The 244,712-nt window shown below is 35.0% G+C and overlaps 23 protein-coding genes, 1 long non-coding RNA gene, 1 other non-coding gene and 1 pseudogene across 39 annotated transcripts; 14 read left to right on the top strand and 12 right to left on the bottom strand.

Annotated features, from left to right (window-relative positions):
* The first annotated feature begins 866 nt into the window (after window positions 1-866).
* Window positions 867-2,647, top strand: LOC110656283 (uncharacterized). The gene has a single exon (XM_021812951.2). It carries the CDS (start codon window positions 1,060-1,062, stop codon window positions 1,942-1,944), a length of 885 nt encoding a protein of 294 aa, XP_021668643.1. The 5' UTR covers window positions 867-1,059; the 3' UTR covers window positions 1,945-2,647.
* Window positions 2,648-3,475: 828 nt separating this feature from the next.
* Window positions 3,476-5,348, bottom strand: LOC110656284 (6-phosphogluconate dehydrogenase, decarboxylating 3, chloroplastic). Its single transcript, XM_021812952.2, has one exon. The coding sequence runs from the start codon at window positions 5,131-5,133 to the stop codon at window positions 3,646-3,648; it is 1,488 nt and encodes a 495-aa protein (XP_021668644.2). The 5' UTR covers window positions 5,134-5,348; the 3' UTR covers window positions 3,476-3,645.
* Window positions 5,349-5,574: 226 nt separating this feature from the next.
* Window positions 5,575-57,273, bottom strand: LOC110656179 (uncharacterized). The gene is given in 24 exon segments (XM_058138505.1): window positions 5,575-5,826; window positions 5,950-6,189; window positions 6,287-6,407; window positions 6,507-6,812; window positions 6,893-7,107; window positions 7,515-7,809; window positions 8,321-8,485; window positions 8,565-9,152; window positions 9,303-9,791; window positions 10,127-12,221; window positions 12,350-12,472; window positions 12,974-13,047; window positions 13,828-13,835; window positions 13,953-14,054; window positions 14,159-14,398; window positions 14,475-14,538; window positions 14,622-14,927; window positions 15,008-15,222; window positions 15,508-15,802; window positions 53,216-53,380; window positions 53,454-54,041; window positions 54,182-54,268; window positions 54,349-54,669; window positions 54,973-57,273. Coding segments are annotated over 24 exon segments (9,306 nt in total). The 5' UTR covers window positions 57,052-57,273; the 3' UTR covers window positions 5,575-5,701.
* Window positions 18,258-18,364, bottom strand: LOC131175053 (small nucleolar RNA R71). Its single transcript, XR_009145213.1, has one exon. It is a non-coding gene; the product is annotated as a small nucleolar RNA R71 (small nucleolar RNA).
* A 3,625-nt stretch (window positions 57,274-60,898) lies between the features above and the next one.
* Window positions 60,899-66,935, bottom strand: LOC110656286 (uncharacterized). Of its 4 annotated transcripts, none has more exons than XM_021812956.2 (9): window positions 66,670-66,935; window positions 66,411-66,509; window positions 66,201-66,244; window positions 65,429-65,555; window positions 65,230-65,293; window positions 63,668-63,995; window positions 62,168-63,211; window positions 61,745-61,894; window positions 60,899-61,589 (listed from the first exon to the last, which is right to left on the bottom strand). In XM_021812956.2, exons 3-9 carry the CDS (start codon window positions 66,225-66,227, stop codon window positions 61,155-61,157), a joined length of 2,175 nt encoding a protein of 724 aa, XP_021668648.2. In that variant the 5' UTR covers window positions 66,228-66,244; window positions 66,411-66,509; window positions 66,670-66,935; the 3' UTR covers window positions 60,899-61,154. The 4 variants fall into 4 exon arrangements, with proteins under 4 accessions (XP_021668648.2, XP_021668645.2, XP_021668647.2 ...); XM_021812953.2 differs by having other exon boundaries at window positions 66,201-66,298; window positions 66,670-66,934; XM_021812955.2 differs by lacking the exon at window positions 66,411-66,509.
* Window positions 66,936-68,086: 1,151 nt separating this feature from the next.
* On the top strand, window positions 68,087-76,216 carry LOC110656287 (protein SPA1-RELATED 2). 3 transcript variants are annotated; one of them, XM_021812958.2, is made up of 9 exons: window positions 68,089-68,484; window positions 68,824-68,965; window positions 69,632-71,149; window positions 72,353-72,510; window positions 72,698-73,454; window positions 74,119-74,265; window positions 74,565-74,882; window positions 75,032-75,091; window positions 75,264-76,216. In XM_021812958.2, exons 3-9 carry the CDS (start codon window positions 69,668-69,670, stop codon window positions 75,453-75,455), a joined length of 3,114 nt encoding a protein of 1,037 aa, XP_021668650.2. In that variant the 5' UTR covers window positions 68,089-68,484; window positions 68,824-68,965; window positions 69,632-69,667; the 3' UTR covers window positions 75,456-76,216. The 3 variants fall into 3 exon arrangements, with proteins under 3 accessions (XP_057994854.1, XP_057994853.1, XP_021668650.2); XM_058138871.1 differs by lacking the exons at window positions 74,565-74,882; window positions 75,032-75,091; window positions 75,264-76,216 and having other exon boundaries at window positions 68,087-68,484; window positions 68,865-68,965; window positions 74,119-74,550; XM_058138870.1 differs by lacking the exons at window positions 68,824-68,965; window positions 74,565-74,882; window positions 75,032-75,091; window positions 75,264-76,216 and having other exon boundaries at window positions 68,087-68,484; window positions 74,119-74,549.
* Window positions 76,217-77,314: 1,098 nt separating this feature from the next.
* On the top strand, window positions 77,315-83,257 carry LOC110656289 (CMP-sialic acid transporter 1). The gene is made up of 8 exons (XM_021812959.2): window positions 77,315-77,472; window positions 77,987-78,070; window positions 78,168-78,382; window positions 78,538-78,616; window positions 81,195-81,364; window positions 81,683-81,869; window positions 82,523-82,600; window positions 82,717-83,257. The coding sequence occupies exons 1-8, from the start codon at window positions 77,422-77,424 to the stop codon at window positions 82,855-82,857; spliced, it is 1,005 nt and encodes a 334-aa protein (XP_021668651.2). The 5' UTR covers window positions 77,315-77,421; the 3' UTR covers window positions 82,858-83,257.
* Window positions 83,258-84,695: 1,438 nt separating this feature from the next.
* On the top strand, window positions 84,696-85,342 carry LOC110656202 (uncharacterized). The gene has a single exon (XM_021812816.2). It carries the CDS (start codon window positions 84,834-84,836, stop codon window positions 85,137-85,139), a length of 306 nt encoding a protein of 101 aa, XP_021668508.2. The 5' UTR covers window positions 84,696-84,833; the 3' UTR covers window positions 85,140-85,342.
* A 1,327-nt stretch (window positions 85,343-86,669) lies between these two features.
* LOC110656290 (arabinogalactan protein 41) lies at window positions 86,670-87,573 on the top strand. Its single transcript, XM_058138574.1, has 3 exons — window positions 86,670-86,801; window positions 86,931-87,131; window positions 87,363-87,573. Exons 2-3 carry the CDS (start codon window positions 87,011-87,013, stop codon window positions 87,452-87,454), a joined length of 213 nt encoding a protein of 70 aa, XP_057994557.1. The 5' UTR covers window positions 86,670-86,801; window positions 86,931-87,010; the 3' UTR covers window positions 87,455-87,573.
* Window positions 87,574-95,337: 7,764 nt separating this feature from the next.
* LOC110656291 (ethylene-responsive transcription factor CRF2-like) lies at window positions 95,338-97,299 on the bottom strand. Its single transcript, XM_021812963.2, has one exon. The coding sequence runs from the start codon at window positions 96,505-96,507 to the stop codon at window positions 95,503-95,505; it is 1,005 nt and encodes a 334-aa protein (XP_021668655.2). The 5' UTR covers window positions 96,508-97,299; the 3' UTR covers window positions 95,338-95,502.
* Window positions 97,300-103,405: 6,106 nt separating this feature from the next.
* On the bottom strand, window positions 103,406-109,188 carry LOC110656292 (ubiquitin-conjugating enzyme E2 28). Its single transcript, XM_021812964.2, has 5 exons — window positions 109,029-109,188; window positions 108,840-108,933; window positions 105,248-105,375; window positions 104,406-104,510; window positions 103,406-103,748 (listed from the first exon to the last, which is right to left on the bottom strand). The coding sequence occupies exons 2-5, from the start codon at window positions 108,907-108,909 to the stop codon at window positions 103,605-103,607; spliced, it is 447 nt and encodes a 148-aa protein (XP_021668656.1). The 5' UTR covers window positions 108,910-108,933; window positions 109,029-109,188; the 3' UTR covers window positions 103,406-103,604.
* A 580-nt stretch (window positions 109,189-109,768) lies between these two features.
* On the bottom strand, window positions 109,769-113,178 carry LOC110656294 (probable inactive receptor kinase At4g23740). Of its 2 annotated transcripts, none has more exons than XM_058138082.1 (3): window positions 112,590-113,178; window positions 111,025-112,338; window positions 109,769-110,539 (listed from the first exon to the last, which is right to left on the bottom strand). In XM_058138082.1, the coding sequence occupies exons 2-3, from the start codon at window positions 112,256-112,258 to the stop codon at window positions 109,893-109,895; spliced, it is 1,881 nt and encodes a 626-aa protein (XP_057994065.1). In that variant the 5' UTR covers window positions 112,259-112,338; window positions 112,590-113,178; the 3' UTR covers window positions 109,769-109,892. The 2 variants fall into 2 exon arrangements, with proteins under 2 accessions (XP_057994065.1, XP_021668657.2); XM_021812965.2 differs by having other exon boundaries at window positions 111,025-112,353; window positions 112,590-113,177.
* Window positions 113,179-116,265: 3,087 nt separating this feature from the next.
* Window positions 116,266-118,798, bottom strand: LOC110656295 (putative glucose-6-phosphate 1-epimerase). The gene is made up of 8 exons (XM_021812968.2): window positions 118,197-118,798; window positions 117,980-118,054; window positions 117,746-117,802; window positions 117,484-117,647; window positions 117,174-117,308; window positions 116,976-117,078; window positions 116,794-116,893; window positions 116,266-116,724 (listed from the first exon to the last, which is right to left on the bottom strand). Exons 1-8 carry the CDS (start codon window positions 118,305-118,307, stop codon window positions 116,555-116,557), a joined length of 915 nt encoding a protein of 304 aa, XP_021668660.2. The 5' UTR covers window positions 118,308-118,798; the 3' UTR covers window positions 116,266-116,554.
* A 2,569-nt stretch (window positions 118,799-121,367) lies between these two features.
* Window positions 121,368-127,469, bottom strand: LOC110656296 (hydroxyproline O-galactosyltransferase HPGT1-like). Its single transcript, XM_058138506.1, has 11 exons — window positions 127,145-127,469; window positions 126,969-127,032; window positions 126,824-126,873; window positions 126,541-126,730; window positions 126,105-126,196; window positions 125,946-126,018; window positions 125,369-125,492; window positions 124,561-124,648; window positions 124,400-124,450; window positions 121,616-121,687; window positions 121,368-121,542 (listed from the first exon to the last, which is right to left on the bottom strand). Exons 1-11 carry the CDS (start codon window positions 127,270-127,272, stop codon window positions 121,368-121,370), a joined length of 1,107 nt encoding a protein of 368 aa, XP_057994489.1. The 5' UTR covers window positions 127,273-127,469.
* A 4,108-nt stretch (window positions 127,470-131,577) lies between these two features.
* On the top strand, window positions 131,578-135,833 carry LOC110656297 (50S ribosomal protein L18, chloroplastic). 4 transcript variants are annotated; one of them, XR_009145001.1, is made up of 5 exons: window positions 131,578-131,867; window positions 132,590-132,751; window positions 133,151-133,310; window positions 134,024-134,218; window positions 134,321-134,664. XR_009145001.1 is itself a non-coding variant. In XM_021812973.2 (4 exons), exons 1-3 carry the CDS (start codon window positions 131,610-131,612, stop codon window positions 133,298-133,300), a joined length of 570 nt encoding a protein of 189 aa, XP_021668665.2. In that variant the 5' UTR covers window positions 131,578-131,609; the 3' UTR covers window positions 133,301-133,310; window positions 135,383-135,833. The 4 variants fall into 4 exon arrangements, 3 of the variants coding, with proteins under 3 accessions (XP_021668665.2, XP_021668667.2, XP_021668664.2); XM_021812973.2 differs by lacking the exons at window positions 134,024-134,218; window positions 134,321-134,664 and adding an exon at window positions 135,383-135,833; XM_021812975.2 differs by lacking the exon at window positions 134,024-134,218 and having other exon boundaries at window positions 134,321-135,255.
* Window positions 135,834-136,800: 967 nt separating this feature from the next.
* Window positions 136,801-143,293, bottom strand: LOC110656298 (uncharacterized). 6 transcript variants are annotated; one of them, XR_002495109.2, is made up of 7 exons: window positions 142,939-143,293; window positions 140,715-141,751; window positions 140,431-140,481; window positions 140,202-140,360; window positions 138,028-138,754; window positions 137,666-137,885; window positions 137,196-137,538 (listed from the first exon to the last, which is right to left on the bottom strand). XR_002495109.2 is itself a non-coding variant. In XM_021812979.2 (6 exons), exons 2-6 carry the CDS (start codon window positions 141,415-141,417, stop codon window positions 136,920-136,922), a joined length of 1,809 nt encoding a protein of 602 aa, XP_021668671.2. In that variant the 5' UTR covers window positions 141,418-141,751; window positions 142,939-143,292; the 3' UTR covers window positions 136,801-136,919. The 6 variants fall into 6 exon arrangements, 5 of the variants coding, with proteins under 5 accessions (XP_021668671.2, XP_021668672.2, XP_021668669.2 ...); XM_021812979.2 differs by lacking the exons at window positions 137,196-137,538; window positions 137,666-137,885 and adding an exon at window positions 136,801-137,103 and having other exon boundaries at window positions 140,446-140,481; window positions 142,939-143,292; XM_021812980.2 differs by lacking the exons at window positions 137,196-137,538; window positions 137,666-137,885 and adding an exon at window positions 136,801-137,103 and having other exon boundaries at window positions 140,202-140,330; window positions 142,939-143,292.
* An 11,829-nt stretch (window positions 143,294-155,122) lies between these two features.
* On the top strand, window positions 155,123-158,519 carry LOC110639899 (probable thylakoidal processing peptidase 2, chloroplastic; annotated as a pseudogene).
* A 10,663-nt stretch (window positions 158,520-169,182) lies between these two features.
* LOC110656299 (uncharacterized) lies at window positions 169,183-174,475 on the top strand. Its single transcript, XM_021812983.2, has 7 exons — window positions 169,183-170,436; window positions 170,539-170,604; window positions 172,278-172,422; window positions 172,510-172,728; window positions 173,203-173,398; window positions 173,492-173,687; window positions 174,029-174,475. The coding sequence occupies exons 1-7, from the start codon at window positions 169,280-169,282 to the stop codon at window positions 174,138-174,140; spliced, it is 2,091 nt and encodes a 696-aa protein (XP_021668675.2). The 5' UTR covers window positions 169,183-169,279; the 3' UTR covers window positions 174,141-174,475.
* A 1,996-nt stretch (window positions 174,476-176,471) lies between these two features.
* Window positions 176,472-179,260, top strand: LOC110656300 (COP1-interactive protein 1). Its single transcript, XM_021812984.2, has 2 exons — window positions 176,472-176,624; window positions 176,711-179,260. Exons 1-2 carry the CDS (start codon window positions 176,543-176,545, stop codon window positions 179,026-179,028), a joined length of 2,400 nt encoding a protein of 799 aa, XP_021668676.2. The 5' UTR covers window positions 176,472-176,542; the 3' UTR covers window positions 179,029-179,260.
* A 350-nt stretch (window positions 179,261-179,610) lies between these two features.
* Window positions 179,611-181,072, bottom strand: LOC131174545 (uncharacterized). The gene is made up of 3 exons (XR_009144919.1): window positions 180,923-181,072; window positions 180,427-180,484; window positions 179,611-179,851 (listed from the first exon to the last, which is right to left on the bottom strand). It is a non-coding gene; the product is annotated as an uncharacterized LOC131174545 (long non-coding RNA).
* A 2,611-nt stretch (window positions 181,073-183,683) lies between these two features.
* LOC110656301 (COP1-interactive protein 1) lies at window positions 183,684-191,943 on the top strand. The gene is made up of 4 exons (XM_021812985.2): window positions 183,684-183,869; window positions 184,263-184,341; window positions 186,080-186,253; window positions 186,468-191,943. The coding sequence occupies exons 3-4, from the start codon at window positions 186,160-186,162 to the stop codon at window positions 191,777-191,779; spliced, it is 5,406 nt and encodes a 1,801-aa protein (XP_021668677.2). The 5' UTR covers window positions 183,684-183,869; window positions 184,263-184,341; window positions 186,080-186,159; the 3' UTR covers window positions 191,780-191,943.
* A 496-nt stretch (window positions 191,944-192,439) lies between these two features.
* LOC110656302 (mitochondrial adenine nucleotide transporter ADNT1) lies at window positions 192,440-196,668 on the bottom strand. Its single transcript, XM_058138072.1, has 8 exons — window positions 196,231-196,668; window positions 195,168-195,216; window positions 194,751-194,914; window positions 194,526-194,563; window positions 193,921-194,033; window positions 193,683-193,796; window positions 193,087-193,431; window positions 192,440-192,856 (listed from the first exon to the last, which is right to left on the bottom strand). The coding sequence occupies exons 1-8, from the start codon at window positions 196,386-196,388 to the stop codon at window positions 192,773-192,775; spliced, it is 1,065 nt and encodes a 354-aa protein (XP_057994055.1). The 5' UTR covers window positions 196,389-196,668; the 3' UTR covers window positions 192,440-192,772.
* Window positions 196,669-218,754: 22,086 nt separating this feature from the next.
* LOC110656180 (uncharacterized) lies at window positions 218,755-219,177 on the top strand. The gene has a single exon (XM_021812800.2). The coding sequence runs from the start codon at window positions 218,755-218,757 to the stop codon at window positions 219,175-219,177; it is 423 nt and encodes a 140-aa protein (XP_021668492.2).
* Window positions 219,178-221,004: 1,827 nt separating this feature from the next.
* On the top strand, window positions 221,005-226,515 carry LOC110656303 (protein ENHANCED DISEASE RESISTANCE 4). The gene is made up of 5 exons (XM_021812988.2): window positions 221,005-221,726; window positions 221,954-224,330; window positions 224,635-224,695; window positions 224,792-225,015; window positions 226,265-226,515. The coding sequence occupies exons 1-5, from the start codon at window positions 221,612-221,614 to the stop codon at window positions 226,320-226,322; spliced, it is 2,835 nt and encodes a 944-aa protein (XP_021668680.2). The 5' UTR covers window positions 221,005-221,611; the 3' UTR covers window positions 226,323-226,515.
* A 4,342-nt stretch (window positions 226,516-230,857) lies between these two features.
* LOC110656304 (protein trichome birefringence-like 23) lies at window positions 230,858-234,494 on the top strand. Its single transcript, XM_021812989.2, has 3 exons — window positions 230,858-231,409; window positions 231,841-232,130; window positions 233,575-234,494. Exons 1-3 carry the CDS (start codon window positions 231,100-231,102, stop codon window positions 234,346-234,348), a joined length of 1,374 nt encoding a protein of 457 aa, XP_021668681.2. The 5' UTR covers window positions 230,858-231,099; the 3' UTR covers window positions 234,349-234,494.
* Window positions 234,495-235,766: 1,272 nt separating this feature from the next.
* LOC110656305 (high mobility group B protein 13) lies at window positions 235,767-238,300 on the top strand. Its single transcript, XM_021812991.2, has 8 exons — window positions 235,767-236,321; window positions 236,554-236,673; window positions 236,764-237,035; window positions 237,122-237,227; window positions 237,322-237,387; window positions 237,477-237,647; window positions 237,729-237,902; window positions 237,997-238,300. Exons 1-8 carry the CDS (start codon window positions 235,842-235,844, stop codon window positions 238,120-238,122), a joined length of 1,515 nt encoding a protein of 504 aa, XP_021668683.1. The 5' UTR covers window positions 235,767-235,841; the 3' UTR covers window positions 238,123-238,300.
* Window positions 238,301-244,712: the final 6,412 nt, after the last annotated feature.

Genomic DNA, 244,712 nt, shown 5'->3' on the forward strand with positions numbered 1-244,712 from the left:
ACGCATTAACAATTTTTGGGCAAGTCCCAACTCGTCAATTTCAAACAATGAATAGAGTTTTTTCGCAAGCCGCTTCATATCTTATGTCCATCCCACTCTAACTTTGCCTTCACGTCATTGAGGCCAACCATGACTGATGCCACACTGGTATTTTGTAAGGGCAAATTTACGTTGAATTCCTTAGGAACACCTGGTTGAACTTGGGCACCGCCTTTAGCTACATCATTAGCAGCCCATCAAGATCTTATGCCAATGCCTTCAAAAGGGGAACATAAAAGCCCTAGCATACCTCCCTACCATATAACCATCATGAGGACCTAAGCGCCTTTATTTAGTGCAGAATAAAATATTTTCCACCATTAAGTGCACGCTATAATCCTGCCTGCAAAATGCGAATTTCTTCCTTGGAGAAGTCTATTAAATTAACAACTCGATAACTTCTTGGGTCCTACTCGGTTCAGGCTCAGGCTCAGGCTCAGGCTCAGGCTCAGGCTCAGGAAGTGTAGTAGGCTCCAAGGGCATGATCCTACAACGTGTGTAAAACTAATGCTGGATTAGATTGACTGATTGAGAATACAAATCAAGACAAAGCATTTGCTATGATTGTTAAATGCGTCAATTAAAGGACTCTTCTATCAAGCCATAACCTCAGTTGCTTCCACATTAAGGAAAGCAATCAATGGATCTTTGTTGTGCTAATAATACGAATAGTGCTCCCCGCATGTTATGGGCTAAGATTCTGCCATTTTCTTTTTCCGAACGTTTAAGATGGGTGATTAACATCAAAATGTGATAGCATCATCCAATATAAAAAGAAGCCAACTCACACTGCAGCCTTAAGTCAACTGCAATGACTTCCAGTTCTTTCCTAGTAGGGTCCCACCTTAAGCATGCATAGACAATCATCATCATTCAACAAAAATGCTAATTAAGTTTCCAATGTTGTCTTTATACTAACTATAGTGTATAGACCCTTCTTCGCGGCTCTAGTGATCAAACACAAGACATTTTTCTGATTAGGGACTAGAAGGATTGCTGTTTATTGGGCAAAAAACCAGCATGAGGTTGAGTATTATCTGGTTGGTTCTCAGCTTATATTTTTCACCTTCTGCGGACAGCTTACACAACCATACTACTGATTCTTTGGATGCTTTTCTTCAGGATTCTGCTTTCAAGTCTCTGGTCCAGAACCGGCCGCAGACTGGTGCTCTATACAGAGCTTTTCTCCCTGCTAATCTGTCAGGCATGGAGGTTTCGATTGTTCGTCTCAGAAGCCGGAGATTGTGGAACATTGGTGCTAATTTTACTAACTTTCAAATTCCATCGAGAACCAGGACAATGCCTCATGTGAAGAGGTTGGCTATAGTCTACCAGGACTTGGGTAACTGGTCTTCTCACTATTACAGTGTTCCAGGCTACTCAATGGTAACCTCTGTTGTTGGTTTCATGGTTTTTAATGCATCAAATGCAAGAGCCAGGAGTCTCGAGAAGATTAGTCTCAATACAAGAGGGAGGAGTATAGTGATTCATTTTTCCGACTTGACATTACCTGAGAGCAGGATCTCAGGAGCTCAATGCGTAGCATTTAGTGAAAATGGGACAGTTCACCTTAGTGAAATGAATCAGCTTAGTGTATGTTACTCTCATGATCAGGGTCACTTCTCCATTGTGGTTCCAGTGGAGAGGAAAGGACAGGGCACTAGGAAGCGGAGACTATTTTATTTGTGGATTATAGGGTTTGTGCTTGGACTAGGTGGACTCACTTTGGTGGGATATTTTGGGTTGGCGTCTAAGAAACTTTTGAAGACCCAGAAGATTCAAGTAATGGAAAGACAAGCTGATGAAGATTTGGTTCTTGAAACCATATGGGTTGGTAGTAGTAAAATGCCATCTGCAACAGTAACAAGAACTCAGCCAACCATTGAGAGTGGAGGTTTTCCATAGCTTTCCTTTGCTCTTTTTTTGCGTTCTTCCTTCCTGATCATCTATGTTTATCCCTCTGGATTCTAGTCTCCTTCCTCTCGTCTTCTCCTTCTTTCGTTTTTTGGTTCAAATGCGAGGTTTGATAAAATCTTTCTACAGATAATACGTTCGATTGCCTGAACATCTGACTGGGATTCGGGATTTGTGGAATGTTGAGGCCACTACGGAAAAGATGTTCGATTGCTTGAACGTCTGAATTGTACTTCGCATTAGTCTAATTAGAAGATTAATTTTAATAAACCATTATTAATGCAATTCACATTTGGTTGAAGGATAATTAATCCATGGAATCAAATATATAGAATTCTACATGAACTTGTTAAGATTAAAAACATGGCTGGTGTGAATTTGCATACAGCCTCTAAACACTGGCGTCACAGTATTTCTTTGCAGACTAGGTTCTGTAGCTCAAGGCAGTGGAATTGAAATGAATAAAATATCAATAGAGAAAGGATGCCGGGAATATGAAAGATATTCCTGCGCAAGTTCTCAGCAAAATTCAAGAAACAGGACGCATCATTTAAAGCTATTCAGGTAATTGTGCTCATGATCCTTCAATTTCGTATGGTTAATGCTTTTCATGATATCCAGCATTATAGCATACCCTTCTCATTGCACTGCAGTTTCAAGCCCCCCTGAGCACAGCAGCTTAACATCTAACCAGTGGATCAACAAACAAAAAGGAATTGGCAATTTCTTTGAGAAGGCAGTGAAAGCATGCATTTAAATTTCTATGTTTCTAGGTTTGCTAGTAAGGCTCGTAGTTACATTTGTCCCTTAATGATGACCAAAGTCAGCACCAGCCTTCTACTAGCCATCCCAATAAAGTCGCAGCATTCTACACTTAACAAGAAGTGGTCTCCACTTCAACTTCAGAATCAACTTATACCTAAAAATCTACAATGCTTCATATCTAAACTACAGAAGAAATTGATGAGAACAACAGAATATCCCTTTCTTTTTTAAAAAAAAAAAAAAAATCGACATTAACTTCACACATATTTTAACTTTTACCAATAATTAACATCCTGCTTAGCTATTAATATCATCAAATTACGAGCGCAATATATGGTAAATGAAAGCTAAAACTTCGCATGGAAAGAATTTCTGCATTAGGCTACAACAAGGAAGAATCTCATGATGGTCACTTGATATTGAATAGGAATGATTAACCAGCAAGGCTTGAATTCTGATAAAGCCAACCTCGTTCTTCTCTATTATTTATTATTTTTTTTAAACACAAACTAGGTTTGCAAGTAACAAGAAACTTCCTAACATATTTGCCTAAGAAAAATATTACAGCACTACACAAATATGGATAAGAAAAATATTACAGCACTACACAAGTATGGAAGTTGCATCTCAAGCATATGCCCCATTGCGCTCCAAATGAAATAGCCACAAAAGGGATGGTAAGATTATTGAGAAGAAGCAAAGGATTAGTATTAAAAAAAAAGAGAACTCTATCCTGTCTAGTTCAAAGGGAAGCACCTTATAGATCCCAAAAGGCATGAATTTCTTATTAAAAGTAAAAACTGTGAGGTTAAACAATCATTGCTCCGCCTAGGCAAGAGAATCCTGAATGAGACATACAGCCCTAATTCAAAAAGAAACATCATCAACACCAAATTGAAACATAGAAGCAACCAAACCATGAAAAACTCAGTTGAAAGCACCAACACCAGCACTGCTCTTGCGAGCAAGTTTTGTCCACTCAGTATGGAATGACCCTGGGCGATCAATCCTTTCATAAGTATGTGCTCCAAACAAGTCCCTCTGGGCCTGAACGAGATTGGCAGGTAGCCTAGCGCGCCTATAAGTGTCAAAGTAAGCAAGACTGGCACACATTCCCGGTGTGCTAATCCCTGCTGAAATAGCCAAACCCACAACTCTTCTCCATGCTGCTTGCCTCTGCACCATCTCCCCAGCAAATTCAGGATCCACAACTAAGCTAGCCAAATTGGGATTCCTCTGATAAGCCTTCTTAATCCTATCCAAAAACACTGCCCTTATAATACAGCCACCTTTCCAAATCCTGGCCAACTCCCCCAAATTCAAATTCCACCCCTTCTCATTACTCTTAGCCCTCAACAAGTTCATCCCTTGGGCGTAACTACAAATCTTGGAAGCATACAATGCTTGCCTCACATCATCAATCAACCTCTTCTTATCGATACCACTCTTAACAGACCCCACTTCCTCCTTTAATCCAGCCTCCTTCAAAACCTCGGCTGCGCTTTCTCTCTCCTCTTTCAATCCACTCAAGTACCTACAATCCAAAGAAGCAGCAATGGTTGGTGCCGCAACAGAAAGCTCTGCAGCTTGCTGCACGGTCCATTTCCCAGTTCCTTTCATTCCGGTCTTATCCAAAATCTTATCCACTAATTCCCCCTCTCCATGATCATCCTTAACTCTGAAAATATCCGATGTAATCTCAATCAGAAAGCTCTCCAGCTCTCCTTTGTTCCACTCTGTGAAAATCTCCGCTAATTCCGTGTTGGACAATCCGCCCACATTCTTTAACACATCGTAGGCCTCCGAAATCAGCTGCATATCACCGTACTCTATCCCATTATGCACCATCTTAACAAAATTCCCTGAACCCCCTTCACCAATATAAGTGACACACGGACCATCTTCTACCTGGGCAGCTACTTTCTGCAATATATCCTTAATATTATTATACGCTTCAAAAGATCCACCAGGCATCAAAGACGGACCGTGACGGGCACCTTCCTCTCCGCCAGACACACCCATGCCCAAATAAAGAATGCCCTTTTCGTTAACTTCGTGGATTCGCCGCTCAGTGTTCTGATACCACTCGTTACCACCATCAATGATACAATCACCAGCCTCCATGTGCTCCGACAAAGCTGCTATGGTCTGGTCAACAGGGGCGCCGGCTTTGACCAGGATGATGACGGATCTAGGCCGCTGAATAGAAAGAACAAAATCACGAGGAGTGTAGTGGCCAGATAAAGGGAACTGTCCCTCGTTGTGGGCGCGGTGGATGGTCTCATCAACCTTGGAGGCAGTCCGGTTGTATACGGAGATGGGGAAGCCCTTCTCAGCGATATTGAGGGCCAGATTCTGACCCATGACAGCAAGGCCAGCGAGGCCTATGCGAGAGAGAACTATAGAGGCCTCCATAGATAAAAAGAGAAGTGGGTTTTGGCAGAGAGAGAGAGAGAGAGAGAGAGGTGGTGTTGGTGAAGGAAGAGGAGGAGATATATAATCAGGATTGGTAGAGAGAAGAAATGAAAATGGCGGACTCGTCGAGATAGTGAAAGGGTAGGGAGAGAAGAGTTCAGAGTGCGCAGTGGCTGAACTACCAACCAGAGGGTGCCGTGACCGTCGATGATTCCTAAGGGCACAACTGTAAATGTATATACGACGGCGTTTAGGTGGTCAGACTATGAAAGTCAAAAGAGAATATTTTCAAATAAATCACGCCCAACAACATCGCATGTGCGGACAAAAACGTGGTGGTCTCATTTGGAATGCTCTAATTTCTAATTACTTGCTCTTACGCAACTAGCTGTTCATTCATTCATTAAAATATAAATCTTATATGAATTAAAGAGAATGAGAAAAAGAAATCTCGGATGCTTCCAAGAAGTAATTTTTAGAAAGATCACATATCATATTCCAATTTCAGGGGAAAGCGTCATATCATACTGTAAGCTGCAATATCATTTTCCATAGCTACCAGTCTTAGTCACCAATCTTCTGAGAAGCTGCTGCAGCTTGTAGTTCGAGACCAGTATTCCCTCACAAGCTGCCCAAATAGCGACCCCTCTTTATTCATCAACTTCAATGGCTCATCATACTCGGCCAATTTCCCTATTAAATTAAAAAACACTGTTCTATTAGTTGGTATTCTCTCTACTTACCCTGTCAGGAAAATTTATGAAAATTCTGAACCTGATTAAGTGCCAAAAATATAGGATAGGCATTATTTCTCACCATCACTCATGGCAAGCACCATGTCAGAGTCCATAACAGTTGGTATTCTGTGAGCTACAGTTAATACAGTGCAGTCCGCAAACTCTGTTCTTATGGTTTTCTGAAGGATAGAATCTGTTGCGTTGTCTATGGATGCAGTTGCTTCATCAAGCACCAGTATCCTGCTTCTCTGTAGTAATGCACGTCCCAGACAAAACAATTGTCGCTGTCCCATGCTCCAGTTAGCTCCATCTTGTGCAACTACAGTTGAGATATGTATGTTTGTGCGATAAGCAAATTTTTTGACTATTGTTTATTTTAAAAAAAAAAAATTTCTTCTTCATACTATAATTCTCACCCAGAGAGTTCAGACCCTCTTTTTGTTCTTGAATGGCTGCTCGAAGATGACACTTTTCAAGAACCTTTCTCACATTCATTACAACAAATAGGTTAGACTTGGTTGACATACTGTAAGCATTCTGTTTTTCTTGCAAAGGAAGATCACAGAAGTAGTTGATCATAATATCGCCTGGATAAATCAAAGAATATGCATCTTGTATGTTAAGAAGAAGCCTTACCTCCCATATTTCTTGATCCATATGCTTTGATAAGGGGTCTAGATTGTATCTCACAGAACCAACAAAGAGTGTTGGATCTTGTGGGATAATTGCAACATGAGATCTCAGGTCATGAAGCCCTATTGTGGAAATGTTAAGGTCATCTATAATTATTTTTCCCTCTGTAGGCTCCACCAGACGAAACAATGCACTGATGAGAGTTGTCTTCCCACTTCCAGTTCTGCCAACTATCCCAATTTTCTGACCTCCTTCAATTGTGCAGGTTATCCCCTGAAGAACTAGCGGTGCATTTGGACGATATCTAACCTGCTTCAAGTCATTCATTTTTAAGCAATCATACTTCTTTGTGCTGTGAACACGAAGGCATAATTGGTTACAATGTTTACCTTCAGATTACATATTTCCACTTTACCAAAGGCAGGCCAATTAGGCTCAGGTCGGTTACTCTCTATTACTTCTGGAGCTTCACTAGGAATATGCATGTATTGTTCCAGCCTCTCTACAGAAATAATTAAATTTGACAGCAAGCATTGGAGCTGGATGGACATGACGAAAATTGTATTCAATGACAGGCCATATGACAGGCTCATTCCAATAAACCCTAACATCAAATTATCAAAAAACCAAAAGGCCTGTTAGATAACTATGCATAGAAACATGGAGGGCTGCAAGATATAGCAAAATAGCTTATCATGAAAGACAGACCAATAAGCTGGAGCGGTTCAATAAAAAATGGGAAACCAGGCCAAGAGAGCTATATAATTCAAATAAAGCACGGTGAACAGTGACTTTTAAGCAAAGGCCTAGACAGCTGCTGGCCTGGGGAGTTTAATTTTGTCTGTTTTTGAAGCATGAATGTATAAGAACTAAAGTTAGGAAAATCACTTGGAATCAAGGTCACAAAGTGCAAGAGAACATTATATATTTTGACATTGAGAAATAATTTAATGATTAAGACTGATATTTTGACATTGAGAAATAATTTAATGACTAAGACTGATAACTTACCTGAATCAGACGCTCCGAGATGGAGCAAAGCCATGGAAAATGTACTAGATAAGAGAACAATTGCACTTAGTAATTCCAGACGTAGGATCAACCAATCACTAGCAGAAAAGTTATGGAAGTACGGCCTTGCATTTTTGTCAATAAGGTCCAGATTCTTTGAAAAGAATCTTTCTTCCTGCCCAAAAGCTCTGATTGTCATGGCTCCTGCAATCGATTCAGCAAGGTGGCTTGCAACTGAGGACTTAGTGGTGCCATTGATTCGCATCAACTCTTTTGTAGAAGCGAAATAGCGTCTCTATTGTCAAAAATAAAAGCAAATTTGGGAAAATTATCTTTCAAGAATTTGTGCCTCTAAGAAATCATTATACGGAAGTACTGATGTTTATGGAAGCAACAGCTGCTGCTAAGTATCAATAGAGTGGATTTGGAGCCAACATTTAGCAAGATCAGCAGCTTAAACAAGCATGGTAATGTACTAAATGGTCACAGCGTTGATAGCGGAGGCAGAAGGGTCATTGTTAATGGAATGGTAAAAGTTTCAGACTGGAGACTAAAAAATATTGCATGTTTCTGTAAAAATGTGTTAATTCTTTCTGGAGTTCTTCCTAGGACTCTAGTTCAATGGAATCATAAATACTAATATCCTTTGTTACCAAAAACTGAGCTAGGGAATGTAGTCATGCAGACAATCTTTTGTTCTTTGGCAGAGAACCATAATATATTCAATCCCTCCAAGATTATACTTATATGAACAATTGGAATAACGAAGACAAACAACAATTTCCAGATGTTGGTGCTTCTTTTACCTGCAAGAGGATACTTAAATAAACTATGGGAATGATGACAAATAAGACTGGCCACATAAAATAAGTCAATACTGCAAAGTTGGAGCATGCAATGATGGTTGTGCCTGAAGTAAATGACATTGTGAAAGCCACATCAAGGTCAGTGATACCCAAATCAGATGATACCTACAAGAACAAAAGCATACGTGAGTCCTATTAATGTTTTTTAGGCATGGCAACATAATTATAATTTCTTGTTTCTTACTCGACTGAGTATCCTTCCCATAGGCGTTGAGTCATAAAAGGAAATTGGTGCTCTGAAAATAGAGGTCAGCAGTGTAGAGAAAATAGATTTTGATGCTCCACAACCTAATAGAACTATGGAGAAGAATCTGAAGAATAAAAAGATTTCAACAATACAACCGATTGTTGTGTAAACTCCAAGCAAGAGAATTATGCTAATGTGAGTATTCTGGATGTTAGCAGCAAACCAATAGCTCTGTGCCATTTGCCCAAGCACAAACATTATGTGGGATATGATTGACAAAGAGAAGTACAGAAAGCCCTTGTCATGACTCAAGTATTGCAAGTAGGGCTTGAAACCAGTGTCCCCTGTCTCTTTTTCTTCTTGCTCAATCAATTGATCCCCTAAAGGTTTTATTAACTGTTCTTTAACATGAATTTCTTGGATTTCATCTTTGGCAGCTGTAGCTCTTTTGCAAGGAGGATGATCAACGTGCCTCTCATAACCAACTACGTTCTTGCGTGCATTGACAAGGTCTTGGAATTCTTGACTGCAAGCGAAAAGCTGATCATAATTAGCTGCTCTGATGATTTTTCCTGCAGACATTAACTGTCAAGAAAATGATATTCATGTGAACCGATTGTTTGGATTTATCGATTTAGTATCTGTCAGATTACTGAATCCAATATGCTAATAGAAATGTAAGTCTAGTTTACAACTTAAGGGATTGAATAGGATAATGGAGGGATAGCAGCTAACCAAAATAGAATTAAAAGCTGGAAGGAAGTCAACTTGGTGGGTCACAAGTAAAACTGTCTTTTGAGACAAACCACCTATCACACAGTCCTGAAACATTCCAAACTTTTAGTCAATAAAAGAATCACATCACTAGGAAATCAGATCGAATAGAGATGAAAATTGCACTACATCAAATAGGGTGGTTGCTGTATGCGCATCAACAGCACTAAAGGGATCATCCAAGAGATACACATCTGCATCTTGATACAGTGCACGTGCAAGTTGAACCCGCTGTTTCTGTCCGCCACTCAGATTAACACCTCTTTCCCCAATCTGAGTGAGGTCCCCAAGAGGAAGCATCTCAAGGTCCTTCACCAGGGAACACCTCTTTAGCACATCATGGTATCTAATTGGATCCATTTCAGAGCCAAACAGAATATTTTCTTGTATGGTCCCACTTTGGATCCATGCAGTCTGAGAAACATATGCTATCTTTCCATAAACCTGAACCTGTAAAATATAGACTTAAAAGCTTTTAGTAAGACTTTTTTATGGTTTTTTGTTTGTCAACGCATGTTTAGAATGCAAAGACTTTGGAAGCAAGCAGTTCATTTCAATATTTTTCCCATTCCATAAACAGAACTATCTACCAAGAAAATTCACATGTACAATTAAGAAAGGGAAATATAACAATAATTTGCAGATTTTTTTTTCTAGACACCCTATAAATAAATTGAGACGTGATAGTGATACTTTCAAAATCGTTTGTGTCTCCTTTCACCTGTGCTATTAAATGACAGAACTCAAACATAAGATGTCCAAAATTGGAGTTTATCTGCACTTACTGTTCCATTAATTTTTGGAACTTCCCCAAGCACGGCAGCTAAAAGGGTTGATTTTCCACAGCCAACCTCCCCACAAATAGCAACCTTTTCTCCTACTTTAACCTCTAAATTTATGTTCCTTAATGTAGCCTTGGTCAAAGAATCAGTTTCCCATGAAATTTCAGTGGATCTGATAAAAATGGACTGATTGAGCTCGTTGCCGTTGCACTTCCTTCTTGTATTGTTGTTCAATTCTGGTGTTTCAAGAAACTTCACAATTCGATCCAATGAAACCTTTGCTTCAATGAAGGTTCCCACAACATCAGGGATCACCTTAATTGATTCCTGTACATTGAGCAGACTTGCCATAAATGTGAATACACTACTTGCAGAGAGTGGTATGCCAAGGTAGTAGCATGTCCAGAAAGTTATAGCAGGAACCTGAACAGGATATGACCAAAATAAAATCAGATGGTAAGCCTTTTCTAACAGGATTCCTGATATCCACTGAAGTTCTTCTTTTCTTACACCCTTTAAATGATTCTTGAAATGTGCCTCCCAAGCATATAACTTCAAGATCTTCATATTTGCAAGTGCCTCTGTGATGGCCTTCAACCTCTTACCTTGTGCTGCCATGAGCTTTCTTTGATAATTAAGCTGCAACTTAATGAATGGATAACTTGCAAACACAACAACTGTCATGGCAATAACAGATGCAATAGTTGCCAACCCCACTGTATAGTAGACGATAGCTAATGTGAGACACAACTGGACACTAGTTGTCCATATCTGATGAAAACAATAAGGGAATTCGCCAATTCTATAAGCATCAGCAGTAACATAGTGCACTATTTCACCAGGAGAATGAGTTGCCTTTGCAGCACTGGAGAGTCGTAGTTGCTTTTGACAGATAGCTGCAGATAACATGGATCTCACTTGGATCCCAATAAGTCTAGTTCGGAAGTGCCATTGCCTCTCTGATAGAGACTCTAAGCATTTTGCCAGAAACAGTCCAACTGTTAGTGCATAACTTTCATATGTAAAAGCTCCATTGCCTTCATAAACCTCAATGAAGGCTTTTAAAAACAGAGGGCCAGAAGACATGGTGAGCACCCTGGTTAGTGCAAATAATCCGGAGATCAAAATTTCTTTCCAGTGCAAAGAAATTATCACTGACAAAATTGAAGGGGACTCAGATAACCCTTTCTTTTTCTGTCTTCTCATTTGCTCCATATATGCTAAGTAGCAAGTCCTTGCGTGATCTACCTGCCTTAATGCTGGAATATCTTCATCATCAAGTATCTTTTCTTTACCTTTCTTCATCAATGGATTTAACCACAAAAATGACAATTGACTAAAAAATCCAGATTTGGCAAAAGAAGTAACATTCGCATTTGAACTCATTTCATCAGTAGCCTTTGCTTCCTTACTTGGCAATGGTTTGTAGGAAGCATCATTGTTGATTCCTGAATCAGCGCCTGTATAAGTATGTCCCTTGAAACAACAGAATAAAAACAGAATACCTCCAGGAAAGGAAAGAAAATCCACAAGCAACTGACCCAACAAAGTATAATCCATAATAGCTTCCCAAAAAGATGAAATGCAGATAAATCCAGACAACAAGAAGGCGACGATCGAACAAAGCTTCACAGCTGCAACATGTGGAAAGAACAGTTTCTGTTGGCTTACTGTTAAATTCAGCAGGAACCATGTGAATCCCTGGAATAACATTACTGGCCATCCATGCACCGACATAACGCTATGATCTTTATGAAGTTTCTCAGCAATAATCCATATTCCCAAGCCCAAGTAAACCAAACCCAAAAAGCCATTGAAGATGGCTGAAACATATAGCAATGGAGAGAAATGTTGACACTGAGATGGAGCTTTAACAGTCTTCGTTGACACTGATTTATATATGAAGACAGAAAAGACGATCAACAAAATTAGAATATCAACAGAAATGATGAAAATGTGATTGATATACGAATATGGGTTGATTAATTCATCAAATCCAGAACCACATTTTTTCGCAGCATCACTAGAACATTCAGAACCATTACAGAATACATTCCAAAAACCTTTCTCCATGTTGCTTCTCAACAGCTTGATAAATCTGCGAATTTCAAAGGGTGTTAACAACCAATACATGTTAAATGAAGGATAAAAAGAACACAATAAGCTGCAAACAACCATTACAGAATATGTATCAAATAACATAACTCAGCCTCTTCTCGTTCTTACCTCAAGAATTTAGTGGTCTTTATGTTCTCTTGCCCTGCAACTATGGTTTTGTAACCTGACAGAGCAGTCCATGCTCTTAGTAGTGCAAGAAAATTGTGCCTTGAATGATTAGTGATGTAACCCCTTCCATTTTTTTCAAAAAGTGGGACCAGAATTTTATTTAATTAATTGCAAATTTGGATTGCTTAATTTGTTGTGCCATGATAAAAAAAAAAATGTGGGGATTATTTTAAGGTATACATCACAATCGTTTTAGATAGTTGCATTACTCCATCTAAATTTTATTCGATTTGGGAGATCAAAATAATCTTAACCTTATTTTTAATTTAAAATAATTACATTTTATTATTTATTCTTTATATTCATTTTCAATTTATATTTATTCTTTATATTTATTTTTTAATATTTTTACAATTTTTTTACAAACTATTCTTAAAATATTTTTGAATGAATATTTTTATTCAATTAAATAATATATCAATAACGCATATAATACACGAAGTTTTACACGAATCGAGTGCCGCTACATTTGCCGTGGCTTAGCTGCTTTCTTATCAAAGCCAAGTTGTCAAAAACTGAAGTCCTTTAACCCAGAATGGTAAGCCTATTGATGGACGATTTTACCTATAATGGAACCAAGTCCCACCATTGGTACTTGCTTTGCTCTCGCTCCACTCGTTCCCATCTGTCATGTTCCCCTATGGTGAAAGATCTTTCACTTCACCATAGAGAGAACTAGGTGATGGTGGTGGTGGGGTATGGAGGAAATGGCTGTGATAGCATAAGTTAAGAAAGGAGGTGGAGCATTCACATGACGGTGGAGATGTATGTCAGAGTTGGAGAAGAAAATAGGGAGACAGTAGTGCTAGAAAATTTCATTTGGTTTTAGTTTTATTTTTATAAATTTTTATTTAAGTTATTTTTATAATTTAAATATATAAATATATAAGTGATTATTAAATTTTATTTTATGTGCATAGATACAATGATTTAATTTTTTTTAACATGTAATAGTACCAAAAAACAAGTAATAGAGGATATAATGGATGGCTACACTGTTAAAAGTATGCTAAATTTTTCCTAAAAGCTGACACATGAATTATTGACTTATTAATTATTTTTTTTTTCAATGTTATTATATTAATATTATAGAAAATAGTTATTGTTTTCTTAAAAAATTGTATTATAAATTAAATTTTTAATATAAAATAACTATATAAAAATTATAATATAATTAAATAAATAAAAGAAATATAAAATTTAAATTTTAGAATATAAAAATATAAATTTAATGCAATAATTAATTAATTTAATAATTGATTAAATAAAAAAAAATTCTAATGAAATTTGACAAAATATAGTTAACTAAGCCCTTTTAACTTAAAATTTCAAACAAGTGATAAAAGAGCTATTCCAGAATTAAAATTAATATTCAAGTCAGAGATTTATCTATCTTAACTAGCCCAATTCACTACAACCAAAGAACCTGCAAAGAAGAAATAAAACATGAAAAGTAAAAAATAAACTAAAAGCGTATATCAAACTGCCAAATCATTTTCTTTTAGCTGCCATGGTTATTGTTGCCAATCTTCTAACTAGTTGCTGCTGTTTGAGGTGCGAGACCAATATTCCCTCACAAGCTGCCCAAATAGTGACCCTTCCCTGCTCATCAGCTTCAATGGCTCATCGTACTCTATCAGTTTCCCTGTTAATTTAAGTATTGGTATCAGATAATGATATTAATTAGCCCAAAAATTCTATGAAAATTTTGGGAAATAATGAGTCCTGCATGCATGGTAAATAACTCACCATCGCTAATGGAAAGCACCATGGTGCAGTCCATCACAGTTGGTATTCTATGAGCCACAGTGATTACAGTGCATTCTGTGAATTCCTTTCTTATGGTTTTTTGAAGGATAGAGTCTGTTGCATTATCAATTGATGCAGTGGCTTCGTCAAGCACTACTATCCTCCTTCTCTTTAGTAATGCTCGTCCTAGACAAAATAGTTGCCGCTGTCCCATGCTCCAGTTAGATCCATCTTGTGCAACTGCAATGGTGGATTTTAATGTCGTAACAAATTCTTAGAACCCATGGATAGCATCTGTTCAAACTAAAATTCTCACCTACGGAATTCAGACCATCTTCTTTTTCTTGAATGACTGCTCGAAGTTGACACTTTTCAAGAACCTTTCACACATTCATTAGACAAGTTAGAGACTGTTAAAGACTTAAATTGTGAGTAATAGCGGGCTGGTAAAGATACACTTTACCTCCCATATTTCTTGATCTGTATGCTCCAGTAATGGGTCCAAGTTGTACCTCACAGAGCCAACAAAAAGAGTTGGATCTTGCGGGATGATTGCCAAATGAGATCTTAAATCATGAAGCCCAATTGTGGAGATGTTGAGACCATCTACAAGTATTTCTCCTTCTGTAGCCTCTACCAGACGAAACAAAGCACTGATGAGAGTTGTCTTTCCACTTCCAGTTCTGCCAACTATCCCAATTTTGTATCCTCCTTCAATAGTGCAACATATACCGTGGAGAACTAGTGGAGCATTGGGCCGATATCTAACCTGTTTTTTGTCATGAGATATGAGTAACAACAGAAATTTATGCTCTGAATAGATAGGGTATACTTGCTTTCCATGTTTACCTTCACGTTATGTATTTCCACTTTGCCAACAGCAGGCCAATTAGGCTCAGGTCGGTTGCTCTCTATTATTTCAGGAGCTTCACTAGGAATATGCATATATTGTTCCAGCCTCTCTACAGAAACAATTAGATTAGCCAGCAAGCATTGGAGCTGGAGGGAAACGACAAGGAATATGTTTAATGAAAGGCCATATGACATCTCCATTCCAATAATCCCTGTCAACAAATTATTTTTAGTCAATAGATTTGTTAGAAATTTTTGAACTGAAACTTTAAGAACATGGGAGTATGTCCTGAACTTCACAGAATGATTGAAATTGCTCAAGCCAGAGACAAGATTGGGATAAGATGCGTTCAAAAGGCAAATCACTGCCAGTTCAGGGTCATAAAATGGTAAGGAGGCCAAGCATGAGACAGTTCAAATAAAAAGAGGTGTTTAATTGAAGACCTTTACTGTTGCTAGTTTGGGGTCTTTAATAGAGTTTAACTATAATTACTGACCAGAGGAGGAGGATCCAACTTGAAGCAAAGCCATGGCAAGTGTTGTAGATGAGAGAACAATTGCACATAAAATTTCCAAACGGAGGATGAACCACTCGCTTGCAGAAAAATTGTGAAAGTATGGACTTGCATTTCTGTCAATGAGGTCCAGATTCTTCAAAAAGAATCGGTCTTCCAGCCCAAAAGCTCTGATTGTCATGGCTCCTGCAATCGATTCAGCAAGGTGGCTTGCAACTGAGGACTGAGTTGTGCCATTGATTCGCATCAATTCTTTTGTAGAAGCAAAATAGTATTTCTGTTCGATAGAGTAAAGAAAATTATTTCTCATAAAATTGCTATTCTAAGAAATCAATAATAGGAAGCCGCTGATTATTATTATTATTATTATTTTCATAATATTGATAAATGCATTTTATATAGATATTTTAGGATAGTTTTGAATCCATTTTGCCTTTTTAGTTTAGTAATTTTATTCTTTTAATGCTTATTTTAATTAATTTGTTAATTTTAGTTTCATTATATTTGATTTTTGGAATTTTAATGTTTTTGATAGGTTTTAATAGGGTTTAAAGGCAAAAAGGTCCATGTAGAAGAAATTCAAAGTGATTTGAAAGTTTAAAGTAGTATGAAAAGTGAAGAAAATTTGCTTAAAGGAGAGAAGATCAGCCGAGACTTTCAAGGGCCTCAACATGCCCCGTGTTGAGGGTCATGTGAAGATAAGAGTTAAACAGCAGGAATCCACATGAGTCATGTGAATTCACATTGGGTCATGTAAACAGAGACTTCAGAACAAAACACGGTGGAAGTTTCATGGGCTTTAACATGCCCCGTGTAGCGGGTTGTGTAAACAGAGATTTTTGACCAAAACACGCCAAGACTTTCAGGGACTCCCACATGCCCCGTGTAGCTGGTCGTGTAGAATCTAAAGGCTCCTCATCCGAATCAACATGAGGCATGTGGAAAACAACTTAAATCAATATGAGGCATGTGAGATGGCGCAGGCAGATTTGCTGACATGGAAAAATTTTTTCTTTTCACACCTTTTGTCTTTATCCATTTAGAAACTATTTTTAGGGCAAACCTTGAAGGGATATATAAGCATCATATTCTCATTTTTATCAGAAGGAAAAAGAGAGAGAAAAATCAAAAGAGAGTGGAAAGAGGGAATCACGCCATTTTTGGAGGAAGAACACCTACAGAGTGACGTTTTCCAGCTTCCATTTTCAGAGATTTAAATTCTCTTCTTCTGGGTTCTTTTATTTTTAGTTTTATTTTCATGTTTTCTTATTCTATTTCATATTTTCTACTTATAAATACAAGCATGAGTGAGTAGATACTTAAGATTTCAGAGTTGGGTGTAATGATTTAAGTTTTATTTATGGATTTGGACTGGTTTTAACCAAATTTTATTATATATAAGCTTTGATTCTTATCTTATGTGCTTATTTACATACCCATTGTTGGTACCCTTTGGGTTTTATTCTTAATCTTAGATTGAAAGATCGAGAGGTGAAAATCTATGATAGATAATCAAGATAATGAACTTAATCACCTAGTGTTAGAAATAAACTAGTGGGTTAAGAGGAATTTTCAAGTTGATTAAAATGCTTAAAGGGTTTTGGGTAATTAAACATCGCATGAGAATGGGGTTTAGTTTCCTTTAAAACACTCTTTAGTTTGCTTAAAAGAGAAATTAAAGGAGATCAAAATCAACTTCCTTCAAAATTGTATCTCCCTTAATCTTGGCTTTGCCTATTCAAATCCCAATGAAATTTACTTCATGAACCTCAACTCTAAAATCAATTTTTACCATTAATTAATTAAATCTTTTGTTACTTGTTAAGATTTTAGTAAATTAGTATAGTGCTTAGAATTTTAATTGCTTAATTCATTATAATTTTCTTATTTTTCTCAATTTAATTTGCTGCATCTTTTACTTTATTTTTGACACAAATTATCGATAGCCCAAATAATCGTGACATTTATAGTTTGGTACTCAAACAACAAATCTCTGTGGGACGATATCTTTTCTTTACTAATTGAATGACCCGTATACTTGCAGAGTACGCAACCAAGTTTTTGACGCCGTTGCCGGAGATTTGTTTTGTTTGATATTAGACGATTGATTGTTTGGTTAATTTGGGCATTTTATTTTTTATTTTAATTTCTCTTTTTTATCATTTTACTTTGAGATTTTCTTATTTTGGTTTTTCAGGTACATATCTTTTATATGAGAAGAACAAAAAGTGCAGAAATTGATTTAATTTTTAATCATGAGATTGAAAAGACAGCTAAAGTTTTAAGAGCAGAATCTAAAAGAAGAAAAGCTGAACTCAGAATTCAAAGACAGCAAGAGCAACATCAAGAGCAACAACCGATCAATTAAGGATCATACTTTTCCTAATTTTGGAGATTTTAGACCGAGTATTACAAGGCCTAGAGTGGAAGCAAACAACTTTGAGTTGAAGCCCTCACTTTGTCAAATGGTTCAACAATCACAGTTTTTGGGGGGGGGGGGGGGGGGGTCCTAATGAGAGTCCACAAGTGCACCTTGCACATTTTCTTGAGATTAGTGACATGCTAAAGATAAATGAAGTGTCAGATGATGCCATCCGGCTGAGATTATTTCCTTTTCTTTGAAGGATCGTGCTAGGGAGTGGTTGCATTCATTACCTCCCGGTTCAATAACTACTTGGGATGAGTTGTCACAAACTTTCTTGGCTCAATACTTTCCTCCTAGCAAGACTGAAAAATTGAGAAATGAATTAACTTCTTTCAAACTAAGGGATGATGAAAGTCTCTATGAAGCATGGGAGAGATATAAGGATCTTCAAAGGAGATGTCCACATCATGGAATCCCTAAATGGATGCTAGTTCAACATTTCTACAATGGTGTTTCTCTAGCAATTAGAAGTATAATTGATGCATCTTTAGGAGGTGATCTTATGGAGAAGTTAGAAGATGAAGCTTATTCAGCATTGGATAAAATTGCTTACAACAATTATTAATGGAGCTATGAAAGAAATGACATGAAGAAGCTACCAGCTGGTGTATATGAATTAGATGCCATGAGTATGTTCAATGCCAAATTTGATGTGTTGATGAGAAAAATGGATAAGTTAAGCATGAAGGTTGACTCATCAATTGGAGGATCTAGTCATACAGAAGATGTTGGTACGGGAAATATGCATTGTATCAATGATTTTCCTTCCTATGGGCAAGAGTTTGGAAATGAACAAATTAATTTCGTTGGGAATTACAATCAGAAACCAGTTGGTAATCCTTTTTCTGCTACATATAATCTAGCATGGAGGAACCACCCTAACTTTTCTTGGGGAGGTCGACAAGGGCAGTAACAGAATTATCAACAACCTCCTAATTTTCAAAGAACAACAATGAGAATTTTCAAAGAAAACAGAGTACCACCCGAATTTCCACCACAAAGGAATCAAAATGCACCTATTCCACAACCACCAGTTCAGTCTTCAGACTAAGATTCAATTTTTAAGTCTATGATGGAGAATTTCTTAACTGCTCAACAAAAACAAGGAGAAATGATTCAACAATTAACTTCAAGGATAAACCAGCTTGCCACTCATAACAGGATGTTGGAAAAGCAAATAGCTCAACAAGCAAGTTCTTCTAGCAAAGCACAAGAGAAACTTCCAAGTCAACAAGAGAATCCTAGAGAACATTGCAAGGCAGTGATCCTAAGGAGTGGAAAAATTGTGGGAGAAGAAGAGAAAGATGAGGTAAAAGAGGAAAAGAAGAAAGAAGATAAAGACAAGAATGAATTCACTTCGAATCATGATGAAGTTAATGAGGAAGCAAACAACAAGAAGGAAGTTGAAAAAGAAGAAGAGGAAAAGTATGTGCCTCCACCACCATACAAGCCACCATTGCCATATCCTCAGAAGTTTCAGAAAGCTAAGCTAGATAAGCAGTTTGGGAAATTTTTGAAAGTTTTGAAGAAGTTATACATCAACATTCCATTTACAGAAGCAATTTATCAAATGCCCTCATATGCTAAATTCCTGAAAGAAATTTTGTCAAACAAGAGGAGATTAGAAGATTGTGAAACTGTGGCATTAACAGAGGAGTGTAGTGCTTTCTTACAGAATAAACTTCCACCAAAATTGAAGGATCCAGGAAGTTTATCTATTCCTTGTCACATTAGGGATACTAGTATTGAAAAAGCATTGTGTGATCTTGGAGCTAGTGTAAGCTTGATGCCACTCTCTATTTGTGAAAAGTTGAAGGTAGGAGATTTGAAGCCCACCACCATTTCTTTGCAACTAGCTGATAGATTTATCAAATATCCAGTGGAAATTTTGGAAAATGTGCCCTTAAAAGTTGGAAATTTTTTTTATTCCTGTGGATTTTGTGGTTCTTGAGATGGAAGAGGATATTCACATACCTATCATCTTGGGAAGGCCATTTTTAGCCACAACAGGGGCCATAATTGATGTAAAGAATGGTAGATTGACATTAAAAGTTGGAGAAGAGGAAGTGAAATTTAATTTGAATCAGACTTTGAAGAAACATCATGGAGTTGATCCTTGTTTAAGGGTAGATGTTATTGATGAGATTGTGGAAGCAGAATTTAAGGAAAGATATCCTGAGGACCCTTTGGAGAATTGTTTGGTACATAGTAGAACAACAAAAGATGAAAATCCTGAAGTTTCAGCTTTTGCTCAAATTTTGGAAGCTACTCAAGAAGTTGTAGGAGATCAAGTTTTGCAAGTTGAAGAGTTGAAATATAAAGTTACACAACCATCTTTGCTAAATGAGAAGGACGCACCACAGGTAGACCTCAAACCACTTCCTTCTACATTAAGGTATGCTTTTCTTGGATCTAATTCAACTTATCCTGTCATTATTAATGCAAATTTGAGTGATATACAAGTTGAAAAATTGCTGAGAGAGTTAAGAACACATAGGAAAGTCATTAGTTATACCATTGATGACATAAAAGGTATAAACCCCACCTTGTGCATGCATAAGATTCTTTTAGAAGATAATTTTAAGGCTACTATAGAACATCAAAGAAGGTTAAATCCTAATATGAAAGAGGTGGTGAAGAAAGAAGTTTTAAAATTGCTTGAAGCTGGGATCATTTATCCTATTTTTGATAGTAGTTGGGTTAGCCTAGTTCATGTGGTTCCTAATAAATGAGGTGTGACCGTTGTGAAAAATAAAAATAATGAGTTGATACCTACTAGAATTGTCACAGGGTGGAGTATATGTATAGATTACAGGAAGCTTAATAGTGCCACTAAGAAAGACTATTTTTCCTTGCCTTTTATTGATCAAATATTAGAGAGGTTAGCAAAATATTCATATTTTTGTTATTTGGATGGGTATTCTGGTTTTTTCCAAATCCCAATACATCCTAGTGATCAAGATAAAACCACATTCACATGTCCATATGGCACATTTGCATATAGAGTGATGCCTTTTGGCTTATGTAATGCACCAGCTACTTTTCAGTGGTGTATGATGGCCATTTTCTCTGATTTTATTAAGGAAATTATGGAAGTTTTCATGTACAATTTTTCTATATATGGTTTTTCTTTTAATAATTGTCTATCTAACCTCTCTAAAGTGCTTAAAAGATGTGAAGAAATAGATTTGGTGCTAAATTGGGAGAAATGTCATTTTATAGTGCAAGAAGGCATTATTCTTGGACATTTGGTTTCACATAGAGGAATTGAAGTGGACAGGGCCAAAGTAGAAGTGATTGAGAAGATGTCTCCACCAACTTCAGTGAAAGGAATTAGAAGTTTCTTGGGCATGCTGGGTTCTACCAGCGATTTATAAAGGATTTTTCAAAAATTGCTAAACCTCTTACAAATTTGTTAAATCATGATGTTCTTTTTAATTTTGACCACGCTTGTTTTGATTCTTTTAATAGGTTGAAGGAAGCTCTAACAACAGCCTTTATTATGCAACCTCCGGATTGGTCATTGCCATTTGAGATTATGTGTGATGCTAATGACTTTGTCGTGGGAGCTGTACTTGGTCAGAAAAAAGAGAAGAGGTCTTATGCAATTTATTATGCCAGCAAAACTCTAGATGATGCTCAAGTAAATTATGCCACCATTGAGAAAGAATTTTTAGCTGTGGTATTTGCTGTGGAAAAGTTCAGATCATACCTGGTTGGATCTAAAGTGATTGTCTATACAGACCATTGTCGCAAGGTGTTTTGCGGTCGCCTGGACGAACACTCACCGAAGTGGGAAAGAGTGAGGAGTCGCCACTTTAATTTTGATGGAAATTAAAGAAAACCATTTGTGAAAATAAATTAAAATGAAACCAGTTCAAAAACAGAGATTCTAAGTTTGGGGTCCGTAAACGGGTGGGGAAGGTGTTAGGCACCCCACCTCGTCCCTCAATGAGGGTGAGCAGATTTAACCTAACGCTCTTTATAAATTAAAATCGATAGTTAGGGGGGTTCGAATGGAGATGTTAATCCTTTTGATAAAAGGAAATATTTGATTTTTCACTAATTCGGGTTACCCAGATACATAAATAAATAAGACAACCCTTAGTGAGTTGGTGTTGTGTATCAGTTTGTTTAGGGCGTTACTTTGCGTATTGTGCTATTTTAGTTTGGATTTGAGAAAATCTGGGTAAAAGCTTTTCCGATCTCTGGGATACTCTATTCAAAGTTTGAATGAAGGATTTCGGATAAGAACTCTCCTCCGATCTCCACATATTTATTAAAATTTTGGTTGAGAATCGGATAAGAACTCTCCTCCGATCTCTTTAAATAATTATTAAAAATTTTGATTGAAGATCGGATAAGAACTCTCCTCCGATCTTTTTAAACATTTATTAAAACTTTTAATTGAGAATCGGATAAGAACTCTCCTCCGATCTCTTTTAATATTTATTAAAAATTTTGATTGAAGATCGAATAAGAACTCTCCTCCGATCTTTTTAATATTTATTAAAATTTTGGTTGAGAATCGGATAAGAACTCTCCTCCGATCTCTTTTAATATTTATTAAAAATTTTGATTGAAGATCGGATAAGAACTCTCCTCCGATCTTTTTAATATTTATTAAAATTTTGGTTGAGGATCGGATAAGAACTCTCATCCGATCTCTTTTAATATGCAATTTTAGAGTTTTGATAAAGGATCTCGGATAAGAACTCTCCTCCGATCTCCTATTTGATTTGGATGAGGATCAGGTAAGAACTCTCCCTGGACCTCTTGAAATTTAATTACGATCGTATCGCCCAAGGACCTTAGGCTAAGGGTTCTGGCATCCGAAGACACTGGGAACCCAGATTAGGCTTCTTTTAACTCATTGGTACCTTGTGACTAGATAGGGGATATCAAACTGAATTTTTACCGATCTCCTATGTAATCGCCTTACCAGTACCTTTCGGCAAGCAATATTTGCTCTATTTCATTCGCTAGTCTGAAATTCAATTTTACTCCGACTCCCCACCTTACCCAGTCATCTTCTTGAGCTAGTCTAGTGGCTCGTCTTCATAATTTTCTCTGATTTATTATCCAAACTTTTATTTAAAAAAACTCTTGTGTTAAGAGACAGCTACCAACATTTTATCAAACTACCTATACGTTACCCGTAACCAGAACACCTACATTAGGAGATAATAAAAGACCAAGAACAAATAAATAACATGAACTGTTGTATCAAAAGATAAACTCAAGAGAATAACCACCTACGTGGAACCTTCTAACATAAGACAAACTTTAACGAAAATTATGAGTATAAAAAAAAAGAAAATAAAGGTAAACACTGGATAGGGCAACAGTTCAGACACTCACCTGTAGGAAGTTGATCCTATTGAACTAACTATAGAGTCACAAATGTTGCAGAGTTGAGTACTAATAGTACGGGGACTAATGCTGGCCTTGAAATGAAGAATACCAAGTTAGAATGTAATCGAGCAGGAGTGACAATGAATGAGATTGAGCTCGGAAAATAAAAGTGGATATAAAAGTGATGAAAACAGAACTGAAACTAAGAAAGGGTATCGCAGAGCAATGAACAAACTGAAAATCAAGAGTTCCAGTGTCCAACACTCCTTCAAAGAAAATACTTTAGAAAACTGGTTTCTGAAGTTTTTCTAGCTTAAAAATAGCAGAGTAGCAAAACTGAATCAATTTTCAGAGCCTTTCCACTATAATCACCACCCTTTTTTTTCTTTTTTCTTTCTTTTTTTTTTTTAACAGTTTTCATGCAGGTATTTATAGAGACCGGGTGCTCCCAATGAAGGGTCAGGATTTTCTTTGAGGGAGATGGAATGTTTGGATTTTAAAGGACATGATCTGATGCTTGGGAATTAAAGAGAATCAGAATGAACGGCTGAGATCCTTTTCAGAATATTTGTCCTTTCTCTTTTCTAATCTGACGGCTCAAAATTTTCTTGCCAAGGGCGATCCGAGGGCTGGGAATAAAAAGCGCTGATCTTGTCGCCTTCTTCTTTGATCCAAGGGCTCCGGGCTTGTGATCAACAGTGGAGATTAAGATGTACAGGACTGTCATGACATACTCTGGCACCTGTCAGTAATGTGGGCAATTTTGCAAATGAGGCGTGCGGTGGAGATTTGATCTCGTCTACAACGTTTTAACTACCTCGGCTCTGATTATGACGACAGTTATTGGAAGTTATCTTATTCTCTTTGCTTTCTGATCTCTCCTCCCTTCTGATCTTTCTAATACGATCCTTTTTCGATCTCTCATGCTGGGCCCACCTCTCCTGATCTTTCCCACTCCAGAGTCTTCTCCTTTGTCCGGGTCGGTTCAGTCAAAGCATTTATTCCTTCGGTTTCCAAGGCGTCCGCTTCGCTTCGTTTCCTGCTAGCAATAAATGCTCATACCTTTTCTATATATATACCTTCAACGAGATATTCTTCTGCATTTCATTTTCTCCTCCCGCTTCTCACTTTTCCTGTTCTAGACACTCCGGCAACGATCTCGGCCATGGCAGCTGCTTTTGATCTTTTTCCGACTGTTTACTTTATTCATCGACTGAAAGTTTACGACCCTGGTGATTGGAAAATTATGATGGCCATATTTGATGACAGTGAGAGAACCGGACTAATTTACCGATCCAGATCGATAATATCGATCGTGTCAATCTCGAGTCGATCGACCGATATAATCGGCGAACTGATTTCGGGTGAGAAGACTGCTAATTTCCCTCCTATTATTGGTGACTGCCCTTCGAAGTTCATTTGGCTTCTCACCACATCGGGTGTCCCGACAACGGTTCGGTTCGGAGTGATAACATTGACGATGACCTCTCTTATTCTCATGAGAGTCATAGTCCCCCCATCTGAGCTGTACATCTATCCGATGTCGATGGCCGGTCTCCTGATCAAACACATCTTTTGATTCAGCCACGAGACTAGGCTTTGACATAGGCCTTTACTAGATAGGATGTACTGCTGATCTCTAGAGATCGCCCAAATGATGTAATTTGACCTTTTGGAAATGTAATCTGATCTCTTGGGATCGCCCAAATGATGTAATCTGACCTTTTGTAAATGTAATCCGATCTCTTGGGATCGCCCAAATGATGTAATCTGACCTTTGGAAATGAAATTTTATTTTGATAATTATCATTTTATTATTATTGCATTGGTTATTTTCCGATCTCTGATGTGTTTATCCGATCCGATTCCTTACTGAATAGCCCTTAGCCGATCTGTAATTCTAAACATCTACCTTAATCTGTCGGTCTTTAACCAGCCGATCTCCCTTTATTTAATTATGGAGTTTTCGAAATATTCATGAGACGTGTCAGAAAAAGCTGGCGAATCTCGCTAACCGATGCGCTGCTTGGGACACTGTGAGCATTAAATGCTCAGACGGGTATAAATAGGGGATGGGTCAGCCAGTTGCTCCCTTATGTCATTTTTAGCATCTCGCGAGTGATTCCAAAATTCTCTCGATTTTTCAAGTTCTTCCGACACCGATCACACTCCGGTAAGGGTTTTGATCTTTCTTTTAATTAAAATTTTCTCTTTTCTTTGAAAATGAGTGCCGCGGGTCAAAGAGCGGTGAGCCCCTCTTCCGTTCACATCTCGTGGTCATCAGATGAAGTTGAGGTGGTGGGACCAAGTGTGCGATCCGAACCTCCTACATCCTCCGTTCCAGCCCGTGGTCAAACAGCATCCTCAAGGCAAACTCATTCTTCAGGGAGAGAAAGCCTTCCCGTGGACGAGCTGCCGTCAATCCTTCAAGAAACCGATCTGCAGTCGTTTAGCCAAGAATATAACCTTCGGACCGATTCATACGAACTTATCAGGTGTCATAGCGATCTCCGAGTCGATCACTTCTTCAAAGAGAATGATATGATCATGGTATATGAAGAGTAATTAAAAGCCGGGCTGCGGTTCCCTCTTGATGATTTCTTCAAGGAAGTCCTGAAATTCCACCAAGTATGCATAGCCCAAGTACATCCGAACTCATGGTGGATCCTAGTAGCCTTTAGAGGCCTCTACCGAGCTAAAGGACTCCGTCCAACAGCGAAGGTGTTCGCCGAGCTACATAGGCTAACTCGTCGAAAGGACGACGAGTATTGGTTCTTTCAGGCGAAGCCGCATTGCGGGCTCTTTACCGACCTGCCTTCCTCCCTGAAGAATTGGAAGAATCGCTTCTTTATCCTGAGGAGTAAGATTTCGAACGGTTTTGAGGGTTTCCCACGTAGCTGGCTGCATCTGGGACCCTCACTTTCGAAGCGCATCACCCTGAATTGGGAAGAGGGCATAATGGTAATGGAGCTGAAAGATCAGGTGGCCACTCAGAAGTTCTCCTATTTAGATGCGGTGACGGCCGAACTACACCATTGGACAATGCAGCTGATTACCGGCGAAGAACGCGGGCTCTAGCTCTCTGACCTCGGCCTCGGTACTTTCTATATCTCTGATCTTTGGGCCTTAGCGAACTCACTGACTTTTTCTTTGTGCAGGCATGGCGTGTAACACCCCCATTTGTATAGCCTGGTATATTTCACTATTCCAGTGACCATTGTTGGTCCGGATAATTAAGGAGATTAGAACCACACTTAAGACAACTAAAGAAGCCATAAACACAAATAATTAGAAATTATCAATTAGTTAAGTAAAAATAAGAAAAACAGAATATAAGAAGTTAAACGAGCCGAGAGTCACAGCAATGGGTGACCTTCTCGGGAAGGACTGCGAAGTCATTTTAAACTCAAATTTCGAATCAGAATGTGACGTCATGTCCTTAGGACCCTTATGAACACAGTGGAAAAGAGAAAATCACGAAAAAGAACTATTAAGTCAGTCAAATAATTAGGTCAGGGAGCCGAAAGAAATATTGAATTATTTGCAAACAGGGATGAACCGGCAAGGGGCAATTTGGTCAATTGACCCCGAGAGCTGACTCCTGACCTAACTGTCAAATAAAATTGGAGAAAAGAAAATTTCAGAATCGAGAATTAAATTAAAGAACTAATAGAAAAAAAAAAGAAAATGAAAAAGTGTAGGGAGATGACATCATGCATGATGCCATAAAAGTAATAATTAATATATTTAATTAATTAGATTTTTTTGGGTCTTCCATAAGCTAAAATAGATAAAAGAAAAGAAAAGAAAAAAAAATAAAGTCATCCTCCTTACCCAAACTTGCCGCCTCACCTCTCTCTCCCCATTCTTTCACTTTGTTCCATCATTGTTAAGGGAAAGGAAGCATGAATTTCCCTACTCTATCCCATAAATTCACAAAGTCCCAAAACTAAAAATTCTCCTTACATGTTAAGAAAACATTAGAGAGTAAAAAGAAGAAGAAAGAATTGAAGAAAGGAAAGCCTAGAAACCCTCCAAGCAAAGGTTAGTCTTCTAACTACCAATTATGTAATTGTAGAAAGAGATGATTCTCATTGATATCAATTAATCTGTACATGGGTATTTATATACAATTGATTCCTATAATTGTGTTATACTAATTAGGAAGAAATCCTAAATAAGAAATCCTAAATAGGAATACAGAATACAAAATATACACAGAAATAATATAATGATTGACTTTCCATAACACTCCCCCTCAAGTTGGAGCATAGATGTTAATCATGCCCAACTTGTTACAAATGTAGTCAATCCTAGCTCCATTTAGAGCTTTTGTGAAAATATCTCCTAACTGCTCTCCAGTTTTGATATGTTCTGTTGAGATGATCTGTTGTTGAATCTTTTCACGAACAAAGTGACAATCAATCTCAATATGTTTGGTCCGCTCATGAAATACCGGATTAGAAGCAATATGGAGAGCAGCTTGATTATCACACCACAATTTCGCAGGCTGGAGGGTCTTAAAACCTGTCTCATCTAGTAATTGAAATATCCACATTACCTCACATACTGATTGTGCCATGGCTCTGTATTCGGATTCAAAGACTAGATAGAGAAACTACACTCTGCTTCTTGCTTTTCCAAGACACCAAATTTCCTCCAACAAAAACGCAATATCCAGTAGTTGACCTCCTATCAACCTTAGATCCAGCCCAGTCGGCATCTGAAAAACATTCAACATTCAAATGCCCATGATTACCATATAACAAACCTCTTCCTGGAGCTCCCTTCAGATAGCACAAGATTTGTCCCAAGGCTTCCCAATGAGCAACAGTTGGGGAAGACATAAACTGACTTACCACACTAACGGCATAAGCAATGTCAGGACGAGTGACAGTAAGGTAGTTCAATTTTCCTACCAATCTCCTGTATCTCTCTGGATCTTCAAACAACTCACTATCCCCTGCTAACATTTGTAAATTTGGAGTCATTGGTGCACTACAAGGCTTAGCACCTAATTTTCCTGTCTCTGTCAATAGATCGATGACATATTTTCTTTGAGACAAGAAAATACCCTTCTTACTTCTCATAACTTCAATACCCAAAAAATACTTTAATAATCCCAAGTCTTTGGTCCAAACTGGGTTTGGAGAAAGGTTTTAAGAGATGAAATACTGCAGAGTCACTCCCGGTGATGATAATGTCATCCACATAGACTACCGGGAGAATTAGACCGACCTCAGTTGCTTATAAAATCTTGAGTGATCACAATTACTCTTTTGCATACCAAATTCCTGTACTGCTTCACTGAATCTCCCAAACCAGGCCCTAGGACTTTGTTTCAAGCCATAAAGAGACTTCCGAAGCCTACAAACTTTACCCAACTCCCCCTGAGCAACAAACCCAGGTGGTTGCTCCATATACACCTCCTCCTGAAGATCACCATGAAGGAAAGCATTCTTGATATCCAATTGGTGCAGGGGCCAATCATATGTAGTGCTAAAGAGATAAACAAGCGAGCAGTAAGTTTAGCTATAGGAGAAAAAGTGTCAGAGTAATCAACCCCATATGTCTGAGCATATCCTTTTGCTACAAGGCGTGCTTTTAACCTAGCCACAGAACCATCAGGATTTACCTTTACTGTAAATACCCATTTGCAACCAATAGCTTTCTAACCAGTGGGCAAAAGGCAGTTCCCATGTACCATTAGCATCTAAAGCCTCCATTTCTTCTTTCATAGCAGCACACCAGCCAGGATGAGACAGTGCCTCACCAACGGTATTAGGGATAGGAACAGAGTCTAAAGAAGTAACAAAACACCGAGAACAGAACAAGAAGACAATTGATTATAAGAAACAAAAGAAGAGATAGGGTAAGTACATGAACGTTTACCTTTACGAAGAGCGATGGGTAAATCTAGATCAGAATCATGATCAGTATGAGGTATAGGATCTCCCAACGAAGTAGCTGGTGGAGGATCGAGTCGGTAATCTCAATCTCTGGAATAAACATGAACAACGGGAGGCCGAGTAGGTCTAGAGACGTAAGAAAGCAGTGTGAGAGAGGACTAGACATTGGTTGGACAAGATATATTAAGATATCATCCTCCTCCCCCTGACTCTCATACACAGATGATTGAGAAAAAAATGGAGTGGACTCAAAAAATGTGACATCTGCAGAAACAAGATAACGATTAAGAGTAGGAGAGAAACAGCGGTACCCTTTTTGAATCCGGGAGTACCCAAGGAAGACACATTTGAGAGACTTTGGATCCAATTTAGTAACTCTGCGGACGAACATCACGTACAAAACAAGTACAACAAAAATACGGGGTTCAACAGAAACAAATATTTTGTAGGAACAAAGCGATAAGGAATATCCCCATTAAGGCGAGAAGACGGCATACGATTGATCAAAAACATGCCGTAGAAAGCGCATCCGCCCAAAAGTGTTTAGGAACTTTCATCGAAAAGAAGAGCACGAGTTACCTCAAGAAGATGCCGATTTTTCTTTCGCCACGCCATTTTGGGATGGGGTATCCACACAGAAGACTGATGAAGAATGCCATTTTGTGTCATGTAAAGTGAAATTATCTTTGAAAAATATTCTTTAGCATTGTCACTTCTTAATATGCGCATGAAATATTAAATTGAGTTTTGATTTCATTACAAAAGGCACAAAAGATAGAAAACAACTCGAACGATTCTTCATTAAATATAACCAAGTAACACGAGTAATCATCAACAAAAGTAACAAAATAACGAAATCCAGTTTTAGAAGTATGAGAACAAGGACCCCAAACATCGAATGAACTAACTCAAAAGGGGATGAAGCCCGTTTATTGACTCTAGACACGAGAAGGCAAGCGATGATGTTTTGCAAGCGACACGACTCACATTCTAGTCTCGATAAAGATCAAATCGAGGACACAACTTCTTCATGGTAGACAAAGAAGGATGACCCAATCTACAATGAGCTTCAAGAGGTGTTACTGATCGAGCAAACAAGCGACGCGGTACATGATTTTCGAATGTAGAGACCACGACTCACGTCCTCTACCAATAATGCGCCGTCGTAAGATCACGAAACAAACAATGATCGGAAAAAAGGAAATAGAACAATTTAAGGTACGAGTAAGTTTACTAACGAAAGTAGATTAAAAGAGAAATTTGGTAGACACAAAGCAGATGACAAAGAAATTGGCGAAGTCGGATTCACGATTCAGAACCCATGACACAAGAAGTAGAACCATCGGCTAAAGTAACAATGAGGAAGTGGGATTAGACTGAAAGCGGATAGAAGACTAGAATTACTGTCATGTGATCTGTTGCACGAATCAATAACCCATTTGGATGAGGAAGACACAAGGCATGTAGTGGATTTACTCGACTCGGCAAGAATCGCGATGATAGGGGCGGTAGGCTTTAGAGATGCACGATCTTTGGGAAAAGCTGTGCAAAATCCTCTGCAGATACCAAAGCAGTTTTCTCGGAGGAAGATCTTGTAGAATCCTCTGCGCCATATTTGCCATATGTGATCGCTGATTTTCCTCTGAAGTTGCGGACAATTATATTTAAATGCGGCGGGCTCATGACAATAATAACAAATGACTCCTCTTGAGTCTGATTAGAACTAGCCTCTCCATTCTGATTACTTACATTTGCTGTAATTCCTCCTCTACTTCCTCTTCTATTACCCTGTTGTCCATTTGGATTACGGCTAATAAGAGCACTCTTGGAAAGAATCGAGATTTAGCAGTCTCATACTCAAGGAAGGCTGCAAGAAAACTCATAATGACCAGTTGCTCCGTTGGGCTCTTGAACTTTCACATCGAACTAAAAGGCAACAATACATTAAGTTACTCATATACCAGTTTAAAATCCATAAAATAAGCCGTGAGAGACTTATTCTCTTTCTCAGCACGGTAGAATTCCTTATAAACATCATAAATACGGGAGATATTCCCTTTACAAGAATAATGAAAGTCTAATTAATCAATCAATTCCTTAACAAATTCCACGGTGATTAATTAAACTAATTACCTCACTTTGTGAATCGAAGTGTTCCGGTCGTAAAACAACCGAGCATCCTCCCTCCTAGCCAAGTTTGTTGTGTATCATCGGTAGGTGGATCTTTAGTAAGGTGATCATCCTTATCAATGCTACGCAAGTAGACCCTATGATCTTACTCCACTTCAGGTAATTCGAACAATTAAGTTTGTGTTCCGTGATCTTAGTCATCACCGGAATCACATCAGAAATAACATTCTTATTATCTGCCATTTGTTGAGACAAAGAAAACTAACCGAAACTCTAATCCAAAGTGCTTGTGACAACAAAATAATCCAAAATCACAAATCAAGTAAATACCGAAATAGGATCGAGAGCCAAACCTCGAAGCCCTTTAATGGTGTCTTGGATCGAACAACGACACAAGTGGTGGAATGAGGGGATTGAGGCGACGGCAATGTTGATCGGTCGAAGCAGTAGGTCGGTGGCCAAGGTCTCTCTGAACGGGTGGTGAGAACAAATAGTCACCCTAGATGGCCTGCTCTGATACCATGTAGAAAGAGATGATTCTCATTGATATCAATTAATCTGTACATGGGTATTTATATACAATTGATTCCTATAATTGTGTTATACTAATTAGGAAGAAATCCTAAATAAGAAATCCTAAATAGGAATACAGAATACAAAATATACACAGAAATAATATAATGATTGACTTTCCATAACAGTAATCAAATGCATATTTAGTTATTGAAATGAGCTTAGAAACTAAAGAAATGAAATAAAAATACTTGTAGAGGACTAAACTGAAATTTGGCCAGCATGAAGGGGAGTATGATTTGCATAGTTTGATGGATTTGAATGAGCATATAAACCCCAATTAGCTTAGTGATTATAGTTAAAAGCATTAAATGTGGGTAAATGCAACAATTTAGTAAGTTAGGGTTTTGGGACTTAGGGTTTGTGGACAAAAAATGTGAGAAATGAGTAAATGATGTCTTTGACCTAATTTGAAGTGAAAAATGGTCATTTGTGACCAAATGAGTTGTGTTGGAATGGTTGGAAATAAAGTCAAATTCGGTGACCAAATGAACTTTGAGGAACCAAAAATGAAATTTTACAAGTCTAATTGGTATGGGACCAATTGGAGATGAAAATAGACACTAAATGACACAATTTTCATTCAGGAAGCATGCCCAAAAAGTGACCAAAACCTAGTGAACAAATTGACCAAAGTTGAAAAATTGCAGGCTGCCCTGTACAAACTGACCAAATGAACAGTGTTTGTTCATTTGGTCATAACTCGAGCTAGGCAGATCAACCTGAAATTTTACCAGAGGTTAGATGAGATATAGACCTAAAACTTTCATGAAGAACACCAGCTCAAATTCTGCCAGCAACCAAGCCATTTGGCCACCCAAGTTGGTGACCCAAAACTGCCAGAACCAAAATTGCCCAGAAAATCTGGGTTGTATTCAATCCGGCAGCCATGGTTCAAATGGCCATAACTTGAGCTACAAAACTCCAATTGGAATGATTCAAAAAGAAGAATAAACTTAAGACAATAGGGAACATTTTATATGAAGAAAGGTTTGCCAAATTCTAACAATAGAATGACCAATGGAACAGTGCAACTAGAGACACCAAAACTGAAAATTTGACAATTTTTCCTAAATGACTTAAGCTTTGAGAAAATGACCAAAACCAACAAATTTAATGACCAAAATGTGGTATGTGGGTGAAGTTGGAGTTCCTATACCTATTAAGCCTTAAAAAGTCAACAATTTGACTTGAATAGTGTAGTGAATAGTAACCCGAAACACAAAAACTTCGAGAACGTCGAATTTAGCATATTAAAGCTAGGTAAAAGTGAAGTTAAATTTATTTTTGGATTTATGCTAAGTTATGGTACTGAAACACTGTGAAACTGTGTTTCAAATGAAAAAAGGCTTGGAAGCTCTGAGAGACTGAGTCAAGGCCTAGAGGCGACTCACGTCAGGTCTGTGCACAATAATTCTTGTTTAAATATTTTATTCTCAAAAATTTGACTTCTGTGACTAATTATGTACTGTGTTGCCATTTTATAATCACAAATATGACTTTGGAAATTAATCAAATTTCTCATAAATTATTTAAATAAATTGTTTTGAATTGATTTTGTGTTCACACTTAGCATGACAGTATCACATTATTCCTCCTCCATATATGGGGTTGAGATCGTTTGTTTTCCTCCCTCTCTGGCTTGCCAGTTGAGGTTGAGATCGGATGAGTACTCATTAGCTAGCTAGCCACCTCCCTCATTGATTTCGATTAGTGAGTTTGTAGATTGCTTTGTCGTGGTGTACAACACGGCATTGATCGGAAATTTTGTGTCATGGCTTAAGTTGTGTATGATTTTGGCAACACTGTGTTTATTAAATTATTTGACTAAATTGTATTATTCTGAGTTTTGATAATTGTGAAATGTGATTGTGAAATATTTAAATTATGTTTTGGCAATAAATGATTTATGTATCGTATTTTAAATTTTTATTGTAACTCCGCCTAAGTAATTTGCGCTTAGCCGGTCCCAAGCCCGGATAAAGGAGGAGGGTTGCGGTAGGTGACAACCAGCGTAAAAATTTCGTCACACCCTATGATATGGATTCAAATGATAGACCTAAATTGACTTGGAGGAGAGTAGTACAGCATGACTTAGAAGCATTACACATTTCTGAGGATTTAACTCAAAATCATTCAGAGTGGAAAAAGCGAATCCATATAGCCGACCCCAAATTTTTGGGATAAAGGCTTAGTTGAGTTGAGTTGATTTTAAATTTTTATTGTGCACCACTGAGTATTTTTATACTCAGCGATAGCTTATTTTGCTGTCGCAGATAAGAGCAAGGAAAAAGCAGCAGAGTGAGCTGCTATTGAGTTGAGCATCACACTGATCTTTTGTATGGGTATCATTTTATACCCTTGTAATTAATTTTGATGTAAATATTATAACGCTTTATGTATCAATGTAAAGTTGAGCAGTTGTAAAATAAATTGTAATAATATTATTTTTGGATTTCCTTCTGTAAATTAATATTTGTACTTGTGAATTTCATACTCTATGCCTTGTGAATGAAGTTATTAAATATTTTGAGATGATAAATTTTAATTTGGATTGTGGAATTATTTTGAAGTGAAGTGAATTGAGTTGATTTGAGATTAATTGAAGGTTGGGAGTTGAGAAAATTATTGAAAGTTTTTTTTTCATGTATTTGAAAAACTGTTTTCTCCAAATATAAACGGAACTCTGTCAAAATTTTTATAAAATTTTCGGCAAAATTAAAATGGATAAAATTTTTTTACTAGTATTTAAACTTTGAATAAATGGTTTTTAATTCCTACCAAAATGCTCATCACTTCCAAAATGTAAGAAAATTGTTTTAAAATCCCTTGTAGGGTACTTAATGAGTTATCGGTAGGTGAAGTTCGGTAGTTCATTAAGTATTCTACGGGATCATGTTATGCCTTACAGAGGGGTAAGGTGTGACATGTTTTAGTGATATCAGAGCATGGTTTTTCAATAAATTTTGACTATGTGTATGAATATTTTATTGATAAGTACAACTGCTCAAGTGTCTTTAAATGATACATATGACATATTTACATCATGAATATGCACTAACGGAGGTCAACCTCCTTGTGTTTGATCTCAGGAAATAGAAAATTTAGGAAAACGGAATGGAAGGAGGAGATTATTCTGAAGAACAATCTGTTGAGGCTGAGGTTCAAGGGGAAGCCCCAGCACTCCAGAATGTGAGTGGGTCAGCCACTCCAGCTCCTACTCCAAAGACCGATCAGCCTCGATTTATGCAGTGAGATGGCTGCGTTTTTCCAACAAATGGCGGGAAATGTGCAACCCCAAGTTCAGATGCAAGCACCTGTAGTATAACCACAGCCCTCAGCTCGGTAATATGAAAAATTGATGAAATTTGGGGCCATCGAGTTTAAAGGCTCAGTGGATCCACTGGAGGCAGAACAGTGGTTGGAAAGAATGGAACGAGTTTTCAGAAAGCTGCAGTGTACGAAAGAGCTGAAGTTCGAGTATTCTGTTTCCTTGTTGCAAGGGGATGCGTATGAATGGTGGAAGACCATCCCTCACAGCCTAGTTAAGCCACCTGTGTTAACCTGGTCAGACTTTTTGAGGGAATTTCGACAGAAGTGGGTTCCTGATGCATATGTGGATATGAAGTTACAAGAATTCCTGAGTTTGAAACAAGGGGACAGAACTATAGCAGAGTATGAGAGAGACTTCTCAAGGCTAAGCCACAATGCTGAAAGCTTAGTCTCCACCCCCAAAGACAGATGTAAGAGGTTTGAGTCCGAGTTAAGGTCGAATTTGAGGATGCAAGTTGTGGGTTTTCGACTTCAGAATTTTGCTGAGTTGATCTCACAGGCCCTGGAACTGAAAAGGATAGAATCAGAAGGGGCAGTGAAGAAGGGTACATAAGAGAAAGAGAAGACTGAAAAGACTACTGGACAAGCACCTGAGAGTGGTTCTGGGAAGAGGAAACAGTTTGGGGGATCCAGCTCCCGTAGATCTGGCAGAGGTAGATTTTCTGGCCAAAGACCACCCCGGTCTGGTCAGCAGACCCAGCAGGCACCCTGCGGAGCTCTATCAGTAAGACAGTGTGAAACTTGTGGTAGAACTCACAGTGGGGTTTGTTTCAAGGCCACCGGTGCATGTTTTAACTGTGGAGGGAGCGGACATTTTGCTAAGGATTGCACTAGTCCGCGCCGGTCTGGACCTTCTGCTACATTTGAGGGATCAGCCCAAGTCTCTGCACCTAGAGGGTCACAGTCAGCTGCTAGAGGTAGAGGCAGAGGTAGGGGTCCTAGTAACACTCCTGGAAGTCAAAGCACTGTTAACCAGCCAGTACCAGTGGCGCACCAGTCAAAGTGTATACCATGCGTCAGAGGGAGGAGGCTGAAACATCAGACGTTGTAGCTGGTAATTTTTCCATCCTTAACCAAGATGTACATGTGTTATTTGATCCTGGCTCCACACATTCGTATGTTAGTGCTAGTGTGATGTGTTCTACTGCTATTCAGTGTGTACCAATGGACTATGATGTGCTAGTAACTAGTCCATTAGGCCAGGAGGTCAGGGTAAATAGGCTATATAGGGACTGTCCTTTGGTGTTCCAAGGACACACTTTTCTGTCTGATTTAATTGAAATGCCCTTCAGAGATTATGACATTATCTTGGGCATGGATTGGTTAGCCAGGCATCATGCGATGATTGACTGTAGACAGAAGACAGTCACTTTTGGTCTTCCTCAGTATGGTGATGTAGTAATTCATAGGGAGAGGCAGTTATTGCCTTCAAACATCATTTCAGCTGCACTGGCCAGAAAAATGATTAGAAAAGAGTGTGAGGCGTACTTGGCACACGTGATAGACACCCAAGTGGGGAGTCCAGCACTGAAGGACATTCCTACTGTATGCGACTTTTTGGATGTATTTCCTAATGAATTGCCAGGATTACCTCCAGAAAGAGAAGTGCAGTTTGAAATTGATGTTATGCCTGGTGTGGACCCAATCTCCATAATGCCATACAGAATGGCACCAGCAGAACTAAAAGAATTGAAAGTACAGTTGCAAGAGCTGCTTGATAAAGGCTTTATCCGCCCTAGTGTGTCACCTTAGGGAGCGCCAATATTGTTTGTAAAGAAGAAGGATGGCACTCTCGGGTTATGCATTGACTATCGGCAGTTGAATAAGGTGACAATAAGGAACAGATACCCATTGCCTCGCATTGATGACTTATTTGATCAGTTGAGAGGTGCAACTGTGTTCTCCAAAATTGACCTGAGATCAGGTTATTATCAGCTGAAAGTACAAGAGCAGAGTATTCCTAAAACTGCCTTCAGAACCCGTTATGGCCATTATGAGTTCTTGGTTATGCCATTCGGGTTAACTAATGCTCCGGCTGCTTTTATGGATCTGATGAACACTATCTTCAGACCATACCTCGACCAGTTTGTTGTGGTATTTATCGATGATATATTGGTCTATTCGAGGAATGCAGAAGAGCATGATAGACATATGCGGATTGTACTGCAGACTTTGAGGGAGAAACAGTTGTACGCCAAATTATCGAAATGTAAATTTTGGCTGAAGGAGATATCCTTTTTGGGGCACATAGTATCAGCAGAGGGTATTAAGGTAGATCCTAGCAAGATTGAAGCTGTCCTTAATTGGAAGCCACCCAGAAATGTCACAGAGATTCGCAGTTTTCTAGGGTTAGCTGGATACTACCGTCGATTTGTGAAGGGATTCTCCATGTTGGCATCTCCATTGACCAAGCTACTTAGAAAGGATGTGAAATTTCAGTGGACGGACAAATGACATCAAAGTTTTGATGAATTGAAAAGATGTTTGACTGAGGCTCCAGTCCTGACTTTACCTGCACCGGGTAAAGAATATACAGTTTATAGTGATGCTTCTCACAATGGGCTAGGCTGTTTATTGATGCAAGATCGAAATGTCATTGCCTATGCATCACGCCAGCTAAAACCGCATGAGAGGAATTATCCGACACATGACTTGGAGCTTGCAGCTATTGTGTTTGCTCTTAAGATCTAGAGACATTATTTGTATGGGGAGAAGTGCTACATCTACACGGATCATAAGAGTTTGAAGTATATGGGCACCCAGAAAGAGTTGAATTTGAGACAGAGGAGATGGTTAGAGTTGATAAAAGACTATGATTATCTAATAGACTATCAGTCAGGGAAAGCTAATGTTGTGGCTGACGCCTTAAGTCGCAAGACTATGGCAAGTCTACGGGTTACTCCTTTGTCTTTGGTACATGAGTTAAAATCATTGCATGCTAGCTTAGAGATTAATGATGAGGGGCAAACAGCAGTTGCATGGCATGTACAGCCAGTGTTGATTGATCATATCAGAATGACTGCTTAGAATGATGAAAGGTATCAGAAGCTGTTGGAAGAAGTTCGGCAGGGCAAGAAACCATAATTCTCAATAAGAGATGATGGTCTATTGCTACACCAGGGCAGAATGTGTGTTCCTAATGATATTGATTTGAGGCAGATTATTTTGAAGGAAGCACATGAGTCTCTTTTTGCCATGCACCCTAGTGGTACAAAAATGTATAGAGGGCTAAAGGAGCATTACTGGTGGATGGGTTTAAAAAGAGATGTGGCAGAGTTTGTTTCTAAATGCCTAACTTGTCAGCAAGTAAAGGCAGAGCATCAAGTACCCACTTGGTTATTACATCCATTACCAGTGCCAGAATGGAAATGGGAGAGAATAACAATGGATTTTGTGATGGGACTTCCAAAGACACAGAAGAGTCATGATGCAGTATGGGTCATTGTCGATAGACTGACTAAGTCTGCTCATTTTCTGCCAGTCCAAATGGACTATAGTTTAGACAGATTGGCCAGGTTGTACATCGATGAGATTGTGAGACTTCATGGAGTGCCAGTATCCATTGTATCAGACAAAGATCCTAGGTTCACTTCTAGATTCTGGGGTAGTCTTCAGAGAGCCCTAGGAACTAAATTGAACTTCAGTACTGCATTCCACCCACAGACAGATGGCCAATCTGAGAGGGTAATTCAGATCTTGGAGGATATGCTACGGGCTTGTGTGATTGAGTTTGAGGGCAGTTGGGATACACACTTGCCTTTGATTGAGTTTGCTTACAACAACAGCTACCAATCAAGCATTGGGATGCCTCCATATGAAGCTTTGTATGGCAGAAAATATAGAACCCCGTTGTGTTGGGATGACGTGGGTGAAAATGATTTGACCCGAAATTATTCAACAGACTGAAGAGAAAACAGGGTGATCAAAGATCGACTTAAAACTGCATCAGACCGTCAAAAGTCCTATATTGATTTGAAAAGAAGGGATATTGAGTATGCAGTGGGTGAGAAAGTTTTCCTCAAGGTTTCTCCTTGGAAGAGGATTATGAGATTCGGCAGAAAGGGAAAACTAAGTCCTCGTTTTATCGGGCCATATGAGGTTCTGGAAAGAGTGGGTCATTTGGCATATCATTTGGCACTACCTCTAGAGTTGAAGAAGATACATAATGTCTTCCATGTGTCTATGTTGAGGATGTATCGATCAGACCCATCTCATGTACTACCAGTAGAAGAAATTGAAGTGAATCCAAACCTCACATATGAAGAAGAACCCATAAAGATTCTAGCTTATGAGGTGAAGCAGCTACGGAACAAGCATATATCATTGGCAAAAGTGTTGTGGAACCATCATTCGAGCCAAGAAGCTACTTGGGAACGAGAGGAGGACATGAGGAGACAGCACCCACAGCTGTTCAGAGATTGATACCAGGTAAAATTTCGAGATGAAATTTATTTTAGGGGGGGGGGGGAGAATTGTAACACTCCTATTTGTATAGCCTGGTATATTTCACTATTCCGGTGACCGTTGTTGGTCCGGACAATTAAGGAGATTAGAACCACACTTAAGACAACTAAAGAAGCCATAAACACAAATAATTAGAAATTGTCAATTAGTTAAGTAAAAATAAGAAAAACAGAATATAAGAAGTTAAACGAGCCGAGAGTCACAGCGATGGGTGACCTTCTGAAAGGATCACAAGTCATTTTAAACTCAAATTTCGAACTGTAAAATGTGACGTTGCGGTCCTTAGGACCCTTATGAACACAGTGGAAAAGAGAAAATCACGAAAAAGAAATTGTCAATTAGTTAAGTAAAAATAAGAAAAACAGAATATAAGAAGTTAAACGAGCCGAGAGTCACAGCGATGGGTGACCTTCTCGGAAAGGACTGCGAAGTCATTTTAAACTCAAATTTCGAACTGTAAAATGTGACGTTGCGGTCCTTAGGACCCTTATGAACACAGTGGAAAAGAGAAAATCACGAAAAAGAACTGTTAAGTCAGTCAAATAATTAGGTCAGGGAGTCGGAAGAAATATTGAATTATTTACAAACCGGAATAACCCGGCAAGGGGCAATTTGGTCAATTGACCCCGAGAGTTGACTCCTGACCTAATTGTCAAATAAAATCGGAGAAAAGAAAATTTTGGAATCGAGAATTAAATTAAAGAACTAATAAAAAAAAATGAAAAAGTGTAAGGAGATGACATCATGCATGATGCCATAAAAGTAATAATTAATATATTTAATTAATTAGATTTTTTTTGGGTCTTCCATAAGCTAAAATAGATAAAAGAAAAGAAAAGAAAAAAAAAATAAAGTCATCTTCCTTACCCAAACTTGCCGCCTCACCTCTCTCTCCACATTCTTTCACTTTGTTCCATCATTGTTAAGGGAAAGGAAGCTTGAATTTCCCTACTCTATCCCATAAATTCACAAAGTCGCAACACAAAAAATTCTCCTTACATGTTGAGGAAACATTAGAGAGTAAAAAGAAGAAGAAAGAATTGAAGAAAGGAAAGCCAATAAACCCTCCAAGCAAAGGTTAGTCTTCTAACTACCAATTATGTAATCAAATGCATATTTAGTTATTGAAATGAGCTTAGAAACTAAAGAAATGAAATAAAAACACTTGTAGAGGACTAAACTGAAATTTGGCCAGCATGAAGGGGAGTATGATTTGCATAGTTTGATGGATTTGAATGAGTATATAAACCCCAATTAGCTTAGTGATTATAGTTAAAAGCATTAAATGTGGGTAAATGCAACAATTTAGTAAGTTAGGGTTTTGGGACTTAGGGTTTATGGACCAAAAATGTGAGAAATGATGTCTTTGACCTAATTTGAAGTGAAAAATGGTCATTTGTGACCAAATGAGTTGTGTTGGAATGGTTGGAAATAAAGTCAAATTCGGAGGGAGTGTGGTCATGCTGCTGGCAGCATGACCAAGTCAACTTTGAGGGACCAAAAATGAAATTTTACAAGTCCAATTGGTATGGGACCAATTGGGGATGAAAATAGACACTAAATGACACAATTTTCATTCAGGAAGCATGCCCAAAAAGTAACCAAAACCTAGTGAACAAATTGACTAAAGTTGGAAAATTGCAGGTTGCCCTCTACAAACTGACCAAATGAACAATGTTTGTTCATTTGGTCATAACTCGAGCTAGGCAGATCAAAATGACCTGAAATTTTACTAGAGGTTATATGAGATATAGACCTAAAACGTTCATGAAGAACACCAGCTCAAATTCTACCAGCAACCAAGCTATTTGGCCACCCCAAGTTGGTGACCCAAAACTGCCAGAACCAAAATTGCCCAGAAAATCTGGGTTGTATTCAATCCGGCAGCCATGGTTCAAATGGCCATAACTTGAGCTACAAAACTCCAATTGAAATGATTCAAAAAGGAGAATAAACTTAAGACAATAGGGAACATTTTCTATGAAGAAAGGTTTGCCAAATTCTAACAGTAGAATGACCAATGGAACAGTGCAACTAGGGACACCAAAACTGAAAATTTGACAATTTTGCCTAAAGGACTTAAGTTTTGAGAAAATGACCAAAACCAACAAATTTAATGACCAAAATGTGGTATGTGGGTGAAGTTAGAGTTCCCATACCTATTAAGCCTTAAAAAGTCAACAATTTGACTTGAATAGTATTGTGAATAGTAACCCGAAACACAAAAACTTCGAGAATGTCGAATTTAGCACATTAAAGCTAGGTAAAAGTGAAGTTAAATTTATTTTTGAATTTATGCTAAGTTATGGTACTGAAATACTGTGAAACTGTGTGTTTCAGCTGAAAAAGGCTTGGAAGCTCTGAGAGACTGAGTCAAGGCCTAGAGGCGACTTACGTCAGGTCTGTGCACAATAATTCTTGTTTAAATATTTTATTCTCAAAAATTTGACTTCTGTGACTAATTATGTACTGTGTTGCCATTTTATAATCGCAAATATGACTTTGAAAATTGATCAGATTTCTCATAAATTATTTAAATAAATTATTTTGAATTGATTTTGTGTTCACACTTAGCATGACAGTATCACATTATTCCTCCTCCATTTATGGGGTTGAGATCATTTATTTTCCTCCCTCTCTGGCTTGCCAGTTGAGGTTGAGATCGGATGAGTACTCATTAGCTAGCTAGCCACCTCCCTCATTGATTTCGATTAGTGAGGTTGTAGATTGCTTTGTTGTGGTGTACAACACGGCATTGATCGGAAATTCTGTGTCATGGCTTAAGTTGTGTATGATTTTGGCAACACTGTGTTTATTAAATTATTTGACTAAATTGTATTATTCTGAGTTTTGATAATTGTGAAATGTGATTGTGAAATATTTAAATTATGTTTTGGCAATGAATGATTTATGTATCATATTTTAAATTTTTATTGTGCACCATTGAGTATTTTTATACTCAGCGATAGCTTATTTTGCTGTCGCAGATAAGAGCAAGGAAAAAGCAGTAGAATGAGCTGCTATTGAGTTGAGGACCACACTGATCTTTTGTACGGGTATCATTTTATACCCTTGTAGTTAATTTTGATGTAAATATTATAACGCTTTATGTATCAATGTAAAGTTGAGCAGTTGTAAAATAAATTGTAATAATATTATTTTTAGATTTTCTTCTGTAAATTAATATTTGTACTTGTGAATTTCATACTCTATGCCTTGTGAATGAAGTTATTAAATATTTTGAGATGATAAATTTTAATTTGGATTGTGGAATTATTTTGAAGTGAATTGAATTGAGTTGATTTGAGATTAATTGAGGGTTGGGAGTTGAGAAAATTATTGGAAGTGTTTTTTTCAGGTATTTGAAGAACTGTTTTCTCCAAATACAAATGGAACTCCGTCAAAATTTTTATAAAATTTGCGGCAAAATTAAAATGGACAAAAATTTTTTACTAGTATTTAAACTTTGAATAAATGATTTTTAATTTCTACCAAAATGCTCATCACTTCCAAAATGTAAGAAAATTGTTTTAAAATCCTTTGTAGGGTACTTAATGAGTTATCGATAGGTGAAGTTCGGTAGTTCATTAAGTATTATACGGGATCATGTTATACCTTACAGAGGGGTAAGGTGTGACATAGCGGGCAGCGAGGCTTCCAAGGAGAGCCGAAAGCGAAAGAGAGAGGTCTCCAGAAATGTGCTGGAGATGAAGTATGTCGAGGCCTCTCAGACACCAAGGCACGATCCAGGGCAGACACAGGGAGGCTCGTCCCGACCCTCGGGACCGCCAATCCCTGAAGTAGAATTGGTTCGGTCTCCTCCGCGACATGAAGAGCCGCCGCCACCTCCACCAGTTACTTCGAGTGCGGAAGGGGGTCCTTCCCAACCTACCTCGAAAACCCTCTCCCGCGACGCTCAAGTATTGATCCACTCCCTAGAGAAGAACCGAACTGTTCGGGAGAATCTGGGTTTGGCTAAGGTTTTGGGGGCCTCCATCTGCCTTCGGGAGGATCGGGATAGGCTAACCCCAAACAGTCTCGATGATATCCTGACCCAGACTATGAGCCTGAGTGTGGAGAGTTTGGTGAACCAACATATCGTCTGGGAAAAGGCTCATCATTTAAAGAAGGAGATCCAGAAGGTGGGTCAGGAAGCAGTTTTCGCCCAAGCCCAACTTTCATCCGCCCGGGAGTATATAGCTGAAATTGAGGGGCGGATGAAATTCTATAAGGATAAATTGGCCAAACAGGCCCATGCTCTTGAACAAGCTCGGGCGCTCCGAGCTACTGATATCGCACGCCTCACTACAAAACTTAAGGCAAAAGAAGAAGAGGCAGTGACGAGGGAGGCCGGTGCTTATGTGAACGCCCACGGGGACCTTTTGGCCAAACTCAAGAAGCGTTATCTCGAGGAGGACTTTTTCTGGATTGTGGACCTGGCTCCCCAAGAAGAAGAGGATAGCGAGGAGGAGGCTGAGGGTGATAGAGAGGGGGAACAAAATGTAGAACAGGCTGGGGGTGATCCTCCAGCCGAATGACTTGTATTTTTTTATTTTGAAATGAAATGAAGTTCTTTCTTTTGTTCAATGACTTGACGATGTCGGAAAGTATCTAAGTTGCATAAGCACCTGATTATCTGAACATATTAGAACAACTTAAAAGCAATTATTAATCTATGTAAGAGAGATTGGTAAAACATTGTAAACATGAGATCGGCCTAAACTAAGAACAAACACTGAACGGAACTTAAGACTATTTGAATTGGAAACCTGACTTGAACAATTAAGATCGAAAGCATCATTAAGCCAGATTAAAACCTCAACTTTATTGAACAATTATCTACAATATTTATGAAAGGGGGATCGGATGGCATGAAGACCTAATGTTGGTTTGACAAGAGATCAGAAATGTGATTGACTGGCCGGACGACTTGATAATTGGTTTGAGAGATCGATAAGGATTTAAATGATATGGAGACCTGGTATTGGTTCGATTCCTTTTGAAGAGAGATCGAAAATGTGATTGACTAGCAAAGAGAGATCGGAAATGAATGGAGACTTGGTGCTGGGGGTGACTTCAGAGCCTATGGGTCGGCCAAAATATGGTGTCGACAACCATGTAGCCATAGGATATTTGATGAATAAAAAAGAAGCAAAGCCAAGACTGATAAGATGGGTTCTATTGCTATAAGAGTGCGACTTACAAATTAAAGATAAAAAGGGAGTTGAAAATATTGTGGTGGACCATCTATCAAGGATTAAGTATGAAAGTAAGGATGGAAATGAAGAGGAATTGCCAATTGATGAGTTTTTCTCGAATGAACAACTGCTAGTTGTTGTTGCTGCATTGCTGTGGTTTGTAGATTTTGTCAATTACCTGTCTTGTGGAGTTCTCCCACCAGATTTGAGCTATCAATAGAAAAAGAAATTTTTGCATGATATGAAATTTTATACATGGGAGAATCCATTGTTATTCAAGAGATGTAATGATGGCCTAGTTAGAAGATGCGTGCCTGAAGAGGAAATAGGAAACATTCTAGAGCATTGTCATTCTTCTGACTATGGAGGTTATTTTAGTGTGGATAAAATAGTAGGTAAAATACTTCAAGCTGGATTTTATTGGCCACACATGTTTAAAATTGTGAGAGAATTTATTTTAAGATGTGACAGATGTCAAAGAGTGGGGAATATTTCAAGGAAAAATGAAATGCCACAACAAGGAATTTTGGAGATTGAGTTATTTGATGTTTGGGGCATAGATTTCAGGGAACCATTCCCATCATCTTTTGGGAATAAGTACATTTTTGTAGGTGTAGATTATGTGTCTAAATGGGTTGAGGCCATTGCTTCCCCTACAAATGATGCAAAGATAGTAGTGAAATTTTTGAAAAAGTTTATTTTCACAAAATTCGGAGCTCCAAGAGCTATAATCAGTGATGGTGGATCTCATTTCTGCAATAAACAGTTTGAAAATCTTTTGAAGAAATATGGTGTTACTCATAAGGTAGCTACACCTTATCACCCTCAGACTAGTGGGCAAGTTGAAGTATCTAATAGGGAATTGAAGAGAATTCTGGAAAAAACTGTTAATCATTCAAGGAAGGATTGGTCATTGAGGCAAGATGATGCATTATGGGCATACAGGACAGCTTACAAGACACCCATTGGAACTACACCTTTTAAGCTAGTCTATGGGAAATCAAGTCATTTGCTAGTTGAGTTGGAGCACAAAGCATATTGGGCAATCCGAACTTTGAATTTTGACTTAAACAGTGCTGGAGAGAAAGATTACTTCAATTAAATGAACTTGAAGAGATAAGGTTGGATGCATATGAGAATGCTAGGATTTTTAAGGAAATGACTAGATTTTGGCATGATAAGTATATTAAAAGAAAGGAGTTTAAAGAGAGTGATCTGATTTTATTGTATAATTCTAGACTTAGACTCTTTCCTGGAAAATTGAAATCAAGATGGTCTGGTCCTTTCAAGGTCGTCAAAGTTTATCCACATGGAGCTATGGATATTTGGAGTGAAAATTCTGGTCTTTTTAAAATTAATGGTCAAAGGCTCAAGATTTATATCACAGGCCAGCCCATTGAGAAGGAAACAAGTTGTTTCCTTGATGATTCACTAATTCACTGAATTAAAGAGGGTCAAGCTAATGACCTAAAATTAGCGCTTTTTGGGAGGCACCCCAAAAATTTTTCCTTATACTTAATTTTTCTTTTATTTCGTTTCATCTTATATCCCATTGAACTTAAATTTGACATTAAAATTTCTTTCTGCAGGTTGGTGGAGATTTTCAAGCAAATGTGTATGCTGAATTGAAAGAATTAATGCCTGGGAAGTTGCTGAACCTTACATTTGTCTTCTATGATGCATATTGTTTTTAACAAAGTGAAATCTGAACTAATTTAAGCTTTATGTCTGATTGCAGCAACATGATGGAGTGAAAGGCCATTTTAGTTGCAGCATTTTAAGGAAATTGGTGAGAAATATAGGAACTTTCATGCTAATCAATAGAAACATGCTTTTGATTTTACTTTTTGGGTAATTAATTTTGATATAGTGCACTGAGATTGAGATACTTGCCATTGTATAATTTGTGAACTTTCATAATATAATTCTGCAGAAATTTAACCATGTGAACAGTGTCTACAGCAGAATTTTATTCCTTGTTCATGAATTTTTAATGATAAGTTTGGGGTTGAATTTGGGTGTTATTACTTATGGTGTGATTGTTAATGTGAATATTACTTAAATAATGTTTCAGTTTGTGTTTGGTGGATTGATAGATTTTAATTGTTCTTAGCGATTAATTGGGTTCCAATTGAATTTTGAGTGAAATTTCTATGCAAATTGTGTTTTGGGTTTGGTTTTAGTGTGTTTAGGATCACATTTCTGGGTTTTATATCAAGTCAATTAACACTAGGTTCAACATGATGTATGCTGGGGGTAGTGTCACCACCAAAACCTGTTTTTGGCACTTTAAATTGCTGAAAATGTAAAACCTGCCAAGAGTTTCAAGGGGTCTCACATGCCTCATGTAGCCCTTCATGTACAATAGCATGGGGCATGTCATTTTTCCCTTGCATTCTAACATGCCTCATTTTATTCATCTTACACCAAATCACATAGGGCATGTCACCCCTACACCACCCAACGCTCAACCCGAAACACCCATTCCGTCCCTAAATCCCCAAATTCTCGATACGAACCCTAGCTCTCCACCTCGCCAATCCTCTCATCCCACCCCTAATCCTGACAATGCCACCCAAGACGCTACACCTCCCTCCCAAAAACACACCAAATACGCCCCTTCAGCTGTATATGAAACACGAAAAAGAAAGAAACCAGCTCTCCGCTCCTTTGCTCCACCGAAACAACCTAGAATTGATTCCCCAAGACCCGTTAGTGCCGTAACCCGCTCTACTACCCAAAATCCTATCTCACCGCAAGGTTCTTCTTCTCCAATTAGGGTCCAATCACCCCCGCATCATTCACCAACAGTGTCTCAAACTGCTCCAGTTATCCCTCCATCTGGAAGTCAGGTAACCTCATCTTACCCATGGACTTTTAAGGACTTTGAAATGAGGAAAAGTTATGAGGCCCTTGCTAAAAAGAAAATTTTAGCCTCCAAGTACATTGATGAACACAGTCTCAGGGAGATAGGATTTTATGAATCTGTTAGTGAATATTTGGAAAATATAGGTTGGAGTGATTTTGCTAGGATTCAAGAACCTGCTTTTAGGGAATTAACAATTGAATTTTTAAGCTCATTGCAATTGGACTTCCAACCTATGCAAAGTAACCATAGGGACACCATTTTCTTTAGGTGTTTGGGTTAGGACAGAAAACTTGACACTGTTTAAGTGAATGCTTTATTTGGTTTTTGTAGTGATGGAGAAGAAGTGATAAAGTGGCAAAGGACTATCTATGATCCCCCTACATTTTGAAAGTCTATTGCACCATATGGGAAATATTACAATCCTAGTTCTGCTAAGGCCTCAGCTATTCAAGACCCTGCTCTGAGATACTTGCAAAGATTTATGTCTTACACTATACTAGGTAGATGGCACAGTAATGGGGTTATAGGAAAGAATGATTTATTCTTTTTATGGTGCATGAAAGAGAAGAAAAAAATAAATGGTGCTTATTTTCTTTGCTCTCATATGGAACATATAATCTCTAAGCATTTAGCTGGCAGTATAGTTATTGGAGGGATGGTGACTGTAATTGCAAAATCATTTAGTTTTTAACCCTGACCAGTATGCTATGGTGTCTATGGTTGGCCAATCTTTTCTAGATAGAATTATTATGACTCAAATAAAAATTTGTGTAAAGAGGGGTGATGTTTATGTGTTGGTAAATGGGGGACATGAGGGTACAGAGCAACAGCAATCACAGGGTATAGGACAGCATACTGATGCTGGTCCTTCTAGCTCGCACCCACCTAATGCTGGACAATCAAACTTACTTGTTCTTCTTAAGGATTTGGAAGCAAAAATTGATAGAATGAGTGCAGCACAACAACCTGTTTCTGATGCTAATTCTGATATTATGGTTGCTTTAAAGACTTTAGAAGCTAAAGTTGATACTCTTGGTCAGAAGCAAGCCAAGCTTGAGAAAAAGATTAAAAGGAAGTTTTCTGCATTCAAGAAAAAGCAGAAAATCCATGACAGAGAAATGATGACATTTACAATAAGCTGGCAGCCTCTTTTAACTAGCTGTACAACTGGGGCCAAGACATTTTTAAAGAGATGAAGGCTATGGTAGAAAGCCTGGATACTGCTTCTGAGAAATCCACTGAGCAAGTACCTGCAGCAGCAAATGAGCCTATGCCATCCACCAATGAAGAAGACCAACCAGTTGTCTAGTTTTAGAATTTTGTTTTTGTTAATTTCAGTTAGTTTCTGAAACTTTAGTTTTTAATTGTGCAAATTGGTCAGTTTGCTTTATTCTTCAACTATTAATTTCTTGGTTGTTGGAATATTTATATGTTTTATCTATTTGTAAATGATTTAATTTTTGTTTCTTTTAATTCTGTTTGCTTCATGAATCTTACGTTGGCTTGTTCATTGTTGCTGGCTGCTTTGGTTTCTTTTGCTGTGATACTTGCACTATCTTTGTTATCCAGATTCCCATTGAATTGATCATTTTCTTTAATTTTAGTTTCAATTGGCTATTATAATAACATTACTGATATTGCTTTTTAATAGTCATATAACTGAATTATTGACAATACAGCAGCTGCTCTTCTCTTAGCCTTGATAATTCTGCCTCTAAGGTAACTTCTCGACATTCATCTGCCACATGTTGACACTACTTCCCTTTAACATGCCTCATGCTAAGGATTATGCACTCCAATGAGCTATTTGCATTCCCTTAAATTTTTAAAATTTTTGAAAAATCACCGAAACTTTCATGGAGCATGACATGCCCCATGTTGATACCCCATATCAGTTACTTAGCAGTTGGCACAGGACATGCTAATTTACCTTTACTTCATCACGCCTCATGCTTTTTGATTAACATGCCTCATGCTCCCAATACTTATAATTAATATGCCTCATGTACATATTCTGATCATTCACCACTAGGCATGTACGTTCTATATGGTAACTTTGTTCCACTCTTTCTTAGTTTATATCTTTCTAAGTTATCATTTATTGATTTCATTAATATTTCTACCACTTCAATTAAGCCAATGAGGACATTTTCTAATTTGAGTTTGGGAGAGGGCAAAATTTTTGCAAAATTTTTAATTCTTTTCATTTACATTACTTAAATTGCATTTCATTTATACTTAGTTACTTAGTTCACATACACCATACACCTACACCATGTAAATATATACACTTGCATATAGATATCATATAGATTACGTATAGTTTTTATTTCATTTTTTTTATTTTTATTTTTATTTAATTTTTGCATTCATTTTAAGAATCATGCATACATAAAAAAAAATATAAATAAATTTTTATCTAATTCTTAGAAGATTGAGAATCATTTTGAAAAGCAATTGAGCTTGCCTGTAGATGGGTTTGACGGATTAAAAGTTCCGGATTGATATGAGGTTATGAGATTCTTATATAGGTTTATATCTTCTTAGACAAGGGTCACTCAATTAATTACATTGAGTTTTGATTGCTTAAGAAAACTCTAGAGTAAGAAATAACTAATTGTGTCTCACCAATCCTAGAACAAGCCTTCTAGACATTTCGAGGTGAAATTTTAGCATTCACTTGAAAAGAGAAATGATTAAGGCATTCTTTGAATTTTAAACCTACATTTTTAACCTTAACCAACCTCATTTTAAATTTTCCCTTTGAAACCAATTTGAGCCTTCATTTATACCCTTTATTTCCTTGGCACCCATAATTTACCTAGCCATAAATCTAAACACTTACCTACCCTTCGTGAGAATAATTTGTTTAACTGATAGATATGCACCAAAAAAAAAAAAGATGAAGAAGGGTATATAACAATCAAGTGGGAGAAGTACTAACGTAAAATTGGCTAGCAATCATATCATGTTGCGAATAAAAAAAATATATATATTTACCACCCAAGTATACAAAGAAATGAGTTTGGGGGTGGATTAAAAAGGGACAATTACAATGCAAAATTCAATGTTATTTATGTAGTCCCTAAAAGAGTTGTAAAAATTGTATGCTAGCATTAGTGATTTATTGTAAAGTTCTTCCTCCCATTTGATTCTTAAAATAAAAAAAAATAATAATAATAATAATAAAAGAAAAGTGTATCTTGATCTTTTTAACAATTTAATTATTTTCATGTTTTGCTTTCCTTTTACTTTTTCTTTGTTAGCCACATTATTACCCCTTAGCCCCATTACAACCATTAAAAGTCCTTTTGATCTCTTGATTGTGTTTTGCTACATTAGTGGATATTGGATTAGTTGGTTTGCCTATGGAATTGGCACATTATTCATCCATTTATACTATTTCCATCATCATTTGAGACGCTTTAGTTTATGGATTGTTTTAGAGCCTATTTTAGCATGATTTCTCTATGTAATTGATTGGTTTGGGTTTGATGGAATGAATAATTGACCCAAGGCTAAGCGGTGATAACTTTGGTGAGAATTGAATTTCTTATAACTTAAAAGTGGGTATATGGTGTGTTGGTGGCTAAAGATAAGTTTGAAAGCTTGAATGAGTGATTCTCATGAATTTAAGAATAGGCACCCCAATTGCATATAATTGTTTTTAATTTGCTTGAAGACAAGCAAAGATTTGAGTTTGGGAGAATTTGATAAACCCATTTTATATAGATATTTTAGGGTAGTTTTGCATCTATTTTGCCTTTTTAGTTTAGTAATTTTATGCTTTTAATGTTTATTTTAGTCAATTTATTAATTTTAGTTTCATTATATTTGATTTTTGGAATTTTAATATTTTTGATAGGTTTTAATAAGGTTTAAAGGCAAAAAGGTCCATATAGAAGAAATTCAAAGTGATTTGAAAGCTTAAAATAGTGTGAAAAGTGAAAAAAATTTGCTTAAAGAAGAAGATCAGCCTAGACTTTCAAGGGCCTCAACATGCCCCGTGTTGAGGGTCATGTGAAGATAAGAGTTAACCAGCAGAAATCTACATGAGGCATATAAATTCACATTGGGTCGTGTAAACAGAGACTTCGGAATAAAACACGCTGAAAGTTTCATGGGCTTTAACATACCCCGTATGGCGGGTCGTGTAAACAGAGATTTTGGAACAAAACACGCCGAGACTTTCAGGGACTCCCACATGCCCTATGTAGCTGGTCGTGCAGAATCTAAAAGCTCCTCTTCCGAATCAACATGAGGCATGTGGAAAACAACTTAAATCAACATGAGGCATGTGAGATGGCGCTGGCAAATTTACTGACATGGAAAAATTTTCTCTTTTCACACATTTTGTCTTTATCTCTTTAGAGACTATTTTTAGGGCAAACCTTGAGGGGATATATAAGCATCATATTCTTATTTTTACCATAAGAAAAAAGAGAGAGAAAAATCAAAAGAGGGAACACCTGCAGAGTGACGTTTTCCAGCTTATATTTTCATAAATTTAGATTGTCTTCTTCTTGGTTCTTTTATTTTTAGTTTTATTTTCATGTTTTCTTGCTCTATTTCATATTTTCTACTTGTAAATACAAGCATGAGTGAGTAGATACTTAAGATTTCAAAGTTGAGTGTAATGATTTAAGTTTTATTTGTGGATTTGGACTGATTTTAACCAGATTTTAGTATATATAAGTTTTGATTCTTATCTTGTGTGCTTATTTACATACCCATTGTTGGTATCCTTTGAGTTTTATTCTTGAATGACCGAGAGGTGAAAATCTATGATAGATAATCAAGATAATGAACTTAATCACCTAGTGTTAGAAATAAACTAGTGGGTTAAGAGAAATTTTTAAGTTGATTAAAATGCTTAAAGGGTTTTGGTTAATTAAACATCGCATAAGAATGTGGTTTAGTTTCCTTTAAAACACTCTTTAGTTTGTTTGAAAGAGAAATTAAATGAGATCAGAATCATATTCTTTCAAACTTGTATCTCCCTTAATCTTGACTTTGCCTATTCAAATCTTAATGAAATTTACTTCATGAACCTCAACTCTGAAATCAATTTTTACCATTAATTAATTAAATCTTTTGTTACTTGCTGAGATTTTAGTAAATTAGTATAGTGCTTAGAATTTTAATTGCTTAATTCATTATAATTTTCTTATTTTTCTCAATTTAATTTGCTGTATCTTTTACTCTATTTTTGGCACAAATCATCGATAGCCCAAATAATTGTGACATTTATAGTTTGGTACTCAAACAACAAATTTCTATGGGACGATATCTTTTCTTTACTACTTGAACAACCCTTATACTTGCGGAATACGCAACCATTTTTTTCATAATATCCCTGAAATTATGCTTATATAACTCATGGTAAAGATGGCAAAACAAATAAAGAGTGAACAGGAGTGGTTTTTTCTCATACCTGCAGGAGGATGCTTAAAGAAACCGTGGGAATGATGACAAACAAGACCGGCCAAGTGAAAAAAGCCAATACAGCAAAGTTGGTGTAGGTGTTGATGGTTGTGCCTAATGCAATTGCCAATCTAAATCCCACTTCAATATCAATGATATTCAAATCAGATGAAACCTGAAGAAAAAAAAAAGTGAGTCCTGTGAAGTTTTATCCATGTTAACATGGCAATGAAGTTATAATTTCTTACTCGGCTGATGATCCTTCCCAGAGGTGTTGAATCAAAAAAGGACATTGGTGCTCGGAAAAGAGAAGTCAGCATTGTAGAAAATATAGATTTCGATGCCCCATAGCCTAATAGAACTATGGTGAAGGATCTTAACAGCAAAACGACTGCCAAAACACAGCCAATTGCTGTGTAAAATTCAAACATGAGAACTCTGCTTACATGAGAATTCTGGATGTTGGCAGCCAACCAGTAGTTTTGTATCAGTTGCCCTAGTACAAATATTATGTGGAATATGGTTCCCAAAGAAAAGTACAGAAAGCCCTTTCTGTGACTCAAGTACTGTTTGTAAGGCTTGAAACCAGTGTCTCCTATTTCTCTTTCTTCTTGCTTAATCAATTGATCTCCCAAACGTTCTCTTAATTGTTCTTCAACATGAACTTTCTGTATTTCCTCTTTGAAAGATGCACCTCTTTTGTCAGAAGTATGCACAACTTGCCTATCAGAAGCAGCAGAGTTCTTTTGTGCGTTGACAAGGCTTTGGAATTCTTGACTGGAAGCCAGCAGCTGATCGTAAGTGTTTGCTTGTATGATTTCTCCAGCAAACATTAACTGTTAGGACATCAAGATTCATATTAATTGATTGCTTGGACTAATTTAACTAGTATTTGTCAAATTATTGAATACAATGTCACTTTCAGAACTAATAATAGGATGATGGTGAAAGAGCATCAATCTTAGAGATAGCTAACCAAAATAGAATTAAAAGCAGGAAGGAACTCGACTTGGTGGGTCACGAGTAACACTGTCTTCATAGACAAAGCTCCTAAGACATATTCCTGCAACAGTCCAACTTCCAGTCATTAGGACAATCACGTCCTTGATAAATCAGGCTGCATAGAGGTGAAAAATACAGTACATTAAATAATCTGGTTGATGTATGTGCATCAACAGCACTTAAGGGATCATCCAAGAGATACACATCTGCATCTTGATACAGTGCACGTGCAAGTTGAATGCGCTGTTTCTGTCCACCACTTAGATTTACACCTCTTTCTCCAATCTGAGTGAGGTCCCCAAATGGAAGCATCTCAAGGTCCTTCACTAGGGAACACTTCTTAAGTACCTCATGATATCTTACTGGATCCAATGCTGACCCAAACAGAATATTTTCTTTTATAGTCCCTGTCTGGATCCATGCAGCCTGAGAAACATATGCTACCGTCCCATAAACATGAACCTGAAAAATAACAGATTCAGGAGCTTTTCATAAGACTTCTCGATCATCATTAAAAGTTCAGTACACAATTAGACTTTCCATGAACTGAAATGTCTCAGAGAAATTTCATACCTGATAAAGGAAGTGCATATTTTATTAGCCTATATATATGTATTTTTCTATTTCTCGGTCCCTATGCAACAGGAAATAAAATTAAAAAAGTCATACTATCCTAATAGTTCTTCTATTCTTTCTCCTATAGCCTGTGCTTTCAAGGGAAAACTCAAGCATAAGATGTCAAAATTTGGTGTTATTTGCACTTACTGTTCCATTAATTTTTGGAACTTCGCCAAGCACTGCAGCTAAAAGGGTTGATTTTCCAGAGCCAACCTCTCCACAAATCGCAATCTTTTCTCCTGCTTGAACCACCAAATTTATGTTCCGTAATGTAGCCTTTGTCTTGCTTGAATCAGTGTCCCATGAAATTTCAGTGGACTCAATAAAAATGGATTGATTAAGCTCTTTGCTGCTGCACTTCCGCCTTATATTTCTGTTCTGCAGTTCTGGTGCTTCAAGAAACGTTGCAATCCGATCTAATGAAACCTTTGCTTCAATGAAGGTTCCCACAACATCAGGGATCAACCTAACTGGCTCCTGAACAATCCTCAAACTTGCCAGAAATGTGAATACTTGACTAGCAGAAAGCGGAATTCTGAGGATATAACACGTCCAGAAAGTAATGGCTGGTATTAGAACAGGACATGACCAAAACAAAACTATCTGGTATGCTTTTTGTAACAGAACTCCTAATATCCACTGAATTTCTTCTTTCCGTAATCCCTCTATAGCATTCTTGAACAATGTCTCCCAAGCATATAACTTCAAGGCTTTCATATTGGCAAGTGCCTCTGTAATAGCCTTCAGTCTCTTATCTTGTGCTACCATGAGCTTTCTCTGATATTTAACCTGCGACTTGATCAATGGATAACTTGCAAGCACGGTTAATATGATGGCAATTACAGCTGCAACAGTTGCTAGCCCAACTGTATAATAGACGATAGGCAAGGCAAGACATAGCTGAAAGAATGTTGACCATATCTGATGACACCAAAATGGGAACTCGCCAATTCTGTAAGCATCAGCAGTCACATAATTCACTATCTGACCAGGAGAATGAGCTACCTTAGCAGCATTTGAAAGTCTTAGTTGCTTTTGATAGATTGCTGCAGATAGCATGGATCTCACTTGAAGCCCTATTAGCCTAGTTCGAAAGAACCATTGCCTCTCTGACAGAGATTCTAAGCATTTTACCAAAAACAGACCTACTGTCAATACATAACCCGCGTACGTAAAAGCTGCTTTGCCTTCAGCAACATCAATGAAGGCCATTAAAAACAGAGGACCAGCGGACGTGGTAACTACCTTGGTTAACGCAAAAAATCCAGAGATCAAAATTTCTTTCCAGTGCAAAGAAATGATCACTGATAACATTGAAGGAGACTCAGATGATCCTTTCTGTCTCCGTCTTCTTATCTGCTCCATATAAGTCAAGAAACAAGTCTTTGCTTGATCTTCTTGCCTTAGCAATGGAATATCCTCATCTTCCAGTATTTTTTCCTTACCTTTCTTCATTAATGGATTTAACCACCAAAATGACATTCGACTGAAAAATCCCGCTTTGGCAAATGGAGTAACATTCTCCTTTGAACCAATAGCATTTGCTTGCTCACTTGGCAATGATTCATAGGAAGCATCATCGTTGATTCCTGAATCAGTGCCTGTATAAATATGTCCCTTGAAACAACAGATGAGAAACAGAATAGCTCCAGGAAAGGAGAAGATTTCCAAAATAAATTGACCCAACATTTTTTTATCCATAATAGCTGCCCAAAAAGACAAAATGCAGATAAGTCCAGACAACAAGCAGGTGATAATGGAACAAAACTTCCAAGCTCCAATATGCGGAAGGAAGAGATTCCGTTGGGTTACCGTTAGATTCAGCAGCAACCATGTGAATCCTTGGAATAACATCATTAGCCATTCATGCGCTGGGAAAATAGTATCATCTCTATTTATTTCCTCAACCACAATCCATAATCCCAAGCCTAAGTAAGCCAAACCCAAAATGCCGTTGAGAATGGCTGAAACTATTAGCACTGGAGAGAAACGTTGAGATTGGAATGGTGCTACTACAAGCTTGCTTGAGACTGATTTATACGCGCAGATATAACAGATAATCAACATAAGCAGAATATCAGCAGAAATGATCAAAAGGTGATTGCTACAAGAATATGGATTGATTAAGGCGTGAAAGCTTAGATTGCATTTCTTCATAGTATCACCACAAAGCAGCGCCCAAAATCCATTCTCCATGTTGATGTTGCTTCTCTCTGTCTTGATCATATATCTGTAAATTTCCAAAGGGAAAATTCAGATTTGAATTTGATAAATCTAACAAATCTAACAGTTGTAGGACAAACACTAATTCTAGTTCTCCGGAAACAAAGAAAGTGCACTTGATATATATGCATATATATCTGAATGCTAAAAAAGCTAAAAGATCATCTAAACGTGTTCAGTAAAATATGTTGGAAATGAGCTGCTGGAAAACCAGAATATTTGTTTGTTGATGGAGAAATCTATTAAAGTTTCAGAGAATGCAAAGACTCACCACAAGAAATTTACTGGACTTTGTTTCTTCTGCTCTACAGCTGGCCCTATCATGCAGTGCGCTTCATGATATCAATTTACACTGTGTTTGGGAAGGGAAAAAAAAAAAAAGATGGGAGGAAAATAAAAATGAGAAAGTAAGGAATGAAAATAAAAATTTTTTTTTTTTCTTCTTGTTTGGATTGAGAGAAGAAAATATTAGAGGAAAAGTTATTTTACGGATAATAAAATTATAATTTTATTCTTAAATTAAAAAAAAAATTATTAAATATAAAAATATTTTTATATTTTTAAATATTTTTCTCATACTTTTCTCTTAATTTAAAAAAAAAATAAAATAATTTTATTTTCTCTTCAATATTTTTTATCCCCTTTTATTTTTCACTTAATCCAAATAAAAGAACGAAAAAATAAATTTATTTTCCTCTCATATTTTCTTTCCCTTTTTACTTTCCTCCCTCCCCAAACATACCCTTAAGGTAGACAAGATGCAGCGGAAAATATCTGAACGGAACATCTCAGACCGACAACATAAAATGAACTTCTGCATGCAAGCCCTTTGAAAAGAAACATCACCCACTGCCCCGCGCCCATGACGTCATCCAACAATCATATATTTTCCTTTTCAATAAAAAAAAAATCATATATTTTCAAAAAAATAAAAAGATAAATTACACTGATAACACCTGACGGATTTATAATAATAAAATATCTTATCGTTCATTTATAACAAAAAATTATTTTATCTTTAATTTTATTAACATAAAACTTTCAATGACCGGTAATAATTTATTTTTCAGTAATTTTCTTATTGACATGACATTTATTTTATTAAAAAATTATATTTTATAAATTTGATACTAAAAGTTAATTAATTAAAAAAAATATTATAAGTTAATCTCTCTCCCCCTTCTCTCTCTCTTCTCCCTTATTCTCTTCCTCCTCACTGCCTCTCCCTTTCCAACTACACCTAGCTTCTCCTCTTCCCTAACCCTACACATTTAAAACCTCACCTAGCTCCCTCAGCACTCACCACACTCACCAACTTGTGTCAAAACCAAATAGCACCCTTGGCCAACCTTCACAACCTAACTTCTTCTTTAATCTAGCTCACTACCACTTTCACTTCTCATGTCCCTCACCAACTCATACACATTCAGCCCCTTCAACACCGACGCAACCAACAGTGATACCAATATGAAATAATATGTGAAACAACAGCTTGTTGAGGCTGGAGGCATGGTCTGTATATAGGCTATTTGGAGTATTTGGGCAAGAAATTAAACTTGAGATCAGGAGTGTAAAAATGACATAGAGATGAATAGCTTTTTCATTTTTGAGACCTAATCAGAATAGTATTTTGATATTAAAATCTTGAATTTACGATTGTTAGAGAGAAAATGAAAAGTATAAAGTGAAAATTTAATTACGTTACAGGATAGCTTTCAATACTCTTAGAAAAAGAACTTAACAATATAATTATGTGTTTTTAAATTTTATGTGAAATATGCAAATTATGTTTAGTGCTCTTAGCATTCTTTTTTTCTTTACCAAGCAGGGAAAGATTGAAGAAAAAACTTCAAGTGTTCAAATCATTGAGAGTGCTAAAAGACACTTGAAGAGCCATGCTTAACGGTCGTGTTTTGCGTGGAAAAAGGCGCACTTCAACACTCTTTCTTCGACTAGCTGGACAGCAAATGATTGAGGCGATTTTTGTTTTTTTTCTAAAGATGATTGAGGCATTGTCAGATAAAAAAGACAAAACACAATTGAAACGTGCACAATTTAAGAGCATTAATTAATTAAATTGCTGTTAATAAAAATATTATTTTAAACCTTTAAAAAAATATTATTTTAAAAATATCTTGCTAAAAAAATTTAATTATAAAAATTTTAAAATAATGATTTTAATTATTTCAACGTTGTTATAAAAAAAAGGTAAAGATTATTTTAAATTATTTTAATAATAGTTAAAATAATATTTTTAAAAAATATCTTTTTATCACGAACTTCAACGCCAGTACGACACCTTGATTAATGATTTAATAAAATAGTTTTTTTTAATACTTTATTGTCAAAAATGTACTTTTAAATTAAATTTAAAGAAATATGAATCATATGAAAATGCGTAAATTCTCATTATCATCAGAAAATTTATAATTTTATCATTGAATTTAATTTAAAAATTAATTTATGAGTTGAAAGTTTAAAATAATAAAATAGTATATTATTCTTAAAATTTTGCTAGTTTTTATTCCCTAGTGAAAAAAGTTGGAATATATTCTTTTCATTTTGGTGTTGTGAAAATGATTCTAACACTTTCATTTTAAATCTCATTTTCTCTTAAACACATCCTCTAGAGTTTCTTGTAAATATCAGCAACAGCAATACTTTCAACAAGGTCATCCTAATAATGGCCTATGGATAAGAATTCATAAAAAAATCTTGTATGATATTTACATTTATCTATGAAACATAATTAATTAATTAATTAATCAACTTTTAAGAATAAATTATTCCAACTCATTTATTGATAGTTGTCTAAAAATTTATATAATAATAAACATAGTCTCTGTATCAATTAATACTAACAAAACATCAATAAATTTTAATATTTAGACTAAACTTACTACATAATCATTGAGATATTTTCTTTTGACCCAATTTTATCATTTGTCTCATCTTCAAGCTATCAATACTATTTTCTCTGAATTTCTCGGTGATGTTGGATTAATAAAATAAAATTACTAACTCCTTCCTCTTATTTGTTGACGTGTTGATTCAGCAAATCCCCGTGCGTTAATAACAACCACAGATATCCTACTTGTGATTATTATTTTGTCAGGACCTAATTAATCAAGTTTGGTATCCAATCCTTGTCAGCCGCTTCGGCCAATTGGGTCAACTTTCAACCAAATTATTGTGTCGGGATTAAGTCGTAAATGCCCTCTTTAAAATAAATTCTTTATAAAAAGAAAACTTTAATTGAATTTTTATAAAATTATATTTTATTTTTATTTTTTATATAAAAATTTTTAATTTAAAAAAATTTAATTCTTTCATTTTAAATATAATAATTAATTAAAAAATTAATTAAATTAAATTATTATAAATGTTCACATTCCAAATAAGAGAAAAATTCATCTCAAATTAAGTTTTGATTTCAATTTTCATATAATTCTAATTTAATTTTAATTTTATTTAGGTTTAGTTATTGAAATTTTTTTTTTAATTTGATTTTAACTTATTCTATAACTTTTAATCCGATTTTTATAAGCATAAAACCAGTTTTCTTCTTTCTGAAAATAAAGAAAGAAAAAGAAAATTACATTTTAGAAGTATTGTACCTCACACTCACAGGCCCACTAGAAACATTTGTTTTTTTGTGGGATGATCCTAAAATGTGATTTGAAGTCATGAAAACCAATTATATAGGTCGACTATGATGATATTTCTCCCTGAGTCTGTACAAAGTCCTTTCCCATAAAGTTTTCAACTTGTTAAATTGCAAAAGTTACACATTTGACAATCATTCCCAAGCAAATGAAATTTTAACACAACTTATGAAAGGCAAACCCAGTGTTCAAAACCAAGCATTAATCATATACTGTAGAAAGGCTGAAGTTTTCCTCTGCAGTTTTGGTTCAACAGGAAGGTACAACAAAAATCTACATCAATCTTCATCAAGTCCCTTAAGAGTGCCGCTTTGTAAAGAATCGCAGATACATAAGCCTAATGCAACTGCCCCAGCTTTTGTGGACAAAATGCAGGGCAGTAAAATGCAGCATTATATGATCAAAATTTTTTTTATGAATTTATACTCACAAAAAGCATTATCAGCACTCAATTCGAACAGCACCACTCTCAGATGAAATGAACTTTGGTTTCCTAACTACTTGCTCCAAGCATTGGATGACATCCCCAATCTGGAAATCATCACAATCACAGAGCACAAGTCCACATTCATTTCCTTTCCCTACTTTTTCCACATCCTGCTTCTCTCGCTTGAGAGACTTGCAAGATCCTTCAAACACAACTTCCCCACTCCTTAGAAGCCTCATGATTGCTGATTTGGTAACATGGCCATCTATCACCCTGCAGCCAGCAATCGTCACATCAGCTCCTACAGACTTGCTCCTCCCCTTGAGCTCAAAGATATTCAGCACTTCAGCCTCCCCAGCTACCTGGGTCTCAAAAGTTCCAGGGGCCTTTTCCACTATTAATTTGCCAGCTTCCTCCAAAAGGTGATAGATCACACGGTGTTGCATTATCTACATCCATTGAATTAATCAATACAAATAACAAATCAACAGCCCATGCTCATGAATATTACTTTGATTTTTTTTTTTTTTTAAAGTTTCCTGGATAGTTAAAAACATAAATAAATCAGTCCTATAATGATTTAAGGTTAATAACATGCCAGTACCTTTATCCTGGCTTGAGTTGCAGCCAAACTAACAGAGCTAGGTGGAGTCTTCACATTGAATCCAACTATACAAGCACCACAGGCTTGTGCCAAGTCCACATCAGACTGAGAAATAGGCCCAACACCAACATGGACTACATTCACAAAAACCTGGCAACATAATTTAAAAACATGTTAAGCATAATTGGGGACCATACTAAGGGCATAAATAATTGAAGAAATAGCAAACAATAAGAAGACTGATAAGTAATAACCACCAAGCGAGGAAGAAATAATCCTTTCAGGAACAAGAATAAAATTCCACAGAAATAACTGTTAACCAAAATGTTCCACCATTCATTGCATTAAAGCATTAGCACATACGAGAGCGATAACAATGATATTAAGCATTAATTCAGGCACGTGGCAGTATCATTTGGTTACCTGGGGACTATTTAAAGTCTTTAGTGCATCTGTTACAGCCTGGACAGTTCCCTGCACATCTGCTTTTACAATTATTGGCATTTCAATCCTCTCAGGCACAGGCATGTCATCTGATGCTTCTGTGGTTTCCGTTCTTTCATCAATCATCTGCATAAGTCTATCTTTCTCAAATTTCCTTTTCCTCCCTGCACTAAGCATCCTAGCTCGCTCTTCAGATTCCACAACAACAATATCATCACCAGCCATAGGAAGCCCCTTAAGCCCCTCAATCTCAATCGGCATTGCTGGTTTAGCCCTATCAGTTAACTTCCCTACCATGTCCCTAATAGCTCTTATTCTGCCCCACTCAGAACCCACAACCACATGCTGTCCACAAACCAAAGTCCCTGCTTTCACTATTGCAGTAACCAATGGACCACGTCCTTTGTCAAGTCTAGCCTCTACTACATAAGCTTGAGCAGGGCCATCAACACGCGCTTTTAGGTCCATAATCTCCGCCTGAAGAAGTAAAGCCTCCTCCAAATCATCCAATCCAGTATTTTTAACAGCTGACACTTCAACAACTTGAACATCCCCACCCATCTCCTCCAGCTGCAAGCCCTCCGATGCAAGCTGGATTTTAACTCTCTCAGGATTGGCTGCAGGTTTGTCACATTTATTAATTGCAACTACAATTGGTACATTAGCTGCTTTAGCATGGGACATGGCTTCAAGAGTTTGAGGCATCACCCCATCATCAGCAGCAACAACAAGCACAACTATATCTGTCACTGCTGCACCTCTTGCTCGCATCGCACTAAAAGCAGCATGACCAGGAGTATCAAGGAATGTGATTGATGACCCTGATGGCATGCCCACAACAAAAGCACCCAGATGCTGAGTTATCCCCCCAGCTTCCTTGGCTGCTACTGATGTTTGACGCAAAGCATCTAAAAGTGAAGTTTTACCATGGTCAACATGTCCCATGACAGTCACAACAGGAGGACGTGGAAGAATTTCTGCACCTTTGTTGGAGTGTTGCCTCCTGACTTTGATCCCAACTTCCTGCATATTTAATATAAAGAAATCCCCTTTAAGTTTTCAAAGCAGCTGAAACACAAGTGACCATGGTGATCTTGGGGGGAAAGGGACAAAAGAAAAAGAGAAAGTCAGGGGCCTAAAACCTAGCTCAGGAATCCTAGAGAGACCACGTCTATGGTTAGCATCTGAAAGCCAACATAAATTTGTTGTTTCTAATCCTTACACTACAACAAAGTCATGCGTCATAATTAATATACATTGTCAAACAGCCTGCAGTAATTGTCAAACAACAATACCATATAATCAAATACCACGGAAAACAGATTAATTCCTTTGGCAGCATATTGTGACTATTTAAATTTGCTTTCAGGTAAAAAATTGAGAACTGGATATAAAATGAATTTTTCCAATTTTCTGTCATCTTTGAGTTTGTATGATGAAAAGCATTATATAAGTCTTGCAACTAAGAAAGGGAAATACCATTCCAACCAGCTCTGCAACATCAATGCTGAGGGGATCAAATTCTGAACCAGCCTTTTCCCCAACATTAACAAGAATATCTTGCAGAGTAGCAATGGACTCACCAGTGCGCTTTGCAAGCTCAACAATGGTCATGCCTTCAAATATGTCCACTGTTTTATCTTGCAAAGACTTGGTATTTCTTTTCAGTTTAGGAGCCACATATGGAGCTTCAATAGGTGGCTTTCTATCCTTTTTCTTAAACTTTCCTTTAGTTTGGATCTTTAAACCAACTGGCTGATCATTATTTCGTCTTCTAGCCAACAGTTCTGGAGTGGCATGAAAACACCTAAGCAAGATAAACAAAACCATTATTTGGTCAAAACATCCAAGTAGAAATTTTATCCAAAACATTCAGGTTTCCAAAGCATTACATTTTATTGATATCACCATTAACTCCAATTGGAATAGCCTCAAACATCAAACAGTGAACATGGTTGCCATTTTACTTTGACAAGTCAAGTTGCCACCCAAAAATAAAACACACTTAACAACATCTAGCATGAACTTTACAATGTCAAATAATAGCTAAGTGCACTTGCACTTGACAAGTATGCACGGACATAGAATAAAACAAAGAGTGGGAAAACATTATTGGGAAGGAAATACAACTTGTAAGGAAAATAGAATGAAAGAGGAAGATACATGATAATTTATTATGATATCTGGTTCATTCAACGATAATTTCTTTTATTGTGACAAGTTTGATCCTAAGCCAAATTAAGGAAATTTTAAACCTAGGCAAGACCCTTGCCGCCACCAAGTTTTACTACCTAGCCTACACAAGTTTACCTGTATCTCGTCCTATTAACTAGGGGTGAGCAGATTTCGGTTTAGACCAAAAAACCGAATCGAACTGAGTCAATTCGGTTCAATCTGTTCGGTTTTAAAATTCAATCGGTTCGGTTCGGTTATTTTCATAAAAAATAAAAAAAACCGAACCGAACCAAAATTACTAATATATATAAAGGAAACCCCAAGATTTTTGAGTTTTGATTTCTAAGTTTTTTTTTTTTTATGTTTTTGTTATTGAGATTTAATGTTGAAAACATGAAATTTTACAAAATTCGGTTTGATCAGTTTAAAACAGAACCGAACCGATATTTATCGGATTGATTTGGTTCGGTTTTCTCTTAATAATCGATTCGGTTCGGTTTTTAAAATTTTTTATTTTCAGTTTTCGACTTTATCGGTTCGGTTTTGGTTCGGAACCGAACCGACCATTTGCACACCCCTACGTATTAACTACATGAAATCATCATGCAAACATAATAGAATATCAAATATGACATCAAATTACTCTTTGCAAAACAGGGTGATGTCACGTCAACCAGGCCAAACTAAAAAAGATTTAAAAACCAATAACAAAAGAAAAAGTGAGACTGATACATTGCCTGTAGTTTAGCTACTACCAAGTGTAGTTTTCAAAAGAGAAAAAAAAGACATGGAGACAGTAAATAAACCTAGCATTCCTTAGAACAAATAAAAAATAAATTAATGCCAGAAGAAATATATAAACATACCGTATAAAGGATTCTTTCGTAGAGAAAATGTGATGGCCCCTGAAAAATGAGCTGAAAGAAAACTCTGCATCACAAATTTTTAGAAGCAAATGAATATGAGAAAGCCATACAGTTGGGAACAAAGATTTTTTATGAGTTGAATTGCAAAAGAAGGATGTAAATTAGAAGCATGAGAAACATGCATGCATTTTCAGTGTACCAGGTATGCCTCTGGCTGAAGTAGAAACAGATTTCACTGCAAACTCAAGATTATTTTTAGAAGTTAACCCCACTTCTTTCCCTAGAGATGGTGAAGTCCAAACTCTAACCATATCACCATGAATAAACTGCAAAATAGTCAAATGAATATTCTTCAGATATGCAATGTGAGAGAGAGAGAGAGAGAGAGAGAGAGAGAGAGAGAGGTTAAACATATAATCTGAATGAGAAAATGTGACCAAGGTGGTTTTATTAAGAATGTCAATATCAATCGGTAAGCGTTTGGTTCCTAGTTTAAAGTAGAAGAGACAATAAAATAATGTTGTCTGGCATCCCTTCTTGGCCTCTGAAAGAAGCAAGCAGAAAAAGAAAAAAAAGAGCATAATATTCATATACATAAATTAACTCTGTCAACTAAAACTAGAAGTTCAGCAATTGTACTTTAAAAAACTAAAGAAAAAAATTACTAACTTTGTTTCAACTCCTCTACACAGCATTTGCCTGCATAATTCACAAGATAAATATGCTACGTTTTTAAACCAACAATCACCCATTAAAATTATAAATTTTTCTCTTTTATTTCCAAATGTTTTCGAGCAATGGGGTTTCCATTAAGTCAAAATCGTAATCATATATCATCCCTATTAACTGTTCAAAAAAAAAAAAAAAACTCTAATTTCATAATGTTCAAGGTTCAAATTCTGCTAGGCGGAAATCCTCAAAATACAAACACAAGTAGTAAAAACAAATAAAAAGGAAAAATTATATCTTACCCTTTTCCGAGCTGCTCTCCAAGCCATTCATATGCCTCTTTTAACTATACAAAACCCGATGCAGAGAAAAACGCAATCAAGAGCCCGTAGCAAAAGAGCTATAGAAAAAAAAAAAAAAAAAAAGGCAATACACTCAAATCTTAATCAATTTTCATGCACTAGTATGAATTTACGTCATTCAATATAATAACTTAAATAAATCAACATTACAGAGTCCTTTCTAGTTTCTACAAATCTGTCTCTGTATTCACTGATTAGTCTTCTGAAATCAAATCAAACTTTTCTCTCACCCCACCAACCGTCAAGAACCTTGTATGAATTCGAATCAAAATTCAAAATTTTCACATCATACCTTCTTCTTGAGGTAAATAATTGATAAACACTTATTGCAGTATATAACGAAGCAAACCTTGATTATTGAAGAACGAAATTCAAAACCCAGGAACGAAGGAGTAAATTGAACACTTACCAATCAGAATACACCCATAAACTGGCAGCAATTCATAGACGAATGTGGCTCCCTCAAATAACTCTTTACAAGGGAAGCTGTATCCAGATAAATAAATTATTAAGAAAAAGGATATTTATAATATATGGGAGCTGCGGTAGCGATTTTGTGGAGCAAGTTCGCTCGTCTCTTGCTGATGAAACTCTTTTAGAAGTAGAACCTCTTGTCTAATCAGGGTTTCTGAGGTTGAGATCCTAAGGCAATGGGTGTTTTTACCACGCTGTCGTGATTATATTTACACATGGTTTGGTTTTATTTTTTAAGTTAGGATTCTTGTGTTTCAGTTTGGTATAAATTAAAATACAAAATTTAATTAAATTTCATATGATTTTTATTTAATATAATTTTATATTAAAATTTATTTTAAAAAAATTATCTTTATAAAAAAATATCTATTTTTAAATAATATACACTTTAGTTTTTTTTAACTCCACACTTTGTTTTTATTATGCACATAAAAATGACAATACATAAAATACTCACCTAAAATTAAATTTAATTAATATTTTTAATATTTAAATCTATTTTATACTCTATTATTAATATAAAAAAAATTAACTCGATTTATTTTATATTTTTTAATTAATAATTTATATAAAAATATATTTTATTGATAATTATATTTTAAAATTTAATAATTTTATAAATTTATTTAAAATGTAATATAAAAGCTTCTAATTACCATTAAAAATATATATTTTATTTAATTAATTATTTATATAAACATTTGAAATTTAAATAAATCTTAAATCTGAATATATACTATTTAAAATATTATTTTTACTTATAATAAATTATCCACATTTTAATATTTTGAGATTCATTTTGAATTTATTGGTAGATAGATGAAATTGAATTAATCACTAATCGCTAACTTTAAATTTAATGAGTATATAATCGTTACATTGAAAAACTTTTAAAAAAAATAAAATATAAATTTAAAAATTATTAAAAGAGTATTTAATTTAGATTATAAGTAATTAAATGTATTTATAAATAAAAAATTATAAATAAATTAATATTTAATTTAAAAAAATTATTTAAGATAAAGTTAAAAGTCTTTCTATTTATAACTCACTTATTTATTTTTAAATTATATTTTAATTAAATAAAAAAATATATTATTCTAATAATTTTTTTAAATTTCAATATTATTATCAATTTAACAATTACATTACTTAATAATATTTTTTTATAATATATTTTTTTTATTATTTTAATAAATTTAATTATTTTCAAACACTTTTAAATCAAACATTATTAATTTTAAATAATCCTCCTAAATAATTAATTAGTATTCAACTCAAACGTCTTACAAAATAACTAAACATAAATTTAAGAACATTAAAATGTTGCGCCCTCCCCTCCCCTCCCAACTCCCTCTGCTTCCACGCCAACTCCCCCCTTCACCCCCTGCTCTAGCGACTTCCCTCCGTCCACGTCCCCCGCCCCCACATACACACCCTCTGCTACAACGCGGACCACCCAACACTCCCTGTTTCCGCCCGAAACCCCCATCCCCCTGCTTCGTCTGGAAAACCACCCCCCCCCCCCTTCCTCCTCCACTGCCACTGCTCTGGCTGCCCACTCCACACCCTCCAAATTCATCAGCCATCATCCTGCAGCTCATCGTCGTAGGTGATTTGCATAGGATTCAATTTCCAGATAAGCGGTGGAGGTGATGTTTCTTGCTGCAGTGCCGTCTTTGCTGCTGCGGTAGAATTTCCCATGGTTTCCCCAAAAGAAGTGTTTGCGATTTCTCCTGTAACGATTGTGGTAATTTGCGATTTCTATAATGCTTTGGGTAATTTGCCTTTTTGGTAATGAGTTGTAATGGAAAATCTGTACTTTGTGATTTCTGTTATTTGTAAATTGCTTTATTTTCAAACCGGGGGCGGTGTGATTGAATTGCGGTTTTTGACAAATCTATTTACCTAGTTTTTAACTTTATGTTTTATCTAAAAAAAATTTATAGTTGAGACTTTGAGACTTCACACTGGATGAGAGAGAGAAGCAATAGCTTTTATATATATATATATATATATATATATATATATATATATATATATATATATATATATATATATATATTTTTTTTTTTTTTTTCTATTTCAGGCAAGTGCCATTTTCTCTCCCTCTCCAACTTCTCGTTTCAGGGTTTTATAGGGTTTTCAGGATCATCGAAATACTTGTTATACCCTTCGCATTTGGTGCTGGAGAGAATCTCACTCTCTCTCATCACTATACGGGATTGCTGGTTAGTTCCTCCTTTTCGGTGCCAAATTTTGGTCTTGCTACGTTTTTTTTATTTGGATTACTAGTTTAATTGTTTTTCCGGCATTTCCTTCCTGGTTTCTAAGAAAATTGGGGGAAAGAAATAGAAAAGTTACATGGAAATTTTGAGGTATTCTTAGTTTTTTTAAGGCTATATTTTTTTTTTTATGTGGTTGTTTAGGAAACAAATATTTGGCTAAATTTGTTTTATTTCTTTCATGAACTGATTCTTACCCGTCAGGCAGACCTTTACCTGTTTCTTTTTAATAATTTTTCTGGGTTTTCATTTTGTTGAAGTTGTGAGCTTTTTTTTTTTTTTTTTTACTAATGGTTGTTTTAGAATTGATAATCTCAATTTTTTGGACCGTTTAGTTTGAGATTTTGGTTATTTCTTTTCCTCTTTCTTTGTATGGAAGTGAAGTTTTATTGTTTAATCTGGTACACTTGTTATTGCTCAATGATGTGCATTTAAAGCTGTGAACTTTTAGCGTAGTGAATTGGTTGTCTTCTGATCTCAATTTTGCCATTTTGAATTATGACTAAGACTATTACTTTAATCTTCTCAGCTCAGTAAAAGTAAAACTATTGATAATACAAACAGATCCTGAAATTTTTTACTGAAGCAAGTTCTATGTTTATATACTTATAGATGGATACTTATTAAGGAGTAGTCTATTTGGATGGTATGGATGAAGGATTGGGTGAGGAACTGGCTCCAGTTGATGTGGCAGGGGGGGCACACCTTCATAACAAAGAGAATGAATATTCCCTGAAACCACCTGAAAGCTCCAACATATTGGAATCTCATGATATGGTTACACCTTGCGAGGCTGAGAGCTCATTCCACATACTTGCAGATATTTTGGATTCCAATAATTTAAATAGGGTAAACCCTGTAGATGCATGTGAACAGCCATGTGCTAGCCCTTGTTATATGCATGATGTTGGGAACATGGTTGAAGAATTAATGGTGACAAATTATGATGATTCAAACTTCGCTATAGTTGGAACATCGAACAACAGAGAAAGAATGCAAGCTAGGCAGAGTCAGTGGCAGCATTTTTATCATCCTGAAGGTGAATCAGGAATTGGGAGCTCACGTACCAATACCTTATGCAGGGACAATGTTCAGGGAATGTCAAGTGGCAGGGAACATGTGAGGTATGCATCTTCCCCTATGTTTTTGGGCCACAAAACATCAAACGATGGCTACAATGAAGGGATGGAGCAACCAAATGTTGAACATAAAGAGGATTCACACAATATGATCTCTCATGGTGGTATTCGGACAAAGATTCTAACAAAATCAGGATTCTCAGAAATTTTTATAAAAAATACATTGAAGGGTAAGGGGATCATTTTTAGAGCTCCACACCATGAAAGTCCAAGATTTGTGCCAAAAGATGAGAATAATGGAAAGGCTGCTACTGGTAATTTGGAAGCTTCTAACTCTTTGCTGACTTTAGGTGCAAAAACAGCAATGCATTCTTCCTTTGGTATTGCTGGGCCAAGGCCTGCTGGTTCTGATCATGAAGGAGTTGCTTTGCGACATTGGTTGTGTGCACGACATAAAGTGAATAAAGTTGAGTGCTTGCATATATTTAGACAGATTGTTGATCTAGTGGATAATTCTCACTCACAAGGTGTTGCCTTGGGTGGCTTACGGCCTTCATTCTTCAAGTTGTTGCGATCAAATCATGTAAAATATGTTGGTTTAGCTGCTCAAGGGGATATGCTAGGGAGTGCTATGGATCAAGATATACCTTGTTCAGAGAATCATGTAGTTAGGAGAAGGCCAGCAGAGCAGGGAATGTTACCTTTTGTTGGTGTATTTGCAAAGAAGCAAAAGTTCAGTGAGAACACAAACCATATTAGGCAGTGGCCTCAGTTTACTGCACAATATGGCTTCAAAACTGAAACTGCTAATGATGGTAACATCAATGTTTCCAGTGCACACTATTCTCATAAGGAACTCACTGAACATAATCCAAATGTAGAATGTGGAATTCAGAGCAAGAGCAGCCATCACCTGTCCAGTACAGTTCAACAGCAGTCGACATCCATTGATGGGTCAGAAGAGAAGTGGTATGCAAGTCCCGAGGAGCTGAGTGAGGGAATCTGCACAATATCATCAAATGTATATAGTCTGGGTATTCTACTGTTTGAGGTACAAATGGCTTATATGATTTTGCTTCTTCTAAATTATGGTAGGATAATGTTACTATGAAAAGTTTTATGTGTTGCTGCCCAAAGGAAAATCAGTGACCACATTTACACTCTGGTGCAAATTATTATGCCTTAATTTGCATTGTGCAGATTCTCATGTCTCAATGTGTTTGACAAGCATAATATTTTGAGAAATATAGCTATGATTCTTGTAAGTTTGTGCTGAATTTTAAAACTTTGAGGCAAGAGGTGAGATTTATCTGCTCGTGCAGACTCTATCTTTTACATTCATAAGGCATTATGTTGTATTTTGTGTACACTATGGCTTTAGTTCACAAATTTTTAGTCCTGCACTTATTCTCTGAGCGCATTCACTAAAATGTAACTTGACCAACCATCTTGGATATTTTTTTTTGTTACTTTATTTTTATTATTCATTTGTTTTTGGGTCTCTCACTTCTTGTAATGCTACTCATTTTGTAACTCATAAGAAGTTAAATGTTCAAAGAACTTTGGTATGCACATGGTAGCAGCACTAGTAATTGATGAAATTGATGTTTTCATCTGAGTCTAGTATTGGTAACATCCTTCTTACATACCTATTAGCTATGCGTTATTCTGAATATTGTTTGTCATAACCTACGTTTTGTTTTGGGTTAAAGTGGAATTGAGGGCAAATTGTTGTAATGATTATTGAACACTGCACTAATTTTCAATTTTGGTTATGCAACTTTAATATGGTTACTGAACTCTAATTTTGTTGCAATTAGGGCACTCTTAGCTGATGCTACAGAGATTCCAGCAAGAATTCACTGGAAATCTATCATGACATACAAGTCACTGTATGATAACACTAAAAATGAGGTCTAGACCAAATACCAAATTGAGGAAACCATAATTTCTCTCTCTCTCTCTCTCTCTCTCTCTCTCTCTCTCTCTCTCTCTCTCTCTCTTTTTCTATAAAATCAGCTTAAATTAAATGCCACATCAAGTTTCTGACTTTGTGATGGTTTCTCGCTATAATAAGGTAAAAGTATCATAGTTGAAACAAAATAAAAGTTTAGTGACTAAATTGCAACAAATTAATGCTTTGTGAACGCAATGAATATTGGTTCAAAATTCATTGACTGTTAGAATAATTTGCCCCAGGAATTGAATATAAGCTTTCTATTCTATTTGATTAATTTGCAGTTGATTCTTTCAGTTGCTTGGTCGCTTTAATTCGCAAAGAGAACATGCTACAGCAATGTCAGACCTGCGTCTCAGAATACTTCCTCCCCATTTTTTATCAGAAAATCCAAAGGAAGCTGGATTCTGCCTCTGGTTACTTCATCCTGAACCTTCATCACGACCAACAACTAGGTAGTACTTACACTTTTTTAATTTATAAAGTGTTGAATGTGTCTTTAATGCAAAGACTTCAGAATCATCACTTTTAGCTAGGCTATAATGTTAAATTACTAGGGAGGATTACAATGTATGAAGTTAGATTAAGTTTAGGGTAAGAGGGAAATCCTACAACCTGAAGTGATTAAGTTTTGTGTGACAGGGAAATCCTACAATCTGAAGTGCTTAAAGGATTGCAGGAGGTATCTGCAAAAGAATTGTCATCTTCCATTGACCAAGATGATACTGAATCAGAGCTGTTATTGCATTTCCTTATTCAATTAGAAGAGCATAAGCAGAAGCACGCCTCCAAGTTAGCAGATGATATTAGGTGTGTAAAAGCAGATATTGAAGAGGTTGAGAGGAGGAAGTGTTCAAAGAATACCTTGGGGACTAAATTATCACCTATTTGCAGTACAAATGAAATGAGGTTGGCAAGCAACATGAACCAACTTGAAAGTGCCTACTTTTCCATGAGAACCAAAATCCAGCTCCTTGAAACTGATGCTACCACACACCAAGATAGGGAAATATTAAGGAATCGTGAGAACTATCATATAGCAGTGGAGGGTGGAGAAAGTAAGAATCCAATTGATCGTCTTGGAGCTTTTTTTGATGGTTTGTGCAAGTATGCCCGTTATAGTAAGTTTGAAGTACGGGGGCTACTAAGAACTGGGGATTTTAACAATTCTGCAAATGTAATTTGCTCTTTGAGCTTTGACCGGGATGTCGACTACTTTGCCACGGCTGGAGTATCGAAGAAAATAAGGATATTTGAGTTTAATGCACTCTTAAATGATTCTGTTGATATTCACTATCCAGTTATTGAAATGTCGAACAAATCAAGGCTTAGCTGTATTTCCTGGAATAGCTACATCAAGAATTATGTGGCTTCAACTGACTATGATGGTGTTGTAAAGGTGTGTGTAGATTGCCTGTCTTTACTGTTTCCAACCTTGTCAAATTAATGGCATGGATATGGAGTTTGCTGCATTAGATTTCAAAATACAAATATATAGACTATAGTGGATCTAATCTCATAATTTTATATTTTTTTTCTTGCTGCAAAATTTTCATCATCAGTTCACATGAAATGCTATTTGTCCGTAGAACTAAAATAGGTTGAGTTTGCTTATCAAGTTGATGGATGGCTTGGAACTTTTCTGTTGAATTTGGATTATTCATACAAAAATTTCATCTGGATTTAATCACTTTTTGGTTGCCATAATTGTCTTCCATCTTTTCCTTTTCTAGAACTCCGTTAGCCTTGATAATTATTTTCAAATAGCACCTAAAAAACTATTTGGATTAACTCCAGGAATTTTCTAGGGTGTTTATTTCACATCTGGTGTTGGAGGTTTGTCGACTTATTGAAGTGTGTAGTGCTGGTTCATGTTCTCTCATCTAGTCACTGTCTGCTAGTTAATCACTCACTCTCTTTAAATGTCCACACATGTATGTGTTACAGGCTGCTTGTTTCTGCTTTCCCCTGTATATTTCAGATGTTCTGTGGAGAGGATATATTCCTCATATTTATCAACTTGCTTCATTGCTCATGACATGATTTACTTGGATGGATTCCAGTTATGGGATGCAAGCACTGGTCAAGGGATTTTTCAATATAATGAACATGAAAGGAGGGCTTGGTCTGTTGACTTTTCTCAAGTATATCCAACAAAATTAGCCAGTGGAAGTGATGATTGTTCTGTGAAGCTTTGGAGCATTAATGAGGCATGTTCATTCTTTCTTAGCATTTTGAAAGGAATAGTGTACAGTGTTTCATAATGAAGGACATTGAATATATATACATTTAATTTTTTGTTCCAGTATTTCCGTTATCTTCTTGATCTGTACTGCAGCACATCATGTGCCCACTGGAATTAACGGCCACAATTTATCATGATTAGTGTTCCAAATGAGCTTTGTCATATTTCCATGTTTTGTCTCTTCTTGCTTTAGATATTGCATGAAGTTTCTAATATTCTTCCATAATTTGTTTAAAAGCTTATGCATTGCATGCTTTTCTGCAGAAAAATAGTTTAGACACAATCAGGAGCATTGCAAATGTCTGCTGTGTTCAGTTCTCTTCTTATTCAACTCATTTGTTGGCATTTGGGTCAGCAGATTGCAGAACCTATTGCTATGATCTTCGGAATTTAAGAACACCCTGGTGTGTATTGACTGGTCATGACAAAGCAGTGAGCTATGCAAAATTCTTGGACCCTGAAACTCTGGTTACTGCATCCACTGACAACTCCTTAAAACTTTGGGATCTCACTAAAGCTAGTTCTACTGGCCTGTCCAGCAATGCTTGCAGTTTAACCTTTAGTGGACACACTAATGAGAAGGTTGGTGTTTGCATGCTAGGTTTTAACCTTTACATTAGCTATATTTCACAGACAGTTGCTAATTCTTATTGCTGTTGTTCTGTATGTTTTCATTTTCCTATTTTCATTTCCATGGGTTGGTTTTAATTTTGTATTTCTTACTTATTCAGAATTTCGTGGGTTTATCTGTTGCTGATGGTTATATGGCATGTGGTTCAGAAACAAATGAGGTATGTTTTCGGTTCCTAATGCTGGTGAGTTTGCTGGGAAATTAGTTGCACAGAAAGGGGAAAAAGGATAGGATGAAAAGGAATTTTTTTGCTTCAGACATGTAATTTTTAGATATTTGCAGAAGTAGGATTATCATCACTGACTTTTTGAAGTGATCTTGTCTCCTTTCAGGTTTATGCTTACTATAGATCCCTACCTATGCCAATCACTTCACACAAGTTTGGCTCAATTGATCCTATTTCTGGGAAGGAGACGGATGATAGCAATGGGCAGTTTGTTTCTAGTGTCTGCTGGAGAGGGAAATCAGACATGGTTGTTGCTGCTAATTCAAATGGGTGTATTAAAGTGTTGCAAATGGTTTGAAGTAAAGGGAAACGTCCTAAATCAATTAGGAAATCAGATTCTTCTTGCTTCTTTTCCAGCTCGGGAAAATCCAGAAATCTGGAGGCCTGCTTTAAAGTCTGAAGTTGGCAAGGTGAAACTTATCATCTATTCTACATTTTTTTGTGTGAGATAGTAGGACTCCAGAGAGGTGAATTACAAACTTTCAGTTAGTCACAAATTCTGATTCCTTATCTCCAGTTAGAGGTGCAGGAAATAAGATCTGCGGGTAACAACTCCAGAATATTATTTCTCACTAAGGGAATGGGCTCTTAATGCCTGCTTGTGAGTATAAAACAAAGAAGAAAGAGATCCATATTAGCATTGGCGTTGGGATGAAGGCAATCCTGGATAAAAGTTTAAAAAATCTTGAAAGAGATGTTGTTGCTGAATGTCAAGGTCAAACATGCATTTGCTTCTGATAACAATTGTTGAATTGGCGTGCAGTCCTTTCAGAAGAAAGCTTTGAAGCAATGTCAACACTTCGACCAATTCAACAAATTCCGTATTGTATGCTCAGAGGAGGGGGATGGTTGGGTGAGGGGGAAGGAGAAGGAATTTGTGTTGTATCCACAAGTAGGAAAGCCAGCTTTTGTAAAATTTTTGAGAAAAAAATCTATATATATATATATATATATATATATATATATATATATATATATTGTAAATCGTGCACGTTGTGTTCTTGTTGTATGCTATTGATCACGAAGTTCAAATGGCTGATTTATGGAAACTTAAGGAAAGATATCGAAATCTGTCTATGATGAGTACCACCGGCTAGGCTTAGCCATGGTCTGATTCGGCTCGGAAACCAGCTTGAATTGAATTATTTTTTTCTTATTAATCGAATTGAAATTGATTGGTTTCATTCCATTCAATTTAAAGTTAAAATTAATTTTTTAAAAAAAATTGAAAAATAATTTAATTGCTATATTAATTTAAAATTTGACCAAATTAAGTTAAATAAAATTTAAACCGATTTAAAATCAAAACTGAGATGAAAAGATTCTGCGAGGTTTGTTTAATATTAAGGGCAAAAATTATTTTTCTGATTAAGAAAACACTAAGTCATTTTTAATTAAAATATCATTTTATTTTGCAAAATTTAATTTTTTTAATCCTTTTATGAAAAACATGTACTTATTTTAATTTTAAATATTTATACTATTTAGTTTTATAATTTTAATAATTTATATTATTTAATTCATATAATTTTAATTATTTAAATGTCTCTTTGATTAAGGCTAAAACAAGTTTTTTAATGCTTTATTTGACAAAAGTATATTGAAAGTGCTGAAGTGTTTGATTTTACAAAATATATAAATGTTTTTATTGAATTTTTAAAAAGTGAAAATTAAGTAATTAATTTTGATAAAACACGAGACTTAATAATAATTTATTCTTTGAAAAGTGCATTTTATAGTTATTTGATTTTATGTAAAATAAAAATATTTTATTATAAAAAAAATAAAATAATTTAACTTAACCTAAATTTTCAACTATAAAATAATTTTTTTTAAATAATTAATTATAAAAAAATTTATTAATTTAAAAAAATTCTCTCATAAAAAATACATGCAATATTTAAAAAAAAATAAACAATATTTAATAAACTTTAAACTTGTTTCTATAATTTTTTAATAAAATTTATCATATATAAATTATATATTAAATTTTTAAAAAAATTGTATGTATTTTTTATAAGAAAAAAAATTTTATTAAATTAATAAATTTTTGCATAATAAACTATTTTACCGAAAAATTATCCATTTATAAAAATCTTATAAAATTAATAGGAAAATTTGCTTCGTAATAAAACCAAGAATTCACCTTTTAAAAAATAGAATTTAATAAAAGGGAAATGGACTAGCGATCATATTCATCTGAGGAAACGAGAACAAAAAATGAAAAGCAGGGAACACAGCTAACCCCAGAAGAGGAGAGCAGGATGCAGTGGTACATGGTTGCTGTGCTTCTCACCATTCTCACTAGTTCTCAGGTCAGTAACCTCGGCATTCATCCATTCAACAATTAGATCGCTCTAAATTCTTCCTTTTCTTCGCTATCTTGCTTTATAAATCTCGGATTTACGAACAATTTCGCTATTGATTGCTTGATTTGAGAGCAAACCGCTATTAGTCAATGCCTTTTTATTGATTTTGAAAATGAAAAATGTAAGCTATCATTTTCAAATAATTGAAAATCTCTGAAAGTAACACTATACCATATTTTGATTGAAACTTGCATCCTTCTGAAAGTGTAGGCCGAAAATGAAGCAAAAAGCGTGTCGGCAAGTTGGGTTAATGGCTGGCCTTGACACGAATTTAGCAGTCTTTATGTTAATTGATCTGAAGATTAAATATTGTGTTTTTTGATGAAAAATTCTCTCGTTAATAGTTCATTTTGAGTGCTATCAGAAAATTATAGCCATGGAGTTGTATTAAAAGAGTAGTTTTGTTTTCTAAATCTGCTGAAGCTTAATGTATCTGCTCGTTATTTGTATTAATTGGTAGGGAATTTTGACAACTCTATCTCAAAGTAATGGAAGGTATTTGTTCGACTATGCAACTGTACCATTTCTTGCTGAATTTTTTAAGGTATTTTTCACTTAATTTATTCTTAAGTAGAACTTTGAACATAACAGCAGCTAATTGTCTCTTATGTTGTCCTGCATTTTGTTTATTCAAACCAAAGCTAGTAGTTTCTGGTTTATTTCTTTGGAGAGAGCACCGGATATCACCATCTGTGAGGATGACTAGAGAATGGAAAACTGTGCGCTTATATCCTATTCCGTCAGTGATATATCTAATTCATAACAATGTCCAGTTTGCTACACTGACTTTTGTGGATACATCTACATATCAGATAATGGGTAATTTAAAGATCGTTACCACTGGCATATTATTCAGGTGCCTACTTTGTAACTTTTTCAGGTCACTTAGTATTACACAGATATTACTTATTTCCTTGCCTGTTATCTTGTATTTTCTAATTTGGATGTCTTTTGGAATTAAGCTTACTATAATTGAAACTGATTGTTTGATAATTTGTTTTTATGCTTAAGGTTATTTTTGAGGAGGAAGTTGTCTAATCTGCAGTGGATGGCAATTGTTCTATTAGCTGTTGGAACAACTACAAGTCAGGTAACAAAGGGAACTGATGTAGAACAAAAAGAAAGAACCAAGAAATCAAGGACCAATTCTTAAAAAGAGAACTAATTCTCAATAATTTTATTTAATCTCAATAATAATCATGGTCAAAGCTTTAGAATAATAGAAAATTAGCTCTATTTATAGAGCTTACAACCCTAATCAAATTAGGAATAGAAATTTTAATTCAACTCTAATTAGGAATACTAAATAAGATAAATTAGAAAATAATAGATCTAATAATAATAAATTCCTAAACAGTAAAAACTCTACAAATTTCCTAATTCTATAATAATTAAAATTCCTAAATAAAATTTTAACTTCCTATACTGCATTATTTTCTCTTTATTGGAGAAAACTCGACCTCAAGTTCTAAAGTGTTGAAGGATCAAGAACCAAGTAAGGAGAACACACAATACGATCTCCTTGAACAGTAGTAATAAGAATGACTTGAAAAAGTTTGCACTTGCTTTTGTATTCTTAGAAACATCTGGGAAGATAAAATCAATTAGAACAACAGTTGAAATGCCCTTTAACTCAATAGAATCTTTAATTTTTATTGATGTCTCCCTCGAATCTTCTTCATTCCCCAATATATCTTTCTCAAGCTTTGGTTGTGCAGTTTTATCAATTTCTTGCTTTAGAAAAGTCTCTTCAACGTGTGAATGCTCAAGACTTGCATCGTTGGATTCTTCAATCTCATATTCTTCAACCTTTGTTTATCTAGGTTGCTTTTTTTGTTTCTCATTCTTATCTTCAAGCTGCTCATCGAATTTTTGTTCTTGTTCATCTTCAACGCCGAACTTCTTTCCTTGATTTACAATTTGAATTTCTTCTTTAAGTTCTTGCACAGCTACCGATAACTTATTAAGCTCTATTTTTGATAACTCATCAACCTGTACTTATACTTTTGATAATTTATCAAGCTGTGCTTTCAATTTTTTTACACTTGAAATCACAAGCTCTTTCTTGTATTCTTCAACTATTTTTCCTTAGCTTGTGAGAATTATTGTAAATCTTCATATTCCCTTTTTTTATCTAATAAAATCGGTTTAACTTCTTGATATTTACCATGTAAGAAAGAACATTTTTCACGATCACATCTATAACTATAATTATCTATCTAATGACAGAGATAGTAATTGATTCTTATGAAATCTAATGTCATAATTAATTTTTGAGAGAACATTTTTGTAGTAATTGATCTCCTCTTCTAGCCTCTCAATATAAGTTTCCATGGCATTTGAAGTAAAATAGCATAACTTACTTGAAGGAAAAAAAAAAAAAAAAAAAAAAAAAACTCAAAATTCAGCTTTTAAGCGAAGAGATAGATCGGCTGACGATGAGTTGATAGATTTTTCTGGTTTTCAACTCTTTTTTTTTTTTTTTGAACTGTGGGCAACAAAGAAAAATTTTGACGGACAAAAACACTGGTGGCAATCAAAGGAATGGGAAGACTTGAATGAGAAGTCTGATAATTTTGTGAAAAGGGATGGAAATTTGGCTCGATTTTAAGCTTTGATACCAAAATTGATGTAGAACAAAAAGAAAGAACTAAGAAATCAATGACTAATCCTTGAAAAGAGAACTTATTTTCAATAATTTTATTTAATCGCAATAATAATCATAGTCAAAGCTTTAGAATAATAGAAAATTAGCTCTTTTTATAGAGTTTACAGTACTAATCAAATTAGTAATAGAAATCCTAATTCATCTCTAATTAGAAATATTAAATAAGATAAATTAGGAAATAATAAACCTAATAATAATAAATTTCTAAACAATAAAAACTCTTCAAATTTTCAAATTCTATAATAATTAAAATTCCTAAATAAAATTCTAAACTTCCTATTCTGCATGAGGAATGTCTTGTGCTTTTGTTTCAATTCTTGGAGTTTTATTGTGTATTGGAAGTCTCTTTTGAGGTTAATATTTTCCATCATTGAATTCATGCTAACCTAACCTTTAAACCCAATAAAATAAGAAATGCATGTGGCATGTCTATTTTGCTTGCCTGCAGATGCAAATTGGTGGGAATCTGTAAGAGTTCAGAACTTACCCTAAATGACTTCATTAATCACTTTGGAATCCATAGTACAAACAATTATAGAAGTTTTTATTTATGTGTTTTTCTTATGTACAATTCATACATCAGAATCTTGGGATGGGAATGTGAATATCTGTTTCATCTTTGACAATCTTTTATTAAATACATTAGAATCTTTGGATTGTGAAAAAGAAGGAACTACAAATTGCTCTTCTGTACGCATTAATTGAGTTTTTTGTTCAATGCACCCATGGAACCTGCAACCCATCTACCTTTGACTACAGTTTTGTAAAGATTCTTCTTTATGACTTTGACCAATTATTCCAGATTTTTGAAGTCCATGTGATACTCCATCACTTGTATCAAATAAATTCAACAACAACCTCCCATCCCCCTCCCCCGCACGGGGTCACACACTCAATGAAAAAGCTCATTCCAAGAACTTCTTTTATGCACGTACCTGATGTAATTCTGATATTTCTTTCCTTGATCGAATGAATTAATGTTCTTTTGTTGTTGTTGCAGGTTAAAGGTTGTGGAGAGGCTTCTTGTAATTCTCTATTTTCAGCTCCAATCCAAGGCTATTTGTTGGGTATTCTGTCTGCATGTCTATCAGCTTTGGCTGGTGTCTATACGGAGTTTCTGATGAAGAAGAACAATGACAGCTTGTACTGGCAGAATGTGCAATTGTATACGTAGGTCCTTTTTCTCCATTCAATGGCTTGCTCATAGCATTTTTTAATGTACTATCCATTTTGATTATTACAATTCCTGTCCATTTTTGTTTGCTGTTTAGAATGGCAATTGAGAACATAGGAAAATTCCTAGTCTTGTTGCAGTTTCTCAAAAGACTTGGTAATATAAATTTGCTAGTCTTATTGCTGTTCTCAAAATACCTGATTTTGTGCTTGCAGCAAGATAAAATCTCTTTCTTCAAGTTGTGATTCAGTTTTAATCTTGGTTGTACCAGCATCTTCTTACCTGGGATTTTATTTATTTCTGTTCCTTTTCAGATTCGGTGTGATATTCAATATGGCACGGCTTCTCCTGGATGACTTCAGAAGTGGATTTGAGAAGGGGCCTTGGTGGCAACGCCTTCTCAATGGCTATAGTATTATTACATGGATGGTGGTTTTGAATCTAGGATCCACTGGCTTACTGGTTTCATGGTTAATGAAGTACGCTGACAACATTGTGAAGGTAAAATTCTAGCTATTTGGACCAAGTATTATGGTTTCCTGTCATATATTTTTTAGTCTGCATCATTGATGTGGCAACTGACTTGGAGGTGGTTTGATCATGTGAAGCGTAAACATACGGAAGCTCCAGTTAGACAAGTAGAACACATTAGGTTAGAAGATAGAAAGAAAAAAAGGGGTAGGCCTAAACTGACTTGGAGGAGAGTAGTACAACATAACCTAGAAGTATTACACATTTCTGAGGATTTAACTCAAAATCGTTTAGAGTGGAGAAAGAGAATCCATATAGCCGGCCTCAAATTTTTGGAATAAAGGCTTAGTTGAGTTGAGTTGAGTTGAGTATCATAAATGTGGCAACATGAACATGTCCATCAGTGCCTGGTGTACCAGTGATGCAGATAGCAAGAAAACTTTAATTACCACAAAAGGAATACTAGAATGTTCTCCTAATTATTCCTTTTAAAAATTTAATTGAAATTAGTTTCCTCACATATATTATCCCATTTTTTCATATATATGTAACTGAGTGATGATTCAAAGATGTGGAGCTGTAGGCATGACATTAATTGGGTAAATTACTTTTTGTGCCATTGGCCCATTTCGATGCATGCTGTGAGAAAACTTAAATGGCTACCTTTCACTTGGCTATTTCAGGTATATTCCACATCAATGGCAATGTTGCTGACAACGGTTTTGTCTATATACCTTTTTAGCTTCAAGCCTACATTGCAGGTGACTTTCCATTGACTCACTAGCTGTGCAACTCTTAGGATCCTCTCCCTATATAATGGAGTGGTTTATATTTTATTTAACCTGTGGATGTCCGTATTATTCTGGTCTTGCTGCAGCTTTTCCTGGGTATCATCATCTGTATGATGTCACTGCACATGTATTTTGCCCATCCAAACATGCTTGTGGATTTGCCAACGGTCAAATCTCCTCCTGAGAGCCTAAAAGAAGTTTCTATTGAACGACAAACAGATTCCTGATGTTTCTTATATGTCTAGAAGCTAATTGTTTTGCTAGGTGCTCACTGAAAGTTGCATTGCAAATGGTTTTAATTCATGAGATGCAACAAAGGGAATATTACACAAGTGTCCTTGTCTTGCTTGCACAGATATGCCTCCTTGGCTGGATTTAGAGCCAATTTTATGACCATCATTCTTCTTCAAAACTATTTGGCCATCTGGTGAGACGTCATGCAAGAAGCATGAGGATAACTTTTGTGATCCAGGGTAGTTCAAAAGGTTTCTTCTTTATCATTTATAGTAAGAGGCAAGATTGTTAGCAAATCACACTCTTTGAAATTTGTTGCAGTATACTTTGTTACAAAGCAAGCTTCTAATATTGATAATGAAGTAAATTAACACCGAGGCATTCCCAGATTCAGTTAAGAGGACACAGATTGAATGTTATTTATTTCTTAAATAACAGAATTAGGCAAGGTTTTTGACTCTGGATTAACAAAGAAGGTTACGCTTGCACTTTTCCTTTTGGGATTCGACTCAGTAATTGGATGGTTATAGTCTATCTTCTAATTCAATCTTGACACGCTAATCCCTTAGAATCTGTATAAATCCCTCGCTCATACGTCGCTGCAAGAAATTTAATATCCAACTACGCAATTTGTCCTTGATACCTTAAGTAGATACTCGAGAAGGTTCGAAAGACTCGTCTTTCATCCCAAGTTGTTAAGTGTTCCCGAATTTCCTTAGCTAGAAATTGGCAGAATATTACTCTCTACAAAGGTAAATTATGCAAAGAAGTCCAGAAAATTTTCTGGTACATTTCGCAACTTTAGCCAATTTGGTACTGAAGATGCCTTCTTAACTGAAAGTCCTGTCCCATTAAATAATAAAGGTAGCATCACAAATTAATTCAAAATTATGATTGGAACTACGAATCTGGTTGAAAGACAACTGTAAGAGATCAGGGAAACAAGTGCAGCTACAAAATTCCTGAAAGACATGGATTTGGCAAGGTTTGCATACTACCTGAGACCTGGCTCGCGCCCTGTGTGCGTAGTGCAAGACTTTGGATAAATAGAAGAGAGCTCAAGGGAGAGAGAGGTGTGTTCTCTACCTCTAGCTATAGGAGGGAAGGAAAGTTGAGATAGTGAGGGATAAAATTAAATTTGAATTGTTTGAGCTTTTGGTAACAATGTACATTTGGGTGACAGGTGTTGTATTGCTTTTGATCGATGTGTTTTTATCAATTTTGTGTTTTCTCCAAAACCTTAAGATAATAATTTTATGGGTTCTTCTCATTTATATGTTTATTATTTATCTCATTTTTTTAAAATGTGAGAATTTCACATTTGTATATTCTCAACAAGCCTCTTGAAATTGAAAATTTTGCACAATAATTTTTTTTTTAACTCCCAATAGTTATTTTATAAGTAATACGCTGATATAAATAATCCGAGTAGCAATAATATGAATGATTATTATTTTCTTTTAAAATAAAATATTTCAAGTAAGTTGTTATATATTTCGTGTTTCATTATTTTATATAATTAAGATTATTTTATGATTAATTTATGAAAAAAAAATTATAGCTGATTTTGTCATTATCACGTAAAGAAAAGAATTATCCACGTCGCTCCTACTTTGAATTTCATAAATTTGATGCTTAAAATAATTTTATTGTACAAAATTTTAATATTCAAGATTTTATGTTACATTTAGTTCAAGTATGATTTTATTACAAATAGCTGATGAAATTTATTTCAATAAACGAGAGAAAAGGATTTTACGCTTTTATTAAAAAACGAGGAAAATAATAATAATAATAATACAACCACACAATTCTTAGGGCATTTAATTTGGATTATGACAGATAGCCTCCATTGCAAGATACAATGGCACTCAACTCTTAGCCTTTGTCTTGTTCTAATTCACACTCCAGTCTTCTAGTTTCCTTGCTCTCTAGTCCAGGTTGTCTATAAAAGGAAAACTAGCCAGTCATGATTTGTGCTCAAAGATCATCGGTAGAGGTGAAGATGAGTGGAACTGCTTGCTCCAACAATGCCTACGCTATGCCAGATTTGAGGCCTAATGCGTACCATCATGAAGAAAGCAAGAGGGACAAGTACTCCTGCTTCCAGATGCCACTGCACTATCCAAGATTCAAGAAAAGTGACTACGAGGCCATGCCTGAATGGAAGTTGGACTGCTTGCTCAAAGAGTATGGACTACCCATCGTGGGGGATGTTGATCGGAAGAGAAATTTTGCCATGGGTGCCTTTCTTTGGCCTTCGGAGAACGAGTGAAAGCTTCTAAGCATGTAAATTGTGATCGTCATTTTGTTCAAACAATATATATCCAGTAGTTAGTACGTGTGTTCATAGTAGACAGGCTGTATTGTTCTGTATTTGTAATTGAACTAGCCAGATGCTTATTGCATACTTCAGCCAATTCAACTGGTGAGATTACAAACAGATGTGTAAATTATTTAGTAAATAATTCTGAAGAATTCTGTTGTGTCTTTGCAATTCAACTCAATTCAACTAAGCATTTATCTTAAAAATTTGAAGTCGATTATATGAATTCACTTTCACCACTCTAAACGATTTTAAATTAGATTTTAAAAAATATGTAATGTTTTTTACTGTGTATTTACAATAATTATAAAATGATTTCATGAGATAAATCAAATCAAACAATTTTCAATCAGAAACTTTATAATAATTTAAGACGGAAGAACTTATTCTGTCAATGTCACAATACGAACAGCTTTGTTCTTGGTTAAATTTCTCATTAAATTTTGACAAGTAACATGTGCCCACCTCTCCAAGGCATGGGTGAGTTCTATTAATGTTGAGATGGACAATTCATGGCTGATTGATTGATTCTGTAAAGTCTAAATATCATCTCAGCTCTTATCCACAAAATTATTAGTTTCTGCAAACCCATTATTATTATGCAAATAATTTGATACCTGAAAATTATTATTATTATTATTATTATTATTATTATTTGATTAAATTTTTTATAAGTTCTATTTGTTTGGGAAAAAATAATTTATATATCAAAATATTTTTTATGAAAATTAATTTTTTAATTTTTTATTATTTAATTATAATATTAAGTTAATGATATATATATATATATATATATATATATATATAATTCAATAAAATAACTTACTCTTTTAGAATGTAGAAATTTTTTTTAAAAAAGTAATTTATTTTTTTTAATAAACAATATTTTTTATTAATTTAATTTATTAAATAATTTAAACATTAAAAATATAAAAAAAAAATTTCCAGAAAACAAACCAACTAAGGAACCTTTCCACCATAGAGATGATAGGATGTTCGTTGGCAACGCATTTGCTGACTTGGCTGTAAGCAGATTTTTTCAAGCCGCACTGAATCAGAATCTTTGTTGGCATTTCCTGGTTCTAAATTATTTCTTTTTCAATTTTTATTTTTTTAAACATTTAATTCTAATTAAAATTCAAATTAAAAAAATTATTCTTTAAAATGCAATAAATATTATTTAAAAAATAATTTTAAATTAAATGTAAAATATTTTCATTATAAAAACTTCAAAACTAAATAAATTTTTTTATAGTTTTTTAGTAGCATTTAAAAAAAAAAAAAAGATTTTCCACGTCAATCCCGTTTTAAGCAAAAAAGAGAGAGTGGGTGATTTGGGAAATAGAAGAAAAAGGTAAGGGTGATTTAGGCAAAGAAAGAAAAGAAGAGACAGAAAGGCGACGTGGACGAATGAGAACCGTAGCATATGGCGCCTAAAAAGTAATGGAGACAGCGACAAATGTGGAGGCAGTGGCGGGAATCCAAAACCGGGGCGGTCACATGGAGTCTCTGCACTCGTCCGACACCGAAACTTGCGGCAGGGTCCCCACATCTTCTCAGCTTTACCTGCTTTATCGCTTTCCTCTCTCTCCTCCGTCGGCCTTCGTAATCGTATGTTCATTCACGTATATAGGACTTCCATACCACCTCTGCCTGATAATCTCTCTCAACTTGTTGAATTTTAAAATCTTTGGTTCTTGACTTCCCCCCTCTCTGCGCTGCTCTCCGGAGCTATTGCAGGGATCTTTCAGAGCAGCGTCGCACAGAGAGAGAGAGAGAGAGAGAGAGACTTAAGGAATTTGACATTTGTGAAGAAAGAAATGGCGGTTTCAAGGGTTTCTTTTGGATTTTTGGCTGTTGCTGTTGCTTTCATTTTTGTCATTGCATTGCCTGCAGTTCAGGCCCTTTCCCCTGCTCCCGCTCCTGCCCCCACCAGCGACGGTAATAACACTTGCTTCTCTCTATGCCTTTTAATTTGCATATTTAGATCTGATGTCAAATTAGCTTCAATTTCTTTGTTTGTGATTCGAATCTCTTTGTCAATGGAAGTCAAAATATAAATTTTAAAGATTAATTTATCTGCTTTGCAAGATCTTGACAATGTGGATTGGATTAGAGAAATATGATCAATTTAATGATAAGGGTAAATTACTAAGTTTTGTTATTTTGCAGGGACATCAATTGACCAAGGGGTTGCCTATGTACTGATGTTGGTGGCGCTGGTGCTCACTTACCTCATTCATGCTGCTGACTTTAGGTTTTGAGTGAAGAGAGACAGAGGATTTGTATGTAATCTTAATGCTTGTGTGCGATCGTGGGTTTTGTTGTATGTATGGATTGAAGCTGTTTTGAATTTGACGAATTTCTAATCTTGTTGAGCTTAGTGCTGTTTGCTACTGTTAAACTTCATTTTTGCCAACTTCCCTCATTTTGAAAATAGCCTGCTGCATTTTGACAACAATAGTATGGTTTTATGCGAGATATTGATGCATTTATGCAAATCATTCAATTCAATGTGCTATTAGGAATATGGGTATCTACAGCTACACGTACAAAGAACTATGAACAAAATTCCTTTTGTTGTACAATAGCAATAAAGGTGCACACCCAGTGTAGCAGTTTCTCAAATGCATACGCAAGCAGCAAAGCAGAGCCTTATCTTTTTGTTTATTAATTGAAAACTGAGTACTGGACTGCACAAAAACGATTCAAGCCAAAATGGACAAGAAGAAATAGTTGTTACACTGTCGTTATTGGGTTTTGTTTTTGAAGGAATTATTGCTGTGTGTAGCCAGACAAGAAACAAGTGGACTTGGAATGTGGATCACGTGTGAAGTTCCCAGTTTCTCACAGGGAATATCAATATGTTATACATATAAATTAAACTGAGATAGATTATATAATTAGAAAATATGTTATACATATAAATTAAACTGAGATAGATTATATAATTAGAAAATATGTGCATTTAGAAAATATATTTATATTTATAATTTTCTATGAACAATCAAAAATAGAGAAAAGAAAGCGAAAATGTTAGGTTTATATGTATAGAACTGAAAGTTAAGATCTCTTTTCTTAGTAGGTTTATGGATAATTTCATCTATTATAGATTTGTTCAATCATATAATCTAATTTATTTAAAAATTATCAATTACTAAATTTATTATTTGATATCATTACTTAATTTGTCAATGAATCTAATAATTAATTATTTCTAATTCACATCAAGGTACAAATGAATAATCCAATGTAATACTGTTGGTCTTATTAGGAACAGTTTTTTGCTATCTCCAGGTGCAAATTTGAGGAATTCTTGGCTCAGCTTATGTGCACAACCATCAAATTGAGCAATCTGAGGCCCAATTCATGTGCACAAATAAGCACTTCCCATTTGCTTCCACTTTACCAGAAAAAAAAATAAAAATAAAATCATTCCACGGCGGCCTACGCTTGCCCCCCTGTCAGGAACGATGCCCTTTTGCTTTAATAAAACGAATGGGGCCTAGGCCTTCACTAAAAAGAATTGCTATCAAGTCCCTAATAAATCTTACAAATAAAAAGGATCCTGACGTTGGTTAGATATGCAAGAGACGAACACGCGGCTGCAGACGAACCGACATTTTCTGGCCCGTGGTCATGTCATGCCAGAAAAATTTAAATTCATGAGGCCCATTTTAATATTCTTATTGGGCCAAAGAGGCCTTGTTCATTTGCAGTTGGGCGCGGGTAAAGTAGGTCTTGACTTCCCTAAAGCTTCACAAATTCTTCCCTATTTTTGCAGAAACCTCCTTGCAAATTGGAAACTGGAAAATATTGAAAGTTGAGGAATTCATGCAACTCCAGGGCATGGGTAGCAGTAAATTATAATTGCAAAACCACAAGAAATGCGTGGTGGGGGTGTGGGCTTATATTTCAAGCAATTAAATGCTCATTACAATTCATGTGATATATATGCCTACACCTGCCATTATTACATATTAGATTACAAGTGGAGTGGAGGGATATTTCATAGACTAGGTATATTATACTAAATTTTATTTGTTTTTATGAAAAATATTTTTTTATATTTTTTAATATTTAAAACATTTGAAAAATAAATTAATAAGAAATTTTTTTTAATAAAAAATTAAATATTTTATTTAAAAAAATGACTTCTTCAAAATAATTTCCACTTTAAAAAAAAGTTATTTTCTATTCTTAAATTTTAATAATTTTATTAAAATATTATAAACACATATCATTAATTAAAATTATTTTCTACGAAATAAATTAAAATTGATCTTTAAGTATTTATATCAAATTTTATGTAAAAATAAAATATCAATGTGTGGTGCTAAGATTTGTAGGATGGCTGAAGATAATATATATATTGAATAGGTGAAGTGAAATAGACAGCCATGGGCCTACTTGCCTGCTTTTCCACCCACAGGACTAGGGTAGGCATATGTGTCCGTGTAATAACCTGAAGAGTGAAAACACTCCATTGCCATTCTTGTTATCCGGTTATGAATCTTTGGCTGCAACAAAGGAAACACTATAATTTTTATGCAAAATCATATCCCATACATCTTTCACGTGACCACCACACCCTAAGACCAAGAGCACCAGCAAAAGACCACTATTTGCTCTCAATCTCATCAAGCCATTGGACAAATAAGCATCCCAAACAATAGATGAGCCGTGATGCTGAGTTGAAAAGGTGAGGTTAAGTGTCCTGATGTGGCTCTGGTTGAGGTCCATGAGTGAGTCAGGCATGCCCAATGAATGATCCTTTGAAATCTCACATTGGTTGTGGACAGTGTATATATGTGACTTATATAGAAATACGGATCTTGTTAAAATTGATATGATTTTAATAAACATTTATTCTCGTTATTGAGTCATGTGTATGTCTATTTACTGATAAAAAAATAATGCTGAATTGAATTATTTTAACTCAATAAATTTTATAGTAATATAAATATCACATATAAGAGAATAAATTAATAATATATATAAATAATAATTATTATTATACATAAAATTCACTTTATTTTTATTTTTAAATTAAAATATCATTTTATATAAACTATTCTTAACTCATCATTTTATAAATAAATTATCCTAAATAAAATTATCATCAGCACACGCACGCAAAAGGACAGGTTGGGACCACACCCAAAAAATGTATCCTAATATAATTTAGTTCCAAATTAAAATTGCACCATTTTAATTTAAATTTAAAATAGTTTAAATTTAATTTGATTAAAATTAATTTTAAATTGAATTAAAATTTATTGATTTCATTCTAATTAAAATTAATTTTTTATCAAATATTTTTAAAAAAATACTCATTATAATTAATCATGAAAATAAAACCTTTAATTCAATTCTAATTAACCTTAATCCTTGAATCGATATGGCTAGACCGGATTAGATCCACCTAAAAATAGTGAAGGATGAGCTGAATCATAAGGTCCGGGACCATGGGCCAACAGTCTAGTTACGCACTTGCCCAGCACATGGTCATAAAACCGTTAAGCTGACATGAGGTTTGCGGCCATGATTAAATGGAATGAAGCTGGACAATAACAATGAACATACTCTCTCTCTCTCTCTCTCTCTCTCTCTCTCTCATGATTCAACCTATGGGCCGGACTGACACTAAGACCTGGACTAGTCTAAAACCCCCAAAACCCGTAATAAACCTAATTATTCCTCAACCTAACTTTAAGGCCCATTTGGGCCCAATTTCAAGAATTCAATCGGACAGAGTCCGGTCATAAAATGGACCATTTAATGAGGAGTTTTTTATTCGCCTGACCTGTAAACACAATTTATATAATAAATTGGGGAGCTCAGCTCCCTCATCCAATCCCATCATCCATACAATTAATAATTTTACAGGTCCAATATAATTTTTATAATACAGTCCCAAAATAAAAATAAGTGCTTCTAACATATGCGGAGTCTAAAATTTAACTCAATTGTACAAAATACATTAAATACTATTAATGGACCTGCAAAAAAAAAGAGCAGGTTAGTCACGATAAATAATCCTCCTGTAGCATGGAAAAATATATGAACATGAGTGAACATTCGACTCAGAGAGTAAACTATCAATTTTAACTATAATCTCTATAGCTATCTAAAGCTAACGCACCATATGGAGTGAAATGCAACATCGTCATAATTTTCATATCATAATAGCAAAAAGGTAATTTGGAGCACTCACACACCCAACACTGTCAAACAATACATATACAGGAGCTGATCTCCTATACAGCTTTCTTAATCCAACCTCTGTCAGCGAGTGTCTCTCAAGCCAAACTTTCGCTTAATAAACCAAATGCGGGATCCCAGCGAGTGTCTCTCAACCCGTGTCTACCCGTCCTGTCCATATCCAAATTACCACAAACATCCATGGTACTTCAATAATTATAAATGCAATATAAAATGTGCCTAGTGTTTAACTACATAAATACATATTTATAGGTGATGCATGGGCATGCTTGAACATATAATAATATAGAAATAACAATTAAAATTAATATTTTACTCACAGACTTAACCGAAGTCACTATGACTGCTGGGTAGAGGAGAAAGGCTGTCCCGGCTCACTTGACAAATTTATTACAATTATTTAATACATTTGACTCAATACAAACTAAGAAAAGACCAAAGATGTCCTAAGTCGTGCTGAAAATTTGACAGAGTCTCTCCTATACTTAGGACTTACCTAACTTGTAAAACGGTTCAAATAATACTTCTAAACTCAACCCATATCTCATCATCATTATATGGCCCATCCTGGGCCCTTCAAACCAGGCAATAATCACAACAGACAACTCAATTATAAGATTTCAAAACTAATATTTTTCAAAAACTATCCAAATTAACTTTAAAAATTTTCTAAACCTGCCCCGTGATCCTTAACAATATTATAAGGCTATTGCAATAGAAATCGTAATTTTCTTATCATCCACAAATATTTTATAAATTTTATTCTAACTCAGTACAAGGCAAAAATTAAGTAATGTAGAGTTCGAGTTTACTTATGCCAAATCTGACAACTGGAACGCGTTCAGAACATCTGAAAATGGTAGGGTAGCTTATAATCTTGATCTGATTCTAAAATGGTTTTAGCAGCTTATCTACTCGGCCCAAAATTACAGATCCGGGTGACAATCGAATTTTCACGAAATGAAAGTACATAGGCGAAATCCATAATACTAGGCTTAAACTAAAATATATATATAAATAATTATTTAAAAATTAGGGATGTTACACACTCTCTCTCTATATATATATATATATATTTTTTTTTTCTTTTAATTATTAGAAAATTAAAAAAAAAAGGATAAAAGTGTTTTATGTTTCAGACAAGACAAACGTTTGTCGTGTCATTTGTTTGGATATCTACCGTGGTGCAAGTTGGTTTGCAATGTCACAATGCAATTCATCATAAGATATACATATATTTAATTTTAATTAAAACAAAAATTTATAATTTATAATCCAATTAATCTCATATTAAGATTTTTTTTCCTTCAAATTATAAGAAAAGGAAAAAAAAAAAAAAAAAAAAAAAAGAAGCAAACCAACAACATTATGTCATAAATGCAAACCTTCCCCATCACGTTCGGCCTTCCCTCAGTGAGGTGGCTTGATGGAGTGACTACCTCTCGAATATACAAGTATTTCATTTCTGCTACCATTGAATACTTTCAACTGAAATCCCAACATTACAATAAATATTCATTATTATGTTCACTGAATTTGAAAACCTAATTCTACCCCATGGTAAAAATAATTTTGTGGTTGAGGACTCTTGCTGGGATGGCGATGTGTTTGTTGCAATACATGATAATCATGCAAACTATATGATTCTTGGGGGACCCAAGTTTTAAATTCCTCCAGGCCCCATCAAGATGATTCAATTACTTGTTGTCCTTACGCATCAATTGGGCTAAAAAGACCAGAAAATCCCAGTTCCAGGCTTTTCCAACTACCCCTGTTATGAATGTTGTCCATCTCTGCAATTATGGTCAAAGCTTGTGACTCTAGCTAGCGCTATTTATTGCCCAAGATCTACCAGAAAGGGACCTCTCCATTTACCATAAATACGGTATTAGTTGGCATGCCTCATTTCAAATCACACATAGATTTTGATATCAGAATTTTAAAAACAAAATATTAGAAAAAAAAAAAAAAACATTACGGCCTAGAAAGGTCATGTTTTGTTAGGCAAGGAAGTTGAAGGCTATGTAACAAGTACGGTCAGGTAGAAGACAGTATAGTGTGTGGTGCTGTCTGAGGATATTGCCAGTTCTTCTGGCTCTGGCTAGTATTAAGGAGTTATAGCGAGTGCAATTCTTTTGGCTTTTATGCGAGGTGTATATTGGTGAAGGCTAAGGAAGGGGTCCTATAACCTGTATTGGAGAAAGCAGATATGTGCAGTTTTCTGGTGGCTTCTCTGCTGCTACAGCTAATGAAAGGGGACCATCTGATGATTATAAAATTGGGTCCATTCCCACTTTAACAACTTACATTAGACCTAATAACTATCTTAGCTTTGTTCCTTTCGTTGGTGCGTCCAGTAGCCCAGAATACTAGACCTGGTCCTGTAGAGTGGTCTGTTGTACGTTTGCTGTTAAGCCCGGATGGGCGAATGGCATGATTTACCAATAATAGAGCTTATGGATTTGGATTAGAAGAGTCAAGCAAGGGTGGGGGGGCCAAATGGGTATGCAAATGCTACGCGTGCGTGGCTTTGGTTTTCAATAGGTTGTAGTGTTTGCCAAATTTCACCAACTGACAAACACAGAGGATTAGGATTTGTCATCACCTGGGAAATGCCTTTTCAAGCCCTCTTGCGGCAATCATCATTCTTTATGACCCAAACACAAATACTATCAAATATCTTCTCAGACATAATCATAGCCATCTTTTTCCAGAGTGTGATTTCCCAATTTGACGTATTAAAACTTGTCCTATTTTAAACAAATCCATCATGTCCCCCTTGGTGGAATTCATAACTCAACTTGCAAAGCTACCTAATTTATAGCAATTATAAATTAAAAAAAAAAATTCAAAACGCCTTCTTTTTCTCTTTTCTCATTTTATTTTCTTCACTTTACTCAGAATTATAATTGGATAATGAATAATTTAACATCTTTTTAACGAATTATTTGAATTGATAATTACCATCGGAAAAACTATAATTTTGCACCAGGGAAGAAGCTTTACAGGGAGCTTGAAGGGTGGTGGCGTGGTAGGTGTGCTGGTGGTAGGGTAATGAAACGTGGAAGGAATATTATCAACCCAGAATTATCCGATCATGTTGCAATAGCAGGTATCTGACTCACTTCCACATGCCTCTCTCTGCCTCATGGATTACTCTCCCTCTGAAATACCATTTCTTCTTGTAAACATGAAACCTCCGCAACTGTATCTACTCTGCCAACCTCCCAATTCCTTGCCACGTCTCCATATTGCAGATCTTGTCAGATTTCTACCTTTTCTCTCTCTTTTTCTCTCTTTTTTCCCATCCCAAAGATTTTTTTTTTCCAAAAGAATTGTTATTATTAATTAATCATAATAGTAAAAATGGATTCAAAAGTAATTAGGAGACGTAATAATTGATTAATCCTCATTAAACTAATTGTCAACTGCCTTCCATAATCTATCATTTAAAGGCCTGTTTAATATTATTATTAATATTATTATTAAAAAATTATTTTTTTTAAATATATTAATTAAAAAATAATTAAAAATTAAATTTTATTAATTTTAATTATAAAAATATTAAAAAAATAACAAAATTTTTTTTAAATAACTTTTTCAATGACATTTAAATTAATATTTTTATTAAAAAATAATTTCAATTCTAAAACTCAATTTCAAATAGCACTTAAATCGTAGACACAAAGGTACACGTGTTAAGATTTTGTTAAATTGGCTTATCAGTCAAGCCTCTTCTTTCTTTTTACCGGCCTAGTTCCCTGCACGTGTATGGTGTCCCCTTGTTCCATTACTATAATTAAATTCTACATTTTTTTTAATTTTTTGCACTGATTTCCTTCCACGTGCACTCTACACGTTTCTTCTCACCCCTCAAAAGTTCAAACATCTAAACAACAAACTCGAAATTGTAGATCCCACGTGTCGAAAATCTCGGCCGTCACCGCTACCGTGACGGTCTTCTTTCATTAAAATACTCATTTCCACACAGAACAAAATTATTAGAAAAAAAAAAAACTGATAATGAAACACATCCATATTTCTTCCCGCCGATACAAAAATTTACTAGCAAACAAGCAATGCCGGTTCAAATGGCTATGAGAGGATCAGAACCAAATAAATCCCCGATATCTTGGAAATGGTCTTCCACATTCCAGTTTGAGAATCCAAAACCGAAATCCCCAATGGAGTCCACAAGCATGTCCTCAAAATCGTCTTTTAGAAATCCGTCTAGCATACTCGTTTCGTTGAATATGTCCCGCATGGAACTCTGAAAGTCAAAATTATCGTTGGGAAACAAAGTGTTGATGGAAGAATACTCTGAGAACTCCAAGAAATTCTCCGATACGCTCGATTCTTCTTTGGTTTCTCGGGCTTCTTTGCTGGAAAGGCCGCTTTGAGATTCGGCTTCTTCGTTGGAGGAAGTTGAGGATGGAAACCTAAGAACTGAAGTTGGAGAGCAGATAATGTTGTTGATATGAGACTCATCGCCGGAGTTGTAGCCTGAGCTAACTGTCGGCTTTATTGGCGGCGAACATTTCGCTGGAGGGGTAACAAAGTTTGTGAGCGCGTGTGGTCCACGCAACTGGATAGCCGCGTTGTCATATACCATGGCAGCTTCTTCAGCAGTGTCGTACGTACCCAACCACAACCGTACACGTCGCAGAGGATCCCTGATCTCCGCCGCCCATTTTCCCCAAGGTCTCTGTCTCACACCTCTGAACCTCCTGCCTGTTCCAGGGGCTGCAACCTTTAGCGGCCGCAGACTTACCGGACCACCGCTCGATTTTCCAGCAGAACACTTTCGATTGCCACTCCTCGATGACCTGCTTCTCCATGTAGCATCGTTTTCGCTTGAACATGACTCTATTGTAATCTCGTTAACAAATTTCTTCATTCTCTGTCGCCTATGGACCTCACCTTCTTCGTCACTGGAGGAGTCAGTAGCGTCTGCATCTGTTACTGATATCCGCACAACTCTCGGTGGTTTGGCGTCCGGGGCCGGATTTGACAATGGCCTTACAAGTTTGGTGTGATTTCGGTGCTCACTGAACTTGACTGGATTCATTGACATCACACTATCTCGATCCATTTCGAAGGGTTTTTCGTTCTCTTTTCCTTTTGAGGTTTTGGGTTCTTTCAGATTCGCATTCAAAGTGAAGTGAACGTTGGGGAGAGGGAGCAGGAGAGCGTGAAATATAAGGGAGAAAAGAAAAGGGAGGAGATTCCTTTGAGACCGGACACGAGGGAGAATAAAGAAACAGAGACAGAGGATATAATGAAAGTTGAGAGAAACACAACGTCAAAGAGAAGCTTGAAACGGAGAGGATTGAATACTCTCTCTATCTCTCTCAAAAAGTGTCATTAAAGGACGAGAAATTTCAAGGAAAGTAGAACTAAAAAAGAGAGTGTCTGTGCCTATGTGAGAGATGTGAAAATGTTAAACTAGACTGAAGTAACCCAAACTGAGTAAAGATTAAAGAAAAGTACGGAAAGCAGACACGGAGACATGGAGAGTAAATGAGAGAGTGACCAAGAACCGGTAGTAATACAAAGCAAAAGTATGAAATTTTCTTAGAAAGTTGCAGAGATTAAAGAAAAGAAAAGGATAGGAAGGATGTGGCCCAATAGCTTTACCGGAAAAAGAAGGGGAATAATCGAATAAATGTCGCTAATCACCACCACCGCTGTCGGAGAAACTGCTTTAACTACTTAGCCACTAGCTACTACTAGTTAAAAATGGCTAGAACCCTAAAATTCAACTGAGTATTTTCTTCACCAGATTTGAGAAGAAAGGGAAGACGAGGAAAATGAAAATGAAAGAACCCAATTAATGAGAAACTCTGGACTCCTGAGAGAGAATGAACACCACGGTTAGGATGCTATTTTATAGGATCCAAATGGCCGTAATAGGCATTTAATATCTCATTAATATTTTAATAATCAGTATTTTCCAACAAAAAAATTTTAGCTGAACGACACGTAGTGTCGGAAAAACCCAAAGAGAGAGTACATTCCGGCGACGGGTACAAGATAAATCGATGCGCCGCATAAAATGGCGCGTGTGATTCTACACGTGGCAAAATTGAGCCCGGTAAAAAGTGTTGATCCATTAAGGGAAGGAGGGAAGTGCACCGGGGCTGACTGGGAAAGGGATTTTTTTCTTCTTGAATTAGGGATTCAGGTCAGGTGAGGGGGGACGCTTTGGTTCAGAGTCTCTTTGACTAAGAATATTAAACTTTTCTTACATGCATAAAAATGCTTTAATAGCCCATTGAATGCTGTTAATTACTGGTTAAACTATAGTTACAGGAGCTTAACCAATCCGGGGGTTTTGTTGATAAAGTTCTGAAGACCGTTACAGTGTATAATGACCTTGATATTTTTACTTTTATTCTTTACCATTTACCATTATCTTCCAGTAATTTACAGGCAACTGGGCCTGGATAAATTGTTTGTGCTCAAAGATATGTCGATTGAAGCGTCAAACGAAGAAGCCGCCCCTGACCCAGTTTCTGTTTGTTTCTTCCTCTCATTACATTGGATTTATCCAATTAATTTTATAGTATATTATCACACTATGGTGTAGTTTTATGGTATTATAATATAAATATAAATATGAAAGGCTGATAATAGGAATAACAATGAGTACGTGAAAATTATTTTATCTGAATTTGAACTTGATTAACATTTTCATAACTTGAATTTGCTTAAAATTTGATTAAAATTTATTCTCAACTACTCGAACCGGTCGTATTATCTGTAAAATACCCGAATCTATTTAATTTTATATATTTTAATTAATAATTTATATAAAAAATTATTTTTATTAATAATTTATATTTTAAAAATTTAATAATTTCATAAAAAATTTTAATTTTATTTTATATAAAATAAAATTTATAAAAATTATTATAAAATATATATATATATTTTATATTTAATTAAATATTTATATAAATAGATTAGGTAACAGATATCTAACATGTAAAATTCAAACTAGTTACGGGTATTAAATTTTAAATCTGAACTCATTTTAAACCCGATTATATACAATCCAAACTCGTCTTATTAAAGTTCGATCAAATCGAATACCCATAAAAACTCGGCTCATTGACATCCCTAGTTTACCATAGTGTGCAGATACCCATGCTACCTTCCATTGGTCTCAACAAATATGGCAGACCTATATGCGGGCAACTGGCTGCTTGTTTATATATGTATAACGAGATTAAGGCTTCGTTTGTTTCATAAAAATTGATTTACATATGAAAAATATTTTTTATGAAAAAAAAATTTCATAAAAATATTTTTCATTGTTTAGTTACAATGTTAAATTAATAATATTAATTTATTTTATGTATATGTAAGTATATTTATATTTTAATAAGATTTTTAAAGTTTAGAAAATAAAAAATGACTTCTTTTTTTGAAAAATAATAATTATTTTCCTTAAAAATAATTTAATTTTCTTTTGATTATTATTTTTCGTTGGCTAATTTTTCTGAGTGCTCCCAAACACCAAAAAATGCAGAAAACATTTTTCAAGAAAATATTTTTTGGAAAACAAATAGAGCCTAAAAGAAATTTTTTATTTTTGCTTTTCTTGAGGACAAAATACGCTTCATTCCTCCAGGGAGAAACAAGAAATTGAAATAAAAGGGAGAATAAAAGGATAAGAAAATTGGTTTTTATCAATTTCTCATGTTCATATGGTTTTGGTAGGCAGCCTTTTAGTTCAAATTAGCAACAGCCCAACCTCTCAAAATTAGACAACTCTCCAATCATTTGCCGTTTTGTTCTATAATAAAGCTTGGATTAAAAGTATTTAAATATAAATAATTTTTTTTTTATGTGTTTAACTTATAATTTAAAATTTTTAAATTTTTATTATTTAAAAAAATTAAAAAAATATAGAATAATTTTTAAGTTCTAAAATATGAGTTTATTAATATTTTTTAAATGAATCAATAAAAAAATTAAAATTTAATTTTTTATTATTTTTTTTAAAAGGGACTATATATAAAAATCTATTAAAGTCATATTCACTTTTCAATTTCATGCTTATATTCAATTTAATATTAATTTTTAAGTTAAAATTTAAAAGACCGTTACCTTTCTCAACCACCTTGGATTGGGTTGATCAGTGGATATAAAAGCGGCACTTAGGCTATAGAAAAAGCATAATTACAAAACTAAACTTTGTCTTATCATTAATCATTAACATTAAACACAAGTTAGCATATAGAAATACAATTTTAACCTTTTTGTTTCGGATATAAAATTTTAACGTTATAGCTGAGTGTGTTTGAAAAGTAAAAAAAAAGTAAAGAATTTAAATGAATTGAATTTTATTTAATCAATTATTATGTTTAAAATATTTAAAATTAATAGAATTATTTTTTAGTAAAAATTATATAAATTTATAATAAAAGTAACCCAATTTTACATTAATTTAATTTTTTAATCATGTTTTTTTATTAAAAATGTAAAGTAATCCTTTTTAAGTTATTTTTTTTATATAAATAAAGATAAAATAAGAAAATAAATTTATTTTACATTAAATTCTAGTATAAGAATCATTTTAAGTTGAATACAGATAGATAGAGTTAGGCTCGATTTATTTTTTTTATATGGTATCAGAGTTTTCTCAATCAATATTTTGGTCTCCCTTGAGTGTTTCATGCTCTAGGTATTTAACTCTGGACATAAGAGGAAGTTTATTAATATTTCAAATTGTTCTGGAATAGAAGTAATGTGTCTTTATAAGATTTTGGATACTTCTCTTTCCTTAAAGTAATTTTTAGAATTGAGTTAAATTTAATTTATTTTCTCTATAATAATAAATCAGATAGATAATTTTTTTAAAAAAAATTAATATTTTCATTTTTTATAAAAAAAATTATACTTATATAAAGAACTCGTGAGCCTCAAGAAAAACAATAACTGTATTGAGCTCAAATTGAGCTTAAAAAAAGAAAAATGATAAGGGAGGAAAGTGGAAGAAAGTGATAGAAAATAAAAAAAGAGTAAGCATTGGAATTATTACAAGCCGTATGAAACCAAAAATAAAGAAACAAAGAAAGAGAGAACGTGGGAATGGACAAAAATCTCTTGAGAGTTGAAGTTTGTTTTTGGCTTCTCAAACTACGAAATTTCTGTCATTTTCTCAACACTGAAAAAGAAAAACAAGAAAAAAACATCCCATCATTAATACTCTTGTTTCCACATGCCAACATCTTCTCACAACTCCCATGGACTTTGATTTTTGTTATAATTATTACATAATCATAGTAATAATTGTTAATTTTATTAGGATAGAGATTTTTCCTTCATTTCTTTATTTTTCTTGAAAGGACTTCAAGAAACACCATAGAATGTGCATCACGTGTGAGGTTTCTCATTTCATTGTGTTAAATTATAGTTGAAAATACCCTAAAAACAGCTCTTGTAAAAGCTGGATTGTAGTTGAAAAGTGGGTTTCAAGACCTCAAATTTAGGGTTTAGGTAGCCAACAATGATAAAAATAGTGACAAATCATGTTGGAATTTAAGTAGCATTTCTCTAGTGGGATTAGGTTTGAATTTTAATGCTTAATTTACTATGTATTATTTATATCTAAAACAATTTCTCCAATTTAGTGCACAATTAATCCATTATTATTATTATTTTTTAAATTATTTTGTAGGCCGATATATAAATATTATTTCTTGCCATCAATGCAAGGTATAAAAATAATATGTACTAATTAAATTCAATGTGTGTTAACTTAGAAATTAAATTGGGTTGGTCACCTCTTATAATTAACAAGATAGCCAGCCAGAGATCATCTCCTTTCATGGAATTATTAATGCAGTTCTTTTTTTTTTTTTAAAGTATATAAGGATATTTTATATATTTATTTTATAGTTTACAAAAAAAAATTAATTCTTTTAAAATTCGTAATTACAATATCTTTTTTTTTGAAAGATTAAATATGAGTTCTTCCTTTGATAGCTCAATGGCCCTTACTACTACTAATACTAAGTCAATTTTCTTTTTTTTTTTCTTTTAATTATTTGTAAATCCAGAATAGCATTAATGGCTTCCCATCTGTACTTCAATGCATTGCTGAGTTGAGAGAAATGAAGAAGTCAATGGATAGAACATGTGCCACCCAAATATCAACTCCAAAGGATGTTTTAATGATATTTAAAAGACGAATCATGGTTAATTGTTAAACCAGAATTAATTACTTATATCCCAAAATATCATTAATGAGATTCCATCCTGATAATTAATATATAGAACATGCATGCCACCCAACACATCACCTTAATTTGTAGCAAATGATAGCGATCACCACAGATAATTAGAAGGACAGATCATATTATAACTAAATGATTAGAGAAGGAAAGAAAGCAAGAAATTAGAAAATGATAGAGCTCTGAAACTGATTTGTTAATTATGAAAATTAACCAGAAATTAAGCGTGGACATACCCATCTGAGCAAAGATGAGGTGACTCGATGGAGTCGACAACGGCCATGTCATCCATTAACAGAGGATAATAATATGAGTGGAGATTAGCTTGTGATAGTCGCTCTTTTGTCTTCAGTAGAGATAATTTATTTCTAATTATGTATAATTATAAAATTATTAATATTAAACTGCTTTCTATTCACTGTCATTACCATTTTGTATATCCAAATATAACAAACTACGAAAAAAAGTCTTATTGTTGCATAAAAGAGAAAATAAAAGAAAAAGAAAATTTGCTATTGTATAGAATATATGAGGAATAAATTATATCGTTAATATAGTAATTGCCAAATTAAACATCAAGGGAACAAGTGCATAAGAGAAACGAAATAAGATGAAAGCTACTAGCAATTAGGATGAATTTAAGGCACAAACTAAATTGATCTCTGAAGAATTAATAATTTGGTGAGGCCTTGGTTTGCCGGTAGGGACTAGGGAAGAAATCATAAGTTGATAGCATTTTGACTTATCATGCTCAATAGGAAAAAAAAGGATCAACACAACTTTCTTGTTTATTATTTGGAAAGTCATGGTCTTTTTGATCAAGAAGTTCTAACAATTTCTTCTTAATTTGTGTGTATACATGTATATATTTTGCAATGTGGTATATGCATTGCAATGTGGGAAATCTTCCATTAATAACCCTTTTTTTTTTTTTTTTAAATCCACTTCATCTTGATGTTTATCTGCAAATATTCAATTTGATCTTGAGATTTATCTACAGAGACACAGAAATAAAATATTTAACATGCCCAATCGATTGGTTTCCGCTTCTATTGGCAGAAAGATTCACAATCTGTCTAAATTAGAAAAAACTACGCAATGAAACCACGAGCCATCCCATTGATGCCGTAATTCACCTAAAAAGCTGCCAAACCTTGTTAACAAAAAATCACATATATGGGTAACTGGATTTCTTGCATCGTTTTTCAAATATCTTTGGGGAGGCTAGACCTATGCTCAAGGTGAAGACATGCCCCAAAACTGCACCGTTCAGATTTGTGCTGAAGGACCCCAAGGCCCAGTCCAGGATAAAGGCCCTGACCCTTGCCCTTACATGTCCCAACCGATGACCTGTCCGTTGCTTTACAGGTGTTCTATTTCAATTCCCAAGAGATATTTTCTATTATTTTTTTTTCCGGAATTTATACTCTAATAATTACCTGTTACCACAGTAAATCTGTTTTGCAGACCTGCGCGTATAAAGAGCACGCTTGTATATTCCTCGACTGATGGCTACTCGGGTACTCCAGAGATTGAAATATTAGTTCCCAAGCTTCCCAAATGTTGCCTACAGAATCAGGCAGACACTTCAAGGTTACAGTCATAGAAGCTTTCAAAATCTAGCTTCCAGAGATTCCTCCACCTCTGAAAACCGAAGCGTTATCATCGTCATTCAATGTGATATTTTTCCAAGTGACTTAAGTTAAAAACAGACGTGACGTTGAGACGATGAGACATCGGAAGCAGTTTACCGAAGTTCTAAACATAACTTTTCATACAAACAATTAAAGTAGCAAATGTGTTTCAGAAGGGCATAAATCAGACCTCTCCCTTTTGGTCCGCTTTTAAGAGCCACAGGTAACACTTCATCGTTCATACATAATTTAACTTAAAGACCAAAGACACAGGGAAAGAAGCCCTCCCTATCACACACAAGGCAGCACAGTTAACCCATAGCATACTTCTGGGTCCAGCTCCTTGCGGTTGCCTCGTATTTGCTCCTATCCGTCTTGTACATGTGGGCAATCTCTGGCACCAAGGGGTCATCAGGATTTGGGTCCGTCAACAGAGAACAAATCGAAAGCAACACCTGACAAATCAATGAAACAGTTGTTTCATACAGATGCAAATTAAAAAGATTCTTAAATCACAAATAAGTCAAAACTACATTATGCACCGAAGCACGAAATAATGTCAGAAATCAGGAGCTTAGTTAAAGCCTCAGTTGACTCTTTTAACCAAATATCCATATCTAAACTAGAACCTTTATACAAGGAAAACGAATACACGAGTGATGGATATGTTGATGAGTCATCAATCTTCTTAAGCAAAAATCAAAGACTTCAGTACTTTGCTTCTTTGTACACGAGAAACCTGTGTATTGTTGTGCACATGGAGCCATCAGAACTGCACTTTCAACCTAAAAGGAACCGTAACAGTTATCACTTATGTTTAAAATCTTTTTGTGTTCAAATTCTTGATTTGAAAGGAGACACTCGAGCTTCATATAGCATTAAAAGACAAAAATTCATCAAATGGGTTGAGGTTTCTAAGGAATTAGAATTTATCAACTAGCTGAGTATTAATTCCTTTACTGCATGAAATGTCATTCCTTAACCAATATTTCACCTGCAATAATTATTAATGACGGAATTTACCATAATGGTCCTACAAAATGTAAGACCTGCTGACAACATTATAAGCATCTTGTGGCAAGCCAATAACATGTACAATTTAAGATTACAACCTTGGATATGGTAAGGGCAGGGCTCCACTGCTCCTTCAAAATATCAAGGCAAATGCTACCATTGCTGTTGATATTGGGGTGAAAGACCTTTGTCCTGAATGCAACCTGTGTAAAAATAAACAAGGAAAACAGGTTAACACAAAAACTATGCATAACATAGGCAGTGTTCTCTCAACTATTATATGAAACTGCTTAAAATGACAGCTTAAATATCTGTGGTTACATTTCAAAACAACAGCAAGTGAGCTGTCAAAATGCATAATAAGAATTGAGAAGATCACTAATAGAGAGTAGTACTTATTGTATATGGAAAGAAAAACAACCCAACATTCAAGTTGCAGAAATAATGCAAGGATGCCAGTGAGGAAACAATGTTGGCATTCAAGAGGCCAAATCAATTCACTATATCAATTCAGAATAGGTGGGTGGATTTCACGAATTTTATCTTCTACTCCACTCCATCTGATAAAATATACCTCTTGTTATATGTCATTTCCTTGAACATGAATGTCCTCAAAGTGCATGCCTTGTTTAAAGCCCAATAACCAAAGCATGCTGGTTAATAAAATAGAAGTCACAACTCTAAACCAAAACCACTATTTTCAAGTTGATTATCATGATTGTGAAGAACAAAAGCTTTCCTTAATATATTGTGAATACTGGATACTCCAAGAACACAAAAATACTGAATCAGAAGACTCCACCTGGGCGAAAGCTACATGACTAAAAGTGGAAAGAACAAAAAAACTAAAAACTTCATGAATGGAAGGAGGAAATAATATAGTTTCCATGAATATATACTACCAGCTTGTTATTTGGAGCAACTAAAGTCAGTCAGGTACCTTAGGAGGTTTAAATGGATAGTCTGGAGGAAAATGAATTGTGACTAGAAACACTCCGCCTGCATATGGACTATCAGGAGGACCCATAATTGTTGCTTGCCAATGGAACATGTCTTCAGCAACAGGGCCTGAATAAGCAAATCAACAAAGAGAGAATCAGATGAAAGAAATTGTTGCAAAAGGCAACCTAAAAACACCCGTCCACATCTATATCTATATTTACATCTATATTTTGGCAAAGGGAAAAAATCTATATCTAATTCTGTATAAAAAATTATTATAAAACTAAGCTCTAAAATAGGCTCACTACGTGCTGCCATATGGTGCTTTGTTATGATGCCGTCTGGTGCTCTATCATGCCTTCATAATATTTTACCCTTATTTCCTCCACATTTTTAGCCCCAGTTTTCTCAAGGTTCTTTACTCCCACCAAGTTATCTGGTTTCAGTTACTATATTTTCTAGCATTTGTCTTCCCGCAATGTTTTTAACTCTCCAACAAGTTTTATGTTTTCAGTTATTATGGCTTCCCCTTTCATCTTTCAACCACTTCCAATTCCACATTTCTTATCTTTGTGTTACAACAAAAATCCTTCCAATTGCCATGAAAGTTCCAACTCTTTATGTTACAAACAAAATTCCTTCAATATTGCAAATATTTTCAGATTCATTGCTTCACATATTTGATCAATTTCTTCAATTTCATGCCTGGAATGTGTTTGATGAAATGCTTCTATGTTTTCATGGTAGAAAATTGGACAAGAAATGCTGTAATGGAGACTATAAACAGCAGTTAAGAAATCGACAAATCAGGCTTCTATCTAACGAGGTGTCCTAGGCTGATGCTTATTTTCTTTAGATTAATTCATTTAGATGTTTTCCCTTTAAATAAAAGATTAATAGACATTCATTACAATGCATTACCCCACATTACTTTATTGTATTTTCTAAAATATGATTGTTGCATTCTTTTAATTTCAAATGCATTCCTCCATACCAGGTTGTTTAATATCTGTGATAACGTGCTCCTAATATAATATTTTCTATGAGTTTCATTTTGTATCAGTTTATCATGGACATTTTCCTCGTATTTGGAAGTTGTAGCAATGCTTGCTCAACTTAACAGGTGTACAATATGTTTTTCTCCTCAGGTATTTTGTTATTGTATTACATATCTTTATCTATTTAATTTTATGTTGAGGAGTATATATTTCTCTTCAGTGTACCTGCCCTCTCTTCATATAACTAAAAAGAACATTTTTCTCTTCTAATAGAAAAAAATTGAATTTTCCCAAGGAAATGGAATTTTTTCGTTGGAAAAAAACATTTAATGTGTACGTTGAGTTTGCATGGGAAGCGAAAAAAAAAAAAAATGAAATTCTCTATGTTTAAAGAGATTAATGTTCTTAACCTGTCTATTTCAGAGTTCTGACTTGCCCTCCCTTCATGTTATTTAAAATAACATTTTTTTTTTGTCCTCATAGAACAAAATTTAATTTCCCCAAGGACATAGGAACTTTTCATTAAAAAAATTTCCAAAATTATGTTGAACTGGCATGAGAGGTAATGAAAAAAAAAATTGGGAATACTCTGAATGTTTAAACAGATTAATATAAAATTGGATCTATCGCTACTTTATAGAGGAACACTATGTTAACTGGATAAGTATGTTTTGCTTCTCCACAATTCCCGCGCCACCCCCACCCCCCCCCCCCCCCACCCCCCAACATTCCTCACCCTCTTTTCCTCCCATGGTGCATGTACATGCATTTGCAGGTACATGCATTTGCAGGAACATGCATTCATTTTCATAAATCTTTTTCTCTTGCAGCTTGAATATCAGGAATTGTTTAAACATTACTCTGCCAATTTCTTCTATTATTACTTGCACAGGTAAGTGCTTGAAACTTTATACAAAGCCATCATGGCTTGTGTTGATGATTGCACAAAATGATGATTATGTATGGGATGGTTTACAGCAAAAAGAACAATGTAAAGTTCCAGCTACTAAAATTAAACATGAATTTTTCTTTTATTGTCTTTACTACCTTTGTTATTTATAAAAGAAAAATGTGCTTTTGACAAATGAAGGGTTAAAGTGAGGTAATACAATTGGTATTAAGTTTTTGGCAATACCTATAAGATGGTAAATTTTATATATACCAAACTCGATCATTTGTTTTTTTTAAACTGTCACTTCTTTGATTTCAACTTGATGAGTTAGTAGTGAAAAACTACATATGCAATAAGTTCTAGAAATTTCTCTACAAATGGTGAAGCAGTATTTGATATAGTTCAGAAAAATGCTAGTACAAGAATATTGGCACTGTCACACCCTATCCCTGCTTTATAAGGATAAGTGTGACCTAGAAACTAATAGAGTTTCCCTAAAAATGAGGCTAACTGGAAAACAGAAAAACTGCCATAAACATAAATACATCTCAACCAGTAAATATCATTTTTTTATCTAAAAAGTAAAATAAATAAAAAATCCAATTAACAAATAGATGCAAATACACAAATATCTGCAAACAAGAATACACAAAAACATATGTGGTGTAAATGAATTTTAATTTTGAAAGAGATGTGCAAGTAAGATAATGGATCTTGACCATTATGCTTGTACATTCTCTGAAACCATTATGCTTTTTCCCCCCCTCAAATATTAGGGGTTTGTATTGTAGAATGACACATAACAATTTTATATAACAATTTGAAAAATTCAAGAGATCACACAACGCGCAGGCAAATGCCTAGTAACATTCATGAAAGAAAGAATAAAGAAAAGGATGTAGATAATGGTTGTTTACATACACTATTAATAACCACACTTCAAACTAGAAAACCTAGAAGGAAAAAGGGTATCGAAATTAAACTGTAAAAAAAGCACAAGATTTCACTCCCATAGAGAGTCACGCAACATAGTCAATTTCCTTTCAAACAAAAAATGCAGTTTGCACTGTAGTCAGTCAGTTGCATATCATATAACAAAATGCTTTATTAAATAGTTCAATCTTAGATCATTAGCATAGCGTCCTACTTATCATCTTAGTGACAGCCCTCAGTCACAGAACCTCAATCATGCATATTAAGTATAGTGAATTTCCATCAAGGATCAGTCCACAAATAATATGCTCAAAAATATATAGTACGTTTCCAATAGATTTCAAATGCGCCCCTTAATAATTCAACTATTTAAATAAAAATTTCACCCTTCAAAAAAATTTTCAGAGCCCTATTATTTGAATTACAGATCAAACAACTACAGCTAAAGCTCCATTTGTTTCTACTCATGCGTGAATCACAACACTTAAATAAGGCTACAACTATCCTACAAAATCAAACATGAAACACTCGCACTTAATTAACATGCAAAGCTACTTTCTATTTCCTTATTTCGTGCCACGAGCAGCATTAAAACCCACAAATATTCAATCCTACATTATCCAAACACAAAAATGATCAAAGACCTCAATAGAATCGTGAATCCAGTAAAAAATGAAAAATGAAAATAAAAAACGAGATCAACCAAACAAAAGAAAAAAAAAATGGAAATTAAAAGGTTCAGATCTCCATATTGAAGGTGAAACAACCTGCGCTGCAAGAGGTAGGAGGATCCTTCTGGAGATCCTTGAGCTCCTTCAAGATCCGCTTCGATGCCATCACCAAAAACAGAAGATAAAATCCCTACAGAATTCACAACCCCTAGATCCTCTGAGCTTCCAAAATTAAAATAAACAAAAAATTACACAGAGATAGAAGGAAGAAGAGGGGGTTTGAACCTTAGAGAGATCCTCCTGATTATTATTAGAATCTGAGAAAGCAGAAAATGAAAAAAAAAAAAGAGAGCCTACAGTAAAAGGGGGAATCGGGTTTTATATAGCAAGGAGTGGGTCTCAATCTACTCTTGTGCTCACGATTGGTTCTTCACTTCTTCTATCGTGCTGAGTGTGGCTGGAGCCCACGTTTGGATACTTTCTTTTATTTTAATTACTTGATAAATAATTAAAATAATAATAATAATAAATTAATTAATAATTCACAATTAATAATTATTTTACAGAAACGCATTATTACCGGTTGATTCACTGTTCTGTTCATTTGTCGGTGTCTTTCTCCGGTGTTAAATTTAGTCTTTTCATCTTGATTTTTATTTTAAATTTTATTTTATTTAATTTTAACTAAATTTAATATTCATTTTTGGTTTTAAATGAAATTGATTTACACTTTTTTTTATTTAAATTTATTATGTCCAAATTCATAGCGTGTATAGTCATTAGGAAAATTTATAATTTAATTTTTATAATTTATGCTGTAAAATTAAATTATTTCGTTTGCTTTTATTAAAATTTGAGACTCTTCATCTATTGCATAATTAACTTAATTATTAATTAATAATTATAAAGTAAAATTATGAATACTTAATCAAAATTGTAACATATCTGAATGGCAAATTTTTATCACAATAATTTATTTAAATTAATAAATTTTAACGTTAAACTTGAATCTGAGTAAAATGAACAAAAGAAAAGTTGTTCCTCGGATTGAGATGAAAATAAATGAGCAGTCTGGGTGGAAAAAAGATTAAAAAAAAAAAAACAAAACATAGACAAATGGCTTTTTTTTCCCCCCTGAATTTTGCGGTGTCAGGATTCTCTGTCAGAAGCCGGAGGTGGAGGTGTAGAACTTTCAGATCTGTTTTCAGAAGATGGACGATTTTCGGTGTCCACTCGTCGGACATTTTCTATCATTTTCACTACTTCTGGCATTTTAGGTCTTTGATCTGGCATCCTCACTACACAAGACAAAGCTATCTGCAACATCTCCACCATCTCTTCTTCAATATTTGGACATCTCATTAGCTCCACATCAAACACTTCAGCTGTCCACTCCTCACGAACTACTGAATGAACCCACCTCACCAAGTGGATAATCTCATCACCGCCGGTAGTATGAATAGGGGACTTTCCGGTTAGAAGCTCAAGTAACACCACGCCAAAGCTGTAGATGTCTGAAGGCTGTGCTGCTTTCCTGGTGTCTGTCACTTCTGGGGCTCGATAACCAGCAGCACGAGATATAGGTGGGGCTAGTGGGCTCATTATAGTTGACAAACCAATATCAGACACACAGCCATACCTTCTGGAGTTGAGAAATATGTTTGATGATTTGATGTTCCCATGGACAAATTTCCCACCATTCTCTGCATGGATACGTGCCATCCCTCTTGCTGCACCTAAAGCAATTTTCATTCTGTTATCCCAATCTAGGGAAATCCGTTCTCCCCCTCTTTTACCTGCAAAATTACAGATACATCAGAGAATGCTCTGCGCTGTGGATACTGAGTTACTGACCAATTAACGTGCAGAAGGCAATGAAATATGGGATTTGACTAATAAAGCATCTACCACTCAGTACGCGTAGTAGAAATTTGCCATGGCAGAGCAGTTGGGCCATATTTGCCACAATTTTACTAGACTCAAGTAGACATGCTTCAGACATTAACTGCACAAATTTATTAAGCCCTTATAGGAAACCCTATTTCATTTCTTGGCAATCTCATGTCTCAATGCAATCAGTGTCTTAGCTACAAATTGGGAATGGCTGCATGAATCCTCCTTTGGCAATTGACAGTTACTATTCTTATAGCCACATTTTTTCAAAACCGTACAGCTTTGCCCACTTGGAGTCTACTTTGATATCACAATCAATAATCAAGCAAAAGGATAATTAAAACGCATTCAAGCATAAAAATGATGGATATTGGAGAAAGAAACATACCATGCAGCATAGCAGAAACACTCCCCTGACTGTAATAATCATACACCATCAGCTTCTCATCTTTGGAATAGTAGTAAGCCCTAAGCTCAACCACATTCTCGTGCTTAATACTTCCAACAACCTCCATCTGTTGCTCAAAATCCCGCTTCCCGACGCTTACTTCCTTCAACCTCTTTACCACCACTGCGGTTGCATCCTCCAGTATCGCTTTATAAGCCATACCAAATGTACCCTTTCCCAATACCTCAGCTGAAGCCCTCAATAAATCCTCCAAATCAAAGGCATAGTTACATCCCTCAAAGAAAACCAATCTATTATTAGCATCCTGAGTCCTTGAAACCACTTTCTCAGGCGACATTTCTCCCTTCTGCAACTTGTCTGAGAACTCATTCCTTCCCTTCTTTCTTGAGCAACAAACATGTATCAAGAAAGCAAATGCCACAAACCCCAGAACACATGCAGCAATTACAATCCCTAGCAGTGCTGTTTCACCAAGCTCTCTAGAATTCTTGGATTTCGGATTAGGCGCCATACTAGGAGCAGGAACAGGCGGAACGCGAGAAGCAGAAGTTTCAAATGAAATATTGTTACCAGAAAACACAGAGTTGGGGAATCTTGTAAATGACTTGGGTACACTGCCAGTGAGATCATTGTTAGACAAGTTTATCTGTTGCAAACTGGGCAAATTAAAATCAGGGATCTCACCATAAAGTGAATTGTTTGCGAGATTCAAAACTGCAAGATGAGTCAAGTTAGAAAGGGAACGAGGAATACTCCCATCAAATCTATTGTTGGACAAATTAACAATGGTGAGATTATTCCAAACAGAGAAATCAGCAGGCAGTGGCCCAGATAGGTTGTTGTATTGAAGATAAAGGAAAGACAAATTCTTCAGATTAGAGAAATCATAGGGAAAATGGCCGCTAATAAGATTGGATCTAAGGCTCAAAATCTGCAACGCCGAGAGACGACCAAGAGTGTTTGGTGGAATAGGGCCCTGAAATCCAACACCAGGCAATCTAACTGATATTACACGAGACCCATCTTTGCTGCAAGTGACTCCAGTCCAGTAGCTGCAAACTGGCGAGCTTTCGTTCCAGTTGAGCGATCGAGAGTGAGGCAAATTGTTGACAAAATCAAGCAAAGCTCGCTTATCCTCTACTGGGTCTGCATTTACGAGAAATAAAGCCAAACCCATAATAAAAATGGAAGGGAAAATGTGCTTCGCTTCCATTGAAGCTAAAACTCGAAGCCAAAAACGAGCTGTTTCCACCGAGTTTTCTTTTCGTGATTTCTTTCTTTTTGTTTTCTTTCCTGCAAAATGGCATACTGTTTTTGGCCAAAAGAAAATATAACAATAAACAAATAACTTGATTAAAATATTAGAAAAAGTTACAATTTAAAACTTGAAAACAGAGAATGTGAAGAAAAGAGGGAAAATAGCAAAAGTCAGATTCCAAGATTATTGTCGATTAAAGAAGAGACGACCCTGGTCTATTGTAAACATTAAAGAATGAGCCTGTACAGGCTTTGAATAATGGGTTTTGGTGAAAAAGTGAGCTTACAATTTCAAATTCTAGTTGGCAGCAGAATTTTTCTCCAGAATTCGAGCTCCTCTTTTTTTTTTTTTTTCTTCGCTTTAACTTTTTTATTTTTTTGGCTCAACCGGTGATCCTCCCGAAACACATTGATTCGCAAGAAACAAACTCAAAACTCAATTAGCTACAGATCCAATAAGGTTTTAAAAAGCCAATAAAAGAAAAGAAAATTAGTGATAGAAAATCAAGAGGTGTAACATGGAGAGAGGTGAAAACGTACAAGTTATGATTTCTTTGAACGGGTAATGCTGGGCCTGTTGAAGTATGAACTTAGAACAGTACTCGTTTAAAAAGCGATGTAGTGGTGCTATGCTATGATTCTTTCGAAGACTTTCAATACCAAAATTATCACACACAGAGAATGAGTCAGAAATGAGAAAAGGATTTGGTGGGTGCTACTTATGGAGTAAATTAATGTTACTTGTAATGATATCAACGGCTGTATTTCATCTTGATCGTTCAAGTAACTGAAGTCGAAGGAGAGAAATGAACGAGGAATGAGAGAGAGGGGCGGTAATGTGTTGGCGGCCAGCGGGCGCAGAAAAGAAAAATAACGGCGAACGGAAAACCAGTGTCACAGCATAAGTAGCGGGGTGTTGGGCGGTTTTAGTGGGTTGATGACATGGATGAACAGGGCTGACATGTGGGGCCCACTATTAATTAGATGACCTGTATAGAAAAGTATGCCATAGGATTACGGACTGTCGTTTTGCTTTTGGAAAAGTGGTGGTGGGGCCTATGTGGTGCAGCGAAATTTGAGACGGGTGTGGTAAGTGATGCTGGCCGATGATCTAGGATGTTTGAGATCATAAAGGGTATTCTGACCGTTGGATTGGATGAGCAAATAAAGTTTTGTCTGATCTAGGTGTTACGTATTCACAACTACTAATTGGCTCTCGGGTCGGGCACATCTGCTCCAAACGGGGCCATTTTCCTCTCCATTTTCTGCTATACTTTCATCCTCATTCAAAGAGTTATGAAACAATATTTTTAAATTTAAAAAATAATTAATTTTTTTGAATGATTATAATTTGTTGAGATTCCTTCAATTTTCTTATTTTTAATTTAATTTATTTTTATTATTCTTTTATTATATTTTAGTGTTGCTGTCGTTTTCCTTTTAATCAAAATGCAATTGGCATAAAAATAATAATACTTTTTAATTATAATTAATTATATTACATATAGTTATTGTGATTCTTTTAATGGTACTAATCATGTCTATTGTCCCAATGACGTATTAATCATCATTTATCCTCATTAATTCGAATAAATAGGTTAAAAAATTATTGGGTTATCATTTAAAAAAATATAGTTATAATCATATCAAAATTTTTAAATAATAATTTTATTAAAAAAAATATAAAGAATTAGTTAATAATAAAAATCAAAGTTTAGTGATTCAAAATTGTTTATACACATGCAAGTGTATAAATTAATTTATATACCCAATCAACTATAAATTGTAATTCTATATATATAATAAGCCTTATCATATATTTTTAGATAGTGTTTATTATGATTTTAAATTATTTATTAATGTATATGCTCGAACGTGTTGAAATTTGTGATACACGTATACTTTTTATTAACTTAAGAGGACATTTAAAAAATTTAATATTATATATAAATATAATTTTATTTATAAATTAAATTATTAATTATTTTAAAAAGTATTTTATTAATATGTAATTATATCATATATTTTTATTTATTTAACAATTTTCTCTCTTGAATCACTTATATATTATAAATAAAATGAATTTTACTCAATTTATTAGCTCATAAAATTTAAAAAATAAAGCAAGTTAATTTTTTTTTTTTTTACAAATAGTATAATCTTGATAAATACCCATCAAATTGAATTTGAAAATGGCAAATTGAATTGAAATGCTTTTTTTGTATATTAGGAAAAAAAAAAAAGTCTTATTTCTCAATTTTCATTTTTTTATTGAAAATTTGAGGAGTAAAAATTCAAACTTAAATCTATCAGATAAATAACATGCCTGCCATCAGTCACTGAATTAAGTCAAGCTAGCTTTTGCTTTTTTGTTATTAAATAAAAAAAAAAAAGCTAACTTTGAATTTTCATTTTTATTACTTAAATTTTGATGAGAGCCCACAAAATAGTGCAAGTCCCTATCTTGTTTCAACCAACACAAAACTACCTCTATGGGGTTAATGGCTCTCATCACAAAGCCTATCAAATCATGGCCTAACTTCTCTGCTCAAGGTTGGTTGAAAGTTTCCTAAGATGGTGCACAACTTGCCAACTAAGGTCCCCAACCAAAATAATCCTCATGCCATGACATGGGTCACAAAAACCTTTGTTCCAAATGATTGTCATGATAGAAGCACCCAAATTACAAAATTAGCCAAAAAAAAAAAAATCCATATTCTCATTATTAAAGCTGTAATTGAGTATTTCTCCAATATCTTAGTCCTTGTTGGAATCACAGATAAACTTTAGGCTGCATTCTTTTTGCAGTGTTAACATTGGAGGTTCAATTTAGAGGTCAAATGATGTATGTTTTTGGGGCATTTGGGTATTGGATAGATTTTGGCATCATATGTTTCAGACTGGGAATGTTGAAGTGGGCCTAGTTTGGTACTACTTTTGGTGACAGATTTTTGGTGCATTGTCCATTTATCCCAATGCATATGTAGCCCATTTTTGGCCCCATGTGGGTGTTTTCATGGAAATTAATAACCCATCAAAAAATTTGGGGGCTTTAGGTCAAATATCATATCTTGATTTGGCATGAGTTCTCTTGGACGGTGGTGTTGATGTTGGTTTAAATTGTGTGATAGGAGAAGTAGCTTCTAAGCTTCATCATTCAACAGTAGTGAAGTGAAACCATAACGGGTTAGGAGGACAGCATCTACCGCTTTCTTTCCTTTCTTGGGCCCTAGAGAACCATTGGTCTACTAAGAAGTGCTCATTGCCCACTACCCACGCGTTAATACAGGCCATGATAAGAGTGTTTTTTTTTTTATTCTTCAAAATAGAAGATTTGATCTGTGCAATATTATACAATATAGGAACAAAATCCATAAAATAAATTTATAAAAAGGTTTTAAAAAATCCTTACAAAGATTTGAGGAATATATATATTTTTTTCATATATGTTCGCAGATAATGATATAGATAGTAAGAAATACATTAATATCTACAGTGAGAAATATATTCATATTTGATTAAACGGTTTAAAGGTTTTCTATTATCAAAAAAACAAGTAGCATAACATAAGCTCATCTTGATATTTGTTCAAAAATCATCTAGTCCGGCAAATAAACTGAGTCTAAGATTTTTAAGAAAATGTAGAGAGAATTTTTGTTTTTTTCAAAACTTAGAAATCCCATAAACAGCACAAAAATAAAAGCCATAGATGACCCTCTCCACCAAAGGGAAAGGAAATTACATAAATTCATGAAAAATCTATCGATCTGAAAAAAATTATCTTTGTTAACTAAGAAAATAGTTGAAAATCAAAGAAAAAGAGAAATAAGGGGTCACGATGGCTAAAGAAAGGTTAGCAACAGCCCTTGAGCTAAATTGCAAAGAGAGCGGGGTTGCGTATGAGGAAGCAAGACGAGAGAGAGAGAGAGAGAGATGTTGAAAAATTATGGAGATGAGATTGAGTTTCCAATGAATAAAAAAGTATTTACCATAAATCTGCAGATATTTATAAATAGTTACATGCAACTACTTTGGAGAAAACTTAAAACAAATATCTCCAATGGAGTAGTAAAGAAGTAAGCCCATTATCACCATCGCTAACCTAATGGGTGATTATGATTTTATTCATCTTTCCATTACAAATACAGATTGAACAATGGCAGTAGCCACAAGAAAGAAGCATTTGTGGTTTATTTAGTGATAAATGCCTTGAATCTTCATGTCAAATCAAGAGAGTTTACTGTAGTTTTCTTCAACTGGAAGGGACAATAGAGAGTTCTAATCTGCCTGTCCATTCCTCTCCTGGCTTTAATGTGATTGGCTTCTCTATTGCTGCCCCATCAACACACAGCATCTGCTTGTACTCTTCATCTCCAAAATCCACCAAGGACTTTGATTTCTTCTCCCATGGATTCCAGACCACTGCTTACAACCACTACTTTAGTGCAGATTTCAAAGGTTGAACAAACAAATGAAAAAGCAAAAGCTTACCAACATCTGGAAGTCCTTCTTTTCTTATGACCAATGTGCGTTTTCTCTTATGATCAAAAACAGCAACAACATCTGAAGAACTGAGATAAACTCTATCCACCTGCAAATTAGAAAAATCTATGCATATGGTTTGTCTTTCCATGAAGGTAAACCAGTTGCAGAACACAACATTCATCTATTACCTCAGATTCAAATGTCAAGGCATCTCCTTGTTCTGTGAAGCGTTCCTTTTGGCAAAGGTTGTCAAGATAGTCAAGAGTTTCCAACCCTTCAACCCTTACTTCACTGTAACCAAGAAAACTGTCAGGTACCGAATTCCACAAAAGATTGCTTGCAAGGAAGACTAATTCTATTATTAACATAAGAGAAATACTTCATACCTGATGTCTGAGATTGCAAAATATGTGTGATAAGCAATGGAGAAACTAAATGGCTTGCCGTTAATATTCCTGATGCGAGATAGTAAGGTTAGATTTCCATCTGCTGACAAAGACACCCTGAGTCGAAACTCGAAACTGAAAAGTACAGGCCAACCATTGAAAATAGTGTTAATTAACCACTTGGTCTAGATAATATCATGCTTAATATTATCTGGTGAAGGCTTTATTCAGACTTTAACAACTAATCCTGATTATCTCATCTGCATTACTGCATCGATCATAAAAAATAATTAATTATTAAAGATCATACCTGTGGGGCCAGATCTTTAGATCTTCTTCAGATGGCTTAAGTAGCAAATCAACGTTGGCCTTACCATTGGATTCATTGGGATTCAATGGTGGTGGACTATCATCAATCATCCAAATTTTCTTCCTTGCAAACCCATGTTGCTCCAATGCTCCTCCATTTCCAAACTTTTAACACCATATTAAGGGAATCTATGAGCCAGAGATATCCAAGATTGGCAATTGACATATATATTGCAGATGAACATATATAAGCTCAAAAATACCTGGGGAAAGCAAATGGGAATTCCTCCTCTCACAGGGTTTGGTGGCTTGAAAATTGCCTGTTGCAGATGAAAATCACAAGATGAACATGTGTACAATTTGAGAAATAAGCAAGAAATTATCAACAGTAATAAAAATTTGAGAGAATGAAGAGAAAAATGCATGTCAGAATGAATATATATATATATATATATATATATATATATATATATCCAATTCTCATTGCAGAATTCTACCTTATTACTAGTGAATAGCAATTCTTGTCCCTGATCAGTCTTCCATGAGAGAACCTGTCCTCCGCACAAGCTAACCTAGATGAACATGACAAAACATAAATTAGGATGTAAAACACAAAATTTTTCTGATTATCCAAGAACTGTAGTTTTATTAAAAGAAGCAAATATTTTTGGCTAGAGAAGAAAGAAGAATAGAAGATAAGGAAAGATTTCTGACTCGAGCTGAAGCTCCTCGAGGATTACGAAGCACAATTTTATCAATTCCATTTCTCTCTTTTGTGACTTCAACTGCTGCTATCTGATCAGGGGCTGCCCCAGAATTATTCATAGTGAAAAACAGAGCCAAGACAATGCTTTGAGAATCCTCTGAGCCAAGAAAATAATTAAGAAAAGAAAAAGAAAACTCTTGAGCAAGCAAAAAAAAAAAAAAGGCTTAGCAGTTACTAAAACAGTTGAGAATGCAAAACCAGAACGCAACTACCAATTTTAACTTCCTTAATAACTTAGATTCGTTGTTTCGTACTGCTAGATATTGAAACTCCCTCAACAGACACAGAACAACAAAAACACAGAATCGGTATCTTTCAGGGGAAGTTCAATAAGAAAAAAGATTACCCAGATGACCAAACTATCTAGAATTCAAAAAGAACCAACCAAAATGTTCAAAACATAAGACAAGAAACGACAATAGAGGTCCATATTGAAACGTTTTAAGAGCCAGTTTCAAAGAAAAAGTGTTTATGATAGGAAGAGTTTGTGCCTAACAAAATAGGATAGGAGTCAAGATTGGATCACAACTTTTCCAAGAAAGGAAAAAAAAAGATTATATAAGAAATAATTCTCAGAGATATATATATATCATCTCGAGGAAGGTGGCTGACTGATAATAAACAAAATTAGTACGTACTTGTTTACAGAAGAAAAATGATTAACCATGAGTTTTCCAGCGCGGGGATGATGTGGTGGGCTTGGCCTCTTCCGAGCGAACTGGTGACGTGGCTTGAATAAATTTCCCTTCTATCCAAACACTCATTGTTGGATAGAGATTACAGCATGCCTCGTGTATATATTTGCCTTTTTGGAAGATTAAATTAAAATCATGAAATCTCAACCAAAACAGGTTCAATTTTATGAATTTCAAAGGTGGAGATAGTATAGAAAATAGTGTGTATAGAAAATAGTGTTTGATTTAATTATATTACAAATTTTAACTAGAATTTATTTAAAATAAATTTTATTATTTTGATACGATGATCCAACTTAAAATTCATAATTTAATTGAATTTCATATAATTATATTTGGTATAATTTCATAATTGAAATTCATTTATCCTTATTTCCTAAACTACTCTAAAGAGTAAAATTAAAAAATTATATTTTTCTACAAAATTCAAAAATTCTTATTACTTTTTTACTTTTCTAGGATTAAGGTTACTTTTATAGCTAAAATTCATGTATACCATTCATTGTACTTTATTACTTTTCTAGCATTAGGGTTTTTTTTCCTAATCTAGTGGTAAATTTATCTTAATTATATTAATGATATTAATGCACCATTTATCATACATGACATGCATTTTGTATCTTATTATACCTTATTGTAACATACATGAACATATTGATTAATATTAAGTAAAATTAAAATATGGCCAGACAATTTTACTCATGAATCTGTGAAATTCATTTCAAATTTCATTAAATTTGATAGAAATTGATTTTAGTTATAACCAATTCTAGGAATTGGATTCATAAAATTTTGAATTATATGTTTTTCTTCAAACTAAACACACAAACATTGAATTGAATTGAATTTTATAGAATTTTATGTTTTGAAATTGAACCAAATAAGGTGTAAGAGTTCATTATCAACTTGGAAAAATGCCGTAGCCCACCATGAAATAGAATCAGAAACTGATTTGGCCATTCGTGTGTTGTCATATTCAGCCGCATAAGCGATGCACCGTCCAACATTATGGCTTCATGTATTGGCTGTAGGGTGTAGCCTTCTTCACGAATCATGAGTCGTGAACTCCTCGTACTTTTATAAGTTTGCCGTTTTGACTTGTATCTGATTTATGATGCACTCTTGGACCACCCTTCCTAGCATAGACCAGAAAATTCCACACTACAGATAAGAATTCCAACAGAGGTTTTTGTCATGTAATGTCCTCGCTTAGCATAGAAATTGAGCATCCAGCCATTTGGGAGTGTGTTTCTTCCTGTAATTGCATTGGATCCACATTTTGAGCTTTCTTTTTCTCTGCCCAGTTTTCGAAACACACATTCACCGAAAAAAAAAAAAGGAAACATACATGTTATAATTTATGAATCTCAATTCATAATTGCCGCTCACAAATGTTTAATTTGAGAAGCAGAGCAGGATATCAACACACGGAATGGTGATTCTAAATGCTTATAATGAAAAATTATTTCTCTACTGGAGAGAAAATGTTGGAAGAAACTGAAAGTAACTCATTAAAACAGCACACATGCATTGTACTTTATTCTTGGAAGTTGGAACACAATTAGGTGAGGAATATGGTGACTAATTAACTATAATAGCAAAGCCTGTATTAAGAAAGATGACAATCGCCCTAAGCTGTGTTTCCAAAACAAAAGAATGAATTTTCTTCAATGAAAACTCGGTTAACAAAATTTAGGAACAAACTTGGGATGAGCCGCTATAGCACATTGCCAGCAAGTCTTCTTCAGGTACAAGCGTGTTTCTCCCGTCCAACTGCTTTTTTCTAAACCTTGTTTGGCATTTCAGAGGCAGGGATTGTTCAAAAATCAACCATACCACACTTTTGAGACAACAGCATCAACTCTCCTCAGATGAATCATATGAACCTTTGTGTGTGTACTTTGAGAAGCATAAGAGATGACGCATGAAAAGGAGTGGCGTCCATTACTAAATTGTAGATTGATTTCATCTAAATGCATAAACGTTGACTGTCAATTACCGGGGAGAGTCTAATCACGCAGCTGCACATAATGCTCCAGAAATATCACGTGGAATTACCCCAAAGTTCAGCATGGTCCCTTCTTGTTGAAGTGCAACATGCCATTACTGAAATCTCAATAAATGTATAAAAAAAAAAAGGGAAACCCAAGAAATCTGAATTGCATATCGATGGCATGGGACACAATTATAGATACATCATGAGTTATTTTGAGCATTTGTTTGGAAACTATTTATTATTTTTGCAGTTTCACATGCAAAATGTTATCCACTGTTAGCGAAACCAACTATATAATTGAAATTAAGTCCTTTTCATTTTTCTCACTTGTATTGCATGTGGCGCATTATAGCTCACATGATACTCTTTCTTGCTTACCACAATCTTTTCCCTCATGAATTTCATCATTTGCAAGTCATTGGTGGTTGCTAGAGAGAGAGAGTGTGTGCGTGTGTGTGTGTGTGATAGAGAGAGAGAGAGAGAGAGAAAACCGTTGACCATGAGGAGCAGCAAAATTTCCCTTCATCAATGTGCTTTGCATCAAGTCCAACGAACCATGATCCAGTACTGACATCATCATGTGCATATGTTCTAAGAATAGACCTGTAAAATGTACAGTGGTCAGATCACTGAAGCCAATGTACTGTCTATGAGCCAATAAAAGGAAAAGAACTACCTGTTAATTGCAATAAACTCCGCCAAGGCTTGTGAAATGGCATAGATTTCACCTGAGGCATGTCGGAAGTATCTGCACAGCAAAGATTTTAAAAATATAGATTTTAAGATATATGTCAATTATTTCATGATTCAAACTTAAGTACTTAACATTATTGTTTACAAGTGATGGTCTCTAAAGGCGTTCCACCTTTTTTTTTTTTGGATAATAAAATGCACACACACATTAGGGAAGCAATACAGCCCGTTAGAAAACCATGGCTACCATTTTGTTTAGCACAATGCAGCAATCAATTGGTCTTTCACGTGTATGAACAATTGACCAATGTGGAAGTACAACATAACAGGACGCCTTGTTTGCTTATGCAGTCAGTCACACGAGACACTGCTCACCAATATCACTAATCCACATCTTTCATCTGGGACAATCCCTCTACTTAGTGTGGGAACCACCATGAGAGTTATGAAAGCTATGAAAAATAAAAGTTTAAAGATATGCTATAGCAAAAAAAAAAAAGAAAAAAAAGGATTGAAAGTGTTTGTCTTTTTCTTGAAATCATAAGAAATTGGCAGATGCAGCAATTCAACTCAACTCAACTCAACTCAACTTTTATCCCAAAAATTTGGAGTCGGCTATATGTATTCGCTTTGTCCACTCTAAACGATTTTGGGTTAAATCCTTAGAAATGTATAATGCTTCTAGGTCATGTTGTACTACTTTCCTCCGAGTCAATTTAGGTCTACTCCTTTTTTTCTTTTTATCCTCTAACCTAATGTGCTCTACTTGTCTAACTGGAGCCTCCGTATGTCTACGCTTCACATGACCAAACCACCTCAATCTCCCTTCTCTCAACTTATCTTCAATTGGCACCACTCCTACCTTTTCTCTAATACTCTCATTACGGACTTTATCTAGTCTAGTATGGCCACTCATCCACCTTAACATTCTCATTTCTGCAACTCTTATCTTAGACGCATACGACTCTTTCAATGCCTAACACTCACTACCATATAATATAGCCAGTCGTATGGCAGTACGGTAAAATTTTCCTTTCAACTTATTGGGAATCTTACGATCACATAAAACTCCCGTGGCACGTCTCCACTTCAACCATCCGGTTTTAATCCTATGACTAACATCCTCCTCACATCCCCCATCTACTTAAAGGACTGAGCCTAGATATTTAAAGTGATTACTTTGGGACAGTACCACTCCATTCAAACTAACTCATTCCCTATCACTAGTTTGACATTTACTGAACTTGTAATGCATGTATTCTGTCTTTGTTTTACTTAACTTAAAACCCTTTGACTTTAGAGTACTTCTTCAAAGCTCTAGCTTTCTATTGACTCCTTCTCGTGTCTCATCTATCAGAAAAATATCATCCGCAAACATCATGCACCAAGGAATACTCTCTTGTATATGTTTCGTCAATTCATCTAAAACTAATGTAAAAAGGTAAGAGCTTATGGCTGATCCTTGGTGTAATCCAATTGAGATCAGAAAATCTCGTGTCCTCTCCTACTGCGCGCACAATAGTAGTTGCTACTTCATACATATCTTTCAACACTTGTATGTACCTAATAGATACCCTCTTTTGTTCTAATACATTCCATAAGACATCTCTTGGAACACTATCATAAGCCTTCTTCAAATCAATAAAAACCATGTGTAAATCTTTCTTCACATCTCTATATTTCTCCATCAAGCTTCTAATGAGAAAGATCGCTTCTAATGAGAAAGATCGCTTCCATAGTTGAACGACCGGGCATGAAACCAAATTGATTGAGAGAGATAGAAGTATCATGACGTAGTCGATGCTCCACAACTCTTTCCCACAACTTCATAGTATGGCTCATAAGTTTAATTCCCCTATAGTTTGAGCAACTCTGTATGTTTCCCTTATTTTTAAAAATTGGTACTAAAATACTCCTCCTCCATTCATCAGCCATTTTCTTTGAGTTTAGAATCTTATTAAATAATTTAGTTAACCATGCCACTCCCATATCTCCCAAACACTTCCACACTTCAATTGGTATTTTATAGGGTCCACAGGCTTTACCCACTTTCATTCTCTTAAGTGCTTCCTTTACTTCTAAAGATCTAATCCTTCTAATATAATTCACATTCTTTTCTATTGTTCTATAATCTATATTCACGCTATTACCATTTTGACTATTATTAAAGAGATTATTAAAATAATTTCTCCATCTTTCTTTAATGTCCTCATCTTTCACCAACACTTTTCCTTCTTTATCCTTAATGCACCTAACTTGATTGAGATCTTGACATTTTCTTTCTCTCCTCCTTGCTAATCTATAAATATCTTTCTCCCCTTCTTTAATTCCAAGTTTCTCATATAACTTTTCAAAGGCCTGTGCTCTTGCTTGACTAACTGCCTTTTTTGCCTCTTTCTTTGCTATCTTGTACTGTTCATATGCCTCATTATTATCAAATTTAGGTAATTTCTTATACCATTTCCTTTTTCTCTTCACTGCCTTTTGTACTTCCTCATTCCACCACCATCTCTCTTTTGAGGGTGGTCCATGTCCTTTAGACTCTCCAAGTACTTTTCTAGCTACTTCTTTAATCTTTGATGCTATCTGTATCCACATATCATTGGCCTCCATATCTAGCTTCCATACTTCGGACTCGAGAAGCTCATTTTTGAACTAAATTGGCAAATGCAGCAACCTCTCAAATTGGTAAGCTTGAACATGCCACATTTAAGGGGATTATAAAGTCATAAAAATCCTTTCATTCAAATAAGTCTATATTACTTACGATTTTCCATCACCGAATTTCCACCAGTCTGGCTCATACCACTTGTGGTTCCTACAAAATGAAAATCCCAAAGGAATGATAATAAACTGTTCTTGAATACTATTGATCCTCCACTAAGAAAAAGAGGTCATCATTAGATAAAACATTTTGATCAAACTTACGGCTCAGAGAAAACTTCGCCTAATTTCATACACCCAATATAAACACGGGGCTTATCCAAATGAGAGGAAAGTGTGGCTCCTAGGGCATCTGTACAACAACAGATAACAAGCCATAATAATCAATGAAAATTCCTAATTAAGACTATAGATTTGTAGCACTCAAGTTTCCCAAATAGCCATGGTAGATGTATGAGTAGTATTTTCTCATCTTTTAGGACTCTGATTCTTTTTTTTTTTTTTTTATAAGCAGTTTGAGGCCTAGTAATTTAATTGTTATATTAACAATTCAAAAATTACTAAATAGGAGTTCTGATGTAGCACAGGAAAACCAAAGGAAAACTAATTCCAAGAGAAATAAATTCTCAACATTATTAATACTCAATTGAATAACGTCATAACGAAGGATGCTCATTGCTCAATTTGTAGAGAGCTAGACCTATTTATAGTGTTTTTGTAATCCTATTAACATTAGGATTAGGAACCCTAAACCCAATTCTATTTAGGAATCACAAAACAAACCGTAATTAAACTTCCAAAATAAAATAAAATATTTCCTAAAATAATAATAATACTAATAGATTTCCTACATAATAGAAATACTAAACTTCCTAATTTTACAATTAAAATTAAATCAACATAATTCCTAAATAGAATTTGAATCTTCTTCTACTGCTTCAAGTTGCAGATATGTCCTTTTCAACACATACAAGGTCCATTTTCCACATTAAAATAATGAAGATTGGATATAATTAACATAGGGAGCTCACTATTTGTTCACTAACTAAATGAGTTAATATGGACTACATACCAATATTAACAAAAACATCATCATTGACCTTAACATAAAATTCAGCATTCCAATTCCCTACAGCATTTATAAAGAATAATTTTGTCTTTTTTGGAGCCTCCTCAATTGCCTCCACTTGTCCATCCTGTTGAGGCAAAAGAAGGAATGTAAATTACTTACTAATATTTGTTCCTTCAAACTACCAAATCTCTGAACATGCTAACTACTAAACACTCATATTTGCAAAAAATAAAAAAAGGAACATGCAAATGAATGTTGAATCAGGGGTCTTTAACATGAATATGAGAAATTAGAACTTTTGAAGCAGAATTGGAGTTAGCTTATTTCTCATTAAATTAAAATTTAAGAATGCATTGGTCAAATAACCAGTTAACTGGTTCACAAAGACTTTCAAATGCTTAAGCTAGAAAGCTAATGATTGTTTCTTTTCAAGTTCAACTCTCTTAGAAAAGCCCAAAATTTTCATTTCTGGATGGCAACAATAATAAAAATTTTGATTTTAAAAAAATAGGATCCATTAAGAGCTTAAACCAAGCTAAATATTCTTCAATTCAATTAAATTGACAAATGAACATACAAGAACAATGAAGTCATTAGTCCTCCTATTTTCGTTGTCAATCTCCCTGTCCAAACTGTCTCCACTATTTGCACTGCGAAATATATGAATGTAAATGAACAAAACACAGAAAAATAAACACTTATATCATATAAAAAATAAATCATCAAAAACAGAAACCTTCTGCCTATGACAAATCGCACAACAATGGCCTTTTCGTCCTCCAGTTTTTTAAGAGCTGCACCTGCACACACTCTTAACTTAAAAGTTAACTACTATTTGAAGAAACAACTTAGTTAATATAGTGAGAATTATGATTAACAAAGAAATGATGAAAGATACAAGTGAGCATTATGTTAATATAATCACTGCATTCACTTTTCTTCTCTTTTTGAGGCAAAATAATCTTTGTGACTGTCACCAACTAGTTTTGCACTACAGCTTAGCTAATTTAGTTTGAGTTGAGTAGTTCCAGTCCAGTCAAGTACTCCACTCTACATTTATCAATATACAATTGAACTCTAAGAGTAATGGTGTGTCATTTAATAATATTACTTAATTAGAAGCATTACACATTTATTAGACATTTATTAGGATTTAATTCCAAAATCGTTTAGAGTGGAGAAAGCGAATCCATATAGCCAATATTTTTTGGATAAAGGCTTCGTTGAGATGTCCCAATAACAGCTAAAAGCTTCTTCTTAGAATGATTATCCTCCTTCTTAACCGAGTGCTTTAAAACAAAAACTGCTTGCCTGGCTGCGGCTAGATCCATCTCAACCGCTGCTAACTTCTTCTGTTGCTCCCTGGAGAATAAATGAACTTCCATTACAAGTCCAACATTTAAATTCATTAAATTTGAACAAGAAATATCAAACAAGAAAAAGCAAAATTTTTACCTGCAGGATATAATTTTTAGAGTGTCGTCGGCTGATATGGAAGATTTAACCTGAAATAAATTTAGAGAGAGATAGAGATTGCCTCGTTATCAAAGCCGAGTGTAAACTATAAGTTCACCTTATCGATCAGAATCATAACAGCTACCTGACTATTTCTCCTCTCAAACTCTTCAACTAAATGCAATCTATTCTCTGCGTCTTGCCACAGACTACCAAAACCAACACATTCCATTCAACACACTCAATTGCATCGAAATTCCATGACTGAAGCACTCAAAACTCTAATTATTATAACGTTAATGGATAAAACGAGTGTCTTACCGGCCGGCGACATAAATCGTGGCCATGGTTGCAAACATGGCCAGCAAAAGAGCCGAGACTCGAGACGTGAAAGCCGAACCGCCGCTGCCACCACCAGCTAGCCGGTTACCGGATCCCCGGCTACGCATTGCTTCTTTGATTTGTTGTTAGATTCAAACAGTTGTGTGCAATTTTTGATTATCGGATCTGAAATGGATTAAAGATTTTGAATCTGAGGACAAGAAATAAAATTGAATAGCGCAGGAAGATGAGTGGGACGTAGTAATCGAAGAATAAAATTGAAGTTGTTCTTGGCTTTCAGTTTCACTTACGGGGATAAACGGAAACAGTGTTTACATTTTTCTAATAATTAAGTGATAGATTGACTGGTTGACTCATTTAATTTAATTAATTAATTCAAAAAAATTATTAATTTTTATATTTAAAATAAAAGAATTTAATTTTTTTAATTTAAAAAATATTTTGAAAAAAATAAATATAATTATATGAAGATTTAATTAAATTTCTTTCATAAATTATTTATTTTAAAAGAATTAATATATAACTATGATAAAAGAATTAATCAAACTTTTATAAATATCTAAAATGCTAGGAGTACGAAAGTAGATTCACCCTCAATATAATCTTATTGACAGAATCTCGAAAGCCAAAAATCAGACTATTATTTATTATTTTATTTTATATTTGTTAATTAAAAAATAAATAAATTTTATTATTTTATTAATTAATGACATATTTTTTTGATTTTAACTGAATAAATAATAAAATTTTAAAGATATAATTGCATGCACACAAGGATCTTTAATTTATTTGTTTTCCTTTCTTTAAATAAATTAAAAGTAAATCCTACAAGGAAAATGATTATATATACTAAATCCTATAAAAAAAATGATTATATACATGATTTATGTATATTGTATTGGCCTATCCAAGGATTCTACTATACTATTCTCATTCATCCAATAAAACTTATATTCACTCATTATGGACTAGGTTTGTGGGAAGTGCTTGGAGAAGGGATCCTGTGGCTATGTCTTCTTAGCCATACCGACCAACACTATTTTGCCACCATTTGCTGTGAAGTTTGCCTTGATAATAGATTATTTCTCTCTGCGAAAGAATTTAGGACTTTGCTTAGGCTTTTTAGTTCTGAATGAGTTATTTGATGTTATGGAGACCGTTTGAGTCATGAGAATTGTATGACAATTTATAACTTACTAATAGAGTATGCTCTTGATAGTAGTCTTGCAGACTTGATTAACAAATATAGAGGAAAAATACCTAAATGTGATGTGAAGTGATACACTCGAATGATTCTTAAAGGGTTATCATACATACACAATAATGGATATATTCATTGTGATATTAAGCCTGTCAATATCTTTTTTTTTCCCTTTTGATCAATAAGATTTAAGTCAGCTCAAGATTGCGGATTTTGGCTTGGCAAAGGAGCCTGATGAAGACGGCTCAAGGAAATTCTTTTACCAATATACTTTCAGTGGAACTCCCTTATACATATCTTTTGAATATGTAAAGCTTACTGAGATATCACTAGCTTTGGATATTTAGTCTCTGGGTTGCATTGTTATTAAGGTGATCACAGGAAAGCCACCGTGGCAGGAATTGGATGTAGAACATATATTAGTTCGTATGACTTTTGAGAGTAGCTCACCTGAGATACCATAAAGCATGTCAAAGAAAGGGAAAGATTTATTAAGAATGTGTTTCATGAGACCCCATTGCGAGAGGTGGATAGCTGATATATTATTGAATCACCTTTTATTGTTGATGAAGAGTTTACTTCACCATTTGATAAGAAAGAACTCTCACCACCAAGCCTTAGTGATGATGTTGTTGAGTCCATATGCAAGCTAATGCTATCTGATGCACCTAGGCAAGGTCTATTTTCTTCTGCAGATAGGCCACTGAGTTTGGGTTCTACATGTAGGCAGCTAAACTTTGGTCGTATAGAAAGGGTTCGCAAGGAAAAGAAAAAGAGTTTGTTTAGCAATGATGGACCAAGAACTAAGGAAAATTGATTGATTTTCGATTGTGTGGCTGAATATCAATTTTGTGGCACTAAAAAATTGATGCGATTCTATTATAATGGACCAAATAGAGTTACAGTCCTGCCACAATGAAAGAAACATCAAATATGCATTTTATATTTCAACAAACGCACAATTTTAGATAGTGAAATTCTTTGTAATTTTAACTCTGATTGCTGACAAAAGAATTATATTAATACCAAATCATAAATCTTTTGCTATCTTCCGATTAAAGTGATGATCTTTTATATTCTAATGGCAATAGAGAAGAGGAAAGAATAAATATTGGTAATACAATATTTTTTACATACTAAAGCATGTGTGCCTGATACATTCATCCCCAAACATAAGCCTCTTGAGCAATTGATACTCAAGAGCTTATGGTGTTGATAGTGCATTGCGTTCATCATTTATGATTATTGAATTCATGAAAGTGTTAAGATAGCCTTCATCACTAGATAGGTTGTAATGTTTGTGGTGAAATGGTGATTGAGAAAATTACATGTACATTAAATGTGTGCAATTGAATCATTCTGAGCTTATACAAAAATTTTAATATCTCTCTATGGTGCTTGGTGATCAATGTACTTAATCGAGATACAACTAACAGATGGCCTTGGACCAAATGAGAACACACCCAATTACCTTTTTTTTCTCCTTTCAAAAAAAAAATCTAAAATTATTAATATTTTATTTTTAATTTGGATTATGACTCAAGCAAAGGGAAGTGGGATGAATTTCAAACCAAGATATTAAAATTTAAATTGCATGTCTCTTGTACTGTAAAATAGATGATCAACCATCAGAACTTGATAACAATTTGGAGTTAATATAGAGTCTAAATGAAATAGAAAGCTTTTTTATCCCGAACATATTACTAGAGGTTGTTTACCTTAACTTTTATATATCTCTTATAAAAAAATTAGTGCTTATTAATTGATTTAAATTTATAAATATTTAAAATTGTGGATAGTTACGTGTTTATATAAAATATTTATAAGTAACTGATAAAAAAATTGATATATTTGCTAAAATACAATAAACATATATTTGTTTGTGGTTCACAAACAAACTCAAACATTAATTATAAACATGAATGAGAAAAATAATAAGTTATTATGCAAAACACATTTACAACAATATTAATATCTATGTATCTCCAAAGATTTAAAGTCCAAACATTTTTATTAATTAATAATTATATTTAAATATTTTAATTTTGAATTATATATTTGATATGAACTGTTAAGCACCAAAAGTAACTATAAGATTGCTTCACATGAGGATAGGTCGCCTAGATAGAACTCACCCTTGAAAACCGATTTGTAAGGGAAGAGTGCTAAGATTTTTAACCTCTTATCAAGGTTGTTTCTTAACAAAAGAAACTTCACATTTAGAGAATCGATAAATTATTGGGTGCACTCCGTGCATATGTGCCTTATCTCATAATCATGTGGGACCTACTTTTCATATTATAAGGATAACTCACTTTTCTTTTATGTGATAGTGAAAATACTATTTTTTAGTACTCCCAGTATATTTAATAATTAGCCCTGGAGAACCAACGTCTTTATTAGTCATGACTAGTTTTAAGTAATGAGGTATTTTACCATATGATAATTTAAAATTTAAATATAATTCCCTAGATATCTATATATTTATAATGTAAACATATATCTTCTTAAATTAAAGTCCTTATCTTAATTATAATCTATTTGTTTATCTTAATTAATAAGGTTGGAATGTAAATTTTGAGAACTTATATTTTATAAAATTTATATAAATATGGATTAAATGACTCATGGTGAGGTTTCATAAAAAAATTATGATTATTATTTATGTTCGATTTTTATTATATTAAATGATTTTTAAAAGCAAAGCAAACTCTAAATTATTATTTATTATTAGTAATAAAATATTATAATTTTATGATAAAAAAATCAACTGTTTAATAATACTACTTTTAAAATAAAAAAAATTGAGACGACTTTTAAAATTTTTAATTAATCATAAATTTAACCTAAAGGCAAAAATTTCTGAATCAAAAGCTTGGCCTTAAATGGAAGGAAGAGTTTTTTTTTTTTTAAAAGTAAATTATTATTTAGGTCCTACATTTAAATAAAATTAATAAAATTATTTAATTTTTATATTTTAATAAATATTATAAAAATTAAATAATTAAATTAAAAAATTATATCAAAATAACGATAGAGATTAAATAGATATATGAAAAAAAAATATAAAGTGGTTAAATATGTATTTTTTTAAATACATGATTAAATAATTATTTTTATTAAAATATAAAATTAAATGGTAATTTTTCTAAAAAAATGAAAAGGAATAGCATTTTTGTAAAAGAGGAAGAAATTAGGGGCAAAACGGAAAATAAGGTAAATAAGTTTCTTTCGGGATGGATTATGGATAAGCTAACGGTGGCCTTAGCACTTAGTAGTTGTGGGGAGGGAGGGAGTGGGGGAAACCAAAAGAAAGGAAGATTGAGAATGGCAAGCTCAGCTTCGCTGTGGAGCTCTTTCCTAGGGTGTGGCCAATACCTTTCGGCATCAGTGGCAACCAGGCCAAATCCAACTCCAGCTCCAAGTTTTGTGAAGATCGAAGCCAATGTCAGAACTAGACGTGAAGACAGGATTGCTCGCCATGTCCGCATCAGAAAGAAGGTGCTGTATTCATTTCTCTTTCCTTTTAAGAGGCTCGCTTGGATGTAGTAATTTTAAATTATTTCTGAAAATGAGTAATTTTATCATCGGGTTTACTTCATATTGTCTCTGATGCTGTGTGTTTATGCATTCCATTGCCTGGATTGTCCTTTTCATATCTGTGGTTCAGTGAATTGTAGATTGATTTGAGTCATAAAGTTTTAATTTTGATTGCCTGAACTCTTGGGGTTGCGGTGGGTTGCACGTAATTTGCAAGGAATGAACCCTGAGCTGGAGGAGGGGAGGGGATTTCAGGGTTCTGGGTTCAGGCATTACATTATCAGTAGAAGAATTTCCTTACTGTGTGAATTGCGCTTGGATTATTTTCCCTTTTGGATTAAATAAGTGCATCTAACTGTAATGCAGTCCTTCCTCTTGCTGCTAAAGTAACATCTTCAAGCCATCTCATCCGCATTCAAGTTTAGCTCTGACCTACCCTCGCCATCTTAAAATCAAAAGTTGGGCACTTGGCTTTCTGCTTGTACCATAAAACCTGTTGAATTGGGTATCTTCAACCCTGTTCCCAACCCTGATGACAATAGGAGCGCAAAATACTATCAAGATCCTAGGGTTCATCCAGTCCTTTTGTGATTGGTAGTGTGTGTGTGTGTGTTTGTAAGTTGCTGGTCTTGACTTTACGTGATGGAGAATGTACCTCTTTTTCCAAACTCTTTTTCTCTTAGGTTGAAGGAACTCCAGAGAGGCCAAGGTTGTGCGTATTCCGATCCAACAAGCATCTTTATGTCCAGGTGATTGATGACTCAAAGATGCACACGCTGGCTTCAGCTTCAACAATGCAGAAACCTGTCTCTGAGGAGTTTGACTTTAGTTCTGGTCCTACCATTGTAAGTTTGTAAATATAAGTTAACAATCACCTTAGAAAATTTTGTTGCTAGCTGAGACTACCTAATCCATGATTGCAACAATATAGTTAATGATTATGTTAACCAAATAATAGAGAGTTTAAGCACAGCCACTCAGGATCCATGGTTGAGCTCAGATTGAGCTCAATTGAAGCTTGAGATGGTTGGCTCAAGCTTTGTGTATTACACAATTTAGGGTGCTCAAACTTGGTCAAATGGGCTAGAATGGTTAGAAATTCTTATCATTTTGGCACATTTCACCATATTTTATTGGTGTTGCTCACCGAATCTATGGTTTTTCCTCTTTCTCTGAATAAATTTCATGTCATTCAGTATGATGTTTGAAAATATTGTGCTCTTATTGCAAACATTATTCACCAGGAAGTAGCTAAGAAGGTGGGTGAAGTCATAGCAAAGTCCTGTTTAGAGAAAGGGATAACTAAAGTGGCCTTTGATCGGGGTGGATACCTATATCATGGTCGTATACAAGCTCTTGCTGATGCAGCTCGGGAGCATGGTCTTCAATTTTAAGATTTAATTGGTTAGTTACTTTTGAGCTCACATTTCCTTTTGAGCTAACTTTGTGCCGGAAGGCATTAATGCGTGGCTGAGACTATTTGTAGCAGTGTGAAAATCACAAAATGGAAAGGCTTTTTGTTCTCTCTGTGAATTCCTTCTGTTTGAATTTGATAAATATTCAAAATGGACTTTTTAAATTTGCACCACAAATCTTCTATCTCCCAAGGTTGAGGCTGGAATGCATAAGCCTTAGTTGCTTTGCATGACAGCTTAGTACGTATGGAACTTGATTTCATTGGAAGAAAAGGTTGTTGGTGGGTAGGGTGGGGTAAGTGATAAAAATTAGCACAATCAAACATAAGATTGGCATGGAAGCAAATCATTCTATGAAATGATCTTGAAAGGAGAAGAAAGAGAGAGGGTTGATCCATATTTCATCAAAATAATTGAATTACTGTATTAGATAGGGGAAAAGTATGCCTTGTAGTTTCCCCTTCAACTAAGAACACATAGAGTTGAGTTGGAATTCAGGTGGCAATTTTTTTTTTTTTTAGCAAAATTGTCCTCCTTGCACAATTGATTGAGAGATCTATTTTTTCTTGTTGATTTCCATGTGGGAGGAAGATTTGGATTGAACTCGATTATGCAAAGAAAGAAACATGCAAATGCATACATACATAAATTATATATATATATGTCAATTTGGCCAATAATACATGAATTCCCAAAATCCAGTTTGTCCGTTCAAGCTGTACATGCCTTCTGTCGAAATTAGCCATAAGCATTGACTCGCGCACCTGGTGTAATCCCTTGCAAAGGAATAGGCGTCAAAATGATATTGCTGTACATTTTCCCATTCCATGTCACAGTAAAATAATGTGGTTCCTCCTACATTGACTGAAAAATCCCAGCCAAATTCACCTCCATCTGGTATGTTCTGCTGGCCAAGATCGTCATCTTTGGATTGGCAGTGTATTGTCAAGTTTTTCCCATTGCCTAATCTATTCATTACACTTGCGTGCACCTTGTCAGAAAGAACCAGGTTGAACAAGCTGAATAGCAGGACAAACACCAGAGGATACCCAATTCTTCGTGGGGTTTGCATGTTGCTGGGAATCACCACTGGCTTGAACAATTCTGCTTTGGCGATGAGGAAAGTGGTTGGCAAGTAGGGCGATTGTTATTGCTTTATGTGTTTAAGGCAAGCTTGTTACTGCCTTGCTTGCACAAACAAGGCAATAATTTAAGTATTATTACAGACAAAAATGTCGATCTTATCAAGCAAAATTACAATTTATGCTGTTGGAAAAAGCAAGGGACTGTATATGGCTCCTTGCCTAAGTACATCTTAATTGTTGAGCAGCAAGGTTCTGACATTGGGATTGTTGGAATTGTTGAATTCTTTCAGATAAATAAGGACAACTCAAATGCTATTAGGAGAGCTGCAAAAAACTATAATCCTTGGCGGCAAGGTTAGGATTACAAGAAACAAAAATTAAGATGTATTTGTGGCTTATTCAGGTAACTCTTTGTTGTTGAAATGTCCAAAGCTTTTGAGTTCCTCTTTTTGGAATGTCGTTGTTGTCCCTTTTTCCCCACTTGAGTGATGGAGGATCTAACGGTCTAAAGTCTAACTACAGCATCCCATACCCTTGTTATGTCAGCTACAGCAAGAGAAGCAATGTCCCTTCCAGATTTGTGCATAAATGAAAAGCATTCATTCAGATAACCGAAAGGAGATTAACTTTCTCTCTAGGGTTTCTCGTTTCTTCTGAGACAAAGGTCTTTTTTTTTTCTGCCTATTTTAGAGGTCATCCTCTGCCCATTCAGGTGGGGAATGGCCCTCCATGCCCTGCCTGGAAGTGGATGTCTTTCCCTTCCTTCGGGTGGAGTTGTACATAGGTTTTGGGTTGAATTGCTTGTACGTTCGTTGTTCATGGATAAGGATTCTTATAACCTGCGATAGTCTTTTGATGCTACTTAGCAGTGTTTTGCTTGAATCTTTTGAAACTGGTCTTCTGTTGTCTTCTCTTGGTGTTGATGTCCAGAGCTATGTTCGATTTGATGCTGATAACTGCAAAAACCTTGCTTTAGCTTGCAGAAGGGTGCAAATCTGTTTTAGGCTGTGAGGATGGTCATCTCCGGTTTGGCCGCCTGACCCTTGAAAGCTCAGAGGCTATAGGAGCTTTGGCCATTGACTTTTCCATTGATCATCAAAGATGGTGGTTTTTCTGCCTTTTGAGGGGCCTTCTTTGTTTCCATGGAAGGATATTTTCTGGAGGAAGAACCTTCAATGGCTTTAGGCCTTTGGTGGCGATTTTTCCATATGCGGCGGTGCTGCTTAGCATAGTCCCTTCCTTCTAGTAGCTCTAGGATTTGTATTTGTGGGCCTTGGGCCAAACTTATAATGTAGAGTTACTTTTGGGCCCCCTTTTTTTATTAATTTTTTGATCTCTGGGTTGCTCTTCCAAATCCATGATTGTATTTACCCTTTGCAATGTTATGAATATCTATTTTCTATTATAAAAAAAGGGCTTTCAATTCATATTGGGCAGGATCGTTACCACTGAAACGAAACTGGAATCGGACCTGGGGTTGGTCATGGGTCAGGGGTTCACAAGGAACAGAGATGGGCAAGCACAACAGGTTAGTTGAAACAAGGAGACAGAGTCTTGAAGTATACAAACGTTACGTCCATCAAATTTTTCTCCGGTAACTGAACTATTAATAAATTAACTAAATAAAATTAACTATTAAAAATAAAATAATTTTATTAATAAATAAGTGTCAATTAATTTAATTATAAGAAATTAAAAATATGAAAAAATAAAGAAAGGAAAAGGAAAATGAAAGAATAATTTTTTTTTACATATTAACAAAATAATAATTTTTTTACCCGAAAAACAAGTTAAACAGATTTATTTTCTAAAATAAAATTAAAGTGGAGAGTTTTTATTTTAATATATTTAAATTAATTAAAATAAAATATTTTAACAAATTTAAATTAACTGAAAAAAAAATGATCACCTAATTTTGAGTTTGATCGGTGCAATTATCCCCAACACTGGATAATAGTTGATGCTGAATGAAATGGTCGAGGAAATTAGTACTGGACTTCTTGCTTAGCAAAAACAAGAGTTACCACTCCAGCATGGAACTCATCAAAAGGTACCTTACATGACTCGGCAAGTCATAAGTATATGCATTTAAGAACTGAGCTCAGCAATAGTGGCGGGCTTCTTGCGCGTTATCAGTTCGTAGATAGGACTTCTTGAAGGTGCGAAATTTGCAACTAAATATCCTGTCTTATATCCACAAGCAACTTTTCATTGACATCCAAAAATACAAAATCAACATTGAAATTGTATCCCTTAATTCTGTTTTTCTAATCCTTTCTGGGTCTACGAAAATGGCACCCATTTCTCCAGGAGAAACTGAAGGCATGCATCGGTACTAGCAGAAATGGCAAAATGTCTATGATGTAACGAGGCATCTACAGTAAAACTATCAGGTGAGGATCAAAACTATCACGTTAGGATTCTACTTGTGCATGGTAAAAAAAAATAAAACGCATTAGGTGCTTGGATCTACAATTAGAATCAGGACAAATTTCTGACAAGAAAATTATTTGTCAATTCAAGAATAGAGAATCTTCTTGCTTCTGGTATATTTCAAACAACTGTTTAGAGTGCCCAATTGCAAGTCTTCTACAGTCGTCAAGGCCTTTATGGTTATAGGCCATCAACTCTGTTTTTGATTTCTTCAGCTTCCCTTGCGGATCACCATCAATGAGAAACTCAGCCAAAGTAGTACCCCTGGAGAAAAGTATATCACCATCAATGAGTACAGCCAATGAAAGACGTAGTTCGTTCTCTAAAACTAAGCATGCATATATAAACTCATTCAGTTTATTGTGGTCGCAAACTGAATTTATAGGGAAAAGATGTAGTGAGCAGTCTTTATTCAAGGCAAAAACTGGCATTCTACTTGCAACTATCAATGCATGAGCCAGAATTTCCCAAAGAAGGCCTATTAGAATGTAGAAACAAGATAATCAACAGCGATGTTTCAGTTATTCCCAGCATGAGGTATGAATGGCACTTGAGAACCTCTAAGACAAAAATAGAAAGGCATGAGCACATGAACCTTCCTCCTCTGTTCCTCCTTCTGGATGCATCTTTTCACCCATTTCCGCATGGCCCAGAGGTTATTTTGCTTGCCTTGCACACAGTTTCTCCAGAAGACAAGATCTACATACATCACATGTTCAGGATGGCATTGAAGGACATTTGACAGTAAAAGATCTTTGAATGATTGAAATCTATTCTTTGGCTAGATGAGAGGATCCAATTTGGAAACCCAAGTGAGAACTATTACTTAAAGATTTCCGCAATGAGGACAAGATTTTCCAAACTGGGCCACTTGGCTACAAAGTCATAATGCTGAACACCTACATAGTTTCCACCCTTGTCACCACATTAAGCCATCAAAACTTATCTCCAAGAACCAAGAGTTTCTGCAACGCTGGATCATGGCTTGCAGCGAATCAAACAGCACCTTTTGTACATGAAACTCGATAGAAACATCTCCAATGCAACTTGGGAATAATAAAGCAAACAATGGGCTCACATGAACAAATAATTCTCACAACAGGGATCACGATTAATGACGATATCAAATAGAGGGGAAATAAACCAACAAATAATTCTCACAACAGGGATCACGGTTAACGACAATACCTGGTTGCAGCTAACTTGTTAAAACCTCGATTTTCAGAACTTGAAGAGCCACAAATTGATTTCCTCACAGAGGTTTGCTGCCTGTACAGAGCACAGACAGCCTCCATGCAAAGTTCTCCATCTTTCTCAAATGTGGCAATCATGTCTGCTTCAAGCTCCCACCTTTTATTAGCTCCATTTCCTTGCCCTCGTTGCCAACTCTTATTCATTCTAGAAAAATCCACTGATAAATCCCATTCATATTCTGAGTCAGAGGAACTTGAACTGTCAGACCCATCCATAAAAGGGTCACCCTTTTGATTTTGAGATTTATTATCTGCCCCCATTTTCTTTTCAAACTGTAGCAAAAAAGCTGGCTTTGATGGAGTAAATTCTCTTCCACTGTTATTAGTTTCATAAGACATGGCTGCTGCTGAACAATTCTTGGCAGGAGAACTATTACACATACAGATAATCTTTTGAAGTTTTGTAATGTTATGTTTACCAGTTGTACAACTGTCATCAGCATCTTGAGCATTATCTTTCTCCTCATTGCCACTCTCTCCTTTGTTGACACTTGAAGCCCATTTTCTTTTGAGCACTCCAGTTCCAGTCCCATTTTCAGCAACTGCTTGCCCTGAATGTTTTGTGGTAGCCATCTCTTCTGTACCCAAAATTTCACATGGACAAGAGTCATCATCACTATCAATAATCTGAACAATCTCCGCTTTATTAGGTTTCCCACTGCCTGAAATGAAGGGAACATGTTGTGAACTTCAATGTCTATCTAAATATTTAATAAAAAAGTTAGGGAAACAATAATGCTCAATAGAATGTTTACAAATTGAATACATTTGTATATTCACTAACCTCTTAGAATTGGCTTTAAGAACATTAGGAAACGTTTGGAAATGTTAATGTTTTCTGTTCTTCATTTTATTTTGAAAAAAAAAATAGAAAACTTGTTCAGCTTAATCATTGCCATTTTCTTTTTCTACTTTTTTTCAAAACTGTTTTACAAAAAAAAAGGAACTCATTTTTTGGAAACCATAGATCATGGTTTTTATTTTACAGTTTTTTTTTTCTCATTTTCCCTTTCTCATCTTGATTGATACGTTTTTTTATTGTATTTCAAATTTTTAATTTTTTAAGGCTTCATTTCTCAAATTTCAATTTAAAAAATTTAAACTCATGTGATTGCAAGAAAACTCTTTAAAGAAATTACAAAATTAAATGTATAATTACTAAAATTAAAATTTGATATTGTTTGATTTTGATGGCCATGATAATAGGTAATTTATGATTTGATGTTTGGTGAATTTATAATACTTTGTTATGAAAAATTGATAGATTGTAGAAATCTTTTGTTCATAACTATTTTATAAAAAGTCTATAATATTCATAGTAGGAAAGAAAAGGTAAATAAGTAATTAGTTTTCTAAAATTCAAAAACCACATCAATAAACGGTTTTTAGTTTTTGAAAAACAAAAAACCAAAAATAAAAAATGTTTCCAAGCAGGCCCTCAGGAACTAAAGGTTTTCACTGTGAGCAATTCATAAAACTAAGAAAGGGGATTGTTATAATTTTTGTCAATACAAACACTTGATTTATATCAAATGGTTTTTTCTAAAAATTAAAAGGATGTTACCAGTAATAAAAGCCAAGAACAATAAAAAGTCACCATCATCTAATAGACATAATTTAATTGATTTATCTGCATTTCAACTGACTTATTGCACGTCATTGTTAAAAGATTCTCAAGAGAAGAAAGTTGTCTCATTAGAAATCCATTCTATCTTGAAAATTACCTACTCATTTACCCAAAAAAATTTATTAGAAACTTCATCATTTATCTTATCTTTGTCAAATTACTGATAAAAAGTTGTAACCTTCCCTCCTCTCACTAGAAACCTATCACAGATCAAAACACAACCGAAACAACCTCGTAGTTAAAGGATATGCTGAGCCTTAAAATTTTTATAATAGCAAAGTCACATACACACACATATATGTTTGCTAACTTACCCACCCTTTTTTTTTATAAACTTACCCACCCTTAGGAACCTTTCTAACAAACACCTCTGCATTAAATCAGGATAAAAACTCAAATAGTATGCAACCATCAACTAAAAGAAATACTCCATTAAAATGACTATCATAAATTCTAATCAATATACAGTGACTCTGGTATACCTGTTCCATTCTCATCTGGCCGATGGCAATATCCAGGACCTTTTGGCACCAAATCAACATGCTTTTCACTTATACACCCACTATTTGTTTTACTTTCAACCTCTTCATTTTCACTCATCCTTTTCTCTTCTGTCACTCCGTATGACAAGCAAACATTATCTAAAAATTGACAAAACCTATTTGATTAATCAATACATAAGCAAATAAAAATCAAAGAATTCAGCAATACCTGCAGCATCCGTACCAGCATCCATATTCTCCGGTGAGATACACGTAGCACCTGCATTTGCATCCCAAACGCACATTTTCATTAAAATCAATCACATGCACTTCATTTTGCACAAGCTTTTCACTTGTCTTCCCAAAATTTATTGTACTCTCTACTTCCCCATTTTTGGTCATCTTTTTCTCTTCTGTCATTCCAAACCATAAGCAACATTATCTTTAAATTCAAGCAAACCTATTGTTTTAACTAATAAAAATGCAAATAAAGATACAAGAATTCTGACATACCAGTAATTTTCAAATTCCCACCTCCATCTTCTGGTACAAGACAACTAGGATTGCCATCTGCCTTCCAAGGCACATTTTCGATCACACCCACTTGAATTTGCACATTATCAAGCTTGTCACAACTTTTTTCATTTTCACCAACAGCCTTCTCTCCCAAAAACTCCCTGGAAACCCTAGCAATTGTGGAAGGCGATAGGTCCAAACTCATCAACAACACTGTATCCTTCTCCAAACTGGAAACTCGCAGCTCTAATTCTTCAAATTTCCTTTTATAAACGTCTGACTCAGTCTCAGCTTTCAATCTTGAACATTCTAATTCACAATTCTTTCGCTTAAGCTCAATGATAGCCTGCTTATCCAGTGCAGCACCTTGTAATCTATCATTCAACTCATTTAGCTCCTCAGTTAGTCTAGAATTCAACTCTCTTAGCTTAAGGCACTCTCTCACGCACCTCTTAAGTTCATTCTCGACCCTTAATTTCTCTAATCTTTCCAACTGAAACAATTCATTCTTTTTCTTAAGCTGCTCATTCTCTTTCGCCTTCACTTCAATTTCATGTTTTAATTTCTGTTCTCTAGTAACCAAAACTGATTCCACTTCAGAAAAATATGAACTTTGAAACGCTGACTTCAATGACGAGATCAAATTTGATACTGTGGAAGTCTCAATATTCTCATCAAAGACATTGCCAACAGAAGCCATTTTTTTCACCAGCAAACCAAAAGGAAACCCAAAAATTATTTTCAAAATTAACTAAACCAGATCATCATTTTCCACTTTGAACGGATTGTTGTCACAATTTGCCATGGGAGAAGAATATGCAGATAAATATGAAGAGAGAAGAAACGGTTTTGAGTGGGATTGAAGAAATTGTTGTTTCACAATAAAAGAATTGAAATAAAGACGAACAAACAGGGAGAACCCAACTCTACCACATGTTTCTTTTTGCTTCAACTGAATATAGTGTTGCGTCTGTAAGGGGAAGGGAACAATACAAGTCTACAAGGCACAAGCTGCTGCTGTTTTTTCTTTTTGCCTGCAAAATGGGAGCAGTATTATTAAACTCGGCTGGACATTGACCTGTTAAAAGAACCAGGTGGATGGGTACTGGTTCAAGTGGCGGATCAATTGTTTAATCAATGGGTCATAAAAATATTAATTGAATATATTTTAATTCAATATTACTAATTCAAATTAATTATAAATAACTTGCATTCTAACTAAAGGTTCATAAACATGATCCAACGTAAAATTAAATGCACTAAAATGACAGTTAAAAGCATTTAAATGATAGTATAACTGTACAAGTAAAATTAAAGTGTAGATAAGCTCACATATCAAAACCAAAGTTAAGTTCAAATGGCAACTCATCCTCCACCTTATATACAAGCCTAATACAAGACAGGATACATATAAAAGCTTTGTTCAACATTTTCTCATCCAAGTATTAGATCCATTTTGCATATAACAGTTTTTTTTTTTTTTCAAAATCAAATAATCAACAAGCTCATTAGTCATTAATACAATATGACATCTTTAAACATGAAGGATGACTTTCAATATAAATCAATTCATTATATTTGATAAGCAATAAAATATATACTAATGCTTCTGAATCAATGGCATAACATGCTGCCACAGACAATGCAAAATTGCAAACGCCATCTCCACAACCTCAAATGCAGTCAGTTAGACTAGCAGAGAAAAACAAGAAACTGCTGCAACCAGGCTTTGCCAATCTAGCGTAGTTATGGGTTTGCCTTATTTTATTAAATATGATAATTTAGTGTATTTATGTGAGAGCAATTCCACTTCCTTGAAACAAATTGAACACCAACATTCCATTCACACCCCAGAAGGTGATTGATCATATAAAATGTGTAGTAGTTTACTGGTAAAGGTTTTTATTATTTAAATGACTTGGAACGTTAATGCAAACAGTTAAATAATATAAAAATGTAATAAATTCAACAATAATAATAATAAGATTTAAAGGTGAGACTTCTTGGTTCTATAATTTTTTTTTTTTAATATTTGTAGGTGATTGGATTCTTAAGTCACATGTGCAAGTGAGGGTGTCAGAAATCCTTAAAAGACAGTCCACAATGAATGTGCAATGGGCTAAACACAGACACAAATGCTCTACATTTTTTCTAATGTTCATATGCTCAGGACCAAAGAAACATACAAAGAGGAGGGAAGATGGACATATTATGAACTCACCAGTCCGTGGAATAAGAAGTAGACGAGGTTAGCTTCTGTGAAGGAATCCAACACCTGTCCGCGGAACAGCAGAGATGTAGAGGGCGACGATGGAGTAGAGAAGCAGCCTGTGTAACAGGGCTTAGCTTCTGGTTATAGCTTCCAGAATGAAGCTTCAACGGACCATGATGGACAACAAGGAATGGATCTTCTCCAGACAACAATGGCAGCCAAAAATTTAAGGAAATATGGAATTTAGCTTTTTAAGGATTTAGGAATCTTGGAAAGGGAAGAAATGTGGCTCTGCCCTTCAGTTTAGATCAAAAATCTCCAGACCTAACTTGATCCTAGCCCTCTATCACGTATCTGATTCTTGGTACCCAACCGACACATTTAGGCCTTAATTAGCCAATTAGATAAGTAAAACAAAAACACTATTTTAATTAAATAGATTTTAAAAAAAATTATTAATACCTTATGAAAATTCTGTTCTTATTGAATTTTAGAATTTAAAATTATTTTTTTAAATAAAAATATTATTTTAGTTAGCATTAAAAAAAATAATTTTAAAAAATAATTTTATTATTTTTATATCTTTTTAATTAAAATTAATTAAATTTAATTTTTAATTATTTTTTAATATTTTTTAATTAATATATTTAAAAAAATAAATTTTTAAACAATAATTTTAAAAGTAATATCAAATAGACCTCAAATCTAAGTAAAAGAAACCTGATTGATGGATCAGACCCTTCAGGTTCTTCAAGTGACGCCGGCCATTTTTTTATCTACACATAAAAATAAATAGACATTTTACCTGAGGTTATTAAAAAATTAATTAAATATAAACAATTGTTAATATAAATAAATTAATTAATTAAAATTATTTATTTTATAAAATATAATTTATATATAAAAAATATTTTTTAAAAAATATTATTCATACGATATTTTTCTTGGTTACAATAATAAATATTTTATACAGTGCAATTAGAAAAAAAAAACACGAAGCAATTAAAAAAAATTGTCAAACTTAACTTCAACTCATATTTATATTTTTAATTTTTAATTTTATATAAAATAGTCACACTTTTAAAATTAAATTTTAAAAATTAATAATAAATTACAATATAATACTTAAAGTTTTAAAGTTTTATTTAATTTATAAACAAAAATTTTAAATATAATCATGATTTAAGATAAATATTTGACATTTTTAGTCATTGATTAGACTTTGTATTTAAAAATAAATTTTATTTTTTATTTATTTTTAAATAAAATACACGTTTGACATTTTATTTTTATATTAAAAATATTTTTATTAATTTCAATTAATGTAATTATTTTTTAAATTAAGTCAAATTAAAAATAATATATCTTATATTAATTATAGCATTCATTCAATAAAAATATATATTTTATATATAATTTACTCTAATTTATATTTGTATTTTATTTAATACATATTGTGTTTTATAATAAATTAGGCTTAAACTTTATGAAGAACTCAAATATTTTACTTATTCACTTTTCGTGAGATTTGTAATGTGAAGAGTTTATATGAATTATATGAAATTTATATGTCTTAATATTATATATCGTATATTTTGATTCGCATGATAAATCAAGTTTACATATATATTTTTTCAGTTATTATTCACTAATTTTTTGAAAAACTCACCAATGAGTTCAAAACTCAATGCAATAATATTCATGGTTCTAATTTCTCTTTACAAGGAAAAAGAAAGAAAAAGAAAAAAAAATTAGTTTAAAAAATTTATGTTTAAAATTAATTTATCATGAATTGCAGCATTCATTATATAAAATATATAAGCTAATTAAAGTAAAATATATATAAAATACACATTTTGTTTAATAAATGTTACACTTTATGTGGAATATATTTTTTTTAATTATATATTCTTTTTAAAATTACTTTGTAAAAATTTATTAAAACTTTTGGTTGAGAATCGGATAAGAACTCTCCTCCGATCTCTTTTAGACATTTATTAAAACTTTTGGTTGGTGCAGTCAAACCTCAATTTGATAGCTATCGGAAAGTGCTTCCCCTCCGGTGATACCAACATAGCTCCAATCCCATTACCGGACAAATTGATAGCTCTGTCAAAATACATTTCCCATACATCAGCGGATTCTTTTTCCTCGCTTTCCACTTCATTAACATGCTCATCAGGAAATTCAAAATCCAAGGCTTCATAATCTTGGATGGGATTTTCTGCCAGGAGATCAGCGATTATGCTACCTTTCACTGCCTTCCGGGTCATGTAGACAATGTCATATTGGGAGAGTATAACCTGCCATTTTGCTATCTTTCCCGGCACAAACGGGCTTTCGAATACATACTTAATAGGATCCATCCTAGAGATGAGCCATGTCTTATGATTCAGCATGTAGTGTTTAAGCCGATTTGCCGTCCAGGCTAATGCGCAACAAGTTTTCTCCAGGAAAGAGTACCTTGACTCACAATCATTGAACTTCTTACTCAAGTAGTAGATGGCTCTTTCCTTTCGACCAGTATCATCATGCTGCCCCAAAACACATCCCATTGAGCTCTGTTGGACCGCCATATACAGAATCAGCGGCCTTCCTACCACCGGAGGAACCAATACTGGTGGGTTTGACAGGTACTGTTTAATTTTCTCGAAAGCCTCTTGGCAAACTGAATCCCAACGAGTAGTGTTGTTCTTTCGGAGTAGTCTAAAAATTGGCTTGGCTTTTACTGTGAGGTTAGAAATAAATCTCGAGATATAGTTCAACTTCCCCAGGAAACTGCGCACCTCCCTTTCTGTTTTTGGGGATGGCATTTCTTGAATAGCTCGAACTTTGTCTGGATCCACTTCTATTCCCTTCTCACTCACTATAAATCCCAACAACTTCCCAGATCTAGCCCCGAATATGCATTTGGCAGGGTTCAGTTTCAGTTGATATTTTCTGAGTCTCTCGAATACTTTCCTCAACACCTGCACATGGCTTCCTCCCCTGGATTTGATGATCATATCATCCACGTACACCTTTACTTCTTTATGCATCATATCGTGGAATAATGTGACCATAGCACGTTGGTAGGTGGCGCCAGCATTCTTTAACCCAAAAGGCATGACCCGATAGCAAAATACTCCCCATTGAGTGATGAAAGCAGTTTTTTCCTTGTCCTCCTCATCCATTGGGATTTGGTTGTACCCAGATGCCCCATCGATATACGAACACCTGCCCAATCCCGCAGCATTGTCTACTAACACATCTATGTGAGGGAGAGGGAAATCATCTTTCAAGCTTGCCTTATTAAGATCCCTGTAATCAACGCACACCCTGACTCTCCCATCCTTTTTCATCACGGGGACAACGTTAGCTATCCATTGGGGATATTTGACCACTTCCAGAAACCCAGCATCATACTGCTTTTTGACTTCATCTCTGACTTTGAGCAGCGTGTCAGGGTTCATTCTTCTTAGTTTTTGCTTTACCGGGATTGTTCCAGGAATTAAGAGAATTTTGTGCGTCACTATATGAGGGTCTAAGCCAGTCATATCATCATAGCTCCATGAAAATACATTCAGGAATTCTTTGAGCAAACTGATCATATCTCCTAATTCTTCACTCCCCATAACCTTAAGTTCCCTTTTTACTTCTTCCGTGCCTAAGTTTATGGTGTGCGTTTCGTCTCCACAAGGCACTAGGGAAGGTTCATCCCTTTCATCCCTTTCTTCTGTGAGCTCCACCTCAGAATCACTTGAAGTAATGGCAGTTATGGGGATTTCAAAATTAACCAGAGGAATCTCTGAGTCTATTGAATTATTAGGTGTTAATTGATGAATGGTCCTGAAGAAATGAAAATGGAATATATTATAAGAATGGATTTCAAAAGGAAGGAAAGAGGGAATTGGATATAAGATGCGCTATTAATTCATTAATATTTATAACATAAGAAAAGGGTCCATTTACAATGTTACACTTGTCACCATGGACAAAATGATCAAGTGTGGATAACCAAAAGTACTTTACTCGAAATTGAGTACAGGGATGTCCTCTGCTGTCCAGTTGTCCAGTTCTTGCCCTTCAGCTATTGGCGAGACTAGAGCCTCATATAAGGAATCAAGATGCATGACATCAATGGATGGTTCATCGAGTGCTTCTTCAGTTTTCGCCGGATTTTCAATGACCGGCTTGGTGAAGACCTCTGTGATTCTCGGGACTACCTTCATTTTCTCGATTTTCTGATCAAATCTTTGATCCCGAAGCATATTCCTCATCCAGAATCGTCCATCCATGAGGGCGTCTTCCTCATAACCCAAACCGTAATGGCCAACCTTCTGGATAGCCGGTATAGGTTCGATAATCCTTTGCAAGGCGGCGGTTAACCCCTTGCCCTCTTCATACCCATTCTTCAACATCACCTTGGCTACCATAGCCATAGCCCCTTCATTTCTTGAGCGGGTTTCTTGTAATTCGAGAGCCTGGAAAGAGCTTTCCAATGACTCCTCAGCAGCTTCCACATAAGGTAGTGATTTCGGCTTGGTAACCAGCATGGCTTCCTCCCCTTTCACTGTGATGATTTTGCCGTCCATAATGTATTTGATTTTTTGGTGCAAAGTCTAAGGAACGGCATTCGCTGAATGGATCCAAGGCCTCCCCAGCAACATAGTGTACGCAGGTCCGATATTCATCACTTGGAATGGGACGTTGAAGGTGCATGCACCAATTTGGAGGGGCAAGTCAATGTCTCCCAGCACTTCTCTTCTTGTACCGTCAAAGGCTCTTACCACCATAGCACTTTGATGTATATTTGAACGGTCAATCGGAAGCCTAGCCAAGGTGGCATTAGGCAGTACATTGAGTGCGGATCCATTATCAATAAGGACCTTGGCCACTATGCAACCTTTACACTTCACCGTCACATGTAGGGCCTTAGTGTGCGCTAAGCCTGCAGGGTCTATCTCTTCTTCTGAGAAAGTGATAAAACTGAACGCCTGGATTTGTCCCACTATCTTCTCGAACTGCCCCGGTGTGATGTCGGGGTTCACGAAGGCCTTATCCAGGATCTTTTGCAAGGCTTGGCGATGCACCTCTGAGCTCAGAATCAGTGACAGCAGTGAAATTCGCGCAGGTGTCTTCCTTAACTATTCCACCACGTCGTACTCACTTTGCTTCATTATTTGAAGCAACAGTTCCTCCTCTTCTTTTGGTTCGGCAGGTCCTCCCTCCTCTTCTATATTCTCTCGGGCTTCTCCCATTTTTACTTTCCCTTTCTTCTTTTCTTTCTCTTCACCCCCGTAGCATCTCCCACTTCGGGTTATAAACTCAACTTCTTGCTCAAGTGGGGATGATTTTGTGGTAGTGACAGGCTGGGGGTTTGATTGGGGAGTAACATGATTGGAAGGTCCGGCGTATGTCATCTTGAAGTGTTCGTGAGGAGCGAAACACAGTTTAGGAAGTGCCGAGGGTGAAGCAAGACTAGGAGCCAGTGTACTGCTTGATGCCCCTTAGGTGAAGACTTGGAAGTTATAATTCCAAGGTACAGCATAGGTATTTGTGATTGGGAGCTGGGGCGGTGTTCGGATAATTATTACTGGGGGTAAAGATGCTGGGGGTGAGAAAGTAATTTTGTGATTAGGGGTGGAGGCGTTTTGGCCGAGTCGGGCTGTATTTACTCTGCCCTCCATTTTTGAATTTGCCTAGCATCTCAGAACTTTAAGGAACAGTAAGTTATGGACCTCTTGTTTGAACTCTTCATAATTTTGCAGCTCGTGGTTAACTGCCCTTCCATGATAGGGGCATCCCGCCTCATCCTCAGGTTCTGGTGCCTGAAGGTGGAGGTAACCTTCCCTCACTGCCATTCTAAAAATTTCCCCAAAGTGAGGAATTAGTTGATCTACATCCGGTGTCGACCCTTCTCCTTCTGACTCTATCATGTTTACGCCATTGCCCGTATTATGATTGGGCAATGGGTTTGAGGTAACATTGGGGAGAGAACCATTCCCTTCAATCTTCAACCAGCCATTCCTGATTAGGGCGTGCACTCTCCCTTTGAGTGCCCCGCAATTGTCGGTCGAGTCCCCCTCCATGATACTCACACTGGGCACTGGCATCATACCACCTGGGGTACGGTGGCTGAATTGGATCAAGGGGAATCGGCACTATTTGGTTTATACCAACGAGGTATCGGTATATTTCGCTAAGTGGCAGGGGAAGAGGTGGATCAGGATTTCTTGGTGGTCTCGGGTTATTTTGTGGTGGTCTGGGTTGAGTAGGTGGAGGAGGTGGTCTGGACTGATAGTTTGTCGGTGGTGGATACTGTGGGCATGGGTGAGGATAATTTGGGAAAGGGGGTGGAATGTTTGCAATGGTTTGGCCATGAGAAGGTGGATATGGCCAGTAGTTATTCGGGGGTAATGAAGATTGGGTATTCTGACGGGAGATGGAATGCACATCACCCTCTTTCTTCTTGCCAAAACTGGCAGTCTTCTTTGCAGGATTCTCAGTCAACTCTTGCAGTCGTCCCATCCTTAAATTAGCTTCTATCCTTTCAACGGCTTGGATGATGTCTGAGAAGCTGTTGGAGGTATTTCCGATCATCAGATTAAAGTAAGGAGCCTTCAATGTCTCAATGAACAAGGAGCATAGTTCATTGTCAGTCACTGGAGGATACACTTCTGCGGCCTTCTCTCTCCATCTCTTGGCATATTCTTTGAAGCTTTTCCTATCTCTCTGCACCAGGTTTTGGAGGTCTCTCCTTGTGGGGGCCACATCACAGTTGAACTTGTATTGTTTTAAGAAGGCATCGGCTAAATCTTTCCAGGAGCGCAATTTGCTCCTGTCCAACTGAATACACCATCTCAGGGCTGCTCCGGAGAGACTCTCGTGGAAGAAGTGGACTATAAGTCGATTGTCCTCTGTCAGGGCGGACATTTTGGCAATGTAGGTGGCCAGGTGAATGCGGGGGTCTGAGTTCCCGGTGTATTTGTCAAAGTCTGGGATTTTGAACTTGGGCGGCACCACTACATCTGGCACCAATCTCAGTGACGCCACATCTACTGAACCATACATATTCAGTCCCTCAATTGCTCTTAATCTCTTTTCTAGAGCAGATAGCTTCTCGTTTTCTCTCGTCTTATTCTCTCCTCCTACTGCATGAGATATTCCCCCAGTTGGGAAATGAGGGGCAGAATGAACTGGAGGGATCAGGATTGAAGGGTGAGACTCGGCATTTGAAACAGCCGAATAATAGGAGAAAGGTGGGTCATTATTCAGGGGGGCCGGATTGACAGTAATTGTTGGATCCGGGATAGGTGGCTGAAAAGCGAAAGAGGTTGAAGCATGATGAGAATCAACCGTTGTAGGAGGTGGGGGAGGTAGTGGTAAATTAGGCTCTGAGGCAGGCTTATTATGGGACATTTCCCTCATTAGTCTCATGAGCTCTGAGACTTAGTCTTTCAGCTCAGACACTTGTCCTTGTAGGTTCTGGACTTGTTCCTGGTCTTCCATTAGCCTTCTTGTTCGTGACTTGTTAAGTACACTCGTCTGGGTTGAACTGCGTGTCTGGTCAGGCTTGCTTTGTTTGAAGCAATATTGATTTTCTGCAGGAAGTTGAAAAAAAGGAAAATTTTTAGTGAATTTTGATTAAAAATTAAAAGGGTCCTGATGTGGATAAAGGATACGGTGGCATCTGAGAGCCAGAAATGAAATCCGTAGAAGGATAATTGCATCACTTTTATCATGGCATCGTTCGATAGTCCGACGGTGAATGACTGGATTGAATGCGCGTCTATGATACTTGTCCATATGGCACATCCAATTTTTCACATAACCCTAGCAAGGGGGTACCTACGGGAGTCATACTATTCATTCACCATTTTGCTAAACAGTGGCCCAAAAATTGTTCCATTAATCAAATAATCCATACATAGCATTTTTACATCGGTCTAGGCTCAGGGAGGTTCTTTATGATGTAATGACATTTCCTGAGATACTCATACAGCCTTTCTTCTTGTCTAGCGGGGTTGAACATCTTCAGGGCATACTCGGATTCAAGTAGGAGCTCTTGTTTCCCCTGTGCTACCATTCTCTCCAGCTGGTGAACATTTTCCTTTAGCTCTTGATAGAGAGTGGCTTGTCTTTCTTTTTCCTTCCTTTCTTTGGCACATTCTCTCAGGATATCATTGATAAGCTGTACTTGCTCCTTCAGTTCAAGCTTTTTCTTTTTGCTTTCTTGTTTATACTCCTCCACGAGTATCTCCTGGTATTTCATTTTTTCTTGAAGCTTGCCATTCTGTATTTCTGCTTTTTTTATTGCAGCTTGGAGAGAGCTCTTTTCCCTTTCCCATTGTGTCTCTCGCTCTTCAAACCCCATCCTTTCGGTCCTTGCCTCTTCCCTGAGCCTTCTTACTTTTCTTTTGAGGATCTATTGTTGGTCCTCTAACTGTTTTATTTGTTCTTGCAGTTGCGAGTTTTCGATATTTGCCTTTTGTAGAGAATCGGCCAAGTGATCACTAGCTTCTTCTGAAAGGACGTTTTGACGAGGGTTGCCGCCTTCGAATTTGGTTGGATGTGCAGTTAAGTGTCCTTGATCCCTGCTAGCCCTCCATTTAAGATAATCGCCCGTGGCACTCGGACCTTTAGGCGACCTTTCCATCATAGTGATGTTTTCCCAGGATCTGCAAGCTATTTTCAATCCTTCCTCATTATTGAGCTCATGGTAGAAATGACCTCGGTGGAATTCTTCAATGTTGATTCTGAACTGTGTTGATCCGAACTGTCTCATTACTAATGCCGGAGTATAACTTGTGTATCCAGTCACTCCGATTAGGGATACTGATTGATTACTCCCCGTGCTGACCAAAATGGATTGACCCGACGTCCATAATTTCCTCCAACAGTAGTCATGGCTATTGAAGCTCAAAATCCGTTCTTGCCACTGCGGCTCATCCTTTGGGCTGATTACTAATCTGGTCATCTTCTCGATGAGAGGCTGGTCAAGACACCATGTTAACCCCTTCGTCTCCACAGGACACATATGACTGATGATCCAGAGGTGCAACAATTGAGAACAGCATTTAATGGATCCCTTGCCTTGTTGTCTGCAGTAAGTAAGGGTTAATAAAATCTCGGCAAGAATTGCTGGTACTGGATTGACCTTTTGTTTTTCTACTGCCCAGAACATCTCCGCAACGCTGCAGGTTACAATTCCCGGAGGTCCAGGGAACAAGATCAGGCCGTAGATTCCTAAGGCGAGCGTTAATGAAGCTTGATCCCACTGTTCATCTTGGATGCATTGATCCAGCCACTTCTTGAGATAAGTCCAGTACCATCCATGTGTGTTCCCCTTGACAGTTTCCCTCGCCTTTGCTTCTTTTGGGGGAATCCCCATCATATGTGCGAACCGTTTTCAGGTCTGCCTATGCTTAAGGTGTAGGTAGATCCGATTCTACGCCTCATAAGGGATTTCTAGCAATGCCTGATATTCTTCCATAGTGGGACCAGTATCGATATCGTTGAAAGAGAACACTCCATACTTTGGATTCCAAACTGACAGCATGGCCTTTAATGCCGGGACTTGGACTTTGACTCATATCAAGGTTGCAATCCTCCCATATTTCTCCTCTAATCGTGCCTTGACCTGATCGGGAAATGACCTCCAACCATTAGATAGACCCTCGAGACAGTTCATTCTGACCTCAACTTTGCTCAGGTCCAATGGAGGTAGTAAACTAGTATCACTTTGTGGGGGCACTGAACTATGAGGCAGTTCGGGCCACGGTTTAGCATTCTGTTCTGGTCTAAGAACTTCTTCTGTCGACTGACTCGAGGATGCCATGTTAAAAATGATGCTTATCCTCTTACAGACCTTAATTTGGTGATGCCTGCGGGAAAAACTTGTTAGCAGGATAAATTCAGGTAGTTTTGAATTATACTGTTGGCAGAGTGACACCTACACATTTATCAAAGTAGGAAAGTGTGTAGGTTTTCTTAACAGTATGATTCAAGATTACTCTCAAAACACATAATAAAACACAAGCAGAATAGGGTAAGAGTAAGTATGCCCCTTTTGTCCTAAAATAAGGAGAGTCTTAGTACCGGCTAGGTGCTACCTAATTAGATAGTTCTATCTTATAAGGTAGCTTTCTACGGCTTCCAGCTATCGTGATAGTTTAGCTCAATGTCTAATTTTCTAAAAGCCACAGGTTCCCAAATTGCCTATACTGTAAACAGTAGAGTCCCATTCTATCCCCCATGATACTGTCGAGAAAGTTCCACGGGTATCACAGTAAATAGAACGAGTTTCAATCTGAGCAGAAGCCTTCACGGATACTAACGGGGTAAAACCCGCGGGTACAGCTACATGACTCCCTCCTATTTTCCTAAATGGGATAAGAAAGCCCGGGCATAGGGCTGGAGTGTGTGAGGACATTGTGTGAGTGTTCAGTGTGTGAAGGGACACCTTTTACCTCTTCCCAGTATAGGGGGAATTTTTATTTTTCTTTTTAGGCGAAGAATGCTGTAGGGAATAAAACAAGCAAAACGGTTAGCAAAAATAATAATAATCACTACAAGAAAATATCAGAATAGAAACCGAATTTAAAAACGGACTTATGTCGGTTTGCAATTTGAAACGGCTTTTGAAACAGAAATTGAGTAGAACGAGTTAAATATATCAGAAACTGATTAGAAACGGATTTGAAACCGAAATTTGAAACGGAAAACCATTGGTTTCTAAATTATGCACTAAATTTTGACGGTAAATTTAGCATCAATTTAGAAACCGATTACAAACCGACTTTTGAAACTGAATTATATTCCGTTTCTAATTTAAAGGCCCAAAACTAGTTCCATTATATTTAAGTCATATTAGAAACCGATTTTCGTCGGTTTCTAATTCTTTTTAGTTTAATTTAGAAACCGATTGCTTTTGGTTTCAAAATAAAAATATTTTTTATTTATATTTAGAAACCGATTTATGTCTGTTTCAAAATTAATATAATTTCTATTTTATTTATTAAATTTTAAAGTCAAAATAGAAACCGATATCTGTCGGTTTCTAATTTCTTTATTTACACTTAGAAACCGATAGCTTTCGGTTTCAAAATTTATCTATTATATATTTTATTTTATAAATTTTAAATTCAACTTAGAAACCAATTTCTATCGGTTTCTATTTTCCTTAGTCATATTAGAAACCGATTCTCGTCGGTTTCTAATTTCTTTTAGTTTAATTTAAAAACCGATTATTTTCGGTTTCAAAATAAAGATATTTTCTATTTATATTTAGAAACCGATGTATGTCGGTTTCAAAATTAATATAATTTTTATTTGATTTATTAAATTTTAAATTAAAAATAGAAACCGATAGTTATCGGTTTCTAATTTCTTTATGTATACTTAGCAACCGATTGCTATTGGTTTCAAAATTTATCTATTTTATATTTTATTCATAAATTTTAAAGTTAACTTAGAAACTGATTTTTGTCAGTTTTTATTTCCTTTAGTCATATTAGAAACTGATTCCTCTTAATTTTTAATTCTTTTTAGTTTAATTTAGAAATTAATTATTTTTTGTTTCAAAATAAAAATATTTTCTATTTATATTTAAAAATTGATTTATGTCAATTTTAAAATTAATATAATTTTTATTTTATTCATTAAAATTTAAAATCAAAATAAAAATTGATATCCGTCAATTTTTAATTTCTTTATCTACCCTTAAAAATTGATGATTTACGATTTTAAAATTTATCTATTATATATTTTATTTTATAAATTTTAAAACCAACTTATAAACTGATGATAGTTTTTAATTCCTTTTGGTTAAATTTAGATATAGATTATTTTCAATTTCTAGCAAAGCGCGCTGTATTTCCCGATTCTCAGCGTTTTCATCATTGTAAGTCCTTGCTTCCTCTCCTAACCTTTTGCACTCTCTCCCTCAGAGACTCAAATAGCTCTGGAACCCACCCCGTTTCCCACCTTGTAATCAAATCCCTTATTCATTCATTGTCAATAATCTTAATCGTGACCATTTTTTACCCCACTAATCTAGTTCTAAGTTTCAATTCCATCCTTCCGTCTCCGATTCACTGATTTCTGCAATCGAAATGGCATTTATTTGCTTCTAGGGTTTCCTAGATCTTCTCTCTCACTTTTCGAAGCAACTATTTACCAAATTGTTGTCCGGCTTATCAGAATTGCTGATATGGCTATTCATGTTACCTTCACCTACCCTAGCCATGTTGCCCCAAACATCGCCTCCTTCATTGGCTTCCGGGTTGGAAATTACCGCTCCCTCCACTATTGTTGGGTTCGTTCTCGAATCTTCGCTTCTCCTACTGTGCAAAATTCTGATCTGGAACCCCTTGCACCGCAGACGCACGATTTCCAATTCTATTGCCGTCGCCCAAGCTAAAAGTTAAATTCCTGGACTAAGAGTTCAGTTTCTTTATACGATACCATGGTCGGAGAAATATTCGGCGATAACTGTAGGAGTCCAATTGCCATCGGGTTGGTCTCACTGATGAAGTTAATAGTTGGGATTTTAGCTTCTTAATCTTGCATGGGCGTTTTTGGAATTTCACCACTTAAAGCCTCCTCGATCCTTCCCTTTTTCCAGGGATCAAGGTGGCTTCCTTGTAACGAGTCGGCTCCTGGGCCGAAGAGTAGTGATGTGGATAAAGGTGGGACTGTAAGCTGTGTAAGGAAAGAGAGTAATACTGAGATGTTAAAGATTATTGGGAAGGAGCTTGACAAGAGCGGAAGCTAGTTATCCAAGGTGTTCAGTTTTTGCTTAGAGGATACCGAGGCCATTTTTACGGTTGCCGTTGTTGGCTTTGGCAAAGCCCAGATCCGTTCCTTCAACTTCCATGTACCCTACTCTGGATGTAGGTGATCACATTCTCGTAGAAAAGGTAAAAATTTGTATGCCCTTAGTTTAATTCAATATTCATATTTGGTATGAAACATAGGGTGCTTAACAACCAGAAATCAAATCCATCTTATTCCAACCAATGATGATTGAGCGTTGTGGATACATTCTACTTCTTGGTGGCAATTGTTTGTGGTTTTCTATGGGTATTGTGATAGCGTAGTATTGTATTATGTTCGCGAGATTGGAGAAAAAATCTATGTTATCTATGTAGAAGGATTTATGTAGATGAAATCTATTTTTTATTAAAAGAAAAATTGAAAATTTTGTTGATAATCATCTTTCAAATAAACAAAATTATAGAAGAAATAAATTTGACATCCGTTAGGATGAGCGCTTTCAAATTTTGATCATTAAGGTTAATGCTGGTTGTTCCAATTAATTAGGTATTTATAACACGAGGAAGAGCCAATTAGAAAGAAGATGGTACAATTCATTAGTTAAAAAAGAATATGAAGCTTTAATGGCCATTCAGAATCAACTAGCTAGTGGAAATGCTTATTCCAAATAAGATGAGTATAAAGCTCATAATATTGATAAACCAGTAAAATAAGGTAACAAATTATCAAGTTTGGCCTACTAGCTACTGATAGATTGGCCCCAAACATATATTGCTTAGAAACTAGACTGCTATCACTTGAAAGCTGCAGATTTCCACAGAAGAAGCATCTCTGAAAGATACTTCTGATGAGAGATGTAAGGGCAGTGTCTTCTTGCACAAATATAATGTGGATAATGAGAAGGATATAATTAATATAGACGGACAGACTGCCTGCAGAAACTGCCCTGTAATTTAGCTGAAACTTTTGGCCATTACGTTGAACTTGCAGTAGCCCATAAATGTAGGAGTTGGATATGGGGGAATTTGGATAGGATAAGACTGATAGCTATGATTGATTAATTGTTTGTATAAATGGATTTGATAGTATAACTTTTTCCAGAAGTGAATATATAGTGAGAAGCTTAACTTAATTACCAAGCTAATTCATCTTTAATTGTGGCAAGAATTATTTATTTTGGCTTTTTGGGATGGGGATTTGAGTGGGCATAAGCATAATGTCACCAAAAATTGAAATTTAACTAGTGTGGAAACCAGGGCCTACTATGTTATGCCACCATTTTTGTCTGTGCGCCCAAGTGAGACTCGGCAGGTTCCATGCATATCATGCCTTACCGCTTTTAAATAGGACAGATAACCCAAAAATAAGAAGCGTCAAGATAATGGAGCAAAAAGAAGTGAGATAATTTGCCATGTACAGCACGTTTTAATGTGATTTAGTCCTTTGCAGATAGCCTTCATCCATAGTCTGAGTTTTTGTTCTTACTGCTATTTGATAAAGTTAATTTTAACTTGCTAGCTTTGGATGCATGCATGTCCTACTTGTATTGGTAGGTCTCATATACACTATAATATCAACAAAGAATGCTTGAGCTCTTTAATCTTTATTTTATTTTTTTGTTCATGTATTTGAATCATTGCATTAATTAGTGCACCTTTCAAGTGCAAGACTAGTTTCTTAAGAAGTTTGCAGAACACTTGAGTGCCCTTGCCATTACTGACATTACATTAAAAAATTTTTTTCCCTTTTTGTGAGAGAGAATAGGGTCCCATGCCTTGTCATCTTTTCTTTTTTCATATATATATATATATATATATATATATATATATATATATATATATAAATGAGATAGATAAACACTAGGCTTCTCCCACTTCATAATTGGCCAACAGCCTAGTAAAGATTTATGCTGTAGTATTCATAAAGCTAAGTATTGAAGCAATTGGTCTTAAACATTCATGTGCAATTCCCAACTCGTAATTGCTCTAAAAGACCTTTAAGTAATTAAAAGAAAACAATTTATGGTCCGTCCATATTAAACCCCATGTGCGGCTTATAGGGGAACTAGCTAGCTATAGGTACACTGACAAACATGTGGGTGCAATAGATATAATATAATGGGAAGTTGGTGAGAGTCAAACAAGGTGGATCTTTCTGTGCAAAAATGCAGAATGTTACTAATTAATTAGGACTAATTTTCTACTTGAATTGCAGAATGGAGTACTGCTTTCTTCTATTTTATGCTTTTTAGGCCCAGTTGTTATGGATATGACAGGGTACACTAGGATTTAAGAGAAAACTTGATGTGCAAGCCGTTTTTGGAAAGGTTTTTTTATTTATCTGAGGTAAGTGGCTTAATTTTGCATACTGAAATTTTTGTTGAATTTCTTTTTATTTTCTTTTAATTTGCATTTCTTGCTACACAATCTTTCTTCTCTTTTGTCATTTTGAATAATGGTTCTATTAATTTTTCTGGATGTAAAAATTTCCTTGTGAGAATAGTTTAATTGATGTGATAATTGCCAAAGATGTTATTTTGTTTATGGCTCTTATAATGGTTACCTATTGTTTGAGCTGTCTAATTAGAAAATTGATACATCTGCTGGGAATTGAGAGATTAATTTCTTGGGAGTTGAAAAACTGTATGCAGCACTCACCATGATATCCAGAATCTGCTTATCAATTTGCTAAATTCTATATATATATTGTGAGGTGTAAATACTACATCCCATTGTGCTCAGTCAGAGGCAATGAAGGAAGAGATTCAAACTATTGCAACGCCAAAGGATAGTCTGGCTGCAATAGAGAAGAGAGACGGACAACGCGAGTAGACGCTGGAGGAGCGCATGCAACAAATGATGCAAAACATGATAGCGCAAATGAGGCAGGGTACGCAGTTTACAGCCCTAACTCCAAATGCAGCTCATTAGGATGATGGTAGAGAGGCTGATAGCGGTGATGAATGATGATATTATTGATGACAAGTAGCTTGTTCTTTTTGTTATTATGATATTGTATTTTTACATATAGTACATTATTGTTATAACTCTTTACTGTCATATCTATAGATAATGTTGACTGATATTTGAATTTGATAGCTTGATATTGTGATATTGAGCATTTAAAATTAATATTATATTATATGCTTCAATGCAGGAAATAATGTATTAAATAAAAAAAAGTAAAAATTTTTGTAGTAATTTGAAGCGGATTAGAAATGAATTTTCGTTTTCTAATCTAACACAGCAAAATTTTCTATTTCAGAATAAGAATAATTTTAGAAACGGATTTGAAACGGAATTTCTGTTTCTATTTAAAAATTGAATGCATTTTGGTTTTAAAAGGTGTTTTATTTGTTTTTACAATTTAGAAACTGATTAGAAACTGATTAGAAACAGAAATCCGTTTCAGAAAAATTGAAACAAAAAATATCAGTTTTTAAATTGAAACGGATTTTGAAACCGAATTAATGTGGTTTCTAATTTTGAAACGGAATAGTAGTTTGAAAACGGTTTCAGATTTTGAAACGGACGTTTTTTTTCGTTTCTAATTTATTTAGAAATATGCAGATTTTAAACCAAATATTTCGGTTTCAAATCGGTTTCTAAATGTATTTAGAAACCGATTTTCACTAATTTGAAACCGAATATTCGGTTTCAAATCTCCTTTTTTCTTGTAGTGAATTAACATAAGGAATTTTGCAAACTGACCCCACCTAACTATGGTTGGATCGTAAAATTAAACCTGCTTTTGGACCTCTAGACCGGGGTTAAAGTCAAATTGTCCCCAGTGGAGTCGCCAAGCTGTCGCAAGGTATTTTGCGGTCGCCTGGACAAACACTCACCGAAGTGGGAAAGAATGAGGAGTCGCCACTTTAATTTTGAGAGAAATTAAAGAAAACCATTTGTGAAATGCAAATTAAAATGAAACCACTTCAAAATACAGAGATTCTAGGTTCGGGGTCCGTAAACGGGTGGGGAAGGTGTTAGGCACCCCACCTCGTCCCTCTATGAGGGTGAGCAGATTTAACTTTACGTTCTTTATAAATTAAAATCGATAGTTAGGGGGGTTCGAATGGAAATATTAATCCTTTCGATAAAAGGGAATATTTGATTTTTCACTAATTCGGATTACCCAGATACACAAGTAAATGAGACGACCTTAGTGAATTGATGTCGCTTAGCGGTTTTTTATTTATGGGATTGTTTGGCGTATGTGTTAAAATTTGATTTGAGAATCGGATGAGGACTCTCCTCCGATCTCTTTTAGATTAAAATTTCGATTGGAGATCGGATAAGAATTCTCCTCCGATCTCTTTCAAATATTCATTAAAAATTTTGATTGAGAATCGGATAAGAACTCTCCTCCGATCTCTTTTAAATATTTATTAAAATTTTTGGTTGAGAATCGGATAAGAACTCTCCTCCGATCTCTATATATTTATTAAAACTTTTGGTTGAGAATCGGATAAGAACTCTCGTCCGATCTCTTTTAAATATTTATTAAAATTTTTGGTTGAGAATCGGATAAGAACTCTTCTCCGATCTCTTTTAGACATTTATTAAAACTTTTGGTTGAGAATCGGATAAGAACTCTCCTCCGATCTCTTTTAGACATTTATTAAAACTTTTGGTTGAGAATCGGATAAGAACTTTTTCGACCTCTTAAAATTTGATTACAACTATGCATCATAAGAGCCTTAGGACTAAGGGTTCTGGCACCCGAATGAGGCTCCTTTTAACTCATTGGTACTTTATGACCAGATAGGGGATATCAGACTGAACTTTACCGACCTCCTATGTGATCGCCTTACTGATACCTTTCGGCAAGCAATATTTGCTCTATTTCACTTGCTAATCTGAAATTCAATTTTACTCCAACTCTCCACCTTACCCAGTCATATTCTCGAGCTAGTCTAGTGGTTCGACTTCATAACTCTTTGACTTATTATCCGAACGTTTATTAAAAAAACTCTTATGTTAAGATACTACTACCAACACTTTATCAAGCTACCTATACGTTGCCCGTAACCCGAGCACCCGCTTTGGGAGATAAATAAAGATCAATAATAAATAAATAACATGAACTGTTGTATCCAAAAAAATAAACTCATGAGAATAACTACCTACGTGGGACCTTCTGACGCAAGACAAACTTTAACGAAAATTACGAACATAAATAAAAAAGAAAACAAAGATGAACACCGGATAGGGCAATGGTTCAGACACTCACCTGTAGGAAGTTGAACCTATTGAACTAGCTATGGAGTCGTGAAGGTTGCAGAGTTGTGTGCTAATAATTGGGAGACTAATGCTTGCCTTGAAATGAAGAATGCCTTGCTAGCATGTAATCGAGCCGGAATGACAATGAATGAGATTGAGCTCAGAAAATAAAAGTGGATATAAAGGTGATGAAAATAGAACTAAAACTTAAGAAAGGGTATCACAGAGCAATGAACAAACTGGAAATCAAGAATTCCAGTGTCCAGCACTTCTTCAAAGAAAATACTTTAGAAAACTGGTTTCTAAAGTCTTTCCAGCTTAAAAATAGCAGAGTAGCAGAACTGAATTAATTTTCAGAGCCTTTCCACTATAATCACCACCCTTTTTTTTTTCCGTCCCCCTGAACAGTTTTCATGCAGGTATTTATAGGGACCGGGTGCTTCTCATGAAGGGTCAGGATTTTCTTTGAGGGAGATGGAAGGTTTGGATTTTAAAGGACATGATCTGATGCTTGGGAATTAAAGAGAATCAGAATGAACGGCTGAGATCCTTTTCAGAATATTTGTCCTTTTACTCTTTTAATCTGACGGTTCCAAATTTTCTTGTCCAGGGCGATCCGAGGGCTGGGAATAAAAGGCGCCAGTCTTGTCGTCTTCTTCTTTGATCCAAGGGCTCCGGGCTCATCCTTACAGGTAAGATCAACGGTGGAGATTGGGATGTACAGGATTGTCATGACATACTCTGGCACCTATCAGTAATGTGGGCGATTCTGCAAATGAGGCGTGCGGTGGAGATCTCGTCTGCAACGCTTTAACTACCTCGGCTCTGATTATGATGACAGTGATTGGAAGTTGTCTTATTCTCCTTGCTTTCCGATCTCCTCTTCCCTCCGATCTTTCTAACACGATCCTTTTTCGATCTCTTATGTCGGGCCCCCTTCTTCCGATCTCTCCCACTCCAGTCGTCTTCTTTATCTGGTTTGGCTCAGTCAAAGCATTTATTCTTTCGATTTCCGAGACGTCCGCTTCGTTTTCTGCTAGCAATAAATGCTCAGACCTTCTCTATATATACCCCGAGGGAAATCCTCGAGCATTTCATTTTTCTTTTTTCTCTCTCACTTTTCCCATTCCGGCAACAATTCCGGCCATGATGGTGGCTTTTGATCTTTTTTCGGTTGTTCGCCTTGTTCACCGACTGAAAATTTTCGATCCCGGTGATCGGAAGATCACTATGGCTACCTCTGATGACAGAGAGATAACTGGACTAATTTACCGACCCGGATCGAGAATGTCGATCGCGTTAACCTTGAATCGGTTGACCGATGTGATCGGCGAACCGATTTCGGGCGAGAAGACTGCTAATTTCCCTCCTATCACTGGTGACCACCCCTCGAAGCTCTTTTGGCTTCTCACCACATTGGGTGTCCTGACAGCGGCTCGGTTCTGAGCGATAACATTGATGACGATCTCTCTCATTTTCATGAGAGTCATAGTCACCCCATCTGAGCTGTACATCATCCGATGTCGACGGCCGGTCTCCTGATCAAACACATCTTTTGATTCAGCCACGAGACTAGGCTTTGACATAGGCCTTCACTAGATGGGAGATACTGCCGATCCCAAATGATGTAATCCAACCTTTAATGTAATCCGATCTCTAGAGATCGCCCAAATGATGTAATCCGACTTTTAATGTAATCCGATCTCTAGAGATCGCCCAAATGATATAATCTGACCTTTTGGAAATAAAATTTTATTTTGACAGTTATCATTTTGTTATTATTTTCCTATCTCTGATGTATTTTCAGATCTCTGATGTATTTATCTGATCTGACTCTTAATTTGAATGACCCTCAACCGATCTGTAATTCAAAATATCTATCTCAATCTGCCAATCTCTAACTAGCCGATCTCTTTACGAAATCTCCGGAATATTTGTGAGATGTGTCAGAAAAGGCTGGCGAATCCCGCTAACCGATGCGCCGCTTAGGACACCGTGAGCATTAAATGCTCAGACTAGTATAAATAGGGGGTGAGTCTGCCAGTTGTCCCCCTTATGTCATTTTTAGCCTTTCGCGAGCGATTCCAAAATCCTCTCATTTTTTCAAGTTCTTCCGACACCGATCACACTTCGGTAAGGGTTTTGATCTTTCTTTCAGTTCAAATTTTCTCTTTTCTTTGAAAATGAACGATGCCGAGGGTCAGAGAGCGGCAAGCCCCCCTTCCGTTCAGGTCTCGTGGTCGTCAAATGAGGTAGAGGTAGTCGGAACAAGCGGGCGATCTGAACCTCCTAGGACCTCCATTCCAGCCCGCGGTCAAGCAGCACCCTCAAGGCAAACACATTCTTCAGGGAGAGAAAACCTTCCCATGGACGAGCTGCCATTAATCCTTCAAAAAACTGACCTGCAGTCGTTCAGCCAATAGTATAACATTCGGCCCGATTCATACGAGCTGATTAAGTGTCACGGCGATCTTCGAGCCGATCACTTCTTCGAAGAGAATGATATGATCATGGTATATGAAGAGCAGTTAAAAGCCGGGCTGTGGTTCCCTCTTGACGACTTCTTCAAGGAAGTCCTAAAATTTCACCAAGTGTGCATAGCCCAAGTTCATTCAAACTCATGGCGGATCCTAGTAGCCTTCAGAGGCCTTTGCCGAGCTAAAGTACTCAGTCCTACAACTAAAGTGTTCGTCGAACTACATAGGCTAACTCGTCGAAAGGACGACGAGTATTGGTTCTTCCAGGCGAAGCCACATTGTGGGCTTTTTACTGATCTGCCCTCCTCCCTGAAGAATTGGAAGAATCGCTTCTTTATACTGAGGAGCAAAATTCCGAACGGCTTTGAGGGTTTCCCACGTAGCTGGCTGCACCAAGGTCCCTTACTTCCAAAGCGAATCACCCTGAATAGGGAAGAAGGCCTAATGGTGATGGAACTGAAAGATCAGGCGGCCCGACAGAAGTTCTCTTGTTTAGATGCGATTACCGAATCGCATCATTGACAATGCACTGGTCATCGGGAAGAACGCGGGCTCGCTCTCTCGACCTCGGCAGATTTCTATATCTCTGATCTCTGAACCCTTAGCGAACTCACTGACTTTTCCTTTGCGCAGGTATGGCGGGTGGCGATGGTTCCAAGGAGAGCCGGAAACGGAAGAGAGAGGTCTCCCGGAAAGTGCGGGAGATGAAGCGTTCCGAGCTGCTTCAGACGCCCAGGCATGATCCCGGGGAGGCACAGGGAGGCTCGTCCCGACCTTCGGGACAGCCAATCCTTGATATAGAAGTGGTCCGGTCTCCTCCTCGTCAAGAAGAGCCACCGCCACCTCCACCCGTTACTTCTAGTGCGGAAGGGGGTCCTTCCCAACCACCTGTGAGGACCCTTTCCCGCGGCGCCCAAATCCTGATCCACTCGCTGGAGAAGAACCGCACGGTTCGAGAGAACCCAGATTTTGCTAAGGTCTTGGGGTCCTCCATCTGCCTTCGGGAGGATCGGGATAGGCTAACCCCGAACAACCTCAACGATATCCTGACACAAACTATGAGCCTGAGCGTGGAGAGTCTGGTGAACCAACATATTATCCAGGAGAAGGCTCACCGCTTGAGGCAGGATGTCGAGAAGGTGGGTCAGGAAGCTGTTTCCCTCCGATCTCAACTTTCGTCCGCCCAAAACTACATATCTGAAATTGAAGGGCGGATGAAATTCTACGAGGATAAGCTGGCCGAGCAGGCTCATGTTCTTGAAGAAGTTTGGGCGCTTCGAGCCGCTGAAGTCGCTCGCCTCACTGAGGAGCTCAAAGCAAAAGAAGAAGAGGCAGTGACAAGGGAGGCCGGCGCTTACGTGAATGCTCATAGAGATCTCTTGGCCGAGCTCAGGAAGCGTTATCCTGAGGAGGACTTCTCCTGGATGGTGGACCTGGCTCCCCAAGACGATGAGGATAGCGAGGATGAGGCCGAGGGAGATAGAGGTGGTGAACAAAATGTAGAATAGGCTGGAGGACCTCCAGCCGAATGACTTGTACATATTTTCATTATAAATGAAATGAAATTCCCTTTTTTTGTTCAATGATTGGATGAGATCGGAAAGTATCTAAGTTGCATAAGCACTTGATTGTCTGAATATATTAGAACAACAACTAAAAGTGATTATTAATCTAAGTGTAAGAGGTCGGAAAACATTATAAGCATGAGATCGGCTGAGAACAAACGCCAAACAGGACTTGATTAAAATTGGGAACTTGATTTGAACACTTAAGATTGGAATCATCATTAAACTAGATTGGAACCTTAACTTTATCAGACGATTATCCCCAAACTTTTAAAAAGGGAGATCGGCAATAAGACTGGTGGCATGAAGGCCTAATGTTGGTTCAATTTCGTTTGACAAGAGAGATCGGAAATGTAATTGACTGGTCAGGGGACTTGACAATTGGTTTGAGAGATCGATGAGGCTTTAAATGATATGGGGACTTAGTATTGATTCGATTCCTTTTGAGGAGAGATCGGAAATGTGGTTGGCTGGCAAAGGGACTTGACAATTGGTTTGAGAGATCGGTGAGGCTTTAAATGATTTCGGGGATCGGCCAAAATATGGTGTCGACAGTATATATAGATTTATCTAATTTGATTTAAAAGATAATTATGTTAATTAAAATTAATAAAAATATATTTAGTATAAAGTTTAAATTAAAAATAAATATAAAATAAATTTTACTTTTAAATATAATGTTTAATCAATAGATTAAAAATATCAAATGTTTATATTAAACTATAATTATATTTAAAGTTTTTATGTGTTAATTAAATAAAACTTTAGATACTATATTATAATTAATCTTTAACTTTTCAAATTTACTTTCATTAATATAACAAGTTTTAAAAATGTGGCTATTTCACATAAAATTAAAAATTATAAATATAAATATAAATTAATGTTAACATTTGACATTTTTTTATAAAATTAGTCATTTTATATATAACTATTTTTACATTTTAATAAAATTTTTAAAATTAAAAAATAACTTTTTTTAAGAGAATAAGTTATTTTCATTGAAAATGGCTTAATTTTTTCTTAATAAAAAATATTTTTCATTAATCAATTCTCTTAATATTTCATATGCTAACAAATGTAATTTTCTTTTTTAAATATTTTCTACGAAGTAAATAGAGTATAAATTCTAATTATTTAAAATTAAACTTTAATATTTATGAAGTTACGTTTATGTTAATTTTAATAGTTTTTTAAATTTTATGTAAAAGTATTGAAGTAAAATGATATTTAAAAAATATTAAATATTTTGTAATATATATTCACATCACATAATTGTTAAGCTAGCTTAATTAATTTTAATTTTAAAAATTAAATAAAAATGAAATAAAGTTATTAAACTTTTCTTTTTGTTATCGAAAATTTTCATACACATATGCTTTAAATTTTATAAAATAATAAATTTAAATTACATATTTTTCATATATATTATTAAAAAAAAAAGAACAATACATTTAAACATAATACATCTTATGTAGCTTATTAATTAAATTTACTTCATAGTAAATTTTAAAATTTAGCATATTTCATATTCATATTTATATACCGTAGCATGGCGAATTATGAATCAGCTGCCACTGCTTCAGCCCATTGAAATTAAAATTTGCTAATATGATTTCAATTCTAATCCGAAATCAAATCACATCCACGCTTGATTGCGATGGCCCCATCGATAATGGGATGAGTCGATATTTATTTTTAAAGGAAATTAGTATAATACCCATAATTTATAAATTAATTTATAATTATATTTTAAATAAAATAAATTATTATTATTATTAATAAATTAAATTTAAATTAAAATTCCCCTCTTATTTAAATTTATTTGAATAAATTTTTATTTATTATAATAATAACATTTCAATTAATTTATGATATAATTAATTAAAATACTTATTTAATTTTTATATACATAGTAATTTTTATGATTATTTTGTTAAAAATGTAATAAAGTATTTTATTTAAAAAATAATTTAAATTTCATAAAATATTTATATTTTATCTCATAATTTATATAAATTAATATTTATTTTTTATAAATTATAAAAAATACATTATATTAATGAAAAAATAATATTATTTTAAAAATATAAAAATACAACATCTTTTGTTATTAATATAATAAAAAATATTAAATTATTAATAATGAATTGAATTATTTAATTTTAATAATAATGAAAATATAAAACATATTTATTAGTTAAAAATAGCATTTTATTACATTATTTTTTAAAAAAAATTGTATTTAAGTGTAATTTTTTTATTAATTTGATATATTTTTTATAAAATAAATTTTTAACAAAAATTTTATTAATTTACATAAATTTATAATATAAAATAAATACATTTTATATACATTAAAATTTTAAAATATCATCACTTTTTATTAATATGATAAATATTAAAAATACATATTATTTTTTAAAAGACTGATTTTATAATTTTAATATTTTAATTTTAATTATTTTTAATCATCTTTATTTGTAGTTAAATTTTCTATGCAATCATATTTATAATTTATTTTTAAAATTCAAGTTCTACATAAAAATATATTTGATAAATAATTTATACATAAAAATATAGATATTTAATTAAAATTTAAAAATAATTCTGTTAAAAATTAATAACAATAAAATATAGATAATCAAAATATTAGTTATAATTACATTTGATATATAATTATAATAAAATAAAGTATCAAAAAGTTTAAAAAATATTAAATAAAAAATTTATAAAAAATAATAATTAAATAAATAATAATTAAATATATTTAAATAAATAAAATTTGAAAATAATAATTAATAATTTTTGAAAGAAATAATAGAAAAATGTAAATAAAAAAAAGATTTGAGAGCATTTAGATAAAATAAAAATATTTAATAAGAGGATAGTGTTTAATGTGTATTAAATGTCTAATATGATATGAAAATCATTTAAATAAAAAATTAATTTATAATTAAATATTATTTAATTAAAAAATATTAACAAAAATATTCAAATTTAAATTTTATAACAGTAAAATATTTCTTATTTACTTAATCATTTTAATTAAATGGGCTATAAGTTGACAATAATAATAATAATAATAATAATAATAATAATAATAATAAATAAATTTTAAGAAATGAAATAAAAATAATATTAAATTATTAAAATAAAAAAATAATAAATAGTTGAGTTAAATCTCTATATTTTATTTTTTTTTATTTTTATATAGATTATACTTTTTATCTCTCAAATTTTTTAATAAAAATTTCATAATAAAAATAATAAAAAATATAATAAAATTATTTATTGAGGGTATAAAATAATTTAAAGTTAATTAAATTATATGATAGTTGATTATGAGATCATAAATTAATGATTAATTTTTTTTGAACTAATAACTATCAATGATTTATTATTATTATTATTAAATTATTTTTTATTTTAAATTATTATTATTATTATAATAGAGGATAATATGTGGTAAATAATATTTTTATATAAATAAATTTATAAAAAAATATGAATAATTTTTAAATATTACATTTATTTATAAAATATCTTAATTTTTAAAAATTAATTTTTTTAAAAAATAATAATTTAAATTATAAATATTAAAATAGTATTATAAATGATAATAATAATTAAAAAATTAAAAAATTAAAAAATAATTTATATGAAAGAAAGTATTTATAAAATATTATATATGATAAATTTAAAAAAAATATCATGTACCATTCACTTGGAAATATCACTCTGCCTCGTGTGTGTGAGTTTCTCAATCTTAATATGCCAACATTTATTGGACAGCGTCTATTATACTTAGAAAGTAGTCCACTACCTTTAATATATTTATTTTTAATTTATAAATTATTTAATTCATTTTATTAATTTTTTATTAATTAAATTACTTAAAAAATAAAAAATAATTGTAAATAATAATTAAACAGTTGATAAATTTGAAATTATAAAAATTAAATAGTTTTATTATTTAAATTATAAAATTAAATAGTTAAATTAAAAAAATTTATTTAAAATAATAAGTGAATTAAATAATTTATAAATTAAAAAAATAAAATAAATTAAATAATATATTTTTAAAATAAAATGATTAAATAATTATTTTAATCAAAATATTTAGACTAAGAATTTTTTTTAATTTTTATTTATTATATATATATATATATATATATATATATATATATATATATATATATATATATATATAAAAGAACCAGACGGCGCGTTTTGATGGAGTATCCATTTACATGGTCATCCTGACCACAAAAACCCTTGTGCCAGTTTCGTTGACGAGTCTATCTTCCGATCAGTGGCGGCAATCATGTCTTCAGCGAAGGATGCCGATCCCTCCCTTGGTTATCTGGCCCGGAAAGATACCGAGGTGAAGCTGCCTCGGCCAACGCGGGTGAAAAACAAAACACCGGCCCCCATTCAGATTACCGCGGAGCAGATACTGCGCGAGGCACGGGAACGTCAGGAAGCTGAAATCCGGCCTCCCAAGCAGAAGATCACTGACTCAACTGAACTCGCTGAGTATCGGCTTCGCAAAAGAAAGGAGTTTGAAGACCTAATCAGACGGATTCGATGGAATATTAGTGTATGGATTAAATACGCACAGTGGGAGGAATCACAGAAAGACTTCAATAGAGCTCGTTCTGTTTGGGAACGTGCACTCGAGGTTGATTACCGGAATCACACGCTATGGCTCAAATACGCAGAGGTGGAGATGAAGAACAAGTTCATAAATCATGCCAGGAATGTATGGGACCGTGCTGTCACGCTTTTGCCTCGTGTGGATCAGCTCTGGTACAAGTACATTCACATGGAGGAGATGCTTGGAAATGTGGCCGGGGCTAGACAGATTTTTGAAAGATGGATGAATTGGATGCCTGACCAACAAGGATGGCTTTCTTATATCAAATTTGAGCTGAGGTATAATGAAATTGAACGTGCAAGAGGGATTTTTGAACGTTTTGTTCAGTTTCATCCCAAGGTCAGTGCATGGATTCGGTATGCTAAGTTTGAGATGAAGAATGGTGAAGTTGCGAGGGCTAGGAATGTGTATGAAAGGGCGGTTGAGAAATTGGCTGATGATGAGGAGGCGGAGCAGTTGTTTGTGGCTTTTGCTGAGTTTGAGGAGCGGTGCAAGGAGTCAGAGCGTGCTCGGTGTATTTATAAGTTTGCATTGGACCATATACCGAAAGGAAGGGCGGAGGATCTATATAGGAAGTTTGTTGCGTTTGAGAAGCAGTATGGGGACAAGGAAGGAATTGAAGATGCAATAGTGGGAAAGAGAAGGTTTCAGTACGAGGATGAAGTGAGGAAGAACCCATTGAATTATGATATGTGGTTTGATTATATTAGGTTGGAGGAGAGCGTGGGGAATAAGGAGAGGATTAGGGAGGTTTATGAGCGTGCAATTGCAAATGTGCCACCAGCCGAGGAAAAGAGATACTGGCAAAGATACATATACTTATGGTAGGTTTTGAGTTGGAATTGGGATATCAACATACTTTTTAGTTAATTACTAAAAGTTTATTTGGTTAAATGTTGATGGTTTCTTTATTTTATGCAATTTAGGATAAATTATGCTCTCTACGAAGAACTTGATGCAGAAGATATTGAGAGAACACGGGATGTCTACAGGTATGCCTACTTGGTTGATTTGAATGTCTGGGTTAACTTTCTAGTATTTTTGGTACATCCGTTGGTATATTGCTTTCTAACTTTTAAGGTACTCTTTTAATCTAAACAGTAAAGATTTAGTCTTTCTGGCAGAGAAAATAATTTCACTAATTCCTAGGCCAAATATTCCATTTTTTAGCATGTAGCTAGTTTTTTTTTATTATGCCACAAATTAAAATGTTCTGTAGTTAGGATGGTGCAACAATGCTGTTTACCTAGTTTAACAATCAAATCTAGTCTGTGGAAGTTCCACAGCCCTGTCTTATTTTAACTAAGGTTTCCATGGTTTCCCAGTTTCATATGGGAGAATAACAGCTGTGTTAATATTGATACATTGGATGCATGACGTGTTCTAGGTGCAATTGACTGTTAATTCCTTATGTTTAGTCTGTTATTGTTCTGCTGGGGGACCATAACATGAGAGCTTTGCGTCACACTTGGTTGACAAGTTGTGGGCTTTTCACATCAATAGTTCATATATTACCCTTTATCTAATAATTGGAAGCTTTAAGGTTCTTTAACTTCTTAATTTGTAAGGATGCATATTGCATAATTAAGCAGAATAATTCTAAATTTTGTATCCTTAGTCATCAGATGTTATTTGTCATATTTCATCACGAGTGGTGAGTCAAGTATGGACCTTTGTACTCGTTTAGCAAGGCCGATAATGTACTATCTTTTGTCACTTGCATGTTGGTTGGATAATAGTGGATGAAGTCCCTCATGATTATCAGTGCAGTACTTCAGTGGAATGGTGTTATGGAGATAATGAGCATTCAACATCATATTTCTAGGAATGTCTTTATTGTGAGTGAGTTTTGGGATAGAGCAAATTATGCTGCCAACAGTTATAGCTTATTCTTAGGGAAGAACTATGGTAAAAGAAAATCATCATTGATACCAAGTAAAAATATTTTTGGGTTTAAGAGCAATTGTCTGAGTGGCATAGCAGGTTTCATTACGAAGTGGTGGAGGTGAGGCTTGTATGGAATTTTTTTTGGGTCCGGTTTGTTTTGTTAGGCATCTTCCCATTTAGTCAAGCTTTCACATATTTCCCATTCAGTGTTGTTAGAAAATTGCTTAATAGAGTGTGAATGGACCCTGTAGAGGCATGCACACTGTCACAAAAAAGGTACGATTAAGGTTTTTATTAATGGATAAGTCTATAGGAAGAGTCTTTCCTGCTTTATATATGAATTATATTATAATACCGTTTAACATTCACCCAATTATGAGGAAAATTGAACAAAAATGAGAATTAAATGTTGATTAAAATGTTTATTGTTGGTACAATTTGTACTGTGTCCACAATTTTTTACTTATCATGGTCATTGGGAAATTTTTGTATTTTAATGAATTTTCTTAGAAGCAGAAGAGCTATTCATGGCAACTGAAAAGAAACTGAACTCTTAAACTCTTTAGTTGCTAGATTTTGTATATAAGTATACCTTTGTTGAGTAGAATTCACTGTGATTTTTTTTTTGGGGGTCTTCTTTGTTCTTCTCTTTTTTGTGCACACAATGCTCACCAGTGGATAAGCTTGTACAACTCTTTTTTTTTCTTTTGGGTAATCCATGGATAAATTGGTTCTGTAGATATTCAAGAGTTTTCTAACACACTTTGGATATTGTTAGGGAATGCCTGAACCTAATTCCTCATAAGAAGTTTTCATTTGCAAAGATATGGCTTTTAGCTGCACAATTTGAAATTCGACGGTTGAATCTCATGGGTGCTCGACAAATTTTAGGCAATGCCATTGGCAAAGCTCCCAAAGATAAGGTAAAATTTAGGTTGCCACTATAGTATTGATTAATTTAAATTACATTATTTGGTTTTGTTCTCACTATTTGGCTTGACAAATGACAGATTTTTAAGAAATATATTGAGATAGAGCTGCAACTTGGTAATATTGATCGCTGTCGAAAGCTTTATGAGAAATATTTAGAGTGGTCACCTGAAAATTGTTATGCTTGGAGCAAATATGCGGAACTGGAGAGATCTCTGTCTGAAACTGAACGGGCACGATCAATTTTCGAGCTTGCAATAGCACAGGCAGCCTTGGACATGCCAGAGTTGTTGTGGAAGGTAATGTTATAGATTCCTCATCTTAATTAGTTAATTAAAGGTCAAGCATCTCTATGTTTTTTTTAATCAATTTCCCTAAGTTCACTTTCAAACTTGAAACAATATGTGCTAAAGTGCATCTTTGGCTTATCCTAATAATTACAACTTCAAGGTTCTGTTATTTTTATGGTTCTTGATTCTTAATATTCAAATGATGTATATGTATGATTTTATTTTGGTTTGCATATTTTCTATGAGATGCCACTACTTGTCATGCTCAAAATCTAGTTATCTCTGTATGTGCCAAGGGCATTTTTTACACACGAATCTCTCCTTGGACCCCTCCCCTATTTTGTTATGCTGCAGTGGTGTGGAACCACTATGCCATCCTAAATTCTGATGACTGGCAATACCAAATGATAACTTTTCCATGCTTTTCCTTTAGAAGGAATTGTCATTGTTTTAAATTAATGCATTCTTTTCATTTGACTACAGGCATATATTGATTTTGAAATATCCGAAGGTGAATATGACAAAACAAGACAGCTTTATGAGAGACTATTGGACCGAACAAAGCATTTAAAGGTTTGGATTAGTTATGCTAAATTTGAGGCAGCTGCCATGGAAGAGATTGTTGAGGGTGCAGATTCAGTGGAAGAACAGAAGAAAAAGTGTATTCAGAATGCAAGAAGTAAGCTTTCCTGATCTGGTTTGTCTTTATAATTGCTTTTTAACATATCATTTGGTTATTTTGAGATATTAACTTCCATTTTTTTTTCATCAGGGGTCTTTGAGAAAGCCATTAACTACTTCAGAACATCAGCACCTGAATTGAAGGAGGAACGAGCTATGCTTCTGGAAGAATGGTTGAACATGGAGAGTAGTTTTGGTGAGGTAGGTGATGTTGGCTTAGTCCAGCCTAAGCTGCCTAAGAAGCTCAAAAAGAGGAGGCCGATTGCTTCAGAAGATGGTCTGGCTGGGTATGTTATGGTTCTGGTTTTATCACAATGACTTGAAAACTGTAAACATTAGTTTTATTATTCTGCTGCGTGATGCTAAACCTAGTAGCGTTTTAATTCTTAATTTATGGTCTAGTGGGTTTAAGGTATTGTTTACATATGGGTAGGGAACCATAATAGATTTTGAATGGGTTCAACTATTAGTTTTATGCCTAATTGATGCAGTTCAACATGCATACTTGAGATCTGATTCTATTTTGCTTGCATGTTCCACGAGACATTTTCATTGAAGAGGTGCTCAGTTTTATGAGCTTCTTCTTTGTTATCCTTGATAGCATTTGTCTAAGTTAGTTTACTTACAGGACGGAGGAATTTATGGATTACATATTCCCAGAAGAAACTCAGGCCCCAAATCTAAAGATCTTGGAAGCAGCATATCGCTGGAAAAAGCAGAAGATTTCTACCGAGGATTAATGACACGCTGTCCTTTTGTAGCATGTTTATTAACAACTGTGTATATATAGTGAGCGGTACTTTTTTGTATTACATTGACAAAAACAATAGCTTGTCTGCACATGCATTCTTCTCGGAAATGAGATCCCAGTATATTAGGGAGTCTCTGTTGTATGGAGTAGGAAGAAAAAGGAAGGGAAAATTCTAACTGGTTGTTGGAGGAATGTGTTTTGGAGCTCAGTCGATTCCCCAGATGTATTATCAATGTTGGATCAGACAATCTGAAGCATGTGAGTTTTGAGTTTAACTTGTACCATACTTTCTAGAATTTCATAATGGATTTTAGATTTCCTTAACGGGAACAGACTTACTATGTATATAATAATAATTAAAATATAAGCGGAAAATTAATGAACTTTAATTTAATAATACTATGCATCCCTTGATCCATGTAATTGGAGAAACTCAAACCCCCAAATTAACGGAGTTGATTTTCAGTCATTTTCGCTTTGAACTGTATCTGCATGCTATTTTGGATTCCGCAAAAGATGGTGATGATATCTGATTATTATGCGGCATTGCATGTGAACACTGAAACAGAACAGCTCCTATGAGCCTGAAACCTGATTGGGATAAGGGCTCCACATATGTTTTGTTTGCGTCTGTTTTCTTCTGAGCATACGTAATTATACAAGTTAGGGGAGAGGTAGGTCCATTCTTAATCAGCCAAATGCCATAGCAGCTGGATACTAATGTTGACCAGGTTAATCATGACCACGGTCCGGTCTATCTCAATTCAAATTAATAAAATCAAAATTAAAATTAGAATCAATATAGATTTTTCAGTTAAAACTCATTAAATCTTAATACTTAATTTAAAACTGTTGATTTTGATCTGAGTCGGACGGACGGCCATTTCTAGGTTAGGTTAACTGCCTAAGCAAGTCACCCATTGCAATCGCAAATCACTCACCTTCGTATGAATACCTAATCAATCTCAACAGTAACCTGAAATTAAAAAAAAAAAAAGCGCGGGAAATAGTGCACGTGGCATTACATTCATGAATAGCAAGTAAATTTTCCATTCTATTCTTCTACTGTTATGAAAGAACACATCGCGCTATTTTTGTACCCTTGAATATAGCGAGAATTTGCCGTCCTATTATATATATATTTTTTTTCGAAATAACGTGAAAATCGAAGGGTATTAATATCAAAGCAAGCACCAAAATTTCCACCTCCTGCAAAAGGGACACAATATATAATTTCCTTTCCCATTTACTATTTGTTTTCCTCGAAAAGAAAAAGAAAAGAAAGTTTCTTAATTTTCAATTAACTTTTTGTTGTTATTTGTGTTCAGATCGCCGGTTTAAAATATTATGCCATTTTCCCAGGTAATTTTTTTTTCTTTTACAGCTTTGTTTTTTTCTTTGTCTGCTGTCAAAAAACGTATGAATTGTTTGATTTTCAAGAAAATGCAAGAATAAAATGAAAATGAAAATGAAAAATTACTAATCGTATATTTGAATGTTTGATGTTAGCTTTTTTTTTTTCATGAATATATGGATTTTTTATGTTACTTGTAATAATTTGGTTTCATTTTTTCATTATTTTATGAAATAATTTCTAAATTTTCTAAATTTTATTTATTATAATTACCTTTCTTTGTTTATCACTTTCAATTAATCCAAAAATTGCAGTTTCAAGTCACAATTATTGTAAAAAAAAAAGGGTTTAAATTGTTTTCTTTATTTTTAAATATAAAATTGTTTGGGTATTTGTTTCAAATGTCATGAAAATGGTGGCCTTGTTTCTGTCCATGAAGTTGACGTCCAATTCTCCTGCACATTGCCTATCATCTATTTTATTATTATTATTATTATGAATGTGGGTCATATTTAATCAAATCATTTAATTAATCGTTTCATTAAAAATAAATCAATGCATAAACTCTTAACACAATTAACAAATTATTAAAATATTTAAAAGTAAAGATAAATTATTATTAATTCATAGCCAACATTGAATACTAATTCAGCTAATGGTTACCGAACTAGGTTAATGATCATTTTAATTCAGTTTTTCGATCTTCTTTATCCAAACTTACATATGCCTGAATGCTGGAAGATTAGCAATATTGTAAAGTTTTAACATTCAGCACATTCTTCTTGTTTATCAGGAAGATTGTTTTCTTGGAATGGTGCTTCATTGATTTCAAATTTAATTAATGAAAATGATTTGTTGGAAAATTAATGCTTTATTACCTCAAATATTAACCTGGGAATGATCTTTGAACAGTAATTTTGTTTGGTGAGTTAATCAAGATGAAATTGTCTTTTGTGTTCTGGTATCCTGATCAAGGTGATTAATCCAGATGAAGTTGATATCATCTTATTAAGAAGTGCTTGTTCCCTTAATTGCTGATGAATGAAGCACTGAGAGAGCCCATGGAGTCCACTTGGAGTTACGCTAATGATGAAGACATTACTAAAGAGAATAAAAGTGGTATAATTTTCTTGAATTCTTAGCTTGTGGATGTGCACTGTTCAAATGCTGGGCTTGAGATTTTTTTTTTCCCTAACTTTCTGCAGAAATTGATAATAAAGTGGCAAAGATCTTGAAACTTATGAAGAGCAATGAGCAGGATAAGAAAGGTAGGAGCTCAGAAGAGTCGAGGAAAAGATCAGAAGTTATTGCACTCGTTCATGAATTTCACAAACAGTACCAGTCACTTTATGCACAATATGATCATATTCGAGGAGAGATGGGGAAACGAACTCGAAGTAGGAAAGAAAAAGAAAAGGAAAAAGGGGATTCTTCTTCTGCACCCAGCTCTGACTCGGAGTATTACTCATCTGAAGACATCGAAAATGATGCTTTGAGGAATAGGCATAACAAGGCATCAGACATCGCTAAAATAGAACTTGAAACTGCAAATTTTGAGGCAGCTGGGCTGATGCCTATATTGACCTCTGCAGCAGCAGATAAGGAATCTTTAAATTCAAGATATAAGGCAGCTTTTGGTAAATCACCAAGGGCGAGAAAGCGGGAACTTTCAAACCTTGTGAAGACACTTGAGCTTCATGGGAATCAAGCATCAGCTCATATAAAGGAGTTAGAGGGGCAGTTAACTGTTCTGAGAACGGAGCTGGAATCCTTACGCAGCCTGAAAAATGAGCTTGAAGAGAAGATTGAAGGAAAAGAAACTGAAGCTAGACAGCTTGGGGAGACAAATGTTCAATTATGTGCACGGATTTCGGAGCTTGAATCGATGTCAGAAGATAAAGGAAATGAAATTTCTGCAGCGACAGAGAACGAGAAGAATTTGACATCTAGAATTGAAGTCCTGATGACTCAAGTTAACAGTCTACAACCGGAGATGGATTCTTTACGTGCTGAGAAAGCTGAACTGGAAGAAAGGAAAAGAAATGAAGAATCAGCTCAAGTCAAGGGCCTAAAGGACGATCAAGCCAACATCATTGGGCAGGAATTGGAATCCCTTGGCAAGGAGAAAACTGTACCTCAACTTCAACTTGACGTGACAACAAAAGAAATTACAGAAATTCTGACTCAGATAGAAACTCTAAAAGAGGAAATAGCAAGAAAGAATGTATTTGAACAGGGATTGCTAAAAGAGAAAGAAGGATTTGTCGTGCAGATGGAGGATTTGAAATTGAAAGTGAACTCTCTAAATGACAAGAATAATGAACTAGAAGAGATGATCAGAAGTAGGAATCGAGAAACAGATGAGTTGAGGGAGGAAAAGGGCAGGCTGCAAGCTAGAATTTCGGAAATGGAGGGAAGCTTAATGAATAAAGGACAAGAACTTTCTATGGTCATGAAGAAATGTGAGGACGAAGAGAATGCAGCTTCTACACAGATTTTGTCTCTAAAAGCACAGGTTAACAGCCTACAGCAGGAGCTGGATTCCTTACAGAGTGAGAAGAGCACGTTGGACGCTCAAAATGATAGGCTAATGCGAGACTCTGCACATAGACAAATGCAGGTGGAAAATGAAATTCTGAATTTAACGAGCAAGATTGAAGAACAACAGAAAAACCTGAAGGAAAAGGAAAATACCATAAAGAAGTTTACTGAAGAGCAAAAGCTAATCAATCATCTTTCAAGGGATTCCCAGAAAAAACGACTAGAATCCCCCAAGTATCGATCAATGGATTCCGCCAAGTTAAGTCATCAGGTTTTGGAAAGGAAGATTGATGAACTGGCAGAAAAGTTTCACATGAAAATGGAAAATTATATTCGTCTCTTATCTCAGAGAATCCGAGTTGCAGAGCAAATACACGCTGAAACCAAAGAAACTTACAAGAACGTAATACAGAAGCTTGAGCAAGAAAATAGAGAACTCAGCGGAAAGAAAGCGATATATGAAGCTGAGCTGAGGAGGGTGAGGGAAATGTTATTGGAACCAGAAAGCAATATATTGACAGGATTGGATTTGATGATCAGGAAAATAGATGAGGAAAATGGTAACTTCTTGAACCGCATTTCCAGAATCTCAAAGGAGCTACAGTGTGCAAAGCATTGGATCACAGGAAAAAATGATGAGATCAAGAAACTGAAACAGAATGTGGAAAGTTTAACTTCTCAACTAGAGAAGGAAGAGAGAGAAAATTTGCTAAAAGAGAAGGTAGAGAAGTTGGATACTGCAGAAATAATCAGAGAAGGATTAGAAGAGGAGAAGCCAAATACTGCAGGCCAACTTGAGAGGCGTGTGGAGGATTTAGAGCAGCAGCTGGAAGAAAGGGATGAGATTTTGTATAATCTTGGTGAGGAGAAGAGGGAGGCCATTAGGCAGCTGTCTGTTTTGATTGATTATCATCGCCATCGCTATGATCATCTCAAAGAAGCAGTATCAAAGATGCCCATTAAATTCAAGAAACCAGCTTAACTAAGAGAAATTAATTTGCAGCCATTTTCGGGGTAACATATACATGCACTGATTCCATCAGTCTCTTTCACAAATTGATTAATTCCCACTTGTATACATTTCTATCATCATCCCACAATAAACTATATATCATTTTGGGATGTACTTTTTTAATTTCTCTTTGTATAATTGTTATTAGTGGATAATATGTAAATGTTTAAGACCTTTTCCTTTAAGAATGAAATTTCTAAAACCTCTGAAAATGCCATTTAAGGCATTCTTGAGAAATGAGAATAACTCTAGTTATTCTTACATACATATTCAGGGATGGATCTATAGAAATTTAAATTAGTGGGGCAAATGTACACTTGCATTGTCACGGCTCAACCTATGCGCTGGATCGGCACTAAGACCTGAGCCAGTCTAAAGCCCTTGAGGCCCGTAGTAAGCATAACTATTCCTTAACCCAACTCTAAAGCCCATTTAGGCCCTATTTCAAAAATTCAACCAGACAGAGTCCGGCCATAAAATAGACCTTTCAACTGGGAGTTTTTGACTCACTCGACCTGTAAACACAATATATAATCAATTGGGATGCTCAGCTCACCCTCCACATACTCAAATGTCATAAAAATAAATGGGAGCTCAGCTCCCTCATTCAATCCAACATACATGCATATAATAAGTTTACAGGTCCAACATGGTAATTATATTACAGACCCAAATCAAATGAATATTTATAACACATGCGGAAGTTCTAGGAGTTAACAGAATTAAACAAACATTAATAGACGACCTGCGAAGAAGAAAAGCAGTTTAACCACAACAAATATCCTCATGTAGCCTGGAAAAATAATGAACAGGAGTGAGCGTTCAACTCAGAGAGTAAAATATCAATTTTAACCATAATCTTTATAACTATATAAAACTAATGCACCCCGTAGAGTGAAATGCAACATCGATAATATTTTCACATCATAATAGTAAAAAGGTAATTTGGAGCACTCACACACTCGATAATGTCAAACAATACATATATGGGAGCTGATTCCCTATACAGCTCTCTTAATCCAAACTGTGCCAGCGAAGAACTCAAGCTCGAACTTCTACTTAATAAACCAAATCGGGGTCTCAGCGAAGATCTCAAGCCGTGTCTACCCCGAAGGACCGGGTCCCAGCGAAGATCTCAAGCCGTGTCTACCGGTCCTGTCCATAGCCAACGCCACACCACACGCAAGCCAACTTACGCACACTACTCCAAATTACCACAACAACATCCATGGCACTTTAATAATTATGAATGCAACATAAAATATGCCTAGTGTTTAACTACATAGATACATATTTATAAGTGATGCATGGGCATGCTTGAACATATAATAATATCGAAATTACAATTAAAATTAATATTTTACTCACAGACTCAACTGAAGTCACTGTGGCGGCTGGGCGGAGGAGGAAGGCTGTCTCGGCTCACCTGACAATTTTATTACAATCATTTAATAAATTTGACCCAATACAAACTAAGAAAAAGACCAAAGATGTCTTAAGTCGTGCTAAAAATCTGGCAGAGTCTCCCCTATACCTAGGACCTACCCAACCTGTAAAAGGGCTTAAAATACACTTCTATAGTCACAAGCCATGCACCCACAACTCAATTACATCACACAGCCTCTCCTGGGCCTATCCAAACAGTCATCAATCATAACATGTAAAATTACAGTTTAGTACTCATAATTTAACCTTCTTACAAAAACTACCAAATGAGTTCTAAAACTTTGCCCCGCAGTCCTTAGCAACATTACTAAGCTAATGCAAAAAGAATCATAATTTTCTGAGCTACCACGAATATTTTATGGATTTTTAATCTCATTCAAATACTAGAAAATTACGAAATAGTAAGGTTCGGATTTACCTATATCGATTTCGACTCCGGAGACGCGCTCGGGACGTCTGACAATGGTGGGTAGCTAAAATCTTGATCCAATTCCGAGACTTTTCGGTAGCCGGTTCGTCTGGCCAGAATTTCACAGACCTGGGCAACTGTCGAATTTCTGCGAATTGAAGGTACCTACACGAAGCCCACAACATGAGGGTTAGTACATAATTTTCACGAAATTTTTTAAGCTCATTTAGTACTCGAAAAAATACTACAAAGTTTCGTGTGACCCACCGAAAAACGGTGTCGAAAAATTTTGAAACTTATATTGCTGTGAAGCTCCCGACGAGTGGAGCGCTCTGGTACTATCGGTTTTCTCGTGGGGTTCACGGTTTGCGAGAAATCTAGCCCAAAATTTGAAATAAGCTAAAACTTCCAGGACAAAAATTGGACAAATCACTCAATGGATTTTGGTGTTCTTGGTATCTATGGAAAGCTATCAAGGTGTAGATGGTGTTTGACATAAGACTCTGCCCAAACGGTGGCCGGATCGGCCGGATTTCGACCGGGAAGCCAAAACGACGCGCTGCGCGTTGCGTCTCTTCGCGCGTCATTTTCGGCTGCCTGGAAGGCCAACCGGTGGTGGGGGAAGGCTGGGGCGGCGCGCCGTCGAGGTGCGGAGGACTGGGTGGCGGCGGCGCGGCGTGAGGAGGAGGGAGGAGAGAGAAAATGGGAGAGAGAGGAAAAGAGACATTGACGTGCGCGGGGAAGAAAGAAAAGGAAGAAAGAGGCCGGTTCGATTCAAGATACAAAATTTTAAATTTTTACTCTGCCTTGGAACCGAAAATGAGGCCTAAAAATTCCGAAAAAAAATTCTAGAAAACTAAAAAAAATTTATAGAGTCCAAATATATTTTTAGTTTTGACACATAGTCTTTAAATTAATTTTTAAAAATCATCAAAATTTTATAATTTCGAAAAATCGAATTCGATTTTCAAAATCCAAATAATTTCAAATAATTTCCTAAAATTTACATAAAATAAAATATTAATATTTTTTTACAAAATAATAAATTTAAAAATTAGAAGTATTATACGCATGCACAAACACTTATATATATATACACACACATAAAATGTTGATAATTATTTTATATTCAAAGATAAAAGCAGGTCTAAAATAATTATTTTTTTAATTATTTGTCACAATTTTTTTCAATATTTTTATGTTTTGAATTTATTATTAATTTGCTTTTCAAATATTGAATAAGACAAATTTTAACTCAATTACTTGCTCAAATTTAACATCACGTTTACTTATTAGATGATTTTTTAATAAATATTATTAAAAATATTACTTTTTAATATAGTATTACACAACAATAAATTATTATGTGTGATTTGAATTACGTTCTGGTCAGAGAGGTATTTTAATGTAAACTATTAAGTAATCATCTAAGAAATTTTTTATAAAAATAGTGTAAAAAAATAATTTTGTAAATTAAAATTATAACGGATATAAGAAAAAATAAAAATATTAATATATAACAATTTAAATCTAAACCTAGCATGTGTAAAAATTTGATATCATTATTTATTTTAATTGTTAAGATTAAAAATTAAGATTAAATTAAAATAAAATAATAGCAAACAATGTGAAATAAATAATTTTTTTTAATTTAAACATTTAAATACTAAATTTCATTTAATTAAAAATATATTATTTAATTTTAAATAATTGCAAATAAAATATAATCAATGAATAATTTAAATTTTTAAATTTGCAAACAAATTAAAATTATTAAGTAAAAAAAAATAGCATGTGATAAAAATATTTTCTTGATTGTGGGGCAAACTTCAATAATCAAAAGAAAAGGAAAATTCTTTTACCATATGATTTAAATGGATTTCATTGAGGCAATGAGCCAAATGCATCTTATTGCATTCTGAAGATGGCATTATAAATTAATTTATATTTATAATATAGATAAGAATTTTCAAGTTGCTTTTTATGATTAGTCTCTTTCTTTCTTTTTTATATTTTTCCTCATTCAAAGTTATAGACTTAATCATGTGTTATAAAATAACTTATTTTAATCTTATACAATTATATTATTGATATATTTTTTATTTTTTTAACTATTAAATTTTTAAATATAAAAATTAATTAAATTAAATTTTTATAAAATCTCTAAGAGGATAATATTTTATTTTTTATAAATTTTAATGGATATATGAGTATTTTCATATAGGGGCTCTCATTTTTTATATTAAATAGTGTATATATATAAATAATCAAATATTTAGATTTTCTTAATATAATTAATTATTACTTTAACTCAAATTTATAATTTTAAAGATGATTATAGTATTAATAAATTAAAATTAATTAATCTATTATAATTTTTATATTATCTTTATTATTTTAATAAAATATTCTAACGGCAAAAAATATTAAAATCTCTGCTGCAAGCTGCAAATAACCGCAGCGAATAAAAACCTCATAATCCAGACAAGATAGAAAAATAGCACGGGAGCAGAAACTCGTGGTGGGCCCAACGAGTATCCAATTATTTATTACAAGAAGAACATCTCGCGTTTTCTCTCGGAAGTAAAAAAGAATAAGTCGCGAAACTTAGACCCCAAAGAAGATAAGTTGAATGTGACCAACGAGAATGTGAGTGGCAATTGAAGTAATAAATCGTGAATCAAAAGGGCATTTAATTAAAGAGAAAGGTCCAAAGATTCCATTCCTCCTGCTCTCCTGCAATTGAAGCTACAAATGCTGTGCAAGTCGCTTTGAGTGCTCTAATCCAAACAAAACCACTTTCCGTTTAATTCTTTTTTTAATTAAATAGAAATAAATCTCTCTCTCTCCATCTCATTGGAGACACTGCTTCTCTTTCTCTTGGTTCTCTCTCTTCTGAGCGTTTCCTTTTAGGTTCTCCGTTACTGAAATCGAGATTTTCAGCTCTGATTTAGAGGTAATCCATATCATTATCAATCTGATTAACTTTTCACTTTCCAATCTTTCGAGTTTGTTCTTTCTTCTTTTCGGATTGGATCTTTGATTTCATGTTCTTGAACACTGAACTGTGCATCAAACTTAATTTCTAGTGAAGTTCTTGTTTATTAGATCGAGTTGTTATGTTATTCGAAATTGAATAATCGAGTATGCATGCATGAGCGGCGTTATGGTTTTCTAGTTTTCTTCGTTCATTTCTTATCTGCTTTGATCTTTTTTTTTTTAGTTTTTTTATTCAAATTTAAAATAGGTCTAATTAAAGAACTCGTGATCGTTTGATTACTTGTTTCTCTTTTTCTTTTATGCCTTTTGGTTAATCATAAGTTCAGAACTTTTCTTTATCTTTCTGCAGATTGGTATTGCAGAACATTGGTGAAGCTTTCTGAAGAAGACTAGACGGGGAAAGCGAACCATAAAAGAGAAATTTCCTGGTAAATAATTCTATTTTTCTTTTTTTTTTTTTACCTGACTTATTGGTAGCTTTCAAGAGCGGAAAAAACAACAAATAGTAATTAAAGGTTTTAAAACGGATTTTCTTGTCTTTTAAATCCCTATTTTAGCAATGGTTATCCGGTACTGGATAGCTGCTGGGGAAGGCGGCTGTATGCGCTGAAGCCAATCTCCACCGGAGGTGAAATTCACGCGCGGTGGTCCCCGCGACGTCCCGTTGTTGGCATTTCCACTTATGGGGTTTTTTTTATTATTTAAATTTTTTTCTTTACGAAAACAGGAAATAACAAGGAAAAAAAAAAAAACCAGCTCACTTATTTTTCGATATAAGCTGTCATTTTCTGGTCTTTAAAAAAAAAAAAAATCCCCAGTGCTAATGAGGTGGCGGCAGATCTACAGTCGCGCTGTGGTTAAACTTAGTCACGAGGCTGTTAATTAATTTGGAAGGAATTTGTTTGATGATACTATGTTTTGTCATCCTTCATTACTCCTAAATTTAATAAATGGAATATCTTTTTTGGTTCCTTCCCTTTTTCTTTCAGAGCATCAGAATATCTGAAGTGCATACACTCCATGAGTGGGCTGGCTACTAGACTAATGACTTTATGAACCAATATTACTATTGGATCTTATATTTAAAAAATCATGTTCTATTATTGGACATGTTATTAATAGTAATGAGGTTTCCCTTGAAAAGAAAAGAAAAAGTATCGAGTGTTTGACAATCTCTTACCCTTTGTTTTGATCCTTAATTGAGCAAGGAAAATGATCAGAAACCAAAAAGGAGAAATGAAAAAAATCTTTTCTATTGTTTGTTTGGATACTTTATTAAAATAGAAGAGAAATGGAATTTCTCTCTTAACAAAATTATTTAATTACTATGAATTTATGGTTTTATTATTATATGATGTTAAGGGTATATAATTAATTTTAATATAAATGGTGTCAAGTCGCTCCATTTCCCTCCATTTCACTCTAAATGGAGAGAAATATTTTGGATTAATGAAGGGAAACTGGAAAATATAATTTCCCTTTATTTCTTATTTCTTTACTCTATTTGCTATCTAAACAAAGGAAATTTGTGAAATTATATTCCTTTTCTTTTTTCTTCTCTCCATTATCGAAACAAAAAGATCAGTTGAAGATCTCACAAGAAGGAAAAGAAAAGCTAGGATCCAAAACTGAAATGGGCTAAAGTGGAATAAGGTACTGGTAGTCGATGGCAGAGAATAACAACTTTATTTATAATAGTTTCATGGTGCATTTTCGAGTTGTACAATGTCATGTTTTCTGAAAGCCATGTATCAATTCAAGAGATTTTGTTTGTCCTTTAGTTTCAACCTCCAATGGAACAACAATATTCTATGCCTAGATAGATTGTAACCACTTTCTTTTGGTCATGGAAGTAGTTGAATTTGAACTTTTATCTAAGCTTCATTAGTCGATAAATATTCAGTTGGATACCTAGTTGTCAGAAGGTTAGCCATAAGTTCTTCGATGATGGATATTGCAAAAGGAATCTTACCTATCTAATAACATTACTGCATAAGCATTATTTCATCATTACAGTACAATTTTTGCATGAACTGGCTTCTTGGAGCTTTGCCATTTTCTCTGAAAACATACCCGTGTCAAATTTGACAAATTCTGAATAAGCTACTGTGCACTGATTATGGAGTTCTGAGATATAAAAAATTATATCCATGTCATGCTTTGCAGATTTTAAAATTTTGGGTGCAAGATGACTCCTTGTCTTAATGTTCTTGACAAGGAAAACTAATTGAAAATTCAAAGAGAAGATGACAAGGCGGCGGTGGAGAGAGTCTATAAAATCATTCTTTGGTAGTCATATTGATTCAGAGCAAGATGAACAGCTAAAAGGCACTAAAACAGGTGATTTCTTCTATCAGTGACTTCATTAAAGAAATTTTTTTGAGGTTATGACGATGGCCTAACTTTTCATTCTAAATTTTGCAAAAATGGCTTTGTTAAGAGTGGGAAAGTTAAAAGTTAATGCACAATGATTAATTTTGGTTACTTTTTTAAAATTCAGATATAAACATTTCCTTGCCATGAATAGTGTAAAGAAGTCTTCTGTTTTCTGCAGAAATTGAGAACAAAGTAAAGAAGATCTTGAAGCTTCTCAAAGAGGAAGACGTCGAAGAAAATGATGGGCTCTCAGTAGAAAACTCCAAAAAAGAACCTCTGGTTGAGCTAATTGAGGATTTCCACAAACATTACCAATTGCTTTATGAACAATATGATCATCTGACTGGAGAGCTAAGAAAGAAATTTCATGGGAAACAAGGAGCAGAGACCTCTTCATCGAGCTCAGACTCAGAATCTGATTATTCTTCCAAAGACAAAGGAAGTAAAAATGGAAAACTCGAAAGTGAATATCAGAAGATAACAGATGTCATAAAGCAAGAACTTGAAATGAAAAATCTAGAAGTTGCAGAACTGAAGGGTAAGTTTACTGCTACCACTGAAGAAAAGGAAGCTTTAAATTTGGAACATCAGACAGCTTTAAGCAAAATACAAGCAGCAGAGGAGATCAGTAAAAAGTTGAAGTTTGAAGTTGAAAGACTAGATGTGGAGAAAGAAAAACTTTTGGTTGAGAATGGAGAGTTGAAGCAAAACCTTGATGCTTCTGGCAATATAGAAGCAGAACTGACCAAGAGATTGGAGGAGATGAGCAAAGAGAAGGATAACTTGATTGTGGAGAAAGAGAATGCTATTAGAAGGATTGAGGAAGGAGAGAAAACAATAGAAGAGTTAAAAATTGTTGCTAATCAACTGCAAGAAGAGAAGGTAGTTCTTGGGCAAGAACTAGAAAGTTCCAGAGCAGAAGTTGCCAGTATGAAGCAGCAACTAGAATATGAAGAGTTGCAAGTGTCAGATTTAAGCCAAAAATTGACACATTCTGATGAAGAAAATAAATCTCTTGCCTCGTCAATTTTGGTACAGAATTCAAGATTGGAAGATATGACCAGAGAGAAAGACAACCTGCTAATGGAGAAAGAGACTGCTGTGAGAAGAATTGAAGAGATAGAGAAGACTATTGAAGACTTAAGAACCTTGGCTGATCGATTGCAGGATGAGAAAACAACGCTGGGGCAAGAAATAGAAACTGTTAGAGAGGAACTTTCCAGCAGGAAGCAGCAAATGGAATCTACAGAGCAGATGGTATCAGTTCTTAATCACAGTTTGGAAGTTGCTGATGAAGAAAAAGTAATTCTTGGGCAAGAACTAGAAAGTTTTAGAGCAGAAGTTGCCAGCATTAAGCAGCAACTAGAATCTGCAGAGCTGCAAGTGTCAGATTTAAGCCAAAAGTTGACACATTCTGAGGAAGAAAATAAATCTCTTACCTCGTCAATTTTGGTTCTGAATTCAAGATTGGAAGATATGACTAGAGAGAAAGACAATGTGCTCACGGAGAAGGAGACTGCTGTGGGAAGAATTGAAGAGGTAGAGAAGACTATTGAAGAATTAAGAACCTCGGCTGATCGATTGCAGGATGAGAAAACAACGCTGGGGCAAGAGATAGAAACTGTTAGAGAGGAACTTTCCAGCAGGAAGCAGCAAATGGAATCTACAGAGCAGATGGTATCAGATCTTAGTCACAGTTTGGAAGTTGCTGATGAAGAGAAGGTAGTCCTTGGGCAAGAAATAGAAAGTTTTAGAGCAGAAGTTGCTAGTATGAAGCAGCAACTAGAATCTGCCGAGATGCAAGTTTCAGAGTTAAGCCAAAAATTGACACATTCTGAGGAAGAAAATAAATCTCTTACCTCGTCAATTTTGGTACAGAATTCAAGATTGGAAGATATGACTAGAGAGAAAGACAGCCTGCTCACAGAGAAAGAGACTGCTTTGAGAAGAATTGAAGAGATAGAGAAGACCATTGAAGACTTGAGAACCTTGGCTGATCAATTGCAGGATGAGAAAACAAGGCTGGGGCAAGAAATAGAAACTCTTAGAGAGGAACTTTCCAGCAGGACGCAGCAACTGGAATCTACAGAGCAGATGATATCAGATCTTAATCACAGTTTGGAAGTTGCTGATGAAGAGAAGGTAGTCCTTGGGCAAGAAATAGAAAGTTTTAGAGCAGAAGTTGCTAGTATGAAGCAGCTACTAGAATCTGCCGAGATGCAAGTTTCAGAGTTAAGCCAAAAATTGACACATTCTGAGGAAGAAAATAAATCTCTTACCTCGTCAATTTTGGTACAGAATTCAAGATTGGAAGATATGACTAGAGAGAAAGACAGCCTGCTCACAGAGAAAGAGACTGCTTTGAGAAGAATTGAAGAGATAGAGAAGACCATTGAAGACTTGAGAACCTTGACTGATCAATTGCAGGATGAGAAAACAAGGCTGGGGCAAGAAATAGAAACTCTTAGAGAGGAACTTTCCAGCAGGACGCAGCAACTGGAATCTACAGAGCAGATGATATTAGATCTTAATCACGGTTTGGAAGTTGCTGACGAAGAAAAGGTAGTTCTTGGCCAAGAACTAGAAACTTTTAGAGCAGAATTTGCCAGTATGAAGCAGCAACTAGAATATGCAGAGTTGCAAGTGTCAGATTTAAGCCAAAAATTGACACATTCTAAGGAAGAAAATAAATCTCTTACCTCGTCAATTTTGGTACAGGATTCAAGATTGGAAGATATGACTAGAGAGAAAGACAGCCTGCTCACAGAGAAAGAGACTGCTTTGAGAAGAATTGAAGAGATAGAGAAGACCACTGAGGACTTGAGAATCTTGGCTGGTCAATTGCAGGATGAGAAAACAAGGCTGGGGCAAGAAATAGAAATTCTTAGAGAGGAACTTTCCAGCAGGAGGCAGCAACTGGAATCTACAGAGCAGATGATATCAGATCTTAATCACAGTTTGGAAGTTGCTGACAAAGAAAAGGTTGTTCTTGGGCAAGAACTAGAAAGTTTTAGAGCAGAATTTGCCAGTATTAAGCAGCAACTAGAATCTGCAGAGCTGCAAGTGTCAGATTTAAGCCAAAAATTGACACATTCTGAGGAAGAAAATAAATCTCTTACCTCATCAATATTGGTACAGAATTCAAGATTGGAAGGTATGACTAGAGAGAAAGACAACATGCTCATGGAGAAAGAGACTGCTGTGAGAAGAATTGATGAGATAGAGAAGACTATTGAAGACTTAAGAACCTTGGCTGATCGATTGCAGGACGAGAAAATAATACTGGGGCAAGAAATAGAAACTCTCAGAGAGGAACTTTCCAGCAAGAAGCAGCAACTGGAATCTGCAGAGCAAAAGTTATCAGATCTTAATCACAGTTTGGAAGTTGCTTGTGAAGAGAATGCTTCTCTAACCTTAAAAGTTTCAGAAATTTCAAATGAGATTCAGCTGGCACATAATACAATACCAGAACTCCTGTCTGAATCAGGTCAACTAAAGGAGAAATTGATTGAGAAGGAAAGGGAGTTATCATCTCTTGCAGAGACGCACAAGGCACATGGTAATGAATCATCAGCTCAGATAGAGCAATTAAAGGCTCAAGTGACTGGCCTGGAACTGGAGCTGGAGTCATTGAGAGCCCAGAATAGAGATATGGAGGTGCAGATTGACAGCAAAGTGTCTGAAGTAAAAGGAGTGAAAGAAGATAACTTAATACTAAAGGCCCAAATTTCAGAACTTGAAATGATGTCAAAAGAGAGAGGAGATGAACTGTCTGCTCTCACAAAGAAACTTGATGTTAATGAGAAAGAATCATTGTCTAGAGTCGAAAGCCTGACATCACAAGTCAACACTCTTCTAGCAGACTTGGAATCTTTACACACACAGAAAGCAGAGTTGGAAGAACATATGATAATTAAGGGAAATGAAGCATCAATTCAAGTCAAGGGTCTCATAGATCAAGTTAGTGAGTTACAACAGCAACTGGAGTCCTTGCAAAATGAGAAAGCTGAACTGGAAGTGCAACTGGAGAAAAAAACTCAAGAAACTTTCCTGGTTCAGCTTCAGATGGAAAATCTGAAAGAGGAGATAGCACACAAGACTGAAGATTATCAGAGAATGCTTGGGGAGAGAGAAAACTTGACAGTGCAAATGAAAAATCTGGAATTGGAGGTGGAGAATTTACACAACCAGAAAATTGATCTTGAAGAGCAAGTAAGAACTGAAATCAAAGAAAGGGGGACGTTAGAAGAGGAAATGCTGGGGTTACAGAATAAAATTTTTGAATTGGAAAGAACATCAACAGAGAGAGGGCTAGAGTTCTCTGCGCTCCAGGAGCGACAAGAAAAAGGAGAGACTGAAGCTTCTGCTCAGATAATGGCCTTAACTTTACAGGCTGACAATCTGCAACTGGAATTAGATTCCTTACTGGCTGAGAAAAATCAATTGCAGTTGCAGCTTGAGAAAGAGAAACAAATATTTTCAGAAAGCCAGACAGAAATGGAAAATCAGAAGTCTCAGTTCATAAGCAAAATTGCAGATCAGCAAAAAATGCTGGCGGAACAGGAGGAGGCATACAAGAAGCTGAGTGAGGAGTACAAGCAAGTGGAAGGTTGGTTCCAGGAGAGCAAGGAAAATCTCAAAGCAGTTGAAAGGAAAGTAGAAGAAATGGCAGAAGAATTCCAGAAGAATACTGATTCCAAAGATCAGATAGTTGCTGAAATGGAAGAAACAATTGAGGACCTGAAAAGAGATCTTGAAGTAAAAGGAGATGATTTGAATACGTTGGTTGAGAATGTCCGCAATATTGAAGTTAAGCTCCGGTTGTCGAACCAGAAGCTCCGGGTCACGGAACAATTACTAGCTGAGAAGGAAGAGAGCTCTAGGAAAGCAGAAGCAAGTTATCAGCAAGAGCTGAGAGTGCTGGAGGAAAGGATTGCTACGTTGTCTGGGATAATAGCTGCTACCAATGAAGCTTGTAAGAGGATGGTCACAGATATTTCAGTGAAAGTAAACGGTACTTTGACAGGAGTAGAAGCTTTGACCCAAAAATTTGAAGAGGAATGTGACAACAATGTACAGTGTATTTTGGGAATGTCAAATGAGATTCAGATTGCAAAAAATAGGCTAATAGAGATGAAGAATGAGAAGAGACAACTTGGACAAGAAGTAGGCGATCTAGTACTGCAACTGCAAGTTACAAAAGAACGGGAATCAGCATTGAGAGAGAAGGTTGAACAACTAGAGATCAAGGTGAAAAAGGATGAAGGGGAGATAGATAACTTAACTATAGCTGTCAACCAATTGGAGGAAAAGTTGGCAGCATCAGAGAAGTTGATGAAAGAGAGGGATGAAAGTATATTAGACCTGGGAGAGGAGAAGAGGGAGGCAATAAGGCAGCTGTGCTTGTGGATTGATTATCACCGCAGCCGCTGTGATTATCTCAGAGAAATTCTGTCGAAGATGCCTGTGAGAGGCCAGAGGGTGGCTTAGAAATCGATATTTCTTATCCCTGTACATTCAACTGGGTATTTTGTGGCATATAATGTTTTCATTGCTTCATTTTTTATAAAGGCATTGTGAATGTCAACATATTTAGGTGATGGTTGAACGTTACTAGTTATCATATATCGTAAGGCTTGCTTGCATTCGATTCATTGTATAGAATTCATTGTCTTGCTTTGGTTTGTGCTTGAAAATATAGTTGCAAATTGTGCTTCAACATGCTATATTATTGTTCAAAAGTTTATTAAAGAACAGAATAAATGGCAAAATACCAGATGATGGCTTCCTTTATAATCCCGCACTTTTTTTTCAAGTGTTCTATGGGTGATTGCAATTTCCAATTTTTAGTTCGTCATATTCATTAAATTTCATTTTTTTTCCGCTTGTGATAATCCTCTACTAATTCTAATTCACTAATAGCACAAGCTCCTACGAGCGCAAACCTAAAAGAAAATCTAAAATATAACGGACAGAAACTATTCTAGTCAAATGGTTCCTTTCAGATTAACAAAAGCACCCATTATTATACAAGATATCTCTTTTAATCATAATTAGAGCACATTAAATTAATATATATATATATATATATATATTTATATATATATATATATAGAGAGAGAGAGAGAGAGAGAGAGAGAACCAAAAACCTAAAAAATATGAAATTCTATTTGATAAAGTAGTCATAATCACATATAGAAGTGGGTAAAGCGTAAATTTTAATTCTCTAGAAACCTATTGGAATGCACACACTTCCTTTATTACCTTAGCATGAAATTCTATTTGACAGTGCATCGCTTCCTCGCAAATACTTCCTTTATTACCTTAGCAGATGTGAAAAGAAATCTAAGAACTAATAAGGATTAAATTTGGGCTTCTAAAATTCCTCGCTAGCTGGATATGAGATAAACTAATGACCACCTCCTAATGTTCCTTTCTTCTCTTGCGACAGAATTTCAAATGTTTCTTAGAATTCCTCTTGCTTCAGTCGGATACCCTCACCTCAACTCCAAGAACTTCCTTCACCAACTCATACGTCACAAATGCAATTGCTATGGACGGGACCACCTAAAAAAAATAAGAAAAAGAAATAATATTTCCATGCTTGACAATCTCCTTTACAATCCCACTTTTATACAGTGCAATATGTTCTTTTCATTTATAGGAAAAGAATTAATAGATCAGTGTCAACTAAATGCATGCAAACAATTAAAAATGGGAAAGGGAAATCTCTTAGCTAACAACAATTTACCATAATACGGCAGTAAAACTAATCTATTATAAGAAAGCACACTGACCTTCATTGAATTGGGGACCAAGCCTTTATACAGTGCTCCAAATCCCTCATGCCGAACTGTTTTCCTGAAGGCATCAACCATACCAGCATATTCAAGAGGCGCTTTACTCTTCCCATCACCAATGACAACTGAAGCAGCATCCTTCCAGCCTACCATTTGCATTCTTCGCCGTATAACATCAAGAGGGTAAGCAACTGTCTGGCCAACAGTTCCGGCAGCTGCTCCACATGCAAGCCTTGTTGTCACTCCCAACTCATTGTCTTGAACTAGTCCAAAAGGATTGGATTTGAGTAACCAGTCTTTCAGGGATTCATACACAGCAAAGTTTAGACCCACATATGGTATCTACAAGAATCACAACACATTTAGACACTTCAGTAAAGATCAAATATTGCATGATTGTACGTTCAACAGGAAAAAAAAAAGATTAGAAAGCATGACCTAAGAGAGGAACCAGAAACTTCAGTTCTGATCCCACCAGAAATGGAACCTAAAACTAAGACAGAAGTCTGCTTGCATCAAATGTCGAATTTTACAGTGCACACGCACAATAAATGATAAATGAAAAGGCATAGAAATCTAGTTGATTTACTCACTACTCCTATGACAGAAGGCAGCCATCCTTTGTATAAAGCCCGAGGACCTTCTTCCTTGAGGACTGTTGTAAGAGCATGAAAGATTCCCTTGTACTGGCGAGGAGACTTTTCTGTCTACAAATAAAATTAAATTGTAAGGACAAACTTAAGCTATCATACGCTGAGATGCAAAGGACTTCGCCACACCCGCAAATCACCCACAAAGTGTATGTCCCATAAATCTATCCCCAAACAATACCTGGACAGTTAGCCGTCCCCGAACCATGTCCATTGGGTAAGTTGCAGACATGGCAATAATTCCAGCACATGCACCAGCTCCAAGACGTAAAAGAGGAGTAAGCTGAGCATCATCTGTAAGAGAGCATGGCTACATAAACAAATAAATAACTTAAAAGAGTCTTATCATGAACATTATCACCATGCAAGCACATAAAATCAATGATTCAGCTATTTACACTAACCCAATGGATTGTCATTGCTAACAAATCATGCAGCCAAACAGCACTCATCAACATCATAGTCCCATTTACTATGCTTATTTTGACATTAAATAATGCATACATCACACACACACACACACACACACACACACACACACACACACACGCACACGCACAAAAAGGCATGCACATTTAAAAAAAAAATGCACACAACGTACCAAAAAAGAAAAGAAAATAGAAAGTTTAATGCATGTACAGCAGATGGAAAATCAGGACAAGAATTTAACAGGTGGCTAGATATAAATAATGATCAAATAGGAAAATAACAAATGATTTCTACCTCAAGGAATATTTACGAGTATAATTGAGTAATCTAAGCAAGGAAATATAGGAATGGTCATACCATTTCCAGTTTGCTGCCTATAAATATATAGTATGCGTCTGTCCACAAAAAGTGAGAGAGAATAGAAGGTTAATTTGGCAGAATAAAACCACAGATTGAAGATGAAAGGAAAATAAAAACCTTGATATTTTTCATTTAAAAATGTGGATCACAACATGCAATGTAAATGAAAGCTTAGAAGTTGAAAACTATTAGAACTGCAAAGAATGAAGCAACAAAGCATACTTGGATGCTTCCTCGTAACTAAAGAACTTGACTGCTGAATTTGGAATAATGCGAGCACAATTAGTGCCATTGCCTTTAAACATTCCTCTGAAACCTTCAGTTCTCCATATGTATTTCAAGCCCTGAATTGTACCATTGTATTTTATACTGTGTGGATTTTGAACCTGTATATTCCAAAAGTAAAACCTATTACTCTGATTAAAAGGCATGGGAACACCATAAAAATTAAACACATCCCTAATGCCATAGTAATTTTGCCTAATACTCTCTCTCTCTCTCTCTCCACAACCGTAACATATGCAAAGGTCCAGGTTATTGGAAGTATTTTCTTCAATGGAAAAATTCAGTGTGTAATTTAATGTAATTGCTCACTGTATTTAAATAAAACTAAATAGAAAAACCATAATAAAAAACTACCTGGAGAAGAATTTTTAATCTTTCCAAGGGAGCAACAGCAGTACGTGATCTGAAAGGTAGATTACATGTCATGCATTTAGAATAAAGAAATATTGCAAACAGTAAAATTCAGAGGCTAAAGCTGAGTAAGAATTTGCATATTTAATATTGAAGCAGTAGAAAATCCTCCATTCAAAATTCCTACTTAGCCACATACACACAAGCAAGACCCTTCTAACAAATAACCTTGCATATGCACAATAATAGTACAAGAAAATACAAAGGAAGAAAATGGATGCCAATACATAAACTAAATTTTCATTGAATGGAACTTTGTTCAGCAAACCTTGAATTTACAGTTAACTGTAAAGCAAGTTTTCCCAAGATAGACCCCCCAAAAAAGAAAAGAAAAAAGAAAGAAAGAAACCAAGTAAAAGTAACGACAAAAGTAAAGGACATACTTTTAAGTTTTAAGAACGCCAAAATTAGAAGGTCTCTCATATATTCAGAAGATTCTGCAAGCATAGTCCATTAATAACTAGAGTTGCAGCTACCTCTATGGTCTACTCCAGCCATCATTGAAAAAAGAAAAATCTCGCTGCTACTGCAGACAAGAGGTTCTCCATGGAACTACCAAATTCCACTTTAACCGAAATTTAATTAAAATTGCACCAAAACTTTCTTGATCATCAGGAAGACAAATCAGGGGATACAGAAAACAAAGAAATGGTTATCAATTATTCAAAAGAACCCACATCGATTCAACAAGCAAATTAAATTAGCAGATATAAATTAAAGTTGAACAATTCATTCAAAATTTATCATAAATAACAATTATTTTTTAAAACTGCATTGACAAAAAGCTATTATTTTTAACTTGTATAACCAAAAAAAAAAAACTTAACAAAACTAACTGAAAAGAGTTGCATGATGCAAAATCATAGCAAGAGCAGAAATCAATAAGTAACCAGATAATATGAACGAAAACAAAATAACAAAGGCATAAAAAATGAAAAAAAAAAATTGAAAGCGAAGAAACAGATAGATCAAACCAGAGAGAAAGCAAGAAAACAGCAGAACTTACACTCCTCCAGCGACTCCACCAGCAATTAAGGACTTGGATATACTGAGAAGGGCGTAACTTGGCGCCTTAACCCCTTCTCTTGCTAGCTTCGCCTCCTCAGCCAGATTCACGATCGTCGAAACTGCAGAGTCTCCAGTCTTCACGTCCTCTGATGCCATCGCCGGAATCCTAAGTCAAACTTCCGGCGTTGTCTGCTGCTATTCCGGCGGCTCTTATTCACTGGAGAGATGGAGGCGTTGGCCGGAGAGAGAGAGAGAGAGAGAGAGAGATAGCGAGAAAGAGAATATTATTTAATCGTTAATAAAATTAGGTTATTTATTGATAACCCTAACCCGCAGGCGAGGTTACTATAGTCATACGGTGTTTTATCGTTGCTCTGTGCCGCTGGCCAGGGTGTTGTGTCTTCTGAAGAAAAGGAAACGATTACAATAGGGCGTCACGTTTTTTTTTTTTTTTTTAATTAACTATCTCAGCCATTTTTATATGTGGCATTAGATTTTATAGGCTAATACTTTATTTTTATAAAATTATATTAATAATTTATTAGATTATTTTTTTATTTCACTTAATTATTTATTATATAAATATAATAAAATATATTATATTTAATAAAGATAAATAATAAAATTAAAAAATTAATTAATATTCTTTTATTTTTTAAATATTTTTTTAAAAAAATTTAAATGTGACAAATAAAAATAAAAGGAGATAATATATATTTTTTATAAATTTGATTAAGATTAAGTTGAAAAAATTATAAAATATATTTGATAGATTAAAAAATAGTACAATATATATTAAAATTTTATAAAATTTAATTTTTTTATTTCATATTTACAAAGAAAAATGTTAATTCTTTCTAATTTAAAAATTATTTAAAAAAATAAATCAAACATGATTGTATCAAATTTAATTGAGTTTTTTTTTTAATATAAATAACTTATTTCAAATGAAGGATTATTTTTAGCATGAATTTTTTTTAAATAAAAATTTTTAGAAGTTAGAAAAATTAAATTTTTTAAATTATTTGGATTCTAAATATGGGAATTGACACAAAAAAATTAATTAAAATAAATTTTTATAAAATTTTATTTTGGGTTAAAATATAATTTTTCATAAATTATATAGAATATGTAATTGTTGTTATTATTATGAGTAATAGTATACATATATTAAATATGTTCAATAATTTTTCATACATTAATAATTTTATTGTATTCAATTAATATGAAAGAATATATTCCATCCAAAAAAAGGGAGAATAACTTTAAGAGTTAGGTGTCAAATGCAGTGGAGATTAATAGATAAAAAAATACTTTTTAAAAATATTATTTTAAATATGAAAATAAAATTAAAATATTTAATTATTCTAAAGTTTAGGTAGTGTTTAATATAAATAAATTTTATAAAATTTACTTATAAATATAAAATTTTAGTATTTAATTTAAATAAGAATTTTATTTAAAATTCTTAATAATTAATTTTATAAAATTTGTTACAGCTAAATTAAATTCCATCAAAATTAATAAAATTTGTAAATAAATTTTAAACTTAAAATTAAATATATTCAAGTGACAAAATTATCTTCTTATTATGTATTATTTTATTTTATTTATTCTAAATATAAAATTAATTTTATTTGAAATAAATTTTATACTTAATATAAAATATACTAAATAAATAAATTTATTTATAAATAAATTCTATCATGAAATTCATTTACAAATGAAATAAATTTTACTCTTGAACTGAATTAAATAGAGTCTTGTAGTTAAAATACATTATATTTAATTTGTTAAATAATATAATTTGGATTTAAAATATGATCTAAAGTGGTATTAGAATAATAATCAAATGCAAAATTCAAAGATTCATACTCCAAACATAACCTAATTAGATTAGATGATTAATGGGAAATAAAAAAAAAAATTTGATTGACAGTGATGATGTCAAGATAAGGTTTTGTTTTCATCTAAGGTGTCAAAATCTCTCTGGAAGCCCAAAGCAGCGCCTGAGTGTCACGGGGCCACTTCCTAGCTCGGACAGTAGTCTCGTGCGGCGCCTAGACTTCCACTCAATCTAGGCCAGCCTACTCGTATTCAATGACTTTTTCTCTTATAGAGGAACTTAAATACTCTTGTCGAGGGTTTCCCAGGGATCTAGCACAGTAATTGAGCATTGATATTCCTTGTAGTATGATGTCGCCCTTCATCGTATACATCCATAAGCATCGTCTGAAAGCAAGGCAATAAGCATCATCCGACCGTATGGCTGAACCCAAAGTCAATGTATAATATTTGTTCTCCTATACCAAGTAGCATCATTGGCCCTTATATCGAGCAGCATTGTCGACCTCATATGGAAACCTCGGGCCTAGGAGAGACAAGCACTATAAGCCCCTCGGCCTTGTAGTGTCCATGAAGCTCCTTCTTCATGGAGACACCGAGCTCCTATCTCTCGAGAGCACGATGCCCGCCGCCTAGTACAATGAGTACGTAGGGAGCTCACTTAGAGTCACGCCCTTGCGCTAGTGACCCCGGGGACGGTGGAGAGCTTGACACCAAACTTAGCAACTAGCTGGGCCCGACCGTGCTCACCAGTGGCCAACTAGTCACACTCCCTTAAAGAGCATTAGGAACATAGTGACCTCTGGCAGGAGGAGACATCAGTATGTCTCAGTGGTTACACCCCTATGCACTTTTCCATATTTATAAAAGTGTCCGCCAAACTTATCATTCTCATCAATTGTGCCCTTACACCATCTCATAGGTCTACGATTTGGCTGGGTTTGGCCAATCCTCACTGGGTAACGGGCTGTCCCCCTTACATTCTCCCCCACTTAGATAATTGATGTCCTCATTGATTTGCCTCGAACATCTCCTGTTGAACAAAGCTCTCCTGAACATCTTGTGCCTCTCCATGGTATTCACCATGTTGAACAAAGCTCTCCCAAACATCTTGTGCCTCTTCAAATCTTTCATCATATCTGGTTCTCACATATTGATCTCATGATTCCCTTATGTATCTTCATATGAACTTGTGTGTGTCTTCATACACCTTCTTCATATCATCCTCATGTTAGGATTGTGGCATGGTTACCCCACTCGATCAATGATGGAATGGCTGCCCCGCTTGATTAATAATGACATTACCATTTTCTTCCTTGTGACATTCTCCCCCACTTAGATACTCGACAACCCTGTCGACTATCGCTGTTGTTGTCGTGGCATTGCATTCCAGCGAGTTCTCACTTTGATGGATCTGTTCAATCATCTGCATACTCCCCTACTTAATTCTTCATATCTCATGTTGTGATGGTTCCTCTGATGCTTCATTTCTTTGTATTGTGATTAACACGCCTCCACATGAATATCCTCAGCCTTCAGTAAGTTATTCTTGTAGCTTTGCCTTATAGTTGCGCCATCGTAAGTACCTCACAAAATAATCAAAATATAAACTAGTAGTGTTATACATGAACTCAAGCATAAGGAAGTAATAGTATTTCATTTCGGAGCTATGCTATAATATTATAGTTGCCAATAATGAACAACATAGTCATCATGTAAATGAATAGAGAAACTTACACATTACCAATTTCGTGTATCACCACGTTCCTCTCTGGAACTCTCATTATGCTCGTGGGACCCATTGCTCATGCTAGTTTTGCTCTCATTTCCTACTGCACACCCATTGTTCGTACACCCATCTCTTTATGCTTCTGCCTATCAACGATCAATAATTCTAGGCTACCGATCGCTTCTGTTCGCTCTGTTATCTTCCTGTTTTGTTTTAATTCATCTTGGGCACCACAAATGAGTTTTGCATTCATGTTCTCTTGAGGTCTCCACCTTTTGGCTACCTCTCATCTTCTAATTAGGATGTGGTTGATATCTCGAAGGGATACCATATTGCTTATGATTGCACTCTCCACCTACAAAATTTCCACCAGATTGCATCGAGAGACTTCTCTTATCCCACATGCTTCTCATTTTAGTTTCCTCGGTGAAAAACACATATACACGACTGCCACAATCATTAAGCTTATCTCATTATCGCAATCTAAATGCTTGGCCATCACAATTGCTTAGATCTTCCACAGATGTCTATAACTCTATTTAACAACACTATCATCATAATTGTGATCCCAAGATCATTCGTTTGCCCATAACTCAATTTCACTTGACAAGCGCTTCGTCATCTCTATGTGTTCTCACTTCATAGGTATTTAAGGTGGCCTCAAGCTCTATTAGCACACCCATTTATCATAGAGTCATTACCGTCTCCTTAAAAGATTATATCTAATGAGGTGTGCAGCCCTCCATACGTGGTATCACCACTTTTATCACAATGTGGCTCTCATCACCACCATCTCGCATTTTAAGATTGTTTTGGCAAGCTTTTTCTCATATAAGCTACTACCATCAGCATTATGACCTAGTTACCAGTACTAGGCATTCAAAACTTTGAGTTTTATATGAATATTCGGGCTACCGTTTGTCAACACAACTTCATAGTGCTTACACTATAACACTCCCGTTTGCATAGCCTGGTAGATTTCACTGTTCCGGTGACCGGTGTTGGTTCGGACAATTAAGGGGATTAGAACCATACTTAAGACAACTAGAGAAACCATAAACACAAATAATTAGTAATGTTCAATTAGTTAAGTATAAAAAAGAAAAACAGAACATTTCGTATGAAAGAAATTAGACCAAATTATGGACTTAACTCGATCAAATTACTAAATGAAGTTGGACCAAAAATCTGCTAGAACCATAGTTGCAGTATGAGCGATTACGTGAGCGATCGTATTTTGGCTATAACTTGAGCTACAAAACTCCGATTGGGGTGATCCAAAAATGAGAATACACTTAAGACAATAAGAAACATTTTCTATGAAGTAAGTTTTGCCAAATTCCAACAGTAGATTGACCAATGGAACAGTGCAACTTCGAAGCACCAAAACCGAAAATTGGCAATTTTGCCAAAATGACCTAAGCTTTGAGAAAATGACCAAAACCAACAAGTTTAGTGACCAAAATGTGGTATGTGGGTGAAGTTGGAATTTCCATACCTATTAAGCCTTAGAAAGTCAACTATTTGACTTGAATAGTGCAGTGAATAGTAACCCGAAACACAAAATTTAAAGAACGTCGAATTTAGCATGTTAGAGCTAGGTAATTGTGAAGCTAAATTTATTTTGGATTTATGTTAAGTTCTAGTACTAAAACATTGTAAAATTGTGTGTTTTAGTTGAAAAACCCGAGGAACCGAGTCAAGGCTAAGGGACGACTCGTTTGAGGTTTGTGCACAATAAACCCTATTTAAGCATTTTATCCTTGAAAATTTGATTTAGTACGCATTATGAATTTATGAACTTTTGTGTTGCCACCTTGTGATCAAATTGTAACTTTGGAAATTGATTTAATTTTTGTATGCAATATTTGAATGAAATATTTGAAATGGATTTTTGATTCACACTTAGCATGACAGTTACTTATTATTCCTCCTCCATTTATGGGGTTGGGATCGTTTATTTTCCTCCCTCTCTGGCTTGCCAGTTGAGGTTGTAGATCGAATGAGTACTCATTAGCTAGCTAGCCACCTCCCTCATTGATTTCGATTAATGGGGTTGAGATTGCTTTGTCGTGGTGTACAACACGGCATTGATCGGAAATTTTGTGTCATTGCTTAAGTTGTGTATGACTTTGGCAACACTGTGTTTATGAAATTGTTTGACTAAACCGTGTTTAATAGATTATTTGACAAAGTGATGTTATTATGAACTTTAATATTTGTGAAATGTGATTGAGAAACATTTAAATTGTGTTTGGCAATGAATGATTTATTTATTACATTTTAAATTTTTATTGTGCACCACTGAGTATTTTTATACTCAGCGATAGCTTATTTTGCTGTCTCAGATAAGAGCAAGGAGAAAGCAGCAGAGTGAGCTGCTGTTAAATCGAGGACTACTCTGATCATTTTGTACGGGTATTATTTTATACCCTTGCAGATAATATTGATACAAATATAGAAATGTTATTTGTATCAATGTAGTTGAGCAGTTGTAAATAAATTGTAACAATATTATTTTGGATTTTCTTCTGTAAATTTAATATTTGTACATATGAATTTCCTACTTTATGTTTTGTGAATGAAATTATTAAATATTCTGAGTTGAAAATTTTGATTTGGATTGTGAAACTGTTTTGGAATGAATTGATTTGAGTTGAATTGTGAATTATTGAAGGTTGGGAGTTGTGAAATATTTTTGGAAGTACTTTTTATAGGTCTTTGAAGAACTGGTTTCTCAAAATATAGAGGGAACTCTGTCAAAATTTTTATAAAATTTGCGGCAAAACTAAAATGGACAAAAATTTTTATTTGTATTTAAACTTGAATAAATGGTTTTAAATTCTTATCAAAATGCTCACCACTTCCAAAATGTAAGAAAATCGTTTTAAAATCCCTTGTAGGGTACTTAATGGGTTATCGGTAGGTGAAGTTCGGTAGTTCATTAAGTATTCTACGGGATCATGTTATGCCTTACGGAGGGGTAAGGTGTGACATACAAGGACAATTGAGCCTCCGCCCTTTCTCGTGTTACCACAAGCCAACTCGTTACCTCCGAAGTTGGATCTTAGGTTCTATACCCTTTCTAGGCTTATCGTAAGCCAATTTAATTTCTATGCAACAGGATTTAGGATCCACCTGTCCCTTTTCCGAATTTATCTCGTAGCTGATTTTACTTCAGCAGCTCTTAGCATTTATTGCCTCGTAATTAAATGAGATTCAATAGAATCCACGCATAATCCAAACTTGCCATCAATGGCACGCAACGACCGTCTCGTCTCAAGTTGCACTCTAGCAATAGTTTAACTTTCTATGTTATCCATAGAATAGCAACATTCTTATTTCAAGGGACTCAATACATTTCTCATCCTTCATTTGAAGGTTATAGTAGCCAACAACAATGGTTATTCTCCAGGGGAGAAAACAACCGTCTCAATATCAATTAAGGGTATTTTGAAGGCTTTCATAGCCAATAAGTAGTTCCAAAATTCTGGCTCTTAACCCAATTAAGGTAAGACACCATCTCAATGAGGTACGCCAACAATTCCACAACTCCTGGGGATAACACACCCCATATATCGAAAGACTTCCATAGTCTATTATCAATTCACAATCGTCTTATCAATCCTTGGGCCTTACTCATCCCCACACATCTCGCAGACTTTCACAGTCTTTTAAGCAATCTCGAGTATTGTATCTCATCACCCGACAAGGGTCATTCACCATCTCAATGGCTTTAGGACTACCATTTGCCCCATATTTTCTAATGTTTTCTCAATATCGATCGTTTCATTTTTGTCCGATCAAAGTCTCAAATGATGTTACTCGCTCAGCAAATGTCATTTGCCTATTTCGTGCAAAGTTTTGCCAATGTAATCATCCTTTGTATCGATAATCCCCAATTGGTGCACTACACTTTTGTAGATTAACTCTTAAGGACTCAACAACATTAAGAATACTCATTTGCACAATATATCACTCATACATTGTGCATGCCACAATATGTTTCTAATAAGGACATCATGTCCTTCACCCATTTCATGGTTATGCACTCCGCTCACCCTTTCTCAAGGTGAACACACAGTTAGCTTTCATCGCTTTATTTAACAACCATCGCATTCCATCATTTCTCTTTACTTTTATATCTCATATGCATCACACCATCGAAGGTTTCTTAAGGGAGGTATGGATTATTATCCATCGCGAGCACTGACCTTGCTCTGATACCAACTGTTACGGGGCCACTTCCTAGCTCGGATAGTAGTTCTGTGCGGCACCTAGACTTTCATCCAATCTAGGCCAGTTTACTCGTATTCAAAGACTTTTCCTCTTATAGAGGAACTCAAATACTCTTATCGAGGGTCTTCCGAGTATCTAGCCCAGTAATTGAGCATTGATATTCCTTGTAGCATGATGTCGCCCTTCATTGTGTACATCCACAAGCATCGTCCGAAAGCAAGGCAATAAGCATCATCCGACTGTATGGCCGAACCCAAAGCCAATGTATAATATTTGTTTCCCAATACCGAGTAACATCATTAGCCCTTATACCGAGCAGCATTGTCGGCCTTATATGGAAACTTCAGGCCTAGGAGAGATGCGCACTACAAGCCCCTCAGCCTTGTAGTGTCCATGAAGCTCCTTCTTCATGGAGACACCGAGCTCCTATCTCTCGAGAGCACGATACCTGCCTCCTAGTACAATGAGTACGTAAGGAGCTCACTTAGAGTCACTGTTGACCCCGTGTAGCTCAAAATGAGCATTGATTTTGATGATAACAAAACTCAAAGGGAATCTATCTAACCCAACTTAAAAGTGATGTGTAGATTATTTGTCTTATTAATTCTTGAAGTTGCAAGGATACTCAAAGGCATTTCAAGACAAATTCAAAATGAGAAAAGGACAAGACTATGGAAGCCAAGACTCAAAGAAAAGGTATGAAAGCCATAGTATTAAGGAGTGAGTCTTAGGTCTTTTGTGAAAAGGATAGATGAGAATTTAGTCATATGGAGCTCAAAGATGAAATTTTATTTCCTGATTACTTTTTCTCATCATGACCTTGGATACTACCATTGAAATATTTTTAAGGTCTAAATCATTTGACATTGCAAGTTGAGATATGCAGCTGTTGACTTAGTTTGCTAACTAGTTTGCTAAATTTTTTAGTTTGCTAATGAGTTTGCTAAAAATTTTAGTTTACTAACCATTTTACTGATTGCTCCTAAAATTTCATTAGTTTGCTAATTTATCAGAGCTGCTCAACTTCGCACAAAAGGACAAAATAACGGCTATTTTGTCTTGGGCAGTGTGTATAACGTTCCAAAAGGGTTTCAAACGGTCTAAAATGATTTGGGACTATAAATACACATTCTTTACTTCATTTACACTTAATGAAAGCCTACATTTGAACTCCAACATTGATTTTTCATTTATTGCTTTCATTCAAGAGCTTTAAAGATTTTGAGCTTCCATTGGCAAATCAACTCATCTCTTCTTTATAGTTTGATTTGTATTGGGTAAGAGTGAGTGTTACAATATTGAATTGCATTTAAGAGAGGTTGTACAAGCACCTATTGAAGCTTGAGAGAGAAAGTGCTTGTGATAGCACTTGTGAAGGTTTCAAGCTACCTTGGTAAAAGCTTGGTTTTGAAAAGTTGTAAAGGGCTTTTGGTCTCTTGCCTTCAAAAGAGCAAATAGTGGAGAGAAGACTCAAAGAGGGTTCTTTGAGAGAGTGGATGTAGGCTAGTTAAGCTGAACCACTATAAAAATCGTTGTGTTTGATCTCTCTAACCTTGACCTCCTTATTTTTATGCAATTTAAATTTTTCTTGCTATACATGATATTGAATGTTGCTTGAATAGATTGAGTTGATAAATTTGTGGATATATTGAGTGATTTGAGAAATTAGTTATTCATTGTATGGTGCATGCTTTGTTAGTTATTGTCATATACATTGATTGAGGCTTGAATTGCAACTTAGGAACACATTGTTGAAGCACATATTACTTTCATTTTATATAGAGAAACACCTAGTTTAACAAAGCCGCAATTTTTCATTAGGCTATAAGCAAGGGCCGAAAAATTATTAAAGTCCAATTTACCCCCCTCTTGGACTATTTTGGGACAACAAATTGATATCAGAGCTTGTCTCTCTTGCTTAGGGTCTTACAACCTTAGAGTGATCCATAATGGCTAGTTCATCTAGTAATTCTGCCGGTATACCCGCACCATTAGTTGAAGGCTACTCAATCACTAGACCACCACTCTTCAATGGCACTAATTATTCATTTTGGAAAGTAAGAATGAGAAATTTCATACAATCTGTAGATATTGATGCATGGAGAATTATTAAAAATGTTCCACATGTTCCTCAAAAGAATGGTCCAGGAACTACAAAGGTTCCAAAACTTGAAGATGAATATGATGACAATGATTGGAAGAAAATTTCTATAAATGCTAAAGCCATTAATATTTTGCATTGCTCACTTGACCTAAATGAATACAATCGTGTTTCAGGATGTCAATCTGCTAAGGAAATTTGGGATAAGCTTGAAGTGACTTATGAAGGAACTGATGTTGTTAAAGAGTCCAAAGCAAACCTTCTTATTCGAGATTATGAGTTGTTTGAAATGAGGCCAGGAGAATCAATTGCAGATATGAGTACATGGTTTACTGATCTTGTGAATCTTCTCAAAGTGCTTGGTAAGAGATTTGAGGAAGCTGAACTTGTGAAGAAAATTCTTAGATCACTTCCAAAATCTTGGGAAGCAAAGACTACAGTTATCCAAGATACCAAGGATTTTAAAACTTTCACCTATGATGAACTCATTGGCTCTCTCATTGCACATGAGATGGTATATAAGAAAGATGAAGTTGAAAATGAGCAAAAGAAGAAGAAAAGCATTGCTCTCAAGTCAAACAAGGATGAAGATAAGAAGAAAGGAGTTGCATTCAAAGTTGACTCAAGTGACAACTCAAATGCTTCAAGTGATGATGATGATGAAATTGTTATGCTTGCAAGAAAATTCAAAAGAGCTTTCAAGAAGGGAGGAAGCAAATACAAGAAATTCTTGAAAAAGTATACTCCCAAGGATAGACACTTCAAAGATTCAAAAGAAGAAATTGTATGTTATGAGTGTCACAAACCTGGACATATCAAGCCCAAATGTCCATTGCTCAAAAAGAAGAAAGGAAAAGAAGATAGGAGCAAGAAAGCTATGAAAGTAGTTTGGAGCAACAGTGAAGAATCTTCAAATGATGAATCAAGTGACAAAGAGACTGCTCTTCTTTGTATGATGGCACTTGAGGAAAAAGTTGAGAGTTCACAAAAGGAAGAAGAAAGTGACAATGAGGTAAATTCTTATGAATCTCCTAATGTAGAAGAACTTGAACTTGCATTTGCTAGAGTATATGATGAGTATAGAAATTATAAGAGAAAGTGCACTAAGATGAATTTAGAAATTGAATCATTGAGATCACAAAATATTGCCATGTCCAATGTGTATAAAGAAAATGAATTTTACAAAGGACAAATCGCTTTGTTTAAAGAACTAGACTTAGAGTTGAAAACCTCAAAAGAAACTTGTGAAATGCTCATTGAGAAAAATAAAGTTCTTGAAGCTAAAGTAGAGTCTTTGACAAATGATTTGGCAAAATTTACAAAAGGAAAAGAAACTCTAGATGTACTTCTTGGAAACCAAAGAATTTCAAATGAGAAATATGGAATTGGTTTTGATGGTTTCATGAACTATGACAAGTACAAGAATCATTTCATTAAAGCATCTACATCCTCCTTGCCTAATGTTACATGTTATTATTGCAATAAAAGAGGTCATATGATTAGTTCGTGTGCATTTAGGAAAGGTCATCTTAAGGTAAAGAAGGTATGGGTACCAAAGGGAACCTTACCTAAGGTCACTAACCCCCAAGGACCCAAAGTTGCTTGGGTACCTAAAGTTCAATGATTAAATTTCAGGTTTGTTTCAAAGGGATGAAGGAAAGTGAAAAATGGTACATAGATAGTGGTTGTTCAAAGCACATGACTGGTGAAAAGGACAAGTTTTCAAAAATCACAATGAAAGATGGAGGATATGTAAAATTTGGAGATAAAGGGAAAGGAAAAATAATTGGAAATGACACAATTGGAACCAAACCTTGTATTGAAGATGTTTCACTTGTTGAAGGTTTGAAATACAACTTGCTAAGTGTAAGCCAACTCTGTGATAAAGGTTTTGAGGTAAAGTTTACTTCTTCTCTATGTACAATTAATAACTTAGATAATGATACATTGTTCATTGCAAATAGATCAAATAATGTTTACTTGCTTGACATGAATAATTTTGAAACTAATCATGATACATGTCTAGTATCTCTTGATAACTCTAGTTATTTGTGGCATAGAAGACTAGGTCATGCAAGCATGCATACACTCTCAAAATTGTCTAAGAAAGAACTTGTTAATGGTCTTCCTAAGATTAATTATGAAAATGAATTTCAATGTAGAGCATGTGCACTAGGAAAGTATACTAGAGCATCTTTTAAATCTAAAAATATTGTGTCTATCACTAGGCCACTAGAATTGCTTCATCTTGATTTATTTGGACCCGTAACTCCTACCAGTCTTGGTGGAAAGTCATATGCTTTAGTTATTGTTGATGACTATTCAAGATATACATGGACATTTTTCCTTGCTCACAAAGATGAAACTTTTGAAAAATTCACCTCTTTTAGTAAAATGATTCAAAATGAAAAAGGCTTTTGCATCTCATCTATAAGAAGTGACCATGGAACTGAATTTGAAAATCACTTATTTGAGAAATATTGTGATAAACATGGAATCAATCATAATTTTTCAGCTCCTAGAACACCACAACAAAATGGGGTAGTGGAAAGGAAAAATAGGACTTTGCAAGAAATGACTAGAACTATGTTAAGTGAAAATAATTTGCCAAAATACTTTTGGGCTGAAGCTGTTAATACATCTTGCTATGTGTTGAATAGAGTTTTGATTAGACCAATTTTGAAAAAGACCCCCTATGAGCTATGGAAAGGAAGGAAACCAAATATCTCATATTTCAAAGCATTTGGTTGTAAGTGCTATATTTTAAATAACAAGAAGGATAACTTAAAGAAATTTGATGCTAAATCAGATGAAGGAATCTTTCTTGGGTATTCAACAAAGAGTAAAGCCTATAAAGTGTTCAATAGAAGAACTTTGGTTATTGAGGAAACTATTCATGTTTTGTTTGATGAGACTAACCCTTCTATTAGAAGGAAAAATGCTTGTGATGATAATAATGAGCAGATTTTTGGAAAAGAAAATTTAATACCAAGTCAAGAAATGGAACAAGTTGATGACAAAGATGAGGAAACTCAAGGAGAAACTATAATAGATGTCCATGATGCCAATGAAGATTAAATTAATGAAGAAATGCCAAATTTGGAAGAATTACAAGTAAATGAGCCCCAACATGAAGATTTACCTAAAGAATGGAGATTCCATAGAAATCATCCCCAAGAAGACATTATTGATGATCCATCTTAGAGGATGATGACTAGAGCACAATTGAGAAGATATTTTGGTAATGTTGCTTTTGTTTCACAAATTGAACCTAAATATTTTGAAGATGCTCAAAATGATGAAAGTTGGATTCTTGCCATGCAAGAAGAACTAAATCAATTTGAGAGAAATAAAGTTTGGAATTTAGTGCTTAAACCAAAAGATCATTCAATTATTGGTACTAAATGGGTTTTTAGAAACAAAATGGATGAAAAAGGCAATGTTGTTAGAAACAAAGCTAGACTAGTGGCTCAAGGCTACAACCAAGAGGAAGGGATTGATTTTGATGAAACCTTTGCTCCGGTTGCTAGAATTGAAGCTATTAGAATGTTGTGTGCCTTTGCATATTTCAAGGATTTTATGCTTTATTAAATGGATGTCAAGAGTGCATTTTTAAATGGTTATATTGATGAGGAAGTGTATGTTGCACAACCTCCAGGCTTTGAAAATCATGAGCATCCAAATCATGTTTATAAACTTACTAAAGCTTTATATGGTTTAAAGCAAGCTCCTAGAGCATGGTATGATAGGCTTAGTAAATTCCTTTTACAAAATGATTTTCAAAGAGGCAAAGTGGATACAACACTTTTTGTTAAGAAGCATCATAATGATATGCTCATTGTGCAAATTTATGTTGATGATATAATTTTTGGTGCTACTAACGAATCTCTTTGCAAGAAATTTTCTAAGATTATGCAGAATGAATTTGAAATGAGCATGATGGGTGAGCTCACATTCTTCCTTGGACTTCAAATTAAGCAAATGAATGATGGCATCTTCATAAATCAATCAAAGTACATCAAGGATATGCTAAAGAAATTTAAAATGGAAGATTTGAAGAGCATGGGCACTCCTATGAGTTCAACAATCAAAATTGACAATGATGAAAAAGGTAAAGAAGTGGATACAAAGCTTTATAGAGGTATGATTGGCTCTCTTTTGTACCTTACTGCATCTAGACCAGACATACACTTTAGTGTTTGCTTGTGTGCAAGATTTCAATAATGTCTAAAAGAATCTCATCTAAGTGCAGTTAAAAGGATTTTTAGATATCTCATTGGCTCACAATCAATTGGTTTATGGTATCCAAAGTGTGAATTATTTAATCTTGTTAGCTATAGTGACTCTGATTTTGCTGGAAGTAGACTGGATAGAAAAAGTACTTCAGGTACTTGTCAATTTCTTGGTCTTGCACTAGTTTCTTGGCACAGTAAGAAACAAACTTCAGTAGCTTTATCTACAGCTGAGGCAGAATATATAGCTGCTGGTAGTTGTGTTGCTCAAATCTTATGGATGAAACAACAATTGGAAGATTTTGGTCTAAAATATAATCTTGTCCCAATTAGGTGTGACAACACTAGTGCCATAAACTTGGTCAAAAATCCAGTCCAACATTCAAGAACTAAACACATTAAGATCAGACATCATTTTATTAGAGATCATGTTCAAAATGGAAATATCAAAATCGAGTTTGTTGCCTCTGAAAATCAACTTGCTGACATTTTTACAAAACCTCTTAATGAAGAAACATTTTGCAGAATTAGAAGGGAAATTGGTATGTGTGAACTAGTTGTTTGAAATTTAATTCATAATAATTTCATGTTTTACATTTTGTTAAATATGTGAGTGATCTGCTGTGATATAGGTTTGCTAAGAAATCTTTAGAAAATAAGCTAACTTGTTTGTGTACTCGTGAAATTAGTTTACTAAGTTGTATGCTAATATTGCATGACTAAAATTAGTTTACTATATCTTGTACTGTTCAAATTTCAAACCGAAAGGTGATTGCTCTTGAAATTTTTCTGCATGTACAGCAATGCATTTATCTTTTCACATTTGATATCACATTCTCAGTGCTGTGTCAGACATGTAGAAATGTTTATGTGTGCATATAGGGACAGATAAACTTGTTTGAAATATAGAATAAAATAAAATAAAAAGTAAGAAAACTGGTTCAGTTGAAAGTACAGTGACACTGAAAAGCGCGGGACTCAAGAGGACTTAAACCCTCTGTCACACGAAACCCCCACACTTTCTCTCTCTCTCCTCTGTATCGATTGCCGACACCTCCCAAAACACACCCATTCTCTCTTTCCGGCAAAACACACCCTAACCCACCAAATATCTCAACTCTCCTTTCCTCGTCCACTCTTCTCTCACCAAAACGCCCATATCATATTTCATTTTGTTTTAATGGCTCGCACCAAACGAAAGTCCCCTGTTGCTGCGACTGCTTCGTCTTCCTCATCAGCATCCGACGATGTTCCTGTCGCGGCATTGCGAAAGAAAATGAAAGGAAAGCAAAACGTACCTGCATCGAAGTCAGCAAGTGAGTCTTCAAATCCATCCAAGGGTGTCGAATCCCCTATACCGACGCCAGAAAAGAAAAAGAAGGGACAGAAGGAAGGGCTGGATACACAACGAAAAATGCGTACCGTAAAATCTTCGGGTTCAGTGGATAAAGCACTGTTGGATTGCAAATTCATCAAATGGGAGAACTTTAATCAGGTAAACTTTCAATTCAAAGAGCTTTTTGAGTTTCAAGGTTGGTTGGATGTGTGTGAATGTGCAAATGAGTATTACCCTAGCCTTGTTCAAGAGTTTTATAGAACCATGAGAACTGTTGATAGTGAGGACAGATTTGAAGTAATTTTGAATAACAGTACGTATGATGTTTCTGTTGAACTGATAGCCACGGCTTTGAAATTGCCCAATGATGGAAATAAAATTTCCACACATAAGGATGTTGCTAGGGTGGCAGGATTCAATTTGTTTGAGTTTGAAAACGAGGTGTTCCCTGTTAACACTGCCAAAAATGAAAAGTCCACTAGCACAAAAGCACTACAACATATCAAAATCATTCACAGTATGGTGAACTACATTTTCTGTCCTAAATCTGGTAGCTATGGTTATTTGAGTCACTTGGACATGTGTATTATTTGGCACATTGTGCACAAAGTTAGGATGAATTTGGCTTATTTAATCTTCAAGAACATGTGCAAAGCTTATGGGATTGGAAAACTGCCTTATGCACATCTGTTGGATCATTGTGTTTAAAGAGCTACATGTAAATGTTTCTAAGGAAAGCTCTAGAACTGATTTAATAGTGCTTAGGGAAATACATTCAGACGCTGATGGGAGAAAGAAAAGATTTGAAAAGGGTGGTTCCTCCTCTGCTAAGGTTGATTCTGAATCTGCTAGTGAATTTTTGAGTGAAATTCAAGGGATAAAAGCTACTGTTAATGAACAATTTAGTTCAACAAATCAGTCCCTTGACATTCTCAGAAAATTTGTAGATGTGGTTGACTATAAAGTGAGTCACCTGCTCACTCAAAATGAGGAGTTAAAAAGGCTGATTATGGATCTTCAGCAGGCCAAGGACACTGGTGTTCCAACTAAAGTTGAGGCTGGTACCCAAGTCTCTGCTGATAAGGGTGAAAGCAATAAGGTTGGTGAGTCTCATGATGCTATGGCACATGAAAGTGATCAAGTTGCTGAACCTGAGCTTGAACCTGTAGTAGAAGCACCTGTTGAGCATGCTACTGAACAGGTGATTGAACCTGAAATTGGCCTCACAGCTGATGTCCCTACTGAGCATGAAATTGAAAAGGTTGTAGAATCTGAAAGGGAGATGCCTGTTGAACCTCCACCTACACCACCAGTTGAGACTGCTGCTGTTCCTACGCAGCACCAGGAAACTTCTTTAAAAGATCACCAAGCTAGTGCTCAAACTCAGCTATCTGCAGCTGCTGCCCCTGCAGCAAAGAAAGGTAAGAAAAGGTACAAGTCCACCGTGTCAAATCCATACCAGACCCTCGCTGCTGCTCTTGAACCACCTTCTGAAGAAGATGAGCCCGAGAAAGATGATCAAGTGGCTGACCAAGCACCTCAGCCCCCTGTTATTAAACTCCCTAGGAAGAAAATGGTGCCTTCAAAATCCACTCGTAGGAGTAAAAGACTTAAATAGCATCTCATCTGGATTTTTAGTTTACTATCTGCATATTTAGTTTCCTAGTCTGTTTGCTACTATTGGTTTTTAGTTTGCTACTGTCTACCTTACTGCGTTTACTTTGGGCTAACATGATTCTTTTTGGATTATTTTCTCCTGTTTCCTTTTTGATTGATGACAAAAAGGGGGAGAATGGATATGGATATGTGAATATGTGTTCATGTGAATATGTGTTCATAATTGTGTTGATGAACATGGAAATATGGAAATGTGTTGATATACTTGTGAAGTGTGATGATATGTGAATATGTGTTGATACTTGTGTTGATGGAAATGTGTTTATACTGGTGTTTATACTTGTGAATTGTGAATATGCTTTATAGAATAAATTCAGGGGGAGCTTATAATAGATTTCTTGGAAATTATGAGCATATATTTAGGGGGAGCATTTTCGGTATACTATACTTGAATTTACATACTCACATAAACTTTCACACACATTTATTTTTTATTGTTGATTCAGTTGAGTTTTGTCATCATCAAAAAGGGGGAGATTGTTGACCCCGTGTAGCTCAAAATGAGCATTGATTTTGATGATAACAAAACTCAAGGGAATCTATCTAACCCAACTTAAAAGTGATGTGTAGATTCTTTGTCTTATTAATTCTTGAAGTTGCAAGGATACTCAAAGGCATTTCAAGACAAATTCAAAATGAGAAAAAGACAAATTCAAAATGAGAAAAGGACAAGACTATGGAAGCCAAGACTCAAAGAAAAGGTATGAAAGCCATAGTATTAAGGAGTGAGTCTTAGGTCTTTTGTGAAAAGGATAGATGAGAATTTAGTCATATGGAGCTCAAAGATGAAATTTTATTTTCTGATTACTTTTTCTCATCATGACCTTGGATACTACCATTGAAATATTTTTAAGGTCTAAATCATTTGACATTGCAAGTTGAAATATGCAGCTGTTGACTTAGTTTGCTAACTGGTTTGCTAAATTTTTTAGTTTGCTAATGAGTTTGCTAAAAAAGTTAGTTTACTAATCAGTTTACTGACTGCTCCTAAAATTTCATTAGTTTGCTAATTTATCAGAGCTGCTCAACTTCGCATAAAAGGATAAAATAACGGCTATTTTGTCTTGGGCAGTGTGTATAACGTTCCAAAAGGGTTTCAAACGGTCTAAAATGATTTGGGACTATAAATACACATTATTTACTTCATTTACACTTGATGAAAGCCTACATTTGAACTCCAACATTGATTTTTCATTTATTGCTTTCATTCAAGAGCTTTAAAGATTTTGAGCTTCCATTGGCAAATCAAATCATCTCTTATTTATAGTTTGATTTGTATTGAGTAAGAGTGAGTGTTACAATATTGAATTGCATTTAAGAGAGGTTGTACAAGCACCTATTGAAGCTTGAGAGAGAAAGTGCTTGTGATAGCACTTGTGAAGGTTTCAAGCTACCTTGGTAAAAGCTTGGTGTTGAAAAGTTGTAAAGGGCTTTTAGTCTCTTGCCTTCAAAAGAGCAAATAGTGGAGAGAAGACTCAAAGAGGGTTCTTTGAGAGAGTGGATGTAGGCTAGTTAAGCCGAACCACTATAAAAATCATTGTGTTTGATCTCTCTAACCTTGACCTCCTTATTTTTATGCAATTTAAATTTTTCTTGCTATACATGATATTGAATGTTGCTTGAATAGATTGAGTTGATAAATTTGTGGACATATTGAGTGATTTGAGAAATTAGTTATTCATTGTATGATGCATGCCTTGTTAGTTATTGTCATATACATTGATTGAGGCTTGAATTGCAACTTAGGAACACATTGTTGAAGCACATATTACTTTCATTTTATATAGAGAAGCACCTAGTTGAACAAAGCCGCAATTTTTCATTAGGCTACAAGCAAGGGCCGAAAAATTGTTAAAGTCCAATTCACCCCCCTCTTGGACTATTTTGAGACAACAGTCACGCCCTTGCGCCAGTGACCCCGAGGATGGTGGAGAGCTTGACACCAAACTTAGCAACTAGCTGGGCCCGACTGTGCTCACCATTGGCCAACTAGTCACACCCCCTTAAAGAGCATTAGGAACATAGTGACCTCTGACAAGAGGAGACATCAGTATGTCTCAGTAGTCACACCCCCCTGCACTTTTCCATATTTATAAAAGTGTCCGTCAAACTTCTCATTCTCATCAATTGTGCCCTTACACCATCTCATAGGCCTACGGCTTGGTTGGGTTTGGTCAATCCTCACGGGGTAACGGGCCGTCCCCCTTACACTGAGAGCCACAAGTATTTGGTAATTGGAATTGACAAATGTTAGGATAGGAGAGTTTTCTTTTCTTTTTTTCCCTGAAAATGTCAGGGAAATTTGATTAATTATTAAATATATTTAGAGTATTAAAAAATAATATTTATTTTATAAAAAAATAAATATTTTTTATAATATAAAAGATAAATTTTACATAATTATGAGAGATAATATATATATATATATTGAGTGTATTTAATAATTTTTTTAAGAATTTATCAATACATATTAATTATATGTACAATTATACATACTTTTCTAAAAGTGAAAAATTTTTTTAGATATATTTTATTAATTATAAATTTAAATAGAATATATGATAATGTTTATCTATTAAATATATAAATTTTATATATTTATGTGTAGAAAGTATAATAGAAACAATAATTTTAGACAAGTGAAAATCAATGAAAGGAACACTTCTCCAAAATGTAATTTTCTGTGATGTAAAAGTATTTCCAGCCTCACAATACTCGTTTTCTGTTCTTCCATTTCTTGATGATAAAAGGGCAACATACGAATTTTCTCTTTTAAAATTATGATTTAAAAAATTAAAATGTTATTTTTTAAAAGAAAAATGTTTTTTTTTAAGATCTCGTTTAAAATTGAGATTTAAAGTTAGAAAAGTATTTTTAAGGATATAATTATTTTAAATGACGTTTAAAAAATATTTTTATAATTATTTATAAGTTTTTATAATTAATACAATTTTAATATGCTCTAACCACTAAATCTGGAGAGATTTTTCTAAATAACAATTTCAATAATAATAATAAAAATCCAAAGATTATGAAAAAAGTTTTAAGAAACTATTTAGTTATTTTAAAATTTTTAGAATTAAAACAATATATTTAATTTTAAAATAATATTTAATATTTTTAATTGATATATTTAATAAATTATTTTTTAACAATAATGTTATTTTCTTAATAATAATTTTAATAATATATAAATAAATTTTTTGAAAAAAGAGATTCACCATTCATTTTTAATAATTTTTCAAAATCAGAACTCACATATCCTTCTTGGTGTGGTCCTATAATGCTACAAAATCAGCCCAAATTGTCTATTTACAGCACATGATAGCTTTACTATTCCCTTATAGAAAAAATAGATTTGCTATAAAATAGAATTATTATTTATTGTTAAAAAATAAATTGAGTCTTTTTTTTTTTAAATGAGTCCAATTTTATCCTATAAATTAGCTATATAAGAGAATATTTGATTAAATCTTATATATATCTCAAACACCTCATTTCCACCGATGTATGACAATACATCTCTCATGCTCAAGTATAAATATTTAGAACATAACACCTCATCTCCCACTAATGTGGCACATCTCTCTTGTCTAAACATGAACATTTGGAACTTGACACCTCATCCTTCGTTAATGTAGAATAACTCATCTTCTCATATCCAGGTGTGAACATCTCAAACGTGAATTTTACAGTCAAACATACAAATGAGTGACTCAATATTGAAACAAGGTAAACCCTAATATCATATATTAAAACACACGGAATTTTTTTCCCTCCCATTTTCCTTATTTTATTTTCCCATATTTGAGAATTAAAATTTTATGAGAATTTAATTTAATATTAAAAATTTTAATTCTTTTAATTTAAAAATATGTATTTAAAAAATTATAATATGTAAAAATTCAATTAATTTTTTTATTATAAATAATTTATTTAAAAAAACCTGTCGGATTGAATGTTTACTTGAATTTTTTTTTTATCAATCCATATATGTGGGTTGAAGATTTATCTCTTGTTTTGTTTTGTCAAAAATTTTTAAAATGTTACCTTAAAAATTAACATATTTATCATTTTGTTAGTCAGAATTTCAAATATTTTCATAAAAAATACTTTTTACATTTTCTAATATTTGGTACATTAAAGAAAATATATCAATGAAAAATATTTTTTTATTAAAAAAAATAAGTTATTTAAAAAATAATAATTTTCACTCTTAAAGATAAAAAATTATTTTAAAGAAAAATAACTTCCTTATTTTATGAATTTTGATAATCTTATTAAAATGTGAAAATATTTACATGAAAAAATATTTACACACAGTGATATATATAAATACATATTATTATTTTAATTTTACAGTTAAATAATAAAAAATATTTTTTATAAAAAATATTTTTATGAAAAATATATTTTATATAAAAATTATTTTTTATAAAATAAACAAAATTTTAATAATTAAATATATTTTTCCAATATAAGATATTAAAAAAGTTCGGTGATAACTTATTAGAATCATTAACAATGTTAAATCCCTCGAGTTATAAAATATAACTTTTTTTTTTGAGAAATATAAAATTTAAATCATTAAAATAAAGAAAAACTTTAAAATTTACTATCCTATAAAGTATCAACCACTAAGACCATGCATTGAATTTTGGCTTCATCGGCAAATCCAATACCACGGTTTGATTCAATCCATGCTGGGCCTAAATTATTCCAGTTCCACCTTTTAGACCTGACCCAATAGCTCAGGTTTTAGTTTCAAGAGGAATTATAATTGGACCACAGGAGGTTTTTTTTTTTTTTTTAAATAAACTTTTCCACATATATATATATATATATATATATATATATATATATATATATATATATATATATATATATTATAATCTATTGGCGCTCCTCAGCCACAAAATATTTTAGTAAATGCTGTTATTAAATGGAATTTAAAATTAAAAAGGCATTTCCACAAAGACCTCAAAAGCCGGCCACCCAATAAAACAATAGCTATGATGATTTCTTTTACTTAATTATGATGCTACGGAAGCGTCAAAAACAATATAAAATCTCAATATCCATTAAGTCCCCTGAGCTTAAATTTGAGATTATGGTACTGAATACAAACCACATAACGTGCAGGACATTGTTAGGTGGCCTTCTTCATCATATGATGAGCAAATGGATTCTTTTCCCTTAACTTTAAGCAAATGTTAATCGCTGCAAATCTACCAACTCCATCTTCACCCAAATGTTATTCTCCACGTGTAGCTGATGAGTGTTTTATAACTACTTCGAGTGACACACCAGGGCAACTCTCTGTCATAATCTTGAAAATTTGAAATACCCATTTGAAGAAGTTCATGAAGAAGGAAGAAGAAAAGATTGTTACAGTATCAGAAATTGGAGAGAAGAGGCCGCAGGAACTGCAGGAAGAACAATCTGCAGCCATTATATGGGACTGTGGGAGTCCTTTATATGATTCATATGAGTTAGCTTCACTTAGTCATCTGATTGACAGGAACATGATGGCCTTGCCATTTCCCTGTGGATCAAAAAGGTTCAATATTTACCAATCTAATTTTCCAAGGGAAGAAAAGGGTCTCAACATGATCAACCAGGAAGGGTTTCAACAAGAGGGATTATTGTCCAAATTGATGAGTAGTTACTCCTGGAAGAGGACAAGGGACAAGGAAAGGAATGAGAAAACCAGAAAGGCCAGTTGCAGATTTTATAGTCTCTGTAGAATGATTGGTTTATGCAGGAAAAAAAGCTGCGAAAGTTGAGAAAATCATGCAAGGAAATTTAATTATTTAAATTTGTGTGTGTGTATATTATTTTCTATCTTCCTTTTTTTTTTCCAGGCTAATTATGGAATATTCATTTGAAGACTTGTAATTTCTGTTTCTCATAGGGGAAAATAAAAACATTGTAATTTATTGAGTTTTCAAGGTATCTCATTGTAATTTGGGTTTGTCTTGCTGAGTTAATTTGTGCCGTTTGAAATACGAGAGAGAGAGAGAGAGAAAGAGAGAGGATCCATGACCTATCTGCCCATATTGTTTTTGAGGGATTTTAGCCTAAGTAGCCTGTTTAGATTGGGCTCAGAAAACCGTTTCCCAGACCCACTTTGTAAGCTCTTTTAGCCCATCTAATGAACAATTAAAGCCGAGATTTACAATAAAAAAATAAAATATTTTATATATTATTAAAAAATATTTTGAAAATTTTTATTTTATTATTTTAATGTTTTTATAATTAAAACATGTTAAATTTAATTTTATATTAATTGGAGTAGTTTTCTAACGTATTTAATTAAAAATATAATATTTCTGAGCCTTTAAATTAAAAAATTTTTAATTTTCTACATTATAAAAAATAAATTCAAAACGTGTTTAGTATTATTATTGATTAGAAAATATCTCTTTAAATATATTAATTAAAAAAATTAAAAAATTTAAAATAAATTTAATATATTTTAATAATAAAATTTTAAAATAATTAATAAGCTTTTATGCAATTATTATTATTAACCTATGTTTATCACTGCTTTGTAAAATTATTTAGTTATTTTATGATAGAAAATTAGGGGAGAAAATTATTAAAAAAAAAAAAAAGGCGAGGAGGAGAAAATTGATGAAGGATGAACAATCACCCTTTCTTTCCCTTGTTTTCATCCAACCAAAGGAGGGAAACATCTTCTCCACCTTTCCACCAAACCAAACACAGCGCAAGATTTAGAACCTTATAAGCAGATTTTCTTCAGCCTTCTATTATTTTTATTCTTTGGATCCATTCTAATTTTTTTTATTATAATAATTTGTTTAGAGTGAATAAAGAGAATCCATATAATCCACCATAAATTTTTAGAATAAAGACAGAGTTGAATTGAGTAGAATAACGTATCTAACTAAGCTTATATTCGCAAATCACCACTCAAAGCTTCAATTAATAGTTATTTTATTGAAATGATCTTTCTCTAAAATATAAAATGTTAAATGAAATTATTCTAAAATTTGAATATTACAAATCATCTTTTATATTGAATTATTGAAAAAAATTATCAAAATTATTTTTTTAACATTTTAATAAATATTTAATTATTAAATTAATTATGTTATTATTATCTATCAATTTAAACACTTATTATCTTCCATTTCAATTAAAATTTTAACTTTATTTAGAGTATTTTATAATTATTTATTATGAATGCATTAATTTAATGTGGAAAAATACATTTTTAAATTTAAAAATATTTTTAAACGGAAATATTAAAAAAATAAATATTAAGTGAAAGATTTACTTTGCGTATATTTATTATTGTGTTTCAAATATATTTAAAAAATAATAATTTTTATAATTAAATATATTAAATTTAATTTAAACTTAATTTTTAATTAATATATTTAAAATTTTATTTTTTCAATAATAATTCAAATAACAAATTCTTGGTATGATATTGCTTGGAAAGTGGCTCATTATATCATAAAAATAAATAAAAATGTGAAGAAAAAGACATTGCAATTTGGAAAACCTTGAGAGATGCATTTTTAAAAGGATAAGGGTTTATTTGGTAATGCAAAGCAAAGATTTAGTCGTTGATTGTTCTTCATTGGAGCAGGTCACGTCTATACCAGGAGCTTGGCTTTAATGCTGAAGCTTGCCTTGCATAAAAGTCCGGTAAAGTCAAAACTATACCGCGTCCTCTTTTTGCTCAAACCGCACATAACATTTTATCGTTACCTCTTTTCTTCATTTTCCGGTAGGAAAATTGTTGGGAATCGAGCCAATCTATTCTCTTCCCTCCATCCAAACTAGCACTTTTATCGTTAATTAACCGACCACAATATCTGAACTTTCTTTGCTGTTTTGTTTCTTTCAAATTTCATGTTTTCTGTTTTTTTTTTTCTTATTATTATCATATGGAAAGAAAACTTGAGATGTTTTAGAAACCTCAAAGTTCCAATCTTTCTTGGAATCTTACACCCAAGTGTGATAATTTTTGTTCATGTTTCTCTTTTGACGTTTTCTTTGTTTTGTTTGTCTTAAAGTAGAAACTATTTTTTTTTTCTCAGTAGCTTCTTGAGGTTTTTGTTATAAAGGGTTGTGCTTTTCGAGGTCTTTTGAGACAATTTTAGCTGTGAGATTCGTTTATATTTTTGCTTCTTTTTTTTTTTTGTTTGGGGGGGGCGTCGCGCTTTTGCTTTTGAGGGTTTAATAATGGCTGCAGGGTCAACAGTTCGGTTAGTTCGTTGCCCAAAGTGTGAAAATCTCCTACCAGAGCTTCCTAACTATTCTGTATACCAGTGCGGTGGTTGTGGTGCTTTTCTTCGAGGTTAGTTCTCTCTCTTTCTTTGTGGGTTTTTCTTACTCCTTGTTTGGTTACTGAGAAAGTTAGAAATCAAATGAAAAGAAAAGCAAATAAACTTGGAAGTATATTACTGTCATTTTGTCCTTAAGCTTTCAAAATTTATCTGCTTTGTTTCTTTTTGCTTTCTTATTGGTTATAAGCAAGCAGAAACGTGAATATGGGAGTTTGAATTTTGGTTTTTGATGGTACAGCAAAGAAGAAAGCGGCTATAAATGGTCTATTAGAGAAGCGTGAAAAGAAGAGGGATGAAGAAGCCCGAGAGGGTTTTGAGAAATTGCAGAGTTTGTCAGAGAAAGAAGATGGTAGTAATTTAGGCATTGCATCTGAGGCTGAGTTGGAGAGTGATATGGTTTTTCTTGATAGGAGAAATGTGAGTGTCTTTAGAGAAAGAACTGCCGAATTGGTCATTAGTTCTTCATTGAATATAGAAAACAAAGAAACTTCCATTGATAGCAGCAATGGAACTGTGAAGGAACAAATTTTGGGTTATGAAAGAGGTGCAGAGAGAGGAAATGGTTCTACTAATAATTATAGGCTACCGCTGAAGCACCCAATTGGGAATAGGGCTGGCCGGGGTGATAATGAAATGAACATGAATAAAGCCGAGTTTGTTAATTCAAGTAGGGAAAAAGGTGTTGTAGAAATTTCAGCCCAAGTTAAGGGTTCTGCTGGGTCTTTGAGGTCAAGGATGATTGCGGGCAATTGGAGTTTGGATAAAGATGGCATGGAGGGACCTTATGCAAACCCCAGAATGGCTGCTGATCAGAGCAGTTTTGCGACTTTTGCTTCTTCTGATGAGGGACCTTCAAACTATTGCTTGAGCTCTTCTTCTTATGGATATGGTAAAATGGTGAAGAATTTTGATGACCTGGATGGGTCTAATAGATTTGCACGCTTAGAGCAGAATCGAGCTGAGTTGCTTAGGAAACTGGATGAGTTGAAGGAACATATCTGCAGAAATGGTTCTGCAGCTGAGAAACAAAGTGAAGGGGCCTTTGGTGCTTACCATGATAGTGCTACTTACAATGTTCCGGTGAAACCTTTAGCTCCAGATAAGCATGTCCAAAGAAACCCTTACTTTAAGCAACATGGCCGTGATATAGATATGCAAAACTTTTATTTTCCTCCAAATCACGTTGCAAATGAATTTCCGGTTTATGAGGATCCCATTCAACTAAAATTACCCAGGATGAGTTCCCATCAACCACCTGGTCAGTATTGGCAGCAAACTCCTGCTGATTACGTGCTAGAGGAATACAGGGATTTCAACCAAGAACAACGCATTGCATCTTATCCTTGTGGAACACCATATCAAGATCCTCCTTGTGCATGTTTCCACTGCTACAACAATAATCGACATGTTTCTTCACGAGTCCCAGTCTCTGTTTTTGGCAATAAAAATATTTTGAAGGACCCAACTGATTCCCACTTCAACTACCGTGTCAATCCTATCACATTTGGGTCAAAGAAATGCAAACCTCAAGCCAATCCTCCTAAATTTCACGCACAAGATCCACAGTCACATGGTAGTTGGCCTAGTGACCTCGATTCAGATGTGAATGTTTTTCATCAGAGGCGTCCAAGGAGGGTGGTTGTAGCTCGTGGAAATGTGCGTCTTTGCCATCCTATTGCGGGTGGTGCCCCATTTATAACATGCTCCAGTTGCTTTATGTTACTAAAACTGCCAAGAAAACTTAAAGCAAGGGAGAAAAATCAGCAGAAACTGCAATGTGGTGCCTGCTTAACAGTATTCTTGTTTGAAATTAAGAACAAGCAGCTAATTATTTCTATTCCCACTGAAATGAAGCAAATATTGGCTGGAGCAAATGAAGGCTCTTCTGAGGTCTCAAAAGAAGTCCCTTCAATTCCTCATGGTGGTTTTATTGCCCAAGGAATGGATTGCTCTGTAAATGTTGATAATCCTGGTCATGATTTCCAGACATCAGATTTCAAAAGAAATATCCTGTCAGAAGTCCAGAGGCTGAAATTAATTGAATTTGAGAAAAGGCAGCACCTTTCCCTATCTCCCATATCTTCTGGGGAAGAAGAGGACCTGGATAGTGTGATTGTTAAGAGAGTTGTTTCCTACATTCCTGAGCTGCCCACAAAAGATAACGCATCTCCAAAATTTCCAGGTTTACCTTTATCAGAGAGTTTGGATGACGTCTCATCTAATAAGGAAGAAAACAGACATGGGAAAGGAAACAAGAGTAATGGATCAGACCATGAAAAGGTTATACTTGACAAGAGTACTTCTCAACAGAAATCGGTGAAAGATGCATCAGAAACTGAAGTGGAAGTTTCTTTCACTGAATACCTAAGTACTAATTTATCTCAAGACTCTATGGAGATGAGTGAAGAAAAAGACCAGTCTAGGATCAACAAGGGAAGCGAATCATTCCTGGTGGGTCTCCTCAGGAAGGGCTTTGGGGATTTCTCAAGATCTAAACACCACGTGGAGGGTGAAACTGAAGAATCTAATATTTCTGTTAATGGGCAACCTATTCCAGACAGTATGGTGAAAAGGGCTGAAAAGCTAGCTGGGCCAATTCTTCCTGGAGATTACTGGTTAGTTTTATACTTGCATCAGATTTGGTTGCAATTACATGCATACGTTGCATAGCAGTGATAAGTTGTAACTGGTGCCATACGGTTGATATAAAGAAAGTAACTATATAGGTTCAACATTTCTATGTTAAAAAGTAAATTTTGTAATCTAGATAAATTGCAATAAAGATCTTAAAGATTTTTCTGCATCGTAGGATGGAAGATTTTCTTTCTGTGCATTTGCCCTTGTCAAGTATGAAGATAGGAATTATTTAATTACCTTTAATCAAAATGATAATAGGTATTCTCCATCTGGCTTTACCAGGTATGATTTTGAAGCTGGATTTTGGGGTGTGATGGGACAACCTTGCCTTGGCATAATTCCTGTGAGATCAATTGACTCTTGATTTACGAGTTTTTTTGTTTGTTAACAAAGGTCACTGCTGCTAATTTTACTGACTAAGTTTTGATGTGTTTTTCAGCCTTTTATTAAGGAGTTTAATTATCCCATGCCAGAAAATTGTGGTGCTGGAAACACCAGTGTCTTTGTCAATGGGAGAGAACTTCATCAGAAAGATTTAGATCTACTTGCCAGTAGAGGACTACCAACCACAAGTTATAAGTTCTATACTGTTGGAATTTCAGGGAGAGTTCTTGAAAAAGACTCTGCTAAAGAGCTAAACAGCCTTGGTGAACTCGCCCCTACGTAAGTCCTGCTTCTCTTTTAATTAACCCTTTAATGATTCTTCTTAAAATATATATATATATATATATATATATATATATATATATATATATATATATATATATAACTACTCAACTCAACTAAGCCTTTATCCAAAAAATTTGGGGTCGGCTATATGTATTCGCTTTTTCCACTCTGAACGATTTTGGGTGGCTATATGGATTCGCTTTTTCCACTCTGAACGATTTTGGGTTAAATCCTCAGAAATGTGTAATGCTTATATATATATATATATGTATATATATATATATATATATATATATATATATATATGTATGAATCTAAATATCCTTACACAATCAATAGAAAATCTTCTAGATCACTCAATTTATTAAATGTAATACTTATTATTACATACTTATAAGAGGGTTTTGCATTGTTTAACTAGAATCATGAATGCTAAATTCCAAGTAATATTATGGGATACTAGTAATATAATAGAGAAACTAAAAATTTGAATCCTAATAACATGGTTTGAAGTCTATAGATGTTTTAAACCTTTTCAACCCCACCACAGCTCAAGTGTTCTTAAGCCTGAAATTATTGTTTCACATTTTCAATCATCTGGATTAAAGGGCAAAACAGAGAGAAATTAGAGGGGCCGTATTCTGGTGGTGATAATGTAGAGAGAGAAAGAGAGAGAGAGAGTGAGTGTGTGAAATGAGAAAAAAACCATTTTCCTCCTTATTTGGCCCCTATTTATGGGAAAAGTGATGGGTATATTCATTGAATATTCCATAGCATATTCTAAAGAATATTCCTTGGCGGGATATATTCTTAGTTAAAGAGTAATATTATTTTGTGTGATTATTTTACATTGTCTAGTTAACCTTGTTAGCGTGCTTATGTGGAAAATTTTTTATCATTAATATTAGTACTTATATTTGCATTTTGTACTCTAAAATTGGAAGAGGAGGAAGTGGTGTAAAATTCTTGAAATTAAGAAAATTTTATCATCTGCAAATTGAGAATTAAATTGGGCACTGCTTTTGCATTGGGACTTCCTGGGTTCTTATTCCATATTGTGATCAACTGACATAAATAGTTGAAGCCACATGATTTTCCTTCCTGACTTACCTTGATTAATATGCACATAATTACAATCAGAAAGCTCAAAGCCAAAACATTGAAATTAATTAACTAATCACTCTCTATGTCGCACTGAGCTGCTTGGTGTAATTTATAGCTGATTACCGACTATTTTAAGCAGGGTCCAGAAGCTGAAGCGAGGATTTGGGATGAAGGTTCCAAGAAGAAAGCCTGTCTGATCAGTAACATTTTAGTTTAATAATCTTGTTCAGCTGTAAATATGAAGGCAGTCACCCCTTGTATTTATTTGTATGTGTTCTATTGATGCCTGAAAGTGCGCTTTCTTCGCAGCAAATGCTAATGTCAAATTCCTGATATGCTTGCTTGTACTGACATGATATTTTTGACCTCAAATACGAACTAGTTTGTACAGATTGTATATATTCTATGTATGCATATTGACTAGTTAGTTATAAATGGCCAAGCAAATGCTAATGTCAGATGCATTAGGCTGCACAGTACATCATCTTAAACCTTTCTTTTTCTGAGCCATGTTGGGAAGGACACTGTCAATGTTTAGATAGTCTTTTTTTAAGTTTAAATGCCCCTACAACCAGAGCACCTTAAAAGAGAGAGATTCTAATTTTATTTTGGAATTTGGTTATCTCTACTTTTGCCTGCAGTTAAGAAAATATTGGGCTTTGGATTATATTTACAATTAGGTTATCCTTCAGCCTCTGCAAGGGAAAACTGCTGGCTCTGGCGACGGTGATGGACATCTGACAGTTCCATCAACTCATTAAAACAAAAGCCACACGCCAATCGACTTGCCCTTTCCATGAACAATCGACTTGCAAAACAAACACAATCCAAACTCATAGACTCAAACTTGAAAAGGGAGGGCTTTACCATATGCCCAAAATGAAACGAAGGCAGGGAAGCCAACGAGTAAACAAATAAACTAATAATTTATTTATAATATAAAAAATTTTAGTTTTTTTATCAGCTTTTTACAAAAATGAAAAACGTCTGATTTATCAAAATAAAATACATGAAAAAATTGACGAGAAAATAGAATTTTGTTTAATAAATATTGATCATTTACAATGAACCCTTTGGAAAAATTATAAGATGTTTATTTTGTTTATAAATAATTTGTCAAAAAATTTGAGAGACAACCAACATCATAATTATGATCCTTAATGATAATTATTCATTAATAATAATTGCTCAATCATTTCACCTATATATAAGTTAATTAAAATATGTAATTCCGACCATTATCATTGATAAATAATTAAAAAATAATTAAATATAATTAGTTGTCATAAGATGTATAATTCAGTTAAAAAACTTAAATTAGAAAATGATTTATGGAAAGTATGAAAACAATTAAATTTATTAGAAAACTAATTGATTTTTAACTCCGCCTAAGTAGTTTGCGCTTAGCCGGTCCCAAGCCCGGATAAAGGAGGAGGGTTGCGGTAGGTGACAACCAGCGTAAAAATTTCGTCACACCCTATGATATGGATTCAAATGATATAAACGTTGGGGCGTCCTCTACTAACGACGCGCTACATCGGAGCCCGGGTGTAGTGATAAATATGCAAGGGTGTAGGGCGTTCACCCAGCGACGCACATGCGCCATCTACGCCGGGTGTGGTGTTAAGTGAGCAAGGGTTCCCACATCATGGACGGGTGTGGGTAAAGAAGTTAGTCCATAAGACAGATAATAGAACAAATAGTGGAACAGAACACAAGATAGACATAGAAAATAATAGAAGATATCATAGAAGGAGACCAATTAGGAAGGAGCAGGATAGGAGGAGGATCAGGGTTGGTACTTGGAATGTTGGATCACTTACAGGAAAATTAATGGAGCTTGTGGATACCTTGGAAAGGAGAAGGGTGAATATTGCTTGCATTCAAGAGACTAAATGGGTAGGAGAGAAAAACAAGGAAGTGGGTAATTCATGGTACAAGTTATGGTTTACCGGAAATGAGAGAAATAAGAACAAAGTGGACATAATCATAGACAGGACATTGAAAGACGCAGTAGTAGCTGTGAAAAGAGTAGGAGATAGAATTATACTAGTAAAGCTAGTACTAGACGGAGAAACAATAAATATAGTTAGTGCTTATGCCCCACAAATAGGACTAGACAGTGAGAGTAAACAAAGGTTTTGGGAAGATATGGATGATTTAATGCAAAGCATACCGAATGAAGAGAATGTTTTCATTGGTGGAGATTTGAATGGACATGTAGGAAGTGATAGGCAAGGTTATGAGAATGTTCATGGAGGTTTTGGTTTAGGCAGTCGAAATGAGGAGGGAAAAAGCATCCTGGATTTTGCTATGGCATACGACCTAATACTAGCAAATACCTACTTTATAAAAAGAGAGTCACATTTAGTGACTTTCAAAAGTGGGCAACATAGAAGCCAAATCGACTTCCTCTTAACCAGGAAGACAAATAGAGCTCTATGCAAGGATTGCAAGGTCATTCCAGGAGAGGCTTTAACAAGTCAACATAGGTTGGTGGTTTTGGATGTCAAGTTTAGGAACAATTCAAGTAAGGTCAGAAGAAATAGTGTAGCTCGAACAAAGTGGTGGGAGTTCAAAGGAGTAAAGCAAGTGAAGTTCAAAAATGAGCTTCTTGAGTCCGAAGTATGGAAGCTAGATATGGAGGCCAATGATATGTGGATACAGATGGCATCAAAGATTAGAGAAGTAGCTAGAAAAGTACTTGGGGAGTCTAGGACATGGACCACCCTCAAAAGAGAGATGGTGGTGGAATGAGGAAGTACAAAAGGCGTTGAAGAGAAAAAGGGAATGGTATAAGAAATTACCTAAATGTGATAATAATGAGGCATATGAACAAGACAAGATAGCAAAGAAAGAGGCAAAAGGCGATTAGCCAAGCAAGAGCACAGACCTTTGAAAAGTTATATGAGAAACTTGGAACTAAAGAAGGGAGAAAGATATTTATAGATTAGCAAGGAGTAGAGAAAGGAAATGTCAAGATCTCAATCAAGTCAGTGCATTAAGGATAAAGAAGGAAAAGTGTTGGTGAAAGATGAGGACATTAAAGAAAGATGGAGAAATTATTTTAATGATCTCTTTAATAATAGTCAAAATGGAAATAGCGTGAATATAGATTATAGAACAATAGAAAAGAATGTAAATTATACTAGAAGGATTAGATCTTTAGAAGTAAAGGAAGCACTTAAGAGAATGAAAGTAGGTAAAGCCTGTGGACCCGATGAAATACCAATTGAAGTGTGGAAGTATTTGGGAGATATGGGAGTGGCATGGTTAACTAAATTATTTAATAAGATTCTAAACTCAAAGAAAATGCCTGATGAATGGAGGAAGAGTATTTTAGTACATATTTTTAAAAATAAGGTAGACATACAGAGTTGCACAAACTATAGGGGACATAAACTCATGAGCCATAATATGAAGTTGTGGGAGAGAGTTGTGGACCATCGAATACGTAATGATACTTCTATCTCTCTCAATCAATTTTGTTTCATTCCCGGTCGTTCAACTATGGAAGCGATCTTTCTCATTAGAAGCTTGATGGAGAAATATAGAGATGGGAAGAAAGATCTACATATGGTTTTTATTGATTTGGAGAAGGCTTATGATAGTGTTCCAAGAGAGGTCTTATGGAATGCGTTAGAACAAAAGAGGGTATCTATTAGGTATATACAAGGATTGAAAGATATGTATGAAGGAGCAACTACTATTGTGCGCAAAGGAGGGGACACAAGAGATTTTCCGATCTCAATTGGATTACACCAAGGATCACCATAAGCCCTTACCTTTGTACATTAGTTTTAGATGAACTGAAACATATACAAGAGAGTATTCCTTGGTGCATGATGTTTTGCGGATGATATTGTTCGATAGATGAGACGAGAAGGAGTCAATAGGAAGCTAGAACTTTGGAGAAGTACTCTAGAGTCAAAGGGTTTTAAGTTAAGTAGAACAAAGATAGAATACATGCATTGCAAGTTCAGTGAAGGCCAAACTGGTGATAGGGAAGGAGTTAGTTTGAATGGAGTGGCACTGTCCCAAAGTAATCACTTTAAATATCTAGGCTCATCCTTCAAGTAGATGGGGATGTGAGGAGGATGTTAGTCATAGGATTAAAGCGGGATGGTTGAAGTGGAGACGTGCCACGGAGTTTTATGTGATCGTAAGATTCCCAATAAATTAAAAGGAAAATTTTACCGCATGACCATACGACCGGCTATGCTATATGGTAGTGAGTGTTGGGCCTTTGAAAGAGTCGTATGCATCTAAGATAAGAGTTGCAGAGATGAGAATGTTAAGGTGGATGAGTGGCCATACTAGACTAGATAAAGTCCGTAATGAAAGTATTAGAGAAAAGGTAGGAGTGGTGCCAATTGAAGATAAGTTGAGAGAAGGGAGATTGAGGTGGTTTGGTCATGTGAAGCGTAGACATACGGAGGCTCCAGTTAGACAAGTAGAGCACATTAGGCTAGAGGATAGAAAGAAAAAAAGGGGTAGACCTAAATTGACTTGGAGGAGAGTAGTACAGCATGACTTAGAAGCATTACACATTTCTGAGGATTTAACCCAAAATCGTTCAGAGTGTAAAAAGTGAATCCATATAGCCGACCCCAAATTTTTGAGATAAAGGCTTAGTTGAGTTGAGTTGAGTTGAGAAAACTAATTGATTTTTATTTATAATTACTATTATTTAATAATTAATAAAGGTCAAATTGACAAGATCCAATGACCCTGCTGGGGAAAAGTCTGCCAGGTACAGTCCACAAACATCCATCTGGTTTTTCCATGTTTTCCCTCAAATAACATAATTTATGTTTATCGAGGATAGTAATATCTTCAATGTCGGTAACTTTGTTCCACTTGAACGCTAAACAGTTAACACCATCTCTTCTTTGATTGTTGTTTGCTTAATTAAGCTCAAAGATCTTTGAGATCGAGAGAGGGTGCTTGAGCAAAGCAGAGCAGTGAAGGGAAATGAAATTTATTTGGAGGCTATGGTCTCTTAACAAGCACAACCATTGGTTATTCAAGTTAGCAGTTGCCATTCTCTTGGTGGGTCTTGCTTTTAGGCTCTTCTTCTATCAATCTACCAGATTTGAACCCAATTTCGATGACTCTTTTGTTGACAAAACTGAAGTGCCAAAGCCACCACCAATTTCTGTTAATATTCCGAAGCCACCTGCTTCTGTTGATATTTCAAATCCACCTGCTTCTGTTGACATTCCAAATCCACCTGCTTCTGTTGGTGTGCCAGAACCTGAAGATGAGGAGGCGCCCAATAATGGTAATCAAATTCGATTGCTTTATTGAGTTTTTGTTGTTTTTCTTCTCGCTTCCTCTGTTCGCGTCCAATGCGCAGGCAAATTTTAGTCAGCTGGCAGGGGAATGACTGTAATTGAGAAGTGTGGGCCGTGTTATTCATAAACGAGAGCAATAGCTTGAGATCTAAGCAGTATAAATAACTATTTTTTATTTGAAATTTGAGATTTTTGAGGGTTTTATTCTCAGTTTGGTTGTTACACAAAATGTTGAAGAATTTAATTGCTTTTGCCTTTTGGTCGAGTTAGTACTGTGCGTTTGGTAGATCTATTATTATGTACTTAGTAGCTTTTTCTTACTTTCCACAAAGTCTATCATTTCATATTTTATTGATTCTCTGAGAAGCGCTCTTTTTTAGTTCAATTCTTTAAAAGCAAGCAAGGTTTGGTTTTGCAGAACTTTATACAGGTGAGTGTGATCTTTTTATTGGAGATTGGATTCCCAGCCCGTCAGGCCCGATTTACACAAATGCTAGCTGCCCTTTGATTGAAGGTCACCAGAATTGTATTAGGAATGGGCGACCGGATTCAGGTTATCTATTCTGGAGGTGGAATCCACGAGATTGTGAATTACCTCAATTTGATCCACAAAGATTTCTTGAGTTAATGAGGAATAAAACATGGGCATTGATCGGTGATTCAATATCTCGCAACCATGTGCAGTCATTGCTGTGCATGCTCTCCCCAGTAAGTTGAGTTTGAAGTTTGGTTTTGGATGATTGAACTGAGTTTCTCATTTTTCCTTGCCTTAAACTGAAGCAGATGAACAGTTTTGGTTTCTGTCATTAGTAGTTAGCTGTCTTTCAAGATTTTGTGCTAAGTCTGCCTCTTTGAAATGCATTTCATGCTTTGCTGCACAAAATGACTGGTTATTTTTCAGAATTTATTGATGCTATGTGATGGATAGTTTCACTTTGTAATTGGTTTAATATTGATCTTTGTTGTACCGAGTAATGTTGGTTCAAGTGGCATTATTTGGTATTCCTTGGAAATTTCATTATGTCATTGATGTTGGTGAGGAGTGATTAATTCCTTTTTCTGATGGGGGCCTGGAATTTGATGATTTTGTAGTTTCTTGCTAAATGATATTCATCTTGCCATTAAGGCTTTCTTTAACAGGTGTTCTGCATAATGTGAAATTGATAATCATTAATTCCTCTTCTAGGTTCATATAATGAATGTGAAAGGAAACTATTAAATAAAGAAAGCATGTAGGGGCTTCATCTGTTTGTCCTAGTGAATGAACCCTTGCTTTATCTCATGTGTGTGTGTGTGTATCCACAGTTTCTGGTTTGTTGGTTCATAAGAGGTTTGTTACCTCATGAAATATTTGCTTCATTTCATTGTTACCTTTTGATGCCAATTCATTACTCGATGTGTAGTAGTTGGAAGACTGCAAGTGGAGTTAGCCCTCATGATGACAATGTTTTCATGAATTGCATGATATTATAAGGGAATGTAAACTTATCCCCAGAAATTGAGGAATAACTATATAGTGCTGTGGAATTGTCACAAATTATACCCAATGCATACAAGTTCCAAGGTGGCTGTTAACTAGAGCTGATTTAGGAATGAATTTCCAGTCTTTTTCTTTCTGTTGGAACTAAATATTTCTCACTGATAAATCCTATGATAATTAGATGAAACTTGAAACATAATTTCCCCTAACCTTGTAAATAGTTGTTTTGATCACAATTTCTTTCTAGTGGACTTGCTCTCAAATTGAGAATCAGTACAGTTTTTTCTTTTTCTAGTTTACCAACATTAGGCATACTGAAAATTGCTTTGGTATCCATAATTTGAAACTTGTACAATCAAACTTGTGTCTATTGCTTGGGTCATCCTAGCATGCCTTTGCTCCACAACCATTAATACTACCAACTGATTTTACTTTTGCAACACCGAATGCTTCTGTTACTGTGGTTCACTCTCATGGGACAGCATACCATGCCTGTAATATGCCAGTTATTACTGTTGCCCAAAACCTAATTCTTTTGCCTGGATGAATGTGCAACTTATGATTTGAATTGCTGTTGAGTGTAATGTTTTTTGGTACGCAACCCCCCCCCCCACCCCAAAAGAAAAAATAAATAAATAAAATATTACTGCTCTGAGTTGTGTTTTATTTCAGGTTGAGCAAGCTGTTGAAGTTTATCATGACGAGGAATACAAATCAAAAAGATGGCACTTTCCTTACTACAACTTCACCATGTCAAATGTTTGGTCCCCTTTCCTCGTTGAGGCAGCAATCTTTGAAGATAATGATGGTGTTTCAACAGCTGAAGTTCAGCTGCAGCTTGACAAACTTGATAAAAATTGGACAAATTTGTATGGGAATTTGGATTACGCCATTATCTCAACTGGAAAATGGTTCCTTAAAGCTGCAATCTATCATGAGAATGACACAGTAGTGGGCTGCCATATATGTCCTGGAAAGAACTTTACAGAGAAGGGATTTGTCTTTGCTTATGAGAAAGCCCTCCATTATGTGATGGACTTCATTGCAACATCCAAGCACAAAGGGTTGATCTTTTTTAGGACATCAACTCCTGATCATTTTGAGAATGGAGAATGGCATAATGGAGGAACTTGTCCAAAAACAACACCTGCTAAAGAGGGTGAGATGGAAATGAAGGACTTGAACAGGATTCTGCGTGAAACTGAATTAGCAGAGTTTGAGAAGGCATCAGCAAAAGCTGCTGAAAACGGAGTAAATCTTAAACTTCTTGACTTCACAAATCTTTTAGTATCAAGGCCTGATGGTCATCCAGGCCCATACAGACAGTTCCATCCATTTGCTGAGGACAAAAATGCCACAGTTCAGAATGATTGTCTACATTGGTGCTTGCCTGGGCCAATTGACTACTGGAATGATGTGATAATGGAGATGGTAGTTAATAGTTGAGAAAATCAGCAAGAGGACTAAACCTGCTGCATTTTTATCCTATAATTTTCAATTATACGAATATTGTTGATGATTCTCAATGGAAGTCACAGATGAATGGCAGCTTGCTAGTTTCTAGCCTGTACATAATGGCACCGGTACCAGCACAGTTCATCTCTTTCTTCTTTTTAGCTGCTGGTGCTGTCTTGCTCCGGGGTTCGTATTTAACATTTAAGGGATTTTCAGTGCTGCTCATTTGCGACTTCAGAGACAGCGGAAGATAGTTAAGCTTATATAAGAATCAACATTTCAATTTCTTAGAAAATATATTTAAAGAATCAGAAATAACTTAATATAAGAATGAATTATGCGACTATTAAATATTTTTTTATTAAAATTTATATATTCATTATTTTAATTATATATGTATTTTAATTTTATTTATCTGAATTTTAATATAAATATTTAATTTATAAATTATTAAACTCATTCTTACATTTTGGCAATTCTTAACTTAATTGATTTTTCATTTTCTTAGCAAAGCTCATCTAAAAATTAAATAATTTTATATGCGCTCATTGTTTTAGTTGAGCGAAAATCTTATTGTTTGGTAAAGTATAATATAATATAATGTAATTAATTATGTAATATAATTGTCTTGTAATGTAATTATTATTATATTTCTATATTTAATTATAAAATAAAAATATAAATAATTTAATATAATAATAATTTTGATTTTAATATTTAAATTATTTATATTGTTAATAATAAGTTATAGTAATTATAGTGATAGTGACTAAGTGGTGTTTACAGTCATGGTTAAGTAGTTATGATAGTGACCAAATAGTGGTAGAGGTGATAATTATTAAGTAGTGATAGTAATAATTAAATGGTTGTGGTGGTTATAATAATGGTGGTAATAGGATGTTGATGGTGGTGGTGATGGTAGTGCCACAAAATGGATAGTAGTGGTAGTAGCTATAGAAGTTGAGCAATAATGGTAGCAGTAATAATATTGATAATAAATAAAAAATAAAATAAATAATTATGTAATTGTCATTATATTATATTAATTTTTTTATTAATTATCTAATCAAATAATGTATTTAAATAACGTAATCAAATATCAGTGTGATTACAATTATATTATAACTTTGATTATATCATACTCAATGGATTATACTCACTTAATTACTTAAAAAAGAAAAACTTTTGTCATCAAAATAGAAAGAAAAAAAAAAAGAAATGAAAGGAAAGTTGTATTTTCCTCCCTTGATGGTTAGAATTAAAAAGAAAATCCTTCCAACGGTCAAAATTTTTAAACCCTAAATCGGACGTCAAAACCCTCTTAAATCTCAACAATTCTGTTTGAATTTGAAAAATACAACCGTTGCGCTCCCCAATCTCGCATCCGGGGATATAAAACCCCTTTCCCTATCAAATATTTTCACAGCGTTAGCCTCACTCCTTCACAGCCAGACTCTCGATCTCTAACCTTCTCCCAGTCGACCATGGCTGATACTGCAATTGCCTCGCTAAACACTGTTGAGCCAGTCCCTACAAAGAAACCAAGGAACAGCAGGAAAGCTTTGAAACAGAAAAACCCATCAACAAATGAGGCTAATATCATGGCTCAGAAGCTCTCCGAGATCTCTCCCATCCCCCCTCAACCATCAGATACCGATCCTTTGAAAGAGAACCACGAGAGCCTCTCTCAATCTCGCTCTTCTCCCAATAAATCGAAGGCCAAGGCTCGGAAGGCTAAGCAAACCAAGCAGTCTTGTTCTTCATTTGAAAAGGACATGCAAGAAATGCAAGAAATGCTTCAGAAGTTGAGGCTTGAGAAGGAAAAGACTGAGGAGTTACTGAAGGAGAAAGATGAGATGCTGAAGGCCAAAGAGGAAGAGCTCGAAACCAAGGGCAGAGAGCAGGAGAAGTTGCAGATGGAGTTAAAGAAGTTGCAGAAAGTGAAAGAGTTTAAGCCCAACATGGTTAGTTTGTTTTCTTTATTTTCTTTTTCCTGATATCACGGCTTTAATTTCCTTGGATTTTTTTTTTGGGTTGCCAAGAAAAGAAATTTAAGTAGGACTTACATAGTTTCGTCATGATATTTGCATATATCTTTGGTTGCTAGGAAATTGTTGTTAAAGTTGAAACAATCTTGGTTCTAGGTCTTTTCTAGGGTTTCATCTGATCAATTTTTCCTAATTAATTATGCTGCAGACTTTGCCTCTTGTTCAATCATTGAAAGAAGACCAAGACAAGAAGAAGAAGAAGGGTGGCCTTGAAATGAAAAGGCCATCCCCACCTTACATCTTGTGGTGCAAAGATCAATGGAATGAGGTAAAACAGGGAAATGGGTCCTGACATTTTGCTTGAGCTTTTTTGATCTTAAACTTTTTTCGGTTCTTGCACTGATTATCTTGTGTGTAGGTCAAGAAAGAGAACCCAGATGCAGAGTTCAAAGAAATCTCAAACATCTTGGGGTCAAAGTGGAAGAATGTTAGCGCAGAGGAAAAGAAACCTTATGAGGAAAAGTATCAGGCTGAAAAGGAAGCCTATCTGCAGGTAATGGCAAAGGAGAAGCGAGAGGATGAAGCAATGGAGCTTTGGGAGGAGGAGCAGAAGCAAAAGACTGCAATGGAATTGCTTGAACAATACATCCAATTCAAGCAAGAAGCAGAAAAGGAGAACAAGAAGAGCAAGTAAATTCCATCACCCTCTTTTTCCGTCTAGCTAAGCTTCTTGACCACAGAATCACTACTTATTTGTTTGTCCTGTTCATTTATAGGAAAGAAAAGGATCCACTGAAACCAAAGCAGCCCATGTCAGCTTTTTTCTTGTTCTCAAATGAGAGACGGACTGCTTTACTTGCAGAGGGCAAGAATGTTCTGGAGGTAATTGGAGAGATCTGATCCATCATCATTCCATATTGTTGAATCGTTTTTCTATTAATTTTCTCTGAGAGTTTTGGAATTGGGATTTTGTCAGGTGGCAAAGATTGCTGGTGAGGAATGGAAGAACATGACCGAAGAAGAAAGGAGGCCTTACGAAGAGGTTTGCTCCACAGCCAAACAAACCCCTTTTCTCAAACATATATACTACAGATAAAAGTGATTTATCAACGTGGTCTCCTTTCTTATCAGATGGCAAAGAAGAACAAGGAGAAGTATATGCAAGAACTGGAGGCTTACAAGCAGAAAAAGGATGAAGAAGCTATGAATCTCAAGAGGGAAGAGGAAGAGATGTTGAAGCTTCAGAAACAGGAAGCCCTGCAACTGCTTAGGAAGAAGGAGAAAACAGAAAACATAATCAAGGTAAGATTGATTATTATTTTTTCCTTGAGCCATTGTCCCATCATATCTTTTTGTTGGATTTATCCTGGTGACAATGTGCAGAAAACCAAAGAGAATCGCCAGAAGAAGAAGCAGCAGAATGCTGACCCTAACAAGCCCAAAAGGCCCGCATCTTCATTCCTTCTGTTCAGCAAAGAAGCAAGGAAATGTTTAATGCAGGAGCGGCCAGGGATCAACAACTCTACCCTTAATGCACTGATTTCTGTGAAATGGAAGGCATGTATCAATCAACCTTCACTTTTTCCTATATATGGAACATGGTAGCAGACAAATTAGAGAACAGTTTAATTTTTTTTTTCTGGGTTTGCAGGAACTTGGTGAAGAAGAGAGGCTAATTTGGAATGCCAAAGCTTCTGAAGCCATGGAAGTATACAAGAAGGAAATGGAAGAGTACAACAAATCTGCTGCAACCTCGGATGACAAAAACCATAAATAGCTTTTAGCTAATAGGCTGTTGTAGTTGAAATAGATGTTCAAAGTGTTGTAGCTTGGAGCTGGGCCATCAGTTTGATAGCCTGATTTTCTTTTGTAGCTGTATCTTTGTTTTTTTAAGTCAAATTTTAATGTTTATCATCATGCCTCATCAACTATTACGACTTCATATATTCTCTCAACTACTACACCTGATATTCATCCTGACTTGTTTGTTCTATTTACATGGTCTCTGTTCCCAAACCGATGATAAGAAATCCTTCAAATGCCTTCACTTAGAAAATTAAATCCTGGACCATTTGAATTTGATGCCAGACATGGGCCGCTTGCCTTCATTAAATTTCTAAAATTAAGGCTGACCGACTAGGCTAGAAATAAATTACTAGCATGCGATCTCTTCATTTTTTCTTTCTTTTATTTTTATTCCTTTTGTCTAGAAATCCCAAGAAACATCAAGCAAAATGCCAACCTCTCTCCAGTGCTCATAATAGCTGCTATTTCTTAATTCATCCTTGGATATAAATTGATGTATATTTGAGCCATTAAAGTTTGTGGTTTTTATTAAAGGTCTCAATTTTTTGAAATTTACTGGGTTGAAGGAGAACGAACTTGAATGGGTTAAGGGGAAAAAAAGATATTATCCATTATTGAACAGTTGATCTAACCTAACCCTAGCAGCTGAAATTGATTCATACAGGTACCCACCAAAACATGAAGTCAGCTCAAAGTTTTTCAAGGAGAAAAAACTAGAAAGCTTCATAAACTACAGTTCATGTTCATTAATTAGTTTATATGTTATTTTCTTCATACTTTAATCTTTCTTGATTCTTAAGTAGGTGTGAATCACCACTTTCTGTCTTTCTCCATCTCAATTTTTCTTCCTTTCTCCCTCTTTAAGGGTCTGTTCACACAAATATATTATCATAGAAGAGAGAAGTCAATGAACATTAAAAAAAGGTAAGGGTCTGTTCACACAAATATATTATCATAGAAGAGAAGTCAATGAACATTAAAAAAAGGTAATTAAAGAATTTAATAACACAAATTATTTAGGCTTTAAATATTTTATGCCAGGATTAATAATGTGCATATCATTTTTATATAAGATATTGTAGCTTTTTGAAGTCTCACCCATAAGTCTACCCGATTTGGTGTGGAAATTAATGTGTTAATAAAATAAAATAAATATACCCCTTAAATTATTTTTTTAAAAAAGATTAATTTTAATGTGTGAAAATTAAATTAAAAATATTTTTAATTGTAAATATTAAATAAAGTAAAATAAATACCAATTGGATATATTTTGTTATGCAAACATTTTCTCTTTTTCAATTTTTATATGTAATTTAACAAAATAGATCAAAGTAATATTAAAATTTGCATTTGTGATGATCAAATTTTATTATACGTTAGCTTGGACTTTTCAATGCCTTTCTTGATCCGTTGGTTAAGCTCCACAGCACAATCAAGTAGAATAAACCTACCTTGACAATGAATCAAGATGATGCAACAAAAATTTGACCAAAGACTTAATGATTAAAACATCAAATTACACATAGCTTGACTTGGTCTGGCAGAAAGATTTATTGTTTATCTGGTAAACCCAAATTCGAGTTTTTACTATTTAAATCTCTTTATTATAAAATAAAGTCAAATAATTAACAAAAATTTTATATTTCATTTATTTATTGTAACACCCCCAAAAAAAATTTAAATTTATTATTTTATGAGTAATATTGGTATTTTAATTTTTATTTAAATTTTAAGAAATTATTTGAGATTTTTCAGATTTTAAAAATCGGGTTCGATTTTCCGAAAATATAAACTTTGATGATTTTTAAAAATTAATTTAAAGACCACGTGGCAAAATTAAAAATATATTTGGAGTCTACGAATTTTTCTGAGTTTTCTAAAATTTTTTCGGAATTTTCGGACCTTATTTTCGGTCCCGAGACAAAGTAAAAATTCAAAATTTTGTATTTCAAATCGAACCGACCAAATCGAACCGGACCGGATCGGACCGGTCGAATCGGACCGGCTCCCTCCCCTTTCTCTTCCTCCCGCGCACGTCTCCTCCTCCTTCTCTCTTTCTCCTGTTTTCTCTCTCCTCCCGCCCCAGCCCGCCGGCCAGCCACCTCCCCCGCCACCCCAGCTCACCGGCGCGTCGTCCCACCTCCTTCCCCTGGCCGGCCGCTGCCCCAAATGGCCGGAAAACGCGCGCGAACTCCCCTCGCTCGCGCGCGCGACGTTTCGACTTCCCAGCCAAAATCCGGCCGATCCGGCCACCAATCGGACCGGGTCTTGTGTCTAAAATCATCTACTTGTCGAGAGCTTTCCATAGACACCAAGAACGGCGAAATCCATAGAGCGGTTTGTCCAATTTTTGCCCGGGAAATTTTAGCCCATTTTGACTTTCGGGCTAGATTTCTCGCAAACCGTGAATCCCACGAGAAAACTGAGAGTACCAGAGCGCTCCACTCATCGAGAGCTTCGCGGCGACATAAATTTCGAATTTTTTCGATACTTTTTTCGGTGCGTCCCACGGAACTTCGCAGTGTTTTTCCGAGCATTAAATGAGCTTAGCAAATTCTAAAAAATTTATGTACTAACCCCCGTGTTGTGGGCTTCGTGTAGGTATCCTCAATTCGTAGAAATTCGACAGTTGACCGGGTCTGCAAATTTCGGGCCAGACAGACCTGTTACCGGAAAAGTCTCCGAATTGGACCGAGGTTTTGGCTACCCCCCCATTGTCAGACGTCCCGAGCGCGTTCCCGAAGTCAGAATCGGCAAAGGTAAACCCGAACCTTACTTTTTTGTAATTTTCTAGTGCTTAAATAGGATTAAAAATCCATAAAATATTCGTGGTAGCTCAGAAAATTATAATTCTTTTTGCAATAGCCTAGTAATATTGCTAAGGACCGCGGGGCAAAGTTTTAGAATTTTTAGAGCTTGTTTGGGTAATTTTTGCAAAAATGATCAATTATAAGGACTAAATTGAAATTTTACATATTGTGATGAATGATTGATTTGATGGGCCCAGAAGGGGCTGTGTGATGTGATTGAGTTGTGGATATATGGATTGTGAATATAGAAGTGTGTTTTGAGCCCTTTTGCTGCGGGTTGGGTCCTAGGTATAGGGAGACTCACGATTTTCGGCACGACTTAGGACGTATTTGGTCTTTTCTTTATTGTATTGAGTCATTTATATTAAAAATTGTAATGTAATTGTCAGGTGAGCCGGGACAGCCTTCTTCCTCCGCCCAGCCGCCACAGTGACCGTTGTCAAGTCTGTGAGTAAAATATTAATTTTAATTGTAATTTCACTATTATTATATGTTCAAGCATGCTCATGCATCACTTATATGCATATATCTATGTATATAAACTTTAGGCACGATTTATGTTGCATTCATAACTGTGAAAGTGCCATGTATGTTGCTGTGGTAATTTGGAGCAGTGTGCGTGCGTTGGCGTGCGTGTGATGTGGTGTGGACTATGGATAGGACGGTAGACACGGCTTGAGATCTTCGCTGGGACCTGGTCCTTCAGGGTAGACACGGCTTGAGTTCTTCGCTGGGACCCCGATTTGGTTTATTAAGCGAAAGTCCGGCTCGAGTTCTTCGCTGGCACTAGGTTGGATTTAAGAGAGCTGTATAGGGGATCAGCTCCCATATATTATGATTGATACTACGGGGTGTGTGAGTGCTCCAAATTACCTTTTTAATGTTATAATGTGAAAACGTTGTTGATGTTGCATTTCACTCTACAGGGTGCATTAGTTTTAGATAGTTATAGAGATTATGGTTAAAATTGATATTTTACTCTCTGAGTCGAACGCTCACTCCTGTTCAATATTTTTTTCAGGCCACGGGAGGATATTTTTGAGATTAACCTACTTTCTTCCTCGCAGGTCGATTATTAACGTTTGTATAAACTTGTTAAATCTTAGAATTTCCGCATGTGTTAGAAATATTTAAATGATTCGGGTCTGTAATATAATTATTATGTGGACCTGTAAAATTATTATATGCATGTTTGATGGACTGGATGAGGGAGCTGAGCTTCCATTTATCTTTATGTTGATTTGAGTATGTGGAGGGTGAGCTGAGCTCCCTAAGTGATGATATATTTTGATTACAGGTCGGGTGAGTCAAAAACTCCCCGTTGAAAGGTCCACTTTATGGCCGGACTCCGTTCGGTTGATTTCTTGAAATTGGGCCCAAATGGGCCTTAGAGTTGGGTTAAGTGAATAGTTAGGCTTACTACGGGCCTCGGGGGCTTTAGGCTGGCCCAGGTCCTAGTGCCGGTCCGGCCCATAGGTTGGGTCGTGAAAATTGTGGTATCAGAGCTTAGACTCCAGATTCTTAGGGAATGCTTGTCTAAAATGTTGGAAAGAGTCTAATAGGAGTCACATGCGGAAAATAGGGTCCACATTCGTCTTGCATTGTCATCTTTGCTTCTAGTTACTGCTTCATATATTGTGTGTAAATATGAGTCTATAGAGCTGTGTAATGAGTAATTTTCAATTTTGTGGGCTAATGCTGCTGAATTTCAGGAAAATGCGTAGAAGCAGGAGAGCTGCCACTGCACCAGAACTAGATGTGCCTGATGAGGTGTCAGCACAAGATGAGGCGCCTGTCCCGAGGAGGCGGGGTAGGAGGCCTAGAGCTGGTCAAGTAGAAGAGCAGCTGCCAACAGTTCAGGATCAGTCTTTCATGGCACAGGGTCCCATGGACCCCATGGCAGCTACTCTAGCTGGGTTGTAGAGGACCATCGATATGATGGCGCAGTATATGGTCCACCCTCCACAGCAGCAGCAGTCCACCGCACCAAGAGGAGAACCTTACAAACAGATCATAAATTTCAAGAAGTTAGTGCCTGGTACTTATGATGTGTCAAACGATGCATATCGGTTTTTGGATTCCTGCAGACAGGCAGGAACAAAATTGCAGTTGACTGATAGAAGACTAATAGAGTGTATACAGTATGTCATGGGGCCTATGCCTAGACAATGGATGAATGACTACGTGTTACCTTGGATGGAGGGTTTGTCGTGGACTCAGTTTGTGGAACTATTCATCAATCGGTTTGTGCCAGAAAGCTTCAGAGATCAGAAACAGTGGGGCTTTGAGGCCTTAAGACAGAATGGCAGGTCTGTAGATGAATATGCTACAGAATTTCTTGAGTTGAGCAGGTATGCCCCTACAGCAGTTGCTACAGAAACTATGAAGGTGAAGAGGTTCCTAAAGGGGCTTGATAGGAGGTATGCAAACCTGGCCATGATGTCTGATCAGTCGTTTGATGTGGTAGTTGATCGAGCCAGACAGATAGAGATTAGCTATGCTGCGGATGACAGTGGAAGAGCAAAGAAAAATAGAGCAGAGGGTTCTTTAGGTGCTCCCCATATGGGTGCTCCAGATAGTGGTGGCCAGAGTAATTTCAGAGGAAGAAGTAAGAACAAGAAGAGTGGTTTAAAACACAAATCCCGAGGGTTCGCACTGTGCACGCTCCAGCGATGGTCACGATTCGGGTATAGCGATTCTGGTCCAGTTCAGGATCCTCCTTAGCACCTTGTGCACAGTGTGGAAGAGGACATTCAGGACCTTGTTTGATGGGTTCAGGAGTATGCTTCAGGTGTGGCCAACCAGATCACTTTGCTAGGGAATGCCCCGTGTTCAGTGAGCCACAGATGGGGTCACAGGGTTCTGTTGCAAATGTTCCTCGCCAGTTGTATCCGGGTGCTTCCAGCATGGCAGCGATCAGTTTAGTGGCCAACAGGGCGAGGACAAGGGGCGTGGATTTGGAGGCGGTCAGAGGTAGAAGTCGATGTCGTGGTTACGCCACTCAGGGTAAGGGTCAAGCTCGGGTTTTCACCCTGACCCACCAGGATGCTCAAGCTTCAAATGCAGTTGTGGCAGGTATTCTTCTGGTCTGTTCCTATGAGGCTCGTGTTTTGATAGATCCGGGTGCTACGCACTCATTTGTCTCCCCTGTGTTTGCCATGAGGTTGGGTAGAAACTCTACAACCTTAGAATGTCATTTGTCGGTAGCTACCCCACTTAGTGACAACATAGATGTAGATATGGTTTTTCCGGGTAGCCCAGTAGTAGTGGATGGAAAGATCCTCCCAGTAGACTTGGTTCCTCTACCAGTGATGGATTTCGATGTAATCTTGGGGATGGATTGGTTGGCAACTCATTATGCCACTTTAGACTGCAGGAACAAAAAGGTGCATTTCCACATACCTGGTGTGGAAGAGTTTAGATTTGATGGTGACAGGAGCGTGGCTCCATATAACTTGGTGTCAACAATTAGTGCTAGAAAAATGTTGAGGCGTGGATGCCAAGGGTATTTGGCATTGGTGAGAGATACATCTGTAGAAGGTGTCAATATGGAAAATGTTCCTGTTGTCAGAGAATTCATGGATGTCTTCCCTGAAGAGCTTCCAGGGTTGCCACCAAAAAGGGGAATAGAGTTCTGCATTGATGTTGTTCCGGGTACAAACCCCATATCAATGCCACCTTACAGGATGGCCCCAGCAGAATTGAAAGAGTTAAAGGAGCAACTACAGGAGCTGTTGGACAAAGATTTCCT

The sequence above is a fragment of the Hevea brasiliensis genome, chromosome 16, assembly GCF_030052815.1.
Source record: "Hevea brasiliensis isolate MT/VB/25A 57/8 chromosome 16, ASM3005281v1, whole genome shotgun sequence".
Taxonomy (NCBI): Eukaryota; Viridiplantae; Streptophyta; class Magnoliopsida; order Malpighiales; family Euphorbiaceae; genus Hevea; species Hevea brasiliensis.

Excerpts from the sequence above, each read along its gene's own strand:
- LOC110656298 (XM_021812977.2), bottom strand. The coding sequence starts at position 141,417 with ATGGCTTCTGTTGGCAATGTCTTTGATGAGAATATTGAGACTTCCACA. Across the intron at positions 140,361-140,430 it reads TGCTGGTACGGATGCTGCAG|ATAATGTTTGCTTGTCATAC; the intron begins GTATTGCTGAAT and ends GTCAATTTTTAG. Across the intron at positions 137,104-138,027 it reads AACAAGTTAGCTGCAACCAG|GGGTACTACTTTGGCTGAGT; the intron begins GTATTGTCGTTA and ends ACTTTTCTCCAG.
- LOC110656283 (XM_021812951.2), top strand. The coding sequence starts at position 1,060 with ATGAGGTTGAGTATTATCTGGTTGGTTCTCAGCTTATATTTTTCACCT.
- LOC110656299 (XM_021812983.2), top strand. The coding sequence starts at position 169,280 with ATGTCTTCAGCGAAGGATGCCGATCCCTCCCTTGGTTATCTGGCCCGG. Across the intron at positions 170,437-170,538 it reads CAAAGATACATATACTTATG|GATAAATTATGCTCTCTACG; the intron begins GTAGGTTTTGAG and ends TATGCAATTTAG. Across the intron at positions 172,423-172,509 it reads GCAAAGCTCCCAAAGATAAG|ATTTTTAAGAAATATATTGA; the intron begins GTAAAATTTAGG and ends GACAAATGACAG.
- LOC110656290 (XM_058138574.1), top strand. The coding sequence starts at position 87,011 with ATGGCGGTTTCAAGGGTTTCTTTTGGATTTTTGGCTGTTGCTGTTGCT. Across the intron at positions 87,132-87,362 it reads TCCTGCCCCCACCAGCGACG|GGACATCAATTGACCAAGGG; the intron begins GTAATAACACTT and ends GTTATTTTGCAG.
- LOC110656291 (XM_021812963.2), bottom strand. The coding sequence starts at position 96,507 with ATGGATCGAGATAGTGTGATGTCAATGAATCCAGTCAAGTTCAGTGAG.
- LOC110656294 (XM_058138082.1), bottom strand. The coding sequence starts at position 112,258 with ATGGAAGCGAAGCACATTTTCCCTTCCATTTTTATTATGGGTTTGGCT. Across the intron at positions 110,540-111,024 it reads TGTTTCTGCTATGCTGCATG|GTAAAAGAGGGGGAGAACGG; the intron begins GTATGTTTCTTT and ends GTAATTTTGCAG.
- LOC110656180 (XM_021812800.2), top strand. The coding sequence starts at position 218,755 with ATGAAGAAGGAAGAAGAAAAGATTGTTACAGTATCAGAAATTGGAGAG.
- LOC110656297 (XM_021812973.2), top strand. The coding sequence starts at position 131,610 with ATGGATAAGCTAACGGTGGCCTTAGCACTTAGTAGTTGTGGGGAGGGA. Across the intron at positions 131,868-132,589 it reads ATGTCCGCATCAGAAAGAAG|GTTGAAGGAACTCCAGAGAG; the intron begins GTGCTGTATTCA and ends TTTTTCTCTTAG. Across the intron at positions 132,752-133,150 it reads TTAGTTCTGGTCCTACCATT|GAAGTAGCTAAGAAGGTGGG; the intron begins GTAAGTTTGTAA and ends ATTATTCACCAG.
- LOC110656300 (XM_021812984.2), top strand. The coding sequence starts at position 176,543 with ATGAATGAAGCACTGAGAGAGCCCATGGAGTCCACTTGGAGTTACGCT. Across the intron at positions 176,625-176,710 it reads TACTAAAGAGAATAAAAGTG|AAATTGATAATAAAGTGGCA; the intron begins GTATAATTTTCT and ends AACTTTCTGCAG.
- LOC110656284 (XM_021812952.2), bottom strand. The coding sequence starts at position 5,133 with ATGGAGGCCTCTATAGTTCTCTCTCGCATAGGCCTCGCTGGCCTTGCT.
- LOC110656301 (XM_021812985.2), top strand. The coding sequence starts at position 186,160 with ATGACAAGGCGGCGGTGGAGAGAGTCTATAAAATCATTCTTTGGTAGT. Across the intron at positions 186,254-186,467 it reads GCTAAAAGGCACTAAAACAG|AAATTGAGAACAAAGTAAAG; the intron begins GTGATTTCTTCT and ends TGTTTTCTGCAG.
- LOC110656296 (XM_058138506.1), bottom strand. The coding sequence starts at position 127,272 with ATGCGTAGCCGGGGATCCGGTAACCGGCTAGCTGGTGGTGGCAGCGGC. Across the intron at positions 124,451-124,560 it reads GGCGAAGTTTTCTCTGAGCC|GAACCACAAGTGGTATGAGC; the intron begins GTAAGTTTGATC and ends TTCATTTTGTAG. Across the intron at positions 121,543-121,615 it reads GAGTTTATTGCAATTAACAG|GTCTATTCTTAGAACATATG; the intron begins GTAGTTCTTTTC and ends TACATTTTACAG.
- LOC110656202 (XM_021812816.2), top strand. The coding sequence starts at position 84,834 with ATGATTTGTGCTCAAAGATCATCGGTAGAGGTGAAGATGAGTGGAACT.
- LOC110656305 (XM_021812991.2), top strand. The coding sequence starts at position 235,842 with ATGGCTGATACTGCAATTGCCTCGCTAAACACTGTTGAGCCAGTCCCT. Across the intron at positions 237,228-237,321 it reads AGGGCAAGAATGTTCTGGAG|GTGGCAAAGATTGCTGGTGA; the intron begins GTAATTGGAGAG and ends GGATTTTGTCAG. Across the intron at positions 237,648-237,728 it reads AAACAGAAAACATAATCAAG|AAAACCAAAGAGAATCGCCA; the intron begins GTAAGATTGATT and ends GACAATGTGCAG.
- LOC110656292 (XM_021812964.2), bottom strand. The coding sequence starts at position 108,909 with ATGGCATCGAAGCGGATCTTGAAGGAGCTCAAGGATCTCCAGAAGGAT. Across the intron at positions 104,511-105,247 it reads ATCCATTTAAACCTCCTAAG|GTTGCATTCAGGACAAAGGT; the intron begins GTACCTGACTGA and ends ATTTTTACACAG. Across the intron at positions 103,749-104,405 it reads CTGCCCTTACCATATCCAAG|GTGTTGCTTTCGATTTGTTC; the intron begins GTTGTAATCTTA and ends TTGATTTGTCAG.
- LOC110656303 (XM_021812988.2), top strand. The coding sequence starts at position 221,612 with ATGGCTGCAGGGTCAACAGTTCGGTTAGTTCGTTGCCCAAAGTGTGAA. Across the intron at positions 221,727-221,953 it reads TTGTGGTGCTTTTCTTCGAG|CAAAGAAGAAAGCGGCTATA; the intron begins GTTAGTTCTCTC and ends TTGATGGTACAG. Across the intron at positions 225,016-226,264 it reads CTTGGTGAACTCGCCCCTAC|GGTCCAGAAGCTGAAGCGAG; the intron begins GTAAGTCCTGCT and ends TATTTTAAGCAG.
- LOC110656289 (XM_021812959.2), top strand. The coding sequence starts at position 77,422 with ATGCAGTGGTACATGGTTGCTGTGCTTCTCACCATTCTCACTAGTTCT. Across the intron at positions 78,617-81,194 it reads TTGGAACAACTACAAGTCAG|GTTAAAGGTTGTGGAGAGGC; the intron begins GTAACAAAGGGA and ends TTGTTGTTGCAG. Across the intron at positions 81,870-82,522 it reads ACGCTGACAACATTGTGAAG|GTATATTCCACATCAATGGC; the intron begins GTAAAATTCTAG and ends TGGCTATTTCAG.
- LOC110656304 (XM_021812989.2), top strand. The coding sequence starts at position 231,100 with ATGAAATTTATTTGGAGGCTATGGTCTCTTAACAAGCACAACCATTGG. Across the intron at positions 231,410-231,840 it reads TGAGGAGGCGCCCAATAATG|AACTTTATACAGGTGAGTGT; the intron begins GTAATCAAATTC and ends TTGGTTTTGCAG. Across the intron at positions 232,131-233,574 it reads TGCTGTGCATGCTCTCCCCA|GTTGAGCAAGCTGTTGAAGT; the intron begins GTAAGTTGAGTT and ends GTTTTATTTCAG.
- LOC110656302 (XM_058138072.1), bottom strand. The coding sequence starts at position 196,388 with ATGGCATCAGAGGACGTGAAGACTGGAGACTCTGCAGTTTCGACGATC. Across the intron at positions 193,797-193,920 it reads GGGGACGGCTAACTGTCCAG|ACAGAAAAGTCTCCTCGCCA; the intron begins GTATTGTTTGGG and ends TTTTATTTGTAG. Across the intron at positions 193,432-193,682 it reads TGCCTTCTGTCATAGGAGTA|ATACCATATGTGGGTCTAAA; the intron begins GTGAGTAAATCA and ends TGATTCTTGTAG.
- LOC110656295 (XM_021812968.2), bottom strand. The coding sequence starts at position 118,307 with ATGAATAATTCTGGGGCAGCCCCTGATCAGATAGCAGCAGTTGAAGTC. Across the intron at positions 117,648-117,745 it reads TTCCCATTTGCTTTCCCCAG|TTTGGAAATGGAGGAGCATT; the intron begins GTATTTTTGAGC and ends TGGTGTTAAAAG. Across the intron at positions 117,309-117,483 it reads CTAAAGATCTGGCCCCACAG|TTTCGAGTTTCGACTCAGGG; the intron begins GTATGATCTTTA and ends TGTACTTTTCAG.
- LOC110656287 (XM_021812958.2), top strand. The coding sequence starts at position 69,668 with ATGGATGAAGGATTGGGTGAGGAACTGGCTCCAGTTGATGTGGCAGGG. Across the intron at positions 71,150-72,352 it reads TGGGTATTCTACTGTTTGAG|TTGCTTGGTCGCTTTAATTC; the intron begins GTACAAATGGCT and ends TGATTCTTTCAG. Across the intron at positions 72,511-72,697 it reads TCATCACGACCAACAACTAG|GGAAATCCTACAATCTGAAG; the intron begins GTAGTACTTACA and ends TTTGTGTGACAG.
- LOC110656286 (XM_021812955.2), bottom strand. The coding sequence starts at position 66,227 with ATGGCTTGGAGAGCAGCTCGGAAAAGG. Across the intron at positions 65,556-66,200 it reads GGAGAGCAGCTCGGAAAAGG|TTTATTCATGGTGATATGGT; the intron begins GTAAGATATAAT and ends ACTATTTTGCAG. Across the intron at positions 61,895-62,167 it reads AGACTTTAAATAGTCCCCAG|GTTTTTGTGAATGTAGTCCA; the intron begins GTAACCAAATGA and ends TTATGTTGCCAG.